Genomic DNA, 202,326 nt, shown 5'->3' with positions numbered 1-202,326 from the left:
CATCCTAAACAGTTTGTAATAGTAGCTATTAGAAAGACTGGGTCTAAGCCTTGCATTTTTAAATGAGTTGTACAGGCACATGTTTATCTAAGAGTAACAATATTAATTTCAAACTTTGTATCAATATAAGAATCTTATACCAGTGAAAGCCTCAAATCAGCATCAATCTATAAATTTTGTACCAATGTAAAATTAGAACTTTAATTTGTATTAATTATAAATATCTCTACCAATGTAAGATTGCAGCTATATAATGCTTTGCTTAAGAATAAATTTAGTAAGCCATCCCATCTACTTCCTTCCTGTTCAAAAGTATGATCATTTCCAAATTATCCCTTAAAACAACAACCTATCTACAGTCTATAAAATAGCCATAACCAGATATCCAAATCCAAGGCATCAGGGTGATGACTCTTCACAACTTTTTCCCACTGAATAGGGGCAACGAGAAATTCTTTAAAGGGCAGGGGTAGGAAAATTAGAAAAAAATATGTTTAGACTTAAAGCTAGCTTTAGTATGGTATCCAGTCTCTGTAGACCTAGAAGGCTCAGGACTTGACTGAAGATTTAATTGGATCCATCTGAAAGGCTGAATGGACTGAGTCCATCAGGAATCAGCAGCAATTCCTGAAGCTATTCTAGAAGCAAGTCTCTGGACAGAAGCAGGAAGCAGGGAAACAGCAGATCCTTTCAGCATCCCAAGAATGAATCTTGATAAAGATGTACATTCTCTAATATATTAACCTCACAACCAAAATTTTAGTACAATTAATATATTCATATGGATTGTGCAAGGTGCACAGATTACTTAAGGATGAATTTTTGCTCCTTGTTTGAGCAGGTGAAAAGCAACTGTCTTTTTATGAGTTAATTTGACCAATAACCAATTGTAATAAATCTTCACTCATGCCATATGAAGGAGGCCACAAAGAATTTTAAGAAGTCCATAAACAACAAGATTTGTTGTCTAAATTTAGCTGAAGTTTGGCTAGAGACATTTTTATGTCTAAGCCAGTTATTGGGCTGTTCACATGTCAAGGGATCAGCAGATTAAGTTACCTGTCCTGTTTGGTCTTCTTGATTATTTTCTTTTCTGTCTGTAGCCACGATCGTCAGGGTGTCTTCCCCTATCATATCTGATCCATCTAACTTTGAAGGGGTCCAAAGTCTTTTCTCCTTTCCTTTTAACACAAATACAGAGCCTCTCTCCCAAAGCAGCATGACCTAGGTCCAGTAACCGGAAGTTATTAAAGGTATAGAATGAATCAAATTAATAACTCAACCCCTCTCCCAGGGGTTTTTAATATCATAAACACTTACAGTCATCTTCATTTTGATAATTAAGACAACTCAAAGCAATTAAAGCAATCTAAACAAATATTATCTGTTGAGATAGTGCTCCTCCATTATCTCCTGTTTTGTTCTTACACAATTAATCTTTAATAGTGAGATCAAGGTCTAAGTTTCTACTGTCTGAGACAGGTTTAGGCTATCTATCCCCTGCTTATGACCTGCAAATTAAGATCAAAAGCCTCAAAGTATTTATTCATTTATATATTCAATTTTAAATAAATTCTTTTCTACTAACAGTATAAGCCTATTTTTAGGCTCTAATTTTTTGTTACACTAAGCTAAACAATCCCAGAAATCCCATGTAGACCAGGTTCAAAGATCCCACGAGCTGCCCTGGCATAGACTTTTAAATTTTTCTTTAAAGCATTTTTTTTTACTCATTCCCCCTAAATTCCCTCTTCTGTGGAGTTTAATATCTCTGTGGGTATATATTCCCCTTCTTTTTATGTAACTTGAATTAATAAGTTTCTATTATCTGTCTGAGATAAGTTTATCCAACTTACCCTTTGCTTCTGACCTATAATTTAAGATCAAAAGCCCAGGTTTCTTTACTCTATGTATACTTAAGAACATTTGGACAACTATCTTTATACTCTCTTCTATTCTTAAAAACAATTAAATCAAATTTTATTTGTCTCTATCCTCTGATTATTTTTCTCTAAGAAGTAGGCACCTTCTAAGTCTATATTTTATCTTTGCAGCCCTGTTATCTTCTGGGAAGTCCCCCTAAAGGGTCTCTTCCTTTTACACCTACATTAATGGATGGTTTCTCTTTTGCAGCTCTTATATCTCTGATCCCTCTGCCTCTGAGTCACAGTGGTTCTTTCTTCTTCCCCCCACCCCCCTTGATTCTCTTGCTGCACAATCTAAACGGCTATATAGCTATTCTCTATTATCAATGAAAGCCAGCTGGGGACAGGAATCCTCAGATTTGGAAGCACAGCTTTTGGGTTCCAAAAGAAGACAAAGCATTATAACCAGTTCCAAACGCCTCCATCTCATTCCCACCCTGTTTTCTGGTTCCTAAGTTTCTGGAAACTGGGTGACCAACCTTGGTTTCCAGGTGAATCATCCTGAGATTGGAACTTGATGCTGTTTTCAGATCCATGAAGAAATCTACTAATCAAAACTCAGAGTAAATATTACCCCTTTAACTGAAGATACTGCAGAAGAGAAAGGAAAGCTAACTCCACTACACTGAGTGTCCCACGGCAGTGATGTTACCTCAAAGAAAACTTTTTTTCTTATGGTCTTCTTTGTCACCTGACCACTCTCAATTAGTCTCTGGTTATCAGCCTGGTAGAATTTATAAGTACTACCACCAAGGACTTGGCTGAAAAGGAATTGGGGGGAGGGGCTTTGTAGCCCCTCACCCTTGCAGGGAGACTATTCTACATTAACATAAATGACTCCTATTGGGTAGGTCTATAGGTCTTGGGCAGATATTTGAGGTCTTAATCTTTCTGTGATCAGGTGGTACACAACCGATTTGTTTATGCTTCCCCTAAACTTTAGTAAGATACAACTCAGATGAACTTTCAGCAAAACAAAGACAACGCCAACATGGGGGTCAGAGGTGAGAAAGATTTTCTTTGGTCACTTCCTTCTCCAGACCCATTGTGCACATTGTCCCTGACATCTGACTTTAACTCCCTCTCTAGACACATGCATGGCTCACAGGCAGAGGTCAAAGGACCATTCCTAGGAGTTGGTTCTGGGGATCAAACTAGGATTGTCAGGTATCCATAGCAAGTTTGTCACCCACTGAAACATTGCTCTGTTTTCCTTCTTCCCTTCATGTTACAACAAAAATCCTGAACCTTCGAAGTGATAGACTCCTTTCTAGCACAAGAGACAAGTGCTTCTGAGCTGTTTAGAGACCCAGTCTCGTTCCTTTCTTCCCACCTAGTCTTTGAGTCTCTCTCTCAGCCAGTCCCAAGCAGGTGGACAGAAGAAACCTAGAGAATTTAGTACAAAGGGAAAAGGCAGGGTGGGCACCCTTGTAAAACCTTATCAGCAAGTTCCACAGAATGACTACAGAATATTGGTTCTCAACGTGTGGGTCTCAACCCCTTTAGGGATTGTGTATCAGATATCCTACATATCAGACATTTACATTATGCTTCATAACAGTAGCAGGTTCATTATAGTTATTAAGTAGCAATAAAATTTTATGGTGGGGGGGGCAGGTCACCACAACATGAGGAACTGTTTTAAAGAGTTATAGCATTAGGGCATCTGAGAACCACTGCCATAGAACAACCAGCCCTCCTAAGCATGACGCCCCGAGTGACTAGGTACCGCATCTACAAAGCTGGCTTCAACATGAAGATCCACAGGAACTACAGCTATTTTTACAGAACATGTGCATGTCTGGCTAATTACCAACGATATGGCAATGTAGCTAGAGTGCATTTCATAATTATTAAGTGAAACTCTGTGATCATTATATCAACACTGCTTTGTGATCAAACAACGATATGTTTTTGAGAAGCGGAAGGGTTTACATTTGTTAGAGTGCTGATCATAGATCCTAACCCAGTAACCACACAGACAGTCCTCCGAGGCAAGGCATCTTTGAAGAGGAGGTTATGAATGGTGTAACTCAAAAAGACATTGCTTTAATCAACTCCAACCAGTGCCAGCAATGGGAATTGAAAATATATCTCCCCTCTCCCATTTAATTAAAAAAATCTAGATGATTAAAATTATGGGTGATATTAAGGGAAGTGATTCTTGAACTTGTAGGTTTATATGGACCAATGGAATTTCTAAAATTCAAAAGATGACCACAAAATCAGCACATTTGAAACTGCCAATGTAAGCACATAAAAACCATAAATTCATTAAAAGAAATGTTTGTGATAAAAAAAATAATGAGAGCATGATTTCAAACTAGAGGTTGTGGTGGTTTGAGTGAAAGTGGCCCCCATGGACCTGCAGGGAGTGACACTATTAGGAAGTGTACCCTTCATGGAGTAGGTGTGGATTTGTTGTAGGAAGTCTGTCACTGGGGATAGACTTTGAACTTTTAGATGCTCAAGCCCGGCCCAGTGTCAGTCTCCTTTCCTGCTGTCTGCCGACCTGGATTTAAAACTCTGAACCACCTTTCCAGCATCATGTCTGTCTGCCTTCCATCACGCATCCCCTTATACTGACAATGGACCAAACCAATAAACTGATAGACAGTCCCAAATAAATGCTTTCCTTTATAAGAGTTTCATGGTTATAGCGTCTCTTCACAGATTAAAACCCTGAGAGAGAAAGAGGTCTTTGCAATAAACACTAACTGGTTTTGCCATCATGAACAACTCATACCTTAATAGCTTTCCCTTGTTTGAGGCAGAGTTGAAAACCCCTTTGCTCTCTAGATGGCAGACATACATGGATATGGGGACAGTGGCTGAAAGAAAATGTCAAGTCTTTCTGCTTTAATTTGGGTGATTTCTTAAGACTGGTGACCCATTGCTTTCTTTGGAGAAGGAACATATTTTTTCTGCTGTAATCTAGATGTAAGCTCCCTGCCCCTCTGCTCTATTAGAGGTCTACTTAAGCTTGCCCCAATATTCTAACTGTCTGTAGACTCTCAGATGTCTGCATGCTTTCCGAATACTGGTGTACAGTATGTATCTCAGGTTCAAGTCCATTCATGAGCTCCATCACTAGAACAAAGATCCATTTATTCAGGCACACACTCAACGCCACTGAAGTTGGTAAAGTAAGCATGAGCTCTTCCTCAGTCAAACTCTTTTGTTCTTGACCCCTCCCCCTGCCCCAGAACACATATTAACCCTCTCCCTCTTATGCTATAGCTGTCCTCAGAGTAAACATCTTCAGTGTTTAAAATATATCACCATGGGACCTGATAAAAGAATCGCAATGGACTTATTTTCTCTATAAATTTCCTATCACTCACTCCTGCATACCTGTTGAAACCTCCCCTTTCCTATCATCCCATGCTCACCTGAATTTATAAACTATGAAGTGTCTGTGCCATAGACTTCTGTACTTTGTTCTAGTGTTTCACATCTATGTGCCTTGTCCCACAACTCAGTTGTCACATCTTGGTGTTGGGAAAGTAATTCTCACACTTCTAATTGCTCATTCGGTAAGCAAGACATTGGGCATTTTCTATGACAAGTGTAGATGCGTTTATATAATCAGAATAATTTTAATGCACTGTTAAAAGTGCTATGGTAGAGAGGACCAATGTGCCTGGGAGGCTCAAGGACAGAGGATCTGAGAAGGAGATGAAAGAGGTCTTCAGGGCTTCGGAGCCTGTAACTTTAATTTTTTTTTCAAAATCTATTTTAATGATGTTTCTTAAATGCTTTAACCTCCCTTCTAAGCTACCACCCACCAGAGGTAGTGGGTGGAAAAAAGGATATGGGGGAAGTGGAAATAGTTCTTGGAGCATCTATGTTGTCAGGAAATTAGCGGTTTAGTTCATAGGAATCAGCAGCGGCAGCTCGATCTACTCACAGACACTTCACAGATACACCAGGAGTCACGTTTGGTGTATACAGGGTAGCAAACATGAATCAGCAGTGGTGGTACTACCTAGCAGAAGCAGCCTGGCCTCAGTCTCAGCACAAGTCAGCAGGAGGAGGCATGTCAGGAGAAATTCTCAGCTATGCCTCTCTCCTCTAAGCGAAGATCAAAATCAACGAAGACACAAGACCAAAATTGCTACTCAGCTAGCTCTAGCAAGCCAAGCTCTGCCTCCCTTACTGTTCATTGAGTCTATTTTATACTCCTCCAAATGTCACGTGTCCTCCATGGGTCTTAGCATGTGAGTTTGTCTCAGTTGACAGCACTCTGCCAGTCTGAGTCAGAGGGAGTGAACAGAAACTGCAGCACAGCACCAGAAAATTTCTCTATATGGAGTTCCCACAAGTGGAGCTCAACGGCACCATGTAAGGCAGAACAATAGGCGTGTGTTGTTAGGGAGGAGCCCTGTACCACGTGTCCGTTCACGTGATTGCTTTAGCAGAACATCTCTCTTTTGTCTGCTTCAGCCCCATGTTCCTTCACAAGTCTGCCTTAGCCTTTCGCCTGTGTCCTCTTCATGTGTTTGCTCCAGCAAAAGGCCATCCAACTGATTTTCCAAAGAGCCCTTAAGTTTCCACTTCAGGAGCCATGAATTACAGCTCGGGTCACTGTGACATAAGAAGCCGTAGGATGCTGATAAAATCTCTGAGCCTATGTCTTGTCCAGTGTTAGCTACATTGTATGACAAGCCTTCTTCACAGAACCATCCATGAAATCAAAGCATATGTTCCTGCCGTTGAATGTAACTCTCAAGATGAATAGTACAAGATCATCTGAAGTGACTTTTCAAAAGAGGAAACGCTAATTGCACAGTATATTCCAAAGAGTAAATGGGGACTTATTTTAAGCCACACTAAACATCTTTTGTTTGGACCCAGTACTCTGATGTGTCCTTAAAACCATTCATTCTCCCTTATTTTTCCTGGAGTGGGATTTATGGACTCAGCTTTATTCCTAAAATGAATTATAAATTTGCTTACGTATGAATCATTTGCTGTCCTCATTTAGCACCTCGAGTCTAGGGGTGAGGGTTGGACAGGTGGAGAGGAAGGAGGATTGACAGCAATTATAAGCTTCTGCAAGAAATGGCCCCACTCTCCAGGGGTTTCATTTTAAAAGAAGTTGGTTAAAAAACACTATTTTCAGCATCTTTCTGTCACTAAACTACTGCTGCTCTGGCAGGGAGGGAGATGAGGCAAATCTAATGCCAGCCTAGGCTGTCAGCACTCCGCGTCAGTGCTCCCGCCAACCACATACATCCAGAAAGGCAAGCAATGGCCTGAAATTTCAGAATTATTTCAAACACCGAAAGAACAAGATAGAGCAAGACAGACATAGTAGTGAAAACACACAATGCACCGCAAGTCACGTGCTCTAATTTTTTTAATATACAACTTCAACCAAGTGGTAGCACTCCAGTCAATTAATGTCACCTAGCATGGAGAGAGAGAGAGGGCGGGGGAGGGAGAGTGGGTGTTCATACAGCAACATTTTCCACTCACCCCACCCCCACTCCTGCTTCTTCCCCGAGGTTAACAGTGAGAGCTCTGTTTGTCTCACAATGCACTAATTCTTGCTGCATGCAAGAAATTATTTTTGGAGGTATCATATTTTAATATAAGTTTCCATGAATCTTTCCACAGGCTTCCCTTGCTTTTATGTACAGCCTTCCTCGCCAGGCTTGCTCAACAATGCCTGCGCTTCATACAACCCCGAGCACGGGGACAGGCCAACACTGTTCGCGGTCGGCTGGCCCACAGCCCTGCGTGGCGATGGGCACGGAAGTGAGCTCAAGTGGCAGGGTGGCTTTTATCTGGCAAACACGTCTGAGCAGAGTCAGTGTGTACATGAGAGGGAGGGAGAGGGAGGGAGAAACATGAAGGGATTTTCCAAAGATCTAGGGGAGGATTGGAAGTCCTCACTACTGTTGGGTGCAGCTCCTTCCATGCCGTCCTTTCTCTGGCTTTCTGCTTCCCAAAGGTTTCCAGAGGAGAATTTTTTTTTTTTTTTTTTTTGAAAACACAGCCAGAGAAAGAATTGGCTTTTTCTGCTGAAGCTTAAAACAAGAAAGCGATTACAAGAAAAACCACACTGCGTCCTTTCATATTTTGACAAACCAGATTATGCCTGGCCTTGTTTACTATGTTCTCAGTGCTCATTTCCAGAACTGGAAAGGTGAATACGAATGAAAGGAGGGTGGTCTCAAGGCGGGAAAGCACAAATGTCCTGTAGCTTTCAAAGCAGTGCAGAAGCGGAGGGACGAGGACCATTCCTCCTTCCTTCCAGACTGCGAGCGCTCCCACAGCGAGCCAACAGATGTTTTCCTATTTTTCTTTATACCTCTCTTCTCTCTCTCCCCCCCCCTCTCTCGATGTGTGTGTGTGTGTGTGTGTGTGTGTGTGCTCGCACATGTATGATGTATGTTTGTGTGTGTGTATGTGTGTATCTGTGTGTGTACATGAACGCATGGGTGTACACATGTTCTTGGTGTGATAGTAACCTTAGTTTTTGTTCCTCACATACTACCCACCGTTGGCAGGAGGTGTCACCAGCCTTTGATTTACAGTGAGCCCAGTGATCCACCTGCGTCCCCTGGCCTCACTGCCCCACCCGAAATTCTTGGATTATAGACTTTTGAGGTGGGTGCTGAGGGTCGAATTCATGTTCCCTTCAAGGCTTAGCTACGCCAAGCCCCACCTTTATCTTTTGTACTATGCCATTTGAAACCGCCAAATCAGTTCTTTGATTCACACTTGTCATTTTATCAAGTTAGAGGCTCCGAGCCTCAGTTTTCTCTCTTGTTACATGAGGAGAATGATAGCAAGCTATAGTCTAGGTTACAATGCGGATTGAAGAGAAACGTGATGTAAAGTCTAGAATGCATTAGACTGGCATTAGTAGGTGCTCAATAAACAAACGGTTTAGTTATAATATTATTATTGGGTAGTTCGGTAGATTGTTGTTGTTATTGTTGTTTGTGATCCTCCTAATTCAAAACAAATAAACAAACAAAAAGCCCAAAAACCTTCCAGTTATTCACCACTGGTAAATAGTTCCCCCCACCCCCACCCCTGCCACCATTGGATCTGAGCTTTATCCTGAAGTTTGATTCAGCCAATGAGACACTAGCTACTGGGATATAGAGGCTTGCTATAAGTGCTTGCGAACTGAGGTTTTTGTTTCCTTGGATCCAAGGTGCTATACTCTGAGGTATTCTAGACTATTTTGCTTAAGAGAGGTCAAGTGGAGACAATCGAGAGAGTGGCAGATGGCGCAGGACAACTGAAGGCTCTCATTTCAGTTCCCACATTTCACACTGTGAACACAGGATCTGCCCACACAACCGTGAGAATGAATCCATCACAGCTGATAGAGGATGGAAACTGCAAAAGAAAATCCCATTTCAGGAGATGAAGATGACTAGGCAGTGGTAATTATGACCATTCCCTCTGGAGTTGCACCAAACACAGGCTGAAGCCACTGTGGAGTGTATTCATGACTGGGGGCAAATTGATTTCTACCAGGACCCTTTTTTTTAATCATCTGAGCACAAAGAAATCATAGTTACTCCACAGGGATATTGGGAAGAAACAGAAAGTCGTGGTTGGGGCCAGGCTGACATTAAAAAAAAAAAAAAAAGTGTAAGCACTGGGTTAGAAGCAAGGCAGTGTTATTGTGGCTACTAGAACTTCCTGCTAATAACAAATTGGGGGAAGGCATTAGCCAAACCCCTGGAGAGGCCAGTCATTGGTACTCAGGTCATGCCTCCTGTATCTGGTAAGGTAAAAGGCCATGGCTGTGCACACTCTTTTCCTTGGCCTTAAAGAAAATATTGACTTTGGCTTTCCCAGATCTTTAAATTTACTTAAAGACCCTTTCAGCAGCCACCTACCCTGTTATTCTTTTGTACAGAAAAAAAAAGTGGCATTGCTGACCCCAGCAAAACTGATTTAGTTCCAGGAATCTGACCCCAAAAGGGTGGGAACACTCATCAGAAAAAAACGCTGGCAAGCAAGCTCAGGTGACCTAGCTGGGCATGCATTACCGGGGCAGGTATTTCTGCTTCTTTTCTAAGAATTTCTGCCTCTTTTAAAAGCCAGGATTCTACCAAGATTGAAAAATTTTCAAACTGCTTATTGGCAAGAAGGGGAACTGAGATTCTTTGTCGAGGGACATCCCTCTCACAGGTACGGCTGATGCTTGAAGAATATTTATTTGAAATAGATCAGGCCAGAATAGGAAGAATCATATTCTTCTAATACCTGTCCCACATCCCTGAATCTGACACAGCTTTTGGGAGGAAATCACACAACCATCTTTACTGGCAGCAGGTGCTTGCAGGTGAGGAAAGACTGAATGTTTTCAAGCAAATGGACTATTTTCTGAAGGGCCTGGAAACTTTGTATAGGGAATTGATGAGGTGGGGCTTCCCAGGACTATTGGGTTGACATTCACAGCCCTTATTGTCTTGCTTAGAATCTCCCAATGTCTTCAAATTCTCCATGGGTAATTCTTCTGTCTGAGGCTCATCTCCTGACAATACACAGATCCCTGTGATACTTGGTAGACACACTTCTCTAAAGTAGCTCCCACTTCCTACCCAGTGTGGACTTCTGCCCTGCTAGGCAAGCCCTAGCCAAGTAGGCCTCTGCTTGACTGACGAAGTTATCTGGAGTATCATATCGAGCAACTGGAGTTGGAAAATGTAGCTGACTTGGAACAAAAGCAACAAAAGGACCAAGACCTCCCAGAAACCAAGACCTGGTAAACAAACAAACAAACAAACAAACAAAAAAAAAAAAAAAAAAAAAAAAAAAAAGGAAAAGATGCTATGACCATACAGAGGAGAGAGAAAAGATGGATAACAAGAAGATGGGGAATGCAGCCAGCCACAGCTGATAGGAACTGGAGAGTGACAGGCCCACAGTCCCGTTCAGTGAGTTAAAGGGGAAATCATGACTGGCCCTATAGCAAGCATAGAAGGTGGTAGGCACATCTCTCCCCATTCATTCCTGTCTCCAGACTAGCACCAGCCTACACAGAGGAAAGCGGGCCCCTTGCTGTACCTAAGATTTGTCTGATCTCTAGTATGATGCATTTTGTGGGTAACTGTAGCTAAAGAGGTTACCATAATTTTCTAAGAATGACCAAAAGAGGAAGAGGAGGACATCAATTCTCAATCTTATCCAAAGGCAAGGCTCAGGAGACAGGTACCAAGACAGAATTTACAAAAGCAAACATGAGAAAACAAAATTCACAACTACGTCTGGTCAAATTTCAGTTGTTGGATACTTTGGTGAACCATGTACTAGTTCAGGCAACTCCTTGTTAGCAACTTTCCATTAGAGTCAGGCTTTGGAGACTTCTGTGGTTGCTGATGGGAGAGGCCTCTCCTTTGCCTGCTTCCTTTCGACCCTTCAGTTCCCCTAAGATCTTCTGCCCATTGGCTGTGCCAGCTCACCAGTGTGTAGCTCGATGCCAACAAAGCCTGAGATGAGGTTTGATGTTGGGGGGGGGTGGGGAAATGGTTCAGTCAGTAAAATTTTTGTCAAATAAGTATGAGGATATGAGTTCAGATCTCCAGTATTAATGTTCAAAGTTGTGTGTTGGTGCAGACCCACAGAACAAGCAAACACAAGGTCTCTCTGTGGAGCCCACTGGCCAGCCAATCAGACCACTCAGAAGTTTCAAGTTCAGTAAAAATAAAAAACGTCTCCAAAAAGAAAAGGGGGAAGAAGACTGAAACCTCTGGCCTCCATGTACACACATGTGTTCATACTCAAACACACAACACTATATATATATACATATATACATACATACATACATGAATAAATACAAACACACAACACTATATATATATATACATAAATAAATAAAAACACACAAACACAAAAATAATAACCAATACAAAGTCTATCAGCACAGAAGTACTCAGAATTAACAGAAGAAAACCCCACATAATTAGGCAGAAAAAGAGAGAAATGTCCCTTTTATTACTGATGAAGCTACTGGTTACTGCCATTTAGATAAGAGGTCTGATTGGTTGTGCCAGCATCACACCCCTAACCTAAGTATATACCTGTAGGCACTGGTTAAACCTCCATGCCTTCTAAAAATCACACCCTGTAAAACCAATGGAGAGCCAAGGGGGTCAGAACACATGGACTCTGAATCAGGCTGATCGCCAAGCCAGAGGGGAGGAGGTGAGGTTGAACCATTCACTTGCAGTCACATCTCAAGAGTTCTGGATCAGAGAAATCACCACAGCACCTCAGAAGAAAGGGGAACTGGGGCAGCAAAAACATGAAAGTGGCCCAGTTCCTCCCACCAGGAAAGAAGGTGGGTTAGTGAGAGTGTGTGTACTTGTTAAGGAGAGATACCTAGGGTTGCACTTCTCTAGTGAGGATAATGGACAGGTGATGAATACATGCTCCACACACCTCACTGGAGATTCATGCTGCACAGCTCAGAACACCTAGGCCAGCACCTTTGACTAACCCTAACTCAACAGGCAAGGGCTCCCAGCCTGCAGAGACTCCCTCTGATGGAGAAACTTCGAGGGCCGTGAACCTTGGGCTCAGACCCCTTGCATTCCACTGCCTCTGAGATCTGCCTCAGTGGTTATGTGTCTGGGTCTCCTCAGTTGCTTTGTGCTGCCATTCGCCAGTAGGACTCCTGGGGATTTAGGATGGCGCAGCACAGCTTCCACTCACTGCCCCTATGGTTTCTGACTTGACAACAGGTTCCTAAGCTTGAGTGTCACCACTGCCATCTCTGACCCAGCAGTATAGATGGTCAGCGTGGACTTCTCTTCCTTCCAAGGCAGACAGAGAGGACACAGAAACCCGGGCCTTCTCTCTTAGTTTCAGCTTGTTCTGAAGTAAGAGCTGAGCTCTGCTCTCCCTTCAGCCATAATCCAACTATGAACCTTGTATTTGTTAGGGTTTTACTGCTGTGAGCAGACACCATGACCAAGGCAACTCTTATAAGGACGTTTAATTGGGGCTGGCTTACAAGTTCAGAGGTTCAGTCCATCATCATCAAGGTGGGAACATGGCAGCATCCAGGCAGGCATGGTGCAGGAGGAGCTGAGAGTTCTACATCTTCATCTGAAGGCTGCTAGTGGAAAACTGACTTCAGACAGTTAGGATAAGGGTCTTGAAGCCCACACCCACAGTGACACACTACTTCAACAGGGCCACACCTTCTAACAGTGCCACTCCCTGGGCCAAGCATATACAAACCATCACAGACTTTCTTTGGGAGCCAAACCAGTGAGTTAAGTCTTTCTTTGAATTGGCATCATTAATAGCCATTCATCTACTTGGTGGCAAAAGAACAGTTTCTAGAAAGGGCAGAAAAAATTAATCATGACGCCTGCTGACTCAGGAGCAACCACTGAGCACAGTGCTGTGACTAGATAGCTGACAAAATTCTCGTAAGGAAGAAGGGGTTATCTTTGGCTCACAGTTTGAGGGTACGATTCATAGTGGGTAGTCATGGTATCAAGAGTGTCAAGGAAGCTTGTCACACCAGTTTCCAAAGTCAGAAAACAGAGAGAGATGAATGCTGATGCTCAGAATGCTCTCCTCATTCGGTTTAAGTCCCCAGTCTGTACGAAGATGCCATGCATTTAAGAGAAATCTTTCTACTCTAGTTAATCCCAAATAGAAACTCCAGCATAAACATGCCTATCTTTGTCTATCTGTCCATCATCTATTATACACCCATCAATCTATATATCTATCATCTATATGCATGTGTCATCTATCAGTTGATCAATCTATCATTTATCTATCACCTATTATTTATCAACTACCATCTACCTGCCTTTCTGACTGCCTTTCTGTCTCTGTCTACCTACCTACCTACCTACCTACCTATCTATCTATCTATCTATCTATCTATCTATCTATCTATCTATCTATCTATTACCCATTATATCCATATCAATCTACAATCCCTGTTATATATTATCTGTCAATCTATCATCTAGCTGTCTATATGCTACCATCTACCCATCTTCTGTATCTATCTATTATCTATCATACACATATCCATCTATAATCTATATATATGCATCATCTGCCAATTTGTCATCTATCTGTCTATCTGTTTTCTACCATCTACTTGTCTGTCTAACCAGCCACATATATAGACAAATGCTTAACCCAGTAAAGCAAAGATTCTTTCACAAGGAAGTCTGAAAAATGACCTCCATGACTGCTATAACCACAACAGAGTCTATCTCAGATACCTGCAATAGTTTTCTCTTACACCACATAAAATCACAGAAACCACCCATCTTACTTGTGTTACTTGAGATATTTCTTGTATCTCACAACATGTAAAAGTGAGCCTGACTCAGTTCAGGTTTTTCCAGCTACCACATATGGCCTCAAAACCATGGAGAACAGTTGGTAATGTGCTGATTCAACTTGTCAGAGCTGGAAGCCCCTTGGCAGATGCAAGAACTGTGTCACCTCTCAGATCTGTGCAGAAGGGGAAGTTGATTCACCAACACTTTCAGTCTTCTTTCTGTGGTGTTGCTTCTAAGGGCTGGAGGGCACAGGCATTTCTATGACTCAGAGTCACCCATCCTTTCCAAGGTAAGGACTGCATATTTAGAATGAAACAAAGTCTCCTCTTGTCTTAGAGTTTCCATTGCTGTGAAGAGACAGCATGACCAAGGCAGCTCTTATAAAGGACAACGTCTCATTCATCAAGGCAGGAAGCATGGCAGTGTCCAGACAGGCATGGCTCTGGAGGAGCTGAGAGTTCTACATCTTGTTTTGAAGGCAAACAGGAGAGAAGACTGTCTCCCAGGCTGCTAAGAGAAGGACCTCAAAGCCCACCCACACAGTGACACATTTCCTCCAACAAAGCCACACCTACTCCAAAAAAGCCAGACCTCCTAATAGTGCCACTCCCTGGGCCAAGCTTATCCAAAGCACCACACCTCTGGTTTTGCAATTTAAGTATGAGGATTGGTTGTACAAAAACTATGGGTCCAAAAAACCCAAAGTCGGAGATAAGGACAGGGCCCTAAGTTGAATATAACCCCAAAGCAGTTTCTAAGTACACTTGGTAGATAAATTCAGTATTGTAAAAAGCTTTTGAAAATAATTTAGGCCACTATGAACATGCTTAATATAGCTTGTCACAAGAGGCATCTGCTTATTTATTTAACTGAAATGTTCACATTCCTTTCTTCAAATTCTGCATTTCAGCCCAGAAAATACAATTACCTTCACGTAAGTAACAATTTGGAGTCTGAAAAATCAAAGCCAAAAGGGATCTAAAATTCCCCTTGATATAACATCTAGCATCTTCACGAATTTTATCTTTTCTAATTACAAATGTTATGACTTGGTGATATGGTTCTCAGCAGACCTCTGGGACTAAATGGCATATGTAGGCACTCAATGATAGAGATAATGGAAAGTTACACAGTCAAGTTTGTCTCTTTTGAATAATGCCAGAGAGGCCAACTTTAGAAGAGGCAGTGAAAAATAAGTTGGTGAAGATTAGGAAGTGGTTGTGTTGTAGATGTCCCATTGGCTTTCTAAGCTTAGCTTCCTGTGATTCCCTAATACAATGTAACTAAAAATGTAACTTTCACACAGAAATGACCAAATGCCTCACAGAAGCAACCTAAGGGAGGAGAGGTTTCTTCTGACACACAGTTTCAGGGGTTCTCAGTCCATCCTGGTGGAGCAGGCATCAAAACCTAGGAAGCTTTGTCTGTGGCAGTGGGATCCTGTAGCATCCACATCCTGACAGATCAGGGAGGAAAGAATTCTACCAGGACCCACAATCTTCCAAAATAATGTCATAAGGTAGGGACTAGGTATTCAGACATATCGCCACCCCCCCCCCCCAACAGTGGAGATACAAACTATAAAGGTGTAAATTGTCCTGAAGCTGTTTGTATTTTAATGTTAATTCCACTTACCCAAGAAGGGCTGCCTAGTGACTTCAACCAAACCCTTCCATTTTAATTAGTAAAATAAAGGGAAAGTCAGTGGCTTGGTGGGGTGAGGGAGGTAGAGAGGACCGAGAGGTCTGAGGAGGTCAGAGGTGGTCAGAGGATAGAGGGGGAAGGTCGTGGTGACCTGGAGATATCCAAGGACCAGCTAGACCCAGGTGGGATTGATTGATATTGAAAAGCTATGAACATTAAGGATTTTACAGGTCTAATATCTCATATAGAAGAGCAGTTGTATCTTTGTCTATTTGATGCAATCTTGTTGTGTAGAGGGTTTGTGGATTGAGAGTTGTATATATAAACCTGTATGAAAAGCTATCGTGTGGAAGAGTTGTGTTTGTGAGATTTTGGGGTACAGAAATACCCCGGGACAGAGGCTGAGAACAGGCGGTAGAAAACCACCAAGGGAAGGGATTTGTGTGGACAAGTTGGGCTGTGGTGGCGACTCGGACCAGGCGCCAGAGGTGCACATGGCTCCGTATCAGGGTCGGGCCTGAGGAGTGAGACCTCAGGGCTGGTAAAGAGATAAACTATTATTTTTTAAGATTTACTGCAGCATAAAGGTGAATTTTGTTTGCTTGTGAATGAAAATATTTGATTTATTTTCTCCAAATCTATTTGGTATCCTCTGACCAGAGAGATAATTCTGGAAAAAAAAAATGATGAATCTGATCCATACCACTGCCATGTTTCCTGCTCTTCATTGGGTTCATGAACATGGTGTGAAGAGATCTCTGCTCACCTTTCCTTTGCCCCAGCAAAACTACACGAGTGCCTGTGCTCTCTAATGACAACACTGAACAGCTCCAAGCTGTATCCATTGTCTTTTCTTGCCTCTGTTTCTTTTCTCATACAAGACCTTGTAATAACTGGACAAGGCCCACTTCTTATTTGCTTATTTTTCTCTCTTTTGAGCTACAGACATCTTCCTCTAGAACACAATTCTCTCTATCACCCACCCACCATATGTTTCCTATACAGGACCCATCCATGTGACTGTACTGCAATGACCTCTGCCACACAATTTGGAAACTATACATTAGTCATATACCTTGGTCCCTCATTCCTAGGGCTTAACACAGGCCCAGCCCTAGTACTGGACCCTATTTTTGTATGACCCATCTAAACTATCTAATAGTTTTAGAAATTTCTAACTGGATGAGATAAAGTTAAAAATATGCTAGGACATGTGATGGTTACTTGAAATGGAAATTTGATTGGTTGTAGTTTTGTTGAGATATAGTCATATTTAGTCATATAGCTAAGGCTGTTTGTGCATTCCAGTGGCAGGGTTGAACACCTGTCACAGACGTGACCTTTCTACTTTCTTCTAGCCATTAATAAGAGGATTAAAGACCCCAGCCACAACCCATAACTTCACCTTTCCACGCACAGTTACACATTTGGGCTTTGGGGACACTGGATATTTTTTTCACAGATCTAGAGAGAGTTATTTTTTGTTTATCCTAAAACAACCACATGAGAATATCTCTATGTAGATATAAACATAGGTATTTGCCCACATATATGCACATATCCACAGCATGCTGTAGATGCACTTTTAAATATATTTCTTATTTGGTTGTGTATGATGTGATAAATTTAGGATCAGAATTCTTGGGTTCCTCTACAAAGTACCTGTTCCACTATGTGGGTAATTGTTTAAAAAGAAAAGTCTCTATCTCAGCCTATTTCTTTCTCCTCTCTCTCTTCGGTTCATATTTGAGTTAGAAGTTTACTCATACATGTATGATCTTTTTTAACATAAAGATTCCTTTCAATTTTACCTTTTAAAAAAATCAGTGAAAAAAAAAAAAAAAAAAAAAAAAAAACAGGACTATAAACCAAAGTAGTTTCCACTTCTATAAACGCACCCTACCATAGTGCCAAGGTTCTGTGATGGAAATTTACTGAACCACTCAAACTTCCTGGCACTGTCCTTTCTCACCTCTGAATTTTTGTACCACACAGCAGGGGATAGCAGGGAGAGGAGGGGAGACAGAAACTGGAAAGTGCAGTGGTCTTTAATGAGAAAACAAGGAACAGGGCGTCCAGACCAATGAAAGAATTCCTCAGGGGCTGGCATGGCTTGTCCACGAGAAGCCCAAGGACATTTTTGTGGTAACTCAATTGTTTCCTGCAGAATCCCTGTAACTGTTGACATCCGAGTCTCTTGTTCTGTGGCCCTGCCTGGGTGGGATGGCTGTCTGTGATGGCAAAGGAGGAAATGTAAAACACCACAACTACTCCACCTCTCTGAAAAGAACCCAGTGGAAGCCTGGGCTCTGAGCTGCATTCCTGAGCTCTTCTGAAAGCTAGCAAACAAGTTTTCCAGAGCCAGAGATTCACAAGGAACAGCCTCCAAGTTGTGAAGTATTTGAACTTCTCCATTTGGCACTGGGCGGCTCATTGTGAGAAAATAGCTTCTCTGAAGGCGTTTAGAGCTTCCTCTAGACAGCAGTCCGCCACCTCCCTCCTTCCCCACCTAAAGCTGCTCCAGAAAAATATGAAACTCTAACTAAGGTAACATTCTGAGACCAAATGCTAAGTCCAGGGATGGGGGAATAAGAGAGGACGTATGTGGGATTGGAGGTTTGAGGTTGATCCAATATATGCTACACACACACACACACACACACACACAATTTGTATTTACAAACTTTTCTTTGTAATTAGCATATTTCTATGTCCTGGCACTTCACTGTGTAGTGAGCAGATCAGGTAACTGCTCTATCTGCCGCCCCAGACATGAATCATGTCTTTGGCTTGGGAGCATTCTAAATCCTTTCTATTAGCTATTTGAAAGTGTCCTACTCAAATACTTCAAAAATTGTTGTCACTCATAGTCACTAACTAGAAATTCTCCCTCCTATGCAAGTATACTCCTGTAGCTCTTAAAACATGCCCCACCCCCAACTCAGGTTTTCACCAGATTTGGGGAATTAGCCTAGCCCATGTTGGAGTTTGTTATTATTTCTCTCTGTGTGAAACTGCACCCCACCCTACCTCAATGCTTTTGGCAAAATTTTAAGAGAAGCTCAACAGCTAAAAACTACATGCAATGAAATTTCTTCTGTAATTGGTACTTCTCTTTATACCGAACATGTTCAATCGTTGGCATCTGTAAACATTTTCCTTTTCGGGGAAAGGCTGGATTTATGATGTAGAAACCCATTAACATATTGGGACAAAGAATCTGGAAGAAGCTCTTTATGTAGTATACCTATTCACTGGAAGAATTTACTGGCTTTATGTACACAGTTAAAATTTGGTTTATAACAGCGATATTCTTTCAGACGTCTCCTTCCAATAGCTTTTGTTTCCTCTCCCTACTAAAGAAAGAAAGCTAGCTTGTCCATGCTGATTATAAACTAGCAATCACAGATACTGCTTCTTTCTCTTCCTGAACTTTCTAAACTACACATCAGGATGTTTTTCTACACAAAATTCATACACCAGAGAGAAACATTTAAGTTAAAAACCCCCTCCAACTATGGGTTGGGGAGGGGGACAGATTAATCTCCCTAGGAAAGAAAAGAGAAATAAAACAGTTATGAATGGGTGGGGGAGGGGCTGGAACAGAAGAATCAATTGGGAAGGGGGAGGTAAGAGGAGGATAGGGGAGGGAGTGCAGGGAGAGAGAACGAAAAATCAATGCTGCTTGAGGTATCTAACATGAAAATGAAAACCTAATACGGTAGAAGAGTCCTAAAATATATACATGTATGAACGCTATCTAAATGAAATTGTCAAAAAACCAGGAAGACAGAGTCCCAACTGCACATGTCAAGTCATTAAATAAAGCTTCTGTGCTGAGATTGGATTACAACTAATTTGAGCTGGCCAAAGGGATCCCATGGGAACCCCTAAACTACCCACACGGTTGACAAGACTATGGATTGCTTTCCACAAGCTGATAACAAGGTCTTGTTGGTGAAGACGATGCCTACACAACTCATCGAACTTGGAGAAGTCAAGCCAGTGCCTGCATAAAGCCTTCATCCCTCTATCCTTGTGTCTTTGGTACAAGGAGGTACAGTTCAGGTTACCAAATACAGAAGAAATGTAAACACCAACCCAGCCACAAACTCATTGATCTACAATGATGTAATGTCTGCAAGTTATACTGACTTAAGGTCCACTCCCTAAGATGGGAACTCATACCTAAGAACCTGAGACTAGATAGCCCAGGGACCAGAGGGAAAACCAAGTACACCTGCTATAAAGTACCAATAAAATGGCTCCCAATGACATTCTGCTATATTCATAGATCAGTGCCTTGCTCAACCGTCAGCAGAAAAGCTTCCTGCTCTAAAAGATAAGGAACAAATGCAGAGGTCCCCAGCTAGACAATGCAGAGAGGGAGAGTCCCTAGAACACTCAGCCCTAAACAGGAATAAATTCCATGTCAAACCACTTAAAAGGGAAGAGTTATTAGTAAAAAATTATGATGATAATTTAAGATACTGTAACAGGAAAAAAACACAAAAAAACCAAAACAAACAAACAAACAAACAAACAAAAAAAAAAAAAACAAAACCAAAAACAAAAAAACAAAAGATAGGAGAGAGGAAAACAACCCCCAAACTCAGCATCTCTTGTTTCTGATGATATCACTAGTGTCCTGCTTTGAATCAAAGACATTGGTACTGGTGACTCATACCACTTTGCACTGACCTTGTGATAGACTGTTCCACTTCTGAAGAAGAGTCCTTGCATTTTCCCCCCTTTATTCCAAAACTTTAAGTTTCTGTTTGAAACGAAGTTAAATTTTTCTATGCATTGTGATGAAACAGAGACTTTGATTTTAAGTTTTTTGTTAATGTGGGATTTTTTGGCCGTTGTGCAAACTCTTCCTGAGAGTTCCTGTCATCCTGTGTTGTAGACCCTGTGCAGCCTTGGAGTACACCACAAACAGCTGAACTCTGGGAGGGAGGAATGATAAGAGTGATGAAGGATCAAATAGCAGTCACCAAAGAGAAGAGGAACCCAGCACTGGGTACAGACAAAGGTGGGAAGGGAAGCCCAGCATGACATTCTTACACATGTGCTAAGGATGCTACAGAAATTACAGAACGCTCAGATGGAAGGTTGCCAACAGGAAACAGTAACAAGACTAAGGAAGACAGGAAACAAACAGGATTTACCACTCAGAACAGGAAAAGGTTTCTTCCCTACTCCTTCATTCTCTCCTGACTGCAAGACAACGCAGCTGTGAGTTGGAAGCCTGAGATGATGAGCAATCATTATTCATAAAACCTTTATTATCATTATTCATAGTAGTTTTATTAAGGAAGTACATCTAATGGACCACTCATATTTAAAATATGCAATTTAATATGATGTTGCCTGGAGGGAAGAGGTGGTAGGAGGAATAAGGGGAAGGAGCTGAGCATATTGTCAAAATACAGCTGTGAGTAACATTATGCAAACTTAGCACATTGTATTTAGAAATATATGTACATATGTACACACATATGCATATATACATATGTTACATATACACATATATGTACACATATAAAGAAAAATAAAAAGAAGGGTGAATTTGAAAAAGAGCAAACAAGGTGCATGAGAGGATTTGGATGGGGAAAAAGAAAGGGAAAATTTTATAATTACATTATAATCTCAAAAAATTAAAAATAATTAAAATGCATTATATGCATGCATAAAATTATGAAAAAATTATTAAGATTTTATTTTTAGATGTTCGACTTGGTGGTGTTTGACCTGTGAAACCACTGATAGAATTTACATCTCACACATTATCATTAATAATGTAGCACTTTACCGCCTCTGGACCTTTTGGCCAGTATCAAGTAAATAAATAAAACATTTCCACAGGCTTGCGGTTCCTCCCTTCTACATACATTCAATTTATTTTCAAACAAGTATTCTTAGAGTGATGAAATATGCAGGAATATTTCTCTCATAGTTGGGCTTAGTCTAGACATCTCTCCAGCCTGCTTTGCAGGGTTTGGGTTTCTTTTTTAAAATCTGTAATAAGGTATCAGTTAGCATAACTTGATTGAAACATTTTCATATATATGTATATACATTTGTGTGTGCATACAAAAGCATAGCTTTCCCTCGCCAGTGAAGACTGGACTTCCTCTCCCTGACATGGAAAGATTTTAGAATTTGAAAACATGTTCATGATTTAAACAGACTAATTGAAGTCACTGAGATCTGTGCCTGTTGATTCTAACGTCTGCGTTACTTTTGTCTTATCCCCTTGGGTTTTCTGTTGTTGGTCCGCTCTTACAGCTTATCTTCTAAGCTGTGATTAAATGCTAGATGTGACACATAAAGGTTACCCCGGATAGTTTCCATCTGTTACAGAGGTATAGGGCAGAAGGAGGTTACCTTTATCTAAAGGAGGACTGTTCTCATTTGGTCTAGGTAAAGGTGGGTCTATTTAAGCTCAAGCTCTTCAGAGGATTTATTAAGAACAGTCTGTTTCTGTGAACTCTGATGTTCTGTTCTTTTCCATCCTTGTCTTGTTGAGATTGTGAGAGTTCCCAGTTTCACTCCCTGCGCTTACAAACTTGCAAGTACCCTGTGGTAAAGGTTGATTTGCCAGCAGTGATGTTCTTCTTCTATAATCTTGGCTCTTCAAGTACTGTCTGTCTTGGTAGCTGTGCTGTGCCTTCACACACAGTACACACACACACACACACACACACACACACTCAGAGACAGAGAAAGAGAGTGCCAATTAAACTCTTCCTTTCCTTGCATACACCTAGTTTATCATATTACAATGTCATAATTAACCCAGCTGCCCTAACTAGAAATCTTTCACGCCTAATTATGAGACCATCAAATCCACTCCGTTTTCTAATATTTCTCTAATTTCGTTGTTTCCTATGTTCCTACTACTAAGTCACTACTTTGTTTTTGAGAAACAATGTTATAAACAATGGGTAAATTCTCAGACCAGAATATGAAAATCATAGTGTGGGTTCAGGTCTGCCAAAGCCACGGCCAAGGTCTGGGCCTCGTAGCCTCTCTAAGTTCTGCGTTCTAAATTTAGAACTCTGAGTGCCTCCAAGTTCAAGCAGCCGGAGTCCAGTGTAGATGGATAATAAAGAGAGGGTTGAAAACTTCGTGCAAACCACAGCAACATGAGGGGACATTGGTTAAGAAGAAGGAAATGGGGTGTTTTTCTGTATTTAATTTTCTCCCAAGTAATCAGTTGCAGGTTTGTGCTAGGGAAAAAAATGTAGTAATTTGGGAACTTTGCAAGCTAGCTGACCACGGAGAGGGTGATCTGATAGGGTGCAATCCATTTCATTGTCTTGGAAACCTTTCATGGGGCAGGGGTGGAGGGCAAGGGGTGGGAGAGGTAATTAATTACTTGGAGTAGTCTTTCCCGTAGCCAGGGAAACTATTACTTGGATGCTTGTCTTCATGTTGCCCGTGTCTATTTTGATAACAGAAGTCTTGTCAAACAACTCGGTAATTTCTGGAGGCCTTATCACTCACTGAAGATTGATTAATGGGCAGCAGAGTTAAGACAGGAACTTAGAAGGGAAGTGTCGATCAAACAGAGTGATGCCTTAAAATACGCTGCTGCCTTAAAATACACCAATGCCTTAAAAATGCGTGGTTGCCTTAAAATATGTCAATGCCGTAAAATACATCACTGCCGTAAAATACGCTTATGCCTTAAAATACTCTTATTTCTTAAAATACGCTGCTGCTGGTGTCAGGGGCTGTGTAAAGCTATTGCTGTAAAGGTCCAGATCTTCGTTTATGAGGCAGTGCAAATCAGATACCACTTTATAGTGTACTTTCGAGAAAGGCTGCCAGGCATTCCTGAGTGTAACAGAGGATCTTCCTGTAATACAAACCATTCCAAATTTGGGGAAACAGAATGGGAGTATTTCGATGAGCTGCCGAAATCAAGTTCTCGTTTGAGTCACCAAGTACACTTAGCTCTCCAGGGAGGGGGCCGACTGAAGAGAAAGAGAGTCTGTGCCTGGTGTAGACACGTTTACAAAAAGGCCAGTGATCTTGTAGCTCAGCTAATCTCAGTCCTGGGTGACTTTTCTCGTCACACTTTATGATATATTGAAGCCCGGAACTTCTCAGACTGAGGTCTCACTATCAACAGGTGAAATGCATAAATGCTTGAAGTGAAAGGGAATAATCTTCACACTCCCGCTGCATATGATAGAGTCTGGGGGTGGAGTAAAGGGGGCGCGGAGAAGTGAAATTATCCTGATTCAAGTCTGTCCCAATTAAATCGGAGTTGGTATGTCTTATCGGGGTCCTCAGGCATCAATAGTTTTGAAAACGGTTTAAAGGATTGCGCTGTGCAGCCAGTGGACAGTTGTTTGAAGCAGAGCGGAGATTGTTGTCTTCAATGAATATTTACACCACCTGGAGAAACCTGAAGGACGATGCGGCTAAAGCATCGCTGAGGAACCGGAAGCAGACTAGGCTAGGGAAGGGGACGGAGTGCATAGCCAAGGCTCCGCACGCTGCAAGCATCAGCACCGACATTATCCTTTTAAAAGTCACAGTCTTCCATCCACATCTAAACGACCACAATGACCAAGCCCTCTGTGTTTTATAAGTTTCCTGTTAGTTGTGAAGTATGCTGAAATCGGAGCTTGCTAATGGAGCAAGTAAAACCTCGACTCTAAGACCAGACGGCTTGGGTTCGATCCTCACCCCCTTCTTATGGAGTGGTCCATGCAAGTTAACTTTCTCATGCCTCAACTTTTCCTTCTGCCAATGGGGACAACATTTCTGGTCCTGCAGAGGATTTTTTTTAATGGGCTAAGTAATATTTCAGCAGGGCCTGGTTATACAGTGCCTGTTCGCATTCATACACATTATTATTTTTTTAAAAAATGGTATTTTGAAGTCTTTGTGAGCCAATTAACCATCATCCCTACAGGGAGGGATTTTTACCTGAAAAGAGCATTCTCCAGAAAGATGCTCCTGGATGAGGAGACACATTGAATCTCAAAGTAATCTGTTTTGGGTTTGTTTTGGTTTGGTTTGGTTTCGTTTCGTTTGGTTTCTCAAGACAGGGTTTCTCTGTATAGTCCTGGCTGTCCTGGAACTTGCTGGAACTTGCTCTGTAGACCAGGCTGACCTTGAACTCTGAGAGACACCAGCCTCTGCCTTCTAAGTGTGACACTAAATGTGTCTGCCACCCCCTTTTCAAGGTGATATTCAGTATGTGGGGCTGCCTGTGATTTGCCCCCTATATGTAAAGACCTTTTAAGTGAGGAGAAGCTGGTGGCAAGGTCAGGTAGAGGGAGAGCTAGGACATCATTGAAAGTATGTGGGAGACGTGATCTTGACAGCAGCGCATCACGTGCATTGAGCGGACAGTACCTCTGGCGAGCTGCCATTAGCAAGCATTTCTTTGAAGAAGGTAAGATCTGAAATGAGACAGAGTGTTTTGAGGACCCCGAGGGAGGCATATTGTCCAGCAATTATTCTGGAAGTGATAATCCTTGTGTCCAATCCCGTGAGCCTTCCGTTAAGCTACTGAATGAGAGATTCGTTATGGCACACCCACACCTCACGGACCCGATCCCTCTCCAAAGCTGCTTTGTCATTCTTTCACGGATCAGAGTTGTGTTTGTCCTGAGCAGTGATCCCTGCATGACACATGACAACGCTTGTCACCACGGCACGTGGGGGTTACCGGGCATCCCTTCCCATGCTGAGGCTTCTGAATTTCTATTAAATAAAAACTCCTCTTCCTTGTGGAGAAGGATCATGTTTAATACCTCTTTTGTGTACCTCATGGTTCTTAACAAGAAGTTCTCAAAAATTGGTTGCTTTATCTGATGTTTTGCTTTTTTTTTTTTTTTTTTTTTTTTTTTTTTTGTCTTGGTTGCCTAGAAACACAGAGTTAAATATGTGAGTTTAATTACAGAAACATTTTTTTTTTTGGCTGATTTAATTAAATCTCTATATCTTTTAGGTAGTTTTGGTTGTCTGTGTTTTTTGGTTTTTGTGTTTTGTTTTTACTTAAACTTTTAAAGGAATAGAATATCAATTTATTAAAGGAAAAAAATATTCTTTTCAGATGAGTTAAAAATCTTTCTTTTTGACTCAAACTATATTTAATATCTTCTATGCTTCTATAGTTCTGTCTGATTTGAAGAAATGCATATTCTGACAGATGTGTGTATATACATATATGTATGCATGCTTCCAAAGAATCGCTTATATACTATGTACATATGGCATAAAGCAGTTCTCAACCATCCTAATGCTATAACTCCTGAATATAGCTCAGCATGTTATGACCTCCAGCCACACAATTATTTTGTTACTATTTCATAACTTTAAATTTGCTACTGCTATGAATAATTATATAAATATCCAATATATGGAATATCTGATATGTGACCCCCAAAAGAGTTGAGACCCACAGATTATGAACCACTGGCATAGGGTATGGGCTATAATACAGCATATGCAACGTGCATATGAAACAAATATAGTCATGTATATAGTATAATACATATGTGATATATGAACACATGTAGATATTCCATATATAAGACACTGCAGCACATATTTAGACATATGTCTAAACATATGTCTAATATATGAGTGTTTAGGTGTGTATATTTTAGGGAGAGAGAATGCCTTTGACTTTCAATAGTTTTATCCAAATAGTTTTTGACTCTCCTCTTGCCCTCCATTAAACCAAAGTCAAGTCAAAAGTGACTAACTGAAAGCCACCTAGGAATTCAATGACGTGAGCTGTGAAAAATGTGTGTGTCTTTCTTCCTTTTATTTTAAAAAACAAACAAATTAAAATCCAAAACCAGTTATGCACTGGTTAAACACCAATTTGTGTGTGTTTGGGGGGTAGTGTGTGTGAGTGTGAGTGTGTGTGTGTGTGTGTGTGTGTGTGTGTGTGTATGTGTATGTGCATCCATACTCATGTATATATCAAAACATCACAATGGCTATTGTGGTGGTTTGAATATACTTCACCCTTGGAGATGGCACTACTAGGAGGTGTGGCCCTGTTGGAGGAAGTGTGTCACTGTGTAGGTGGACTTTCAGGGCTCCTGATGTTCAAGATCCACCCAGTGTGAAAATTGAGCCTCCTGGCTGCCTTCAAGTAAGGGTCCCCTCCTGGCTGCTTTGGATCAAGAGGTAGAACTCTTAAGTCCTCCAGCACAAAGTCTGCCTAGATGCTGCCATGCTTCCTACCATGCTGAGAATGGCCTCTGATACTGTGAGCCAGTCCCAATTAAACACTGTCTTTAATAGGAGTTGCTTTGGTCATGGTGTCTTTTCACAGCAGTAAATCCCTAAGAAAGAGATCTTAAATATATGCAATAAAAATTAAACAAAGCTAAGTACAATCATTAGTCAGTCTATGGCTGACACAGCATTGAGTTCTGTGCAGCAGGCACACCAAGGCCCACATCTCTACGTTGCTCTTATCCAAGAGCTGAGTATGGAGTAGGTGGACATGAATAAGGAGCCATTGGGGCTTAGCATTTTTGCTCAATGGAGGGATTTCTCTCATGGAGAACAAATGTCCCCACACTGCTCACCAGCTCAGTCAAGACTCCTGAGTGGCCCTGCAGCCTGCAGCTCTCCATTCTTCTTCCCACTTTTCTTCTACAGAAAGCAGGTTTGTAGCATAACCTGAGCTGCTTCCCACCTGCCCCCTTTCTCTTTCAGACACAACATTGTCTAGGAAGCATGTACAGTTCTTATTCACCTCAATATCTGCCTCCCAGGAGATCTCAGTGTTGGCTGTGGTCATGAGAAGGGAAATTTTAGGTTCTCTCTTACTCCGGTTTAACTTGTCCTCCACATTCTGCCTCCTCTTTCTGATAGCTCAGGCATTTCCCCCTTAAGCAACAGCTGTGACCTTTTAGTAGTGTTTGCCTTTGCCAGTCACATGGTCTTTTGCCATTTACTTTCCGGCTGGAAACAGCAAATGTATCTTTAATGAATCAAAAAGCAAATATAGAAAGCCAAAAAGGTGCTGGGTTATTAGGGAAAAGTCTACTCCAATTGGAGATTAGAGAAGTATATACACACACAGTGCATGTGGGTGCACACACACACACACACAAACACATACAGATACATACATGCTTATTTTCTTTTGTAGGAAATGGCAGTTCATTCAAATTCCAAAACAAATGTCCACTGACTATAATGAGAAAGAAATAACCAGTGAAATGCATCCTATGCCTTGCTGAATGATCTAGGAATTTGGGGTGGGCTTTGTCATAGGATGGACTGGCAAGCTCGGTTTCACTTTCCACCTTACTACATTAGTAGAAGTCAGTGCTAAGGGAAATGTTTGGGGAAATGCCTGTGAAGAAAGAGAACAAGTCACCCAATTCTCAGTGTGTCATCAAGCAGTTAATGTAATTTTATGTCCTCCAAGTAATCTGTGCAACTTATGTAATGCTTTGCTCCATGTTAATTGTTAAAAATGTGACTGACCTGGATAGTCACAAAAGCTAGTGACCGAAAAGTGAACGGTGTGGGCCATCTGTAGACAGGCAGAAAGGATAAGTCTTTGAAAGTTCTTCGCACCACTGAATTCTAAGGTCAGGAAATTCTTCTTTAAATTAAATCATCATAGACTTAGTCCTACTTACTGACTACCACTAAGTATATAAATTCTGTTCCCTTTGAAAAGTCAACAATGAAGTGCACTATGAAATGCTATTTCTCTATCCCATAGAGAGTTTGTTTACATGGAGCCAGAAATACTGAAACTATCCTTGACTCTCTCTTCTCTCCCCCTTCCCCATTCCCTCCCAGCCTCTCCCACATCTCTAACTCCTTCCTTTCCTCCACCTTTCCTTTTTCTTTCTCTCTTCTTTCTCTTCTCCCATTTTTCAATGCTGAAAGGGCAGCCCAAGGACCCCAAGGGTGTCATTTGGTTTATTCAATCAGCACTTAAAAATACTTAAAGGTTTCTCATCCACTTTCACCTTATCCCTTAACCAACAAAAAGATATAAAATCCATGTTGAATACTCTGGACAACTGAATGAGGTTGGCCTTAGCTGCTTCTTTCCTTCTATATATTGCCCCACAGATGGCTGAGAACGCCTCTCATCTTTAATCTACTCTTCATCTTTAGTCTAGTCCTCCCATTTTCCCATGGGAAACAGCCAATGAAACCCAAATGGACTTCTCTAACTTTTCCTAGGCTTGTGCAGCCTACCACTTCTGATATCAAAAAAAAAAAAAAAAAAAAAAGTCAGTAAAAATGGCCTCTATGAGTCACTAAGGACAAACAGCATTCCTGAAGGAAACGAACCTCACTAGCTGAATCATATTAGAGCTCACTTTGAAAATGCCACAGATCCCTGTAGACCTGAATGGAATTTAGGCCTGAATTCTCTGTGTCTCTAGGATACTTTCTATTTGCTGTTCAGTTTCCATATAGACGACCTGCTCACTTTCATTTTTTTTAATCCAATGAACCGGCATCAGAAATAACTTCTAAATTTTAGTGTGTCCCTTAATATGTTCCTTTAAATTATTGTTGTAAGAGCAAGAGAAGTTAACTGTAGTTTTCTTTGGCTTTCAAATTGGAGACTGTGGCCAATATATTAGTCTCAAACCTATTATACACACACACACACACACACACACACACACACACACAGAGAGAGAGAGAGAGAGAGAGAGAGAGAGAGAGAGAGAGAGAGAGAATATCCAGATGGGCTGTCCCAGATCATAAAGAAGACAGTATGTTAAACCTGAAGTCCAGATAGAATCTGAATTTTAGAGATTAATAACATAGTTGTGTTCATAGAGTGAAAACAACTTAAGACATTGTGGAAAAGATCTAGGGCATGGTATGCAGAAAACCTCTGCATTTTGCATTGTCTTTGTAATTTTTGTATATTTAAAAGGTGTTTAATTATTAGGTTTATTAAAATAATAACAGAAACAGCAGTGTCCAGGTGGGCATGGAAATTGGGGGAGGGGGAGACTTGTGGATTTTTTTTCATAATTTTTTTTATAGATTATTTGGGAATTTCACATAATGACTTGTGCATTTGAGGCCAGCATGACCTCCACCACACGTTCCAGACTCCTCAAAACAAACCAAAAGTAGAAGTGAGCGGCTAGCACTGGCGAGTTAGGCCCAGTGCAGTTAGGAAAGAAGCACATCCATGCGGACGCACTGGGGGCTCATGGGAGGAGAGGGTAACTAATGAGAAGCAAGGCAAGTACGTTGTTCATCCAACTGTTCTCTAACTGGGTCTGGAGGGAGGCAATAAAGACCTGTGACATTTACAGCCAAATCTGAACAGAGTCCAAATCGCCAGTTGCCAATGGACCTACCCAACATTGGACAAGAAATTCAAACCAGAACGTGTCCCTGTGTTTAGAGACGTGTGGGTCTTATTTTTCGTCTCTCCTTCCTTGTGAAGAACATCGAGGAGGAATAGGCACTGGAATCAGTTGGGAAAGAGGATAGCTGAGATAAATAACACAAAACCAAACACAGGGCTGGAGCTGAAGCAAATCCAGGCTGTGATCGGAATTTGGACCTTTCCAACATGCCTCTGAGTGAAGAAATCTTCCTAGCCAAATGCATGGATATGAAACTACAGGCTATGAATGAACATAGGCTCATTAATCTTCCAAAACTCCACAGAACACACTAATTCAGGTCAGCTGGTGCTCAAATTGATGTCATTAACACCCTCCCCTGCCTAGCAAGCTGCCTCCCTGAGGTCCAAGGTGATGCTCTGGATTTTAGAAAAAGATTGCTTCTCTCTTGGATTTAGGGGAAGAGTGGTGGATTCTTCTTTTTTTTTTTTTAAATAGTATAGAATAGAGTTCATTTAGGGTATACAGAGGGGATTTGAAAGAGTAGAGACAGAGAAAAGTAAAGAGAGGGAGGAGCGTCAGGGGGATGGAGAAAGAGGGAGAAGAGGGTAAGGGAGTAAAAAGCAAGAGGAAAAGAGAAGAGAGCAAGAGCAAAGCAGAGCACTGGATCTTAAGGACACTTTTGTCTAAGTCAAGAACGCACCTCACATGCTTTTCCTGGAATGAAAATTTTCATATGAAAAATCGTAATTGGAAACTCAAAAGAGAATCAATTAAAACCAGAAGTGTTCTGTAGAATAATGAGGACAGGGATCCAGAGTCCCTTGTTTTACTGGCCACAGTTAATGTTATACTTCATTTGAATACATAAATTTTCCACCATTTACGAGAACACATTTAAATTGACCTAATGTTTAACATTGACTAGAAGAGAACATATATCTTCATCATAAATTATGTTAACACGGTAATTGTTCTTTAATCTTATATAACTGGTAGACATGTTTCCTTCTTCCAGGAAAGCTGAGGAATTCCAAAACAGTATTTAAGCTGAGAAGAGGAAATGCCATAATGTGGAAAGTAGATAAAGCAAAAGTCTTCAGGTCCTCACTCATCCCACAGTCTCCCTCTGGGATCCAGTGAGTGTTGGCCAAGTGTTCCAGCTGCCCTTGCCATTGTTAAGAGCAGGTAAACTCTTGTGGTCAATGTGTGTAGAAATGTTTCATGTTTCTACCACACCTGAGCTCTAAAACTTTCCACACAATAGATTTGCCTCTCCTACCCTTTCTTCTTTTGTCCCAACAACACAAGATCTAAGCAATTGTTACCAGAAAAAAGAAACCAGGGGCCTCAGTTTCTACTTCAGTGAAAATGGCCCAAGAGAATCACTTTGTCAGCCTCACACTAGGGCATAACCAAGAAATAAAAGTTCCCTGACTACTATGTTCTGAAAGTTTATTATACAGTAAGGGTTTGGATATTCTCACCGGAACACACGGGCTTCCAATATGTCTTTAGTTTTATTTGAACACTTTAACTTTTGTCTTAAAGGTCCAATATTAGCCAGGTCTTTCCAATGCTTCACATTCCTTCTGAAATTTCTTACTAGACAAATGTTTTCTTTCATGAAGAATTGACACAGTTCATCAAAACACTGATGCACTGTGCAGCCTATCAGATGGGGACAAGAGCAACTCTTATTACAGTAACTGGATTTGCTCTCTGGAGTATGCTGCTGATCCTGTCACATGGGTTTCATCTTCTATGTGCCTTCTGACAATTTAGTTTTAATTTATTTTATAACCATTTAATCCATTTTGAAAAAAATAAAATGGTGTAACTAAATATTTCAAGAGCAATACCACTAAGCAAATGGAATGAAACTTGGGCCAAGACCTGTCCTTAAAGGAACATCTCACTTCCATGTTATTAAAAGATGTCCACAAGTGTGTCTCTCTAAGTGAACATCGTATCACTTGTGTGATGTACCATGTGATGCATGGGAGTGTCTGATTATGAGAAATTCAGGCTCAGAGTTCAGAATTCACATGGGCTATTACAGTCTAAACTATTGTGGACCTCCAAAATTCATAAAACCTAGCTCTGTGTGTTAATGGTAAGAAGTGAAGCTTTTAGAGACTGGCCCTCTCTTAAGTAAGCTTAGCATTTTCATAAAGGAGGCCTCAGGAGGTTTTTGTTGTTCCTGCCTTGACAAGTAGGTCCTCACCATACTCAGAACCTGCTAACACTTGATCTTATATTTCTCAGCCTCCGTAACTGCAAGCTCTAAACCTCTGTTGTTTATAAATTTTCCAGTATTTGGTAGTATATCATAGCAGCCTCAACAGACCAAGTCATGAGTGAATTCGAATGCTCTACCCTGGTAAGCATACAGTACACTTGGGTACACCCACTCTTAGCCATGGTTATGATGTCTTCCAGCCCTCAAAAGGTGTTTCGGAGCCTTTGTCCTGGAAAGGAGTCAAGAACAATCCAAACCACTCTGAGGATACAGGTGCTGGTGGCAGCAGTAGGAGGCCTCCCTCACTACAGGTCTGCTAGGAAGAGAGGCCTCCATCTATAGTGGTAACACAGTGGCTCTTCTGGGACATCTGGATCCTCAACTTGTCTTCTAACCTCAAATGCATTTCTGGATTCTCATTCCCAATGAAAACATAAGATCAGAAAGCAAGCTCTTTTGTGACTGGATAGTGCAAACTGTTGAGATTCTTATTCAGAAGAAGGAAATCTGAAAATAAAACATATTTATGAAATAATGAGATAGCACTTAGGGTCATTTTAATTTGAATAAACAAATGGTAGACTATGCCAATTGTAAATGTAAAGATATTTTTTTATTACAAAGGGAGACATTTATAGAGTTCATTAATATGAACTCTCAACAGCTGAATTAGATAAAGTTAACTTAATTTTTTAAATTTACATGAGTACACTGTAGCTGTCTTCAGACACACCAAAAGAGGGCATCAGATCCCATTACAAATGGTTGTGAGCCACCATGTAGTTGCTGGGAATTGAATTCAGGAAGAGCAGTCAATGCTCTTAATCACTGAGCCATTTCTCCAGCCCCAAGTTAACTTAATTTTAATAGTGTAGTGCCAAATAGTATGTTCTTTTATAGATTGAGAAAATTAATAATACATATTTCATATCCACAAGAAGGTAATATTTTAAAGCAAGATATGACCAGACTATAATGAATACAATTTAGAAGAATTGTTAAAAAAAAATAATTGATGGTTTCTAAGACAAGGGGAATGTTTGCTATTGGCATCTCCTGACCAAAACATTTTGCCCACGGCTTTTTTACAAGTCAAGCCACTGAATGATATTTGTTTAGATAGAACCAACAATTTTTCTCTAACAATAATAAGATACCAACAATGTGAGAAAATGGCACCAACACCATACCCTTCCTTGTAACATGTCACTATTGGAAAACCAAAGGTCGTATTTACCAGTGTTCGTGCCTCACTTTGTCCTCTACCGAAACAGCTTTAGCATCAGATGAGGCATATGTAGAGGTCCTGACACAGAGATTCCAAGAACTGTGAAGTCCCTAAGTGTGAATAGTATGCATAAAATAAATTTCCTGTATTAATGCCTGACTTAACTAGACTGTGTCCATAGGTGAGGAAAAGGTGATCTCTTCCTTCTGAAGGAATGACAAGCCAGCTTCCCTTTCCGGTGTTCAGCAGACCCACTTCTGCCTAGATACAACCTCTAACACGTCCTTTGTTTGTTTGTTGTTTTTTTTTTTTTTTTAAATATAGTCAATGGGAGGAATGAGAATGGGGCTAGAAAAAAGAAAGACCACAGGCCCCAGTTCATAAGTAGTGATGGGAGAGCTTGTGAAGATACTTGGAGGAAGTGTTCTTAAAACAGAGAACAGGGAATAGGGACTACAGAGAGAGCTACAGTCAGTGTCCCCAGGTCTGACAGATGGAAGTATTAGGGTGTCATATTTGAGTGGCCGTGTGAGCTTCCAGCAGAAGAACCTAGCGCTCTGAGCACTAGGAAGTCATGAAAGAGAGAGAGAATACAAGGCTCAGGGCAAGGCTGCACCATCAACTGCAGTTCCATATGAAGACCAAAACATTGGAAGAGTCACTCTGAATGCCTCTCCAGCGTTTCTGGACCAGGTGTCTTGTATTATCTCAAGAGAAGAACAAGGAAAGAACAGGAAAGGTTTGCTTTGGATTTCCCATCCTGCTGGTGAGTAAAAGACTGAGTCAGATTTGCTTTAGAAAAAGGAAAGATCAGATGTCTATATTTCTACCGAGTAAATGCAAACCAATTGCATGGAGGGGTGGTTTTAAAACAACAACAACAACAACCAAAAAGAAAAAAAAAGTCAGGAAAACTGCCTAGAAATGTCCTCAGATTCTGAAAGGTTCCTATCATATGAAATGGTTCAAAGTCTCACGTCTAAGAGATACATGGTGGTTTTAGGCAGATTTTCAGAGATAGATAAGGGTTTATGAGCAAATGATTCTTAAGAAAGCACTTGTACAGAGACTGGCACTGTGGGTAGGGCCACCAGGAGGGGGGAGCCAGGCAAGTGCTGGCCTTAGACCAGGTCTCCTAGAAGGTAGCCTTTCCCTGATCCAGCAGGACACACTCTCCAGTGCTGTCAGAGCTCTAGGCTGTGCCTGAGGAAGGGAGGCAGGCAAGGGTTCGTGCCACCCTTGCTTCAGACCCTTCGTTCATGATCATGGGCAGAGTTTGGAGACTGAATTTGTAGAAACTTTGGGACGAAGAACTCTCTGAATTGTCTTCTAAATCCTAAAAACCGTTCTCCCAAGAGCTTCAGACACAGACTTGGAAATGAAAGCACACCACAGGCAGCGGAATGTGCTTGGGGGAGGGTGTCTGAGCGAAAGTTCCAGCATGATCCTTCACTTACCACGGGAAAGGTGTCCTTTAAAATCTATTTTACAAATGGAAGGATAAGGAGTTGACCATGAGAACATTAAAAAAAAAAAAAAAAAAGTAGAGCAGAAAGCTGGACCTATGTCAGGGAGACCATTGGTATGTCCTAGAGATAGACTCAGAACATGGATGCGAATCCAGCTCATCTGCTCAGTAGCCTCTGTTCTAAAGCCCCATGGGTCTTTCTACTCTCACACCCCCCACCCAGGTCATTTCTGCATGTCTTGAACTCTGGCTGTAACTCTGGGCTTGTCACTTCCTTATTCCATCCTCTTTTAAAGCCCCCTTCCCAGCATGTCTCCTTTCCTGGGTCATCTCCTCAGCAACGTTTTCTTCCAGGACATTTTTCATTTCGTTTTCCTGTAGCCTAGTCCTGCTTTGCACGATAGGACTCCTTTCTGTAACCAAGCACGTTTGTATAAAGTGTGTTCTGATGCAAAGGGGTTTTTCTGACAGTTAAAGTTGGTGGTATTTCCTGTCACTTTTTATAGCTAGTTACCTAGATAATTGATATGTCGTATGCACACACACACACACACACACAGAGAGAGAGAGAGAGAGAGAGAGAGAGAGAGAGAGACAGAGACAGAGACAGACACAGAGACACAGAGACACAGAGACAGACACAGAAAGAGAGAGACAGAGAGACACAGAAAGAGACAGAGACACAGAGAGAGACAAAAAGAGACACACATACAGAGAGAGAGAGGCTGAGGTACAGAGGAGAAGTACCTGAGGCCATTTTACTAACTGGCCATAAAAGAAAAACAAAAACTCAAATATTCAACTCCTTCCATGTTCTTCGCTTCCTAGCACACTGCCTCCCAAGTATTCAAGCATTTTATCTCAACAGTAATAAATATAAAATAGTTTCTTGGGGGAAAGCAATTCAAGCTAAGTGCCAAATACATTCCTTAGATACATGGAAACAAGTTAGTATTCATTCCAAAATAAAACAAATGAGCCTTCCCAGACAGTAGCAGACGATTCTGCTGGAGAATCTAGAGGAGACTAGTGAGGGAGACTATTAATTTGAAAAGCTATGGCTTCAGTAATTTTCTTCATTCAAGAGTTGAAATTTTTTTACCAAAAAAAAAAAAAAAAAAAAAGCTAATGTATGGATTATCCAGTTGAAGGATGTTTCAATGAGATAAATCCACCATTTTCGTCCCTGCATACAGAAAGGGGTATTCTTGTCTCCATTGTGCAAGAAGTTAGCTGTACACAAGCAGTCATGTTACTGGTCAAGAGAAGTATCAAGTTCAGGTCCTCTGCTGCCTCTCCTAGAAGCTGCATCTGTCTTGGTTCCTTTCTAGAAAATTATATCCCATGATTTACTCACAAGAGAGAGTTGTTTTCTATAATCCTCAAAGCAACCTCGAGTGACAAGTCAGTTATTACTTCATGTCTAGTAAACCGAGGCTTAGAGAAATCAAAAAACACACCTAAAAGCAGCGTGCTAGCATGTGATTTAGTGTGTCCCAAATCCAATGACATAGTCCACCCCAAACCCAACCTGCTGCATACAAACTGCATGCTCTGTCTTTACATTGCTGTCCTGTTACTGTCATTTCGAGGAGACAAGTTTTATGGATGTGTCAGTTTGAATGTTACAGAAAAAACAATCCAGGAAATTTGGTTAAGCTGTGGGGCCCTGCAGGTGAGCTGTTACCCCTCCATCACATGGTTTCTTGACTGTACAGTCTCCGAGTCTCAAATGCTTCCAGTGAATCGGTGATAGTTCTGTGCCGTGTTCTATTCCAGAAGCCTGGGTTAGATCAGCGACCAAAATGGAAAAGTCCTTGCCTGCTGGGATTTACATTCCTGTGGGATGAGGCAAACATGAAACAAATGATGAAATATAAAATTTGGTGAGTGGTGATAAATGCTGTGGAAAATTAAAGGAATAAGGAAGTCCCCCGTGACTGTGCGTGTGCGTTTGTGTGTCTGTGTGTGTTTGTATGTATGTCTCTGTGTGTGCACCTGTGCACATGTGTCTGTGTGTGTATATAATAGTGTGACTACTACTATACATGAAATGTTCAGGAAGGGGCATTAGAAAAGTCACATCTGAAATGGGGCCTGAAAGAGACAAAGGGACAATATTTACAGGTGTCTGCTGGTGCTTTCTTAAAAGAGGTGACCACAAAGGCTCAGGCCCCAAGGCCTCATCTTGGTGGATCTTAGAAGCAAATAAATAACTAAAAATAAAAAATAAATTAAAGAAAGAGAGTCCAGTATATCTGGGAATTTATACATTTGCCTCATGGATAAGACATTTAAAAAAAAGCATGTTTGTTTCTGTGACAATCAGTAATATAAGGTTCCATGGTTTGGATACTTTTGTGCCCAAAAGGTTGATGTATTAGGAGTTTTTCCCTAGGCTAGTGAAATCTTTAAGAGGTATGGCCTAATGAGAAAGAGGTCCTTAGGTTGCCAAGAACACTTTCCTCTGGAATAAATATTGGTTTCCAGGAGTGAATGTTCTTAAGCTTGAGCCTGATGCCAAGCCTCTCTTTGCCATTCTGTAAGTAAGTAATCCTTTCCCCTTCTGCCATTCACTGCGAGGCTCTTACATACAGTTCCTAGAACTGCATGGATGCAGTTAATGCCATGTAACAGAGACTTTAGAATGGCCGTGGAAGGTAGACTGGTATTGCAAGTTAAAGTTCCGAGCTACAAAGAATAAGTCAAATACAAGGGGTTTACTGAGGAATAAGTGTGGTTTCCAATCACAGACATTCAACCTCCAGTTTCAAGGCTTTCCTTTGCATTCAGTTGCATCCTACAGTTAAATGAAATGCACAGTGAGTGGTCTTATTTGCTTTGTTTTGTTTTGTGAGAAGGTCTCCCTATATAGCCCAGGCTAGCCTTGCACTGGCTATGGTACTGCAGTCTCAAGCCTATCATCTACTTGTCTCTGCTTCCCCAGTCCTTTTCTTCAGTGCCCCAGGATTCTAAGGTCTAGGCCCCATGCCTTGCTGCCCTTTTCGGGTTATGTTGCGTGTGGACTGTTAATCCGAAATAGATGGAGGAAACAGAAGCCTTGCTCTTCCATGTATCCACTCCCTGAGATTCCTTCATACAGCCCTGAGAAACAGCTTCCCAATGGCTGACCTATCAAACCAGCTGAGTCTATGTAAGATGAATCTGAGAACCATTGAGAAGTGCTGAGTACTACTCTATCAGAGTCCTTGTGGTCCTCCGTGCTCGCCCCTGCTGCTCACTGATCTTATTTTAGCCTCCAGCCACAAGTCTTCCTCTTCCAGTGTAGACCCCACGCCTAGCTGAGCTGAAACTCCATAGGAGGCTGCCTTTCTCTGCCCACAGAACCACACTAAAGTAGCTGCTTCTCTCTGCTGCTGCCCAAGGCTGGACACAGCTGTCTGAGGGCCATCTCTCTAAGGCTCGCCACCTCTCCCCCAACAGCTCCATCTGTGGAATCTGAGCACTTGGTGTTTGAGAGGAAGGATAAAACATGTGTCCTTGTTCAGGTATACATTTCAGATCGAATGCTTTTTAGTTCAAGGACTTATATATGCCTCAGTTCTGTTGTGTCTGTTTTCTTGGAGTCATCCATGACCTCTGGATCTTACCATCTTTCTGCCTTTTAAGATTCCTGAGTCTTGACAAGAGGGAGATTTTGATGAAGACATCTAATTTAGGACTGGGTGCTCCAAAGTTTTCTAATCTATACACATTGTCTAGCTGTGGGTCTTTCTGTTAGTTCCATATACTGCAGAAAGATGCTTCTCTGATGAAGGCGGAGAGAGACCTATGGATATGGCCTTATGTTATTAGGAGTCATTCTATTCCCATGTTCCCTTAACAGAAGAATAGTAGTGGGTTTTTCTCTAGGCCTAGAACATATCTAGTATCAGGTTCTTGACCATTTTGGAAGTGTTGGGAATGAGTTCTATCTCATGGAGTGTGCCTTAATTCCAATATTAAAAAATAAAAAGGTGGTTGGTTATTCCTGTAACATTCGTGCAAGCACTGTACCAGAATGTTTTGCAGGTAGGTCACTGTTGCCAGTCACAGGGGTTTCAGCTGGTATATGTTGATGATTAAGTTTCTCCTCCAGTGAAATGCAGAGTATCTTCCAGAACCATGAACACCAGTATGTAAGGGTGAAGCCTCAAGCTGGGAACCAGCTCACCTTCTCTGTGTCTAGTGATGTAAGTAACTATTGTCTTCAGCAATAGATATTTACCATTGTGTTATGGATGGCAGCCAATAGCCTTGGCAATATAGAATGTGATGTTTGGGGAGTCCATAGATACCCATGGATCAACGAGATGTAACTTGCAGTCTTAGCAGTAACACAAACACATTCTTGACTTCATGCCTTTATAGATAATATACTTCTAAATTCGAAACATCCTTTTCTTTGGTAAATTTTATGCTTCATTCAAGGAACCTAAACTTCTGTTCTTAATGCTTCCTCAGATTGAGTTGGCCTATATTACCTCTTACATTCATTTCTTATAGCTCTTGTCTTATTGCATTAGAAAGCTGGGATTATGCATCTTTGCCACTGGCATGGAACTACTTTTGTGAATAAGAACAGTATCTTAGATATACATCTTACCCACAACATGAGGTGCCTCAGTGGCCATTTGCACAGAACTAGTGCTGGACACCCTCGCTGATTGACAATGTATCAACACTGCCTGGGGTTGTGAGAAATGTGGGTCCTTCCCGCATAGACTTTGAGATATTGCCAACCAGTGATAAGTTACCATTAATGATTTGTTAAGCTAAGTTGATAACGTGTTGAAAAATAAAATGACTCTGTGACTATACTGTTACTGACCATTGAAAGTTTGTGATGGATGGCCCCAGCCTCACCTTTGCTCTCATTCACTCTCAAGTTTTCTTAAACATTCCTCTGTTTGTTCATGCATGCTGGATCTGTTCTGAGACAGACATGTTGCTATGACCACCACAGCCAGCACTAACACATTCCCCCTCATGCTGGCCACAGTCCCTGGTAACTATCAGCTTTGACAAAAGTGAAAGGCAAAAATCTGTGGGAAAAAAATATGAAATTAGAACCCAGCGTTGGATCTAATTGTTCTTTCATTATGTAAAGATGATCTCATGCTTTCTGACTGTCATGTGGTGACTCTTGCATGATCCTGAGACAGAAAGAACTTCACCAGGACTGAACTGACTCTTCTGACAGACCCATGAGTCTGGCTAACGGTGCCTTTGGCCAACTTAAGACCAACTAAAAACCCAGTTCCTAAATTCACAGTCCACACAAAAGCTATAGAGAAGGGTCAAGCCCTTCAACAGTTATGGCATAATTGAAGCCACTTCATTTGCTGAAATTTGTAAAAAGTAGATTATCCCAGCCAGATCCAGGTTCTGAAGCTAAGAATAAAACAACTTCAATAACAGAAATGTCAGCTTCATTTGTCCCCTAATCTTTGCTTTGTGATTGTGATTTAAGACTTTCCAAGTTTTGTGTTGAAATAACAATTCCAACCCCTGTCTTCTTTACTCCCCCTCCCCCACTGACAGGCCACCCTTCTGATCATTTTGTCTTAACATTAAACATTCAAAGTGCATGGTCTTGCTTTCGTGGATAGTAATTTATTTACATGGGATTTGCTGTGTTTGTTGTCAAACATTTGATCTCTTTTTCCTAAATTCCTCTAGGATTTCCAGCTAGCTAATGTGGCTTTCATGTTTCCAATAGAAATAACAAACAAAAACACAAGAGAAATGCAAGCATTTTGCTGAAATGCGGAGCATCTGGGGTTATCACCAAAAGAGGCCTGAGTCATGGCTCCGGAGCAAGGAGATTCTGAGGAACTGTCTGAGGAGACAAATCACATTAAATGTGTTTATTTGGTTTTCTGAAATGTCCCTTCCTCTGGCTTTATTTACATTTCATTAATATGAAGTTCTTCAACCTGAGACACGTTTTGTTCTACCGACACTTTCACAAGCAGCCAGAGAGTGAGACTGATCCTAAACAAACTCTTGGGTGATATGAAACCTCTGTAGTTATAGAAGCAAGAGGACTCTAAGTGGACCAAAGTCCACTTCCTCTATAGAAGGGGTGGTTTTACATCCCTCAGGAAATGGATCACCTTTGTTTTCCAGCAAGCTGAGATGGTGTAGGACTACCCTCAGGATCAAGGGTTAATGGAAAAGTTGTAAATTCCTCAACTAGGTCAAATTCATTAGTCTTGATCACTTTCAGTTTGAGTCAACCAAGTCTAATTAAGCACAGTTTGTTTTAATGAAGTCGGAGACCAGGTTCTGCCTTGTCTACCTGAACTTGCAATATTGCAGACTTCATACTTAATTAAGGTAAAGAATTCCTTTTGGTTCCCACAGCCAGAGTTTCCCATTTATTCCATATGAAGTGCCAGTTGGCTTCCACAGAGCCTGCAAGCATGTGCATTTGGCACAGCTGGACAGTTTGTGAACTTATGTGGAATTAAAAAGGTACCATATCCTTGAGAAGCATTCCCAGTCACCTGGATTTCTATTTATCCTCATCACTGATCAACTTGTTCCAAATCATAACAAGCACAGGCATAGTGGAGGTGGTGAACAGTGGGTGTCAACAGCAGTACTGTCAGAGAAGTTGCCTTTTTCCCTTAGCCAACTGCCTGAGGTCAGTGAAGACTGATAGAGAAGTCATCAGCTAGCATTCTGACTCCAATCTGCTTCCAAAACCAATCTGAAGATAGAAGAAGGAAAGGCCCCGGGTAGTGCTTGCGGTAGCCTAGGATTTGTGAGAACACAAGAGGAGCAGCATCCCTGGAGAGCTGCATGATAGCAGATCTGGCACAAGAGGACTCAGTTCCAGCTCCCTCACTGTCCTGCTGGAGCCACTGGTTAGAAGACCCTGAACAAGTATTTCACTTCTCTGAGCCTTGGTCTTCTCATCTGCAAAGAAAGAGGGTGTGAATAGACCCATGTCTCTCAAGCTATCTGTTATGGAAAGACACTCTTCTTTTGTTCCTGGACACTGAGATTTTGTGCAGCATAGTAAAAATTGTGAGAAAAAAAACTGAAAATGATTGAGTGTTGAAGCCATGTCAAATTGCTATAAAATGTCTGAGTGTTGACCTTTTCTATATTTTTATCACCATGAGCTGCTAAAAACATATGACTTACAGTCTTCTGTAGACCATGAAGGGCACCAGACTACATGACATCTTGGTTCTCTCTCAGCTATCAGTCCCTGCTATTCACAATCAATCTGCCTATCCACTTGGGTTTCCCAAGAATCTAAATGGGAGCTTAATGGTGTGGTTACACTTACATATCTAGAGTGCCTTCCAGAGTCTTCCATGACTCTTGAGGAAAAATACTGTAAATGGGTGGCTAATGAACAACACAAGTTGTCCCTCACAGTCTGAGCACAGGAGTTCTAAGATCAGAACACTGGTGTTTGCACTGTTTGATGAGAGCTGATTCCTGGTTCACAGCTGACTATTGTGTTCTCATGGTAGATACACAGTTGACTATTGTGTTCTCATGGTAGAATGGGTAAGAGGTCCTTTGGGTGCCTCTTTTCTATAAGAAAACCAAAGATATAATCCCATTCCCCCATAGACCCAGCTTCAAATGCAATCAAACTGAAGGTTAGGGTGTGAACCTATGAATTTTGAAAATATATAAATATTCAGGTAGCTGATTGGAGCATGCAACAAAGATAGAGACAGCTGCTATGCAACCAGAAATGTTTCTGTCTCTGTCTCCTTTTGTCCTCTCTGGAATCTTGGCACTGTCTCGTGGTATCAGGGGACCCATAACAAATTGTGTAACCTGTTGGGACCTTGTGATTTTGAGAACAATTGCAATGCCTTCTTCATAGGAAGTGTGTGTGTGTGTGTGTGTGTGTGTGTGTCTGTGTGTGTGTGTGTGTGCTTGCAAACATGGGGTCCAGAGCTAGACTTTAGACACCTTCTTCCATTGCTTGCCACCTTATTTTTGGAGACAGAATCTCTCAGTAACTCTCAGTCTCTCTGATTTAGCTAGACTGATTGGAAACAATCCCCCTCCCCACTTGAATCTGCCTGTCTCACCCAGATCCAGCACTGAAGTTACAGATGCTTGCTACTATAACAATTTTTTACACAGGTTCTGGGGAATTGTATTCCAGCCTCTGTGTTTGCAGAGTAAACACTGTACTGAGTTCTATCCTCAAACCTTGGGAGCATTTTCAATAAAGGCTTATTTCAATATAATTTTAGCCTAAAGAAAAAGTCATTAGATTATTATAAGAAGTCCTGCTTTCATTTGTAGTCCTCTTCTCAATTTCCTTGTCTTTTTCTCCTTTCCATCCATTTTTTTCTTCTATTTTTTTTCCTGAACTACTTGGGAATAGTATGCCTCAGTCTTGACCACTGGACTGTTCTAAGTATTAAAGAAATTGACACATATGAAATGCTAAAATGCCGCCGGCACACACAGTCAGCCTCATAAATCATTAGGCATTATCTTAACTTTCAAAGATCATTTCAGACATCCAAAAGGGAGCCCCAACAGGGTCACTGGGAGGCTATTCCACAGGGACTCTTCAACATGCTAAAGATCCACCCCTGTGTCTCCACCCTTCTCAGATATTCATGTTAGATTCACTTACTTTCAAATGTGCTGGATCTGACCAACTTAAAGAAAAAGTCTCTGTGCTATATATAGCTAGTCTTGAAGGCTATCACAGAGTGTGTCTGCTCTAAATTACCCAGTGGCATTAAATCCAACAATTTCTGGGGCTTGAACATTTTTTTAAAACAAACTTGAGCTACTACTGCTAAGAAAATATTAAATTAAGAGCAGTGACTAAGAACCAGGCCTTTAACTATTCTTGCTGTTTTCTCTGTCCTCTGGGGAAATAAGAGATTTCTAGGAAATTCAAATATTACCTTTTCAACAAAATGCCTCCAATGTCTCAAATACCTTCCTCTGTCTGTTATCCAATATGTTTGCTGATTTGCATAATATCCCCATGTCCGTGTTAACCCTGGGTCTGGTTTGACTGGAGCTGAACCAGAATGCTGCTTTTTCCACATTTGCCCCATGGGTTCCTTTACTTCCTGATTTGCCGCCTCATCCAGACCCTGCTGTGCTGAATTGAATTAAGACTAGAAAAAAATATACAGACTTGAGCTTCATCTTCTTGTATTCAGACTCAGCTTCATAGAAGAGCAGGACTGTTCAGTCCACAGTCATTTCTTAAAATTATTCTACGTGAGTCATATGCCAGAAAGAAATCAAATCACAGAGGCGTCTGGTTTCCAGAAAGACTCATTCTTCTGAAGGCAGCATCTAGAAAGCTAGGTGACTTATCTCAATAACTCATTGTTCTTTGAAGTGTATTTGAATAAAGCCAACATGACTTCCTGGGTTTCCCCCCTAAGAATTGCCACATGACCACAACAAATCCTAGCATTTTCCCAGTAGGGTTCCTACCTCAAGACTTTCATGATAAATAGCACCTATGAATGAAAAAGAAGACAAATTAGGTGTTTCTTCTGTCCCAAGATTAATTATACACATACATCTAGGGCCACTTCAGCCTTGTTTCAGTCTCTCCCAATGGAGACGATGTCAGGTATAATCACAGCCCCATAATGGTTTGCTTAGTATTTGACTAGAGCATTTTTGCATATTTGGTTAATGGCGTTCCTTGGGCTAATCCATTGCAGCCAAGGAGCCAAGGTTTTCTTATATTCTCTTCAGAACAACCTCAGAATGTATAGGTACTGAGTAAGCATGACCCAGTATTTCTGGATGACCTAATTTTTCTTTCTTTGGATGGGGAAATTCACTCATTGTGGCAAATACTTGGCGCCATTGCCAATGGCCAGTGGCAGCAGCTCTGGCTCCTGAGCCACTGCACTGATACATACCCCTCCTGGAAAGGAACTCATATTTCTAAGAGCATTATAGACTCAAACACCAGAAGAAGAAGTCCGCACTAACACCATTCTGCAAACCATGTGGCACATGCAGCTTTAGTAGAACACCATCTTCTCAAAGGAATCAGGGGGCTGGTAGCAATGATACTCATCTAACTTGTTTACATTTTTGAAGTATGATTCCTTTAAAAATTAATAATGAGAACTGGGGGTGCAGCTCAATAGTAAAGTACTTATCTAGTATGCACAAAGCCTTGTGCTCCATCCATCTTTGGCACAACAAAAAAGAAGAGCGAAATACAGAATCACCATCATCCCTAAAATTTTGTCCAAGTCTATACCCAAACTAAAAGACAAGGTATGTCTACATAAAAACCCACAAAACCATATTCACCACAGCTTTACTTAAAATGGCCCAAAATAAGCAACCCAAATATTAAACAGTTGATCAACATTCATAAAATGGAATATTTGGGGAGGGGCATAAAAGGAACAAAATGCTGATACATCTCAAGACATGGTTAAACTTTAGAAGACCCTTCATGAATTAAGGCAGACACAAGAAACTACGTATCATGATGCCATTCATATCAAATGTCCAGATTAGGCAAAGCCATAGATGTAGTGGGTCGCAGTCCCCTGAGACTGTGGTGGGAGTAGGAATAAGAAGTGGCTGCAAGTGAAGAGACAGTCTCCTGTGGAAGTGATGGGGGTATTATAAAGTAGCAGAAGTGCTTCTGTAAGTCTACCACAATTCTACAATGCACTCAATCGTACATTTTTAACAGATGAGGTTTGCGACATTTTTAAATCAATCAGCCAATAAAACAGGGCATAAAACTTAAACAGCAATAGCAGTAAAACATTGGGGTATGAGTTTCAGTGAATTCAGGAAAATTTTCTATTTTCCTAGCTAGACTCACATCCCTTCCTCAGGGTGTCCCTCAGACTCAGAACAGCAGACATTTGCTCTTTCTAAAATCCAGCAGGTATCCTACGGCTCCTACTCCATGACCAGATCAGACTGCAATGCAGGCTGTGAAACCTTGTCTTTAGTGGTTTCTGATATGGTACTACCTACATCCCTGGACAGTATGAGTCTCAGGCCCAGGCTTCTTCATTTCTACATTGCTAGTGAGTATTTCCATCAGAAGCAATTATCTGCCTTTCTTAGCAGAGCAGATACCCAAATGTTATCCTCATCCATCAAACTGTCAGGACAACTGTTTATGAAACATCCAGAGCTACTTGTCACAATATGTCAGCTAACTCGGTTTAAACAAAAGAGCCCCTGTGTGATGGAAAGAGAGTCCGGAGGACATTTATGGAGACCAAGTTTCATAAACACAAACATATGACCTCTATGCAATGATCAACGGAAATCTAAGGGCGAAGCTACCATGCTGCAATCCTGAAACAGACCTCAAGGGATTTAGTCTTCCTAAGTTAAATTTTATACGTTAAATTTCTACCGTGATGCACCATCAAGAAGAGTGAAGAATTTCTCTATGTTCACTGCAACCAAATGGTCACAGAGTTAGTAACACTGGATGGAGCCTGATTTTGCAACTTGTGATCGAGGCAGAGCTGAGGTGGTTTTTAGTTCTCTGCTTTCACTGGGGTTATTTCCAGCAGAGACTTTGCTTTTGTGTTGTTGGCCCTCTGCTCTGTTCCGGTCACAGAGAATATATTAAGTTCATCCTAGATGAGGAGACCAAGTTCCTGACCACTTTTCTCTACCATGTCTCTATTCCCCTGCTCAGTCTCCAAAAATATTCCTTAACCATGGTTTCTCTGCCATTTTTCTTTCTAGATGGCATCCTCATCTCAAATCATGTCTCTCACCGAGTCAGTCAGAAGCACTGATATATTTTTTAATAGAGTGACTAAGTTTGTTGTGGACACCAAACACTGTGTTAGATCAATATAGTAATAATAAAAATAACAGTGTAGTAATGACCTAGGCATAGTGGTCCACGACTTAAATCAAGTACTCAGGAGACAGGCAGGCAGATGTCTGTGATTTCCAGGGCAACCTCCTCTACAAAGTACGTTTAAGACACCCAGGGAAAAGGGTGGGACTCTGTCTCTTAAAATACAGCCTGCAAGATGATAAATTCATGATATATAATCCATTATTGAAAGAATATCTGTCAAATATCTTACAAAACTCAGTAACTAAATGATGTAAACAGGCATTAGGAGAGGGTCAGAAGAGTGTTTGAAAAATAAAGTTTTATATTCAAAACAAGTTACTGTCTTTTGTGGTAATCATTCTCAGGAAGATTAACCTTTTTCATCAAACAGAATTTTTCTGCAGATTTTTTTTTCTGCCAAGATTCACAAATTGCCTTCATCTTCTTAGTTTTACAACAGACAAAGAAAATTAAATTCGGTGTTTTACTAAAAAACAGTCAGAAGTTCACTGGGTTACACTGGACTGTTTTGTGGCTTTCAAGCACATCAAAGCTTCTAGGACTTAGAGCTGACTGGAGGAGGCTCATGAGGGTAAAATCTTCATTGCTTAAGTGAAGTAACCAGACAGTTTATCAGCAAACAAGAACCTACCACTATCCTCAACACAGGGGCCACGGCCCCCTTCTCCATGCAAGCCCCTAAGCTCTCCAGGGTCATGTTTTTCACCTTAAATGTGTAGGTTACTGGAAAGAAGACAGAAAACAAACAAACAAACACCTATTGGGCCACACAAACCCAGACCAAGAACCCCTGCCATATAACTGTAAAGAGCAGAAATACTACAGGACTCTTGCAATTATTTGGCTGCCGTGATCCTTCTAAACAAACATTGGCGATCGGAGTCATCCAAGGACCCAACAGGTATGTTGCTCATAAGACAGGGCTCTCATTTTTAAAGAGATATGGTGTGGATTGATGTTAAGGTGATACATGATTGGAAAGTGCAGAGGTAGGCGGAGAAAAGGTAGGAAAACGGAAGAAGAACAGAGATTGAGGGAAGAAACCAATATGGAACACAATAAAGTGGACCTAGATCCTGGTGGCTGTCACTGGCGATAGGTACATATGAATATTCTTAAAAGATTCTATATGTCTTTTTATCTCTTATATAGAAGGGCAGTTTGCATCTTTGCCCATTGGGTTGTGGATTGAGGATTTAATAATTAACCTACCATGAAAAGCTATTGGGCTTTGGAGTCATGTTTGTGCTGGGCAGTAGTGGAAAGGAACACAACAGGGCGGTTGTATCCACCCGGGACAGAAGCAGTAGGGTGGGCAGAGTGAACTGCCTGGGAAAGGAATCGTGTGGAGAGGGCGGTTTGCGGGCCAAGTGACAGAGTCCGTGTGCTCAGCTCCACACTAGAGCAGTGACCGCAGGGGCTGATAAAGGGATAAGCCATCTAAGCTTAATATTTACTGCAACAATATGGGAAATCCAAATCCTTTGCACTGTCCCCACCTCTATTCTATGCTCTTTACCAGAGCTCTTTGGAGTTTAAAAGAACAATCAGACACCGTACACATCAGTCATTGAGGATTCCATGCTCTGATAAGCAAAGCTGAAGCTACAAATGGGTTAGAGCTTCTTGTAGAATTGCCTAAGACTATCCTAGAGGATAACCAAACTTTAGAGCCACTGCAGTTTCAGTTTTATGGCCCATTCATAAAAATTATTTATATCTGTAATATCTATGAATTATTCCTTGTTGTTAGATTTATGCCCAGCTTAGTTCTTCATGAGAAATGCAAGTCCCAATTACATTGCTTCTCTCCCAATGCTTTTATGGGTTTAGATTTTCGTGTGTGTGTTTTAAGGTGACATTTTTAGGAACCTGTTACTTTGTGTACAGGCTCAGTCATGCAGGAGATGACCCCAGAATTTCGCTTGCTTTAAATAACAAACCCATAATGTACACGTGCAATATGTTCAGCTTGGGTTGGAGAGTATTGCTCCTCTTGTCCTCTCTTAAGGGCTGGGCTATGAGAGGAAGTGCCTCAATTGAGGCCATGCTGGGCTATGGTAGAAAGAATGCGCAGCACATTGTACATTTACACATAAAGCTTCCATCCAAGAGTTTCAGCTGCTGCCTTTTATGTTTCATTAGCCAGAGTAAGGCACAGACCATGCCTAATCTGAAAAAAGCAAGGACAAACCTGAAGGAGAATGGAAACATTCATCACTAATTTAAATGGCTACCTGAACCTGTTTTGGAAAGCAGACCCTCCTATTTTTAAGTAGCTTTTGTTCTCTTTAAAATACACATAGATAAATAGATAGAAAGATAGATAGATAGATAGATTATAGATAGATAGATAGATAGATAGATAGATATAGATAGATAGATAGATAGATAGATGATAGATAGATAAATAGATGATAGATAGATAAATAGATAGATAGATGATAGATAGATTATAGATAGATAGATAGATTATAGATAGATAGATAGATAGATGATGATGATAGATAGATAGATGATAGATAGATGATAGATAGATAGACAGACAGACAGACAGACAGACAGATAGATAGATAGATAGATATGATTGATAGACAGGTAGATACATAGATACAAAGACAGATAGATACATAGACAGACAGACAGAGTTATCTGTTGGGGATAAGGGGATGCCTGCCTGTTTGTTTGTGTACCATGTGTTTTCAGTGCTCACAGAGGCCAGAAGATGACATTAAATCGTTCACGACTAGAGTTACAGATGATCATGAGCTGCCATGTGGGTCCTGGGAATCAAGACCAGGTTCTCTAGAAAGAGCAACTATTGCTCTTATCCACTAAGCCATGGCTCCAGACCCAGCTCAATTAACATTTTACACACATGTATATCTATGATATATGTACTGTATGTGTGTGCATGTGTTCATGTGTGTGCACATGTATTGAAGTACACATGGAGATCAAGGGAGCAATCTTGGGTATTAGTCCTCATTTGACTTAGCGTCTTTTTGTTACCTCTGCGTACACTGAGTTAGCTGGCAGCTAGATTCCAGTGAGTCTTCTCTCTGGTGCCCCATTTTACCGGTACACATGGAGGGATTATGCATGGGTACTGCTGTGCCTGGCTTTACAGGGATTCTGGGGATTTGAATTCAGGTGTTCTCACTTGTGCAGGGAACCATTTACCCACTGAGGCATTTCCCCAGCCAGAAATTTTACTCGAAAAGGTATATGGATCTAGTTATTAATTTGCAACATGTTTATGGTACCAGAATAGGCATATATTTTGATCCATTAATTTAAACCCCAAATCTACTTGAAGCCATTAACCAACTATAGATTCATGTGTATGCCCTTGTTTTATGGCAAAATGCCACAGAGATTAATAATACAGAATCCTTCAGCAGATCCCAAGTCAGGCAATTTGGTCTCAAGCCAGAAGACACAGCTTTCCTTTTTGGAAAGAGTTGAGGTTTGAGATTGGCCATTTCCTTTTCCCATAAGGTCAGAATCTGTCGACCTCAATGGCACAGAAGGCTCATTTGTCACACCTGGCAAGCATTGGGGGCTTGGATTAACACCGTATTTTGAGACTTCGTTTTAGCAAACGTTGGTTAGCAGGTGATTTTGCGGTTTCAATCTTATTTCCTCATTATTAATTTTGTACGGCCAGCTTCAAGTTGCTGAATCCAGATTGGAAATCATAAAATTTTCTGCTACAGCAGGATTAGGAACACATAGAACAAATGAATCACTGTCAAAGATTCTGGGGTCAGAGGTTAGATTAAGGCTTATGTGTAACATGTATTACAAATACCTGCCCAGCAAAGGCCCAGGGAAGACAGGGTTGCTGAGTCCTCTCTGGCAAGCAAACCTGAAAATGATCTTCTATAATCAAAAACATTGAAAGAAGCACACGTGAGTACTAGCTCTCAAATGATACTGGAAGCAAAACTAAGCATGCCATTTAATCCTAAGATGTAGAAAGATCTAGGAAGCCCCAACCGTAACTATTAACCCTCATTAGAGGATTTCATTAGAGCTTCTCAATTCTTCAGGCATGAAGTTGGCATCTTTTAGTCAGGACCATAGCAGGAGATAGACAGTCTATTTAGCTAGGATTATGGAGGAACATGTGGAGTTGAACAGATGGTCTGGCAGTTGGAAACACTTGCTACTCTTGCAAAGGACTCTGGTTCAGCTCCCAGCACCCGTACGGATGCTCATAACTGTCCGTAACTCTAATTCCAGGTGATCAATGTCTTTGTGAGTACTAGCCACACTTGTGGCTGTAAAACAGAATTAATGGATCTTTGAGGTGTTTTTAGGGGGAGTGGTTGCCATTGTTGCTGTTTGGTTTGGTTTCTGTTTTGTTTTGTTTTGGTTTTTGGTTTGGTTTTCTTTTGTTTTTAGATGAAGGAGATAGTTAGTGTGGAACTTGCAGAAGGATGGTGAAGATAGAGAAAAATCTTAGTGTTTTTTTTTTTTTTTTTTTTTTTTTTTTTTGTGGAACCCAAAGACTAGCCAAGGTAAAAGCCATCAGCATCACCATGCATGTAGCAGAAATGGGTAGGAAACCGTACCAGAATGCAGTGACAGCAGCAGCCTTGGAGGGAAGAAGCTCAGTGGGGGTTGTGGCCCTGAAGGAACATGGCCATCATTAAAACAGGGTCAGGACCAAGGGAAATGGCTATAATGCTCTCCCACTACAAACTCTTAGGGTTCTAGTTCTAGGGCAGCTAAGGCCACAAAGGTCAGCCTCAGAGCACAGAAAAGTGGGTAGAAACTGTGCTGAGCTGATGTCTGCCCCTCATTAAACGAAGAGATACTATCTGTAACTGTATGCAAATGTTTCCTCTTTTGCTCTGCTTGGCCAGCTTCAATTTGTTCCCTCTCTCTTCTCCTTGAGTAAGCCATATGAGAGCTCAAAAAACAGATGCCAATTAACACACAAACGCATGCTCCTTCCTCAGACTCCTCTTGCTCCCCCAGCCAATCAGGATGCTTAAGAGTTTCAACCCTGTGTACTGATCCTGGACCACAGCTGTTGGAGAGCCTCACACTTACTTTGTTTTCTTCATACTCATTTTTGGTGTTGAATGTCTATTGTATTGTCCAACAGTTGAAGTGGAGTAAGAGGCCCATTTAACATCCTCTCCATGTTGAAGTTAATCACCATCTGATAAGCCCTTTGGCTCATTATTTTGTATGTCTTGTAAATTTTAGATTACATGTCACTTTGACCATTGAGTTTTCCATTCCGGGAGGAAAGCACATAGTCACTCACTTAAGTAATCAATAGGATTGAATGCTTGATATCATAGTCACAAACTGTTCACAAATTATCTACTTTAAGTTCACAAATGTACCATTTCTGTTTAAATGGACTAATCTCATTTTGAAGCTTTATTCTGGGATTGTGGCATCTTTATTTTTCTGACTTTCTCAAAAGATAGAACTTAAAATTTCTCCCTGGGCAGGGGGGCGGGGGAGGGATCAAAGGCTATGCAAACAGCAGATTTTAGTCTGCGTTCCTTTACAATAATGTTAGTAGTATACCCTCAAAGTGCTCAGTAAACTCATATAATTTTCTAGACATACTGGTTTGTTTCCCAGAGTATTTTCCCCACTATTCAAAATGCTCAATTATCAACCAACTTTAGTGTTTAATTTTGAAGTCATGAGAGTCAGATTCTTGTTGTCTTTAATTACAAAGAAACAGGGTGAGGGAGATTTTTTTTTATCCTGGTTTATAAAGTGTCATTATTTCATTTATCATTCTCAGCTACTTTATCATCAGTGTCACTGAGCTGGCCAGAGGCAAGGAGGTTAGGATTACTTTGATTATTTTACACACACACACCCCATAGAGAATAGGAAACAGACAAAGAAATGAACAGTTCATTTGAAGTCTGCAAGTTCATGACTTCATGAGATGAAACAGCCTAATACAGAGGAAGATGTGGAGCTGGGAATGAACAACTAAAACAAAATTCCCAGCTGAGAGATTCTGAATAAGAGGTCAAAAACCCAACACACAGGTCCAGGAGACATTATCCCGAAGGCTTTGTAAGAAAACACTCAGCAGAGAAGGTGGGTATTGCTGTGTTTTTCAAAGAAAGGGCACCTGAAAATATGATGGAAGTCACTGAGGTTTGTTCCCTGGTGACCCCGGAAGGTTGCTACAGAATGTCAACAGGACTTGTGCCTGATTTTCCTTATCACAGCAAGTTCAGAGGCCTGTAGATTAGCAGCCTAAGTTCTACTGTGTCTTTTCATCTGTGTGTTTACCAAATAATGCCTGGTCAATGTTCAACGAAAGTTTGCGGAATAAAATGGTGGATGAAGAAATGAATACATTAAAAATAGGGTTGGAGAACATGGCCCAAATAGAGAGGATCAATGAGAAAGGGGTGAAGGCAGAGGGAAGTCTTAGTCTGTGCCTCAAGAAGGGAAGCCCTAGACCTGTGGCATCTCCCCAGTTTTGTCTACCCGTCTGATACCTACTTTTCAAGTTTTCCTTATTTTACAATCTCAAGCATTAATGTACTCCCTTCTTTCAATGCTTGTGCTTCTATGTTGTGGTAAATATTAAAAGATGGCATAACCTTTTATCCTGTGCTTTGCCAGCTCCCAAGGGGCCATGTGGCACTACGGGGTCTCTAACTTGGCGCTCTACACAGCCTCTAAGAACTCAGGCGAGGTTCAGTCCACCACCCCTGCTGCTTCTATCCTGGGTGGATACAACCTGCCACAGCTCCCAGGGACTAAAACAACAACCAACGAATATGCATGGAAAGGCCAATGGCCCCAGGTGCATATGCAGCAGGACATTTTCTGACATCAATGGGAGGAGAGGCCTTTGGTCCAAGGGAATGCCAAGGTGCTGAGATGAGAGGGGGTGGTTGGGAGAGGGAGCACCTTCATGGAGGCAATGGGAGAGGGAGGGGGGAGGAAGAGGGGATGGTGGAAAGGGATAACATCTGAAATGTAAATGCAGAGAATATCCAATAAAAAAGTTGAAAAAATAATAAAGGGGGCACATCCTTTAAAAAAAAAAACCCTACTCTTAACTACCATATAACATGGCATTTTGGATCCCAAGAAGGATCAGATAGCTCTGGGCTAGACACTTGGAGATGCTGAGATCACCATTGAAACCAAGGAGTCATTTCAAATGCACTCTTTCAACTATGTTGCTCTTGAGAGCACGTGTAACAGAGAATGAAGAGGAACACTCAGAGAGCCTGGAGAAAATCTAAGAACCCTGGGTCATCCTCACTGTCATTACCTCAAGCCCTCATTGGCTACCTTTAATCTGTCTGCTCACAGAACCACTTTGCAAAGGTATTGAGCTTGCACTGAACACTTTAGCAATGAGGGCATATTGCAGGCTCCCCAAGAGCCATGCTACAGAAAAGAAAGATAGGCTGCCAGAACAAATCCTCTGCAACAGTCCAACTTCCTAGGTCTTTGGGCTCCCTTAAAACATTACATCTCAAACATGATGGCTCTTGAGCCATTAAAAAACCTGAGTAGGTAAAAAACTAAACACCAAACATTGTAGATATTCTTGGTCTTTTTCTGTTCCAGTTTGTGTTCATCATTCTAAGAACCTCATTCCATTTAATAAAGGAAGATTAAAGGGGAGTGGATTCCCATTTCCAAGGTAGCTGGAGAACCAACCTTAGACTGCATCACTGCAGAAATCCAGGCTGTCCGACAAGGCACAGGATTGATGCCACTTCACTTCCTCATCCTAGGAACTGCCCGCTCTGCTCCTCTTACCTCGGCCATGCATAATCTGAGGACCGCTCCATCTCAACAACCAGTGCTATTTTCACAGAGGATTTTCTTTAGAGTGTGTCCTCTTGAGACACTAGTTCCTAATTTACCATCCAGGTTATTATGCCACCTTTTAAGGAGGCCAGGAAACATATACCAACATATCAAATAACACCATAGATAGTTTCATAGGCATATGTCTCTGTGGTTACATGGATGAAATAATGGCAAATATCTACTGTGTGGCATTACCACACTACTGCTTTTTAAAAGGTATCCTAGGATGCCCCAGCATAGAGGGGCATGGCCACAAGCCCAGCAGCCAGAGGGCCAAGGTAGGAGGTTCATGAGTTCAAAAACAGCCTGGGACACATAGCTAGATGCTGTCTCATTAGGAGGAGGAGGAGGAGGAGGAGGAGGAGGAGGAGGAGGAGGAGGAGGAGAAGAAGAAGAAGAAGAAGAAGAAAAAATAGAAAGAGGAGGAGGAGGAAGAGGAGGAGAAAAGGAAGAAAGAAAGAAAGAAAGAAAGAAAGAAAGAAAGAAAGAAAGAAAGAAAGAAAGAAAAAGAAAAGAAAAAGGAAGGAGCTGAGACCAGTTTTCATAGAGAGATGAAGATAGATGCTTTAGTGGCACCATAATCTATTGAACCCTCCTTGGGAGTCAGGCCAACTTTTTAAAGTACCAATAAAAAAAAAAAGTATATTAGCCATGGCTTGTTAAGAGGACAGTGCTCTAAAGTGTAAAAAATAAAACTATAAGCAACTGTCATAAAATGAAGACATAGCACAGATTTTATTCAGTTGATTATTTAACTCACTTTTAAATTTTTATTTAGTGGGGGATATAACCCAATATTTTAAGCATGCTAAGCAAATGTTTTGTCTCCAAGCTATAACCTCAGCCCTCGGCTCATTAATTACTGAGGGAACAATTATGATTTGAGAAACTATGTACATAAAGTCAGTTCTAAAAGCTTGCTAGGTTAGATTTAAACAAAACTAAACAAAATATTAACTAGTATTGGAAAAGGCTCTAGACATAATCATTGGGCTTATCTATTCCAGTGAATGTAAATTATTTGCATTTCTACTGAAAAGAAATCTACAAACTAAACAGCTCCTATGGAGTCAAGAAAGGGTCAACCAAAAAGAAAATCAGACACAGCACTGTACAGAGAGAATGTGTAATTATACCCCTTTTCTTTCTTCCAAGCTTGGGATCATATTTTTGACAGTCAAAGCACTCAAAGCTGCATTAGATTTATATTAGAGTTTCATCAAGAATCAATCTTCTCTATACATTAAAAGGACTGTGCAAAATAAATTAGAGAATTATATGCTTGTGTTCAAATCTACATTCTTTTTTATATTTATTTATTTTATATATGTTAGTACACTGACACACTCTCTTTAGACACACCAGAAGAGGGCATTACAAATGGTTGTGAGCCACCATGTGGGTGCTGGGAATTGAACTCAGCACCCACTGAAGAGCGGTTAGTGCTCTTAACCACTGAGCCATCACTCCAGCCCTCAAATCCAAATTCTTACACTTTATTTATCAGCTTAGAGTTAGGAAGGTTGACATTTTACCCATGGGACATTATCCCCCTTCCAACATGGGGGCTGGTAATGTGGTATTTATTTTAATCATTTTTCTCTTCTCTCTGGATCTGTTTTAAGAAGATGGCACCTTTATACAATTTTGGATGCTGCATTTAATGAACAATTTTGATTTGTTCAGCTGTCAATGACTATTATAAGACACAACCAATTCTTATATTCCATCATCAAAGGCTTTTTAAACATTTTCCCTTTGTGTAGAGTTTGGTTTTGAAATGACTATGTTTATGACTCTTCAGTCAACCACAGCTCCTCTGCCCATGGAGTACAATGCTAACATATCCTGTTTTTGTCAGGTTTATCTAGTGTAACAATATACATATACATATGTGTGTGTGTGTAATTATTTATTAGAATGACCTATAGGCTTTAGTCTAGTTTATCCAACAATGGCTGGCCATGAATGGAAAGTCTAAGCTGCAGACACACACACATACACACACACACACACACACACACACACACACACACACACACACACAAACACTCACACCTCCTATTAAGACAAGTTTGCACATTGCAATATAAAAGGCATAGAATGGTCATATATGTGACTCAGAAAATGGGATCCTATTCATTTAAACAACATGAATAGAGAAGACTGTATATGTGTACACAAGAGCATACTGTACTTTAGCACTCGACAGTAATAACAGAAACCCTAATGTAATGTCCAAACACAAGAATGGAAACATGAAATAGAAAAACAATAGATTACTGAAAAAAAGTAAAATCAAATATATTCTTTCTGTGTTAAGAATTGTTTCAAAAGCATGATGTTCAATCAAGAGTAATTAGCAGGACAAATGCATAGCAGGTAATTTATATAAGTAAATAAAACATACTGCTAGTCTGCTCATTGGTACAAACCCTGAAGATACAGAGCAATGGCATGATAACAACTGTCCCTAGGAAGAGGAGTATGAGGTTGGACGTACACAAAGCTGTTTCAGCTTTGCCTATAATGTGCTATTTCTTTTATCTTGAGAATTCTGGGGAAAGGTAAAAACATGCTGTAAATCTGGCCATTTCGAGTAGATAGGACTTGCTATATTTCTCATGTTTTACTATTTTTTTAAGAGACGATGAACTGAAGGAGAACAAAAAATGAGGGGCATATATGAGAAACAAGGAGTTTCAGCTTTTACCCTGACATTGCAGAGGTGGGATGCGAAATGGGCTTTGACTAGTATTCTGTAATCTCTAACTGTGCTGATCACCAAGGCATGCTAATAGACTTTCTAAAGGGAGCCTTTAGCTTCCTGGAGGCAAGTGGCACCTGGAATAACCTAGAGGGGCAGATGCCATTCTTCTTAACCCTTACACCCAGACAAGTTAATGAGATCAAAATAAAAAATCTATAAAGACTCAAGACTGAGAGTCTGTAAAAATTTGAAGCTGATATCTGAGCTGGACTTCACCTATGAACTTGTAGGCTGATGCTGGGCCAATCTCAAGCAGGGCAGAAAAGAACCAGACAGAAGGCCCAGATGGTCTGGTGATTATTTTCTCAGCCAAGCGCTCTGTCATCCCTTTTCTCTTGAACTCTTTTCTTCTTTGTATATTTGCAAATCACAATTTGTTTCCAGGACTCTTTGGCCAGTTCTCAGTAAATCACAGAAGCCCTTTCCATTAACTAACATGGGAAGCCACAAAATAAATAAATAAATAAATAAAATAAAAGACACCCTACAAAACTCAGGGGACAACTGGAAGTCCCTCATACTTCCCCTTCAGTTCTTGTGAGTCAGACTCAACACTGTTGACTGGCTCCAGAGGAACTCCCCAGGCCTCAGTGAATTCTTCATTCCAGCAACTCTCCACTTTTCTTAATGATTTGTGTGGAAATATGAAAAACATTCATTGGCATGATAGCCTTTGCCAAGTGACAAGATCAATGTGGCCACAAATAACATTCCCAACCAAAGAAGTCTGTGGTAGAGAGAGTTAGTTCACTATCTTCAACTTCATTCACTTAGTAGGTTCTAATTACTCAAGGGTCAGACTCAGGAGATTCGCTGGGTAACTATCCACAAGCTCGGCAGGCACATGCTAATCAAACAACCTGTCCTGCAAATTAAGACAGCCAACTTTAGCTTCTCTGTCTGGGTAACACAGTCGCACAACCATATGGCCACATAGCCTATGCAGGAAACCATACAGTTAGAAATTCTCCCAAACCACTGACTCTCACCTGCAGTGACTAGATCCTCAGGGGACAGATAGCAACAACTGAAAACAAGCTTTTACCCTCACAAAGAAGGCAGTGTATTACCATCCTCTAGAGGACATTATATCGTATCAATGTGTTTGACAGGCCCTAAAATAATCCAGTCCACAATATAACAAAGGCTGAGGTTGAGAAACTGTCCTGAACCAATGGCTAGACACAGAAGTAACCAAGACCAGCCTCCAACATCAACTAAGAGCGGTAAAGAGACAGACCTTGGCAGACCCTATTCACTACAATTGGAGACAGTGTCTTTATTGCACTTTAATCAATCTATATAAATTGAGTAATTTTAACTCACCAATGAGCTTCTCTTTCCAGCAGTTATTTTAATTAGCAAGTTGCCAGTTCCCCCAATTAAAAACATTTTTCATCAGAATGCTAATTAGTGAAGATTCGGTTGTTGATTAAGCTACAGCTCGCAGAAGGCATAAGATAGACTAGAGAAGCAGCAAATATCTCAATTAAGCCAGAATGTCAGGGGGCAGCAGGAAGTCTCAGGGTAATGAGAGGCTGGCAAGGTCGGCCAGTGCCTGAGAGAGACTTAAATGGGCTCCTGGGGCACTTTAAACAAATCCCGCACAGGGGTGATGAGTGTGAAGTTGCTATTAAGGGTTTGCTGCTTGCTCTCCTCTTGGCAGCTCACTCAGAAAGGTGAGGGATGCCAGTGGGAAGCAGGCAAACTTTGAGCCACACTGTCATCCTGACTGAAAGCTGGAAATAACCCTCAGCTTTCACAAAAATAAATGGTTTTTTTCCTATGTACTTCCTTGATGCTCCATTCTTTATTTAGGGTGAATCCTGTATAGAGGCTTTCTAGAGAACCACATATTTTCTAAACCATGAAATAGCTCTATATGTTCTTCCTCAGAGCTAATCTAATAATACTCAGAAGAGAGGGGGACTCTCTAAGAACTTATTGAACAACAAGATTTACATCATCCTTCAAAGGAAGAAGCCAGCTGTTTGTCTACACACTTAGCTATCTCACCATAGAGATGCAAACATTAAATGTGTTCATTTCGGCTTTTTTTTTTAACCTGATCTGAAAAAAGCTAGCATCTGTTCCTCTGTCACTGTGATAAAACACTGGTCAAATCAACTTAAGAAGAGAAAAGAGTTCATTTGGTTTAAAGGTAATAGTCTATCAAGGGGAGCCAAGGCAGGAGCTATGGCGGATGCTGCATACTGGCTTACTTCCCGTGTCTTGCTCAGCTACCTTCCATATATGCCCAGAGTCCAGCCTGAGGCAGCTATTCTTGGTTGACATTCTCTCTTTTGAAGCATCACATTTGTATCAAGTTGGCAAGATTTAACCAATAGAGCTAGTTACTAAAGATACCTATTTATTAGAATTGGAAAAATCATAAAAAATATAATGGGCAAAGTGAAATACATAAATTTAGACAAAAAAATACTCCATTTTTAAAGTTAATAGGTGCTACAAACCATTCTTAATCTCTCTTACAGTGGGAAATATTTATTTAACTAATCAAGGTTTTTTTCAATGTATGTGGGTGCACTGTATGTACATGTGTATGTGGCAGTGGGTACACTGTATGTACATGTGTATGTGGCAGTGGGTACACTGTATGTGCATATGTATGTGGTAGTGGGTGCACTGTATGTGCATATGTATGTGGTAGTGGGTATACTGTATGTGCATATGTATGTGGCAGTGGGTACACTGTATGTACATATGTATGTGGAGAACAGAGGATAGTTTCTGGTGTCATTCCTCAGGTGCTGCTCACCTTTGCATGAGACAATTTCTTAATTAGGGTCTTACTACTGTGAACAGACACCATGACCAAGGCAACTCTTATAAAAGACAACATTTAATTGGGTCTGACTTACAGGTTCAGAGTTTCAGTCCATTATCTTCAAGGCAGGAGTATGGCAGTATCCAGGCAGACATGGGACTGGAGGGGCTGAGAGTTTTACATCTTCATCCAAAGGCAAATAGAAGACTGGCTTCCAGGCAGCTAAGCAAACCCACACCCACAGTGAAACACTTCCTCCAATAAGGCCACACCCACTCTAACAAGGCCACACCTACTAAAACAAGGCTACAATTCCTAATAGTGCCACTCCCTGGGCCAAGCATATTCAAACCACAAGAGACTGCCTCTCTTTGGCCCTGAACTTGCCAAGAAGATAGTCCAGTCTGGCTGGCCAAAGAGCTCTGAGCCTTCCTCTGCCTCCCAGTGCTGAGACTGCAAGTGTCTATCACCATATCTTACTGGGGTTTGTTTCTTTGTTTTGTTAATATGAGTTTTAGGAACAGGACTCCGGTTCTCATATGTGTTATATAAATACCTTGCTAAATAAGCTACGACTCCAATCCCCATTTATTATTATTTTTGTAATTAGAAAAGAAAATGTATTCAAAGGCTAGAAACCTATAGAGTTCATAAATTTTGTTTTCACTTTTTTCTTCATAAAGTTAAAGGTTTAGTTACTAATAATCAAACTGGTTATGAAATGTAAAAACAATGTACTAAAGAGAAACAAACTAAATAATCTAAGTTATATTTTATTTACTCCATAAACAACTGAGGTTATTCTACGGCACTTAATGAAAAACCATTCTGATCATTCAATAATGACAATCCCCATAACTGAACAAAAAAAGAGTTTTTTTTTAAACAGAAAGGCTCACCAGGGAGTGTAGTATTTTTTATAAGAACATTTACTGAATATATTGCTTATTCGTAAGCCTTTGAGAAATTTTGACTTACTAAATCTTCATAATAGCTCAATGATAATAAAATGCTATAATTGTTAGCTTTTCAACTACAAGAAAACCAAGTTAAGCAATTTGCCTGAGGCCACAGTGGAGAGCTGTCACAAATCTCCCAGAGGATTAAGTAGCTGAGATTTATAGAAAATGCTTAACCAACTATTTTCAGAGAAAGAGCAAGTTAGATCTTGATCTATCAAAGACAACGGTTCGCAGTAAACAAATTGCATAGCAAAGCAATGACTTCATTCAGTTTGGCTTTATCTTTTCCATCAAGAACAATCTTTTCTCTGAAAAGAACAGAATAAACATCATTAGGAAATTGAAAACCTAGATGTAAAGGTGAGTTTGAAGCTAAACACTTCATACTAAAGGGATTCAAGTCTCTAACGCCCAAATTAATTCAGGCTAAAACCACACACGGGCGTGATTATAACAACCTCCGAGAAACTGCTGGAGAGTGAGGCCCGAGGCACTAGGCTGGAACAAGCAGATGTCTTGATTTTCAGAAATGATGGAAAGTAACCATTGTGCACATCTCTGGCAAATGTCGGTAAACAGAAGGTGTAAGAACCCATGGGAGGGACAAGGTGACTGCCAGGAGTCCGCATGAGCTTCCTAAGAAAGAGACTTGCCAAGCCTAATCTCATGTTAGGCTCAAGAAAATGGAAAGCTGGTCTTCTGTCTCCCCGCCTGCTAGCTTTGTCACTTAAAAGAGGAAATGGCTTTAAAAAAAAAAAAAAGACAAATGACATGTCACAGGGCAGGTGACAAGCAAACCGAAGAAACCCTAGACATCTACATCTTTCACTGCAAAGCCAAGATCTCTAAACTAGGTCTCATAGCTTGAGAATTTTCTCCCACATGTAGCTCTTCATAAGCCAAACTTGACACTATGGCCAAGAAAATACCAAGTAGACATAGGATTGACAGGGCACAAAGATAACAGGTGGTTATGGGCAACTCAAGACACAATAGGCTCAAAACATAGTCCCAGGGCTTGAAGTTTTGATTGATAAAAGGATATTTTGAGAGACTAAGCCAAGGACAATCAACTTTAAAATAAATGCCTCCTGCAGAAGAATGAAAGTGTTTACAAATCTGTGTCTGGAAAAAAAAATTCCAGAGATTCTTACTATGATGAAGAATCCTTTTAGCCTCACCATAATCAAGGTAACCTTGCTGATATCACTAATGGAAAAATAGAAGTAATCAAATTAAATTGATTGTCTTCTGAGAACCAGGGCTGACAGAAGGGTGGCAAGACACATGGTGCTGAAAACAGAGCCAAGTAATAAGAATTTGGCTGTGCTCATGCAAGTGGGTCCAATGAAGAGCAAGCCTGTCTCTCCCACTGAAGATAAGTTCTGTTAATATTTTGATGACCCTTCCTCTAGTCGTTTTTGTAAAGCATATTGCAAATTATTACACACTTCAATTGTTTTCCACAGCATTACAATACAACTATGTGCCTATTTTGTTAAAACCTGCTTAGGAATAGAATGATATTGCCTCACACACCCGTTCATAAGGAAAAGCTGCAACTTAGCTCACTATTGGTTTATTTCTTAGTTATGTTTAATTTTGTGCAATTAGCAGTATTCTGCAAACGTTCAAACCTTTTGTTCTGATTTTCTTTTTGTCAAGGTAGACCTTAGAAATGCATTAGGACACAAAGAAGCTGGGCTTTAAGTTCTTGACATACATTACCTAATTGCTCTCCCCCCACACCTGTCAGCCTGCTTGCCCTTCAAAGCACATCCTTGATAACTTGCAAGGTAAATTGCACTTCATTTTAATTCACATCTCCTAATGAGGCAGAGGGTTTTTCCATGTGTGATTTGCCATTTGATTTTTCTCTTTGTAATGTGCTCAGGCTTCTGTCTACTTAGTTTCAGCAATCTTTGCTATTAATTTAACAATCTCTTATAGGTAAGGAAATCAAACACTTATTTGACATATATTGCCAATTATCTTTACCACTTCTCTCTTAATTACACAATTGCTCAGTTGCATATTTCTACATAATCAAAACATGTCTTTCTTGTTTCTTCTCTCATTTTTTTTCTTAATTTAAAAAGCCTTCCCAATCTTCACATCCAAAATGTTCCTTTATTTCAGTACAGATTTTTATAATGGTTTTGTTAATGATATTTAACTAGACCAAGGACTATTTAACCTCACACGGGTATGACAGGTACATCTAAATATATTTTCTCTTCTTCTTGTATTGGAAGTAGGTTTGTCAAACAACATTTATTCTCCTCAGCTTTCTACTTTGTGAGGTTTCCTTAAGACTGTGTTCCATCCCTTTATAGCACAGAGCCCTGGAGCCAGGCATTCTGTCGATCAGCCTGTTTCGAGTAAGTATTAGACTATTTTCATTATTAGAGCATTTTCATAATTTCTTACATGCAGGACAGATGAACACTCCATTTTCAAATTCACTATTTTCTTCAATGTGCTTTTTCAATTAACCTTGAAATCGTTCAATACTGGAAATACTCCAAATTTTGGGGGAAAAAAAGTGGAATTTTAATTTTAATAGTAATTTGCTTCACAAGGGTAGCCCTCTAAATATCAAAATGCATGTTCTACAAAAAAAGAGTGACTCCTAGTGCTTTTACTGGAGTGGTGCCAAAGATAGAACCAAAATCTTTGCATGCTGAACAATTGTTGCACTAAGCTGGGTGCTCATCTAGTGCTCTAAGGGCTCCTTCTAAAACCATCCTTAAAACATGAATTGCATGGAGAACACCAGATTATGTAGTATGAAGATTGTATCAACAACTGGGCGAGGTGAGCAGAATAGGAGACTTCGGAATGCTCAATGAGATGTCTATATCACACCCCTCCCTTCAAGGCTCAGGGAGCCATGTAGACGAGTGGGCAGGAAGACTGTGAAGACCAAAGATGGTTGATAACCTCAAGGAAACAGTACTGTCCAGACACAGCAGAGCAGATGAGCAAACACACTCACAGGAATTTTAACAACACGTACAAGATTTGTACAAGCGCAGTCGAGACATCATCCCAACATTGAGGAGCAGAGGTGGTCACCCCTAGCCAAGGGGCTATTGATATTTAGTTACTGCTGAACAAAAAAAAAAAAAAGTCTATTTACTTCAATGGAGTAACATTCAGTATAAAGTTCACACTTCAGGACAGATCCCACACCCAGGAGTAATCAGCCAACATAAACTGGACTCCATGGGAGTTTTTATTTTTTACAAGGGAGAGAGAGAGGATCTGAGTTAGGAGAGGGGGATGAATATAACCAAGATATAGTGTGTGAAATTCTCAATGAATAAATAAAAAGAGGTGTAAACACTGTATCTGATTAAAATACATGACTCTTTTTATGACAAAGAACTGTAGATATTGTGTTTTCTAACTGGAAATCTAAATGAGGAAAGTTAGATATTAGATCTGTGTAACTGCCATACACACTCCAAATTCTCCTAAAAGTAACCACTAAAGTAGTGTCACTCTGTGAAGGAAAAGAACCAAAAGATGGAGCTGGGTCTTGAAAGCTACCTTGTGATTTGCAGCTTGCCCTAATATTGAAGTCCCTTGACAGCATCCTTGCCGAGTGATACTCAATGATACTCATTTTCAGGACAACAGAGAACGGAAGGTCTCCAAAGATAGTTTTAATCTCCAAAAATTAAAGATAATTTTGTCTTTAGAAATCACTGGGTTTTAAACATTTGTACAAAGAATAAAATGATTCATCTTGAAACTTCACATGTGAATAAGTTCCAACCCCTGTGATACCCAAAAGTATACTCCGTATTTAAGAATGGTTATTCCATAATGATTGGATCATTTATCATCAGGCTAAACAAATTCACTACTTCACTCAATGCTTCATCCAAGATAAGATTTCTAATCTTCTTCTCATTAGTTTATCTAGAAACTCTAATTATTTTTTCCAATTGGAATGAGTCAGAGTTGTCAGCAATTATTCAGTGAGGAGTAATTTTTCATTTCTCTGTTAAGACACAGTACCATGACTGACCACAAGACCCTAGTTGAACTGGAGAGAACCATCTAAAAAAAGCTAAATACAGTATTCTCTATAACAAAACAATGTAAAAGGAAGAGGGGGAGCTGTAGGCTTAGAAAAAGGGGGAGCTGTAGGCTTAGATTTTTTTTCTAAAGCCTACTTTTTGAAGACCACTAAGAGTCAAATGCTTTGACCTGCTCCCCTTCTAGCCCATCATCCAAAGGTAGGGAGAAAAGATGGTAAATAGGACAAGGGGATGTGGACTTATTTAGAACTAGTTCTTTGGTGTGATTCTAATCTCTGTTGTCAGGATAGCAGCAGTTCAGTTTAGTAGTGTCAGGATAGCAGCAGTCCAATTCAAAAGTGTTACCAAACACAAAACAGCAACAGTAGCATGATCCAGCAGAAACCACCAGGTCTCCACTAAATCTGCAAGAGTCAGTGGAAGCAACCAGAACCAGCCTGGATGCCTGAGGGATGTCTGCCTCTCTCAACAAAGCAAAGACATGAGACCAACAAAGCATTGCAAGGCTGGCTTAAACAAGCGCACTGTCAGTGTCTGTTGAGTCCTGTTTATACCCTCACCAAACATCACACGGGTCTTGCCTCAGCAACACACCCCATGAGTCTGCATCACATGACACAACCAGAAACTTCTACTTCAGGAAGCAGAACACATAACAGGCAACAATATACTTCAAGTGTCCCACATTCCAAAGTCATCCTAGATAAGTGTCCAATACCAAGACTCCTTCATCACCTCCACTCAGGGACTAATACAAACCAATAAATACTAAAACAGCCAAGGTTCAAAGGAGGGGGTGCTGGAGAAATGGCTCAGTGATTAAGAACACTGGCTGCTCTCTCAGAGAACCCTGGTTCAAGTCCCAGCACCCACATGGCCGCTCACAACTGTCTGTAACTCCAGTTCCAGGGAACCTGACACCCTCATGTAGGCAAAACACCAGTGCACATAAAATAAAAATAAAATTTATATATAGGTAATTGAGTGTGCCTCATGAAGAAACTGGGACTATGGGGATTTCATGTATAGCTCCCTAGGAAGATGGCTTTTGAACAAGTTCCACTAATATGTGTCAAAACCATCAGAGAGACATGGCGTCTTCATTAGCCAAAGATAACCCATTTCCATTTGTTTGCTTTGTTTTGCTGTGTTGTGAGACAACATCTTACTCAAGACCAATAGCCAACACTGACCTTAAACTGGAGACCAACAGCCAACACTGACCTTAAACAGGAGATTGTACCTCAGCCTTCTGCAGGCTAAAGTTACAGGCCTGCACCACTACACTTGACTTACTGCTTTTTCTTCAATCCTTCCTTCATATTATAGCTGAGTGTGGAAGAAGACTACAGAGGAAATTAGCTCATTTCAGACAACGATCCTTGGGTCCTGCTCCTAAGAAGGGGTCAGATCAAGGCAAAAAAGCAGAAGAGACCTTATTCCCAGAACTTGAAAGTTGGACTGAAGGCTACACTGGGAGGACATAGGAAGAGATGGGAAAAGAATTCAGAGGCCGGGGGATGGAGCCACTGATACTTGAGGGATGGAGCCACTGATACATGAGGGATGGAGTACATGAGGGATGGAGCCACTGATAGAGCACTTGCTTAGCAGGTGTGAATACCTGGGTTTGATACCTAGCACCACAAAAAGGAAAAGAATAACAAAAAATAAATATGAACAGAATTCAGATTGAAGTTTTTAAATCAAAAAAGATGGACAGGAATCTACAGAATCTTTCTAAGATATCATTGATTAAAAGGAAAAAAAAATAATTAGTGTGAAATCTTTGCTACCTCAAAACAAAGCAGGTTGTAGCTCTACTTCCACAGAGGGGTAATTGCTCAATACAATAGCAATAAAGCTATGTGGTTTGGTTTGCCTTAATAGTTTAAGGTCAATTTTAGCAAAATTCCGAAGTTATTTAGTACCAGCTCAGATCGCTACCTTGAAATTATCTACACACTGTTGAGCAGGCCATGAGCACCTACAGTTTGAAACATCTGTATAGCTACTTGAGCCAACTCTAAAGTTTTCCTTTGTTGCCAAAAAGAGAAGGAAAAAAAGGGGGAAAAAGGAAGGAAGAAAAAAGAAAGAAAAAAGAATACCCCACTCTCTTCAGTGAACTTAGAGGGTTGCCGGAAGCTATCTATGCTTTATAGCAACTTTGTGCTTTCCTAGTAGCAGTTGTTAATATCAAAATTTTTATTACTCAGGAACTGAGGAGGTGGCTCAGGCAGCAATATGTCTGCCACACAAGCATGAGGACCAGAGTTCACATCACCAGTAAGTATACAACTCAGGACTAACCTGCAACTCCAACTCTAGAAGAAAAATACTGTAGATCTTCAGAACTCTCCAGCCTGCAAGTCTAGCCAGTGTGTGAGTGAACGACCCTGTCTCAAAGAAGTAAGATGGAGAGCAACAGAGAAGATATTTTATCCCTGGTTCTCTTTTCCTCTTCCTCTTTTCCTCCCTTACCCCTCCCCTCACTCTCCTCTACCTCTACTCTCTCCTCTACCTCTTCCCTCTCCCTCCCTCTCTCCTCTCTCTCTTAGACACACACATACAAATACACTATACACACATACTACACACACATATATACACTACATACACACACAAACACAACAAACTGAAACAAATCATATTACTCAACCAACATAAGTAGTAAATAGCCCAATAACCTGAACAGAGGACAGAGTAATCTTCAGATTGCACATCCTATCTTTATAATTCATGAGAAAAGAGGAATATGTTTCTCCCTGAGTATCCTATATAAAGTCTCAGAGATAGATTTGACTGGCTTGCTTAAGTCAAACAGAACAGCGATTTCCTACAGAAAGTTAGGGTCAGTAATGGAGGAGCCCTAATCAGCATTATGTCACTACTTACACATCCTAGGGATACAACCAAAGTGCCTATCAGCAGATGAGTAAAGAGAGGGAATGGAGAAGATTCACACTCATAAGGGAAATGGGGAAGATTCACACTCATGAGGGAAATGGGGAAGATTCACACTCATGGCAGAAATGGGGAAGGTTCACACTCATGGGGGAAATGGGGAAGATTCACACTCACGGGGGAAATGGGGAAGATTCACACTCACGGGGGAAATGGGAAAGATTCACACTCATGGGGGAAATGGGGAAGATTCACACTCACGGGGGAAATGGGGAAGATTCACACTCATGGGGGAAATGGGGAAGATTCACACTCATGAGGGAAATGGGGAAGATTCACACTCATGAGGGAAATGGGGAAGAGTCACACAAGTAAGGGAAATGGGGAAGATTCACACAAGTAGGGAAATGGGGAAGATTTACACTAATGGGGAAAATAGGGAAGATTCACACTCATGTGAGAAATGGGGAGAATTCACACTCATGAGGGAAATGGGGAAGAGTCACATGCATCAGGTTGTGCTTCTTTTGTTTTCTTCTTTTTTGTTCTTCTTTTGTTTTCTTTCTAGGAATGTTTTGACCAGGCTGTTGAGAAAGACTAAATGTAAATTTTAAAGAAATAAGTAAATAACTAAAAATCACAAGTCACATTGCTTGCACTGGTAAGTTATTGCCTCAAAACTGACAAAACTTAGACCTGGAGTTACTGTTTTTATGACTAGGCACACAGCATGGTAAATAGTACAGATTTTTTTTCACGAAATCATAGAGAATCCATTGAGCACAAGGACATGAGTACAATAGTGACTGAGAACTGACGTTTCTGGGGAGGCTCAGAGTAGATGTGAACTCAGTGGGTTGGAGATTTGCCCCTGAAGATGGCTCTGAAGAAAGAGCCCTTACACAACAGACAGGGGTCAGTGAAGGGTATAGTGTTAGGGAACATCCTCTTCTCTGTCCTGTTGAGGGGAGGGTGGAGTCTGGGTCTGGGTTCTTTCAAACAAGGTCTTACCATGTAACCCAGGTTGCAACCCAGAGTTAACTGGCCTCAAATTTATGGTAATTCTCCTGCCTCTGCTCCCAAGTATTGTAACTATAGGCTTGCACCATGCAACAAGACACCTGGCCTCTTATGGGTTTGGGGGCAATGTCTGCGGCTTCTTTGTTTGTTTATTTGTTTGATTTGGTTGGTTGGTCAGTTCATAAAACAATGGGTTTTATAATAACAGCATCACACATATACACCAGTTCTTTTTGTTCAAATCAAAACCCACCATTGCTCTTTCTTCATCCCACTTCTCTCATTCTGTGGTACCTTTGTGGCCCAAATAGTACTTCTGCTTTTACAAACACACACACACACACACACACACACACACACAAACATACACACACAATGTATAGTGTGCATATAGGACATTTGAAAGAAAATGGCACATTGGTAAACCTGTCAAAATAACAATAATTTATCTATACACTGGATTAAAATTGTTTATAAGTAAAAAGAGTACCTCCTAAAATTAACAGCTATTTCATAACACAAAATTCCAACTGTGCTTGTCTTCTTTCCTGCGGGCACCAAATCAAGGCCTGGCAATTACTAGGCGAGTAAGTGCTCTTCTGAACAAAGTCTTTGACCCTGGAGGGGAGACTTTTAAAGAATGAGATTTCTTTCAAGTTTACCTAGAAACTGAGAAATGAATAATTCTAATGACTGCAGTACCCATCACTCTGATAAGACTATTTTAAATTTCTTGCTTTCAAGCAATCTGAAGTTGAACATAACTGAGTTATCAGATTTTAAATCATCATAAATAATTTACTTTATTTTAAGCTACATAAAAAAGCACCCATACAATGTAAAGTTTAAAAAAAAAAAAAAGGTATTCAATAGAATCGGGTATAATTTGCCACAAGAAAATATATCCAGATCATGTGCACCTTGTTGTGGGTTTTGATTTACTACAGGTATCTATAAAAAGAAAAAACAAATAACATAGAATGCTTCCTCATTCTGACACTAAACCATCTTACCACACATTAAAACAACACTAACAACACCACACACACACACACACACACACACACACACACACACACACACACACACACGCATACACAACCCAGTTCAACTCTATCACACTTAGAAAGGTAATTCCAGTAAAATAATTGTTAATGTATCTTCACCTTTGATAAATTTCAGACTATTTAATACGAGTTGAACGTTGTGAAACTTGCTTAGGAAGACTCACGGTGTGTGGCGTGAAGGAGTCATGTGTTAGCAATTCAGGCAATAAAATATGCACCAGTGGGTCACACTACAGAAAATAAACCAAGATTTAAATTACATACATTTATTTACATACACTTCTAGTAGAGAACTGTAGTAAGCAGGCTGATCAAAGGTTTTAATTAGAAATAATTGTCACTAAGATATTTTTCTGGGTAATGTGAAATACGGATATGAATTAAAGGAGCAAGCAAAAGTTCTACAACTAGATGCGGGAAGACCTTGTGTATGTTGGTTCTTTGTGCTCCTGGGGACCAAACTCAGGCCCCTGTGCGTGCAAGGCAAGAGCTCTACCACTGACACGCCCAGGGTGTCAAAGAGCTAACCAGCAATGGCACGTGTCAGACCATTGTTATTTAGACTCTTAATTATGACAAAAAGAAATGTATAACTTTCTTTATAAGGGATAGAATCTGTATTACAGGAGAAATTATATTCTTTAAAAATGGCAACAATTTCTCAACTTTCAATAATCATATTTAATGACTTGAATGACAATAATATAGACTAAGATATGAGAGATAAAACTACCCTTTGAGTTTTAACAGTAGTCGTTTGAATAAAAATTGTAGCACTAACAGCGAGCTGTCTTGCTATTAATGTGAAGTTGATATTTAGATAGTTTAATTATTAGGTAATATTATAGAAATTATGAAAATGAAGTAAAATTTAAGATCCCTAGACATAAGCCCTGAAAATAACTCCAGAAGTAGTTTAAAACATTTCAACCCAAACTGTAGTAACCTGACTACTTAACATAGAATTTGAATCTCTCTTTATTTCATTGCTATATTTAGTTGCAAAATACTTAAAATTTAACTTACAAAGTTTTCTGGGTATCAACTTCAACGTGTATAGAAGTGAGCACTTCGATGCCCAGGAGCCCCTTGGAAGAGATGGGCACAAGTGTAAATATTTAGGAGGCAGTCTGACACTATGACAATTTAGTGAAACAGCAGCTACCCTGCTTAGCCCCTACCCCCACCCAGAACCTATGACTTCTCCAGCCATGGAGTTTGAATCCCCTGCTGTGGAAATGGCTTCACTCCAGCCAAAAGGCTGAACACAGTGGGTTTTATCTTTTTAAAAGAATGAATAAGAAGTTAGGCAAGAGACCTCTTAAGGAAGAACAGGGGAGCTGCAAACGGAAGAGCTGGGATGGATGGAAGTAAGACATTATTATCTTCTAGCCATGTGCCTATGTGTGCATCCAAGTGTAGGTTTGTACACATAAGTACAGGTGCCAACGGAGGCCAGAGGCTTTGGATCCCCCAAAACGAGAGTTACAGGCAGTCATGAGCACCTGGCCTGGGTTCTGAGAACTGACTTTGAATCCTCTGGAAAAGCAGTGAGCGCTCTTAACCACTACACCACACCATCTCCCCAGCTCCTAAGATAAAAAATTTAAATCCCTTTAGAGTATAGGCAAATCTCCATAGACTGTGCTTCAGAAGACTTCAGAAGACAAGGCTAATACTTCGGAACAGATCTTTTTTTTTTTTTTTTTTTTTTTTTTTTTTTTTAGTATACAAACTTCTGTAGAATAATCAATAGCCTGGTGCACATGGCTCTTTGTTGTCACACACTGAACCTCACTAAGCAAGTCCCACAACACAAAATCGTGATCTGTATTTGAGGGCATGGATGAGGGTGCATGCATGTTTGCGTGTGGTGTGCATGTGAATGTGGAGGTCAGGGGACAACCTCACGTGCTTCCCACGATTTGTTTCAAACAGAATCTTGCTGGTCTAGATCTTTACCAAGTAGGCTGGGCTTGTTGTCCAGTAAGCTGCTCCGTTAATATTGCTACCACTCGTACCATCTGGCTTCTTAGGTAGGTTCTGTGGTTCCCGATTCAGGACCTCATGCTTGTAAGGTTGTACCAACTGAGTCATCTTCCCAGCCTCTGCTCCGAAATTTTGACAGTTCTTTCATCGAGAGGGAAGAATCCAAATTCCCTCCCTTTCAAAGCTGGTAGGACTTGCTGGCTCACTTCTAACAAGTGGCAGTTGATGAGAACAGCTGCTCGTGATGCTGAGACCAGCCATAAAGAGGCTCCAGACTTCTTTCTTCCCTTCCTTAAATTGCTTGCTCCGGAAAACACAGCTGTCATGTCATGAGGACCCGTTAGCACCATTTGGAAAAGCATTGAGGTTTTCTGCTGCTATCGTTTTGGGGTTCGATATCTTAAATGATTTTTAAATAAATCATTTGCGAAAAAGAGACTTGGTCTACAGGAAGTAGTTGTTGGGATTGACATTGGTTCTCAATCTTTGGGTCCTGAGCCCCTTGTCAACTTTCTATCTCCAAAATTATTTTCATTATGATTCATAATAGTAGTAAAATTACAGTTATGAAGTAGAAACAGAAATAATTTTGTGGTTAGGGGTCACCACAACATGAGGAACTGTATTTAAAGACTCTTGCTTTAGGTCTTTATGGAAGGAGCTTAGGTTACTGGGAACATGCCCCCAATGGGGACTTGGAGATCTTGACTTGTCCTTAGGCTTCTTAGTTTAGGAAAAGAGCAGTTTTGTTCTGCAAGGCCTGCCTGCCATGGTTACCATAGGGTAACCTCTTACTTAGGTGTTAATTAAAAAACAAAAGAAAACAACCACATAAAATTTCTAACAAGGCATCGTCAAACTTAACAGTTCTAAGTAGCAGGAAGCGCTTATAACAGCACACAGTTTCTGTAGCTGAGGATCAGATTCCTTGGTTGTCTCTGGCTTAGGGTCACTCAGGTCTAGATCTTAGCTGGGCTTCTGTCATGGGAAGGCTGAAGCGAGGAGTCTGAACGCACTTCTCTCTGACAGGTGCATTCGATTGTTGTTATAACAAAAGACCTGAGAAGTTTTGCTCATGAAGAGATTTCTCTCAGTTTTACAATTCCAGAGGCTTAGCAGGATTCACTGTTCTGTTGTTTAAGACCTGAGACATACTTTGGTTGATTCTTCTCACTGTCCTCAGCTGGTTCCCAGCGTTCCTTTCGCTGCTTCTCCATGCTTGCTTGTAGCCCTGCAACACTGTGAACTCTTCTATTTCATAGTAGGCGTGTCCCACTGTCCTCTCCGCCCACTGAAGCCCCTCCCACCCTGTCCCACGGTCCTCTCCGCCCACTGAAGCCCCTCCCACCCTGTCCCACTGTCCTCTCCGCCCACTGAAGCCCCTCCCACCCTGTCCCACTGTCCTCTCCGCCCACTGAAGCCCCTCCCACCCGGTCTCATGTAGCCCTTTCACAATTCTTGACCCCTATCCACACACACTCAAAATAAATATTTGATATGAAAATTAGAACCTGACACCCACCCATGAGAAAGAACATGTGATATGAATATGTGACATTTGTCCTTCTGAGCCTGGAACACTTCAATTAATACAGTACTTTCCAGTTTCGTTCATTTTCTGAAATTTTCGTAATTCCATTTTTCCTTTATGGTTTCATGAAGCCCCCACTGTGAATATATAACATACTTTTATTTTCCATTTATCTGTTAATGGGCATGTAAGCTGATTCCACTTCCTTGGTATTATGCACACAACAATAAACATAGATATGTAAGTATTTCTTCAGTGGGACATAGAGTCCTTTGGATGTTTGCCAGGAGTGATATAGCTGGGTCGTGTGGTAGTTCTATTTTTAGTGTTTTGGTTTTCCTTTCTTTTCTTTTCTTTCTTTCTTTTTTGAAGATCCACACTGATTCATATTATACTCCTATTAACAATGAATAAAGGCTCCTCTTTCTTCATGACCGTACCAATATTTGCTGCCACTTGTTTTCTTGAAGCAAGTCATTCCAACTGGGGTGAGGTGTTTTAATGTGTGTTTCTCGATAAGGATGGCACATACCTTTGCAAACATTCATTGGACATTTAAGTTTCTTCTGAGAGCCATCTGTCCAGCCTGTTGGTCTGTTGGATACTTTTCTTTTGAGCCACTGTTCAATCGGTATGAAAATCTCTAAACTCAACTTTGATTGTCTCTTCATATCGGTGTAACAGAGGTTCACATGCTCAAGGGCCAGACTTTAAATGGTTGAGCCCTGGGCATCTGGTTGCTATGGCCACCACAGCTGTCCTTCCATCCGAGGCACATTTCCTACTTGTGCTTTTCAGGATACTTGGTCTATCTTCATTCTCTCTATTAGACATTCACTGCTGAGCTGAGTACCAAGCCCGAGTCTACACAGCTGTGTCCAAGTCATACACTAAATCTTTTGGGAGATTTAGGTGGAAGTTTCTTTAAAGGGGAAGGGAGCACACAGCATATACTCAGATGCTCATGGGCTTTCTGGTGGGCCCCATGACTTTGCTGCAGCCTTCCAAATCAGTGCAACCTGAATCCAGTGGTCAGCCATAGTGACTCCCCCACTCCTACTCCCATCTGCTTCCACAGAAAATTTCTGCTCCCTGATACACCCACCACCAGTACCAACCAATGCAGTGTCCAGAATTGCCCTGTAGTGTGTACAGCTCTAATTCTCACTACACTGAAAGTCCCCCGCCCCCAAGCCCTTTCTTCTTATGTCCCTGGTATCTGCTTCAACTTACTGCCATCTGTGTGGTTTGTAGTACAACATTTTTAGAAGTCGATTATTTTGATAAAACATTAAAGTTTCATTTTAAGAGGAAAACTATACATCATTTGCTATATCAATTATCATAAACATACACACATAGTTTTTGTTTTGTTTTTAATCTACCCATATACTTAGAAAATTTGGAGTTCAGAAAGCAAAGCTGGAGGTTGGGATGTTGGATTTAGAATAAATAAGTTTTATGAGGAAGCCTTGTCCAAATGTGACCCTGACACTTTATAGCGGTGGTTCTCAACCTGTGGGTCATGATGCCTTTGAGTTCACATGGGTCACCTAACTCTACCTGAATATCCGATACTTACATCATGATCCACAGGAGTAGCAGAATTGCAGTCGTGAAGTAGGAATGAAAATAATTTTATGGCGGGGTCGCCACCACATGAGGACGTATATTAAAGTGCTGCAGCATTCCGAAGGTTTAGAACCACTTCTGTAGAGCTTGGGGGTTCGGGGTAGAATGATTAAACCCTGCCTGCATGATCTCCAACGCAAATGGAGACAGTGACAAACCCAGACCCTGGCAACCAAATGAGCCAAAGCAGGTGCCTAGAGTAGAGAAGTACTCAGCATCTGTGGGTCATTGGCAGGATCAGCAATGAAGACCGAGATTTCTTGGTATCCTCCTATTTTTGTGCTGATATGCTCAAAGCTGTATTCAGCAGCTCCCTGGACAAGACAGGCAAAGATAAGAACCCCAACAGAATTACAAGCCGTTGCTATTCTCTGTGAATTTCTACAGGAGCCTGTGTTGTAAAGAATACGTGTTGGAGGACTGGAGCGATTGTTCACTGGTTACGAGTGCAAACTGCTCTCAACGACGACCCAACTTTACCTCCCAACACCTATGCCAGTTGCCCTAAACTGCCTGTAACTCCAATTCCAGGGGGGTATCTTACCCCTTTGACCTCCATAGGAATTTGCAATCACTTGCACTGCCTTGTACAAACGTGGGCACAAGAGTTTACACACCAGGCCAAGTAAATCTTTAATCATTACTGTGTCTTGAAAATAAAGGTACTGTGTGGTGGAATTTAAAACAACGGCAGCTATAAAACTCCCATGAGGAGACTGAAAACAGGTAACGTCTACGTCCTAGACAGTTCTACTCACAGGTGATACACTCAGACAAAAATGCCGAGGCAACTGAACATTACTGGGGCTGTATACTTACTCGATCATAACTTTAGGGAAAATAATGGTCACATCGGCCTCAGAGCAGGTTGTCGCCACATTAGCACCACTGGCTCTTAGAGCTACTGCGTTGCCCCACCACATCTGCAAGAAATTGAAAACACACTGCAACTTAATTTGTAGTTCAAGGTGGCAGTTACCAGCTGCACATTGTTTTGTCTTGTTTAAAATATCGCTAACTTGCATGCCAGCTACCGTAGGCTCCAGTCTATTCATTAGGGATGGAAAAGCTAAGCCAGCAGCTTGTCCCCTGGCAGCCTGTGCCAGTTTGCTTCCAAAACCCTGTTTTGAGTCTCCACAGACCTGTTAGAGACTTCAAGGTAATGGCAAGGCTCTTCCAGAAGTTACTTTTGAAGGTGTGGTCCACTAGTGGTTTGCACAATAATCACATTGGGAACAAACTTATTTAAAATACAATTTATTTTTCTACCCCTTTCCTTGATCATACGAAATCGAAATATCTGAGGATGAACCCAGGTATCATTGTCACGTTAGTCACGTGTATTCTTACGCAGGGCCCATCATCATCTGGAGCCTACTCTAAAAGGTTTCTTAGAAAAGCAGTTCGGATTTTCCTCATCTAGAAACTGCCACTGCCTTTCCTCATTTTCTCCCACTTCTGTTATTCGAGGTTCAGTAAATTCTCATCTGCTTAATTGCTCTCCCCAACAATTAAAACCTCTGCGGCTGAGTTTCACTATCTGGTAAAGCCCAGATATAAACTATCCCAGCTCTTTATGAACACTGCCCTCCCGGGAGTCTGACTGTGCCCCTGCTTCTCTCCTTAGGAAACACAAAGCTCCCAGAGCATGCGCAATGGGTAAATAGCGTTACCATGGTGTCAGGCTCCTCCGTGGCTTCCCTTGATACAGATTTAGTTGTAAACATCATTCTTGGCTAAGTTCCTTATTTGTGTGACTCTTTGTGGTCTATCAAGTGGAAAATGTATGTGAGCACTCTTTGGGTACACCTGACACGTATTGACATTAATGCTGACAGTTTGAAAGGATTCACCTCTCCAGCCCGTTCATCACCTGGTGGCCCTGGCGTTTAAATATTCGTGGAATGAATGATCAAATGAATACCACCACTCTGATACCCAGCCACATCCTGCCAAGGAGCCAGTCACAAAGTCCCATGAACTCTAACATAATGTTTAACAGACCTTTATGGTTTCGGTGTCTTTAACTACTTACATCTTTCTTTTTGAAAATTCTTTCCTTATCTTCTCCTTTCCTCACACTTCTTTATTCTCTTCCTATCTTGCCCATTGTAATCCTCTAAGAATATTATGGGAACTTATGGCTGACCCTCTTGGGATTCATGGATATACTAAAACATGTTCTTTTTCTTTTAGGTCACCGCTGAAAATAACCCTTCTTCAAAAACTCTGCCGCTCCAAAGCCCTTTCTGATCTTGACTTTTTAACCAAATTTTCTTGTTGTATTGACTGCTGCCCAGTGATCTACCTTTATTATATATCCATAAACTAGTCAAAAAAGAATTCATCCACAGGTTAAACATGTCTCAGGAAAACACCCAACATATCATAGAGACAGAGTTTGGGCCACATCTGTGTTTTCTAGTAAGTATAGTACCCACTAAATAATTAAGAAGGCCATTTTTTTTTAAAGTGTACTACTTAGCCTTCAAGAAAGAAAGTGTTCTGTGTCAGTTGGTACATTACTAGGATGTGGCTAAGGTCTGCCTAAAACATTTCCAGATGGCACCTGCTGACCATTGTAACTATTCATTGTCAATGTCTAGAGTTTAGCCAATAGATAATCTAGTCACCTACTTGTGATCCTTACATCTTAGATAAAACAAGGCTTTTATCTTACCCTCCCTCACCCCTTCCTCCTACATCTTTCTATTCATCTAACTCTCCCATTTGAAATAACAGAGGGGTTAAATAACTGCCACTTCCAAATTACCCTGGGCCTTCTCTGCTTCTTACTAATGGAGATCTGCTACAGCAACCACCAACCATGGTCACTCAAACCATAACAACATACTCAGAGAAAAATGTCCAATTAATCTTTGCCTTAAAACAATTCATTAACATGTATTTCTACAACTACTTAATTGTGACTTTCTAAAACTAAAGCATAAGTCCACAACTATTTATTGAGCTCTTTCTCTGTGGAAGGTAAGCACTATCCTAACCACTGGGGAGTTAAATGTTAACAAAAGATTTATGCCCTCAGAAAAATAAATGGTAAAATAAACAATATACGGGAGAAATAAAGAACCTGGTACCTTAGAAGGAAAATGAGATATGGAGACAGGATTGAGCATATGTTGTGTGGGTTATGGGTGGAAGTGTCAGTAACCCAAGAGTTTACAATATAGCACACAAAAACAAAAAGGGCATTCATTTTGTTGTTGTTCCCAAGTTAAAAGTAGTTCCAGTAACAAAGGCCTCCAAGGGCCAAAGTTCTTTCAATCTCCTTATGCATTCTACAGGATAGTGTCCTCATACACATGGTCTGAGCAATGCATCAGTGCTGTGTCTGCATTTTAGCCAGCAAGAAGCAAGGAGTCCTAAACAAGTGGACCTCTCTTAAGAAGATCTGCATTGAGTCTGAATCACCAACCAAATAACATACACGGGCCTAGGACTCCCTGCTCATATGTAGCTGATGTGCAGCCTGACCTTCATGTGTGTCCTGAACAGCTGGAACGGGGTGAGGGGTGGCCGTCTCAAAAGCTGTTGTGTGTACTCGGGATATGGTCTACTGGCTGGGCTGCCTTGTCGAGAGAGGAAGCGCCTAGCCTCACAGAGACTTGAAGTGCTAGGGTGGGGTCCCCATCTGCTCAGAGGAGAAGTGTAAAATAGGGGAAGGATTGTGGGTGGGGATGACCAGGAAGGGAGCAGTGACAGGGATGTAAAGTGAATAAAGTAAAAAAAAGAAAGAAAGAAAGAAAAAGAAATGAAATGAAAAAAGAAAACCTGAGAGCAATGAGCTTATGTTTCTCTCTCTTCCCCTCATCCCGCACTTTATCACATAGTTACAGCAAATTCAGAAACATGATCTCTACTTGAGTGACACCTAGCCAAAAGGGGGGTAGTTTTAGTATTTTAACAGTAAAAGAGGAAGACAGACAAGTGATGGTTGTCATGACGATCACCCTATGATACTGTGGGTTAGAGAGGCAAAGGCTTTTCCAGTGGATTTTATGTAGAGAAGTTTTAATTAGAAAAGACTTTTGGGGATCTAGCTGACAGAGACAAAGGAGGCAGTCATGTGACATATATGAGTTTAAAACCATCGACTGTACCTGTTAAGCCAGTGTAACTCTTTACCACTAATGTAGAGTTTGGCCACCAGATTATCTAGCCACCCAACCAGCGATCCTTAAGTCTCCGATACTTAGAGTACTATTAAAGTTATATAAGTTAAGATAAATAAACATATATATGGCACAAGTTAATATTTAATTCAGTTTTAGTTCATATTTTAATCATTATGACATGTACTTATTTAAGATAATCTCATAAGCAGAACACATCTTGAGATACATAAGCAAATGTGTGACATAGAAGTCATTTTTTTAATCAGTGAGATTTTAAATTCTGTTCCCGTAGTGCATCCAGATGCTGGTATATTTGATGCACGGCTACACTAAAGGGTTTACACAGATACTTGGTAGAAACGAAATTCTAAAAGCTCAGTATTTCTGTTTGTTTGTTCAGTGACCTGGAATTTTCAAATAGCAATTACCACCTTCTTCATGCCATGTGTCATGTGTTCCATAAGCTAAGTGACTGAGCAGCCCCATGCAGAGGCGAAGAGGCTGTGGAATAGGAAAGTCCTATTCTAAAGTAAACTGAGAGGGTTTCTACGTTGTAGGCTCATTCATTATTCAGATGGATTGTATACAAGCTGAGAAGGGTTTTGACATTTATTATGAGGGGAGAAAATGCTAGCTGGAAAAGAATCTCGCCCTCATTCCAGTTTTGGCACTAGCCATGAAGCTGATAAACATGGGGTTATTAAAACCATAGGAAACACCACTTGAGGCAGAACTGTAGCCCACTGTGCAGTCTTAGGCAAGAGAATCCGAAGAGTTGAGGCAAGAGCTTCCAGTTCCCAACAACAACAAGGAGCCTCTGTCTCAGAGCCTTAACCTTCCTCTACTAAAGTAAGAGACTGTGAACCAAGTTGTATCACCGTCTCCAGAGTCTCCTCTCTCAGGCCTCCTCCACTGGACTCTGCGATCAAGAATGCCCATTAATTAAAACATGATTGTAGGGAACGTGGACTTCACAGTAATGTCAGAGGCACTGGGGAAAACGGCCTTAAATAGTTTGCCCCAGCATGACTTACATGTTTGACAAAACACTGGGCTTATGAAGACAGGATCTTCCTCCCCCTTCAGTGAAAAGGACAACTGTGACCTTTTCTGATGGATGGACATTTGCTTCTGAACAGCTTATATTGTAGTACATCTGGTTGTCTGTCCTTCTGCAGCTCTGCAGGTAATGAGTCTTGTTAAATATATTGGTTGTCAATTTCCCCTTGCAATAGCTGCCACTTCTAAGATGTGTGAGTGTGAGTGAGTGGGTGTGTGTGTGTGTGTGTGTGTGTATGTGTGTGTGTGTACTTGTGCGTACCATGAGAATATAATAACAAATAAGTGTTGAAAACGTTCAAATCTCCATTTCCCAACTGTCCTTCACCTTTTTCACACAGACTTGAGGGGTGGTTGGTGTTCTGTGAGCAACAGCTATTGTCTGTTGTCTTCAATGGCCTTTCACACACCTCAGAGACACTCACCTCTGCCATAGCCTTTATCAGGAGTTCAGCTCTGAGGTATTTCTTTCATACTTCCCTCACCACTCAAATCCTTGAGCCATAAAACCTGAAGTAGAAAGTACGTGAAGGAAACAGATACGTGCTGAAGCTCCGGTGCGTAGAAAGTTCAGGAAGTGCTTTGCCTGAAAGACAAAGAAGTTCCACAGTGTACCAGCCCTAGCACAAAAGCCCAGACCTGTCCTTTAACCTAATGAGACTGAAGACACTATTGTGCCTACTACTTTCCTAAGCAGACAGCGTCTTGAAAAATGACTACCTGGATATTGAATGCAATCCTGTTCTGCTTTTAAGAGGAGGAGAATGGTACTCAGAGAGTTCCAGAGACTTGCCCCAGGTTACAAAGTCTGCCAAGGGTAGTGAAGTAAGTAGAACCAGGGTCCCCTGCCTTCTTCACGCTAGAGCAATACTGTCTGGTACAAAGGATGCATTTCCATGTGGAAGACAGTGCCCAACCACAGAACTGCAGTGTGTGCTGCTGGCATGGAACAGCAGTGATACCATCTTCTCTAACATTTCTCTGGTCCAGAAGACCATGTAAGGACTCGGAGGCTATCGATTAGCTTTGGCAGAATCGATGTGTTGCCAGTGGGTACCTCATTATACCCATGGCTTCCGGTTAAATGTAAATGCTATGATGTAATATCCCAGCTAAAAATGAGCATCTATTCGCACTCTCCATCCTTCCCAAACACGTTTGTTTGACAGTGCCCACTTGTAGGGAGGACTGGGGATTTAAAGTTTCAGCTTTCTGCTTCAGAGTTGTCAGTTAAACCTACAGTTACCTCGAACCTGGTTCAAGTCTTGCTGGAAAGAGAAACACAATTTTTTTTTTTCCCAGAGGGTTTCAAATACACGTTCCTCCATGTGTTTTTTTACAAGAAGAACTTAAGAACAAGCTGTAGGGGAGGACAACGGGACAGGCTGCCTTTACTGTTCCATCTTTGTTCTTTTTCTCTATTTACCCTGCTTGTTTGATTTTTAATCCAATTGTCTTAAAAGGAGAGAAATGGGGGCAAAACTTGGAGCTGTCAGCAGCCAAGGTGCCAGCCAGCTCTGCTGACCTCCGAAGGTCAGGTGACCTGGATCTTTGTCATTTAGGCCACAGGGCAGTGCTGTGTTTCTGTTTCAGTCCTGTAGAGGCCCAGTTTGCAGCGTCATTCGGTTTCTCTGTGGAGTGTTTTCTATAGCCTGGATCTCAACAGATTTCAACCTGGCAGAAGAAAAGGCTGCAGCTACACCATTTATAAGCAACATTTTGTTAGTTTGATTGTTTCTCTATCACTTAACCACAGGAAAGTATACCTTTCAGGAAAAAAAAAAAAAAAAAAAAAAAAAAAAAACTTTGTTTCTGGACTAGTTGTGGAAACTGGTTACCTCTGGCTACCTGTATAGGTTTTGTTGCTGTTTTGGTTTGGTTTGGTTTGATTTGGTTTGGTTTCACTCCTGTAGGCTCTGCCTATTAGAATATGTCTGGTATCATGGCCTGTTTTGGGGTGTTTAGGGGACAGGCAAATAAGATTCCCAAAGGTCAGAGGTCACATACAAATTACCTTGAAAAAGTATTATTATATTTACTTAAGAAGTAAACATTAACCCTTGCTGTATTCTTTCTAAGCTAACATCAGAAACAGTTACAGTCACGACCAGAAAATCAAGTTCACTGTCTCCTTGGAAATTCCAATCAAGACTCTGGCAGTAATGAAATAGGTGCCAAATTCTTAATTAGTCAGAGTCATTTTTAAAACTTTGAAACAATATAGTCAATGTTTTTTGAGAGCTATTTTTGAGGAAGTCGTGTCTCTCTGATAAACCTTTTATTTCTGTCTCTGTGATTATTTGAGTTGTGTTTTCAGGGTCTTTTCCCCCTCTTGATCATGAACACAAATTATTCTGTAAAATAAAAAGGAAGAAACATTTCCAAATTCTCCTTGCAAAGCTGGTATTATCCCATTACCAAAGCCAGATAAATACAAGCCATAAACTGAAGTCTAGGCCAATCTCTGGTGAACAGAGAAGCAATTTTTTTTTTTCAGTCAAACACTTTGATGAAGTATAATCAGGTAAATGGCTGGCAATCTTATGGAATATTCATATGATGCAAAAGCTCTCAGCACTAGCCAGAGATGGTGGCTCATTTCTATAATCCTAGCACTTGGGAGGCTGCTGAGGCAGGAGAATGGGTTTGAGTGCGGCCAGGGATGCACAGTATTTCCTAGGCCAACCTTGGCTACAAGCATGAAATTTTTGGAGATTTCATGTTACACCCGTCAGAATGACTAAGATTAAAAACAAACAAACAAAACAAAACAAAAAACTGAAGTCATAGCGCATGTTGGAGAGAATAGGAAGCAAGGGGAACATTCCTTCATTGCTGCTGTGAGTGCAAACTTGTATAACCACTCTAAAAATCAGTTTGATAGTTTCTAAGAAAATTGGGACTAGCTCTACCTCAAGACCCAGCCATACCACTCCTGGGCATATACCCAAAAGATGCTCCACTATGCCACAGGGACACTTGCTTAACTATGTTTGTAGCAGCTTTATTTGTAATAGCCAGAAACTGGAAACAAACTAGATGTCCTTCAACTGAAGAATGGGTAAAGAAAATGTGGTACATATTCACAACGGATTACCACTCAGCTATTAAAAACAAGGATATCATGAAATTTGTAGGCAAACGGATGGAACTGAGTGAGGTAACCCAAAGCCAGAAAGACAGTGGTATGTACTCATAAGTGGACATTAGCCCCAAAGCCTAAGGTAACCATGCTACATTTCACGTACCGAAAGAAACTGGGTAATAAGGAGGGCCCAAGGGAGGATTTGTGAATCTCATTCAGAAGGAAAATCAAAACTCACTGGAGGTGGATAGAGAGAGGGAAGTGGGTGGGGAAGAGAACAGGGATGGCAGCTTCCCATTCTCTGGGGAATAGGGAGAAGGGTAATGGGGGAAGGTATTTGTAAGGGCAGGGTTGGGAGGGGAGGAGGGAGAGGGCTGAGATCAGGATGTAAAGTGAATTTAAAGATTTTTTTAAGTGCTCAATTTCAAATGTATCTCACACTAATGATGTCCAGTGATGGGGATATGACAAACAGAAGGTAGCCTGTGACTCCATTTATGTGACATAATCAGGAGAACAGGCAGCTGGAGCAGAGCTGGAGAAGTGACCCAAGCCCTTGGAGGAGCCCAGAAGTTCGTGAGTAAATTCCAGACATTAGATGGTTAGAGTTTGATTTTGCTTTTGATTGTGACTATGTCCTGATATTTTTCCCTCTTGAAGGAAGAAGTAGAGCCCACAGTTAAGAGACTTTGAATTGTAAAAAGACTTTGATTTTTACAAGAGACTGGTTATTTTAAATGGATTGCAGTTTTAATATGTAAGAAATTGTAAAGACTGTGGTACTCTTAAGGTTATTTACATCTTGGAGATGAATAAGAAAGTAAGGATTGAGACATAATAGTGATGTGCTTGTATGTCAAGTTGACAAGGTGTCAATTTTACTGGCTGGTTTTGTGTCAACTTGACACAAGCTGGAGTTATCACAGAGAAAGGAGCCTCAGTTGAAGAAATGCCTCTATGAAACCCAGCTGTAAGGCATTTTCTCAACTAGTGATCAAGGGGGGAGGGCCCAGCCTATTGTGGGTGGGGCCATCCCTGGACTGGTAGACCTGGGTTCTATAAGAGAGCAAGTTGAGCAATGCTGGGGAAGCAAGCTAGTAAGTAACATCCCTCCATGGCCTCTGCATCAGCTCCTGCTTCCTGACCTGCTTGAGTTCCAGTCCTGACTTCCTTTGGTGATGAACAGCAATGTGGAAGTGTGAGCTGAATAAACCCTTTCCTCCTCAACTTGCTTCTCGGTCATGATGTTTGTGCAAGAATACAAACCCTGACTAAGACAAAAGTAAACTTCATTTGTCTCAGCTACCTCACCTATAAATAAAACATAATAACACCCAATAAAATTATTTTGAAAATTCAGGCAGAATATGCTTCATTTTCCCCAATAAATAAAACATTGCCATAATACACACTGACATCCCCAAATTTCTACTTCTTTGAAAGAATGAGCAGTTCTTCAGCTAGTTCGCAAGTATCCTAAAAGACTGTTTTGGAGTACATCTTATTAAATCTGCACAACTGTCAGATGTGTTTCTGTAGGATTTTATCACAGTTAAAGTCTGGACAACTTTTCTGTTCCCATCCGCATCTTCTTCTTGTTCAGAGGTCATATCAAAATGCTTTAAATTCTGAATATAGAGGGTCACTCAAAAAAAAATCTGTTCACCAATTTTAAATGTATTAAACTGTCTATACCATTTGTTTGACTATGTTAGTTATCTGTTACAATGTGGAACTATTTCTTCACAGGTGGAACTCAGTAAATGTTAATTTCTTTCTTTCACTAGTCTGAAACTTACTGTGTTAGCATAGTCAAAGTGTACATGGTAACATAGAAATATAAGGGCTGTTAGACTCATAGATAGTTCCACATGGGCTTCTTGAGAATTGTGCTGAAATACAAGTATAGCAGATATGCCTTTTTAATATCACAGCTGCTTCTGATTCTCTCTATTTTTATCATCCCAAAGAAGACTAGATGATCACTTCATTAGCTATAAAGAGACAGAGAGAAGCAGGATGTATGAGCTCAGCAGATAAAGACACTTCCTAGCCAAGCTTGACCATCTATCTGAGTTGAATACCCAGGATCTACATGGTGGAAGGGAAGAAACAAATTCTACAAGTTTTTCTCTGACTTCCACACACATTGTGGCACCAGTACACCCACACAGACACATACATACAAGTTTATCTAAACAAATTAATGAAAGTAATAAAATATTTGGGGCTGGAGAGAGAGCTCCTCAATGCTTGGTTGCTTGGTTCTCTTGCAAAGGATTGGAATTCAGTTCCCAGAACCCATGTCAAGTACCCCATAAGCTCCTGTAACTCCAATCCAGGGAATCTGACTCCCTCTTCTGATCTCTGCAAGCACAGACAGACAGACACACACACACACACACACACACACACACACACACACAAGCCATCATACTAAACCATATCTGTTTTCTGTATTGGAGAACTGAGCTATGAGTTCTGGAGAAGAGCAAAGACTGCATTTGAACCTGGACTAGAATTGGAATACACAAACTACATTCTGTGCACTGAACCATCTCACTTCTTGATCTTTGTCTAGAAAAGACAACCTTATAAATTGCCTCCAAATGGAGACTCTTCTGAGAGTGAAGGTAATGGGGGTATTTTTAATAATTATGCCAGGCCAGCTATAAATTAGGACCTTATTTGGTAAACCAAAGTGAACAGTTAGCTCAGATCTAATCATTGGCTATTTAAGCAACATTTTAAAATAGCATGACTAAGAACACCAAGTTAAGAATGAAGTTTGTCATGTTCTGCCAAATATCCGAAGGTGATATAGAACCCAAAATTTAGGGAGTTTCTTAGTACCCATGGTGTGGTCTACAGACCACACTGGAGCTTACTAAAAAAAAGGTAAAATCTTTTTAACTCCCTTTACAACGACTGAATCAGAGTCTGCATTTCTTAAAACACATAAAAGTTTGAGAGGATCTTATTCAATTGGGGTGGACCTATCAATCCACATTTTAAAATGTCTTCCTTTGAAATCTTTGGGTAGCTAATTTTGGGACCCATGAATCAGAGTATCCAATAAGACACCAGAGTTTTCATTTGATATTGGATGAAGAACCTAACCAAAGGCAGCTTGAAACACTCAAAAAAGCCCCTATATTGACATCCTAGTACAAGAAATTTATCTGCTTTTAAGCCACACCCAAAAAAATACTTAATATCTAATTTCCATAATAGGAAAATATGTTAGCGGAGGACTTTTGAACAAAATGAATCACGGCATAATTTTCCCAAAGAAGGACTTCCAGGTCTTGAGTCAAACTCACATTGTATAAGTGTACCCAGACACAGACACAAACATCAGCTAAGGCCAAGAAGATAGCCAAACATCATTTCCAAGTACTTGGACCGTACTATAATGAAGATTATTCAGCTTTTACTGATCACATCTGCTCCTCTCCTGTTCCCAGCCTCATCTCTCTAGGCTTAGACAGTCTGCAGTGTTCTTAGGTCACTTTGTGCTAAAACATGGATGGTGACAGATACGTTGCTGTGTTTCTCTTGCTCTTCTGTAGACTCTTCTTTGGGACCATAAAGCTGTCATTAAGCATCTAATGCAGTGGTTCTCAAGATTCCTATGACCATTCCATACAGTTCCTCATGTTGCTGTGACCCCTGACCATACTTTCATTGCTACCTCATAACTATAATTTTACTGTTACCAGACATAATCTAAATTTCTGTGTTTCCCAATAGTCTTAGGCAACCTCCATGAAAGGGTCATTTGATCCCTGAAGAGTTCACAACCCACAGGTTAAAAACCACTGATCTAATGGATCTTCACTGAAATAGTGTTGACACACTAAGCTTCGGTGATTCGAGGGACAGTAAAACCTTTCACCTACAATGAGAAAGGGATAATATCAATATATAAACCAAAGCTTCTCGCCATGAACCCAGAAGCTCACATTCAAACTCTGAAAAAGAAGTTGCCAAGAAAAGTGAAATAAGAGGGTGACTGAAGAGTAAATGATGTTGAAGAGCTGGACTTTTGCCATCACGATTCACAGTTCACAATCTAGAAACAGAATCCTTTGTACAACAGTGTTGAGCAGGGGAGTCAGATAACAAGAGCTTTGGATGAATGGATTAGTGCTATCATGGGAGTTGACTGATTATCAATAAACAAGAATTGAGTTAGTGAAGAAGTGAGTTTAGCTTTTTCTTGCTTGCTTGCTCTTTTGTCTATCCCTGTGGTGAGGGAGAAATGAGATGACCTTCTCAGGTGCAGGTATCTTTGTCTCAAACATCTGGCTGAATGATCTTTCTCTCTCTCTTTTGGTAGATATCTGCAGTAGTCAAAGAGAAGCTTGTGTAATATCAGAAGTCCTGAGCTTCAGAGACGCACAAGCTGTGGTTCCAAATCCAGAGGTTTGTGACTCCATGCTTTCCAAGTAGCAAGTGTCCAAGGCACAAATGTCTGATATGAATTTAGATCATGAGTTACAGCTCTTGAGCTTTGGGTGTTGGGACCCTCTACTCTTTAACCCTTGGAAGCTCTGTTAAATTTCACTAACGATTGGTGCTCACAATCTTCATAGTTCCTGCTCCCTTTCATCCCTTCACCACCTCTCATCTTCCATTGCTTTAGCCTCTTTTCTTGTCCCTTGTTTTGACTGTCCTTTATAGTTTTTGCCTCTTGTATATTCTGCCTTCAGTCACTCTCTGGAATTCTTAAGTTGTCTCCCAAAGTTTCTTCCGTCTCTAAGCCTTTAAGCTCTTTGACTCAGTGGCTCTCTGGAGCTCCCAGTTACCCCAGGGTGGTCACATGTAGTTACCATAGCTGAAAAACCCTAGAGTATTATCTACCTAATGTGCAACTCGTAAGTTTGTTTTCCATGTGGTAAAGACCACACGTAGGCAAGAAATCATTTGAGGAAATATTGTATTGGGCCCTAATGATGCTAATGCAGATGTAGTACCCAGGAGAAAAAAAATGGCCTAGGACAACCTAGCAAGACTTAAAATGGCCTGCTTATATAGCGTAAGTCCCAGCTCTACCTGCATAGAAATCCCCTGAGGAACAATCACAAGCCTTGTATAAGGACCCGTCCTAAACCTAACATGAACACAATCCATTTTCTGTCCATTCATCCCAACCATTTTTGCTGAATCACTGGAGAAGTCCCAATGCCTTAATCAAGACTGTTGTTACCAATTCAGAACACCTGTGTGTGTGTGTGTGTGTGTGTGTGTGTGTGTGTGTGTGTGTAGAAGAGAATGTGGAGGGAGAAGGGAAGGAGAAAAGAGAGAATAGAATTCTTCTCCAGGCTTTGATACCTAAAGTAAGGGCTCCAAAGCAGAAGTGTGCAGTGTGGGTATCACTCTCATATTGGTCCTTGCAGCAAGAATGGAGCTTCATAAGAACAACTGTGAAATACTCAGAATAGCCAGATCATAACAACAGAACCTGTTGCTAAGAAAGAGACAATTTTATTGATCTCTCCTTGCTCAAGGTAGCCAGACACAAAAGAAGAGCTGATAGCTGTCAATTGAAATGTAATTGGTCTGGCTCCCAATAGCTTAGTTTACCTTATGTAAAGTAAAGTAGGCATCGAAAGATGTTTACTATTAATATTTGCTGTGATTTTTTTAACCTCTAGTCAAATAGTCTTAGGGAAAGCCTATGGACCTGGCCTATCTCACCTTGGTATTGAATTTCCCAGCCTTCTAGAATGATAAGAAATAAACCTCCATTCTATACTACTTTCAAGTGCTCTAATATAATAATATAAACCAGATGAAGACATCTTTAGAACCAATCATGGCAATATGCCCATACTTCTGCTGACCAAAGTGGATCCCTTTAAATAAAAATTAGAGGTTGTAACTCTCTTGGGGATAGTTTCCATTCAACATATTCCCTGCTCTTTCACAAAATATCACCATTTCCAATGACCACTATTTAAGTATCTCATAATGAAATGCAAGGATGATTACCATCCTAGCGGCCCAAGTCTAGATTCAATCATGGTTGACATCTTGCCTTACTTAAACTGTTATCTACATTTGTGAACCATTTCCAAGGTTGGAGATGCCACAACACTTGAACACAACTGAGAACATCATGGTGTCCTGGGCTCCTCTTCCTTCTCTTGTGTTTCCAAGTGAAGCCTCATCTTCCCACCATGCCATGCTGCTTCCCTTTAAGCCCCAGGCTATAAGGACCAATCAGTCCTGGTTTGGAATTGTCAAAACAAGAAACAAAAGTAAAATTTCCTTGTAAAGTAATTGTCATAGGTATTTATTGTAGTGATGGACCGCCATCTAACAATTTGTAAGGAAAGTTTTGTATGGTTTTTGTGAATATACATTTTGATTGCTATTGGTTAAATATTTAAAAGAGAAATTACTGTGTCCTAAGGTAGACATATAAGTAACTTCAGATAATTTACAAGGTTAACTGACCCTTTACTGTCCCACTAAGGATTCCCAGGGTGTTGTGTTTTAAATTTTTATTTCTGCTCCTTTTTTTTTTTACTCTTCCTTCCACTAACTTGAGATTTACTCGACTGTTTATTTAATGTCTTCTTATGCATCCTTATTTATTGTATTTTGGCATTTAAACATAATGTAAACGTTTAAAAGCTCCAAGGCTTCCTCAGAAGCATAATCTTAGATCTTCTCTACAAGTTCGGACAGTATGTACTCTTTTCTTTTAGCTTAAGACAATATGTGGTTTGTTTTGCAACTTACTCATAACAGAAATTATGTATAAATATTTAACTTTTACTGCTGTGAGTTTCCCAAATACTTTGTTATTGTTGATTTACAGATAAATGCCACTGTGGCAGACTATAATTCATCTAATATCTATCTTTAGTCATTTCTGGCATATGTGGAATAACAGACATGATTTACTTTGTTAGATCTGCCATGTACACTTGAAAATAATGTTTATTCTTCAACGTTGGGATATAATGTCCTATAACTTTCAATTATGTCAAGGTGGTTTGCGGTCTTATTTAGATTCTGTATTTTTACTAATTATTTTTTCCTTGATCTTTCTATGAGTTGTTGATAGAACGGTTTAAACTCTACCTCTACAGCTTTGATTTTTCAAATCAACTGTGCCTCATGTCAATTATTCCTTCATATATTAACATTTCAAAATGCATTTTATAAAATTTTGTTTTCCAGAATAGTTATAAATCTATCATTCTTGCAAGATGTTTAACTTGAATCTTATCAAGCCTTCAGGCCAGAGTTTCTAGGACAATGAATTAGTTATTTTGTATTTTGTATTGTTAGTTTTCAACAGCTTATGGGAGAAAGCACTTACTTTAGCTCATAGTTTTAGAATACCAGAGTCAGGAAGGTCATAGTGTCACAGATCAGTCTGTGACAATGGGAGTGTGGACATGGGCCGTTGCTATCACTGTGAGTCAAGAGCCAGAAAAGGCATGAGAGAAAGCAGAGATTCCATTCACCCTTCAAAAGCCCACCTCTTGAAATCTACTTTAGCTAGCCACTTCAGTCCCACTTTCTGAAGATTTCATAGGTTCTTTCAAATAGTGTCATCAGCTGGGAAACATATTATTCAAAACATAAGCCTATGGAAGATATTTCAGATTAAGCCATAACATATGACGAGAAACAAGGTAAACAAGATCATAAGGGAACAGCCAGGCACACAAAAATAAAAGACAATCTGTAAGAGAACTGCCTTATTATCATGAAAACCTTGATCAAAGAGGCTTTTTCTTACAATAGGTGGTTTTAAGTAGTGACTCGATTATTCGAAGTGCTGAGAGTAAGTGACTGTGGGTGCTAGCCATAGGTGGAATGTCTAACAACTCCTCCAGTCCAAGGTTCAAGGATGACTGTGGAGGAAGATGGAAAGAATGTGAAAACTACAGGATAGAAAAGAGTACTGTGAAAAACTGTCTTCTGGATATTATGTGACATTTTCAGACACTCTCACATCACCTGCACAACACCTGCAACAATATCAAGCTAGTTAAAACTCCAAGAGAGATGAAAGAGGAACATCTACCTGAGGCCCAAGCCCAGTCGAGGAACTATTGGCAGCTCCTGACTGCTAGTGGAGAAAGAGTCACTTCTCTTTCGGGTGTGGCTATTGGCTGGTTGCTTATGCTCCAGTAGATGTCAATCAACTGTGTGCCATTGGTTGATGCTAACTGAACTCAGTTGCCTATGTTTTGTAAAGAAAGAGAAAGAAACAAAGAAGAAAAGAGAAAAGGAAGAATAAAATAGAGAGAGGGAGGGAAAAAGGAAGGAAAGAAGGAAAGAAAGAATGAAAAGAAAGAAAGAAAGAAAAAGAAAGGGAGGGAGGAAGAAAAGAAAGAGTAAGACAAAGACAGAAAGAAAGAAGAAATAAAGAGGAGAAAGATAAAAGAATATGAAGTTGGGAAAGAGAAATGTTGAGGATGGTCTAGGAGGATTTGGGAGGGGAGTAATGTAATATATGTATATATATACACGTATATATGATAAAGATACATTATACACAGATTTAAGCATTTCTAGTAATAAATAAATAGAAATGTCAATATTATCCAAAGATTAGAAAGATTGTCTCCTTTCAATACTCAGGAACATATCAGTACAAATGCAATGCCTTCTTCTTTTAAATGCCTGACCATTTCTGTGTATACAACTAAATTCTAATAACCTAAAAGGTGCCAATGTTTCACTTCCATTAGTCAAGACCTCGTTATTATAGGAGAAATACAACTGGATTATGTAGTCCTGAGCATATTGAGTAGAAATGTCTCACTAAGGGCAAGAAAACCAAATTCCAAAAAGATTCCTATCATGTACTTTCCTCATTAAAATCTCTCTCTCTCTCTCTCTCTCTCTCTCTCTCTCTCTCTCTCTCTCTCTCTCTCTCTCTCTCTCTCTCTCTCTCTCCATATATATATAAAATCACAGTGTGCTAGACATCAGTGTGGCAGTCATCAAGGTAAAGAGGAAGAATTCTCACTGTGCTCATCCATGCAAAAATTCTGTGTTCTCCAGCCACAATGAAAGTAAACAAAGGTGTAGACAGAAGCTGCTTCTGCTTTGAGTCTGGCCACATGTGCTGTGCTGAGCTGTCTACATCCCCAGTTTTGTAATGAAGGACTGGCTCCCTGTTTGGTGGGAGATGATAGCTCTCTGCTAATTGATCTGACTAAAAACACTTTTCAACCAAATCTCGGTCCTTCTACAGAAACATTTGATGACTGGTCAACCTGTGTAAAAATTTTTTCACTCTCTCCAGTTGCATGCAACTCTAAAGAACCATGCCAAGCTCAGAATTTCCTACAGGATGGCTGAGTGCTGTGCCATGGCCTGCTTGATCAATTTAATCCCTATTTTTGACCTCAAGGATATTCCATAGTGCCGTTCTATGAGCTGCCCTCTATGGTAGTGCTACCAAGGCTGCACAGCAGATGACTTTTGGAGTCTCAAGATGCTTACATGTATGTATCTAAAAAAACCAAATTTATTCATATTTACAAAAGGGGAAAACAAGGCACAAATACTGTTTACTTGCTTGAAATAACCCACATTTCACAAAGGCAGTGCGCCAAGGCATGTAAATATGCTGCCAAGTTTCTGTCTATGTACAAAATTTATTTTTGCTACAACAGAGTAAAACACACCACTCTGGCCATATGTACCAGATGGAGTGCTGAAATCCATGAGTTTGTAGGGTTCGGTAAAACACAATAAATGACAAATTTTCAACAAGTGTTAAGAAGTACGGTATTCAAAGAAAGGTAGTATGTTCAGTGAAACCGAGGTCTACTCTCCCCATTGACAAATGGGCAGAAACGTAAGCCTTGTTCCCAGATGGTAACTACTGACAACAGTTGCTCATAGCTTAAGGGACACTGTGGCTTGTGGCTTTATAATAGAAATAGTGGCTTTTATATTTTTGCTGTTCAGTTTATTTGGTGATGTGCTGTCAAAGTCTCTATTATTCAGAAATCTGCATTGAATACAAAGAAGTCAAGAGGCTCTGAGCTGGATATTAGAACTCAGGAAATATGGGGCCCCTGTGAATCCTATCTGTACTGAATTGCATTAGAGTAAATAATCAGTAAAACTTTTAATGCCCGAAACTGAGGGCTGGAGAGAAAGATCCGTGGCTAAGAGCATCTGCTGCTGTTGCAGAGGACCCAGGTCTAGTTCCCAGCACTAACAGTGTTGGCTCACAGCCATCTTGGAACTTGAGTTTCAGGAGATCTGAAGCCCTCTTCAGGCCTCTGCAGGTACTGCATACCTGTGTTACACAGATAAACAGGTACACATGCACGTAACATATTTAAATAATAATTTTTAAAAATCCCAAATCTAGAAGCCTGTAATGTTTTCTAATAAAATCAGGGATATACATATTTGAGTCATGCCAAACACATAATTGATAATCAAATCAAGGGACTGTTTACTTAAAGTAAGCAATTTCATGTCTCTGGGGTAGGTCCAGCCCCATAGAGTGAATAAAAACATGGTAATTTTGTATCAACAGCATCTACATGGCCTTTCTGACTTCTTCTCTCTGCAGGCCGTCCAGCATTGGCCTCCAACAGAGCTGCTCAGCTGTGCAGCACAAAGCTCTCTTTGTGTTCTGAGAACACGTTATTGATCAGCTCAGAGTCATCATTGGGTCAGACAGGTTTTCAAACCTCTACATCAGATGTGAGCTGCTGAATTTTATAACCTCTGGGCCAATCTGCAACAGAAAATCCGCTCTCCTACATCAAGATGAATTGTGGTAATGACCCCAAATCTATCACATAACCAACCACACAACCCTTTATTTCATGCAAGACTGTGAAAGGCTGAAAAACCAGCTCGCAGAACTTCCTTTTAAAAGAAATACTTAAAACAAAAGGAACAATTTTAACTATGAGTCCAGAAGTGAGTCTTGTTGTAACCCTCTGGGGTTTCTTATCAGCAGTGCCTCACGGTTATTCTCCCAACAGGCTCGTGGTTTTTATGAATGTGGTTGGCAACTCTGACTTCGCCTAGAGGAGGATGTAACTCAGCAGCCAGTAAGAACCCGAAATTCTCTGGGCTCTGTCACTGCCTATTACAGTCATTGCCTCTTCTAAATTTCAGATAGTGAATCATAATGAAACAGTGACCTGGTTGTGAGGCTTCCTCAAGTTCAGCCAGGGGTGCCATCAGCAACACATCAGAGTATAAAGATTAACGAAGGTTGTATTTCAGAACTCTGTCCTCGTCCAGCATTGCAAAGGAAAATGACACCGTAAGCCAGGCTTTGCCGGGAGAATAGAATGCAGATGTGTCCGCCTGCATTGTCCAGCTTCCTCTCCTGGTGCTCGAAGTATGGTTTATGGATTCGTCACATGTGCAGATGTCAACTTGTAGCTCCAATGGATTAATTTCACTTTATCCAATATGTTGCTGAATCTCTGAGGGAATGTATGGTTTTGTGCAGTGGGCTGAAGGCACTAATGCGATTCAGAGTCTGTGTTTCACACATGCAGTGTTAACTGTTGCAGCATTGCCTGGGACGTTGCAGGACAGTCCTCAGACAAGGCTATCTAACGGGGAGGAGATGATTAATTACTTCATCCCCTTGTCCTTCCTGTCCAAGTCCTGGAAATTCTATGAATCCCATTTAATCCAGATTTGCCATCTTCAAACTCTATGCGATCCTCATTTGATCTCCTCAGCTTTACTTGGTTCTCAAAATAATATTCTTCCGGTCTTCTTTTGTGCCATTTGCCCAAGAAACCTTTGAAAGTGGGTGCTCTTGGACTATAAACTAAAACAGAAAAGAAACATTTTAATGCAAAGGACAAGGAACTTCTCATTCATAATGTTAGGCCTAAGTGAGGGAACATCCCAGTCCACAGCCTTGCCCTCACATTTGTAAGCTCAGAAATCCAGTCAGTATTTTGGAAGTGAACCCATGTTGACTAAATATTCAAGAATCACAAAGAGCCCAAACTGCCAGCTTATTATTTTCAGTGAAGCAAATCTACTAGGCAAGCCTTAATCCTCTGTTGGACTGACTTGAGTATCCCTCCCCCAGAAGCAGTTATGTGAATCATCATTTTCAAAACAGATTCTTTGTGGCTTAAGGAAAGCTAGTTGCTTGGCTCTCTGAGGCCTGAAATAGACAATGCTCTGGCTGTGATGACCAGGCTCACCCACCTTTCTGCAGGTGTGTGTCTGAGATGCAGTTTTCCACTCATCTGCAGAACACCTCTTCGCTGGCATCTATGGTCTACACTACAGACTGATGGCCATTGTTTCCGTTGTTATTTAGTTTTTCTTTGGGGTGCAGGTGATTGTACCCAGGACCTTGCACATGCTGAACTCTTGGGCATACACTCTGCCTTCTGAGCTGCACTGGTAGCACCATACCCAGGGTCACCTCACCAGCCCTTATCTGTTTACACAGAACAGTGGGCGAGGTCACCATGTTCTGCTCATGAAATTGTACCTTCCTTGGAAGACTGAGCATTCCTTGACTCTCCCATAACCTACAGATGGGCCCAAATGGTTCTTCTTTCATGCTCCCACTAAATAAACAGACTACATTTATGTCAGCACATCGAGTAACCTTATCTTTCATTTCTTTGGTATTTCTTGTCATCTCTCCAAACCTGGTCCCTAACTGTTCCATCTCTATTGCTCCCCACATGTATCAGTCTCTGTGGCTATCACATGGCTTTCTTGTTGTAACAGTAGTGTCTTGAGCTGAAAGCCATGGAAACTGATTCTGGTTAACTTCAGAAGGAGAGGGATTTGCTGGCAGTGAATAAAAGGTAGCTGCATATATAGAAAAGGAAGGCACTAGGTGGGACAGAGAATCCCAGTAGCTAGATGAGCTGAAGGTTTCTCCAACAGATACCTGGGGTGGGGCCTAGAGAGGTGGTTCGGGGGTTAAGACCACGTGCAAAGGACTGGACTCAGTTCCCAAGCACACAGATGGCATCTTACAACCATCTAGCTGTTAACTCTAGTTTCAGGAGATCTAATGTCCTCTTAATGGCTTACACACACACTGTATACATATGGTGCACAACAGGCAAACACTCATGCACATAAAATAAAAGTAAAGATATAATTTTTAAAATTAGAGCATGAGGATTGATTAACTCTTAGAATTTACATTTTACAGTTGAGTTTTGAATTCCTTCATTTAATTTCTTTTCAGCAAAAAGACAGCAGGATGCCCCTACTAGCAAAACTGTCTGTTGACCAAGAGTAAGAGAGGGTTTCTCAAAAGTTGAAGTCTTAGAACAACAGGGTGCAAAAGAAGTGGGGGGCCTTAGTATTAAAATTTGCATAAACTGTAGGAGCAAAGCATAGAGCTGAATCTAGACTCAATACATGTGCTACATGAGCAAGTAGTGCTTACATGAGCAAGGAGTGCTTACATGACCAAGTAAGTACCCATCATCCCTTTTCTTCTTTCCCTCCTTGTCCACACCTTCACAGCGCTGAACTACTCCTTACCATCTCAGATCAACAGGGCTCTAAGGAACACTTTTCTCATCTCTCTTGTGGTAGTTTAAATGATAGTGGTCCCCATAGGCTCATGCAACTGTTTTAAAAGGATTAGGGTGTGGCCTTGTTGGAGGAGGTGTGTCACTAGGGGGGTCTGCTTAGAGGCTTCCAAAGTCCACAGCATTCTCAGTTAGGGTTTTCTGCCTCTCTCTCTCTCTCTCCCCCTCCCTCCCTCCCTCCCTCCCTCCCTCCCTCTCTCTCTCTCTCTCTCTCTCTCTCTCATTCTCTCTCTCTCTCTCTCTCTCTCTCTCTCTCTCTCTCTCTCTCTCTCTCTCTCTCTCTCTCTCTCTCGTTACCTCATGTTAGTCTCAGTTACTCCTTCAATGCCATGCCTGCCTGCCTATAGCCATGATGGCCATTCAGTCACCCTCTGAACTATAAGTCCTTAATGAAATGCTTTCTTTATAAAAGTTTTCTTGGCTGTGGTATTTAATCATGGCAATAGAAAAGTAACTAAGAACTTACCTTACATAGATTCCTTTATAACACTCTAGAGCAGTCGTTCCCAATCTGTGGCCTTCAACCCCCATGGGGGATCCATGATCCTCTCACAGGGGTCACATATCAGATATCTTGCATATTAGACACTTACATTATGATTCATAACAGTAGCAAAATTAAAGTTATGCAATAGCAACAAAACTAATTTTATGACTGGGGGGGGGGTGTCACCACAACATGAAGAACTGTATTAAAGGGTCACAGCATTAGAAGAGTTGAGAACTCTGCTCTAAACCTTGCTTCTCAGTACTTTTCAAAGCCAAAGATTCACACGTATGCATATGAGCCTAAATTCTAATTGTGGGCTGGGACTTGGTGGTACAATGCTTTCCTAGAATATATGGGGCTCCAGGTTTGATCCCCAATTAAAAAAAAAAAATCTCGGTTTTTTTTTACTACCACTTCCTGCCCCTGACTAAAAGGTAAGATCCTAATTTAATCTACTCTTATTATCTGTCCCCAACTTGCTCAGCATAGATTCTTGGTGCATTTTTATTGACTGAGTAGGAGAAAGAGAAAAAAATTAGTATAAAGGTTTATGATCATAGTATGTTTAGAGATTTTCATAGTCAGTGGGAGCCTTTGCTAGCTCATCAGCTTTATCCTAATGTCCTACCCCCCACCCAAAAAAAATTTATAAAAGATTTCTTTCTGGAAGTTTCTAACAAACTGCCTCATATCCCCAGCCTAACAAGCAACTATGTCTTATCTTTTCCTCATAAAATTAAAGATTATAAAGTCGTGAAAGCTAATTTAGGCTACATGGCACTTCCTTCAAATAGAAAACAGACATCGCTGGGTTCAGAGGGCAGGAATTTGGTGACAGACTGAAGTTTTCAAGAAGACATTCCAGTCGTGTGTCTGGAGAATACAGGGACTCTCCATCCCAGGAATCCTCTAAACACATACATTTCCACAGATAATCGATTTGTTAAGCATTTTTGGAATATTCTCCATCTTAAATATCTATGAATAACTGGAATAATCATAGATCACTGTGCATTAGCCGAGGAGCAGATAGAATACAGTCAAATTAACCCATTAATCTCCTTTAGGACTCTAGCCTTTTAGGTCAAAACCCAGCAAAGTACCATTGCTATATCCATAAAACAAACTTTTAAGATGTAATAAGGTAACTGTCTGAACAAAATATTTTTTGGTCAGTCTGTCTCTTTGTTTTGAGTTAGAGTGTCTTTACAAACGCCTGGCTGTCCGGAAACTAACTATGTAGATCGGGCTGACCTGGAACTCAGAGATTTGCCTGCCTCTTCTTTCCAAGCGCTGGGATAAAAGGCCTGCACCACCATGCCGAACCTAAACAAAATCCTTTGATAAAATAAATGAGACTATCAAAAAGTAAGCACAGACAGATCATATAGCTGGGAAGGGTTTTCTTTTCATTCTTTGAAACTGTATACATCTATACACATATTTTGACAATGTCTGCTCTCCACTTTCAGCTGCCACTACCCCAACACACCTTCCTCCCAACTTTTAATCTTTTATTTTTTTAATTAATGGAAAGGCCTTCTTTTTTTTTTTTTTTTTTTTTCTTTGTAAAGTCTTCCACATCCCTGCAGCTCCCAGGATCTTGCAGCTCTCAACTTTCTGCTACATTTTTTTTTTCCGGCTTGTCCTTGTCAGGTAATATGAAGACAAGATAATAACTCTAAGCATTGTTCTGTTGACTCTGGTTTTTGATGGGTGATTATATTTGGATAGGTACACATGAAGACTTGTTTTAGCCATCTCCTCCAATAATAAAATAGTCAATATGCATTCTAACAACCAATGAAAAAATAAGACAAGTCAGACATTGATGAAGGAAGGAATTGAACACATGTACAGACACAGATGCTGGGGCATTTGAATACACCCATGATAAGGGGTCATATGGGGATAGCTAAAACCTCAAGGTAAAAAACAAGGCTGTCTTTCACTGTGTATACAGACTGCTTTCTAATCTCAGGAATGTCTGGTCAGTGAAAATGGGTATCATAGCTACGGATGAAGGTGGAGGAGAAACTGAGAGAATTTCTGGATCAAGAGGCTAAAGGAAAGCAATGTATGGAAGAGAGAAAGAATAATGTGGCAGGTGAGAACTTAAGTAAGGTCTAATGAGCACCACCCAGGGAAGTGATGGAAATCTGTCAGAGAAATTAAAGATGAGATGCATAAAACATTCTTTCCTTGGTCTTATTTTAAAAGAACAACACACACAAACAAGAATTTAAAAAGGTTTAGATGAAGTCACAGACTTGGAGCACAGTGAATCAGTGAAGAGGGTAGGTTTTGACAACATCTGCGGTGTGTAGAATGCAGCCTGGAGAAGAGGGGTGCGGTCTTGGGAAACAAATATTTACCAGTTAATTTACCAGTTAATTACCATTGCCCTTATTTTCCAAGGGCAATTACATATTTTATGAATGCTTTCAAGGGATTCAGATTATCCCCGTTTGATATTTGATGGTGATGAACTGTATCTAAAGATTTCCCCCAAGAGGGTTCTAAACTCACAAATGTCAAGTGCTCAGCCATCTGAAAGAAACAGCTCTTCCTGGATAGGATGTATGGCACAGTGGGGCTGAGTCCTTCCTCCAGAGCTTGCAGAACAATAAACCATGATGGTCTAATGCAAACCAGAAATTCACAAGTATGGGCTCTGTGAGTTTACACACGCTCTGTTCCCAGCTGGAAAGCCAGCATTTCAAAAGGCAGAATGGGTAGTTCCAGTTGGAGAAGCCTCAGCTCTGAAGAACAAAATAAGTAGGGGTGAGGTGGGGGCGGGGGAGGGGTAAGTGGAGCATCATCTAGGTGATGCTGCAAAGTCAATTAAGAGAATTAGATGAGGCGGCACCATGGTAGAAAAGCAGTTGGCATTCAAGTCCCTCTCTTGCCCAGTTGTGAAGCTCAGATTCCTCTCATTAAATTCAGGATTTAAAAGAAGAATAAATCAGCAAAGCACAGTCTGAGTTAAAACTTGATTTTAGTTGTCTAGGGTTCGCTCCCGTTGAGGCTGAAGTATCTGAGATGACGGGAATATTTCTTTTTCCACAGACTCATCAACTTAAAATCAAAATTTATTTTCCTAAAAAGACGACAGAGACTTTTTCAGTCATTGGTGTGTGGGTAAAACTATGATTTAGGTATTTTGAGTGTGGTGAACAGGCACCAGTGCATGCCTCCCATATACTCCTAAGCTTCCCAGCTACCCATGAGGGTAATACTCTTATGATCAATGTTTCCATTTTTTAAAATGAGACCTCGAAACCACTTTAAGAAGGGGAGGCATTTGACAAAGTGTCACCAGTAGACCACTGTGGATCCTTTGCTCTGTTCAGGTGAAGATCACAAATAGGAAAATGCAGACTCCTAGGTGTGGCCGGCACTGACCTCCTGAGTGCCACCAGCTTAGCAAATGGACTTTCAAACATCAGAAGCTAACAAACCTAGGCCTGAGAACTAGAGATTTCTACAGAGTCAGAGCACACCAGGCTTTGGGCCTTCCAGACCAGTGTTGGATGGAGGTTTTGAGCTTCAGATGTTGGGATCCTTGGCTCTTAACAGCTGCTAGTGTTCCAGTTCCTGAGTGCTGTAAAGTAGGACCCTCCGCTCTTAATTCTTATTAGCTCTCTGGGTCTCTTCCAGTGGCTGCAGCTCTGTGTGTCTGCTCTTTGAGGCCTTCCACATCTCTGTGCATCTGTGGTCATTCTCTTCTGTCTCTGTTCCCAGACAACTGCGGACATTTTTCAGTAACCTTCTATCTCCCAACTTAGCCAAGGGCTTATAGTCTCAAGACTCTCAGGGGTTTGCAAGCCTCAGGATCACCTTCTAGCCACTGCCTCAGAGTGACCCGGCCTGGAACACAGGCCTCTGCATGCTCTTAGCCTTCCTGGTTTGACCCAGTCTATCTGTGGCAAAGGCCATAGTGATAAAGGACCATTCTGGAAATATTTTTCTTTTGCTTGATGTTTCAACACTGGAAGAAATACACAGAAGCGTTCCAGATTAACGCAACAGGTCTGAGAAATGGCTTGTTTCTGTATCCAGAAAAGAGCTATGAGGCACTGTGCTCAGACTGCGATTCTCTGGGTCACAGTCTTCTAGGCACACAGTTCCCACTCCCACACTCCACAGGCTTTCCATTGTGTACCCATGGCAAGCCTTCTGCTGACCCTTGGGAAGTGCTCCCCATCCTGTCCTGAGGGAGAATAGCAACAAGGTGAACAGAGCCATCTAGAGTTCTGTGACTCTTGTCTTGCCTCCCAACCCCCCAGTGGAGTTTCTTAAACCTGGAACAAAAAAACAGAGAAAACGTTTGGAAGCAGAAGCCATGACTTCAGCAGCATCTCAGGTTGTAGGAGTCCCTGAGGCTAGAGTGGAATCTCCTCAGAGTGGTTCAGGGAACCCTTTGCCAGAGAAGGGGATGCTTGGTTGATAGCTCCCCACTCTCAGAAGCCAGGTCTATGGGAAATGTCTGTCAGTTTTCATCAAAGAGGCTAAATGGTTCACTTTCTACTTGCAAACCTTTTGTTCATTCATGAAAATAGTAATGTTAAAGGATGTTTATGGTGAAGGCCTAGGAAATTAATGTTCATAACAGTACTCAACATGACTTAGTCCCTAGCAATATGCCATTAGGGAGGCCTATGTCCTTCTGGTCTGTTTCTGTCTCAACAAGTCAAGGCAGGGTTTCAGCCTAGACAGTTTAAGTCTAACATTAATCACTCTGCGAATACTTTGAAAGAGTATTGCAAAGTAGCTTCTATATAACTGCTTTAAGTTCAAGCACAGAAATGTTACACCAACCAGAATGTAGAGTGTCAAAAAATACTAAGAATTCAGCAGGTTCTAATACCTAGCTAAATACATAGAAACGTCAGAAAGATGTCAATGCGATCAGATTAGATCATTCATGTGTTAGAGCCGGTTCTATAGGGACCATATCAGGAAACAAGATTGTTAACTTGTTCACAGCAATGGTTGACCTATTTTCCCTCCAGCATCCCTGTTCTGTCCCAAAGCATTTATCACAAAGGTGTTTTAGCAGAAGGGAAGCCTCGTGGTTATGGTACTTTTAATGACCAAATGCTTATCAATGTCACCGCTAAGAAGCATAATTATATGCTCATTAGTTGGGCTCCTATTTATATTAATCAATTATTTAAATGAGCTCTATATTTTAAATACATCAATATGCATGAATTCTAATTTGCTGGTAGGTTGTTATGCTTAGATAGCATCTTGAAATATCAGCTCATATGATCAGTCCTATTTTTTTCCTCTAATGCTCGATTATTTTTACATTAAGACGGTATTTAACAGACTGGTATAAAATTTTCTGAACTGTTTGAAATTGCTTTCTGAATCAATGCAGAGATAAAAAAATATGTAATGATAAAAAATTTTAAAGGAGAGGGAATTTAGATGAATTTAAATGTTTCAGTATTCTCAGACTTTCATAAACAGGCACTATGGTCAACCAACAGAAACCTTTATTTCCTACGAAATGTCAACCTTACAAAGACAATCAGACTGAGAATAAAAAAAGTTTATTTTTAGGGAAAAAGTTATTTTTGTTCTCCACTTGAGAAGTGAAACACATTTCTTGGTTTAGAACTCAATGAAAATATAGATGGATACGAGGTTTACAAACATGTAAAGTACTAAAACCCGTTGTTTTGGACTTGCGGAGCTGGGTGGATCACCTCAGACCTCTGTGAAGATAACACCCACAGGGATCCAATTGATCTTAGTCCAGAGAATTGACACAGATGTAGATTTAGGTGTTGCTACCCATCAGCATCAAATAGAACCATCTCTTCTAGAAGACAGGACTTCTCCCCAGAGTGTGCGTAATACTTTGGACAAGAACTGTGATTCATACCTAGATTTTGCATCTCTAAGTGAACTTTCTTTAAAATAATTATGTCTTGCCCACTTTAAGAAACCCTAACACATAAAAACCGTTATTTACAAGATTTCACTTTAGGGATGATAGTTTGCAGTGCAAGTTAGCTTATATTTACAAAATTCTACATAGGTTAGGAGAAACTTGCTGAACTGACAGGGCATCCTTCAACAGTCTAAAACATAATCATAGCTGTTTTTAACATGAAGCTGATCTCAGAAGAAAATTACAGAAATGAGCAGCTACTCAAAACCAGAAAAAGAATCCCTGCAGGGAAGTTGAGCCTTCAGTGGTTCCTGAGGTATCCTGACTGGAGTTCAGATTTCAACACCTAGAAATACAGGAAGTTTTTTATTCCATGAGAGGATAGGAGCTGTGATTGCGTCTGCCACTCCAAAAGCACAGGCTCTGACCAGCCCAGGGAATAAGCCATTTATGACTGTTAGAATGGAACACAGATTCCAGCAATAAGAAAGAACAAAGTTCCAACCTGTGACCTGGTGAAGATAGAGATCAAATTTGACAACCCTGGTGATGAAAAAATAATCAGTTGTTGGTTTAAACTTATGCTAAACCATCAAAACCTATGACAAAATCCTATAGAGAACAGCCCACAAAAACTAAGGTATCAGGGAAAACCGTACAAAGGGGACAAAAGATGTTACACTCAAGATGAGCTTATACTCACACACATAGACACAGCTGACATTTGGAAATCATTCACAGTGTGAGAAAAATAATATGAAAATTAATATGGATCAATCAGCAGCTGCAGCTCAACAACAGAGAAGTGTGAGAGGCAAAATAATAGCAATAGCACGATGTGGAAGGCAGCATTAGAAATAACCCAACAACTGGGAAAGATAGTGGGAAACAGACCCTGAAAGCATTCGTGCTCACTGGGGGAAAATAAGTCATAATGGTATTGTCTAATATTCGGAACCAGATGACTAAAACTAACATTAACTAATGTCCAAACTATTAGTTAAGAGGAAACTCTGTAAGTTTGGATACATATATGGGAAGGGTAGAACTGTTGGGGTCCTGGCATCTTAAGAAGTAAAGGGATCATAGTTTATGTGATAGCTCAGGTGACTAAGTGTCAAGAAGGAGGATGGTATGTGTGGTATAGATCCACGGATACACTGGGGGGAGGGAGGGGTTCAAACGTGGGCAGGATGCACTGGGCTGCTGTAAGTTTTCATCCTACTGCTTGGGATGGTACTCTGTCTTAGAATCCTGGGTTAGGAGAGTGGAGAGGTAGCTCAATGCCCAAGAGAACTTGTTGCTTTTGATAAAGGTCCCAGGTTTGGTTCCCAACAGCCATAAGTTGATTCACAACTGTCTGTAACTCCAGTTACAGGGGTTCTGATGCTCTCTTCTGGCCCCCAGTGAGCACCAGGCACAGAAGTAACAGACAGACAGACAGACAGACAGACAGACAGACAGACAAAACATACATATAAATATTTTTGAAAGATTCTGAATTATTTCTGAAAATTTAACCTTAATATTTCAAGATTGAAATTCACCATGTAAATAAAAATAGGGAAAGAGAATCCACCAAAACGGTAACTGCTCCTTCTCTGACACATAAACATGTGAAAGGCTACCACCTTAGTTTCTGTCACCATGATAAAACACCCTGGCAAAAGCAACTTTCAGGAGTTGGATCACTCTTCAAAGCACAGTCCATCATGTCAGGGAGCCGAGGCAGTAGGGCATGAAGCAGTTGGTCACAGTGCCTCCGACCACGGTCAAGAGTCAGCAAGTTATGAGCCCGTGCACGCCACTGCCTTCCCCGTCACACACAACACAGAGTCATCCACCCTGTGTAAGAGGGCTTCCCTGTGGAGAATGCTTCCCCACAATCGAAATGAGTCCTCTCTGATCAATTAAGATGATTCTCCAGTGGCATGCCCAGAGACCCAACTCCCAGGTGCTTCTGGATTCTCATAGATTGGCAACTCTAACCGTGACAGCTAGAAAAAATGCAGACAATTCCTAGAAGGGGTGCAGACTCTTTGTTTCTAAAAGGGGGGGGCATGGAGATAAATTATTACCTACATTTGAATCTAATGATATTTCTATTTCTCTTACATTTTCTATATTTTTCAAATTTATAATTTATTAGAATTAATAAGGATAATTTATATATCTATTGTACTATTTTAATACAACTCCTGAAATGAGATCTTATGGAGTTACCTTCAAACACAACAAGAGACATTCCTCAAGGCTAATCCCTTGTCAACCTTCCTAAAGCCAACACAGAATTAAACCAGGATTCCCAACTCAGTCATCTAAATTAACATACTTCTCCATAAAGACCTTTATTTTGCAAAATATGTAACAGAAAAGACAGAGTTCTATAAAGATCAAATTTCATTATTGCAATTGATATTTATTTCTATTTAATTTGACTGCCAATCAGCTTTTCTAGATGACACTGATTTTTAATTTTACTCTTTTATTCTTCTCCATATAACCTGACCACAGTTTGCCCTCCCTCCTCCACTCCTTGTCTTTCCTCACAACATACCTTCTCCCCCAGATCACTCCTCCATTTCCCTTCAGAAAGTGCAGGCCTTCCAGATATGCCAACCAAATATGGTATAACATATAGCAATAAGACTAGGAACATCCCCCCATCTGAAGGCTAGACCCAGTAGGCCGAAGAGTCCTGAAAACAGGCAAAAGAGTCGGAGACACTCCCACTCACACTCTTAGGTGTACTACAAGACCAAGCAACACAACCATAACATAAGCAGAGGGGTCTAGATCAGACTTACACAGGTTCCCTGATTTTCGATTCAGTTTGAGAGCCCCTATGAGCCCTGCTTAGTTGGTTCTTTGGACCATTTTTTTGCAGTGTCTGTAACCCTTCAGGATCCTATGATACTTCTTCCCCCTCTCCTGCAGGATTCCCCAAGCTCCACCTAATGCTTGCCTGTAGGTCTCTGTATCTACTCCCATTTGTTGCTGGAAAAACCCTTTTTGATGTTGATTATGCTAGGCTCTGGTCTACAAGCATAGCAAAGTACCATCAAGAATCATTTCACTAACTTTCTAAATTAATTAATTAATTTATTTGTTTAATTATTTATTTATTTTGCCAGTCATGTTTGGTTCCATTCTAGGTCTCTGGGCTATCTAGTCTCTGGTTCCTAGCCCTCCAGGAAGTGTCGAGCATGGGCTTCCTCTCATGACATGGGTCCCAGTTGAACCAGTCATCGGTTGGCCACTCCCACAAGTTATATACCACCTTTAGCCCAGAACATCTTGTAGGCAGGAACAATTTTAAGTCAAAGGTTTTGTGGCTGGGTTGGTGACCCAATCCCTCCACTAGAAGCTTTGCCTGGTTACAGAAGATGGCTGGTCCAGGGTTTGTATTGTCATTACTAGGAGGTTTTGCTAGGGTCACCCTTGTAGATTCCTGGGAGTTTTCATTACACTAGGTTTCTACTTTGCCCTTGAAATGACCCCCAATTCCAATCAGTTGACATGATTTTTTTCCCACAAACCTGTAAAGTCTTGTTCCCCAATTGGTTTTTGATTTGTCAGTAAAGAAAGCCAGGGGCCAATTGCTGGGCAGAAGGTAGAGGCAGGATGTCCGGGTCCCAGGAAGTAGGCAGAGGGACACGAGGAAGGAGAGAAGTTTTTGCCATGCTTTGGAACACAAGAAGAACATATCAGCCATGTGGGGTCTCAATAAGAACTGGGGCCTGTGGCCACTGCTACAAGTGGCTGGTTATGGATGTTTGACAGGGGCTAGATTGGATTAGCCACTGAAGTTAGGAGCAGGTGGAAGAGACTGAATTAAGAAATTGGTAAGAACATGTTTGTTCAAGCAGGAGACAATAGTACCAAGCAATGTGTCCAGAAGGCAAATAGTAAGGAAAAATTTTGTATGAAGCTAAAGTCAGGTAGAGCAAAAGAGAACCCAGGAGGAGCTGGTGGTGTGGCCACTTTCCTGAAGTAAAGGCAATAGCATAAGTACATACAGCATAAACCAATGGTAGTCCACGCTGATCAGATGACATGAATGTGTCTGCGACAATGTCACTGTCATGTTCCAAATGGCATCTCCACTAAAGGGTCTAAGAACCTGAACAACTTTGTCACTAAAAGCACCCTTTCCACGGTCCAGTAGTCCCCCAATGTCAGAGGGAGAGGCAGGTCACCAATAAACCCCTATCTCTATGAACCTAAGCCATCTTGACATTGTTCAGAGATCTGTGACTTTGCAGCCATACTGACTCCCAAACTCAGCTTTAAAATATATGTTACAACCGTTAAGCAGCTGTTATTTCTCCTTCCTTTGCCAGCTGATTTTGTACAGCAAGCTTTGTCATTTTTCCATTATTCACCAGGCTTGGGTTATCGGTCTTCTGAACGAATGATAACATGTTTTATTGGAAGACAAACTGAAGCTGGAGTTGGAAAATAAGTTATTCAGAGTGACTGAGAAAGTTTCTGTGTGACAGATGGCTTTAATTAGAGAAATGATATCAAATCTGCTTCTGCTTTGGGAATCGAGACACCTCTCAGGGTCTGAGATTAAAATTTGTCTTTTCTACCAGAACTCTTACCGTGGTTTTGAGAAGTTTTTGGTTTTTTTTTTCCTATTTTTCTGCAGGATGTCAGAAAATATGGAAGCACATAAGAAAAAGGCTGATGCCAGTGGCTTTCCCAGAAATAGTCTTGTGTGCAGGTGCTCGTGTGTGCCTGTGTGTATGTGTGTGTGTGTGCATGTGTGTGTGTGTGTGTGTGTGTGTGTGTGCATGTGTGTGTGTGTGTGTGTGGTGTTGCATGCATGAGTGGGCATTTGTGCATGTACATCCTCATGTATATTAGCATATCTGAGTGTGGAGGCCAGATGTTAATACTGAGTGTCCTCCTTCATTGTTCTCCACTTCCTTTTAGAGACAGGGTCTCTCACTGAGCCTGAAGCCCATGAACTGGTTAGATAGACTGGGGAGCACATACCAGAGAGTCTCCCATAGTCTCTGCCCATCCCACAAGCCACCACACCAAGGACTTATTTGGGTCTTGGGAAAATAGAGCTATTCCTCCATTTTCTAACTTGTTCTCATGTTTATGCAAAAATGACGAGTACCTAGAGTATAACTCCTGCTGCTTCTCCAGAAACAGCAGTTTCATCCTCTACCAGAGCACATTTCTCCATCCCTAATCTTCTATGAGCAGGCAATGTACTTTTTGCCCAGATGTTTATGACTGAGAAGGATATTTACAAATCCAGAGGCTTCCCATGCTCACAGTCCTCGTCTGCCTGAAAATTTCGACCTTCCCCGTTCTGGAGTTCCACATGAATGCCTGTCAAATGCTCTACTTTGTCAGGCATCTTTGGGTTTCTTTAAAATAAAACATGTGGCCAGCCAGATGGGTCAGTGGGTAATAATGCTCACCAGTAACCCACATGACTGGGAAGAACCAACTCCTAAACGTTTCCTCTGACTGCCACGTGCACCGTGGCATGAAGATCCTGGCACACATGCACACACACACACAGACATAAACAATGTAAAAGAAAATAGAACAAGTAAGGTCACTTTTCAGCATAAAATGATTCTTTTTCACATGCTTTGTTTTATTTATTGTTTTGCATGTACGGAGTCAGAAGAAGCTCATACTAGTTAATTTTCTTCTTCTGCCTTGTAAGTCCTGATAGATAGCCTTGGTTATAAAATAGAATTCCTATGACATCACAGGTGACCTTGCAAGACTGCAAGAAAACCCCCCTAAAGCTGCAACAATTTTCTTTTTCCCAAGCCCCTGACCCTATTCCTATAAAGGCTCACAGCCAGGTTTGCCCTGGAAGACACCTCCATTTCCCAAGGGAGAAAGGCTGTCCCTCAGTGTGTGCACCAATAAGCGCACAGTTCCATTTGTTGAAGGGCAGACTCTGGTCTCTTTCTGCCTTCTGTCTCTCTACACTGTCTCAGAAATCTAACTGTTGGTGCATTTTGTTCTGTTCTGTTTGGCTTTTCTATTCAGTTCTCATGCCTCCACCTCTCTCACAACCCTTATTGCACCCTAATCCCACCCAACACGAGGTAGGAGAGAAAAGGGTTATTATGGAACGAGAACATAGACCTCTAACAGGTTACTTACTACAGATAGAGGTGTTGTGTTCCTTGGGACAACTCCAATCTTCTCATCAGAATATCCAGCAATGCAGCAATCCAGCAATGCAGCAATCCAGCAATGCAGCAATCCAGCAATGCAGCAATCCAGCAATGCAGCAATCTAGCAATGCAGCAATCTAGCAATGCAGCAATCCAGCAATGCAGCAATCCAGCAACAGCAGAGCCCTCTTGGGGCTCTGGCATTTATGGCCTCTCCAGAGTCCCCAGAATTAAATTATCTGCAGCTGGCAAGAATTGTACCCCACCCCTAGTACACAAGAAAAATCACAGTCACCTGCTCTGAAGCAGCCTCTTATCCAATGCTTGGGATTAAAGCAAAAATATGTTCACATACTATATTGAGTGTTTAAATAAATCAAAACTCTCAAGACAATCTAACAGGTTCCAAGGATTGAACTCAGGTTATCAGGCTTGGCAGCAAGCAACGTTAGCAGCGGAGCCAGGTCATCAGCTCATAAAATAATTCTTAATCAACCATTTTACTGTCATCCGACAAAGTACATTTGACCCATAGCGGTAAGGACAACAAGGAGTTCCTTTTAAAATTGAGTTTGAATACACATTGGCCTTCCCCTTTAATTCAGCCATACCTACTAACCCTAAAGTAGAGAAATGAGTGCAGAAAGTATATATAAGTCTAAAGATGACACTAAACCCCACTTCTTTAAGTCTAGCCATTAAGGCAAATTATGTAAATTTCGAATAAAAAAATCTACATAGCTAAAATGTTATCTCTCTCAGTTCTGATCCCCTCTAGCTCCATTAATTGGGAAGAAATGGTTCTAAACTAATTTTCCAGAATCAACTCAACAGACCTCCCTCAAAATGCAAAGAGGAATCCAAATTATCCCATGGGTCACTAGCTGCCTTGAGAAACCAACTTTGGCCGTAAAACAGACCCAATAAACAAGGCCAACAGCATAAAAACCATTCATGAAGAATCTGATTTCTGTTTCATGGCTGCTGAACACATAGCAGGCTCTCTATAAGTGAATTTGGCTTAGAAAATTTCTCCCTATAACCCACTGATATAGTGGCTATCTAATGAGTCCCAGTGGGTTTTAGCATGAGCAAGCCTCTAGATGGGGTCAGGGTCACAGCAAGTTTGAAGCGCCTGCTAGACCTCCCGGTGAGGATGAAGAAGAAACTAACAGTTTGGCTTCTGTGAAGGGCTCTGGTATAGATGTGAGTGGGAAGTCATTGATTGTGTGTTGATTGTAAGGTTGGCAGATGAAATGATAGTCTAAAGAGAATAAGCAGAACAGGAAGGAAGGAGAGCCACATGACGTTGCATCCGTGCTTACCGGCAATGAGGGACTGAGTATGTAAGCGGAGCTCTGCTTCCGGCAATGAGGGACTGAGTATGTAAGCAGAGTTCTGCTTCCCTGGAATATAATGTCTATAAGGAGAGGGATGTTCCCTTGCAGCCATTTCCCATGTGCCCAGAATGGTGCCTGGAGACAGTGGAGGCACTTTCTACACATCTGATGAGTTTCTGTACTCTGAATTAAGCTTGTCTGTGCAATAATAAAAGCATTCTTTCTATAGATGATTTCACTTCTGTTTTGATCACCATTTCAAAGAGATCATGGGAAGATGAAAGTTGCTCATTTTTAGGTCCCTACCCTCTTCCAGAGTTGTCTTAAAGCTGAAAGATATCGAGGTCTTAAAGTAGCCAGAGCATCTTTTGGTTCCTCCCCTTACCCACCCCTTCAGCCAGTTTGGTGCCCCATGTCCAGGGCACAGAGGGTTTCTGGGAAGCCTTTAGACCTGGCATGCAGATTGAAGCAAGGCCAGTCAGGATAGAACAATCTGGAGTAAATCCAGATACAACTCAGAACCACCACTGTCTGTCTCCAAGAGACAGCAGTTTGGCCATTCATCCCACAGGCAGTCTTTATGTAGGAATGTGGTCTGGGGAGGCCAGGTCAGTGTGATTTTTTCAATAGAAAAAAAAAGGTTTTAATTTCCATGCAATTGTATTGATTTTGATGTGAGTGATTTTTGTAGATGAAAATAAATCTATACAAGAAACAAAGGCTGTGATATTTCTGTTGTGGTTGCTAGGATGAGTCAGGGTCCTTGGGTGCTGCTTTCTGATCTAATACCCTATATGACATCAGGAAGTGATACAACCCCTCAGGCTGTCTTTTTCCACCTCTCTATTCCAGAGGAATAATTTCCTACAATTGGAAAGAAACACCACAATCCATTGCTTCTTTTATGCCTAGAAATTCTTTCTTCTCTTCTTTGGGCTTTGTCCTTTCAAAGACAGAATCTTGAAACACTGTGTTCAGCCTCTGCCTGTGCCTCACACTGAACATCATCAAGGTGATATGGGTTATACTACCGTTCCTTCTGCTCTGCGTCACTTATGACCTAAATGTTGTGGCTGGCACCTAGCTACAGGACAGGGTAAGACACTACCCAAGATTTCAGGACCTACAGGGCACTTTGAAACATATACTCATAAATATTGGGAGACTCTACATCCTGACTCTAGAACATGGAAACTTTTTCCCAGCTCTGGACAGGGTCTTTTTATATAGTCCAGCCTGACCTCAAACTCACAGCAATCCTCCTGCCTCTGGACTAAAAAAATAAACTACCACACCCAGCAAATGAAGCTTTTGATTGGTTTGTATCTGTTGATTAATTCTTCAATAAAAGGAAGAGAAACTTTATTTTAACTTAACATTCAGTCACCCCAAGTCTAACCAGGGATGTTTCCACTTATCTCTAACATGACCACTTGTTTTGTTTTAATGACATTGGGGCGGGGGCCAACAGTGACCTTGTAAACACTGAGATCTCACCAAATTACAGCAACATCAGAAATTCAGAATCACCACATGGCAATAACATAGTCCAGACCATTCACAAAACTGTTCAAAGTAGACCCACCCTCTAGCTAAATCTGAGATCAGTTTGTTTGTTTAAATGTTTAGTGGCCATCTGTAAGGGTTTGGGCATTCTTGTTTTGAAAGAACACAACTAAAAGAAGTTAGGTCTTTGAACAAAACCAGAGCAATTGTTAGAATCTTACTACAGTCTTCATTAAAGTCCATACTATTTGACATTCTAATTTCACCACGAAACATGAAAGAGAGAAAAGACACTTGAAGAAGTAATAACGACAGCTCAGGGAGACATCTCTGCGCTTCAGTGTTTAGTATGACTTGAGAAGGAAGGCAAAGCCAACAGCATTTTCCTTGAAGTGAACATTGAATTCACAGATGTTCCATGATCACATTTAAGTTGGTAGGATAATCTTTTCAAAATGCTCAATCTGCACAAGCTTTTATAACTGCAGTGCTAGCCAACCACGCACCAAGTGAATGCTCACTGTTCAAGAGGAGGGTAAGTCCTGCCAAGGTGTTCCACAGCTGGGTGACTGCAGGTGCTCTCATTTGAAGCTCCAGAGGACAAGGCTTGGCATAAATAAACATTTCATATTTATCCACTAACACTGTTAGAAAAGGGCCAGAATTTTTGCCATTGAGTGTGGAGAAATAACAGGGGGAAAAGGGCAAAGTAAAAGCATCAAATCACCATCCAAGATAGAATACTTCATAGACTCTGGCTATGAAATATCTTAATGTTTATATAAAAGTCATTAAGAGAGTTCAGTTAAAACATATTATAAGAACAAAGAAAGTCCTCCTTCCAAAACAGTCAGAAATTTAAGACTTACTTCAGATTTCTTTCTAATTGTTTTTTAATGTTTTTAATGCAATAAATATATTATAACTTCTAGGTTTAAGATATAAGATTGGGAGATGGCTCAAAGGTTGAGAGCACTTGATGCTCCTACAGAGAACCTGGGTTAGGTTCTCAGCGATCACATGGAGTAACTCACAAACTGTCTATAGATATAGCCCCAGAGAATCCAACAAGCTCTTCTGGATTCTGAAGACACGTGTTCATAATCACACATATATATATATATATATAATAAATATACATTTTTTTTCAAAAATGGGTCTCCTAAGATGGACATGGTGGCTCACACCCTTGTTTTCAGTGCTTGGGGGTGGCTTAAGCAGTAGGGTGTCACAAGGTTGAGAGGAGTCTATGTTACAGAGTAAACTCCAGGAAAGCCTGACTGAGACACACACAAGCGCAGGTTTGGCAAAACTATGCCATATCTCCTAAGATGAATATACAAGAAATACATACCTAGTGTTAGTCTATTAAGGAAGATAATGAATATAATGGCACTCACTGAAATGCCAGAAATTATTATTCTCACACCATTAGGTCAGCCCCTTTTCTATAGCACCATGTACAATTAGGCAATTAATAAATACTTTTTAGCATTGCAATGACTGAGTAAACTCAATGCAGGCAACTTCCATCTTCCAATTAGCTATCTGTGTAATGACAGATGGCCAAAGTGGAAAGAGGTCGGGAGCAAAGAGGGGGTGTTGAGGTGAGTAATTAAAGAGAAGGAGCCTGGAACCCTGAGGGACTGGTCTGACCAGCTGAGATTTGCCCATCTCCCCACAGGGTACACAGATGACATCATGAGAATCCATATCAGGATCAACAATGAAACTGTGTGATGGAGAACACCAAGCTAATCAAAACTTGCAGAGCATAAGTGCACATTAAATAGTCAGTGTTGCCATGCATACAGTATAGAATATTCTAGGTAAACCAGAAGTGTGAGCAGGAAAGGGGAAGATGAGGAAGAACAGGACAGTGGAGAGAAAATATAGAAGTCCCTGTCATTCAATATCCCCTAATATTCGTGCACTGTAGAACCATAAGGGCCTGTAAAGAATTATTTCTGTAGATCTGTTCATGCCTTAGATGGCTAGACATATGCCAAAACCCCTGTATCCATGCTCCTTCAGAGCTGCCTTTTTGCTTCAATTAAAACTATGTGGAGTCAGGGAAACCTCCAGAAAATGGGGAGGAAGGATTGTAAAGCCAGAGGAGTCAATGATACCAGGAGAAAACAACCCACAGATTCAACAAGCAGAGTTCATAGGGGCTCAGAGAGCCTGAGGTGGCGACCATGGAGCATGCATGTGTCTGGGCATGCATAGGTCCTCTACATGTATGTTATGGTTGTGCAGCTTGGTGTTCTTGTGGGACTCCCAACAATGGGAATGACGCTGTCTCTGACTCTTTTGCCTGTACTTGGGACCCTTTTCCTCATACTGGATTGCCATGTCCAGCTGTGACATGAGGGTTTGTATCTAGTCTTAGATCTTTTTAACCCATGTTTGATGGATATCCATGGCATGCCTGCTCTCTTCCTTCCTTCCTTCCTTCCTTCCTTCCTTTCTTCCTTCCTTCCATCCATCCTTCCTTCCTTCCTTCCTTCCATCCTTCCTTCCTTCCTTTTTTCCTTCCTTCCTTCCTTTATTTCATTTCTTTCTCTCTTTTTTAGGAGTGAACCAGGAGGAATTGGTCTGGGTGAGAGAGGAGGTACTGGGAGGGGTTAGGAAGAGTGAAGGAAAGGGAAACTGTGGTTAGGATCTAATTCGAGACAGAAGAACAAATGTTAAAAAAAAATTAAACCCATCTTTCCAGTGGAACAGGGAGGAAACAGCTCTTTAAAACAAACTTACAGATGCCCTAGCCACTCTGGCTCATTCTTTTAGACAGTCTGGAATACATTTGCTTCCTTTTAATGTAAAACAAGCCATGCCCACAGTAAGCAGGTCTACCATCTTAGCATTTCTAAACAAGACCTTGAGCTAAGCATGCTCAGGACTGTGTCAACTATCTCTTATTCCTGAACCTTAAGTTGGATGTGCTCCAACATGCATACCTTAAACTGAGCATGTCAGGAATATACCCATCCCAAGGATCTACATGACTAAAATGCTCTCTCAAATAAAATTCCAATGCTTCAGGGGGAGAATTAGTTTGGAAATAACCTCAGTGTTCTCTATTTTGTTTTGAGTAATTAATCTTTACTTTTTGTGTTATACTCACCAAGATAGGAGCACAATTTCTCTTGCTTCATAGAAATCAGTAATTCTCAACCTCCCTAAAGTTGAGACCCTTTAATATAGGTTCCTCATGTTGTGGTGAACCCCAACCGTAAAATTATCTCATTGCTACTTCAAAACTGTGATTTTGCTACTGTTACAAATCAGATTGTAAAGTAATTAATTGTAATATAATCTTAATGTAAATACCTGATATGCAAAACACCGTGAAAGAATCATTTGAACCCTAAAGTGGTCACAAACCTGTGAACTCTAAAAAGGGTTGAAACTCACAGGTTGAGAACCATTGACTTAAAAGACATCTTAGATTCTGTTGGCTCAAGAGGGGCAACACAACACCATCAACTTCCAAGGACAGCAAAGTTGCCAACTCCCAGCTCTCTGGAGGCCCCACTGGGAAGAAGGAAGAAGAAGGCCCCTAGATGATGAGTGACTCGGACTTCCCCAGGGAAGAGAAGAGAGGCCAGAAGCAGGCACTTCTTCTGAATTTCCCTCCACCAATTTCCACTCAAGACACACTTACTTCTAATGTAAGGTAGCACCTTTTTGAAAAACACTGGCTTCTAGATGCATGCTGCCAAGCTGGGGCTGGGAAACTAGAACAGTTTCTTATCTCAGTCTTCAGTGAGCACAGTGGAGGAGCAAGGGAAAGTAAAAATAATTGTGAAGACGCTTTGAAACTGTAACCCACCACAGCACATGGAAAGCCTGGGAAATCAGCTATGTCTCATCTTTCTAATGGGTGTGATTTCTCCTTAACCAGCTTGTAACCGTGTGAGACCCATTTCCCTTTTGAGTGCCTCCAAAGACCAAAACCATGCCCATGTTTAATCAGGAGTGTGCCCAAGTGTGTGTAGCATGCCTAGCTCGGAGGAGATTGTGTTTGGGAGCCCAAGAACCTCTTTTTTGCATCATGTAACCACATGCATTTCCTTGCTTCGGTTCTCATTTGCTATTTATGCTCAATGTTATTTCCAGTGATTGACCTGGACTTTGGGTCTTAATGGCCCAAATATCAAATTTTGTTGGTTCAGCTGCATAGTTCGAATGCTTTCACTCTTTTGCCTTAATTAATGGATACCATTCAACAATAAAGAATTCTGTTTAATCTTTTTTTTCTTCTTCTTAATGAGATTTAAATTATTCTGTTTATACATGGCCTAGGAGACCAGCTTTTCTGGGGAGGATTGGTGGGAAAATGGTGTGAGTTGGGTTTCCTCCACAGAAAAAAGAGTCTTTGTGACTGTACAATCAAGAATTTCCCACCTGGTAGTCATTTAAGAAGCTGGTTGTTTAACCCTAATCACTGGAACTTTGCACTTAGATTAAATTCCACTCCTGTTGGTTTTGACCTGGCAATTCATCCTGTACTTCCGTTTTTAAATTAAGATTTTTATTGTTTTGTTTTCAGAACTTTTGAAAGATTTACAAAGCTAAAACAAGGGCTTGGGAAATAGCCCAGTCAGTATGGTCCTTGCTACCCGAGCACACTTGCTACCCTGCACCTACACGCAAAAAAAGCTGATGATGAATATGGCAGTAGATACCTGTAAATCTGGGGAGGCAGAAATAAGTAGCTTCCTGAGGCTCACTGGATAGCCAGTCTTGCCAAACCCATAAACTCTAGGTTTAGTAAGAAACCATGTCTCCAAAAATTAAGGTGGGCATGATCAAGAAAGACACTGGGTATGGCCTTTCTCCTCTATGTGTATGCATACACACAAATGCAATATCACACACAGACACACACACACACACACACACACACAAACACACACACACTCCTCACCCTTTACCATGCGACAGTCAAAGAGCAAAGTTTGTACTACCAAATGGCTATTCACCCCAAATTCGATTCAGGCAAATACATTCAAAGTCAGTCCCACATAATCTGTTATCTCCATACAGTGTGTCCAAATGCAATATTACCCTGAAAGTAACCCAAAGGGCCAGATACTGTTTGGACTTCAGGATCATGTTTCTAGGATGATGGGAACATAAGTGGATCCCAACCCCCAAACACATACCATGGTCTACACACTATAAAAATTTATTAGGTGAGCCCACTTTAGGGCAGTGTTACATTCTTGAGCTGGCAGTGATCTCGGTTTCCATCAGGAACAAGCTGACTTAAAATACAGTCCTTGAAAGGACGTACCCCAGACCCCCAGGAAAGAGAGCTTCTTGGCTGCCAAGCCATTTCAGGAGAGAATTCAGTTGCTCTGGAAACAAGTCTTGACAATGGCTGTGTGTGCCAAAGGGCTGAGCTTGCAGAGGGCACTGAGTTCCCGCCTCTTGAGTGATCTTAGGACTTTGCTCTCCAAACAGATGACTTCATTCTGACAACAGTGCTTATTTTCTGAGGAGCTGCCAGTTCATGCACATTATAAAATAAATTTTCTCATTGACATTGGAGGGGCAGGAAATACAAACACTGCCTTTATTAAAAGTATGTGAATTGGAAAAGGTAAGATGGAAAAGAAACAAGATTTCTCAAAAGAGAGAGAGAGAGAGAGAGAGAGAGAGAGAGAGAGAGAGAGAGAGAGAGAGAGAGAATGGCAGTAACTATGGAAACTAGATACCCAATCAGCAATTATTTCATCAGCTTCAGTATTGAGAAAGTGTGTATAGCTACACACAATGCTTTACTGTAGGAAATCTTGCCTCGGCTTGAATATGGTGTTTTGAATATTAGGCTCCAATAATGTCCAGATTTTCTCTTCCTTTATCCCTGTAGGTCTAGCCCCACTAAAGGAAAAAGAGACAATGGTCCTTACCAAAGGCTCACAGTGCTTTTATCCCATAACCCCATCCCACATGGGATACCAAGGGCATTGTGAGTAGGTAGGGAAGTGTATTGTTTAGCGTCCCTCTCCCTTCAGAGCAACCAGAAACGGAATGATGACCTCTTTTCCCCAGTGAGGTCTGGCCTGACACACAGCTGTAAACACATTTACAAACTCTAGAGAAGATGGTTTTGCACGTTGTTAACTCTAAATACATATCAATACATACAAACTCCAATTGTGTGCAGTCCTTTGGATAACTTCTTTTGTATCAGAAGAAGACTTCACCCATCTCCTATGAGCATCCAGACAGTTTATATCCAGTATTTCCTTGGCCCTATGTTACTATCCTTCCCTCTTCCCTTCCTTCTCCTCTCTCTCCTCCTCATCTCTTACCCCCTTGCCTCTTCCTCTCCCACAGTGATAAAAGTCACTTTTAACTCACAGATGTGACCCATGGATTTGTTGGGCTCTGCTCCACGTCATACCACAGAGGTCCTGACACCTCACCCTTAACGAATGGAGGCCAGCACATGCCATCTAAGCTCCAGACAAGCAACAACAAACATTTAGAGTCACTCACAGCCAATTAGGCTAACAAAGTGCATCCAGAACCTTGCTAAATCCACTTACACCAATGAATGCAAGCACATCCCATAATTATCCTGTTCTATTTTAACCGATTCACTGGGATTTCTTCCAACTGTACCCTGTACTCCTCCAAAGTAGGAAATGAGCCACTGGGGTTGTACCTTCGCAGGGCTCCTGCCCCTGGACCTTTCTCACTTCTGTGTACTGCTTCTTACTTGTCCCAAAGTAAGCCTCTGTACTCCATCTGCCCTTTGACCACAATGCTCTACCTCACTGAAAAGCCCAGAAACATAGACCAGGTGTGAAAACAAACCCTTCTTCCTTTGAACTGTTTCTCTCAGGTGTTAGCCATGGTGATGAAAATCCTAACAGCTGGTTTCCACACTGGTCAATCATTCAGCTCTCCTGGATTCTGTGTGGTATCTTTCCAGGCCATATTTGTGCTCAAACTCCTGCCCCAAAGAGAACTCGACTTCAGCTAACGTCTGAGGCAAAGAAGAGTGAGTCTAATACGGGAGGTGGGAGAATAAATTACTTTTGCATGACAGAAGGTGCCAGGCATGATTAAAATTTTAACCAATGTTGGGAACAAAACTTGGGATCTATGAAATGTCTATCTGTGGAAACGGACCTCTTTATAAGCTAATTCAAAAATGTATTTTTAAAAGTATTTTGGACAGAAGTACCCTGCATGGGTGGGCAGTGCTTCTCCCATAGGACACGGATTATTAAATTAAAATGTCAGTCCCAGATATCTGATACTTCCCTATGAGTTAAGAAGGCCACAGAAAGATCACCCAAACAACAGGCCATTGCCATGGCTTTGCGTTGCCCACCGTAGCTAGACTCAACTGCTTAAGAAACAACACACTTTGGTTGTACAATAAAGAAAAGTCAAGCTACAGGTTACCTGGAAACAAATGTGCCAGCCAGCTAACTGTCACAATGAAGGGAAACCATCTGCAAGCTACTGGAGACAAACCAGTGATATTACCTAAGAGTAGACACTATAAACAATACTGCTCTACCAGGCAACGTATGCCTCCCGATATAGTAGTGATATGACTTCTAGGAGGTATCCCACTGTTTTCCGATTGAATTTAAAGAAGGCCTGGCTCTCAGAAAGGAATTCACTCCTGGTCAAAAGCCTATGGTTGGCTGGGAGTTATAAGCTTTATGAGGGAAACCTCCTACTGCGTTTTATTATTTTTTTTTATTTATTTTAGATAAATCGACATTTTGTTTTACTGCCTTCTAAATGTTTATATTCATATCCATACATTAGTACCACCCTTCACCTTAGTCAGAGAAACTTCCATTTGCAGTAGCAACAAGCATCCAAAAGACTCATAACTGGTCTAGGCACTCAGAATAAGTGTCTGTGCTGGGCCCTACACTTGACATCCATATCTATCCTCTGTTGGCTCAGGGTACATCACAGAAGAGGCGTCAGAAAGAACATAAGACCCAGAGGGCAGAGAGCAGCTCTGTCTTCTAGATACGACATGGTGTTACACCCATGAATTTACAGTGGCCTTAGTTACATGTATCCACCCAACCCTACATCAGTTGAGTCAACATTCCTGCGCAATGAATGAGGCCCCACACCTGGGTGAGAAGTTATGGTAAATGATGGCTACAAGGGCAGGAGTAATTCTTTCTCTCTGGGATAGGACTGCTTCTAGCTGGCTTATTCTCTGGTGGATGGTCTCAGACCCACATGCAGGAAGCACTAAAGAGACTTGGTGAATTTTAAATTTTTAAAACTGTTTTTTAATAAAGAAAAAGATATGAAGTTTGGTGCAGGAAGTTTTGGAGAGAGTATTTGGGTTTGATTTTATCATGATTGGTTGTATATACATGTATGAAATTGTCAGGGAATAAATAAAAGTATTCTAAAATACTGTGTTTCACTAGTTCCATCTCTAAATTAAACCATCACATAACTTATAAGTAACATATATATACATATATTTATACACACACACACACACACACACACACACACACACACACACATATATATATATAAACATATCTCAGAACTCAGAAGGCAGAGGCCCGTGAATTTCTGAGTTTAATGATAGCCTAGTCTAAACCTACATGTTGAAACTCTATAAAAATAAAACAAAAAATATATATACAGAAAAAAAATATATATATATATAATCTCCATCTTAAATTTTTAAGGTATATGATAAGTAGATGGGTAGATAGATTTAGATCTTCCTAAGCCCACCCAGCTAAAGACTCTAATAGCTTAACAAACAGTCTTGCATTGCATGATGGGAGTTGGGTCGAGTAAAGAGACTTCAGCATGTTCTTTGGTCTATTTCCAGTAAAAATAGGAAGCAATGAACTTGTTCCAGTTCCAGATTCCATCGCGTTCAGAGAGTGTAGATAGTGGTGATCTGTCTGTGAGGCCTCTCTGTGTATCGCTTCTCAGAAGCCAGCCAGCATACCAGACCACCTGCCAGGATATGGTTAGCACATTTATGTTGGCTGGTTTGTCAGCCAGGTACCATGGTTTTTACTGAGTCCAGGCTTCCAAACCATAGGAACATAAAACCACAGTGCTGGCCAAGACAGCAATAGAGATTCTTCTTTCTGTGCCACATGAGTGGCTCTGCACAAAGCAGTCTGGGGTGGGCCGGAGCAGCGTAAACCCTTCTGACCAGATATGTCTCTCCTCCAGCTGTTTTGGGTTTACCTTCTGTAGATGAGAGCAGAGTCAGTGCAGAAGGGCAGGTAGGTTATTTTGATATTTGTTTTTAAAAATAATACTTCAGCTGAAAAGAAGATGCATCAAAAAAAATCTAGTTCTCTTCCTGAAAAATTTTAATTTCTCAACACTGAGTTAAAATAGTTTTGTTAGTTCGTCAGTCGTTAGATCAGACATGAATAAAAAAAAAAGTGACAGAAAAAGATTGTTTTACTTGCCTAAGAGTGGAATTTTATAAGGTCTGTTTAGTACGTGTTATAGTGGTGAGTATGAGACTTGTGTTCTTGATTTTTTCAGTGGTGCAATATAATGAGGAAGAAAACGTATTGCCGGGCATGGTGACGTATACTTATAATCCAACACTAAGGAGGTAGGCAGGAGGATCAATAGTTTTATTTTATCCTTAGCTACATAGAAAATCCAAAGTCAGCCTGAGCTACATCAAAGTGTGTAGAAAGAAAGAAAGGGAGAAAGGAGAGAAAGGGAAGAGACAAAAAAGGAGGGGAGGGAAGGGAAGGAATTATTTTCAAAAATGGGCTTCAACATTACATAGGATACAATTCAGAAAAGAAAGGAAATAAATTGCATTGCATGCTACAACATTCTGCTTTGTGCCTGTATAAGAAATAAGGTACAAGAAAATGAAATCCAAGCAGACCACAGGATCTCTGGGAACTGAGAGACAACATATTGTTTAGAGAAACTGAGGCATCTTTTACATGCAAGACAGAACACCAGAGAGAGAGATTTTATATTAGAAACAAGCCCCAGAAATCCACATAGGGGGGCCCTGGAGTCTTTGGCAGAATTTCTACTTCTGCATCTGTGTGGTAAGGAACTGTGAACCAGGCAGAAAAGAGCTGTATGTGAAAAAATGACCAAGGATCTGTGGGCTGAATAATTCTGTGAGGCATGCAGATTCTAACCAACAGTGCTAAAGACATCGTACTGAACAAGCAGAGCATTCAGAAGGCACCCAGAAGTATGAGGGCTAAGCTATGCCACAATGAGGATACTGTGGGCCTACACTAAAAACAAGCCTCAATGAGAGCAAGTCAGTCTACACACGACTTAACTGCCTGACAAAACTCAACTAGAAGAAAATTCCAGTAGTTGATTTCACAAAGAGATACTCCTCACCATGTATCTTGTCCAAAAAGAAAGTAATCAATTAAATTCTAGGACAGTTACATAGGACCTAGAGCCAGGGGAAAGCTGGTCAACAGAAGTATACACAGGAACTAAAGGACGATGATCCACGTGTACTTTAAGAGTCATTGTTCACATATCCAAGGACTTAAAACAAAACTATTAGAAATGGAGACATCAAACAGACATAGGAACAACATGTAATAGGACCTGAGTCTTTTCAAATTTTAATGAAAATGAAGAAACTTACAGATCTGAAAACAGCACTGCTCGTGAAATATAAAAAAAAAAATATTAGAGCACATCATAGGAGAATTGTTCAGATCTAAAAACAGAATGGTGGGAGAGAGCCATGTATAATGCAGAAGGACAATGTAAGCAGTGATCACAGTTGAGATGCAGTGACATCACAGCAGAGACACAATGACATCACAACAGAGACACAATGACATCACAGCAGAGACACAGTGACATCACAGCAGGGACACAGTGACATCACAGCAGAGACACAGTGACATCACAGCAGAGACACAGTGACATCACAGCAAAGACAGTGACATCACAGCAGAGACACAGTGACATTACAGCAAAGACAGTGACATCACAGCAGAGACACAGTGACATCATAGCAGGGACACAGTGACATCACAGCAGAGACACAGTGACATCACAGCAAAGACAGTGACATCGCAGCAGAGACACAGTGACATCACAGCAGAGACACAATGACATCACAACAGAGACACAATGACATCACAGCAGAGACACAGTGACATCATAGCAGGGACACAGTGACATCACAGCAGAGACACAGTGACATCACAGCAGAGACACAGTGACATCACAGCAGAGACACAGTGACATCACAGCAAAGACAGTGACATCACAGCAAAGACAGTGACATCACAACAGAGACACAGTGACATTACAGCAAAGACAGTGACATCACAGCAGAGACACAGTGACATCACAGCAGAGACACAGTGACATCATAGCAGGGACACAGTGACATCACAGCAGAGACACAGTGACATCACAGCAAAGTCAGTGACATCACAGAAGAGACACAGTGACATCACAGCAGAGACACAGTGACATCACAGCAAAGACACAGTGACATCACAACAGAGACACAGTGACATCACAGCAAAGGCAGTGACATCATAGCAGAGACACAGTGACATCATAACAGAGACACAGTGACATCACAGCAGAGACACAGTGACATCACAGCAGAGACACAGTGACACTGATAGTGACAACAGCAGACACAGGTGACATCCTAAAGTGCTACAGGAAAGGAAAGAAAATGTGAACATCCATGCGCTCAAAACGATTTTTTAATATAGAAGCAGGGGGTTGGGGGAGGAGATGGGGGTTTAACTGGGAAGCAGACAACATTTGAAATGTCAACATAATAACAATAAAAAATATAAAAGCAGAATAAAAATATTTTTAGAGAAACAGAAGTTGAGAGACTCTCCAAGGATCAAAAACCTTCGCTGTAACAAAGGTAACTTTTTCAGCCCCAAAGAAAATGTTACCTCATAAATCCTCAGATCCACAAAAGTAATAAAGAAGTCCATGAATGGTAAGCAGGTGAACCTGTACAAAGATTTCTTTAAAACATATGTGTAGTAGCTCCAGAGATGGCTCAGCAGTTTAAGAGTGCACACAGCTTTTTCTGAAGACCAAAGTTCAGTTCCAGGAACACACAGCAGGTGTCTCATAACTGCCTGCTAGTACAGCTCCAGTGGAACCAACTCTCTCTTCTGGCCTCCATAGGTACCTACATTCACATGCACAGATGCATGCATGCGCGTGCACACACACACACATGCATAATCTTAAAATATTTTTAAAGATATATGCTTTAAGAAAAATGATAACAATGCATTGTGATGTTAATATTACAGTGTCACAAAAATTAAGTGGAAAAGATGGAGGTTAATAATTTTAATATTCTTATATTTTATATATAAAATAGTAATATATTAGTAACATAAACTACAATAATGTGTGTGCAGTAAATGCTACCATAAGCACCAATAAAAAGCCCTGTTATCCACTGTCTTTAAGAAACACATCCCAGCACTCAGAAGGCAGAGGCAAGTAAATCTCTATGAGTTTGATGCTAACCTGTTCTACATAGTCAGTAACAAGACAGTCAGGGCTACATATTGAGAGAAGAAAGAAAGAAAGAAAGAAAGAAAGAAAGAAAGAAAGAAAGAAAGAAAGAAAGAAAGAAAGAAAGAAAGAAAGAAAGAGGGAGGGAGGGAGGGAGGGAGGGAGGGAGGGAGGAAGGAAGGAAGGAAGAAGAAAGGAAGGAAGGAAGGAAGGAAGGAAGAGGGATCGAAGGAAGGAGGGACAGAGGAAGAAAGGAAGCAAGCAAGCTCAAACAGAGATGTAAATATTAACAATTAAAGGGTAGAAATGGGTATTATGTAAATACTAATGGTAAAATTTCTATACAGAATTATTCTATATAGAATGTTTGCTTCAGAAAGAGTCAATAGCAATATTTTTAAAGAAGCAAATAGAAAGAAATACATTTTTTCATGGATAAGAAGGATCGGATCGATTAAAAAGAAAACATGGAAATTCTAAGTAGTCTGGAGGCTGCATAGACAACCCAGCAGTTAAAGTTAAGAGTGTGCACTGCCCCTGCAAAGGACCTGAATTTGGTTCCCAGCACTGTATCTACCACATTGGGAAGCTCCCAACTGTAACTCCAGCCCCAAGGGATCAGATGTCCTTTTCTGGCCCCCATGACTCACACACATGCATGTCAGACACACACATATAAATAATGATAAAATAAATATTATTAGATCCTAAGTAATCTAATTAAAAAGCCAAAGCCTATATGAAAGTAAAAGCTGATAGACGAACAATGTGGCTTCAGCCTTCCTCTCTCTGAGCTTCCTCCCAGCATGGTATTGGATTCTAAGACTATTTGAGAGGTTTCTTAGAGAGCTGAGGACAAACTAACTGGAACAAGTTTTACCCTCCAAAAAACCAGTAAGACTATCAAAGACCTGCAAATATTATAAAAGTAATAAGACCGATGGACACATTTTACACTCTGTAAGTAACATGGATAAATACACATGCCTTGTGTGCACAAACATGACAGCCATCATGAAGACCTTAGGGAAGTCCCGATGGGTTTTTAAAAATTGAAATCATACAAGGCACAAATGTTTGTTCATAAATATTCATGATTGAAGAAATAATATGAACAACTTAAATGTCAGTCAACTGGAGAATGATACATAAATTATAGTATGTTCATATATTGGAGCCTTATCATACACAATAAAGTACTTGTGCTACCATATGACCTTAAATGTTCTCTCCTGAGAAAGCGAGTCTGTGACTTGGAGCGATAGAAAGGCAGGGAAGTTGATAATGTATTTTGCTGAGTGAAGTTAGAAGTAGAAAGTTCCCTTGGCCTCACTGGTAAACAACAGGGTTCCAAACAACCTTCCAAATAACCCCAGAAGCCAGCACCATGCTGGAAGGAAATCAGATATGACAAATGACAGTGCCTGACACTGCACAGTTGGGGAGGTTGGGAGAACCAACCAACCAGTATCTACCAGCGATGGGCAGTTGCTGTTCTAGACTCTAGCCATTCCCTTACTACAACCCGTAAAGAAGCCATTCAGCCTCTATATCTCTTCCCAAATCTACAAACACTATTGGATGACTTGGCATGCAGTAAGGATAACAGAACAATACCTTAAACAATGCCATGCCACATTTGATGTGGCCCTAGAATCAACAGAAGCAGAAGTGGACTTCTACCATCCTTTTTAATAAATAGAGATCGTCTGGCCTCACTGCTCCATGAAGAACTCAATACCCCTTTACCCTGAAGACATTGTTCAAGTGCATTAGCTCTGTTATCCAAGACAAGTATCATCGCATTCATCTTCACCAACACAGCCTGGTTCCTTTACTGAAGTGGTAAAGTTAGATTCACAGGTAAGATACATTTCTCTTTTTCTGGAACCTAGTCTCTTTCTGGGGCTACTGGGGGAAAACATTTTACTACCCACTATGGGTAAATAATGACCTAAGAGGGAGGTACATCTGAAACATGGCTGCTCTCTTTCTCACTGGAGATTTGTGATGTTCCTGTAAGCGGTGGCTCTGGAGCAGGCACTGGCCCAAACAGACTCTGAAAAATAACTCCAGTGCAAAACACATCAATCTTGTCGCATGTCGATGGAGCAGGCTGAGCTCCAGAGAGGCCTACTCACTGGTAGGAATAATTCCTTCCATGGCAGAAAATGGGCAAACTGCCGTTCCCCTGATCAAACTCCATCCAAAAAATACAACCACAAGGGACACAGGGACACAAATATACATGCGCGCACACACACACACACACATGAGCACACACACACACACACACACACACACACACACACAGGCGCGCGCGCACACACACACATCTTTCTAGTCAGGAAAAGAGTACAAATAAAGTAAGCGTGTGCCTGTGTTTACTTTACAGTGGGTGTTTATTTTCCAGTTTCCATAGGAAATAATTGAGCTAGTATTATCTTCCAAAAGTAAATACTTTTACACAAACCTCCCTGAAACTAGTCCCTGGGGCCAAGATTCCTGCTTCAGCCTCCTAGTACCCTCATCCCCACACATTCTCACATCGTGGTCCACAGCGTAAGAGCATTAACAGAGGCATGGTCTGGCTTCTTCCCCCGACTTCCTGAAACTTCACTCCCTGTATGTGATGTTCAGTGCCATTCTGGCTAGGCCCTACTGCTTGACAGGAGAGATAAGAATCACATGGAAAGCCAGAAACATGAGGAGTCTGGAGATTTGACCTTCTCAGTTTCCCTTGACCCTGGTCACTCTATTTAAAGCTTAACTGGATATTTTCTGGAAAGTACATTAAGTCTGGGGGTAGGGCTGTTTTGTGATGTGTTTCTGGGGGACCCTGTGAGCTTTGTGGTTCAGGGGCTTTCAGTAGTATTTTCCCCAGTGTTGTTTATTGGGTTTTCTTCACAGCCCCAATAAGTTTTCCCTTCAGCAAAAACTACCACCTTTTAAAATCTCCTCCTTGCTCCTGGAAGTACCAAATATTTCAAGTGTGAACATAATAGTCACTATACACTTTTGGTTTTGTTTTTCAACACGAAAGCCTTTATTCTCTATGCACTATCCTTTCTGGCAAAGCAGCAAGTTTCTAACATTTTTTCTGGTGGGACAGGTCTAGAGACTTCTCTTCCCTCCAAATCTCCAACCCTGGGGTGTTTCTAGAGGTCCCTGACTTAGAGCCAAGAGGCCTGGACTCCCCTTGCCAGACACTATTTCCACCACATTTTCACCTGGACAAACACATAGCAACAGAGAGAAATGTGGCCAGCTATAGACTCATACATGTAAAAGAATTAAACTATCCCAGGTAGAGTGAAAATGGACCTGAGAGGGATTCTGCTTCCTGTTCTTCACAAGAAGCAAATCATGTGGTCATGAAAGGTTAAGAAGGTAAAATCATTAAGCCAGTTAGAGAAAAGCTAGCAAGAGCTGTTTCCATGATATGAAGCACAGATTCTGATTTTCCTCAGTGTTTTTACTAGAAAGGAACTCTGAAGCCATGATAAATTTACAAGCCCTTATGTGTCATTATAACATAAGTGTGAAAACCAAGCATATCCACCCAAAAGATAAACAGTGTCCATGAAACTATTCAGAAGGGAAGATAATAAAGTTTTGCTCCATCAGAATGTCCAACAAAGGCAAAACCAATGAATGAAATAATTATCTAACTATTTAACAAAATATAAGTCAAGTATTCTAATTGTAATTATAAAATCACATTGTACCTGCCACAGACCCAAAGCACTCTGAATTTTTAGGATACTCTATTCCATTCATTTAGTTCAAAGTCCTGTTCAAAAAGTATCCCTATAAACTCCTTGGATAGTTGAACATACACAACTATTCATTAATTTAGCAAGTTTTTAGAATATTGGTACCATATGTTGTTGACAACAACAACAATAACAACAATAATAATAATAATAATAATTTGTTGTTTTGAGACAGGGCCTCCTCTACTATATAACTCTGGCTGTCTAGGAACTCAAAATATAGATTAGGCTGTCCTGGAACTCAGAGACCCATCTGCTTCTGCCTCCCAAGTGCAGGGATTAAAGGTGCACTCAAGCACAACCATCAATATTCTTAATATAACAGCCTCTACCATCTGTAATCTACTAATAACTCTTGACTTGCCATCCCAGCTCTGCCACCGGATGTGATTGCAGTATGACATCTAGTCTCTCTATTCATCAGTTTTCTTGTTTGTGGAAAGTGCTGCGAACTTTTCTCTGCAAGCTATTGGGCAGATAGAACAAGATGTCACAAACAAAGTACCTGACACAGGGCTTGGACTTTGGGGACAGGTATAGTTTTTTATTTCTCTTCAGCATAAAGCCATAAAGTGTCTGCCTACATTCCCCTATTCACAGACACACAAAAATCAGACAAGATTTACATGCCTACAGTGTACACGACTCCCTTCTTTCATTAATTATAATACGTGACAGAAATTATGAGGTCTTCTTTTCCACTGAGACATTTTTCATACATTCCACCTCCTTATACTGGACTGGCTCATCCATAGTATGACAGGAAGAAGCAGGTATATTTATCAAGGAACAATTGCCTGCTCACCACGGGCCACATTGCCATCCCCGTTGAAAGGTGAGGAGATACTTGGGATGGTTGAGTAACTTGGACTAGATCCCAACTGAGTGAATGACAGAACCGGAGTATTTGGCCCTGCTCAACTCCAAAGGCCACGTGCTTTCCATTTTGTTCGGGCACCAAGTTTAGTTTCTTACCACAATGTCATGAACTATGGTTATAAGAAAATGAGACCACTGTTTACTATCTGTCATGGCTAGATTTTAAATCAAGCCTGAGGATATAAAACTCATGACCTCTAAGTCTTAAATAAAATCCCACTTGAATGAAAACAAAACAGTGGAAAAATGCCTTAGTACTAATATTTGAAAAATCTGTAGAATGCAAGAGTTCAGCTTGATTTTTTTCTTTTTTCTTTTGGTGGAATGTCCCTGTGCAGAGATGGACGGAGGTTATCAGAATGTTGTTTCCCTAGAGTGAAATTCAGGATTCTAAAAGCCATGTACTCCCTCTTCCTAGTCACAAACCATAGTTTTTCTGATATAATCACCCCTTCAGTCTCTTCAGAATATGAGTAGTATAAGGCAAAGAAAACTACTTTGGCTCTGCCTTTCCCAGTCTCAAGATGTTCTCACCACAGACATTTTCCAAACAGTCACTTGTGAAGGCCAAGCTCCAGATAGGCAGCCTTTGCTCTTTGGTACAATGACCAGCTCCCGTCTCCTGCAAAGCACTAGCACTTAACCTACAACACACCTGGCACAGCACTGGGCACAGTGTGTGGCATGCAATGGCTCCTCCATAAAAAACAATTGTCCAGTGAATTAGTAAATAAAATCTGTCTGCTGAAAACAGCAAGAAATCGAGCACATCTCTTTGTCCAGTGCCTCCCTCTACTACTACTGCCTGACACCTCCCTACCTAAAAGCCAAATGTAGTCTCAGGTCTCCATTTGTACATTGCAGATGCATGGTATCTGTCTACCCAACAGATAATCAAATTGGCAAGAAGGCCAGAAACTCACAAGTCACAGTAGATGCTCTGTGCCCTTGGAAAAGGGACAGAGAATGTATCAGAGTTCCATCCTTGCCCACAAGCCAATCTCATGGTGAGATTTAAAAACAGCAACAACGTTCCATCTCACTCACGCTAAATCACAGTTTCTAGGGCATAGGAAGAAGCATAATATTTAAATATCTCCCTAGTAATTTGAAAATATTGCAAAGGCAACTGGGATATACCAGAAACGAGGCACAATGACCCATACAAGCAAAAGGATGCACTTTGCTCTCCCGACAGAAGACTATGAAAAGCAGAAAGTCCACTCTGGAAAAGCAACTGATGCTTTCCAGCCATGATGCCCCCCTTCTCAACTCTAGTTCTCAATGCTATGTAGGCTTCTCCTTCCTTCCCCTAATTCCATAAAGTATCCTCCAGAAGGTTGGGTCTCCTGATCGGTGAAGTAATAAGAACTTGCCCCAGGTGCCCTATACTTCGGAAACAAACCTATATCCCCACTCCAGTCTCCCTAGGATTATGCCATCTCCACCCTCCTATCATGTTCTTAAAACTGGAGATTCCAAGCAATAAGTCCCAAAGAGCACTGATGGACTGTTCACAAGCATGCATTTTGGAGTACTAAAGGCAAACTGGGGACAGAGTAACCAGAGATCCAATCATCAGAACTGCTCCATCCTCCACGTTGTAAGAGTCATTGGACACAAAACAAAATAACATGTCTCTTAGACATAACATTGTACAGAAAATACATTCAAATGCTAACATACATTCAGATGCATGTTGCAAAAAGGAAGGTAGAATCCTGACCCATTTTGCTTTCTATAGCTGTGATGAAACACTCTGACCAAAAGCAACTTAGAAGGATTATTTACTTGACTTATACAGACAAGTCACAGTCTACCTTTGAAGGATGTCATGGCAAGAATTCAAGCAGAAACCATGAAGGAACAGTCTTTGCTGGCTCACCCAAATAGCTTCCTTATAACGGCACAGATTCACCTGCCCAGGAAATGGTACCCCACTTGCCCAAATAGCCAACTGTTCTCTTCTTTATCAATTAACAATCGAGAATCCCCCACAGATATGCTCACAAACCAACCAGATAAAGACAATCACTCAGTTGAACAGCCCCCCCCCCCCTTTGGAGATAATTTTAAGCTATGTCACATTGACAAATTAGAACTAGGACTGAACCTCAGGTCACAGCCTTTTTGCTATGCATTGAATGTTTATGTTCCTCTGCAATTCATAATGCTGAAAGCCAAAGTGTGTAAGACGTTGATATGAGGCATCTAAAAAAAGTGAAGAAGGTTGAGTAGGAGTAGAAGAATGGGGTTTGCGCAGAGACAAGTAGTAAGTCTACAAGCTCCCCTCTCAGCCACTACCCTGGCCCTGCTAGGACATATCAGGAAGGCAGCCATCTACAAAACGGGAGGGAGGCCCTCACAGAATTAAGTTTAATGTGGCACTGCTAGCATCCAGAACTGGATGGAGGGAGGGTGAGAAATAGCTATTGTCTAAGCCACCAGTCCAGGGCATTTTGTTATAACAGCCCAGGAAGATTCAGACACCAACATGAAGCAAGTCACAATAACCCCAAACCTCAGCTTCTTCATCAATGGAAAGACGATAAACCCTACATTTTTGTTTGGTTTTGCTATTATTGTTTTGGGGTTTTTATTTGTTTGTTTGTTTGTTTGTTTTTACCTCATTAGGTAGCTGACCTTGAACTCCCTACATAGACCAGGCTCAAACTCCCAGATATCTCTTTATCTCTGCCTCTCCAGTGCTAGATTAAAGGTATGTGCCACCGTGCCTGGTCAAGGTAGCATGTGCTTTAAGAGCTCTGCAAATGGCAGAGCATTCAAGAGGCAGTTCCTCAGTCATCAGTCTCCTGGACCGTGCTCCCACATTTTCATGCGTGCGTGAACCAACCACTTACAACACATATTTATACTGAAATGTTTACATCTGTCTCTACTGTCAGACTCCAAAATCCTGTAGCCAAGGGCCAAAGCTCACTCATTCATCTTTGCACCCCTGATGCCAAGGCACACAGTTAGTGGCCAGGAATGAATCACAGAACAATCCTCAGGTGGCCTTAGATAGCCTTTCTCTGTGTTTCCTGACACCGCTGTAACCCACTTCCATTCCTTAGCCTGGGGCTCAGCTAGCTTTTGCATTTTTCTAATCTCTAGGGTGTAGGCCCTCAGATGGTAGAGACTGCATCTTATCTTTCCTGTATCCCTACTGGGTGGTTCAATGCCTAACGCCTAGTCGGAATTCTGTGAGAACTGATAAAAGGTAGAAAATGAATCATTTGCTAAGGAATTCACATTGTGGAATTTCACTGCTCACAGCTGAGGGGCATTTAGTCCACCATCTCCCGTGGAGCCACACTGAATAGGACGTATCCCCTTAGTCATAGTTTCACAAGGCTCCTAAAAGGCCCCCACCATGCAGCTCTTGTATTCTATTGCAACCAGAAAAGTATCGGAATATACCACTTAATTGTACAAATCAATATCATCCCCCAGAGAGCCAAGACTAGCAATTTATACCAATGGTAGTTGCTATGCAACCACCACCCATCACCCCAGGTTTGGTTGTTAGATCCAGGACTAAGGCAGTGACTTTTCCTACCTGAGAAGGACAATAGTTTCTAAGGGGAAGGTACACCATTATGCAGTTACTCTCACTGCTTGCAAAAAGAAATCTAACCATATCATAAAGTGCTATACATATAAATATTTGTGATAATAAATGTGTGTATTTAGTTACTGGACTCTAAGCACGTTTGTAAGCATTTATGTTATATAATTTTATATATACTATGTAATTGCTATACATGTACTTATGCTTATTAAATCCGATTTGCTTTTTTATTCCAAAGAATTTCCAGAAAGATAACTTGTTTTGTTTCATTTCACTAAGTTTCTGGTTCTGGGGATCAAACTCAAGGCCCCAAGCAAACAAGACAACCACCCTTTTCTCATCATCTTTCATCTCTTGCCACAAAACAAACTTTTAAAGTAAATTGCTATTTTCTGGATGCAAAAGTAAGCCTCAGAATAAGATAAACTTTAAAAGAAAAGATAAGGCCACATCAAATGGTCCCTATAAGCCATGGTTAGCTTTTGCTGTGTGGGCTTCCAGATGCTCATATATAAGAACATTTGCATGTATAAGACACTGGAGTGAAAACATGGACATAGCTTGGACACTCTCTGACTTTGAAATTTCACAGCATTCCATTGATGTCTTTCTGGATCAACGTATGCTATCATTTTTAACACTTTTTGATGGGATAGTATTTGAAAGCACTGTAATGTGATTGCTTCCTTGTGGTTAAACTCTTTCATTCTGATGAATAGCTGTGAAAACATTACAATGCATATTTCTCTAAACTTCATCAAATTGTTTTAATAAGATTTATTTTACAGGCTAGATCAAAGACTATATACCCTTTTATTTGAATTAGTGCAATTTAGAGCACTTCTAACATTTTTTAAGCTAATAGTATGCATTTGCTCCCCAGAGAAAGATAACACAAGTTTAGTAAAATTTTGGCATAACTTAAAATTGTTTTAAAATAGTAATTAAAGGCTTTTGAGAAACCAGTATGATCATTTTGATTTTCCCTTCATTTTTCTGTATAACAATACAGTTTACATCCCCCAGTCCGGGCATGGCTCCAACACTCCTCTGCCTACCATAGCACTTCCCCACCCCTCTGCCTACTTGGGTGTTTCTGTCAAGTACAAGAGGTGGCAGCTGACTTCCTTATGACACAAACTCTGGGTCAATAACAGCTGCTTATTTTCAGTGGGGCAATTATCAGTGTGTCCCCATAATCCCAATCCAAGCCTTAATGTTAAGAGGACGTTGAGTTGTCTCACAAATACACAGTCGGGGTTTTTTTGTTGTTGTTTTGTTTTTGTTTTTTAATTTAGCCTACAGTGAGCAGAATGTTGCAACTAATGGTTAGTCATTTTTCTTTGAAGAGTTGATGGATGGCCCAAATCACTGCAACAGCCCAGAAGGTTCTCAGTCAGGGGCTGGACCATACTGGAAAAATCCTGACCTGGCTCAGCTCTTAGTTTGCTTCATAAGTTCAGGTATAAGATCTTTGATATTTCTTTTCCAGTCCCTCCTCTGCAAAATGGGAGTAAACCCTATACTGCATACAGCTTTGTATAAAAGTAGACAGAATACAATGTACAACTGTGCTTCGACATGGATCCTAATTGTGATAATGTGAACATGTTGAAGATGTTATCTTGAACATGTGTAGCCTTTTTTTTCCCCAGTAACCCTTAGTGCTTCAGTCATGGGAGGGATCAAGTAGGGATAAAGAAGGAAGAAGAAAGAAAATTGGCTCAAGGTGCATTCTTAGCTGGATGAAGTAAGGAAGCCTAAACTGCAGGAGCACTGGAGCTGGTTCCTGATCATGTTATTCTATGCTTTTAAACTCCCTCACACACTCGATCGGCTGCCAAAACACATAAACCTCTTTGAATTACACTCCTTCTCTTACAGGAGCAATTGACTGCAGTTGGATGTGATTTTCTTTTGTTTGTTTTAATTTATAGATGACCAGGAATGCTGGCCTGCCTCCTTTTATTTAAACACCCACACTGTTCTTCTATTAGGGTTGTTCACTTTTCTGGGGTCTTATTTTCTGGTATTTTTTAACCCCTCTAAGAATAGTTGTGGTTAGAAGTTGCTCCAAGAACAGCCCAAGATCTTTGGGCTCATTAAAGACATCCACTAAGACTTGGACTGTAGCAATAAATCACTTATCCAGAAGGGTGACTGGGGTGTGGAGGGCAGCTAGAAAACCTTCACTTGGCTTCAGAAAGGCTTCATAGGTCTCCTTCTAGGATAATAGCCCCTTTAAGAGAAAAAGGGTTAGGACATGCCAAAAGGAAGATACCAATAAAGACTCTTCATATATCCCTAAGCACCTGTTATGCTGCGGGCCTTGCTGGCAGGGTAGGGAGAGAAACAACTGTACCCAAAGAAAAGCATGCAGGCTGAGTATGTATCACCTAAAAGAATCCCTAAGAGTGGCTTCTCCCACAGTCTCCGACCCATCAGACAGGAGCTCTCGACAATTACACGGCTATGTTACAGTAATGAGTAGAATGTCGGAGCAAAGCACTTGTAGATCTTTTCCTGATGTCACTACAAGCAGGAGGACTATATGTCTAAGGCTGGCACTTCCCAAGTTGTCAAGATGTGTGCATGACAAACAGAAGAGTGTGTAAGAGAAAATGACTATTCCTTCTCTGAAGTCCTGTGATCAAAAAAAAAAAAAAAAAAAAAAAAAGTGTTGATCTAGAATATAGCACTTCTTAGCTTTGCTTGGCCACCAGTGTTGATGCTCATGTATAAGACCTATTAATTAATGTGCATCAGAAAACCCTGACTTATGGAGAAAGAACGTCAGTGGGCCCTTTCTGTGCTGGTTGGTCTGAAGAGAAAGACAAATTCACTTCCAATGAAAATATCCTTGCTCTGATTCTTAACTAGAATAAGACCAATGTCCCATGAACTTTCAGTCCCTGAGTTGGGAACAGCATTAATTATCTCAGCTATTTCCTTGCCTCCCAAGGCCACATTCCACTGCTTCTCAGCTTTCTCCTGCCACGTCTTCTGAGGGGAGGCTAGACGATATCTTCACACAGACTCGTGGCAGAGAGCAAAACAATTAAAATGGAGACCAGCCAAAGAAATCTGTGAAGCAGATGATAACACCAAGTATACGTTCAGAGCATTTTTTGTGGTTTTTAAATGGAAAGAAAGATTTCTCCACTTTTAAACCTTCTGTTCATAATTTTTAACAAATGGGCTTCTTGGAATAAGCACATTTAGAGATGGGAAAAGATTTGTATATTTTTTAAAAATTAAGTTTTAATTAAAGAGAATATCCTGAAGAAAAGTACCAGGCAACTTGCAAGTCTCAACTAAGGAATGGCCCTATGTCTATTTGGAAAATTATTCACAGTGTATTATTAAGTGATTAAGCAAATCACAAAACAATATAAGAGAAATGTCACAGCATCTAAGAATGGCAGCTACTCTTCCAGGGGACACTGGTTTGATTTCCAACACACACACACTGACTCACAAGCATCTGTAGCTTCAGTTCCAACTCTTTCTGGCCTCCACAGACACCAGCCGGGCGTGTGGTACACATATAGACATGCAGACAAAACATCCACACACACAAAATAAAATAATAAATATTTAAGAAACTTAAAGAATTAAATTGACAGATCTTTTACCTTCTTCTCCCCCTCTTTCTCCTTTCCTCCTTTTTGTCTTGTCTAATGGTTCTCAAACCAAAAAAAAAAAAAAAATGGCATTTACAAAATAAAAGTCATTTCACTTTCTTGTGTCCATATGTGCATGCATGTGTGTTCACATGTGTGTAGACTCATGTGTATGGGGAAATGTTTGAGTGTGCATGTGTGTGTGAAGGCCAGAGGTTGATGTTAGGATTTTTCTTTTATTGCCCTTTCACCTCATAGTTTTGGTGAGGAGACCTCTTAGTCCAACCCAGGGCTCATTGATACGGCTAGTCTTCCTAGCCAGCCTACTCTACAAGGCCTCTGTCCCTACCTCTGGTGTACTCAGAATAGTGGCTCTGAAGATACAGGCTGATGTCCTTTAGCTCACACGGCAAGCATGTTATCTGTTGAACCATCTCTCAAGCCCCTGTATTAGTCAAGAGTTCTTCTATAGAGGAACAGAATTGATAATATATATATATATATATATATATATATATATATATATATATATATATATATAATTTAATAGAGTACCTTACAGGCTGTGCTCGGCTACTTCAACAATGGGTATCTCCCCAAGGAAAGGCCAAGACTCCAGTACCCGTTCAATCCACAAGACTAGATGTCTCAGTTGGTTTTCAGTCTATGTTGGGATCCCGAAGATGTAGGTTCTAATACCAGGAATGTCTCAGCAGCAAGGAGATTGAAGGCAAACAAGCATAATGCAAAACCCTCTTCTCCCATGTCCTTTTCCGTGGGCTGGCACCAGATGGTACAGCTTTGATTTAGGGTCTGGTCTTCTGACTTCAAATGATCCAATCAAGAACATTATTAATGGGCATGCCCTGCTGCTTGGGTTTTAGTTCATTCCAAATGTAGTCAAGTTGGCATCCAAGATCAGCCATCAAATGTTCCAGTCTACCACCCATGTTATCTGTGTAAAACTATCCAAGGACTGTGAAAGCAGTCCTCATAAACACATGACAGCAGGCTGTATGGACCACTAGTCTTGAAGGGTAGGACAATGGCCCCCATAACACTTAATGTATGATAAACATAGTAGCACACAATATATGCCATAGATAAGAGAAACAAAAAAGGGCCAATAGCAACCCTTGATTCTAAAGACTGAAAACAACCAGTATGTCCTAAGCCAGAACAAAAAATCTACAGTAAATTTTCTGATCTTCATGCCCAATACAAAACCACCATTACATTTTCCTGGCATACATCCCTACTTACTATCTAGAAGCTCAAATGCCTTTTTTTTTTTTTTAAGATTTATTTATTTATTTATTTAAAGTACACTGTAGCTACAGATACACCAGAAGAGGGCATCAGATCCCATTACAAATGGTTGTGAGACACCGTGTAGTTGCTGGGATTTGAAATCAGGACCTCTGGAAGAGCAGTCAGTGCTCTTAACCACTGAGCCATCTCTCCAGCCTGAAGCTTTAAAAAAAAAATAATTCTTTCTTAACTAGCTCTAAAAATTCCCAGGACTGTAATTTGAGTGTCTACTATGTGGTGGGTCTTTGGATTGAGTTTCGAAACGGAGTAATAAATAAGGAGGTGGGACGTTGCCACATCTGCAGGGCTGGATTTGACATGACCAGGGAACCAAGAAATGAATAAAGAGAGACACACATATAGAAAAGCTGGGCTCACATGGGATGTACTCACTCTGATGGAACAGTACCAACTATAGAACAACCCAGAACCTCTGCTTGTTGTGGGGAGATAGGGTGGGTAGCTAGTCTCAGCAGGGAGTCTCTGTTATAGGAATTCTTAGTTTATAGTCAAAGGAATGGAGGAAGCTGAGGTTGCTACTTTGTCTATACTGTCAATTGTTCACACTTAGACAAGAAGACTTGACCATCCCTCTGAGCCTCACCCAAGTTTTGCACACTCTGTGGGTATGATGTATGGCCCATGTCAACATTACACATACCCTCAGGACATCACCCAGTCCTCAGACATCTATGCAAGGCTGCCTTGACTCCTGCAGAAAGTCACACACTCGATGACAGCCTTCACTCACCATCTACTCTCCTGCACTACTGAACACTATCTCTTTGTCACCCCCAAGCCTTGAAGCCGCCCAGTCCACCCAGTCCACATCCGCACCCCACAACAACCACTTGTAGTTGCCAATTAATCTCTACTCAAATCATTCCAGCGGTGGTGACTCGTGTTCCTTCACTACCAACCCCAATGTTCTGGGTTCCCAAATGAAACACACACACACACACACACACACACACACACACACACACACACACACACACACTTTTATTATAATATTCATTAAGCAGTGTGGCAAGAACCTTCCCCTAATGAATAAAACTTTCAGGGGACCTGTCACTGGGTAAGGAGTAGGTGGGACTTGTAGGTCAGAAGAGGGAAGAGAGGGGGAGAAGAGAGACTTGTGGCTTTTGGAATGGAGAGAGAGCTTGGGGGACGAGATGTAATGATCTAGAGCCTCCCTGTTAGGTGGCGGTCTCCAGAGAAGGAAAAAAAGATGGAGGAATAGAAAGACAACCCAGATCCTGCTATGAATATCTTCTAAGGGATGGATTATCACAGGACAATTTGTCTAACTAGGTGGGCAGTTTGTATCAATATCAGTTGTCTCTGAGTTCATTGTGTGGACATTTTGTGGGATGAGAATTTACTGATCTAAATCTGACTGATAAAATACAAGCCTCTAGAGTTTTTATTTTACCGGGTTACTGGGAAATGACTAAATCCACATGGGGTTGATGCAGGGAATATGTGCAGAGTCCACCACAAGAGGGACATGAGATATGCAATCTCTACATGGGACTAACCAGGGAGCGAGCAAGACTGCTGGTGCAAGAGAGTAGCTGGTGTTAGCACATCTTGGTGCCTTTTCCTTTCTTTAATTACTTAACAAAGCAGCTCAATAGCTGGGCCACTTCTTAAGCTCCACACAGCTAACACACTTCCTCCGACATTCCTGAGTTATTACTTCCTTAAATCTATAAACCATCCTTGCTGCCCTAGATCCAGACCTGCAGCCCTCCTGGGCCATGATCCCTGACACTTGCTATGATTATGATGCTCTTTTTTCTGCATTTCTCAGGCCTTGTCTTTACTCCTTTCCGGGAAGAGTGCCATGAGGTTATCTACTTCCTCCTTTCTCAGTCCCTTGCCCAGGAATCCTAAAGTTCTGCCTCTGTATTCCTGCCCAGTCAATGGGCAGAGCAACTTTGTTTACCAATCAAAACCAACTGGGTACAGGGACCCTCAGCATCTTATTGCAGATTCTTATGCAGTTTGGGGGACCCAATTAACAAAAATACAAGCGTTCCACCAAATCCACATTACCATACTGGTCATTTACAGACGTCGTCTGCCCTTTGTCTTCCCATGTCTCACCCCACAGTGGAGGCAAGCCAGTGAGTCCCCCTGGTTCTCACTGTGGCACAAACCTCTCTGTTCACGAGTATATGGGGTCAGATGCATCCGGGATCATAAAGAAATTCTCATGGCCATGTAAGAGGGCTTGGAGGGTAAGGTGCTGCCTATAATAAGATGGATCAGCTCCCATCATCTCTAAACTCCAATATTATGCTCAACCCAGAATGCCAAAATTCTTCACACAAAATGATGTCTTAAATGAGATTTTGCTCATTCTAGCTTCCTTCAGATCTCCCCCACCACACACATACACAAAGTATCTCAGAGAGCTAATAAATGTAAAAATTCCAAAAAATAGACAACATTTTCATGTATTTCCCACAGGACCCTTAAGCTCCAAGCAAAAAATATAGTTAAATTGTGCTCTTGAAAGGTATATAAACACACCTGACTTCCTAGGGCAGAAGTGTCAGTGTTGGACCCAGACGTATAGAAAAATGTTCCCAATTCTGACCTACTCTAAGTCCTACAGGGACACAAATACCTGTTACAAAATTAAGGGCTTTGCCCAAAATTCACACTGAAGATTGGGAGATAATTTAATAATCTCCTTTACTACACACACACACACACACACACACACACACACACACACAATTGAAAATAATAAAGATAAAACGATTTTTAAAATCAACATTTTTTTAAAAAGCCTGAACAAAGGCACTAAGACATGTTACTAAGGGAAGCCCAAGAGACCTCAGCCCTACACAAAGAACCGTAGGCAACTAAGAAACACTGAGAGTAGGGGGCAGAGTCTTCCACTGGGAATAACATAGCGATTGGGTATCCAATACAAAATATTGTATTTTGTATTGGATACCCAATCAGCTCCAAAACAAGTAACTTTTTTTTTACATTTTTTATTAGATACTCCGTATTTACATTTGAGATGTTATCCCTTTACCCTGCCCTGCTCACATACTCCCTCCCCCTCCATTTGCCTTCACAAAGGTACAATCCCTCCTGCTCCCCCTCTTCACTCCATTGCCTTGGCATTCCCCTACACTGGGAAAGCATGCCCTATTTGGAACAAAAGCCTTTTCTCACACAACTGGATCAATAGGTTTCTCAAAGTGCACACAAAGGTTAGCGTTTTTCTCTATTGGAGTTTTGGAGGGTTTGGTTGGTTGATAATGATAATGTTGTTCTTCCCATGAAGTTGCAACCCTTTTCAGCTCCTTAGGTCCTTTCTTTAATAACCTCATTGGGATCCCTAAGTTCAGACCAATGGTTAGCTGCAAGCATGCTCAGCTGTATCTATTTGACTCTAGCATAGTCCCTGAGGGGGCATCTCTGTCTGATTCCTGCCAGTAAGTACTTTTGAAAATCAGCTGTGCTGCTTGGATTTGGTGACTGCATATGTGGTGGATCCCAAGGTAAGTTGACTTCTGAGTGATCTTTTCATCAATCCCTGCTCCTCTATTTGACCTTGCATTTCCACCCATGAGAGTTTTGTTCTCTTTTCTAAGAAGGACTGAGGCATCCCCATTTTGGAATTCCTTTTTTTTGAGCTTCATAATGTCTGTGAATTGTTTCTTGGGTATTGGGTATTCAGAGTTTTCTGGGGTTAGTATCCACTTATCATTGAGTGTATACAATGTTTGTTCTTTTGTGACTGGGTTACCTCACTCAGGATGATAACTTCAAGTTCTATCCATTTGCCTAGGAATTTCATGAAGCCATTGTTTCTAATAGCTGAGTAGTACTCCATTGTGTAAATCTACCACAATTTCTTTATCAATTCATCTGTTGATGGACATCTAGGTTCTTTTCAGTTTCTGGCTATTATAAATAACGCTGCTATAAACATGGTGGGGTATGTGTCCTTGTTATATGTTGGAGCATCTTTGGGGTATGTGCCCAGGAGTGGAATAGCTGGGTTTTCAGGTAGTACTCTGTCCAATTTTCTGAGGAACTGCCAGAGGGACTTCCAGAGTGGTTGTACCAGGTTACAACCCAATCAACAGTGGAGAAGTGTTCCTTTCTCCACATCCTCACCAGCATCTGCTGTTAACTGAGTTTTTTATCTTAGCCATTCTAACTGGTGTGAGGTAGAATCTCAGAGCTGTTTTAATTGGCCTTTCCCTAGAATGTTGAACATTTCTTTAGGTGCTTCTCAGCCATTCAATATTTCTCAGTTGAGAATTCTTTGTTTAGCTCTGTACCCCATTTTTAAATAGGATTATTTGATTCTCTATAGTCTAGCTTTCTGTGTTCTTTGTATATACTGGATACTAGCCCTTTATTAGATGTAGAATTGGTAAAGATCCTTTCCCATTCTGTTGGATGCCATTTTGTCTTCTTAACGGTGTGCTAAGCCTTACAGAATCTTTGCAATTATATGAGGTCCATATTAGTTCTTGATCTTGGAGCATAAGCCATTGGTGTTCTGTTCAGGAATTTTTCCCCCTGTGCTTACATGTTCTAAGCTCTTTCCCACTTTCTCTTCTAATAGTTTCAGTGTACCTGGTTTTATGTGGACATGTTTGATCCACTTGGACTTGAGCTTTGTACAAGGAGATAGGAAAAGATCAATTTGCATCTTCTGCATGCTTACTGCCAGTTGAACCAACACCGTTTGTTGAAAAGGCTGTCCTTTTTTCCATTTAATGTTTTTAGTTCCATTATCAAAGATCAAGTGACCATATGTATGTGGGTTCATTTATGGGTCCTCAGTTCTGTTCCATTGATCTACATGCCTATCTCTGTACCAATACCATGCAGTTTTTATCACAATTGCTTTGTAATATAGCTTGAGATCAGGGATGGTGATTCCCCCAGAAGTGTTTTTATTCTTGAGAATAGATTTTGCTATTCTTGGTTTTTTGTCCCTCCAGATAAATTTGCAAATTGCTTTTTTCAACTCTATGAAGAAATGAGTTGGAATTTTGATGGGGATTACATTGAATCTGTAGATTGCTTTTGGCAACATGGCCCTTTTTACAATGTTGATCCAGCGAATTCATAAGCTTGGGAGATCTTTCCATCTTCTGAGATCTTCTTCAGTTTCCTTCTTGAGACTCTTGATGTCCTTGTCATACAGATTCTTCACTTGCTTTGTTAGGGTCACCCCAAGATATTTTATAATCTTTGTGACTATTGTAAAGGCTGTAGATTCCCCTAATTTTTTGCTCAGCCTGATTATCCATTGAATAAAGGAAGACAGTTAATTTGTTTGAGATAATTTTATAGCCAGCCACTTTTCTGAAGTTGTTTATTAGCAGTAAAAGTTCTCTGATGGAATTTTTGGGGTCAGTTAAGTGTATTATCATGTCATCTGCAAATAGTGATATTTTGACTTCTTCTTTTCCAATGTGAATTCGGTTGAATTCTTTTTGTTGTCTAATTGTTCAGGCCAGGACTTCCAGTACTATATTGAATAGGTAGAGGGAGAGTGCACAGCTTTGTCTAGTCCCTGATTTTAATGGAATTGCTTCAAGTTTCTTTCCATTTAGTTTGATGTTGGCTACTGGTTTGCTGTATATTGCTTTTACTATGGTTAGGTATGGGCCTTGGATTCTTTCTCTTCCCAATATTTTTATCATGAAGGGGTGTTGAATTTTGTCAATTGCTTTTTCAGCATCTAGTGAGAGTATCATGTGATCATTTTCTTTAAGTTTGTTTATATGGTGGATTACGTTGATGGATTTCTGTATGTTGAACCATCTTCTTGTACCTGTGGAGGCCTGTTTTGTAAACGACTATATGGTCAATTTTGGAGCAGGTATCATGATGTGCTGAGAAGAAAGTATATTCTTTTGTTTTATGATAAAATGTCCTATAGATGTCTGTAAATTACAGTTGGTTCATAACCTCTACTAGTTTTGTTGTGTCTCTATTCAGTTTCTGTCTCCATGATCTGTCCATTGATCATAGTGGTGTGTTGAAGTCTCCAACTATTATTTTATGTGGTATAATATATGCTTTGAACTTTAGTAGGATTTCTTTTATAAATTTAGGTGCCCTTGTATTTGGAGCATAGATATTCAAGATTGAGAATTCATCTTGATAGATTTTTCCTATAATGAGTAAAAAGTGTCCTTCCTTATCTTTTTGGATAACTTTTGGTTGAAGTCTATTTTATTTGATATTAGAATAGCTACTCCAGCTTGTTTTCTAGGTCCATTTTCTTGGAAGGATTTTTCCCAGCCTTTTACTCTGAGGTAGTAGTGTCTGTCTTTGTCTCTGAGATGAGTTTCCTGTATGCAGCAAAATGCTGGATTCTGTTTACATATCCACTCTGTCTTTTTATTGAGGAATTGAGTCCATTGATGTTAAGTATGGAATAGTGATTTTTGTTTTTTGTTATTTTTTTTTGTTAGAGGTAGACTTATGTTTGTGTGCTTTTCTTCTTTTCCTTTCCTTGTGTGATTTTTTTTTTCTTTTTTGCTTTTTCTTGGGTATAGTTTTTTTCCTTGTGTTGGATTTTTCTATCTATCATCCTTTGTAGGGCTGGATTTGTGGACAGATATTGTGTAAATTTGGTTTTGTCCTGGAATATCTTGGTTTCTTCATCTATGGTGATTGAAAGTTTTGCTGGCTATAGTAATCTGGGCTGGCATTTGTGTTTTCTTAAGGTCTGTATGATGTCTGTCCAGGATCTTCTAGCTTTCATAGTCTCTGTTGAGAAGTCTGGTGTAGTTCTGATTGGTCTGCCTTTATATGTTACTTATTTTTTTTTTTTTTTTTTTTTTGGTTTTTTTTTTTCCCCTTACAGCTTTTAAGATTCTTTCTTTGTTTCGAATATTCAGTGTTTTGACTATTATGTGTCTGGAAAAGTTTCTTTTCTGATTCAATTTATTTGGAGTTCTGTAGGCTTTTTGTACGTTCATGGTCATCTCGTTCTTAAGGACAGGGAAGTTTTCTTCTATGATTTTGTTGAAGATATTTACTGTGCCTTTTAGTTGATAGTCTTCGCCATCTTCTACACCTATTATCCTTAGCTTTGGAAGAAAGCACTAATTAATTCTATCTTCATTGCTTCCTGTATCTTAAATGTTTTCTTCATGTTTAGAGAAGAACTCCAGCATGACTTTAAGTAACGCAATAACGTGGTAATATACTAATCCTTGTATTTAATATTTGAGTTATCTCTATTGTGTTTCTGATATAAATATAAATATGTATTAATATTATAAAATGTATGTTTTCATTCTTGTTTAGTTTTTTAATAACTACCAAAAAAATTAAATTGCCCAAAATTCATTTAAAGATTTGTTTTATTTTTTATGTGTGAACATTCTGTCTGCATGTATGTGTGTGCACCACAAGCATGTCTGGTGCTCATGGTGGTGAAAACAGATTGTGAGTTACCATGAGAGTGTGGGGAATTGAACTGAAGTCCTCTGAAAGTCTTAACTGAAGTCCTCAGTCTTAACCACTGAGCTATCTCTTCGCCTCCAAGAAATTTTAAAATAATTAACAAAAGTAGAATTAGCATGTCTGAAGTGGTTTTCAAGTTTTCTCTCTTTATTTTTTGTTCAATCCATACTTTATTTTTTTTTAATGCAGACAGTCTAAAAATAAATAGAATAAAAAGAAAGTTCTTTCTACCTAACCTCCTTGTCATCCCAGAACCACTACTTCAGCTTTGAGTTCAATTTGTTCTTTCACTTATTGCTTCCATTAAAATTTGGTTTTAGCAATCATATTTTCAGTTTTCAAAAACAATGTCATATTCTCTAAATGACTCACAGAACTTAGCAATTATAATAATTAGAACTTTATCATAGCAAAAGTAGACAAATTAGAGCCAGCCAAAAGAAGAGTACACTGGACTAATTCTAAGGAAGGAATACTAACCATAAAACATAAAATATACTCCCTCAACAAGTGAACTTTTAAATGACATTGGATTAAGTCTGGAAAGGTTCCCAGTGTGAGGCTTCTGGAGTCCTTGGGGATGCATTAGCCTCTTGTCATTTGAAGCATATTGCCAACCAGAGAGTCTCCTCCTCACTCCAGTGTCTAGGGTTTTATTAAGGTTTCATTCCAGAGGCACGGCTGATTGAATTATTGTCCATGTGATGTGATATCTAGTCCTCTCATTCCCAAGGATTGGAGTGAAATGGGGGTTGGGCTATCATCATGTGGCTCAAAGCCCTAACTTCCAGTCATGTGATTGGGTCTGTTTGGTGTGCCAAACCCCTATCCCTAGTTAGCTCATTAGCATACACTGCAGCCTTTGACCAGAGGAGTCTGCCATGAGTAACAACAGACATGTCCACCACTTGGGAAATTCCTAGGATATAGAGATTGCCTCCAAGTGACCAGGGATAAAGTCTAGCCAAACCCTTTATTACACATATAAATTAAATATTATATCAGTACATTACAAAAATTGTTCACATTAAATTATTTTATTGTAATCTCTAATATTTATAATCTATCATGAAAGGATCCATCTATTTAACAAGTAACAAAAGATGTTTAATTTACTTTAGACTAACTGCAAAAGATAAAACATACTCTCTCAACAAATGGACTTTTAAATGACATATATTTGAGTAGGGCCCAAGTATTTATGAAACTATACACTGTATTTAACTGAGGGTCCTGGAGTTTTTTTTTTTTTTAAGCTGTTGCAACTCAGTCTTGAAAACCTTTATGTTTATACCTAAAACCTAAAGACATTACTGTTTTGCTTTTATGCTTTAAGAGTTATAACAAGGGTAAAGGGTTTTCCATGTTGTTTGGAAATGTTTTTCTAAAATAATCCATCTCAGGGTCTTTAATATTTATATATCCAAATATGCGAAAAGTTAGTTGGTTATAATCATAAATCTATCTTCTTTTTTGGAAACACTAGCATTATAAAACTAATGTTTGTTTTTCTATTATCCTGTTGGCAGAGATGGTGAGTCATGAGAGTAATAAACTGTTTCAGCACAACACTCCCTTGTACCAATAGTGAAAATACAGTTGGAGTATTAAAAGGTTACCACACAGATCCACTTATTAGTTCTTCATAAATTAATGAACTATATCTACATTCTGCCAGTGTCTCTTAGTTCTTGCTTGCAGAGATTTCCTTATTAATCAACTTTATTTACATATAATTAGGGCATAAAAACCTTGAAGTGGGTTTCACTGCTAATAAAGCGCACAGGAGCCATCCTGTGCTAATGTGTTCCTGATATATCTCACATTATCAATACATTTTCAAGCTATTTACAAGCTTTTATTCAATTGGCAACTTGATTCTATGTATTCTGACAATCCCTGACTCTTTGCTGCAGCGTTTTGTGCAGCAACAACCTCGCTAGCATGCATTTAGCTTTGCAGTTACCTGGAGACACCGAGCTGAGACCTCCGGCGATGCTGGCAAAGAGAGATACTGTGAATTTCAGCACTGAAAATAACTACAAAGACAAACTCATGAGCATGCATACTTAGGCAAACAAATGAGGGAGATTTAAATAAAATTTAACAGAATGTTTGAACCTTCCATAAATTTGGGGAGAAAAAACAGGCATGAACTCTCAAAAGGACAAAATTCACTTTGTGTTATGGCTGTCTGTGCAGATTTTACTCCCGCGCCACACCATGATCCCATCAGCATGATGGGTTTACTGGGCTCAGAAACCTTTTGCTAGTTAAATATTTTTGTTTTACAATTGCTTTATAAAACTAGGCAAATAAATTTCTCATGAAAATCCTCTTGAGCTAGAAATTCTAAAGAGATGGAAAAAAATATCAAAAGCCCATTTTTATTCTTGAATTAATGTTGCACAAAACCATAAATCAGCCAAAGTTTTCTTCCTGATACCATCACACTTTTACAATTCTGCTAAATATATAACCCAAATATTTCCTATTAAAAGGTTCATCTAAATGGATAGTTGAAACAGAATTTCCTAATTCATTTTTTTGCTAATATACATTTTTCAAGATGAATTGATAGCTAGGATGTGAATGACACTTTTTAAATGACTTACAGTTTATTTTTAACTTTTGGTCAAAAAAAAATCCATTGGTTTTTGAAGGCCCTAGTTTAGACTTACAACTTTCCTGGGCTCTCATATTGTTCTAGCCCACAGTTGGCGCTCTGTTTCTTCCGTTGTAATATTGTCTCATCCAATCCATGTGTTTTAATACTGTTTGGGCACTTACCTGACCACTTGTAGTTGACTATACGAGGTGGGTATGAACAAAGGGAGGGGTTGTCTGTGACTCTAAAGCAATCATATGAGTTAGCTAATACATTTTGTCAACAGGTCAAGAGAAGTTTGAGTGGGATTGTTATATTGTATTTGAAAGTAGCAAGAGCTATCTGTATCATATAGGACAAACTTCTCAACAGGGCATTGTCAGTTTTCTCAAAGGATACAAATAACATATAAATGTAGACTTGCCACAAAAGGGACTTTTCCACTTGTGCCCCAGTTCCCAAGAATGACTCAGAAGCATATTATTTATTAATAAATGCAAAGGCCGGTTCCTTGACTAGTTCATAACTCAGTTATTCCTTTTGCACTATTCTATATCTGCCATGTGGCTGGCCACGTCTCCTCAATTTCATACTACCAACTTCCTCCAAGTCCATATGGCGAATCACGCACACCTGATTATTTCCCAGCATCTCTCTCTGCCAGATTTCTCACATAATTCTGCCTCAGCTTATTGGCCATCAGCTTTTTCTTTGACCAATCAGAAGGTGCCTTGGGCATACAGGGAAGGACAGAGACACATCTTTCCATAGTGTTTATAAACATTATCCTTACAAGACAGAGAGCTTGAAGGACAACCCCATAATAAATCCCACATTCTTTGCTTTAACTCAATGCCACGTACTAGCCTTTAGATCTGTTATATGGGGCCGTGAGTGTATCTCCCCGGTCTTAGTGATGACTCTGAGGAAGAAGAAGTTAAGATTACCTACACTTCAATAATGGTTGATATGGATTCTCAGTTTAACAATAAATAGAATCATCCAGGAGACAAAACCTTGAGGTATCTATGTGGGCATTTCTAGATTAGACTAATTAAAGTGCGAAGACTCACTCTAAATGTGAATAATACTGTCCTGCAGGTTGGAGTCCCAGAGTCAATAAAAAAATAAAAAGTGAGCTATGAGTTTACATGTGTGATCTCAGGAAATTCAATACTCTTTTGCTTTTTACAAATCTACCACTGCCCTGATCCACTGAAAAGCCTTTTATTCTGTTATAGAATGTGTGCATAGCCTCCAGTGTAAACATCTTGTGTGAACCAGCATAGGAAATGTAGCCATCTAACATATGAAACGCAAGACATAAATTCTAATCTCTGAAGAGGAACTCTCCGCAGGCCCTAACATCACCAACACCTGAAAGGAACAGAGAGGGTAAAAATAAATTGTAAAACTTAAGTTCTTTCTTAGCTCCATGCCTAGTCACTATTTTCACACATTATGGCTCTGGAGGGATTCCTAACTGAGAACATGCAGTCACTTAATAAATGGGAGCTCTCACTTAACACATGAGTAGCACCTCCATCTTTTCTATTAATCAGAGAGAAATGCACACAGATTCACACTTGCCACCTCTGCACTTTAGAGTCACACTGGCAGAAATTTCTCTTGGCTTCACTTTCATCCCCCAAACAACATGATTCTACTTGAAATGGTGTCTAATGTCCTCTCCGGTTCTGGCATTCTGAGCCTAACTATCCATCTTTCCAGATAGATAGTAAAGTTATTCTGTGTGCCCCCCTCTTGTAGTCTTCCACATCTGGAATGAAGGGAGGGCCTCTGAACAATGCTACAGCCCTTTCTCTGTTTGTACTCACAGGATTGCTGACCCTAAGTTTGTGTCGGTAAATATTTCTTATCTCCATCAAAGCATGATTTATCTTTAGCTCAGACCTACCCTTTGAACTCCAGAGTTGCACAAAATAGCCAACTCCATTTAGATTCCTAATGGACCTCACACACTAGTTCCCTTGAGGTGTGAGTGCTTGCTGACCTCAGACAGAATAAGCCTTAAACTTATTCTGACATTCAGCCTCTATCTGTCTCAACCTCAGAAAACTCACTGTCTGCTAAATTCTGCCCTATCACCCTAAAGCCTTTCCTCAACAAAGCAGCCAGAATCGTCCTCTCAAACAAAATTCAGGTCATGTCTCTCACATGCCCAGATTTTGTGGTTGTATGATTTTCTCATCTGATTCATCTTCCACTCCTTTCAGAGGAAAATCTCGGGCCAGTCTTGTCCTGGATCACCCCTTCACCTCCTTTCTCACCATCATTTCCTCCTACACTGTATCCCTATGCAGCGTTCTCCAGGATGCTTCATGGACATAGTAAGCACGCTTCAAGAACTCTGCACTTTACTCTTCCTGCTACCTTAACGGTCTTCCCCCAGACATCTATATCCTCACCCAGACATCCATATCCTCACCCAGACATCCACATCCTCCCCCAGACATCCATATCCTCCCCCAGACATCCATATCCTCCCCCAGACATCCATATCCTCACCCAGACATCCATATCCTCACCCAGACATCCACATCCTCACCCACACAGCCACGTCCTCACCCACACAGCCACGTCCTCACCCACACAGCCACGTCCTCACCCACACAGCCACGTCCTCACCCACACAGCCACGTCCTCACCCAGACATCCATATCCTCACCCAGACAGCCACATCCTCACCCAGATATCCATATTCTCACCCAGACAGCCACGTCCTCACCCAGACATCCATATCCTCACCCAGACAGCCACGTCCTCACCCACACAGCCACGTCCTCACCCACACAGCCACATCCTCACCCACACAGCCACGTCCTCACCCACACAGCCACATCCTCACCCAGACAGCCACGTCCTCACCCACACAGCCACGTCCTCACCCAGACAGCCACATCCTCACCCACACAGCCACATCCTCACCCAGACATCCACATCCTCACCCAGACAGCCACATCCTCACCCACACAGCCACGTCAGACACAATCAAAATTTGTAGGCCAGTAAGATAACAGGATAGATAAAAGTGCTTGCCTTGCAAACCTGGCAACCTAAGTTTGGTCCCAAAAACTCCATGAGAAACTATGTTGCATGTAGTTTTGCTACCCCACCTAAGCTCTAGGAATGGACCAGGAGCTACCAACCCCTACCCAGATTCCCTCAAATCTACAGATAAAAAAACACAGACACACATGTTTCTCAATTTCTATTTGTCTTATTGTCTCAATTGTTGGGTCTTATAAATCTCTCACAGCCAGTGTATTCTCCCCAGCACCCTAAATCAATCATCTGTGGTTAAAATTAAAAGAGGGCAGACACAAGGCCTGTCACTGGACGGGAAGAAAGGGTAGGCATGAACAAAGTTTAAGAAAGGAGAGAGGGAAGCAAAAGAGGAAGAGGCAAGATGGAGGAAGAAGGGAATGATTCTCTCTGAGTGTCTCTGCATAGCTATAGGTTGTTATGAATATTTTATAAGAGATGGATTTGTATAGGATGGGCAAATTATATCATATCATTTGGTTCTGAGTTTATAGTGTAGACATTTTGTGGCATGTAAAATTTACAGAAAAAAAAAATCTGAGATGAAGCCATTGTTAAATTACACATTTCTGGAGTTTTGAATTTGTCAGGCTGGTTGATGTGTGGGTAGAGTTTGTGGCTGGCCCTCTGCTAGGTGACAGATGCCAGAGGGGAGAGGCCACTGCTGAGAAAAATTAATGCTAGTTCTATATGGCCCACCTGTGCCTGAACTAACCAGGAAGAAACCGCCTGGGTCAGAGAGTACCTAGGGGCAGCATGGAGCGGTAACTTGCTGGAACTGGTCACCGATTTTTTTTGTTTGTTTTTTTTGTTTTTTAATATTTTCCACAACAATCCTCAACTGTAGCTGCTCAGTTACCTTTAGTACCAGTTTAACATTCCCCAACCGACCACTTACAGAAGTGGCCTGTGGTCGCTCCACCTGAGATCTTACATGGCTGATTGACTTTTCTCCCTCCCAAGCATTGCAAACTCTCCCCCTTTGGTCTGCCAACTTGTTCCTACTATCCTTCCACCCAGCAGTTGGCCCAAGGCATCTTTACTGATAGACCAAGAACCAATTGGGGAAGAGGAACTTGAATTTGCATCTTGTATTCACAGCCATGTGACTATTACCAAGTGCACATTGATAGATGGCATGATTCAGCTTCCAAGAGGTGGGCATTGCACGTGATAAAAGGGAGTTTGCATTTATTCTCGTTACACTGTCTTTAGGACTCCAAAACTTTATTGGAGTGCAGTTGAGCTTCTCTGAAAGGCATGATGGGTAAACCAACTTTGAGCAGCTTGGGAATTCTATACTTGATAAGCCAAGTCTTCTTAGCACCCCAAGGGGCCAGCCTGTCATGGTCATATCTGGTACAAAGCAAAGACTCCAGAGCCAGAGTTACTTGAAGTTGAATCCATCAGTGATTGAGCACCTTCCTCGTCTATGTCTTTCCAAGGCCAGTGGCAGCCAAGAACATGCTGTCAGCTTTGTGTCGTGCTAGAAGAATATGTGAGTCTGTTCTCACATGAAGGTTTGATTCTCTCATTGGACCATCTTCACACGGTGCAGAGACACTGACAGGATATTGGCTTAGACTGGGAATCAGCTGCTGAGATTTTGTATTACAGTGTGTTCTAAAGGAAGTGTTACCCCAGGTCTCCGGATTCTCTGGAGAAATCTGCATGAGATGTGTGCCTTAAGCAGACTTTATGGCTTGTTCCTCACACATGGCACAGCTATCTGTTTGTGTAGTCAGTATCTCTTTCATAACAAAGACTGTACTGGCTTTACCTTTTCTTCTCTAGGATCTGATCCAGAGCACAGGACACTGCTCAAAAAAACCTGTTGCTCCTCAGTTCACTTCAAACAGTTCTCAGGGGGATTCCCTGAGAATCTTTTTGAAACTAAATGATAATGGTATGTATTTTATTCATGAATATGCTTTATGAATAAGTTATTATGAGTAGATTCTTTTGCTTTAACAGATGAAGAAGAAAGCTATTACCTGCATTTTTCTTACTCAAGTTCTCTGATAGCATCGTTCAAGTTCTGACTTTCACCGTCATATGGCAAACAAATATCCCAGACAACCTAAGTCCTTTAAGTGAAAAAAAGAGATATGAATATGGTGAACAAAGACAAAATATTAAAAACACAATTTTATGGTGCTTACATACAAGTCTTAAGGTTACAAAGTTGGAAAGTTACAAGAAACTATTGAGCAACTGAGTCTTGGGGAATTATGCACAGCGGTCAAAGGTTGACCTGTAGCAATAGAACCACATTGGTTTCCAAATCCTGGCCATGATACTGTGCACCTAGTGTTCCAGACTGAGTCATTTGACCTCCCTGAGTCTCAGTTTCTTTATCCAAGAAGTGGAAATAAAAAACAGCCTGCAGTTGTGGCTTGTCATCAAGAGCAAATGAAATAACATCTATGAAGAGCTTACTTAGCACAGTGTCTGTGTGCTGTAAAAGCTCAGTGAGGCACAGTGATTGCTGGTGCTGTTGGCTGCTTTCTTGTTGTTTATCAAGCCTTCCTGAATCTACCATTCACTCTTTGCCCCAGGTTTAGCCCTCATTTAAGCTCAGAGTATCTCAATCTTTCATGCCATGGCTACACTCTCCTCTTTAAGGATATCTGTTCACCTTTGTGTGCTTTCATTGACCCAAGTAAGTTATAAAATGTTACATCTTCTCTCATGTCTTTAGGGGAAGGTGTTTTTCTCTCCAGTGGAGTCTGACAATTCCCTCCTTATATTCTGCCTTAAACCTGTCATGTGCCAAATTTGTTAGCTCTAGCATCAGAGACATACCCTTTATTTGTTTGGGGAGCTGGGGGTTACAGGAAACATGAGTAAGAAGCATAGATATCCTTCACACATCTTTTGAACCCCCCCCCCTTTCTAACTTCCCCATTGTTAACTTCTTGGAGGGCATCTGCTGTAACTGGTGTGCCAATATTAACACACTGTTTATATTACAGCTGTTTTGTTGAACATTCCTTCATGCCTATTTTGGTCCATTCTTTCCATGGATAGTCCTACTTCCTCACTTAGAATCCCTTTCATTTGCTGACCCTTCCTTCTAATATTTGCTCAAGTTCCATCCAAGTTATTAAACCTGTGCAGAATCTCCTCACTAGCTTCACTGTACAGTATGTTCTCAAGGCCATCTCCACATTTTAAAACAATACAATCTCCATGTGTGTACATTTAACACACTACTTGCCTGGCTGAAATTACACTGTCTCTCTCTTAGAGTATATGTTCCTCAACAAATCTGACCAAGGGAAGAATTCATAAGGTAAGCAAGTCACACTGCCTTCCGCACCCTCCCTGAGAACTGTTCCATATTCACTGTTTCTCTTGACCCCAACATATTAAAAGGAACAGAAACTACAATCCTATGGCTCTCGTAGCCCCTCTTCTTTCCAAGACTCCCGTTAATCAATTAGTCCATTAGTCAATGATAGAACATCTGAAAAAGGCTCTAAATGGGCAAAGAAAGGCCTATTGGTGTAAGGAGACAACGGAAGTGTCATCATCAGAAATTGGCATTCCACTCCCTTCTGTTTCCCTGTTACACGTGTGATTGATCTTCCTGAAGTCTCAGCCCATAGTTGTCCTCCTAGCAATCACCCATTCCCTTACTGATGCTTTTCTTGGATTGCTCACCAACATCAACAACACTAAGAACCCAAGGTCTGACAAGATCATAATGTTAGAAAGCTGATGTCCGGGGACTGTGTGTTGTTTTATTTAAAACTTTCATATCCAATTTACTGATTATGAGTTTCAGGCCAATTGCACATGTGGGCTACAGCAGTATGAGTCAGTCTGACTAGTTTTGGTAAAATGCACGTGAGCACAGCCCAGTTCCATGACTACATTTTGCTTAGTTGCATGGCGTTAGAGATGAGCTTTCCAGCCAGCTATCAGATACTTTGGCAAGTGTGCTCCTATAGCAAGCTATCATTTTATTCTTCTGGTTCATAGGAACTGGGTTAGAAAAAGGAATCTCCGGCACAATTTTTTAAATCACAGAGGGGATTTACTATTTCCTCCCGAGTTAAAATGCCTCTAGGATATATGTTTAACTGCATTCTCACCCCATCCCACACTGCACAGAACTTACAAGCCCCGGTGGAGAACTCCAGGCCAATTTTATCATTAAATAAACTCTGGAATGCCCCAGGCAAGGTCGTTAACTTGTCTCCACTACAGACTACACATCCAAATAGCCACCTCTCATCAATGGGTTCCCACAAGAGCCGGGGTATGCTCCGTACCCAGCCCCTGGCATATGGGACAATTAGACCATTGTATTTATATCAAGAGCAAGCAGCCAGCTCAAGTCAGTTGTGTACATAGAGATAAAAAAAAAGGGGGCCACCAAATATAGACTCCTGGGACAATTTATTTGTCTTAAAAGTGTTTAAGACACACAAGGAAGCCCCACCAGGTCATAAATGGTTGGCTTTGTACAATTATTACCACACAAGTCTGGAGTGTATTCTATGTACATGAAGTTTAAAGACTTTATCACAGGTCACACCACGCAGGTGGCCTGACAAGAGCCTCACTCATTGTATCCATGACAACCCAAGAGGCTAAACACCCACCCAACACTCTCCTTCACGTTGTGCCTTTAATGATTTCAACCTTTTTCTTAATGAAAACATCATTTGAAATTCCCATCCATTCCAAAAATATACCTTAGAATTAGTAAAACCTCTTAAGGTTCTTCTTATCCAATTCTGATTGCAAAAAGAGAATGGTTGCCCAGAGGGGTTCACTTTCCAACTTAAAGAACTCTATTTTGACTCTATCTTTAGAGTCATCTTGCAATCCACTATACCCTCACCAAAATAAATGGCTACACAAACCTATGGGGGTAGAGAGTGAGGATAACAAAAGAGGGGAATGAGAGGACAAAAAGGAAGAATTGGCTTAGCACCTGATTTACTTTTTCATAGTTTATGGTTATATATCTTTTGGTGATAGGAGAATGTCATTACCCCACTTCCATGACCCCACCCCCATCCCACCAAGAACTTTCTCCTATCTACTGAGGATCATCTATCTACCTATAATTTCTGAGGGTTTCACATGATATGTCTTGCCCCTCACCCTTTCCAGATGAGCATACTGCCACTGCCTGTTATTCAGCACTCCTAAGGACTGGCTCTTAACCCACAGCAGAATAGGAGTTCCGCTGCTCTGCTGAACTCAGAAATCAAAGGCAGCCGCCAATGATGAGAAGGATGGAGTGGGGAATGCGCAAGTACAAAGGTCATCTGAGTGACAACTGTGAACCCCTCTCAATGATAAAACAGCAAATATATAGAACCCCGGAAAGAGGTGGAAAATAAAAAACATGCAAGCATAGGAATAAGATGGAATAATCAACTTTCTATCAGGACAAAATGGTGTAGGGTGGCCGGAAGGAGTCAAATGTGCCTGCTCCCTACCTCAGAAGAAAGTCCAGCTGCCAGGCAGCTCCGAAGCCAGAAGAAGGCAAAGTGAGCAACACGATCTTTTTGTTCAAGCTCCCACAATGCAGGTAACCTTCTAATGACTAGTTTGTTGAAAGATTGCGTTCAATCTACTCCTTCCTCTTCTTTGTCTTGGCAGTTTGCAGACGCAATATCCTTATGGTAAAGAAAGAGGAGAAATGTGTAATCTACACTTCTCCCCCTGGCCAGCTAAAATTCGGGAAAAGTCCTTGAGCTGGTCTGACTTCTGTTCCATAGCTTCTCATCTGGCAAGTTGAAGTGATAACCAGGAAGCAGTATATTTAACTGATGAAGAGTCCCAGTCTTGAGTTTACATGCCCATCAACATACTATGTCGGCAAGCTTGAATCCAATTCTTAACCTCTCTATGCTTCAGCCTCCTCAGAGTAGAGGTAATAGCATTCTTGTGTCAGTAAATTGAGATGGAAGAGAAACCACTATAGTTTGGGTGCTAAGTAGAACAGAATAGAGGCAGCCATCTGAATTGCAATCATTACCACCTTTACTATCATGGTTACAGAACTGACCTTCACCCTGAACTTTGTTATCATGTGAGTCTGGCTTATCCTTGCCTTCGTTTTCTGTCACTAGATGAAAAGGCATATGTATCCGTCTCTCACTTTGGGGAGCTTTGAGGAAGATGTTTTGTCCTCAGTTCTCAGTGAATTAAGAACAAAAGAAATTTGCAAAGTTCAAGCAAATGTGGAAAAGCAACAACGGAGAGAGAGAGAAAGAGGGAGGGAGGGAGGGAGGGAGGGAGGGAGGGAGGGAGGGAGGGAGAGAGAGAGAGAGAGAGAGAGAGAGAGAGAGAGAGAGAGAGAGAGAGAGAGAGAGAGAGAATCACAAAGCACAGATTGTTTTAAGGTCCCTGAAGCTTGTGCATCTCCTAGTGGCCATCCTTCAAAATAACCAAAAGTTTATTCTAAACAATAGAGTTAAAGTTAGAAAAACAAAGGCACCATGAAATTGACAGGCAATAAATAAAGCTTTAAAAAAAATCATCCTGAGTGATGTAACCCAGACCCAGAAAGACACACACAGCATGTTCTCACTTATAAGAGGACATTAGCCATAAAGTACAGGATACCCATGCTATAGTCCACAGACACAAAGACCTAAGTAATAAGGAGGTGGCTTGAATCACATTCAGAAAGGGAAATAAAATAGACATAGGAGGTCGATGGAGGGAGGGAATTGAGTGGGAAAGTAAGGTGAGGAGGGGAAGGGGTTGGGAATCAATTGGTAAAAAGGGAGCAATGGAAATTGATGGGAGAGAATTTATGGGACTTGCTTGTGACCTAGAATGTGGAATGTGGGGCAGGAGTCTATGTAAGTGACCTTAGCTGAGACTCCTAGCAGTGGAGATATTGGACCTCAACTGGTCATCTCCTATAGTCAAGTCTGACTTCCAATGGAATGAGGGGCACAATGGAAGGAGAGGCACATAAACCCATCCACAAAACTTTCAACATAAATTGCCCAGCCTACAAGATGCAAAGGAATAAAGATGGAATAGAGACTGAGGGAACAACCAACCAATGACTACCCCAACTCAAGACCAATCCCATGTGAGAGAGCCAACCTGGCACTATTAATGATGCTCTGCTGTGCTTGCAGAAAGTAACCTGGCATAACTGTTTCCTGAGAGGCTCCATCAAACAGCCAGCAGATGGAAACAGGTGCAGAGGTCCACAGCCGAACATCAGGCAGAGCTCAGAAAGTCCAGTAGAAGAGTAGGGAATAGAATTAAACAAGATAGAGGGGTCAAGGACACCACAAGAAGACCTACAGAGTCAACTATCCTGGAACCATGGGGTTTTACAGAGCCTGAGACACCAACCAGGGAGCATTCGAGATCTGGCCCTAGACCCCCTATACATTTGTGGCAAATGTACTATTTGGTCTTCATGTGGACCCTAACAAATGGAGAGGGAGCTGTCCATTACTCTGTGGCCTGCCATCAGATCTTCCCTTAGCCTAACTGCTCGGTCAGGCCTCAGTGGTAGAGGATGCATTTAGTACTGCTGGGGCTTGAAGTCCCAGGGCAATGTAGTACCCAAGATGGGCTTCTCTTCTCTGACAGAAGAACAATTCCATCTTGGCCCTAGTGTGTCAGACAGACCATTAGGGGTTCTTTTTTTTTTTTTTTTACAACTTTATTTTAAAAAACAAAGATAAATGTACAGATTTTAAGCATTTTTGCATAAAAGTATACAATACATTTTTGTCAGTACTTGGTTTTTTTTTTAAAGGTTTGATAGTGTGATTACGATCTTACTAGTTAAAATGAGCATAAAGTACATGTAAAACAAGATGTAACCTGGAAATAGTAAAAGTTTTCTTGGTGTGTAAAGATTGTTTTTTTTTTTTTTTTTTTTTTTTTTTTTTTTTTTTTTTTTACAATGAACAAACAGTATATGTAATACAGGGTGTAACCCAGAATTTGTCAATGTGTTCTTGGTGGGTAAGGATTAAGCATGCCTCTTTTTTTTTTGTTTGTTTTCTTTTCTTTTCTTTTTTTCTTGGACTTCACACAGTCTGTGAGTTGTCTGTGAGTTGTTTCTGGGGCAGTGCGAGCCTCTGGGGTTAGCATCCCACTATCAGTGACTGCATATTATATCTGTTCTTTTGTGACTGGGTTATCTCACTCAGGATGATATTCTCTAGATGCAGCCATTTTCTTAAAAATTTGGTTAACTCATTGTTTCTGGTGACTGAGTAGTATTCCATTGTGTAAATGTACCACAATTATTGTATCCATTCATCTACTGAAGGACATCTGGGTTCTTTCCACCTTCTGGCTATTATAAATAGAGCTGCTATGAACATTGTGGTGCATGTAACTTTGTTGTGTATTAAAGTGTCTCTGGGGTATATGCCCAGAAGTGGAATAGCTGGGTCTTCAGGTAGTACTACGTCCAATTTTCTGAGGTATCGCCAGACTGATTTCCAGAGTGGTTGTATCAGTTTACAACCCCACCAACAGTGGAGAAGTGTTCCTCTTTCTCTGCAACCTCGCCAGCTCCTGTTGTCATCTGAGTTTTGGATCTTGGCCAATCTGACTGGTGTGAGGTGGAATCTCAGGGTTGTTTTGATTTGCATTTCCCTGATGGCTAAGGACATCCAGCACTTCCTCAGATGTTTCTCAGCCATTCGATATTCCTCAATTGAGAATGTTTTGTTTAGCTCTGTACCCCATTTTTTAATAGGGTTGTTTGATTCTCTGGTGTCTAGCTTTTTGAGTTCTTTGTATACCTTGGATATTAGGCCTCTATCTGATGTGGAGTTGGTAAAAATTTTTTCCCATTCTGTTGGCTGCCATTTTGTTTTCTTGACAATGTCCTTAGCCTTACAGAAACTTTGCAATCTCATTAAGTTACATTTGTTAATCTTTGACCTTAGAGCTTGAGCCATTGGTATTTTGTTCAAAAAATGTTCTCCTGTGCCTATGTGTTCTAAGGTTTTCTCTACTTTCTCCTCTAATAGTTTCAGTGTATCTGGTTTAATGTGGAGATTTTGATCCACTTACACTTGAGCTTCGTACAAGGAGATAAGATAGGGTCTATTTTCATTCTTCTGCATGTTGAGTGCCAGTTGGACCAGCACCATTTGTTGGATAGGCTGTCCTTTTTCCATTGAATATTTACAGCTCCTTTGTCAAAAATCAGGTGACCATATACGTGAGGGCTCATTTCTGGATCTTCTATTCCATTGATCCAAGTGCCTATTTCTGTACCAGTACCATGCAGTTTTCAGCAAAATTGCCTTGAAATATAGCTTGAGGTCAGGGATAGTGATTCCCGCAGATGTTTTCTTGTTGTTGAGGATGGATTTCGCTATTCTAGGTCTTTTGTTGTTCCATATGAAATTACACATTGATCTTTCCAACTCAATGAAGAACTGGGTTCGAATTTTGATGGGGATTGCATTGAATCTGTAGATTGCTTTTGGTAGGATGGCCATTTTTAAAATATTGATGCTTCCAATCCATGAACATGGGAGATCTTTCCATTTTCTGAGATCTTCTTTGATTTCCTTCTTTAGGGGTTTGAAGTTCTTGTCATACAGGCCCTTCACTCGCTTAGTTAGAGTCACACCAAGGTATTTCATAGTTTTCATGACTATTGTGAAGGGTACCTTTTCCATAATTTCTTTCTCCACATGTTTGTCCTTTGAGTATAGGAAGGCTACTGATTTTTTTGAGTTAATTTTGTATCCAGCCACTTTGCTGAACTTGTTTATCAGCTGTAGGAGCTCTCTGGTGGAATTTTTGAGGTCACTTAAGTACACTATCATGTCATCTGCAAAAAGTGATGTTTTTATCTCTTCCTTTCTGATTTGTATCCCCTTGATCTCCTTTTGCTATCTAATTGCTCCAGCCAGGACTTCCAGTACTATGTTGAATAGGTAGGGGGAGAGTGGGCAGCCTTGTCGAGTCCCTGATTTTAGTGGGATTGCTTCAAGTTTCCCACCGTTAAGTTTGATGTTGGCTGTTGGTTTGCTCTATCTTGTTTTTATTATGTTTAGGTATGGACTTTGGATTCCTGTTCTTTCTAGGACTTTTAACATGAAGGGGTGTTGAATTTTGTCAAATGCTTTCTCAGCATCTAGTGAGATGACCATGTCATTTTGTTCTTTGAGTTTGTTTATATGGTAGATTACATTGATGGATTTCCTTATATTAAACCATCCCTGCATCCCAGGGATGAAGCCTACTTGGTCATGATGAATGATCTTTTTGATGTGTTCTTGGATTCGGTTTGCAAGGATTTTGTTGAGTACTTTTGCGTCAATGTTCATAAGTGAGATTGGTCTGAAGTTCTCTTTCCTTGTAGGGTCTTTGTGTGGTTTAGGTACGAGGGTTATCGTAGCCTCAAAAATGAGTTAGGTAGTATTCCATCAGATTCTATCTTGTGGAATAGTTTGGAGAGTATTGGTGTTATATTCGCAATAAATGTCTGATAAAATTCTGCACTGAACCCATCTGGACATGGGCTTTTTTTGGTTGGGAGGCTTTTGATGACTTCTTCTATTTCTTTAAGTGTTATGGGATTATTTAGATGGTTTACTTGGTCCTGGTTTAACTTTAGGATCTTCTATCTATTTAGGAATTTGTACATTTCCTCCAGATTTTCCAACTTTGTGGAGTATAGGTTTTTGTAGTAGGATCTGATGATTTCTTGAATTTCCTCAGTTTCAGTTGTTATGTCCCCACTTTCCTTTCTGATGTTGTTAATTTGTATACTCTCTCTTTGCCCTCTAGTTAGTCTGGCTAGGGGTTTATCAATCTTGTTGATTTTCTCGAAGAACCAGCTCTTGGTTTTGTTGATTTTTTTCAATGTGTCTTTTTGTTTCTATTTGGTCTATTTCTGCCCTAATTTTGATTATTTCTTGCCGTCTACTCTTATTGGATGTATCTGCTTCCTTTTGTTCTAGGGCTTTTAGCTATGCTGTCAAGTTGCTGATGTATGCTCTCTCCAGTTTCTTTTTGGAAGCACTTAGTGCTATGAGTTTTCCTCTCAGTACTGCTTTCATTGCATTTCATAAGGTTTGGGTATGTTGTGTTTTTGTTTTTGTTGAATTCTAGAAAATCCTTAATTTCTTTCTTTATTTCTTCTTTGAACCTGCTATCGTTTAACAGAGCATTGTTTAGTTTTCATGTGTATGTGGGCTTTTTGTTGTCTTTGTTGTTGTTAAAGACCAGCCGTCGACCATGGTGATCTGAGAGGATGCATGGGAGTATTTCAATCTTCTTATATCGATTAAGGATCATTTTGTGTCCAATTATGTGGTCAATTTTCGAGAAGGTGCCATGGGGTGTTGAGAAGAAGGTGTATTCTTTTACTTTAGGATGATATGTTCTGTAGATATCTATTAATTCCAGTTGGTTCATAGTCTCTGCTAGTTTTACAGTGTCCTTGTTCAGTTTCTGTTTCCATGATCTGTCCATCAGTGAGAGTGGGGTATTAAAGTCTTCCACTATTATTGTGTGGGGTAAAATGTATTTTTTGAGCTTTAGTAGGGTTTCTTTTATGAAAGTGGGTGCTTTTGTATTTGGAGCATTTATGCTAAAGATTGAGAGTTCCTCCTGACAGATTTCCCCTGTAATGAGTAAAAAGTGTCATTCTTTATCTTTTTTGATAACTTTTGGTTGGAAATTTACTTTATTCGATATTAGAATAGCCACTCCAGCTTGCTTCTTGGGGCTGTTTGCTTGGAAGTTTTTTTCCCACCCTTTTACTCTGAGATAGTGTCTGTCTTTGTCTTTGAGATGAGTTTCCTGTATGCAGCAAAATGCTGGATTTTGTTTATGTATCCAGTCTGATAGCCTATGCCTCTTTATTGGGGAGTTGAGTCCATTTATGTTAATAGATATCAAGGAATAGTTGTTTCTGTTTGCTGCTATTATTGCTTTTGTGGGTTGAGTTGTGTCTGTGTCTTTTTCTTCTTTTGGTTTTCTTGCTTGGGAGTTTTCTTGTTTTTACTAGGATGTATTTGCCCTAATTGTATTGGGTTTTCCACCTATAATTTGTTGTAGTGCTGGGTTTGTGGTCAGATATTGTGTAAATTTAGATTTGTCTTGAAATATCTTCATCTCTCCATCTATGGTGATTGATAGTTTTGCTGGGTATTCAGCTTGGGCTGGCACTTGTGCTCTCTTAGTGTGTGCATGATGTCTGTCCAGGCTCTTCTAGCTTTCATAGTCTCTGTTGAGAAATCGGGTGTGATTCTGATTGGTTTGCCTTTATATGTTACCTGACCTTTTTCCCTTACTACTTTTAGTATTCTTTCTTTCCTTTGGGTACTTGGTGTTTTGATTATTATGTGTCGGGAGGTATTTCTTTTCTGGTCCAACCTATTTGGAGTTCTGAAGGCTTCTTTTATGCTCATGGTCATCTCATTCTTAAGGGTAGGGAAGTTTTCTTCTACGATTTTGTTGAAGATATTTACTGTGCCTCTTAGTTGATACTCTTCTCTCTCTTCTCTTCCTATTATCCTTTGGTTTGGTCTTCTCATTGTGTCCTGGATTTCCTGAACATTTTGGGTTAGGAGCTTTTTGTTTTTTGCATCTTCTCTGGCTGTTTTGTCTATGTTTACAATGTTGTCTTCTGCCCCCGAGATTTTCTCTTCCATCTCTTGTAATCTATTGGAAATGCTTGCTTCTGTGACTCCTGATTTCTTTTTTAGGTGTTCTACCTCTAGGGTTATCTCTTTTAGTGTTTTCTTTATTGTGTCAATTTCCGTTTTAAATTTCTTCTTCCATTCCTTCATCTCTTTGGTTCTATTTTCCTCTAGTTCTTTGAGTTCTTTGAGTGTTTTTCTTGTTTCCTCTTTAAAAGCTTCTGATTCTTTTTGCTTTTCCTCCCGTTCTTGTTTAAGTATCTCTATCAGTGTCTTGAGGTATTATTTCAGGTCTGTGTCTTCTTTTTCTGGAGTGTTTGGCATTCCAATGTTTGCTATTATGTGAGAGCTTGGTTCTGGTTTTGCCAGGTTGTTTTGGTTTCCTTGGGATATACTCTTTCGCTTTTCTCTTGCCATCTTGTCAGTGATCTTACCTTTTTCTTGTATCTGGTCTGTGACCCTGGATCTCCCAGGCAGCAGATGGTCTGAGCCCTGTTCTGCACCCCAAAGCTGCAGGGTGGATGCAGGGCGGGGGTGCGCTTTCCGTGCACACTCCGCAGAGATCTCTCTGCTCCCTGGCTGTCCAGATCTCCTACTCACCAGTCTTTAAAACTTTAGGAACTGCTGGTTCGGGTGGCATATGGGCCGAGCCCTGTTCTGCGCCCCAAAGTTGCTGGGTGGAAACGGAGGTTCCAATGCTGTGTCCCTGGTCCCTGGCTCAGACAGAGCGGGGGCACGCTTTCCCTGCACACTCCGCAGAGCTCTCTCTCTGCTCCTTGGCTGCCCAGATCTTCTACTCACCAGTCTTTAAAACTTTCCGATTAGGGGTTCTGAAGCTCCCATTATGCAAAAAAAAAAAAAAAAAAAACTGTCTTGATGAGCTACTTTCATTTTGTTCAGGTGTTCCTTTGTGTGACATCAAGATTTTTCTGTTTCTAAGATCCCTAAAGCATGATTAGGGAAATTGGGAGCAAACCAATTCTCAACTCCAGCCTTTGAGTACGTCTTAGTTCAGGTTTTTACTACTCCAAAGAAACAACCATGATCAAAAAGCAAGTTGGGAAGGAAAGGGTTTATTCAGCTTTCACTTCCTCATTGCAGTTTGTTTATTATTGAAGAAAGTCGGCACAAGAACTCAAGCAAGGCAGAAAACTGGAAGAACTGACACAGAAGCCATGGAGGGTTGATGCTTACTGGCTTGCTTCCCATGGCTTGCTCTGCCTGCTTTCTCTCTTTTTTTCTTTTCTATTTTTATTGGATATTCTCTGTATTTACATTTCTAATGTTATTCCCTTTCTCCCCTCTCCCATGCCCCCTCTCCCTCCACTTGCTTCCATGAAGGTGCTCCAATCACAAAAGAACACTCATGGTATGCACTCACTGATAAGTGGATACTAGTCCCCAAAAGCTCTGAATATCCAAGAAACAATTCAAAGATCTTATAAAACTCAAAAAGAAGGAAGGGCAGAAGGCAGATGCCTCAGTTCTTCTTAGAAGGGAGAACAAAACAATCACAGGAGAAAATACAAGGACTAATAGAGGAGCAGGGATTAAAGAAAAGATCATTCAGAGTCTGCCTGCTTTCTTATAAAAATCCAGGACTCTCAGCCTAGGGGTAGTACCACCCACCATGAGCTGGGCCCTTCCCAGCCAATCACTAATTGAGAAATTGCCTTATAGCTGGATCTCAGGGAGACATTTTCTCAATGTTGGCTCCTTCTTCTTTATAATTCTGACTTGTGTCAAAACCAGCTGGTACCGGGTACAAGAGCCCACAAGATCCATGATTTTTGTAGTCTTACATTAGTCCTGAACTAATTTTGGTGTGTCCATGTCATTTGAGGTCAAGTATTGACTATGTCACTTGAAGCAACATTTCAGTACTCAAAAAACAATGTATATTGGAGCACTTAGGAGTTTTTAGGTTTGGGGTTAGGAATGTGCAAAGTCTCTTTAAAAACTTTGAAAGGCAGAGTCTGCAATCCTCTAGAGGTCTGCCTGAGTCTAAAGTTCAAATTCAAGTCAACACCTTAGTTGACATATTTGGGGGAACTTTATGTTAGCTCACATTTTAGAGACTTTGGTTCATGGCAGACTGAACCACTGATGACTCCAGATGACATTGAAAAGCTTTTCGTCTCATTGCTGAACATAAATAGAAGAAAGTGGAGCCCCACTATGTCATTAAAGTCTAAAGAATGGGCATACCTTCAGAAATCTAAAACTTCTACTAAGGTCTACCTTCTAGAGTTTCCACTGTCTAAAGACACTACCCTAGGAAACAAGCCTTTAGTATGCAGTGTTATTAGGAAATATCCAAGACTCAAACAAGAGCAGGTTCCAAGCAAACCTAAAAGAAAGAGCCATTAATTAACAACTGTCTTGAGTGGCCTTTGCAATGTCTTGCCCTAATCTACCTTCTTCCCATCCCCAGGGAGAGAAGACTTTATTCTCCTCCAGGATTCCTTAGCTTTGGAAGTGTGCCCCTTGAGACATAAAGGGCAACTTAACCAAATAAGGGTTGTGCAAAGAACTTGAACTTTAGACTCAGGCAGAACCCTGGAGAACTCCAGACTCTGTCTTGTAAAGACCTTTAAGAGTGATTGCACGCTCCTAATTCCCAAACCTAAATACACTCAGTGCTCCAAAAGTGTGGGTTTATCTTCATTTGTTTTTCTCCCTTGTTCCTATGACACAGGAGCAGAGGCAGGCGAGTTTGCTCTAATTCTCCTGGCTACCTTAGCTGTCTGCACCTTCCTGGAAGCTGGTATTTGCAAGCTGCCTCCCTTGTGGAACTCAAGCTCACCTCAAGTGAGAAGCTACCTTCTACATCATCTCTCACCCCATCTTAACAATACACTGTGAAACTTTACTCTTGGAACACGTTGTCCATAAAACAATATTTAAACAAGTTAGCAAGACATACAACACCTTCTCAATCTACCCCAGCTCCTTCCAATCCAGCTTCACCTTCTTCTAAGCTTACCATCACCCCTGTCCATCATCAACTTCAACAGCAGTGACCCACACAACTCACCTCAAAGGAGATAAGAGTTATGGTATTCTGAAGCCAAATATGAGTGACCTTAATCTGAGAATTAGGTTAATCTAATTTTCATGTTCCAATGTGGAAACAGTTCCATTAAGATTCTATAATAAATAGGGCAAAGAAAGTCATGAATCAAACACCTTTAAAACATATTGGTGGAAGCATTGGGTAAGTTAAAACAAAACACAAGATCTCTGTTATCAGCCATTAATGACATGTTTAGCCTTTTGATTAGTGGGTCTGGCTATCTGTTCATATATCCCAAAGGATTTATCAAGTGGTCACAAGACATGAGCTCCCACACAGCGGTCAATAATGACTCTCACAAGCTCTGAAGATGGCCCAAGATCATTTGGCTATGGATTCATAACATTCCGAACTTTCTATAATCACTGCAGTTTTAATCAGTTAATCAGCCTTCAGTGGAAGTTGCTGCTTCCTTCAAGGAATTTACATTCACACTATCAACTTAAGTACCAGCAGCATGGGAGTGAGTGATGAGCCGCCCTCCATTTCTATTCTTTGTGTGTAATTCAACACATCGCTCTATCCCCTGTGAACCCTGTTGCTTCATCTTCACCTTTAGTTCTATCTGTCTTCAGCCCTGCATAGATATCAGCTGTTTTGTATCTTTCTGTGTTCCTATAGGCAGTATTAGTAATCTACACTGCTTTCTCTATTTGGCTGTAGACTCCACTAGAAGGGAGTCAAAGTGTGATCCCTCTTCTCCAGGAGTCTAGCAGCTATACTTGAAGACTGGTCAACAGTTTCATAAGCTTTATTCTAAAGATCAGCCAGGTCTTATACATCCACTTTCAGTAGCTTTATGGTCCACCTAATCTCTCATCTGAGTTCATAGTTATCAAGGACTTGACTAATTCACTATTCTGTGATGCAATGAAGATAGGGAAAATTCAAGAATATGAACTGCTTAATTCAGGTCATTGAATTAAACTTTTAAGATGTCCATAAGACAGAAGTACCCTATCAGACTTTCATACTTGTCCCAATCATTTTTCATATGTGTAATCTTTAAATCAATGATATGAACTAAGAAACATGCAGATCTTAGATGGAATTTTACTGGTTAAAAAACAAACACTATTAAAGTAAATGAATGGATCTTTGTTTCCTCAGAAACTAGGTCAGTTGGCCACTAACACATAGAAGGTGGAAAGAAAGAGGCAGAGATCAAAATTGGCTCAGACCTCTCCTGAGTCACTTGCCTCTGGCAATGATACGTACATGTGTGCCAAAGTGCCACTGTCCCCATGAGGAGGAAACAGCTATATCCTCTCCTGCCAGATGGCCAGGACAAAGTCCAAACTAAGAAAGCATCCATGATTTAGGTCATGTGCCCATCCCAGGTGCCCTGACCGCTATCTCAAGGACATTTGTGAGAAAGGACACGTGGAAGGGAATAATTTCCAGTGGAGATATTTTATTTCTCTTTCAGTATTGGCCTAGTACCAGTGTGCCTGGTCCCAAACTCTTTTACTCACAGAAGGCCGTTGAGGCCTCCTATGTGAGAGCAAATACATTTCCAACTACAGCTACACTTTCAAAAGTGAAATACAAGGTGTTTCTTAAATTTACACTCCCATCAAGCTACTTTGACTTTTCTTTACTACCAAATTTTAAAACTTTTTTGTCCGTCTCTGGATAAACTAGAACCAAGGTTCCTTTAAGTCATTATTCCCAGGGATGGCACTCACAAAAGTTAACAGCTGAAATGTCATGAACCCAGATGGAATATGCACGGCCCAGAGCAGCAGCCTCCGGGCAGAAGCAGTGAGGCTGTGCAGGGGGTTCCAACGAGCAGCAGCCCCTCAGCAGCTCCACAGGGTTAATCAGGGAAGTGTCCAGCCTAAGTTCAGGACATGAGAGCCTCTGGTTTCCCTGTTGCCTCACAGTTCCTGCCCCCAAGTCTTCAAGCTCTTGTTCTGACATAGAAAGCCTATGAAAAATCATCCTTACTCCATCCTCCTGGCTTCTGCTGACAAGTCCTGAAATCCAGGGTCACCATGGATCACTCCATGTCTTTCCTAAGAAACCTCAAACCACTCGGCAACTGGGATGTGCTCTAAAAAGACATATTAAAGTCCTGTCCCATGGACTTCCATTGAAGCTCTGTCAGCTGGATAGTTGAAGGTAGTGGGTAACGATGAGCCTGTCCTGGAGCAGAAAGGGCTTCTAATAGAAGTGGTTCCTTCTAAGAAAAGAGAAGCTGGGTTACACACATGAGATGTTTTCAGAACAGAAGCAGGGACTAGGGCACTGCTATAAGACAGAATGAATGGGATGCCAGAGCTGCGAGATGAAAGAGAAGGCCTCGCTGTCCGCTGTGTTCAGAGGACACATGGCTCTGCTCAGCCTTATAGTAGAGATTTCATTCACATATCTCAGTTACTTTGCAAAACCCTTTGCAAATGAACAACAACAAAGCTAGAAGTCCCTTCTTTCTTTCACAACTAGCTTCCTCCTGTTTCTAATGGTTCTTTGTTTTGCCCCCATAGAATCTCCTCAGACTCCTTTGGACCTTCACCCCTCAACCTAAAACACACCTCTCTTGTAGTTTGAGATGCAAGAAAGACCTCCTGATGGGTTAAATGAGAAACATCCCCAGGGCTTAGGCATTTGAACACATGGTCCCCAGTTGTTGGTACTCGAGGGAGGTGCAGCCTTACTGAAGGAAGCCCAGGCATGTCACAGCCTCACCCCCTCCTCCTGTTAACTTTGTTTTCTGCATGTGGGTTAAAATATTGTAGCTAATTTTCTTGGTCCAGCTGCCTACTGCCCTGCCTCCACTAATCTGATTGGTTCCCCTTTCTGAATCATTAGTAAAAATAAACTTTCATAATTCACTTTTGGCCATGGTGTTTTTATCACAGCAACAAAAAGTAAGTTGTACCAAGCTAAAAAGGAAAGTCTTAGAATATGACACATTTGACAGCTCCATGTGCAACTTTCATTAGAATGCTTTACTCAAGGAAATGAGTGGTAACAAGCCAAATGCTGTAACTCTGCTGTAGATGCTCAACACTAATGTTTCCTGAGCAATTTAGCCCTATCTGACCTCTGCTTGTATTTCATTCAGCACTGCAACCACACCTTTTAGTCATGTCCTAGACAAAATTTTATAAAATTAACAATGTTTAACTAGTGGAGGTATGTGCGTGGGTGGGTGGCTGTGAGGGGTATGCAGTCTATAGACAATGTCACTACTAAGGGTTTTTTTGCACACGTATTCACTGCACACCAGGCCTAAAAGTTTAATCTGCACATATAATCTATTCCAGTGTTCTTGTTATTCCTACCTGGTGAGAATAAGACCATGACCACAATTGTTGAGCCAAATTTGAAACAAGCCTTACTAAATACTGCCCAGGATAATGGACAGTGGCCAGGCTCGTACCCAGGATTCCCAGAAAGTGGTCACAAATTACACTAGTCTGGTGCTTATAAAGGCAAATTCCACAAGGCTATGTACTTCCTACTTTCATCCAACCAGGAACAAGCTCACATCCTGACATACTTCCAACCTATATATTACATACACAAAACATATCCTGTGCACTTAGATCAACCAACCTTGTTTGCAGAAATGAAATTACAAGGTTTGTTATCTTACATAAACATCAGTCCTCAGCATTCTAGGAAGTTATCTGCCCTTGGGTAAATGGGCCTTGAAGGTTAGAGGCATTTTTGTTTCATACATCTCAAGTACAGTAACTAAAACTTAAAATATAACTTTAGCTCTCACAGTCTCCAGATTAATTTATTTACTCTCTTACCAGGAAAAAGAGTGTATGTTTTCACACTATGTAATTACAAAATATATGCATGTCTATTGAACATTAAAGTATACTAAGCTTAGAATTTTAATGAATGAAATAGAAATGATAGCTTTTTTATTTTTGAGAGGACCACTTTGAAAATCCCTTTCTAGGTTCCATTAGTTTACATAATATTAAATGTTAATAAAGAATAAAATACTGAGTAGCTTCAACAGTTAATCAGAATACATGGAAGTATTCAGAAGGTCTAATCGTGTGTAATATTATGTATATCGCCCATGAAAGTAGAAGTGAAGCCATTTGGGGGAACACCGGGCTAAAGGCCAGGGAGGAAGGAGAGAGTAGACAGGTATGGTGGAATATTCTCAAAATGTATAACGGACTTGTATGTATGTATCCTGATGTAACCCAGTACCGTGTGCAGTGAATATGCACTAGTGATAACATGAATATAAAGATAAACATCTTTTCTAAGGACCTGGCTCTAGGGAAGGCTTTCAGGCCCTAGGCCTAGGGCTCCTCTTTTTCTAATACACTCTCCCTCCACCATCTCTTGTGTTCACACATCCCCAAACTACACAAATGAACAGAATAGAGATCGTATCCATGTCAGCTTCAAAAAAACTCAGCTGGCTAACTGCGGTGCCTATTAGCACACCAAGGCGCATGCTGGCCTCTGGGCTTTCTGCCAGGCTCTCTCAGTATCACAGATATCTATTATAGAGTTTGTGCTAGCATCCTGGCTCGTCTCTCCCTTACCCTCACTCTAAATTTGTCCAGCACATCCCAACCTTCCCTTCCCCTAGCTCCTCATTCCTATATAACCCTGCCATTTCAGCCACAATCTTTCTTGGTACTTTCTTTTGTCTTGATCTTTCTCACTCTCCCTGTCTCTGCTATGGCCCAGTTCAGTCTGATGGCCATGTTCAATATACTATCTTCTCTCTGCTCTGGACTCTTTCAGATGCCATCAGATATACTCTTCCTCACAGCTACAATAAACCTTCCCCTCAACCATACCACACTTTGGAGTGGTCATATCCTCACTTTATTCAACCAACAGATCATAGTTTCAATGAGAGATATGCAGAACACCATCATATTTTACATTTCAAAGCCCTAAGGATTTTTAACAAATAAAAGTAGTAGTAAAATAGTTCAAAATCTGAGAAAATACCATATAAGAGGTAAGATTATAGTCTTAGCCTAGCATGAGACGAGAGGGATGATTCAAGAAGGTTGAGTCATTTCTTAATATGCACACACAAACAGAACACTCTCATAATTGGACATATGTCATACATACCTATGTAAATTTCATAAGGTCATTTGTAGTCTACACGCTTACAGTAGGAGTTGAGTCATTTCTTAGCTTACGCACACTAATGGGCTTGTATGTTTAGGATATGCCATATAAACCTTATGTAAATATGTCCATGTCTAATTTTCTGCATTTACTATGTATCATTTCCAGATATTAGCAAGACCTCCGATTAGAGACTCTGATGATGACAGTTTACACACTGGGATTATAGGCTTTTATTACAGCCCTCATTTGCTGAGTGTTTGATAGGCACCTTGCAGACAGACATTATTTCACCCAGGTTCCCAGGCTTGTGTTTCCTCGCCCATGAACAGCAATTATAATAACTACCCCCACGGAACGGTTATTACCACCAAGCGGCTCACCCAGGATCATGGAAGAACTGCGTGTCAGAGACAAGACAATCAAACTGCTACAGACTCCACTCCTCTATCATCAGGAACAAAGGCCTCCTCGCTCTACTTGAATGCAAAAATGACATTAATTTGTCTTTCAACACCTCTAGTCATTTCATTAAGTTTTCTTCCATCTTGGCACATCAGATAGAAAAAAAAAAAAAAAAAAACGATGCTGAGCAACGATCTACTCTGTTCTTATTCTTTTTCCTCTCAACATCTTCAACTGTCCTTTATTGGGGCTGAAAAGATACAATGAATCACACTGATTCTTCTGGCAGAATTCAGAATGTATGGGGTGAGACAGAGCAGTAAGGCAGATGAGGTATATACATTGGCACTTCCGTCCTTAGTAAGGCTGTGATGGATGAAGAATGAGAGTGTGGCCCCCAGAAGCCTCTAAGACTTAAGGATTCACTAGGGAAATTATCCCCAACACCACTCTTCATCTAGGACTAAACATTAATTGCTACCTACTCTGGTTTTCAGGAAATGAGCCCATTCACATTGAATATCAATGATTCTGAAAATAGTAGAACACAATACAATAAAACAGTAATAGGCTAGCTATCATGTATATGAATTTAAGTCTACTCACTATGAAGTTTCTAGAGAAAAACTAAAGTCCTCCAATTAAATTCCTTTATAAATTAAGGTTGCAAACAATGAAAAGTCCAAAGAGATTCCAGACTAGACCAAATTTATTTTACACTATATACTAAAATACAGAAGAACTCTCCAAACCTTATATTTATGGCAAATATGGGGGGTTTGCCATAAAGATAATACAATTTTTATATATTTTTGCCAAATATATATTTGCCAAATGTAAGTATATACATGTTGCCATAAAGATAATGTATGTGGCAAATATAATATATGTACATATATTTAATATATTTTTGCCAAAAAGGTATACATATATATGCTTATATACATATATAAGCACACACATATACACACCTTTTGCAGACACACACACACATACACACACACACACACACACACACACACACACACACACACCCCATTTGTGACCTAAAGAAAGTGTATGGGAAAAAGCTGAGAAGAATACATTAAGCGTTTCTTCAAGTTCATAGCAGCTGAGCTGGCAAAAGAGTAACAAAAATTTTTCATGGTCAAAGGTATTTTTGAAAGATGTAGAAATCTGCAGGACAACTAAACTTTGAAGCCAACAGCTGCTCCTTAGACATATGGTGACCTGTAGTCACCTGGGACTTCAGCCTAGACAACTAATAAAAGTGGCAAAGCTAAACTTTGAGGAAAATGAGGTGTCAGACCCTCCCCAAAGAAAGAGTGCTGTGAATAAACAAGTCTCACAAGGATCGCCCAGAAAGGAACATAACTATTAGTTGTAGACAAAGATAGAAGACCTGTATCCTCTGAGGGTTAATCTCCAAAAAGTGTTCACAAACTGAGTCTTCAGCTGGAAATTATGTGGATATGGCCCGAAAAAACCCCAGGTTGGGGTTTTAGTTTAAAGTAGTCCCAAGTTGGTAGTGTCACAAGTCACGCAGAAGGACCAAATGCAAACTCACTCTTAAGGAATGCAGGGGCATGACCAAGGCCTTAAAGACTTTCCATGGATGGAATTTCTCAAGAGTATGAGCTCATGCTTTTAAAAATAATCATAAATATATATATGTAAATTGAAATGGAACCAAAAAAACAATATGACTAAAAGACAACATGACTAATAATCGATAGAAAAAACACTGTGCAAACTTAATCATGTACTTATCATAGGTATTGGAGCTATCTGACAAAAATGTAAATTATATTAAATGTGTTTATGGAGTGATCAAGCTTGAAATTATAATAAAGTAAAAATACAGTTGAGACTTAGAAATTAGAACTTAAGTTTTTAAAAATTAAAACCAGTCCTAATTAGAGACTTGTGATTAATTATAAGAATATTAAACCCGGCATGATTGTGTATGTCTGTAATCCCAGACCTCTCAAGGCTGAGAGGAAGATAAAAAGTTCAGGGTTCCCTTGGGAAACACAGTGCGTTCAAAAGCAACGCATCAGATCAAACACGAGCTCCAAAGAATAGTCATATACCGAAAAACCTGGACAATGTATCCACGTAGTCATAGGCAGATGAAGTGTAAATATACAAGTCCAAGAGATATGGGAGAGAAGAAATAGATCGGTGCAATAAAATGATCTGCATGCCACAGGATACCACGAGTCTGATTACCCTGGAAAGGTGAAAGGAAAGAACAGACTCCACAAGCAACCCTCTGACCTCCACACACATTACGTACACACCCCTACACCCACATCTGCACATGCACACGTCACACATACAATAATCCTAATGACTAAGAATTTTTAAATTTAGTTCTTTTTTTTTAATTTAGGTTTTAGTGTTTTGAGATTATATAATTGCCTCATTTCCCTCTTCACTTCCTCTTTCTAAACGCTTCCACGTACCTTTCCCTGATCTCTTTCAAATTACTAGCCCTTTCTCTTTAATTGTTGTTGTGTGTATGTTCCTAAGTATATAAATACAACTTGCTCAGTTTTTTTATATTCTCTGCATTTACATTAATCCTTGTCCCCCAATCCCACCCCCTCCCCCTCCCATTGCCTCCGTGAAGGTGCTCCCTCTCCCAACTACCCTCTCCTACCTCAGCACCTTGATGTTTCCCTACACTGGGAAAACGAGCCTTTGCTGAACCAAAGGCCTCTCCTCCCATTGATGCCAGACAATGCTATTCTCTGCAGCATATGCACTTGGAGTCATGGGTCTCTCCATGTGTGCTCATTGGTTGGTGTTTTAGTCTCAGAGCTGTGGTGGGTTTGGTTAGTTGATAATTTTGTTCTTCCTATGGGGCTGCAGACCCTTTCTGCTCCTTCAGTCCTTTTTCTAGCTCCTTCATTGGAGTCCCTGTGTTCAGTCTGAGAGTTGCAAGCCTCCTCCTCCTCTGTATCAGTATGGCTCTGGCAGAGCCTCTGAGTAGGCATCCATATCAGATTCCTGCCCGTAAGCACTGCTAGGCATCAGCTATAGTGCTTGGGTTTAGTGTCTGCATATGGGATGGATCCCCAGGTGAGACCGTCTCTGGATTATCTTTTCTCCAATCCCTGCTCCTCTATTTGTCCCTTTATTCCCTCCCACACAATCTGCTCAGTTCTTATATTTGTATGAATTTGTTTTCAGGGCTGGTCTCTTGATATTAGATACCTAATTGTGCTCTTCTCTGGGGAAGACTATTTCTCCTACTCTTCTTTCTGTCCCCTGGTTGCCTGTAATTATTTGTGGAGGCTTCGTGAGCTTCCCAAACACACAGGTTCGCATGTCTATTACTGTTGTCCTTGTTGAGCTCATATTCGAACAGTCATGTTGGTGAAACATGGATGTAGCTTCTGGCATTCCTAGGAAGCACAATCTTGCATCAAGCTCCCTTGTTGAGAGCCGTTTGTGCCGCATCCAAACATGGCGCCGGCTTCCCGCCAATGACTCAGCAAACAGAGCTGTTGTCCAGCCCGATGGACGTAGTGTGCATGTGCCACAGACGTCACAGCCTGCTCTCAGGGCATGCTAATGAGTTACTGGAGAGTGCACCAATCAGGTATCCACACAAGTCTCCTGGGCATATATAAGCAGTGCAGTTTTCTTCCACGTGGTCCCCTGATCAAGAGTGTTGACAATAAAGGTTGTTCACAGAAGAATCCTGTTGTTGCAAGCCATTCCTGCAGGCAGGAAGTGGGGCACGAGACACTCCCTAATCCTCTAGACTTCATCTCTTTTTTCTCTTTCCTTCTTCCCTTTTTTCTCCTTTCTTACTTTCTTCCTTCCTTTTTTCTTTATTTCATTCTTAATTTGAATACTGATTAGTACTGCTCAATTATACATGGATGTGGGGCCATCCTCTGAAACACAGGAAACCTACCAATGAGAATACATTAAGCAAACAAACAAACAAACAAGCAAACAACAAAAACCCATGATTCTCTTTCCCCTCAGAGCATGTGCCTATAGCTCTCCATAAAGGGAAAGTGTCTACATTGCACCTTACCCTAAGCCAGATTTTTGGCTGGCCAGATCTGGTACAGATCTGGTACATAGCTGTGAGTCTGTGAGTCCATGGTGTAACAGTCACAGTAACAGCATTCAGAAGACAGGATTTCAAAGCACTCTTTTTTCTCTTCTGGCCCCCTTTTCAGGATTCTTTCCCCTTTTTTAGGATGTTCCCTGAGCCCTGGCCAGGAGTGAGGGAGCTTGTGGTTCCGGGTTCAGCCTCACCACTGAGGTGTGTGAACTCCACCTGGGCAGAGGAAACATAATAGGTTAGACCCAAGGCTGTAGTACTTAACCCCACACTTCCATGGGTGTGGGACTCATGGGAAGCACTAATGTACTGCTCAGGGTTGGGAGAACTCAGCCTAAAATGGGGCCCCAGCCCAGGTGAGAAATGACCTCAGCTGAGGCTGAAGCTGGTGTTCCCTTACTCCCCAATAAAATACCCAGATATCCAGTTGGAAACAGGGATGTGCGGGTCAGCAATGATGAATGTCTAAGAATGCAGAGGGGTTTCTGTGCAGACTTAAACGGCACAGCTCTGTATGAAGAAGGCTTCCACCCCTCCCCCCAACCCTCACGGCAGCTCTTGATGAGAGAGACAGTCCTTGCTTGTCCAAATTGTTTATTGATGATGAAGAATGAATGCATCATACAACTTACTCAAGGTGGACCAGAGATTAAGTACCTTTTGCAGAAAGAATTGTCCAGGAAGGGAAGCTTATTATCTAAACCCTCAGGGCTGGCCTCTGTAGACACCTCACTGGCATGGAGAATTCTGTGCTATGTGATGAATGGTCATGATCTTCATTTGGGGGTCATGGTCATGTGCTTCAGGACTGAAACTGGGTCGGGAGCAGATAAAACACCTACCGGCCTCAGACATGAGAATACCCGGTTTCTGAATCTGTTCAGCCTTTCCAGTTTTTGTCTGGTGACACAGTTCCACTTGCCCCACAGGAGCTGACCCAGGTATCCTACTATGGAATGAACACTCAGCTTCTTCTCAGTACTTTGATTAGTTCTGCATCTATGTATTGATTTCTGTCCACCGCAAATAAGGAAGCTTCTCTAACCAAGATTAAGGACATTGCAGTTCTCTGGCTATAAATGTAAAATATCAAGACAGCAATTTAACAACATAAATCTTAGGAAAATAGCAATAGCAAATTTTACTCTGGGACCTATGAGTTCTCTAGCCATGGGCTTTGGCCAGGACTTCAACACCAGGAATGAAATTCCTTCTTGTAGAGAAGGCCTCCAATCCACTCAGAAAGTGGTTACTCACTCCATGTGGTGTTTGGAATGAGAAGTGTCTCACATAGTCACGGTCATTTGAACCCTTGGTTCCTAGTTGGTGGTGCTACTGAGCACGGGTTAGGTGGTGCAGCTTTGCTGGGGGAAGTATGCCATGTGTTTTAAAAGTTCTCCCTCTACTTGCATTTCTCTCTTTCTGCTTTGTGTTTCACATTCTGTGCGTACTTCCTGTTCCAACTGCCATGCTTGCTGCCTGCTGCCTGCTGCCTTTGCTCCGCCATTACAGAGGCTAACCTCCTGAAACTGTTGCTTGTCCATGTTTTATCACATAACCAGAAAGGAAGCAAGTATACGCCGTAATAGACACATCCATTACACTGATAGGCCAATATTGCCTGGCCTGTAAGTTTTGAGGAAGGCAGAGTCAAGCTCTGGGTGAAACCATTGATGACTTTTATGTCCCAGTGGCCTATATAGAACCTTCCAGCACTGTGAAAGCTAGCCAGGGGAAAGAAGTTTGCCAATCCATTGGAGTGACTTCTCTGTCTCCAGCAGATCTTACCACGTTAGACAATACAGCATGCTTACACAATCAATAACTGGTACCTGGAGAGACAATTTGGTATGGTCAGACAAGATGACGTAGGAGATAAATATATATATAATTTTTTTAAGGTTGAAAATATTGACAAGCCTTTAGTTAAGGCAGAACTGGATCCAGATGTAAGGAACTGTGGGTCTGTGGGGTTGAAACTGCAGGAGGTGGGCTTAGGCACAATTTTCCACTAACCAAGACTCACTGAAGCCCAGGGGTTTTGACTTCAGAGCAGAGGAGACCCTCAATAAAAAGTTTATTTTAAAATGCCTTAAACTGTAGTGTTGCCAATACCACAATGAAGCTGAGGGCTTTTACTTTTTTACTGGAGGCTATAATTTTATTCCTGCTATTGTGAGTTCTCTTGCTTAGAAGAAATCCCATACAAACCAACAAAGCTAACACATGTCAAAAAAAATTATCCGAAATTTAGCAATGAGCCAAATAAAGAGAGCATGCTCTCTTGATACTGGTCAGGGACTACTTGATTATCTAGAGAAATACGTCTGCATTTAACCTCCTATTTACTCCCAGTCAAAAGTCCATATTTTGCTGTTGTGTGCTAATTTCCAAACAGTGAAGAGAATTTTTTAAAGTCATAGTTTTATCATTCTATGGGTCATACATGATTTTTGCATCTAATCCAGAAATCTCATTATAATATTCCTTTAAGAAATGCTTGCTAATACCTCGTTTCTCAGTTACTTTAAGAACCCTTATGCATGCTATCCTGTTCGTACATGTTTGTCCTACATCTTTATAAATTATGTTTTTAAAATTTTGGAAAATGATACTTTGATAAGATGGAATCTTGGGAAATTGTTAGGGTTTGCTTTACATAAGTAAAGTTTCAATCCTGCTTTAAAGTAGAGAGAGGCATCTTGGTTAGTTATAACCACATGGTACGATCTTACTTATGAAGACACTATATGTTATCTGCAGAAGACAAAGAATTCAATCCCAACTTTCTTCTGGCCAGCTTTCCTAGTGATAGAAGGTTCTATGCGGGTTGCTGGGGAATATATACATCCCAAACATGTTTTCCCAAAAGCCCATAGTGTTTAAGTGTGTAATGTTTATGGTATTCAAGGTTCAGGAACATGGATAGCATTAAATAAAAAATATCTTTATTATATAAGGTGCCAGAAAGAGAAGAAGGCATTTTTAAGATTGTGGTAAAAATAAATCACAAGGATCCCCCAAGACTCAGTGAATGTTTCAGAAGAATGAACAGGAAGAATATAAGGGTCAAAGGAGGGGAATGTGCAGGATGAAACACTGTCTTCAGGACATAATACAGACAATAGACTCATGAACTCACAGCTGCTATGGTTACCTGGACAAGCACTGATCAAGACTGGACCATTAGCATTCCAGCCCAGGAGCTGAAGGGGTTCACAAGCCCCACCCTAACTGAGAAGTCATTGGCATGTGTTGGGTTGCTAGGGGATGAAGTGGTTTTTCTTAGGTAAATGTGGCCACTGGAAGATTACCTATACTCTGATGGCCCCATACCCATGTGTTTATGGAAAGAACTAATTGGAATCTACATTAAAAGAACTTTTTTAAGAAAAAGACATTCTGGCATAGCAGTGTATACCTCTAATCCCAGAGGCAAACGGATCCCTGTGAAATTGAGGCAGCACGGTCTACATAGCAGTAACAGCTAGGGCTTCAATAGTGAAACCCTATATTAAAAAGGAAGGAAGGAAGGAAGGAAGGAAGGAAAGAAGGAAGGAAGGAAGGAAGGAAGGAAAGAAGAATGGAGAAGAAAGGAAAGGGAAAAAGAAAGCAAGCCTAAGAAAAGGACATTAGGATGAGAGGGAGTTGTGTTAATAGGGTTCAGATGGAGTGGGAAGAAAGACTGAACAGAAGAAGGGAGACATGATCTGGATATATTGTATACACATATGAAATTGTTAAAAAAAATAGAACTTACTATTTTAAAAATTATGAGAGGTAAGGCATATGCCTAATTAAAAAAAAAAAAAAAGACAAGCCTTGTGAATGACTGGTCTAGTATTAAAGAAAGGACTGTGGCATTACAGGTAACGTGTGGTAAAGAATGTTTAAGAGTATAACTTCTAATAGATTAATTATTTCCATACCATGGATTTACAGTACAAAGCATGACCCTACCTATTAAGCAGGCCTTAAATATAAAAGACACTTGCTAGTTAGCCCAAGATCTAAGTGCTGTGTCATCATTATTGGGGATAGCACCATATCGTGTCACTGTTATGGATTTATACTTTCATCTGGGTGTAACTATTGGTTGCTATCCTTAGACAATTCCCTCCAGTACTAAGAGATATTCCTCAGGAGACAGCTTCTGGACCAGATATAGCCAGATTCCTCCAGGTCCTGTTTCCAACGTGTGCAGTGTCTGAAGAAATATGATCTTACCTTCAAGTTCTAAGAAGTGACCAAGGGCAGTAGCAATAACCTGTATTATTTTGGAGGTCTCAAGCAACAACTCAAAGAGATGTCTCCCTTTTCTACCAGTGGGGGAGGAGAGTAAAACTATATTTTATATGTAGAAGGTGCTAAGGAGCTTTTTCTGTGTGGGCCCGGCAAATCAACTCCCACAAAAAAGGGTAGGAAAAAGTAGGACCGTTCTGCCATCACCGAGATGGTGACCTGAGAATATACCATCAACATTCACAAACACATTCGGGTACTCAAAGAAATTTGGAAGTTTGCCATGAACGAAATGGGGACTCCAGATGTGTGCGTTGACACCAGGCTCAATAAAGCCATCTGGGCCAAGGGAATAAGGAATGTTTCATATCACATCTGAGTACATTTGTCCAGGAAACGTAATGAGGATGATGATTCACCAAACAAGCTCTACACATTGGTAACTTATGTGCCTGTTACCACATTCAAAAATCTATAGATGGTCAATGTGGATGAGAACTAACCTTCTGAATGTCAAATAAAGATGCAGAACTGCCAAGAAAGAAAGAAAGAAAGAAAGAAAGAAAGAAAGAAAGAAAGAAAGAAAGAAAGAAAGAAAGAAAGAAAGAAAGAAGGAAGGAAGGAAGGAAGGAAGGAAAGAAGGAAGGAAGGAAGGAAGGAAGGAAGGAAGGAAGGAAGGAAGTGCTAAGGAACTATCAACAGTTTGAAATATTCTCTACATACTCCTATTATGAAAAGTTTGCTTCCCAGCTTGTGGTAATATTTTGAAGGCTGTAGTCTAGTTAATAGAAATAGCTTCCTAGTGACAGTCTTCAAAGGTAATGCCGCTGCCACAGGCTCCTTCTGCCGTAGACTGAATTGCAGGCATGGCCTCACCATTGTAATGATGAAAATCTCTCTGAAATTATGAGTTATGATCAATAGTTCTTCCACACATTGTCCTGTTAGGTACTATCATAGCAATGCAAAAGTAACTAAGTTTGCACCAGAGAAATGGAGTCATTATTAGAAAGGACCTATGCATTTCTTGAGCTTTGGGTACTGCTTTGTGGGGAGATTGTGGAAGAATTTGAAGACATTGGCTAAGAAAGTTACAGACTGTCATTAGCAGAGCTTGAAGAGAAAAGTAGAATGAAAGTAAAGATTATACTCTTGAGGTTTCAAAGAGGAGCAAGAATTCCATCAAGAACTGAACTCATGGGGGAAATTTGTGTTACCTTCTGGCAAAAAAAATAAAAATAAAAATAAAAAACAATAGAGCTACAGTTTGTTTGTGTCCTAAAACCTTTGCATAAACCTGAAATAAAAGTAGTAGACTTTACTTGGCAGAGGAAATATCAGGTAGCATTGCACTGAGCTGTGAGATGTGACTGTTGCTCGCTGCTTTTAGCCAGATTTATAATGAGAAGAATTCAGAGCAAAAAGTTAAGCTGAAGGGAGAATGTGAAGAAGGTGGGGGGCGGGATGTGAGCATGGTTAAAGTTGTACATAACATCCTACCCTGAGAAAGTAGTAGACCAAGTGGCCCAGGACTGTCACCCAGATACTTGGAAGGCAATGTTTGAATGCTTACTTGGCATCCATGAAGCCCCTGGTTGTATTTCCAGAACTATAAGACTCATGTTTTAAATAAATAAAAACTTAAGTTGTAGAGTGAGCACTAGAGACGAATCCCAGTTAGTTGTTAAAGAGATGGATGCTGTTGAGGGGAGTAGGCCAGCACTGAACCACCCTGAGATAGGAATAGAGGGCAAGACCCTCTCCATCAACAGTTGAAGGATGTAAACTGTAAACACATTTTCAAAACTTTCATTTTTACATTTTCCAGGGGGGTAAAAAAAAAAATCTTGACATGAGAATCTTCAATGTTCCTGGTTTTGCAAGGATGCAGGTTGCCACAGTTATGTGGAGACTTATATGCGACTCATGGCTGGGAAGCCAATGAGGCCAGACAAAATGTAATAGAATCAGATTCTCTGACACTCAGAGAGTCTCTGAAGGCCCGGATTGAGCGATGGAAGTGAACCCTCAGTTGAAATGGATGCCGGAATGTAGGAGATGCCAGGCATGTGGAATAATCTACTCAAGAATGCAGCTTCCCAAGTGAGTCTAGCTCAAGAAAGAGGCCATGTAAGCTGCAAGTAACAGAGATGTAAGAGCAGGGCTGGAATAGGAATGTTTGCTCTGTGCTACTGTAGATTTGATTTGCATAACCTTATGAATTAAGATAATATAACAGTCAAAAGTATAGGAGGAATGTTTACAGCCTTAACTGAATTTGGCAATAGATTCTTATTCTTAGGGCACTGTATGAGCTATTTTTTGTTGTTGTGAAAAAGTATCATGCCCAAGGCCAACTTACATAAGAAGAAGTTTATTTGGGTTTTTGCTTCCAGGGGCATAACAATATATTATAGCAGGAGGGCATACCAGCAAGTGGCAGGCATGACAGGGGGAGCAGGACCCAGAGAGTTTCCGTCTTTGAATGTAGTCCTAAAGCAGATAGAGAAAACAGGAACTAGAACAAGGCTTTAGGCTCACAAAGTCTACTCCCAGTGACAAGATTCCTCCAGCAAGGCTTCATCTCCTAAACCTCTCTAAGCAATACTACGAGGTGGGCACTAAGTATTCAAATACAGGAGCCTATTGGGATCACTCCTTATTTAAACAACCACAGGCATTAGAATCATAAACAAGTAAAAAGGTGTTGGCTGAAACTCAAATTTCAAAACCTTTATATTTCAAGTATTGTCAATTGGGTGAAAGGAGGCTGAGAAGATGACTCCATTGGTAAAGCGCTTAGCATACAAGCATGAAAACTGAGTTCAAGTCCCATCACCCACATCAAAAAGCTGGGGTCACTAACTTAATCCCATATTCCCAGTACTGGGGAAGTAGAGACAGGAAGATCCCTAGGGCTTGTTGACTAGATAGTCTATCCAACCCACACGTTCCAGGTTCATTGACAGATCCTATCTCAAAAACTACAGTGAAACTGATAAAGAAAGGCATGCACATCAACCTCTGGCCTCCGTTCACATGACACATACACATATACTAAACCAAAACAATTCATTGTAATTGGGGGAAAACTCAAAGATGGGAGGGGGCGTTTGCAATTCATCAACTTCGGAAAATATATTCAGAGTAAGTAAAGACACATTACTCAACAATGAAAAAGCACATGGTACACTTGAAACTGGGCAAATAGGGCATAGTGGTGCACACCTTTATCCCAGCACTCAGGAGTCAGAGGCAGGAGGATCTCTGTGAGTTTGAGGCCAGCCTGAGTGTACATGAAAAATTTAGGACAGCCAGGTCTACATTGTAAAATTGTGTGCGTGTGTGTGTGTGTGTGTGTGTGTGTGTGTGTGTGTGTAGTGTGTGTGTGTAGTGTGGTGTGTGTGAGTGTGTATGTAAAAACAGTCAAATATAATAGGCATCTTTACACATGATAAGCACATGATGAGGCCAACCTCACAGGGTAATACTATTTCTGATCTACTAGGACAGCTGCCATTAAGATGATAGGTAGTAAGGGGTGATGGTCAAAGTGTGGAGGAACTAAAATGCTGTGTGTTTTAGAAAACAGTTTGATGACCACATGATCCAGCTGCCTTACTTCTAGGTATATCAAAAAAAAAAAAAAAAAGACTGTATGTGTAGAAAAACTCAGAACAAATGCTCAAGATGCTAAATGGACAAAATGTAAAAATAATCCAATATCCATCGACTGATGAGTATTTTATAACCATACAATGGAATCTTGTTCAACAATGAGAAGGGCGGAGCCACTAGTACATGCTACATACTCAACTAGATAATAGTGCATCCTACATTCATTCTACAGCTATGTGCTTAGTAAAGAAGCCAGACATTAAAAATTACATATTTTACCATCTGATGTCAATTACATATTTATTACATGTATTACACTCAGAGTGTTACAAATGGAATATCTCTAGAAATAGAAAATATATCTGTTATGTTAGAGATGACTATAAGTAATGATTATCAGCAAACAGGCAAAAGAGATCTCTTTGAGGTGATAGAAATATCTCTAAAACAGGAATTGGGCTTCTTTTACTGGCTTGTTTCCACCATCTAGGCCTTACCTTCACAGCCTTCAAAACATGAGCCGTGAGAATTCTCAGAGTTAAACCACAGCATTCCACCTCAGGGCCCCAAACCTCATGACTACCACATAATGGAAAATACATTCAGTCTAACTTTACAAGCGTAAACAGACCCCACATTGTTCAGAAAATTCAAAGTCTCTTCTGAGACTCAAAGCAATGTCTTAACTACAAGTCTCTGTAAAATCAAGAAGAAAGTTGTGTGCTCCAAACCTACAATAGCACAGAGTAAATGGTCCCATTTCTAAGGGCAAGAATTGGAGATTAGCAAGGAAAGGTCAGCCATGCTGGTGGCACAAATGAACAGACAGACTAGGAAATCATAAAGTGAAGAACTGCCGTGGGCAGACCTCTGCTATATGTAAACAGGCTATTTATGCATAATTAAAAAGAAAGGCATTATATGGGCTTATAATAATATTGTCTTCCCATTACTTAGTTGAATATTATTCCTTTTTGTCAGTTCCTAGACACCAATTTTGGCATAGGACATAACACTTATACTGTGAATATCTCAGAGTCACCTCCATTCTGTGAGACAGATACAGTTAGACCCAGTCTTTGAAGGAAAAACCTGAGGCACAGAGACGGTCTCAGAGACCGTCTGAAAGTAGCATAGGTGTCAGTTCCAGGTCTGACTGCGCCTAAAGCACAGCACCAGGCCTGAATGTCCCGCTGCTAGGCTAAAAAATGAACCAGGTATCAGCTAATAATATTTTTCTGGCAAAAGAAAATGAGAGTGGTTGCCTAGCAACAAAGCTTACAGCTTCAAAACGCACCATCTGGTCTCTGTAAGGCCAGTCCCAGGGTTTGAAGACCTTTGTTGCGTTTTAAGTCCTAAGATAAATGACTTGAACACTCAATCCACGCAAGTCAACTTATCCTCTCTAGCCATGGCTTCCACTTGGTCCAATCGATCCCAGGGCGAATGAAATGGGTGTCTACAGTTGGTATGCCCACATGAATAACCCAGGAAGGTCTTATGAACACAATTGTCAGGAACCTATGTCCAGACGGTTAATAGGGAGCTTTGGTATTATAGCTTTATTCATTTATTAACAAGCATGGAGAAATTGTTAAAGTCATAGTTTTCAAAGATAAGCGTGCCTGTGGCTGGAGAGGTGGCTCAGCAGTTAAGATCACTGTATACTACTCCAGAGGTCCTGAGTTCAATCCCTTGCAACCACATGGTGGCTCACAGCCATCGGTAATATGACCTGGTGCCCTCTTCCGGTGTGCAGGTGTACATAAAAATAGAGCACTCATATAAAATAAGCAAATCTTAAAAATTCTGCTTCAGTGCAGCGTGTGCTCATCGGCTTATTCATTGTGACACACCATAAAGGGACACCTTAAGGGAGAAAAGACGTGCTGGACTCCAGGTTTCGGAGGTGTTGGCTCTCCATGGCAAGGGCTGAGTAGCACCCTGGCAGGTCAGGAACGCCAGCGACCTCTTGGCTTGCTTTCTCTCTTCTCTTCTTATTCCACTGGGTCTCCGGGCCAAAGGACAATGTCACCCACACTCGGGTCCATCACTCCTTCTCCATTAAGCCACCCTGGAAGCATCCTGAAAGAACACTCAGACATGTGCCTCAGCCTCCCCAGTGATCTAAATCTCAGCACATCCACAACCGTGATTGACCTCTCAGCCGCTGTGCCATGTTAACAAATTAACCTCTCCAGGACTCACTTTCCTTATTTAGAAAGGGGTCTGTCTAAAATAAATGCCTCTATATAGTTACTGTGAATTTTTAACTGCAGTATGCTTCGAGAATGCACCCACTAAGCAAATGTCTTTCCTCTCTTTGTGTGTGTGTGTGTGTGTATGTGCGTGTGTGTGTGTGAGTGTGTGATACAGGTGTACAGATTTCCTAGAGTCTTTCCTGGCTGTACTGACTGACTCTATTTCTCTCAGTAGCGGATCAGCAGCACATATGCTGCTGGGTTGGATAAAATCAGCAAAACATAGGAAAGAAAAATAGCCAAGAGCTTGGGCACTTAGGGTTGTGACCCTTGAGAGAGACTTCTCATTCAGAGTTGAACTCTATTAACTCACTAACAATATATTCTCTTACAGCCTTTCAAAGACGATCCTGAGAATAAATGGGTGAAAGGCTGCAAGAAAAACCATGAGGCAACGGCGACCCCTACTGGCTGTCTGAGGTCCACGCAGAAAAGTTAATTTGCTAACACGGTTCAACTAAGATGGTTAATCATTGTTGGTGTGGTTAGATTTAGAGTCACCCCACAGCTCAGCTGCCCTGAACTCAGATACATCCCTGAAGCATCGTGTGTCAACTATCACCATCTTACATGTGAAGTCTACTTTCAAGGAAACTCAGATCTGGACAAAGGTTTATATGCGAAATTTTATCATGTGTTGTTTACTTGTAAAAGTAAAATATCAGAAATACAGAGGGAGATTAAAATAAAATCATTTTGATTTACTCATGCAATGGACTGACTATCATGGCGACATTAAAAACTGTTTTCAAATCACTTTATTAGCATAATATGTTTTTTAAGAGAATTGAAGAAAGCATATTATATGTGGAAAGTATGGCTAGGACTGTGGTTGATGATAAAATCTCTATGAACAGGAAAAGGTGATGTATGTACATACTCATGGAAAGAAATCTAAGAAGGTCAAGAGCTCAGTGGCAGCGTTCTTGCCAGCCTTGCGCAAGGCCGGGGTCCAGTGCCTACCGCTACAAAAGAAAAGGGAAAGAGGAAAATATTATTGCCTTCTTATTTCTAGACTTCTGTACTTTTCATATAGAACAGTATTTATAAAATAACGCCAAAGGACTGGTGTTGAAGATCCGAGGTGGATTACAACAGTACAACAGTTTGGCTTTGGGAGCCACATCAGAGAGGCCAAAAAAAAAAAAAAAAAAGCAGGGTCTGCTCCTCAGGCTGCTGACAGCAGGGAAGTTTAGGAAGAAATGGCAGCAAGAACAGACAGGTGAGGTAGCATCTGCATCCTTCCTAGGAAGCAGGCTCCTACCCCTCCTCCCCCGATGTCCTCAGGTGCTAGCAGCTGCCTCTGCAGGTGTCAACTGTGTAGAGGGTGTTCTGTAAGCGGCTCCCCAGAGTACAGTAATCCAGCTCTGTCTCTTCAGGGAATGTCTGACTCATTTCTCCCATGCAGAATGTCAAGGTCCTGGCTCTTACACACACCAGCCACTCAGTGCACTCCTCTGATCTTCAGCGGTCTCATCATGAAACGTGACAAGAGCCTTTCAGCCGACCTACCGTGGATACCACCTTTACATGAAATACTGTCCCTTGAAAGTAAGACTCAACCAAAGTGCAAACCAAAACTACAATTAGATTCTAGACTAACCCTGTCGGAACGGTTATCACTAAAATAACAACCAAAAGGCTGGGAGGCATGCTATACAGGGAAAAGTGCTAAGTTCTGTGACCATTGTAGAACTAAGGATAGTGGTTCCCAATAATTCCGAATACAGAATCACTGCATGATTGATCCCAGCCGTGTGTTCTCTAGAAATGTACCGAAAGAAGTCTAAATTCACATACTACAGAAACACAAAACTATTCATGTTTGTCACAACACTATTGACTACCACCAAGTTATAGGACCAGATTACATGTTCATCGATAGGTGAACAGTAAAGAGAATGGGTATTGTACATATATACAACTTTGTTTAGTCATAAAGAATGAAGCCATGACATTTTCAGAAAGATGGATGGAAGTAGAGATGATGGGGGAAGTAGGTCAGATTTATGATAAATTGCATGTTCTCTCACATGTAGTGTGTGTGTGTGTGTGTGTGTGTGTGTGTGTAAGGAATAGACTAGAAGAGGGAAGGGGAACGAGATAATAGGAAAGGACAGAGGAATACACTCGACATAAAAGAGGAAGAAACATGTGTTAAGAGGAGAAGGGGAGACAGTTGGGGATGGATGAGAACAAAGGTTGCGATGTGTTTATAAAATCCATATTGAAACCCATTCCTTTGTCCTCACATGAAAATTAACAAACAGGAAAGAAAGCAGCCTTGTGCAAGGTCCTACTCATGAGCATCCTTCATGAGTAATTTGGTGGCAGATACACACACTGTTTTTACGAGTGTTATTTCACCTAATAAAAATCCTGTGAGTGAAATCCTATGAGAGAAATGAACTGTAGCTGACCAACTTTGAATGGGTTTTGTATGCAGAACAAGGATTTGAATCCAGCCACAAGTGCAAAGATAAAGCCTTGAACGCAACTCTGAGTGACCACATGGCTTTTAGGGAAGAACAATGAGGCTTCATCTCTGTCATTTGCAGCTGAGTATATCAAGGCCCAGTAAAATACTGTGATTGGCCCAGACAACTAACAAGGAACACCGCAGACCTCACTTCCAAGAACAGTGAGGCCCACTGTCCAGTCTTAAGCCAATGTGGTTCCTTGTTCAGGGCCTGCACTGGGGTTTTCTGTTTCTATTTAGCACCACTTCCCTTGTCTGGCAACCAGAAACTTGAAGTCCACCCTGTTATTCAATGGTCAAATTACACATTCTAAACTGTACTTGTTGAACCTTTGAACTTCTGTGGAAACTGAAGGTCCACACGATCAAGTTTCCACCACTGTAGGGAGCAGAGAGTAGGAGGCAGGACATCGCATGTAGGAAGAGGCCACAGTCATGAGATAAGAAGTCCCTTCAAGACACTGGAGGTACTCAGCTGCATCATCATAAGGAGGACTCCTGGTGCCCTTTCCTCTCCAGCCACCAAATACATAAGGTCAAGCTCTACCTGAGACACCGAGTCAGGAGGTCAGCAAGGGACAGGGTGACGAGAGTTTAAGTGAAGGGGTCTGAGTCCAGAAGCAGACAGATGAAGGCAAGTTTGAGCATTCCTGAAGGCTGTGGTCTTGAAATAGCTGATGTGCTCTTCATCCATAAATAAAGGCCATGTTGTCACTGCCTTGTGTCTACAGTACATCAGAGACCAGAAATAATTCACCTACACATTTTCTCCTGCAACTTTTCACTTTTCCTTTCATTTTTTAATGTATACATAAGGGAATTTTTTTAAACTATCTCTTCCATTATGACATATTATTAGCCTCTTGATAACTAAAGAAAAAAAACCTACCAGAATGTTCTAAGTCACATCTGTTCATAAGATCTACCTAACAGGGCAGCCAACTGTCATTCAGTGAGATTGCCTTTTTGCCAATGACAACGCAACAAACCCCAGAAGGCTATTAGATCACCATTATGGCCTACAGTGTCTGTTCCAATCTCAAATGCCCATGTGGCTCTACTGTTCACCTTTCATTTGTGAGAAAGCCCTTGTGAGAACATCCCTGATTCCACTGCAATCAACGCGTTCATCTGGCAAAGCTCTTAAATGAGCAAAGCAAAGACCTCTACTTCAATGGTGTTTACTTGTTCATAAAAAGGCAGATTTTTAAGTTTAAATGTTAATTAAAATTAAGTTTTGTTTTTATTAGTAATTAATAAATTTTAATTAAATGTTTAAATTAAAAATAAAAATAATTAAATAAATCCTTCAGTATTTTGCCAGGCGATTAAAGAAAGGATGGAGCACAGAGAAAGCAAGCTCTTGGTTTTAAATATACAAGGAAGATTTAACACCAAGGTTACATTTTCTGATAAGGTTCAGAAGAAAGTAAGTAAGTTAAGAAGCATCTTGCTGGGAAGGAGATTTCTCTAGGCAGAGGAAATAGTTTGTGCAGAGTTGGGCCATTCAACAGAAATGTCTAGCAAAGCTTTTAAAGGCATCACTTAGAGAGTCTAAGTAGACACCCCAAACCATGGGCCTATAACAGAGGATCTTGCCGTCCCCTATAGTCATGGAATGTGGGTGGTTAGGGTATGGATCTAGAATTAACTCTGCTAAGAGGAATAATTGAATGCAGGAAAGAGGCCACGGCCAATCAGACTAGCACGTGGGTCCCATACCAGCTGCAGAGAAGGCTTAGGTACAAGCTGCCTGGGTTTGTAGCATCCTAACATTCCAATTCAGGAACTGGTGAGGACACAGTAAATGCTCTTCACCTTTCTGTTGTTTGAGACATTTGGGATATGGGTGTAAACTCCTCCACAGGGCAAGAAAACCCACTGCCCCGTCACGTAAGACATGAGGAAGAATTTACCTTCCCTGTAGATAAGGAGGAGGGTTTCTTTTCTGGGTTGGTCTCTAGAGCCAGAGTTAGTCAGGTCTACACAGCCAGCTAGGTCTACACAGCCAGGCCTGGCCAGGCCTATACAAACAACAAAAGGAACATCAAACTTTGGGCAGGTCTTATTTTCCCGTGCATCCTTATCCTGAGATGAGACTAGCATACAGCTTCTTCTGGTGGCTTGGAGGCATCCTTTCATCTAGGTTGATTGTATTTTTAGCCCATTTTACACAAATATTTATTTTTCATAATTATTCTTTTTTAGCATACTGATTTTAAATATTAGTTCACATTAAATAAGCTTTAAGTTTACCTCAAACTTGTTTTGAGTTACTTGTGTTGGGCTTAAAATAGACAATATATACAGAAGACTATTTAATGAGAGGCATAAATTGGTTATCCCTCTAAGCTTGTCTCTGTAAATAAGTTATATTTGTACTTAGTATGACTACAAACATAGTTTTTAGTTCATTAAGGAATTTGATTATAAAGGAACTGAACACTAAGATCTGTGTCATATCTTTAACAATTTAAAAAGCAATTTTTGTAAAATTCGGATTTTTAATTTTAGCTCTGTTGAGTCTTAATATTTACAACTTTGATAGGGTGGTGGCAGTGCATTCGGGAGACAAAGTCAGAGGAATCTCTGAGTTTGAGGACAGCCTCGTCTACAGAGTGAATTTCAGGACAGGCAGGGCTACACAGAGAAACCCTGTTTCCAAAACCATAGAAGGCTTCTGTGAGAATCTTTCACCAATACCTACAAAGAAGAAACAGTCTAAGCAGAAAGTGTAGTGTGTAGTTTTAAGCTCTACACATTTTTATTCCAGGATGTGACTGTGCTACCAGTCCCTGTCTGGCTTCCCTTGAATCCTCGGACAAAACACATACATACATACACACACACACACACACACACACACACACACACACACAGTTTGTGTTTCTTTTCCAATGCCTCCTTGGCACAATTGCTAGGCACTGCTATCTCCCACCTAAAAAAGCATGCCCTTACCAATTTCTTATCTCCATCTCTCCACCGGCCCTAAACTTCAGTTACTAAACTGCCCTGGTCACCTGCCTGTAGGAGCAGCTTGTGTGGCTTCTCCATTTTGAGATCTCACATGGTTGATATATTCTTCTGCCTCCAAAGCCTTGCCAAGACTCCTTCTCCTCCCTTGCATCTCTCTTTCTCCTCAAGGAACTTGGAAGTCCAACCTGTCCCTTCCACCCAGCAATTGGCCGACAGCTGTTTTTACTGACATATCAAGAACCAATTAGAGAATGGTACCTTAGCATCAGAACGGCTCCCTACACCTCACCTTTTCTTTTCGATAAAGAAAAAAAATCCCAGACACAAATTGAACAAAAACATAACAATCACGTAAGTTACACAGTATGATATATGACATTCAGTCCATCATTTTTGTCAATAAAATAAAGTACTCTACCATCATTCGTAACAGAAAGACTTATGATTCAATGTCTAGATTATGGTTAGATTTTTGCCTTTAACACCACCTGAAAACCTTGTTATCCACTCTATAAACTCTCTCTCTCTCTCTCTCTCTCTCTCTCTCTCTCTCTCTCTCTCTCTCTCTCTCTCTCTCTCTCTCAATGTTAAACAACTTGAGTTTGAATATGATGCTAAAACTAGTCTCATTCAACGCTGTCAGAAATTTGAGAGTGGTTTTGACATTGCCTTGGATTATTGGAAGCGCCAAGCATAGCTTCTCAAACAATCGTAGAAACAGCTGACCACCTGGACAACCCCTGAACTCCTCAACATGTCATAGCATAGTTTTCACCCTCTAACCCAGGATCATCCGGCAAAAACCTGCAAAGCAGAATTACTAATGACTGCTTACCCTGTCTTGGCAGAGCCAACAGTTGACTATTCTGCATGATGTGTCTTTTTCCATTTAGTCTTCAAATGAAATAGGAGATTTCTTTCCGGTGGCTACTTTGCCATGATAAGCAACCTTGCTTGAAGATAAAAATGCTCACTTCTTTAAATCAAGAACCGGGTGCTGTCAGAAGCAGATATATCTCATTGTCAAATGATTAAATAACATTAAATGTCACATTCTGTGGATTTCTGATGTTTTGTAAGATGTGTGTGTGTGTGTGTGTGTGTGTGTGTGTGTGTGTGTGTGTGTGTGTATGTGTGTGGTAATCTGAACTGTTAAACCTTGATTATATAAAAAAAAACACCCTTTTATAATTAAATCAGAATTTAACATAACCATGGGTTTGTTATCTGGCCCTTTATTGCTTAATCATCTAAAACAGTTTGTAATAGCAGTTGTGGAAGGACTGGGTCTAAGCTTTGTATTCTTAAATGAGTTGCATGGTCACAGTGCCTATCTATTAATAACAATATTAATCCCAAATTTTGTCTCAAAACAAGAAGCTTTTACCAAGAAAACCTTAAATCTGTATCAAAATAAATGCTGTACCAACGTAAAAAAATATAACTTAAACGTGGCATCAATTCTAAAGATTTCAACCAATTAAGATTATGGCTACACAATCAATTCCATCTATTGCCTCCTGTTTGAAATCATGACCACTCCCAAATTACCCCTTAAATGACAACTTTTCTATAATTTGTAAAATAACCATTACCAAACTCCCAAACCCAGGAAATTGGGCTAATGATTCTCCATAACTTCTTCTGGCTGAATGAGGATGATGAAAATTCTTTAAAAAGGAAGGGAAGGGTAGGAAAAATAAAGCATTTGGTTAGATGTTAAGAAAGCTAACTTTAGCATCTGTTGTTTAATCTCTGTATGTTTAGAAGGCACAGGGCTTGACTCAAGTTCTGACTTGATCCATCTGAAAGGCTGAATGAGGCAGATGACCTGCAATCTGTGACATAGGAGGTCAAGCAGGTCAGCTTAGCATCTCTGAGGATGAATCTTGCCAAAGCTGTACATTCTATAATATATAAATCTCACAACCAAAATTTTAGTACCACTAAGATAACTGTATGGATTGCACAGGGTGCTCAAATTAGTTAAGGATGAAATTCTTCTCCTTGTTTGAGCATGTGAAAGACAGCTGTCTTTTTTACAAGTTAATTTTATTAATAACCAATTATAGTAAATCTTCATTTATGCCATGTGAAGGGTGGCACAAAAAAATCTCTACCTGTGCTGTTTGATTCTCTAGAAATTTTCTAGTTCTTCAGTGGATCTCCCCTTGCCATATTGGATCCATATCATTCTGGAAGGGGTCCAGAGACTATTCTCCTTTCCTGTCAACAGAAATAGAGAGCCTTTTTCCCAGAATAACATATCATCCTTGGTCCCATAACTGGAAATCATTAAACCTTTAGCTTGACCTCTCTCCCAGAGGAATTTTAATATAGCCAAACTCAAAATCACACTCATTTTGATAATTAAAACAATTCAAAGCAAATAAAACAATCTAAACATATTACCTGTTGAGACAGTGCTTCTACTGTCCCCTGCCCCGACTTTCCATGATATCAAGGCCTCAATTACTTATGTAATATCTCTTTCTACTTACTACATGAACCTATTTCCAGAGTCTCTATTTAATTCTCAAGGCCTAAATTCTTACTGTCTGAGATAGGCTAGGCACTCTATCCCATGCTGACCGTATAAGCCTATTCTTAGGCTTCTAATCTGTAGTGCCAGAAACACTGATCCCAGAATTCCTGTGGAGCCTATGTTCACAAAATTTGAGTATATCCTGTCAAGACCCTTCCAAATCTTCTCTAAAGCATTTTTTTCCATTTAATCTCACTTCTATCCCTAAAAACGATTAAATTTAATTTATCGCTATTCTTTATCTGTTTGTGGGAGGTCTGCAGCCTTACTCTGTCTTCCTCCAGTAAACTCTGTCTTTATTCACAGCAGGAAATTCCAGCTGAGGCTCCAGCTGTGTTCCTTTATAGTTTCCTGCACACTGTAGCCACTACGTGGCTCAATCCATTCAGCTCACTGAGAAACCAGTTCTCCCCTTTTCCTAGACCTGTATCTCTCTCTCTCTCTCTCTCTCTCTCTCTCTCTCTCTCTCTCTCTCTCTCTCTCTGTGTGTGTGTGTGTGTGTGTGTGTGTGTGTGTGTGAGAGAGAGAGAGAGAGAGAGAGAGAGAGAGAGAGAGAGATCTAAAAATTCCTAATTAATAGTGGATTCTTGCTTTCCACTTTATGCAACATTGGTAGCATGTTCTTTTAAGCTCTACCTGCCTTTACTCTGGGAAGTGAAGGATCTACCAGCCCCCACCTAGCTTCCCTTGAATTCTTGGACAAAAGACACACACACACACACACACACACACACACACACACACAGTTTGTTTCATTTCCAATGCCTCCTTGGCACAATTGCTAGGCACTGCTATCTCCTGCCTGGAAAAGCATGCCCTTACCAATTTCTTATCTCCATGTCTCCACCAGCCCTAAACTTCAGTTCCTGACCACCCACCTGTAGGAGCAGCTTATGTGGCCACTCTGTTTTAAGATCTCACATGGGTGGTGCACTCTTCTCCCTCCAAAGCATGGCAAAGACTCCTTCTCCTCCCTTGCATCTCTCTCCTCTCCCAGTGACCTAGAAGTTCTGCCTGGCCCTTCCACCCAGTAATTGGCCCTTGGCTTTCTTTACTGACAGATCAAGAACCAAATAGGGATCAGAACCACCAGCTACACCAAGTTATTGAAGAGAACTCTTTTAAAATGTGATCGAGATGCTGAAGAGTAGGTCTTTACAGTTGATGGCTTCTGGAAGGTATGGGGAGGGGAAGAACTCAGTTTTCTTTAAGGTCTGGCCACTTGGAGTTTGACCATGCTCTAGTGACTATATGGGCAACACAAAATGGATTTTTTTTCTTTTTCTTTCTTTCTCTCTCTTTTGGAGCCGAGAGAAGGTTACAAGTTGGGGTTGGGTCTAGGAGTTCTGGGAAGTAAGTGTGATTGGAATGCATTATGTGAATTTCTCAAATAATCAATGGAAATAATATGTTGGAAGAAAAAGAAAAAATGGAAGCTCTCTTAGTATCAAAATAAACTTTAAACCATAGGTACAATTCATGGAAAGTCTAGAAATCTCATTTTTACAAATCCTTTTATAGTGCACATTTATAAAACATTACACGTTTATATATGATTCAGTTATTCTAAGTAGATAAAGCTTAGCAATATTAACATAGACATAAGCAATTAGCCCTATATCTATAAATCAGATTTTGTTAACATGAATGGACCATTAAAATTTTAAGAATTTAAACATGACATGTTATAGCAATTTAAGATCACCTATATATTATCTTTCTTGTTGTAGGTTTTAAAAAAAACCAAAAAGTTATATATAATACTTATATAATTATATTTAGCAATTTTAACTACTCTCTTGACTTAGAAAATATAATACCATAAGAAATAACAGTAATAAATAAATGTATTATTTGTTGTAAGAAAATTTTCTAGGCAATATTTGGGGCCTTTGTTCCTATACCAACAATTTTTTATTGTTGTATAGGTGACCCTCCTTCCCATTTTAGTTTTAAGATTGTATTGCCATAAAACCTTAATGACTCGTATAATTAGGTCTCCCGGAAACCCTTGACATCTGATATAATTGGGCCCTAATCACATATCAGGAGGAACTGGATACTTAGGTAAAGGGTCAGTGACCTTGGCCATCCCCTTGCTTGAAGGACTATTAACACTTAGCAAGTTCACCTGTCATTGTTTTAAGTGGGCACCTGTGGAGCTTTGACATTGGCAGTTGTTTAGCTGAGAATGCAGTGTGCAACTTCACCTTAATAAAGGAGGACTGAATTCAAATCACACGTATGAAATGCTGCCGCAAAGTAGTAATGCCTATATACATACTGGATATACTATTGGGCCTTGCAAATTTCCAGGTAAACCTTATAGAGAACATAAGACCACCTTTATAACTTAGGTAGCATGGAGAGATTTTGTATCATAATCATTATTAAATTTATGTTCACATTGCCTAACAAAATTTAACTGAGGGGGCCCCACTAAAACTATGAAGTTGGAGTTCTCGTTGAGAGACTTTGGACAGACTTTTACCCTTTCCATGTATAAATATTCTGTTAACCGGTTTTATTATAGAAAACTATACACTATGACACAAACAATGGTAGACTATTGAAAATAGTTTACATTTCAGCTATTTTTAAGTACATAGAGTCTTTTACCTGGGAATTCTGGTCAAATTAAAACAGGCCATTATCAAATATTATCCATTCCAAAAAGTTATATGAATCTCTGTAAGACTGAAACCAGGGGTCTCTATGTCATTAGCCAGATTACGTGTATCTCAGATGGAGACAGACAGCCTGAAAATCCTAACAAGTGACTAAAAAGTCAAAATAAAAGCAAGAGCATCCAGGATTGATGAGGCAGAAACAAAGACAGACCAAAGGCATGAGGTTAAAAGGTCCCCAAATCAAAAAGAACTATCCTGTCTTATTTAGGAGAAGCAGGTGTAGAGGCCTAGCAGAAGCACAGGCATCAAACTTGAGGTGCCTAAGTAATGTCAAACAGTCCAGTGTAGCTAGTGCAGAGTGAACAGTAAGAAAGACAGATAAAGTCAGCATTTGAATGGACAGATCACAAAGAGTCAAAGAGCTCACTATACAGACACTGGCGTTTAGTCTGAATGAGCAACTGTTGCAGGACTTTGAGTTTGAGAGTGGCATACTCTCCCAAATGGTCACGCCGGTGCATGAAGTGGAGTTTAAGGTGAGAGGATAGAGGCAAGAGGAGTTCTCACAGTAACGGGAGCATAAAGTGATGGAGCCTTGGACCAGGATGTAGCAGGGAAGGTATCAAGAGGGTGGACCAGACTCAGACCTGGTCTGCCCATTTGCTGACTAGTTGCATGTGGTGTGTGAGAGAGAGACTGACAATGGTTTTAATAGTATCCTAAGGTTCAGGGAGAACAAATCACAGACAACCAAGGTGGAGAAGATTGGGAGCTTAGTGGGGTGGGCTGAGTTCCCCAAGTGAACCTATTGTACCAGTAGAAGTTCTGTATGAACCTACAGGCAGTTGGGAGAGTTGCATTGTCTCTGAACCCATGAAGGTAGGTGAGTTTGCTCATGAACTGAGACAGAGAAATGGGGGGGGGGGGGCACCAAGTGCTAAGCCCTATAGTCTTTCAACGTTCTCAAGCCTGGAGATGAGAAGAAAACAGCAAAGAGACAGAAGACAGAGAGTCAGATGACTTGGAGAAGAGCTAAACAAAGAAAAACAGATTCTAATTTCAGTAAGCGTGTAGTAAAAGACATTCCATTCTCTGATAATATTTGCCTTGCTTCCCCAAATCAATGCACACAGACTCAACAACCCTGAACATTTCTTTTTTTCTCTCTCTCTTTTAATCCCATGCCCAACCATCTCCACCCTGCCTCGAGGTCACTGAGGAACAGACGAAGCAGCAGCCTTCATATTGGGGAGACAGCTGAGATTAACAGAGTTGGTATAACCCATGTTCAAAGGGAAGCTATATATCAAAATATAAACCACAGATTGTACCCCCATGCAACTCTATCAGAACACAGAATGACAGAATGCTCCTGTGACAGAATATCAGGTTGTCACCAGTGTTTAGGAGCCCAGTCAAATGTCAAAGACGGGACTCTGAACTCAGTGGAAAAACCTTCAGATCACAGTCTAGAGTGTCCACCAATGTGAGATGAGAAATCCATTGTCCCTGTCCTATATCCTTACATGAGTTACTTTAAGGAAGTCATAATATATAGGAATCAGAAATACAGAAATAATTTTCAAAGTTTCAACACTACAATTGAACTTGTAACCTGGAAGTTTAACATTATCTATGTTTAATCTCCTAATTAAAAGTGGTTGGGATTTTGGTTGGTTGGTTGGTTGGTTGGTTGGTTGGTTGGTTGGTTGGTTAGTTGGTTGGTTGGTTTGGTTGTCCTGTTGCTTAGTTGGTTAGTTGGTTGGTTGGTTTGGTTTGGTTTTATTTTGGTTTGGTTTGGTTTGGTTTGGTTTGGTTTGGTTTGGTGTTTTGGTTTGGTTTTTTTAAATAGGGTTTCTCTATGTATGTAGCTCTAGCCATCCTGGAACTCCCTTTATAGAAAAAGGCTGACCTCTAACTCAGAAATTTGTGTGCATCTGCCTGAGTGCTAAGATTAAAGTCATACACCACTGCCGCCTGCCTCAAAAGTGTTTTCTGCATGTGCCTATAATCCTGGCTCTTTGGAGGCTAAAGCAAGAAACTATGTGAAGGCACATTGGGCTACACAGAGTGGTGCAAGTCAGTCTGGGTTACATAGTAAGGTCCTGGTATTTTGATTTTTAAGTTGGGGGTTCTTCTTTTTAAAATGTGTACGGCTGTTTTACCTGCATGTGTATCTGTGTACTACATACATTCCTGGTGCCTACAGAGGCCAGAAGAGAACATAAGATAATCTGGAACCAGAGTTATAAACAGCTGCAAGTCATCATGTGAGTGCTAGAGACTGAACTCAAGACCCTGGGAAGAGCAGCAAATACCTTTAAAGTCTCTCTCCAGTCTAGAGATCCTGTGTTTTTTAAATGTTTTGAATAAGGCCTGCTATCCTTCCATTTTAACTCCAAATGGAGCTTGCCGGAAAAGGGAAGAAGGGAAATGAAAGGGGATGATGAAGACAGAAAACCCACTTCCGCTATATCCCACTCACAGGAAGGAAAACGGTCCGGAATCAGAAGGCAGGCAACATTGACTCCACCCGGGGAGTTTCCTTACTGAGAGCTAGCAGTGGGAGCAAGGCATGAGGCTGAGTCAGAAAGCCTCCCTTTGAGGTTTTAAGGGTGCACATGCAAATTTTCTTAGAACTGACTACCAGAGTAAACAGTCTAAACCAAAGGCTTTGCTGATACACAGAAGCCAAAAGGAGAGGAACTGTGCCTATGTTAGGGAGCCGAGGACAGGTTTCTTGCTCAAAGCCTGAAGGTGCTTTAACTTCCCCTCCCACCTTTCCCTCCTCTGTGAACTTCTAACCTTTTGCTCCTACCCAAATGAAGGGACACTGGCCAGCTTAAGTGTGGTGGGCATGGCTCTGGCAGGCCTTGCTCTTGTCCCTTATTCTCCCTTATTCCCTCTGCTTTGCTTAAAAAAAAAAAAAAAAAAAAAAAAAAAAAAAAAAAAGCATTAGATTGCATTCTTAAAGCTAGTCAAAGCTAGTCACAAGGTCTAGTCCCGTATTTGCCCACTTCCTCCTCCAGAGGCTAACTACCAAGGTCCAGCTATCAAAATATTGAGGTCCAGCAATCAAAAGCCCCCTTTGGCTCACCTAATTAACATGCCCAATTAAAATTAAATATGTCATCCTAACATGGGGTTTTCTATTTTACCTCCATTTTTCTATGGATCACATCTATGGGCAAGGTCTATTTAAAGGCAGTCCTTTGTCCCACTCTGGAAAAAAATCCTACAATCTCTGCCTTGTTTCCTTCCCCTCTCCCTCTTCCCCTGTCCCCTGTATTTATCTCTTATTCCCTGCCTTCTGTTCCTCTCTGGCAAAGAAATCTCCTTTGTGCAGAGAACTTAGTCTTGGGGGTCCTGATCAATACCATTTCTTACTCTAAGTGTATGTCTCATCCAGAAACTTCTCCAGTACTGAGCAGTATTCAGAGCTCTATTCTTCTTCACACCTTATCATTTTTAAGACAGACAGACAGACAGACAGACAGACAGACACACACACACACACACACACACACACACACACACACACACACACATATATATATATATATATATATATATATATATATATATATATATATATATATATATATCTGTGTCGAGGGTAAAGGAGAATTGTGTATAGAAAACACTGTCCAGAAACCTCTTTGCGTCAGGTAAGAGCTGAGCAAGTTCAAAAGCAGCAAAAAAGCATGTGGAGCTGCGACAGACAGAGGAAGGGAGAGAGTGATTTTTGAGTGAAACTATATTACAAAATCCCTATTTAATTCTCAGCTCAGTTTAATGGTACCAGGAGTGTCAGGCACCAGAGCGCTGAGGTCCTATGGTATGCATGACTTTCAAAAATTACTCTGATTCGTACATGGAGTGTAGATGAAAGAGGGGAGAGTCACAAGTCCAACTGGGAGGATCTTCTTGCTTCAGGTGACAGATGAGAAAGAAGAAAACAATTATCAAGGGCAGATCAAAAGCCAGACATGCCAGGATTATCGACTCTAATGAGACCAAAGACTAGTTTGTATTGCTTATGTGACTTACAGATGAATCACAGTGGCTGGAGGTCCAGGATTAGGAAAGACACATTTTCTCGTGTGCAAAATTCACCCAGCAAGTGTTAAATAAGTATCTATCATATAGCAAGTGCTAGACTGCTCACCAAGGCTTCAGAAGGCTATGAAACAAAACCCTGGCTTTTTTGGGAGCTTGTATTCTAGAGGAGAAAGGAATACTAAATAAACGAACAAAGTAATAACATCCATAAGTGTTATTTTAAAAGAACAAGAAGAAATTGGCTTGACATGAGAAACCTCTGTTTCAGTTGTTGATTAGGGTTGTCCAAGTGACTCAAAAAAATAGATTATTGCTTTTACACTTGGTTGCCTCTCAGGGATTAAAGATAAACCCCTATTGTTGAAGACACAATGTACTTCAGAGCTAGGTCTCAGGAGACAAACACTAGATTGATCCCTAAAGCTTCCTTTCTGTGCTCTAGCTTTCATAGTACCAGAATGTATTGTGTCTGCTGCCATGAAAGGAAGGCAACAGGTATAACCAGCTATGAGTCACAACAGTTACCAGCACAGGAAGTAATCCCTAAGAGTGCAATTGTGGCACCCATAGATGGTGGTAACCAACAGCTTTCTAATTAGACTTAAGGC

The 202,326-nt window shown here is 40.7% G+C and overlaps 1 pseudogene across 1 annotated transcript; it reads left to right on the top strand.

Annotated features, from left to right (window-relative positions):
- Window positions 1-2,916: 2,916 nt before the first annotated feature.
- LOC308418965 (large ribosomal subunit protein eL31-like) lies at window positions 2,917-181,649 on the top strand (annotated as a pseudogene). Its single transcript has 3 exons — window positions 2,917-2,929; window positions 7,548-7,688; window positions 181,267-181,649. The product of its transcript is annotated as a large ribosomal subunit protein eL31-like (transcript).
- The last annotated feature ends 20,677 nt before the right edge of the window (window positions 181,650-202,326 follow it).

This window comes from Micromys minutus (assembly GCF_963924665.1).
Source record: "Micromys minutus genome assembly, chromosome: 3".
Taxonomy (NCBI): Eukaryota; Metazoa; Chordata; class Mammalia; order Rodentia; family Muridae; genus Micromys; species Micromys minutus.
Note: the sequence above shows the minus strand (reverse complement) of the source record. Positions and strands in the feature narration are given on the sequence as shown.